Source organism: Malaclemys terrapin, chromosome 10 (assembly GCF_027887155.1).
Source record: "Malaclemys terrapin pileata isolate rMalTer1 chromosome 10, rMalTer1.hap1, whole genome shotgun sequence".
Classification (NCBI taxonomy): Eukaryota; Metazoa; Chordata; order Testudines; family Emydidae; genus Malaclemys; species Malaclemys terrapin.
The window spans coordinates 48,001,290-48,266,162 of record NC_071514.1 but is presented as its reverse complement, the minus strand read 5'-3'; the positions used below and the strand labels follow the sequence as shown (position 1 = coordinate 48,266,162).

Below are 264,873 nucleotides of genomic sequence, written 5' to 3'. Positions count from 1 at the left end.
GTCTGCTGTATAATTAATTTTGCTGGGTGTAAACTAATTAAGGTAGTGGGATATAATTGGTTAGCTAATCATGTTACAATATGCTAGGATTGGTTAGGTAAATTTTAGTAGAATGATTGGTTAAGGTATAGCTAAAAATATTACTATATAAATTAGGGGCAAACAGGAAGTAAGTTAGGATTCGAAAATAAGGAAAATGGAATCATGCTTGCTGGAAGTTCACCCCAATAAACATCGAATAGTTTGCGTCTTTGGACTTCGGGTATTGTTGCTCTCTGTTCATGCGAGAAGGACCAGGGAAGTGAGAGGGTGAAGGAATAAGCCCCCTAACAAAACAAACCACAATAATGCGGTGTCCTAATACAGAAGAGCAAGTGGTTAAGCTTCTCATCTAACAGATGTTCCAGGTCCTGTAACTGGAAAAGCAAGTCAAGTTCTCATAACGATTTCATCACAGTGGAGGGTATTGGGCTCATAGAATGTATGTAGCTAGTGTGGGAAGTTTTAGAGGAGCATCACTGTATCATCTCTACCAGTGACAGTATTTCCAAATAGACATGTGGGTACTTCCTGCGTTTCCTCCCACAGCTGTACTTAGAATGTTAAAGGGCACCCTGTAGTGCTTTCCCGACTTAGTTCAGCACAGTTGATATTGAAAGCTGAAGGTCTCAGCCTCCACCATATGCATGTAAACGCCTTCACTTCAGTGATAGCTCCAGTTCAGACAAGAGTCTTCCAAATCACCTGCATCTGGCTACTTCAGGAGTAAGATTAGAGCTCTGCAAGAAGAACCTTAACCAGAAGTCATTTGCTAACGCAGCCCCCTCTGAGGAGAGGCTGGAAGTGAGAGGGAGTTCATTTCCTGCTGCTATTCAGTACTGCTGAGATGTAAGATTGTGGATAAAGAAGACAGCAGGCTCCACAGCTCTCACAAACAGACACAAGAGGAAGGAGCACACAAGTCTTTCTGGTGCTGTGCCTCCCTATGTTTGGTGGGAGGGGGAAGAGTTCACTTACCCCAGCCTTGTGGCAGGTATGATATTACTTTGCTACAGGGAGCATAAGTATTAGACAGCAGAAGAGAACTATGTACCAGTTCTGTTTCACTCTAGCATCCTAATTGAGACCAGTTTTGTTATCTTAGTACTCTGAGCCAGTCAGTCCTTACAACTCTAGGCATATTACTGTTACAGAACATGCCTGCTGTTTTATATGTTCAATACCTGCTCCCATCACTTTGTGTCCTGACTTGCTAGTTATCAAGACAGTGCCTATAATTACAAGGTAACAGGATATTTTTTTCCTCAGTGATGTTTAAAGTCTTATAGCTCAGGGTCACTTCTGAGCTGGGAAATAGGTTCTTCCCTGACTGAAGGTCAGTGGGAGCAGTTTCAGGCCACGGATGGATTATTTTCTGCCAAAGGATCCAGGCCCTTGTCAGTCCCTAATCCAGGAGTATTTCTTTGACACCCAGGAGAGTAATAGACTTTCTGGCCTGCTACAGTCAGCATGCAAATCTTGTATGAACATTATGCAAAATAACTACTGATAAAGCTGTGTTGAGTTTCAAATCAGGTGCCTGGCACCAGGCCTGTCACAGTAATAGATCAAGTGAGCTGTGTGGATCCCCCTGTCTGACTTACTAGGAGCCCTGCATTATTCATCCATTCTTTGGGGCAATAAAACCAGAGTCTTAGGTATTAATTTGATTAACAAAAGGAGGCAGCAAGTCAAATCCCACCTTTATCCTCTCCTTACATAAAAGGTGCACCTATTTAACCATGTAACTGCCATAGTGTATCAGCCCTGAGCTCCATCTAATCCAGTATCCTGTCTGACAGTGGCCAGTACTAGATGCTTCAGAGGAAGAAGAACTCCACAAGGCACCTGTGGGATAATCTGCCCCCCAACATGTCTGTGTGACACTACACCCCATATTCTTCATAAAAGTAGATATAATATGAATATGGCATAATTAAGGTATTTTATGCAAGATGGGTCATGTAAGGTATCAGTGTAAAGGTTATGATTTGCTGATTATCCAATTTGTATGCATGTATCATTTCCATATCTGAAGTTTGTTACATAGTCAATATTCCTATCACAACAGTGGGTGTACTTGGGGAACATTCACCAGACAGTATGCAATCAGCCTGAAGGGGTCATTAGGAATAACAAGAAGACTTGGAAGATACTAATCTCCTGCTTTCCTGCATTGCTGCTTTGACACTATATTCTTGAGAGCAACACTTTAGCTCATACCTTCACAGGCAGTTAAACAGTATTTTTATTACCATTTAAATAGTCTGATACAGGAAAAGCAGCAATAGCCAACATGCAAAGCAATTAAAGAAGTCACAGGACTCAAATGAGATCATTTACAGATCAACTCTAGCAAGTAACTGCTTATTCACAACAATGCCAACAGTAAAGCACATAGATGCAATTTTAAGAGCCCTTCTCTAAACACTGCTGTTCTAGATCACGTCCCAGTGACCTGATGCCTTCATTGCAGGTGCCAAACCAACACAACAGTTAGGAGAGAGGTGGAGTGGTAACTGATTTTGTCTTTTGATAGGAGTCAAGTCATTTATTTGATCATAAAGCCTGCTAGAAGAGATGCACATTTTGAAGCCAGGAAGCCAGTTTGAAAGCTTGCATCTCCGCTGGAACAGTTTACGCCCTAGAGATCAGCTAGTGATGGTGGCAGTGAGTAGGAGATGAAGCTAGGAAATTTTGCTGCAAGTTATCTAGGCTGCCTATTTCAAAGAAGTCACTCTCCTCAGTTGGGATAGGTATTCAATGCAAGTGGCTGATGCTTGTAGCTTAAAAGATTTCAAGAGGGTAGAAGTCTCTGCAAACTTGATTAGAAGTTGGTGTCCCCACAAACAGGTGTCTGGCCTGGATCACCCTCAGAAATAATGAAGGAAACCACCCCCCAAGGCAGTTTGTTTGAAAATAACTTATGTCCTCCTGCACCTCTTCCTTTGGCATGCCTCTGCATCCGACCCACAGGAGCTATCTGAGTCACTTCCCGACAAGGAGGAAGAAGAGATGGAAGGCTTCAGTGTGCTACAGTTCATACTCAGCACCCAGCCTAGTTTGTTGTGTAGAACTTGCTTAAGTCCTGGAGGCAATGGCAGCACTTCCAGCGTATCCACATAGTTGGGCAACAGCTGGCGGAGGCGATAACAGCAGAGGTACTGGAGAGACGTGTAGCTGGTGCATGAGCGGATCACCTTCATGCTGCTTTTGGCTGCAGTGGAGCACACCATGGGGTAGAATTTCTTGTTCTGCAGTTTGGTAGCTGCAACTCCTGGGAGGAAATACAATCAAGGAGGCTGGTGTTAGTCATAGGCAAGGGCACAATTAGGTAATTGCCTATAATGCAGGGATACAGTTCCTAGGATGCCCTGTGATCTGAACTGTCATCCCTTCTCCCACCTAAACGTGGGGTCTACAAACTTCTGGATAGAGAGCTGGAAAGCAGGAGATTTTTGAAGTCAGGCCTGTTGAAGGAGTGAATAGGTGTTTTAGACACTCTGCTTTATGCACTTAATCTTCCTATAGTTTGCTATTTAAGGAAGTCTGCTAACTATCCCCATCACCAAACAGTCAGATGGCACTGAGACTTCCAAGAGGCAGCAACAATCTGAAGACCCACCCAAAGGGTCAATGTCCCATAATTCATACACCCCTCCCTCCCTGCATGTTTTGTCTCCTCACTTTGTTGTGCTTAAGCAGGGGTTCTCAAACTAGGGGTCAGGACCCCTCAGGGGGTTGCAAGGTTATTACATGGGGGGGTTGCAAGCTGTGAGCCTCCACCCCAAACCCCGCTTTGCCTCCAGCATTTATAATGGTGTTAAATATATTTTAAAAGTGCTTATAGTTTATAAGGGGTGTCTCACTCAGAGGCTTGCTATGTGAAAGGGGTCACCAGTACAAAAGTTTGAGAACCACTGTGCTCAAGGGTGGGTTTGGCTGGATGAAGGCCACCTTGTCCCAACTCTTACCTATGCATTTCCTGTTTTTGAAGAAAGTGAGAGTCCCATGCCACGTGTCCAAATGAACCCCAATGATGGAGCCTTGGCCAAACCTTGAGGAGAAGTTAATTTTATCTCCCCTGTGGTGGAGTAATCCTTAGACAGACAGACAGCAGATTAAGAAGCAATCCTATACTCTTTAGATCGATCCCATCTTCCACAATCTCTTCCTAGTTTGTATAAACTGAAGGAGTCAGCCATTTAATTAAAAAAAAACCTGGATTTCCCTGTGACCACCATTTGCTGCCCTCAATCCCAGAGCATGTGAAGTGTCTTTGGCACCTCAGGAGACAGCCAATGGTGGAATGTACTCTTGCAAATATAGGCCAAACGTGTTAAAGTCTGAAAGTTATTGCCTCTCTGTGGTGCGACAGCCTAAGTGAAATGAGCTAGGTGTGCTCACCAAGGCAGTGGGGGGGAGAGCCTCATTAGCAGCCTCAGCTGTGGAGCAAATACAGAACAGATTGGACTTCCTTCACTCCTTTTTTAGGTTGAGGCACAGTGGCGGCGGGGGGGGAGTTTATGCTGTTATCTACAGGGGAGGTGGGGCATGGACAAAGTTCAGCCTCTAGGTCAGTCTATGTATCCAGTTAAGGGAGTTACTTCACTGTATACAAAAAAGAGACTTTAAATGACAGAGGCAATCCTGATGGGAAAACAGCAACACTGACAATATGCATGGATTCTCTCCGCTGCCCAAATGAAAGGCTGGCTGTGGGCAGCAGTTTCAGTCCAAGTCCATTAGGGATATCAGAGCAGATTCACAGTCCAGGTGACCATTTCAGTCTTATTCCCATCCCTCAGAGCACTTCCACAATTGCTAGGATTAGGTTTCTTCATATCCATGAGCCTTCCCCATGAACTCTAAAGGCAGCAGTCCCCCTCCATACCCTGCATTACCTGTGTATGAGAGTCCCCAGCTGTCTTCATCCTTGCCCAGCAGACTACAGAATGTGTGGCGGTACTTATCGAGATTCACATCTGAAGTCCCAATTCCCACCATCTGGATGGAAGTAGCCCATGCCAAAGAAGAAAACAAGTTCTTTGTTTCTGCCATAGAACCACTCAGGGCATTAAGCACAACATAGCAGCGAGACACAATACAGGAGTGTGATGCTCTATCTTGGGGAAACATCCTACACCCCCATGTTCATCTTTATAAAATGATTGTGTGGTATCCAATGCAAAGTTTGTCATGTTGGGTGTCTTCGGCAGGCTCATGATGCACTGAGCATTGCTGTTATAGTAATGTTATAGATTATAATTTCATGTATGGAGGCACGAGGCTGAAAATGTATCCTCGTGGCTTAATAAGCCCAGGTAAAAACTATTCAAGAGCAGAGAGGCAGTTCACACCTCATCAGGGCAGGTATGGGACAAATCCAGCCCAGCCTCACAGGAACAAAGGACGCTGGCCTAGGCAGCAACAAAAGAATCTGTTAGTCTCTTGAGTGAGTCACCACCTTCCTTTGGTCAGTCTGGGACTGCGATGAGGTCATGCTCACCTGACTCTGAAGGGGGAAAAGCTGAGAGGGAAGAAAGGACATGATAAAAAGGGAGACACATTTGCCATGCTCTTCCTCTCTTTCGTACAACTACATGTACAGACACCACACTAAGCAACTGAAGCGATGATCAAAGGGGAGAGCCTGGCTGAAGAGCAACCAGCCAGTCTGTGGTGAGAAGCATCTAAGTTTGTAAGGGCATTGAAAGTGTTAAGATCAGCTTAGAATGTGTTCTGCTTTTATTTCATTTGACCAAATCTGACTTCTTGTTCTGACTTATAATCACTTAAAATCTATCCTTATAGTTAATAAATCTGTTTGTTTATTCTACTGAAGCAGTGCGTTTGGTTTGAAGCATGTCAGAGATTCCCCTTTGGATAACAAGCCTGGTGCATATCAATTTTTTGTTAAACTGACCAAACTCATATAAGCTTGCAGCGTCCAGCGGGCATAACTGGACACTGCAAGACGGATGTTCCTAAGGTTGTGTCTGGGACCGGAGATATTGGCTAGTGTCATTCAGTTGTAAGTAGCTGGGAGCGGCTTACATGCCAGAGGCTGTGCGTGAACAGCCCAGGAGTGGGGGTTCTCACAGCAGAGCAGGGTAAGGCTGGCTCCCAGAGTCAAGGATTGGAGTGACCTAGCAGATCACTGGTCCAGACAACACCAGAGGTGAACATCACAAGGAGTTGCACCTTTGGGTCTCTCCCTCTGCTACTTTTATTAGCATGTCCCAGTAGGCTCCATCAGACTCTCTGGGCAAGTTACTGCGTTCTAGGAGTTTGCCTGCCTCACTCAGACAAAAATAGTAAACCAGGAGACGGTCACATCAAAAGCCAGCATTACAACTCCAAAGGGGGAGTGGAAAATGGTGACTGTTAGCTAAATACAGTAACTCCTCACTTAACGTCCTCCCGCTTAACGGTGTTTCAAAGTTACATCGCTGCTCAATTAGCTAACATGCTCTTTTAAAGTTGTGCAATGCTCCCTTATAATGTCGTTTGGCTGCCTGCTCTGTCCACTGCTTGCAAGATTCTGCTCAAGAGCAGCGACTTTACAAGGAAGCATTGTCCAAGTTCCTCTTCTCCGCCTCCTCCCCCTCCCTCCCAGTGCTTCCCCCACCGCCAAACAGCTGGGAGGGAAGGGGAGGAGCGGGGAAGCGCCACGTCTCCACTCCTCCCTTTCCCTCCCAGAAAGCCTCCCAGTGCTTCGCGCTTAGGAGAGTGGGAGGAGCAGGGAAGCGCTGCGTCTCCGCTCCGTCCCATCCCTCCCAGAAAGTCCTAAGCACTGCCAAACAGCCATTTGGTGGCACTTAGGTCTTTCGGGGGTGGGGGGGGGGGAGGGGGTAAGGAGGAAGGAGCAGAGATGTTGTGTGCTCCAGAAAGGATGTGGAGTGGGAAGAGGTGGGCCTGGAGTGAAGCGGGGATGGGAAGAGGCGGGCCTGCAGCATCCCCCGGCAAAGTCGGCGCCTGTTCTTCTCCGGGAAAGCTGCTGCTGCTGTGAAGGTGCTTCCTAACGTCCTTGCCTGCAGCAGGCTGTGTTTGTGTGAGGTAAGCCAGGGGCACTTCCCAACCACAGTACAGTACATCACTGTACAGTATACAATGCCTTTTGTCTACCCAAAAAAAATTTCCTTGGAACCTAACCCCCCGCATTTACATTAAATCTTATGGGAAAATTAGATTCATTTAACATCGTTTCACTTAAAGTTGCATTTTTCAAGAACATAACTACATTAAGTGAGGAGTTACTGTAGTAACTTCTTTATCTACACACTCCAGTGCTGTTCCAGCGTTCACCACACATTAGGAACTAGTCAGAAAAACATGCATCTCTGACTGGACAGGAATCTGGCATTTCTCTGCATTCTGTCACTTCAAGCACTGTGTGGCAGGGCCCATCTCTCTATTTTGTCATGTTGAGACAACCACTGGTGACCTACAAATAATAATGTAACAAAAGGCATGAAAGAGAGCCAGGAGATGTGGGTCCTATACATGACCTCCACTGACTCTGTGAGATCTCAAGTAAGTCACTTCAATTAGACTGAAGCAGAGAAGTTAAGTTCTTGGGCTCAATATAGGGGTATTGTGGTGAAATTTAATGGCCTGTGCCACACAGATCAGAGCAGATGATCGAATGGTCCCTTCAGGCATTAAACGGTTAGTTTCCCTGTCTGGTAGCTGAGGAGGATTCCAATTTTTGTGAAGTACTTTGAGAGCTATTGATGAGGCATGCTATCAAGTACTGTTCTGTTAAAAGCTCGTCTATCTCTGTGCACCTACTTGTTCCTAAACAGCTTGTCTCAACATACCATGTCAGTGCCATAGACTGGCGAGGTCATCTTGATCTCCCAGAAGTGCTGCCCCTCTGCCAGCTCCTTGTTTCCACGGATAGCAGCAGTGCCACAGCTGTACTCCATGTGGAAGTTCACCTTGCGGTTGTCACAGGTCAGGAGGGTTGCAGTCGATTTGTTCATGTCATCCCACACCCACTCAAAGTCTGTTCAGAAGAAGACAACATATTTAGGAGGTGGGGCTATACGAGATCGCACCAACCCAGAAACAGAACAGTTTAACAGCCTTAAGATTTTTTAAATCTGAGTTAGTTGAATAGTCAGCTTGTCAAAGTCCAAGACCTTCTTGCTGTATTCTGACTGGGGATGTCATGCTAGCGTGGTCCATCCTTAACCACGTCTGTCACCATCAACAAACAATGGTTCTTGTTTGGGAGTAACACCAGAGCTCAGATATGAAAGCAACTTGTCCTACAACTGCAGTTACCTAACACTGTCGCATACATAATTGCTGTCAGTTAGCATGTAAGGTTGGGATGGAATCCAGGCCATGTAGGAGACAGAGTAATGTTGCCTTCAGTGTTTATTACAAACAGCAATGTCCATCTGAAAGACAAGCAGGAAACAACCCAGATGATGTCTAATCTGGGAAAATGAGAACTTAAGACGGTTCTAGAGCATCCTTGAGTTTTGGAGAATTCCATTTTTATTCCCCTTAGGCTCATGAAATTACAGCCAGAGGACAAGCAGTGTGCTGTCTTCTCATTCCTCATTTATGAGCACCCCCACCATCTGGCCAGGCCCAGATTTTATCTAGCTCTCCTAATGCACAATAAGCCTGATCTTCAATACTCCTTACTACCCGACCAGTTTGCTAATTGTACTGAATTGAGCTGAGTTTGATCCTCATTACATGTACACTGCCCCACAGTTCAGACTACAGGTGTATGAACAGCAATGTGCACTGGATTACATTAATGTGAAGTAGGAACCATTTTGTTTGTACCTGTAGCATCCACATAGGGGAGTTACAGCACTTTGGTGTGCATTGCTATTCACACCCCAGAAGTTCATGGCAGGGGAGTGTAGACATGCCCTGGGATGTAAACATGAAGTTCAGTTTCACTTGTGTCCTAAGCTGGATTTGAAACCAGGCCCCCACAGGTGAGATCTGGTGCATTAACATCTTTAGAGTTTAGCTTGTGAATCATAACCAGTATATTAAATCCTGTATCTTCCCAGTTTCCCTTCGGGGTATGTCATAAGAACAAAATAGCACCCCATGCAGGAATAGCACAGATTATATTTTCCCCACTAAGAATGCAGTGGTGATCCCCCTCCCCCCACTCCTCTAAAGATGAGCAAGAGGCACTATCATCTGCATAACACGAGGGGAACCTGAAACATACAGGCAAAGAGAAAGCAGCACAGTTCAAACACCAGAGGAATAGCAAGAGCAGCTTAAGAGCTGCTTCCTTACACTCATCCTCTTCACCGCACTGGCAGTCCTTGACGCGATGGACAGTGTGCAGACTGGAGCAGTAGGGAGTCTCATTCTGGTTCTCACAGTTGCAGTAGGACTCTCCTGTCACAGGGATGGCGCTGGGGATGGAGGGCGAGAGGGAAGGAAACTCTGGCTCAGAGTCAGAGTCACTGTGCTGCCATGGAAAAGCAGAGGGAGACCATTAGAAAGCTAAAATTTGAGGGCCATCCCATAGCTCCAGCAGTGCTTTACAAAGCCATGGCTTGACACTCCTTGTATTGCAGTAATACCCAAAGGTCCCAGAAGGTACATGCCCAAAAGAGCCCACACAGATGAGTGGATGGGGAAGGATGCAAAGTTTAAGCAAAGTGAAGGAGGCTGACAACAAGCACACTGCATTCCAGGTCTTGATTTTACAAAGGGAGAGCGAGGTTGGGCAGCTGAGGGACTGACGTGGAAAAAGGGGCTAGGATGCTACCAACAGTAATACAGCAAGCAAGGAGAAAAATGTAGAGTGCATTTCAGGAGTGAGGAAATGGTGGCTTCAAGCAGTAACTGCTGCTGCTCCTCATGTGGAAGAGAGGGCAACACTTCATGTTGGCGCCTGTCCTAGGGAACAGGTGATTGGAAGGCCTCACACTTAAGATACTTTCATTAAAAGGAGGGAGGGATAGCTCAGTGGTTTGAGCATTGGGCTGCTAAACCCAGGGTTGTGAGCTCAATCCTTGAGGGGATCACTTAGGGATCTGGGGCAAAAATCAGTACTTAGTCCTGCTAGTGAAGGCAGGGGGCTGGACTTGATGACCTTTCAGGGTCCTGTCCAGCTCTATGAGATAGGTATATCTCCATATATTATAAAATGGGGGGGGGGAATAAAGGGCAGAAATGTGCCATACCCCTCCTGCACCCCGACCCCCCATACCCCTCCTGCGCCCAACCCACTGCCCTGAGCCCCCTGCTGCACCCTGCACCCCTGACCCCAACTCCCTGCCCTGAGCCCCCACCGCACCCCACATCCCTCCTGCACCCCCTGGGGGCAGGGAGGGGGCAGAGTTGGGATGGGGATTTTGGGAAAGGGGTTGGAATGGGGGCAGGGAAGAGGTGGGGCAGGGGTGGGGCCTCATGGAAGGGGTGGAGTGGGGGCAGGGCCGAGGGCAACGGAGGGGAGGTGTCAGTAATGCGACCCTCAGGCCAATGTACTAGTCCTCATGTGGCCCTCGTGGTCATTTGAGTTTGAGACCCTGCTGTATAACTAGGAGTTGGGGGAAGCAAGCTGAAGGAGGTCAGTAGCTATTTTAATTTATCCCTTCTTACATGGTTCTATTTCTTTTCCTGCTTCATTCCCACCTTCCAGCTCTTCTACATCAATTTATACCAAGTGAGCCAAATTCAGAGGTGGTGTGTCAAGGGGACTTGTAAGTGACAGGCTGGTAATTGGGTGAGAGTCCAAGTTCTCATAACATACACCGGGGGAAGAAAGTAATTTGCATCAGCTTAGATGCCCTATAAGCTTAGGCTACTGGCCTCTTGTCCAAATATGGCCCATTGTGCATGCTATTGCCACACTGGGCACCTAGCCCTCAAGCCACTAGTCACCTGCATCCTGGGAGGAGGAAAGGTTTCCTTAATGGGCGTTTAAAAATATCCTCTTCTAAAACATGTTTTAACTTTAGAAGCCTTAATATTCCAATCTACCTGCCCATCAGAGTCATAGCCCCAGCCATGGGCTCCAGAGGCCAAAGCTACCGCCCGTGCATCTGCATCCCGGCGTACCCCACTCAGGACAAAGTGCCAGGCCCTGCTGTTGCGTGTGCGTCGTGCCATGGTGTTTTGAGACAGATAATCTGCAAAATGGGAAGGGAAGAAAATAAGATTACCCAGAGCAGCACAGTCAACTGGAAAGGATCTATTTGGGCACCACCTCCTTCCAGTGATAGGTTTCCCCAACTCCTTACAGCTGTCATCAGGCTCCAACCCCCTCTCCTGGCCACCTTGTGAATAGGTTTGGGATCGCCCAGGTCAGGTCAAACCTGGACCTTCACCATGACGTTATGGAACCATGCCGCACAAACTACTCTCTGGCTAGACTAGTAAGACACACACCTTTCATACCATGGTCAATGCTATACCTGTTGGCCAGCAGGGGTTGCTGCTGAACAATACAAGCATAAACCTACCCTCAGGAGCCAAGCTCACCACCTCTGCAGAGCTCCCAGCCCAAATTGGCTGAAAGAAATACCAGGATCTACTTCATTTTGATCTGGGTTACCAGAAATACTCCTAGAAGAACAAAGGGTAGGTGGTGCCACGCTGCACTGGCATACAAGGGAGAACTGCTACTGCACGAACCAGCCAACACTCTCACCTTTGTCCTGAAAAGAGATGAAGATCAACAATAATTGCCATATGCAGGCTCCTGTGGGTCCGGTAACTACACTGTGCATAGTCAAGTTCTGATGCTAAACTCTCCCAATCATAGCTGTCTATGGCATTGCCTCCTGGATCTACAGTCACTACACAAGTTGATCTGCGTGCGCCTGTCTGCTCATCTTTGACTAATTGACTATAATGGGAAGAGGAGAAGATAGACCAACTTCTTGCTGTGCAGGGACAATGATCTTTTCATCAGCTTGTCCTGACTTGCCTCAAGAACAAAACTTGTTGCGCGTTTCTGAATCCTAGCCAGCTGCATCTCCGAGACCAGGTTTGGGGAGGTTCTATTTTCCCCAGAGAGACCAGAACAAGTTTCTAGCCATTACAGCAAAAACTCACATAAGGAAACAGAAGAGCCAATTCTTGCTGCTCAATCCCCTCCTTTTCCCCCTAGAATCTCCTTTTAGTATGTCACACACAAAAAAAACATCTCCCTCCTCCTCAGAGCTTTCCATTAGGGTTCCACACATCTTCCAAACATCCCTTAAACCAAGGGTTCTCAAACTGGGGGTCAGGACCCCTCAGGGGGTTGTGAGGTTATTACATGGGGGGTCGCCAGCTGTCAGCCTCCACCCCAAACCCTGTGTATCCTCCAGCATTTATAATGGGGTGTTAAATATATAAAAATGTGTTTTTAATTTATAGGGGGGGGTCGCACTCAGAGGCTTGCTATATGAAAGGGGTCACCGGTACAAAAGTTTGAGAACCACTGCCTTAAACTCATGTGCAAATCCCTCTAATTCTGAAAATGCCAAGTTCCTTTACTGCAAATATGCTAGAGAGCTCCTTGCCCCACATAGCCCCACTGTTGAGGGGGGGTCTCCCTGGCCTATGTAGCTCTTAACTATCTTTTGCTAATGAAATAAAAAGGCACTGGCCTAAGCCTGCCACTTTATCATTCACTGTACTCTCCCACACCAATTCTGAGAGAGAAAGATCCTTCTCTTAGCCTCTTTAACGGATCTGTGGACAGGGTGCTGCCTATATACTGTACTGCCACAGACACCTCAGTTTTGAGTTAGAAGAAAGAAGTAAAGAAAAATAAGTGGTATTTACCAGCATTTTATGCAACACACACGTCTGAGATTCATGTGATTTTCTGTTCTTCCCTATGACCTATTTCTACCTCCCTGTGGGATGCCCAGAGATTTGGTTCAGAGCACTGCTGACAGTGAGGGAACTGAAAACTATTGGTCTAGATAACAGTTAGTCCTGACATGAGTGCAGGGGACTGGTCTAGATTACCTTGTAAAGTCCCTTCCAGTCCTACGATTCTGTGAGTCTATTCCCAGCCCACCCCTTCTGAAATACAGACACTCTGATTCCTCATTCTATTCCTAAAGCAGGAAAGAAAGTGCTGAATCACACACCAGCCCTACACCAGGAGACCCTGTGGAAACCCTTATGGTATAATACCAGCTTCCTACTCTTTCCACACACACCTGATTTAGGAGCAGCTCATATAGATTTGGAATCTGTGGCCAGAGTTCTAAATGGGAGAGGAGACAGTGGTCAATGTTTTATTCCTGAAAATCAGTTCTAAGTGTAAATACCAGTCTGTTAGGTTGACTTAACCCCCTGTGTAGATACAGCTAGATCAATGGAAGAATTCTTCCGTCAACATAGCTGTGGAGAAGTGGATCAGTTACATTGATGGAAAAATCCCTTCCATTGATGTAGGAAGCTGTGCTGCTGTAGGGGAAACATACAGAAAGTCTCCACTTTTCAGACCTGGATGGTGCAGTTCTGCTTTACCAGGGTCCAACCAAGACTGGGGGCCAAAGATGAGAGAACTGGCTGAAGCTTAATTGGGATAAGACCAATAACAGTGATAAAATGGGGTGGGAGAAGTCAAAGGAAATAGCCCAGTACATTTTTGGTGCTCGGGGAAAATAATAATAATAATAATAATAATAATAAAAAAAAAAATCTATCCCTTAACCAAAAGGGTAGTCTCGTTATCAATAATTACTTGAACTATCTGCCACGCAAGATTGCTATATTCTATGAGTCTTACTGGACACTTGGCAGCTGCTGCTGGGAGTTTCTTTTCATCTGCACTTGGCCAGAGGTTGAGACTTTTCCCCTCAGCCATGAGATCTCAGCGCAGAGCCCACACCTTGATTACCAGTTGAATGACTGTAATGCACCAATAAACTAAACTTTGGCAGACACATTCTGCACTATTTGGTTCCAAGTATCTCTTGCATGGAACATATCCCTAAGGTTCAGAGGCTGGCCTGGCTCCTTAATGCACTCTGGGTGCAGTTTGACATGGGTTGGGTCCTGGATATTTTACACAAGTCTCACTTTGCTTTAATCCAGCAGCTGAGATCAGCTGGGACAATTGAGCCAGTAATGCTTTCTGGAGCATGGGGTTCTTGAAATGGAACGAGGGGACTAAACTCAGAAACTGGCTTCCTTCCCTTGGGCTGAGGAGGCTGCATTTGATTGCCTTCCACGAACTTTGCTAGACTTCCTCTTACCCAGGATTTCACAGACAGGGAAAGCAAAGGTGGGCAAGAAGGAGGGTTTCTTGGTGTTTCTCCCCGCACTCCAGCTAACATTGCAGAAGAACAGACCCAGCAAGAAAAGTACCTTAGAAAGAGGCATAAAAGAACACATATCCCGGGGAGGGGTAGGAACATAGAAATGGAGATTGTTGGTCTAGAGGTACAGATTGAGTCACCCAATCAGGTACCTTTGAAGGAGAGGAGAAAGAAGAGAATGTCCATATCCAAATGTGATTTATTTCTAGCCCAGGGAGACTGAAGGTAGCAGGAAGTACATGAGTCAGATAAAGCCTAATTATTGACAAACAACCCCAAGAATCAGCTTAGTCTTTATTCAGCAGCTGAGACTTGAGAACCATTCTCCTTCCTTTCCATAAGTTACAATTGGATCTAACCTGTGATGGGGAAGGGAGAGCACGTCTCAGTCAGTAAGCAAAGATTAAAGGCCCAAACCTGCAGCTGCTGAGGTCAAGGAGTTTTGCCAGTGGTTCATGTGGGAACAGGATTGGACCCTAAATAGATTAATGGAAAACCTGCACCCAGGTTACTTGTCAAGCATCAGCAGAATGCCAAGTTGTTTAAACATTGCTACTACATAGGAAGATGAGATCAGAGATCTCTAGGGGAGAATGGAAAAGATTCATTATTGGTGCCCAAGATGATAAGAGAGTAAAGTGTTAACTTGACACAAAAAAAGCTAGCCTGATATTACACATCAGAAGTTAAACCTGTTTGAAAGCAGAGCCTGTGAGAAGGAGAAGAAAGATACTAGGGTAAGGCTAGAGGGCCAATAACCCAGAGGCAGGGATTTAGCCCATAGGTGAGGGAGAATTGTGGAGGTAATACACCCCAAGGAGGTACACAATGTTACTGGAGTGGGGTGATACTCCACAGGGAAGGGCAAAGTTTTACTTCCAGTGGAAGAGACTAAAAATAGTATTTGTAAAGATACCAGGCAATTCATATATTTTAAGCCACTCTATAAAGCATTAAAAGCCATAGTCATAAAGAGAGATAAATAAAAACATTTTGAGGCACATCAGAAGCAGAAGAGAACAGAAAACAGCACAAGAGAGGTAAAGGTTAATACAGACTCAGGAGTGGCTATACTCGGTCATCTAGGAGGGAGGAAGAAAGGTTCAGACACATTTTTAAAAGTCACGCACAAAGGACTAAGGCAGATTTCAGGGAGGAAAGAGTCCCATGGCTGAGGGCCCATCACACCGCAGGTCCATTCTCACACTGACCCAAGACAGTGGGATCATCGCAAGCCAGGCACGCATGATCACAGATATCTGGGGCAGTACGAGGTCTGAGGAAGTCTAGAATGACGCTTTAGCTGATTGCATGCAATGTGCCAAGGCCCAGCAGTACCAGTTTCAGGTCTATGTGGCACTTGATTGGCAGTTAACAAAGGATGCCAAGATCAATGTAATATGAGGATGGTTGCTCAGAGCAGCAAGCAAATTATCTCCTGCAATCTGCTCAGCAGGTAAGTGACAGAGCTACCCTGTCAGGAAGGAATTAGAATAACTGAGCTCATAGTCAGGAGGGCAGGTGATGCTGCTGCTGCGAGGTCAGCATGGAATAAAGAAAGCAGCAGCCTGCACAACTACAAGAGCCATGTTCAAGTCACACTCAACATATCACGAGGGCAAAGAGTGATGCCAGGCTGCAAAGTACCTCTGAGAAAGTTGTCCAAATGTGCAGGGACACTAAGGAAGAAAGAGCAGTTCAATAACAACTACCCCTTCTACCTAGCTACACAGACTCTGTTCCCTCAGGATGCAAACAAGGTAGCCACAGGGCTGCAGCTGGCAGAATCAGCCATTTGTCCAGGCCAGGATTCTAACTGCAGAATCCCTGGGGCACAAGAGGGTGAGGCTAGTGTTACTAGTGTGCAATTGGCACTCAAGCCTTTGGCTTTTAAGAGTGACTTTGCCTAGAGCTCTCAGGTACAGGCCAGCATCACAGATGGCAATTCTGTACTCCTGAGGTTCTTACACCAGACTCATCTCCATGGTATCCAAGGCAGCATGTCAATCCCTCAGTGATGACACAGAGGCCAGCATGGCTCCTGTCTCCTAGAGATAGCTAGAACCAGACCCGTTCCAGACACCACCCCACTCCCTTATGCTCAAGGAAGCCCAGCCTGGCCAGAGAACACGACTGACCCCAATACAAACCCAGCAGGCGTTCAGAGAACCTGGGACTGAGCCCAGACTAGAATCTACCCTGTCTATGCCAGGGGAGGGCAATAGGGGTGGCTAGCGAGCAGTCTGGGTCTCCCCGTCGTCCCAAACAGGACAAAGACTGACCCCATAGAGCAGGTTTTAAAGCACCCACAGGCTACAGATCCACACCCCTTCCCTAAACACACACAAAGATTTATTCCTCCTCCCATAGACAGCAGCCCCTTAACAGAGCACAGATCCCCCGCGCCCAAGAACAGGCTGCTGGCTCACTCTCCCTGCACAGATTCCCCTCCTCCCCCCCACCCAGGGACCGGCCGCAGGCTTATCTCCCCCGGCACAGATCCCCCTCCCGAGCCCGGGGTCAGGTCGCAAATGCATTCTTCCCACCCTTCACAGATTCCCCCCGCCTCGGAACAGGCTGCAGGCTCACTCCGTCCACGGACCGGCCGCAGCCGCCTCCCACCTCCCCATTCCCCTTACCTGCGCCGCAGCGGCTACCACGACCCCAGAAAGGCCACCCTCGCTCTCCTTCTGACCTACTTTTCCCCTCCCAAGATATAAACAATCCACGCTCCGCACCGCCCCTTCCGCGCCCATTGGCCGCGGCTTCTCCGGGAGACGGGACCTCTCCTCATCCGACATTCTCAGTTGGACCGTGCTCCCCTCGCTCACAGATCAGGGGGCGGGGATAAAATCATTAATTTCTCATACCATTGGCCACATGGGCTGTCAGTCCTCAGAGGGCTGCGCCATTGGAGGAAAGTTTCTAACGCAGCCACCGAGGCGCTTACAGCATGATCACGTAACAGGTACGAAACACAGAGGCCATTGGCTGAGAGGAACGTCAGTCAGCAAGGTCAGGTCGGGGCCAAAATTAGTTCACGGGGCGGGATTACACCCAGAGCTCGGCTTCCCATTGGCCGCGGCGCTCCTCTGCGCGTGACCTGGGGGCAGGCGGAAGTGCAGGAGCAGTGCTTGAGGCAGCATGGAGGCTGTGGGGGGTGAGTAGTGTGGGAGCTGCAAGTTCAGAAGGATTGGGGCTACTCTGCGGGGGATTGTAGGGAGGGCTCCCGCAGCGGCGTCCCCTGACTCCCCTCCCTAGCTGTGCTGGGACCGCCTCGCTGCTGTAGTTCAGTGCCGAGACAGAGCCCACGAGCCTCACCAGGCTGGGAAAGCCCCGCGCCGTGGGGACTGCGAGGCTCAGCCGCTCACGCTAGTCCCCGGTCCCTGGCCGACGCTATGCGCGGGGAGCGATGGGCTCCTGGGAGCCGCCTCCAACGCGGGGGGCATCGCTGAACCGTTGCTGTTTGGACTGTGTGTCTGCGGCATCCAGAATAGCCACATGCGTCACTTGGAGCCGCTGTTGACCAGGCCTGCCGTGCCTTGGGTGGGGTGGGGCTTTGGCTACGCTGGGACTGGGGGTGGCTCCCAGCCGGGGTCCATCTCTTCCCCATGACAGCGAGGTAGGACCCCAGCATAGTTAAAACACAGCCTTTCAGAGCAGATTGTGCCTAACTATCTTGGGGACAATTATATCGTAGTCTAATGCAGTAGGTGTTCTGTGGGTTTTTGTAGTGTGGACAGTACCTAAAACAGCACAGCACCAGTTCCCAGGTGGAAGGGTACCTTGCTCAACCCTATCATATGGACTTTGCAGAAACTGATGAAACTGCCAAGAATTTGTGGTGTGACACAGTACTAATAACCTAGCTCAGTCCTATTCCAGCTACATTTTCTCTTCTCCTGTGACCAGCAATTTGGGGTTAAATCCACAAAAGGGCTTAGATGTTGCAACATTGAGCATTGCAGTACCTAACCTTTAGGCGTCCTGTTGCCCAGTGGAATCCTCAGCCCAGAGTTAGGTGCCCAGGCATGGGGAGAGTTAAGCACCTAAGGGCTGGTCTACGCTGGGGGGGGGGGGGAGGGGGAATGGATCTAAGATACGCAACTTAGTATCGAAGTATCTTAGACTGAATTACCTGGGGTCCACATGGCGCGGGATCGACGGCCGCGGCTCCCCCATTGACTGCGCTACCGCCGCTCGCTCTGGTGGAGTTCCGGAGTTGACGGTGAGCGTGTTCGGGGATCGATATATCACGTCTTAACAAGATAAATTGATTGCTACCCACCGATACGGCGGGTAGTGAAGACGTACCCTAAGACTAGGACCGACAGAATGGGGCTTATTATGCTAAACTTGAAGCTGAATAAATAAACCAATCAAAAATGCCAAGCAAAGGGGTGGGATGTAAACAAAACATCAATAGATACCTACTCTGGTCCAGAGGGAGGCACAGATCTCCACTTGGGATTCACAGCTGTCATCCTGCTCCTGGTCTTAGGCACCTAAGGGTTGGTCTACACTATAAAATTAGATGGATCCAGCTACGTTGCCGAGGGGTGTCAAAAATCTACATTGCTGAGTGACGTAGTTAAACTAGCCTAAGTCCCTATGTAGACAGGTTGATGGAAGAAATAGATTACATATGCTGGATTGCGTACTCTAGAAAGGAGGTGGGTTACATACGCTGATGGGAGAACCCCTTTCGTCGGTGTAGGTAGTGTCTACAATATAGCGTTACAGCTGTGTCGCTGCAGCATTTCAAGTATAGATAAGCTCTAAGTCAGGTCAGTCCCCGTCTCTATTTTACTCAGGTGTACATGCATGAGAGATGGAGACTGATGGTCACTCCATTATAACCAATAACCCAGAGGTTAGGGCACTCACTTGGAAGGTGGGGGACCCATTTTCAAATCCCTGTTCTGCCCGATTTGGGCATCCATCCCTGGGGAGGATTGACCCCCATGCTATTGCGTGTTTTGGGGTGGGTCTCTCTCAAGCTCTCTGGTTGGAACTGTTCCACTTTGTATAAATCGTTAAATGTTCATTGGAGCAGGAACTGGAATTTGGGGCTCCCATATTCTGGGTGAGTGACCTAACCACTAGGTTATAGAATCAATTTCTTTCTGGCCCAATGAATAGTTAATTATTCATACAAAGTGGTCCAGTTCCAACAGGAGTGGCTGTGGGAGACCTGCCCCAGAACACCCCATCACATGCGGATGAGCTCTTTCCTGGAATATGAGTGATCCCAATTCAGGTCATTGCCATTTCCCAGGTGAGAGTCCTGACCACTGGGTTATTGGGCATTCTTCTGCATGCCACCTACCTGTCTCTTGTGTGAGGGCTTCAGAGAGGGCTGGATCAGGCCCTGCAAGTGAGATGTGAGGGAAGGGCACCTAGCTTGTGAATTCCATCAGGTCTTGTGATAAATGAAGGGGTGGGGGTGGGGGGGAAGCGCTCCCTTTTATGGACGCCCAGCCAGCCAGTTGTCTGTCTGTGGTGGGTCTCCTGGAGAGCAGGGACAGGGCTGGACTATGCTGTAAGAGCTTGTGCCAGGTATGAAAAATCATTAAATCATACCTAGAAACTACTCATTTGAAACCCCAGATATGCAAGTAGATCAGGAAATGTCTAGGAAGATGTGATTAGGTTTATCTCTCTTATTTCTTTATGGCTTGTGGACTTCTCTGTGCTAACCCCCAAATGCTTTTGTTTTGCATGTAACCATTAAGCTGGACCTCAAGAAAACAATTCTTGATGCTTAATTATTATATTTGCTCTTTTTAAATCTAGCAATAGCCTAAGTTCTAGATGTATTTTCTTTCTTTTTGTTTTTAATAAAATTTACCTTTTTTAAGAACAGGATTAGGATTTTTGTGTCCTAAGAGATTTGTGCATATGTTGTTTAATTAGCTGGTGGCAACAGCTGATTTCCTTTGTTTTTCTTTCTCAGCTCTTCCTCGGGGAGGGGGCTTGAGGATACACCAGAGGAAGGAATTCCCAAGTGCGCCTTTCTAGGTTCTCAAAAAGGGGTTTTTGCACTTGGGTGGTGGTAGCATCTACCCATCCAAAGTCAGAAAAAAGTTGTAACCTTGGGAGTTTAATACAAGCCTGGAGTGGCCAGTATTAATTTTTAGAATCCTTGCGGGCCCCCACCTTCTGCACTCGAAGTGCCAGAGTGGGGAATCAGCCTTGACAGGGCTTAAGCATGACCTAGAGCACCGAGCAGCTTGGTGATGTCAGGACCGTAATGGTTTTGTGTGCATCTCCCAGGAGGGATGTAGGCACCTATGGGATTAGACAGCAGCTGAATAGAGGGTTTGAGGATCTCAGAGTCCTCCCACATGTTAGCTCTAGGTACCTAAAATGGCAGTTATGTCCTTTTGTGGATCTAGCCTTTGGAACTCACTGCTTTCTCTTGTCCTTGGCCCCTTTGAGAGAGCAATAACAATGCTACCCTTGTAAATGCCACCTAATATGCTCCCCAACAATATGACAATCAGACAATTCATCTGTATACAACCAAAGAGGGGGAGAGAGAGAACCTACATAAAAGGATGTTCGATATTAAACACCTATGGAAACGTCTTGCAATTTCTTCCTTTCATTACAAAGGAGAAAGAGAGCAGAGATCTGTGCTATGAGTTACCTTTGATTGAGTTCCTGATTACTTCTCCCATGGTAAAAGCAGGCTCTATCTCAAGATGTAGTCTGTTTTTCTCACTCAGCTTGTTCTTCAGTAAAATGGAGTCTTCCTCTTCCTTGATTGCTATTTTATGTTCCCTGAAACACTGGAAACCCCCTCCGAAGCAGGAGACCACATCTTCCTCTCAAGTGCTGCTTCTGATGGTTCGGGTTTAGGGAACCTGGTGTCTGAGGTACACCCCACTTTGATATGTGAAGGTTCGGGAAATTCCTTGATGACTCACGTTAACTATTCCTAGCTATTCCTGTTTTTTTTCCTGAACTTAATAAGGCTTGTGTTTATCTTTGTCTGAGTCCTTAGGGTTTCCAGGATGTGTTACTGACCATTCAGGAATGTGAGGAGCCATTGGAATTCAAATAGTCCTTTGTTATCTCTGAGTCAGGTGAGGGAGTTCTCCATTGGACACCTGGTCCAACTAGTGCAGAAGTACAGATAATGTAAAGATTCATGGAGATGGTTTAGCTATAATTAGGGCCTTAGAAAAAATCTTCAGGAAGTTGTGTCAGATTTGCAAATCGCAGCAGAGGTGCTGATATTAACTTTGTTTATGAAACACTTAAAGTAACAATCAGTAACAAAACATACCTAAAACAAAATTAGGTGGCACTCTTGCTTTAAAATCATGTTACTCTCATTGATCCCGTGCTTCTTTCCCTTGCTCCCACATAACAATCCAGATTTGATTTTTAGCAGTAAAGGCCTTTGCTGGAACACAAGATCCCAGAGATGAATTCTGTCTGCCTTTGGAAAGATGGGTTTATTGAAAACCTGTGGTGTATAAGCTTTGTTTCTGGTGGTTGATGAGACATTTGTCCTTAAAATTGTCAGTGGTCTTTGGTCCTGGAGATACAGCAAGTTCCAGCCCTCTGCCAAATATAGCATGTGAGTTCAGAAACTAACCAAGATCCCTAATTTGCCATGAGGCAGCGTCATTTACCCCAAGGTCCAGAAACTTGTAACAATACCCATCCTCCTCCTCCCTCATGCGTAAAGCTGGTCCCCTTGGGTCAAAGTTGAATTCCATTGGTGAGGAATCTCGCACTGCCACTTATCTGTGCTGTGACTCAATACAGAACTTCAGTCTCGGGATGGTTCAAAGGTGTAATTTCCTCCTGGTGTCATTACAGTCGTGAAATGAATGTGTTAATGCAGGTCTGCTGGGGCTTTCAAGGGATTTATCTCCATTTTGAATTTTTCTTGCTTTCGGAGCTGTGTGGTTCTTGTCTCTAGATGGATCTTTAGATCACAGATTTCAGATTTTCTCCCACCTCTCCCAGTACCCTTGTGGCCCTCTAGTTATATTCCATTTAAAGAATCTCAGAAGAATGTGTTCACAGCCCTTCCCTGGGGACTGAAAGCACACTGTGTATGAGTCATAAACAGAAGTTATTTAGATCAGAGCAAACACTGACTGTGCAGCAAGCAAACTGAAGAAAATTTAAAACAAGACACTAACACATCGAGAAAGACAAGATCTGCACAGCACAGAAAGGAGGAAACTCCTAGGGGACTGACGGCTGAGGAGAGGGAAGGCCCAGAGCGTTTCACTAGGTTCCAGATTCAATCTGGCCCAGAGCAGTAGTGACAAAAGCATTTAAGCATGTGCTTAAGTCCCACTGAGGACAGTTTAAGTGCTTTGCTGAATCAGAGCTAAAGTCCTTACCACCCACTGGCTGTATGTTGAGCTGATGAGTCACAGCTGTGTTCCTAGTAAATAATTGTCTACTCAAAATCCACCATCACATTTTGACTCAGGTTGCCCCACTATTTTTAAACACTCTGCAACACCTTAGCCAAAATGTCTTTTCTGTACTTTACATGGTGATAGCTCCTTTAGTGGGAATGATGTCCTAGCTGTGAAATGTGAGGAGTCACTCAGCTGGCTGCCTATGGCATTGCTATTCATACATCCTCAGTGCAGCATGATGCTGTGTAGAGGCGCAGGGATGCCTCAGTGTTGTTCCGTTGTCCTTCACAGAGAGAGGTAACCTGGCTCGGGTTGGACACATCCTTCTGGTGCTCTCAGGAAAAGGAGGCGTGGGAAAAAGCACTGTCTCCACAGAGCTGGCTTTGGCTTTACGGCACGCTGGGAAGAAGGTGAGCAAGCTTCCATGTGTCAGTCATGAGTGTATTCTCCTTCCCCATGTGCACCCAAGATTCTAGTCTGGAGTTTTGCTCTCATAATCTAGGTATTAAGCATCTTGTAGCATTTTTTATTTAGTCATTAAGATCCTTCAAGCACATGCTGCTGAGATTGAGCAAAAGTTATTTTTACTATATAATTTCTGATTTTTCTGCATTTATTTGACTAAAAAAGCTGCAAAGTCCAGCTTTAAGGTCCTCCGATAAAGATGCTATAGATGTGCAAAATATTATGAAAGCGCTGTGCAAAACTTGTTCGTTATAATTGTCCACATTATGCTAATAGGGAAAATAGGCACAGAGTGGGGAAGTGACTTGTCTAAAGTCACACAGTGAGACAGTGGAAGAACCAAGAGTAGATAGCCCAGTCGTTTGAACATTGGCCTGCTAAACCCAGGGTTGTGAGTTCAATCCTTGAGGGGGCCATTTAGGGATCTGGGGCAAAAATCTGTCTGGAGGTTGGTCCCCCTTTGAGCAGGGGGTTGGACTAGATGACCTCCTGAGGTCCCTGCCAACCCTGATAGTCTATTAAAAAAAACAAAAACAACTCAGGTTCCTTGACACCTAGACCTCAACACTAGGCTATGTTGCCTCCTTTTCCTAAGTAATATCTGCCCTGGACTTGGCAGGCTTTGATATACTATGCTCTGTGTTAAAAGCTACTGGGATAGTCTCTCACTTGCTGTGTGGACGGAGACCATGAGGGTTGGGTCCTTGACCTTTGCTGTCATTGCTCTCCAAGGCCTCCTATTGTCTTGCCTGTCCTGCTTTAGGGCAGCTATTGTGTGGGCAATGCCGAGTTATAGGGCATGAGTATGAGTACGAAAAAGAAAGGGGAGGCAAAATCCCTCTAAAGGTTTCTAGGGGTCTGAGAGGACACTGGGCTTTGCCTATGGAAAGGTAGAGAGAATGACTTGGAACAGGGAGGGGCCCTCCTGTGCATATAAGCAGGACATGAGCTATATGAATGTTTACAATTTACATTGTGGCAAAGGCTCTCAAAGCACTTAATACACAGACACACTAACTAAAATGTGGCCTCTTGTGGGGGAAGGAGGGCAGGCAGGTGGAAGGAGGGACAGCCACTCAGCACAACAATAGTGGCAGTGGGGAATTGTGGCTGACTACACAGGGCAAACAAAATGCCCCAAAGGCTCTTTAAAGTCCTGCAGAGCAGATGGGCCATGGTTTTTAAGGTCTCATTTGAAAGATCTCTGTCCAGAAGTTCAGTGACAACACACTGATCTCCCTTGGAAAGGTGAAGGCCTGTGTGAACTCATCTGGGATTTGAACATGTGGTTCCTGTGTATTTCAAATATGATGTGTAGGCTTTTAAGCCATCCTTTCCATAAGGTCTGGGCTGTAGAAATCAGTGAAGAGTTATGTTTTGCCACTGTGGTGGCCCTCTGTGCTGTCTTAGTGTAAGGGATTGTCTGAATGGTTCCCCGTATTCACTGGCAGGTGGGGATCCTGGATGTGGACCTATGTGGCCCCAGCATCCCTCAAATGCTCAAAGTCCAGGGCAAGGGCGTGCACCAGTGTGACAGTGGCTGGGTGCCTGTCTTCGTCGACCAGGACAAAAGCATCTCTCTCATGTCGATTGGCTTCTTGCTGGAGAAGCCAGACGATGCTGTGGTTTGGAGAGGACCCAAGAAAAACGGTACAGAATGCTTTTACTCTTGGTAGTGACCTTACAGCAATGATGCCCAAACTTTTCCTGTTGTGCCCCCTCTTCATTACTGCACAGCCAAGGCTTCCATCCTCAGTTGGGCTGAAGCAGAACTGGGGGCAGAACTTGGTGGGAGATGGGGGGAGAAAGCTGGGGCAAGAGGTGGAGCTGGCCTGGGGGCAGGGTGGAGCTGCAGCTGGGACCAGAGCTGGGCTGGGGGCAGAGCAGAGCTGTGGCTGGGGGTGGAACAGGGCTCCAGCCCCCCCCCCCCCCCCCCGGGGGGGGCACACCCTACAGTTTGGGGACCACTGTCCTACAGCAAGGGCACCTCCTGCGAAGATGAAACTCGTTGAAATACATCCTTGCCTTACTTACAGGCTGGTCTTGTCTTGCATATGGCTCATTATCCCCTTGTGCTTAGGCATGGGTTGCAGTCTGTAGTTCTTGCTACGTTTGAGCAGGCGAACTAGGGCTGGATAACAGACTAGATGTAGGTAGCCTTTGACCTCTAGGTTGTTGCTTTCAATCTAGGCCTGGTCATCATCTGAAGCTCCCCTTCCCTGCTGGCTTCTTCTCCTGGCTCCCAGCTGGGATCGGTGTCCGAAGCCGCCCTGGGCTTTTTACCTCAACTCCCTGCCAGGAGCATGGCTCCTGCCGTGAAATTGACAAGACAGCCAATGTAAGGGACGCAGTATTGCCCTAAGCTACACTGATATAAGCCTTACGTCTCTCGTGGAGGTGAAGCTATTATGTTGGTGTAATGGGGCTCTTACATCTGCAGGAGGACGGCTGTAGTTGAAAATTAGGTCGACATAAGCTGCCTTATGTCGATCGAACTGTGTAGTGTAAACCCGCCCTGGGGTATGAGCTGGTAGATCTGTCCTGTGCTCTCTGGACAGGCATCTATAATGCTCGCTATTGTTGGCACACAGAACAGAATCTCGATGGCCTTGGAGACTGAACTATTTTCTTGCCACCTAGATGCATTCCCCGTAGGGCAGGATAGAGATCCTGAGGGAAGATGGCACTGCCACTGCTTCTGTTGATGAAGGGCTTCTCTTCCTACTTAAGTCTATTCTTTTGCACCTATCTGTTCACACAGTGTGGTGATCTGATATCTAACACCTGCTGCACTGTTCAGATTACAGACCACACCTCAGCTGAAAGCAAAGATTTTCCTCCATTTTGTTTTGGCAGCTTTGATAAAGCAGTTTATCTCCGACGTGACCTGGGGAGATCTCGACTTCCTCATTGTGGATACACCTCCGGGGACCTCGGATGAGCACATCTCTACAGTAGAATCCCTTCGCCCATATAAGCCTCTCGGGGCAGTCCTGGTCACGACGCCACAGGTATGTAATGCTTGCTGGGGCAGATGTTTCCACACCCTGCCCTGGGGTCACACCAAACTAATATTTTTATTGACCCCATTATGCCTTTAGGTTTGTGTTTACATGACCCTGTATGAATGTCAGTGTCTCTCTATGGCTATTAGTTCTGCATTTCTACTCCCGTCATCCCTCCAACCTGTGTCTGTGTACCCTGCCCTAATCTCAAGGATTGGCAGCACTGGATGAATGGGCAGAAAGACAGACATGCACCTCTCTGATTTTGCTGGCCCTTTATCACTGATACCCCATGACTCTGTGCCCACAGGCGGTGTCTATAGGGGATGTCAGGCGAGAGCTGATGTTCTGTAAGAAGACAGGATTGCGAGTGATCGGGATTGTAGAGAACATGAGTGGTTTCGTCTGCCCGCACTGTTTGGTGAGCCCTTTAAAACTGACCCACGGTTGAGTACCCCTCTGCCTCAAAGGGGTGCTAGGCAATCTGCTACATTGTTATGCTTGAGGCCTGGGTTTGAATTGACTTTTCTTGACTGTGGTCCCTTGGCTGCTGAGAGACCAGGGAATGCCATGAAGGTAATGTGGTAGATCTCTAGAGGCGAGCGGCTGACTGTACCGCTTTGTGGACCCTGCCCTCCTTCATTGGCTTGCTGTTGGGGTAGGTTCAGGAGAGGCAACTCTTTTGTCTTCCTACTGGGTGATGAGGGCTAAGAATGTCTTTGAGGAAGTGCATGAAGTGGGGGGATCAGCAGCTGCCAGAGGCAAATGAGCGTTGCTTGCTCAGATAGCTGTATCATTCTCTGCATTAAATGTACCCAGATAAACAGTCATGTTGCCCATCTGTGATGCCCGGCGGTTTGCAGAACTTCTGCTTTGGGAAGTTCCTGGTGACTAAATGCTGTTTCTTCTGCTCTTCCAGGAGTGCACAAATCTCTTTTCCAAAGGGGGTGGTGAAGAGCTGGCCAGGCATGCTGGAGTCCCATTCCTAGGTGAGTGCCTTTTAAATACAGAGCCCTCCCTAGTGGGAGGGGTAGATCAGAAGAGCAAATGGTTGGTGAGTGGTGAGAACACAGTGCCACAAGGAGCATGGAATGAGGTCCAGAAACCAGTTGAGGTCTGAGGGGCAAGCTAAGGAGGGGCATCTCCAGTTGAGGTCTGAAGAGAATCTGGTTTGGGAGAGGAGCATAGAGCTGCCAAAAGGATGTGGTCATTGTATGTCTGGCCAGTAGAGAACAGAGGCAGAGAACCTGACAGTCCAGTCTGGCTTTGGATATGGTGGGAGATTTGGAGTGATCCTAGTTGCCTGCCGTCAGGTAACGGCAAACACAGGCAGCACCACTGAGAGTCCAGTGGAGCTCTTGTGAAAGAAATGAGGAATTTATTTAAACCTCCTTAATTATTTATTCCTCCCCCTAATCAAGGAGCAATAGTCTCGACAGTGATGCCAGGGTAAATCTCTGCTGATTGTGGTGCTAGAAGCACTTATAGCTCCTTTCTACCCAGAAAATGTCTGATATGGTGCCACATGTCTAGAACGTAGTCTTGCAAGTGAGCAGTAAGGAGGTTAATAATGCTCAGTCCTGTTTGTCTTATCATTTTGTCTCTTCTTTGGTTGATGTGGGTGTCTCACTCCCACCTTTGTCTCTCTAACTTGCATGTGTAACTCTCATCTCTGTAACTCATCCCAGTGGTCTCACAGTCATTCTCTCCCTTTGCCCTCTCACACAGGGTGTGTTCCCCTTGATCCCCAGCTCACTCAGAGCTTGGAGGAAGGCAGAGATTTCATCCAGGAGTTTCCCAAGAGCTCTGCCTTCCCTGCCCTTGCTCACATCGCCCAGCAGATCTTGGACAGGACATTCTGAGCGTGTTTCTAAGGCTGGACTCTCATTGGCCACATCTTTGCAGCGCTGTCAGCCGTGCTCCAAGCCGATGGGAAATGTCAAAGCTATTTTAAAGCATTTTGCAGGGGAGAGGGTGTCCTTAGGACCAGTTTGCAGAGATCTGGGAAAGGGAAGTGACACTGTCACTACTAAAGCCTTGAAGAGACCTTACTAGAGCTTGCCATTGCTCTCTAAGGGGGAGTGTGCATTTGCAACACCATTTGCCTTCTGAACAGTTGAGCACTATGGCTGTCCTGGAATTGGCTATGGGGGCATGGGTGGTGCAGCTTTTTCTAGTCACACAGAGAATGTTTAATCTGCCCATGAACTCCTGGTACGTTAGTACATTGCGAAGATGGCTCCCCTCATGCTGTGGTGCTCCTGCTCATTTCTGCAGTATTCTTGGCGCTGTCATTTGTGTGTAGCCATTGGTCTCTGCGGCAAATACTGGGGTAGTGATCCAGGACAGGAAACCCTTCCCTTATTGAACTGAATAGCACCAGTAATCTCCACCCCCAACTCCTGCTGCTGCTACCTTCCCCCAATTGCTTCTGTAGTGCTGCACACATGGTACTTCCTAGTTCACAGTGACTGCTGTCGGCTTCATGCCAGATCCTCTGACCCTAGATCCTAGCTGAGCCATCTCACTCTGAAGCCATAAGTATTTGGTACAGAATATGCCTATGAAGGCATGTGTGATGACATCAAGTCTCTACAGGAGCTCTGAAGTCTGTTTACTGAGTCTGTATCTTATCATGCCTAACCTAAGGAACACACCTTCTTTTGGCTCCCTGAAAGGTGTCAGGGCTCAGGAATATTTGTAAAGGCTACAGACATTAAATAATGTATTCTTACCATCTAAATGTCTCATTGCATTTTGTGTGGTGTGTGGGGGTTTTTTTTGTTTTTTTTTTTTGGTGGAGTGGGGTTTGTCCTCTTCCCCCCAACTGAATCCTACTTTCCTTCCTACAGCCTTACGAATCTGTTTGTATTTGGTAGCAAATAATGGTTCCCCTCTGTTGGCCACTTTTTTTTTTTTTTTTTTTTTAAGATTAAGGAAGTGCTACATTGGCCTTTATGGCTAGAGAAGGTGGTCCTCTCTAAATCAAGTCTGGCATCACTTCTGTCTTAGTCTCAGGATGAATCTGGGCTACCCAATCAAAACAGTCATTGGTCTAAGTGCGAGGGAGGTCTTGAGTCACTGCCTCCATAGAATCTCTGAACAGCATCCTCCTTTCCCCATCAGGATGGATGTTCCAGAGGTCGGTGACTACCCATTGTAGTGCTCCTGGGAGCGAAATGATGGGTGTGCAGATGTGGAACTCATATCATTGATCCCAGCTTGCCTTCTCACTAGAAGTGCTGCAAAGGCAAGCAGCAAGCTCTGTTGTGCCTTTCTGATCAGGCTTCCCTTCGTGACAGCCAATGAGGGGCTCTGAAGGGAGCCATTCCCCCTCCTCCAGCAGGGGTGGGAATTGCTCTGATGAGAAGGAAGTAAAGAGTCACAGGAAATGGACTGCATTGAGGCGTATACTGAGCGGTAATTTGCAGGAAAACACTTTAAAACTTAAATGTAAGCGAGGGATAGAAAAAGATGTGATGTCTATTATAACAGGAGCTAAAGTCTTTTTTTACGTGGTTTAAGCAAGATTTACTCTATTCTTTTAGTGGTAAAAATATGTCTCAATTCTGTTTGTTTATATATATATTAGGGCTGTCGATTTAATCGCAATTAACTCACACGATTAACTCAAAAAATTAATCGCGATTAATTACACTGTTAAGCAATAGAATACCAACTGAAATTTATTAAATATTTTTGGATGTTTTTCTACATTTTCAAATATATTGATTTCTATTACAACACAGAATACAAAGTGTACAGTGTTCATTTTATATTATTTTTATTACAAATATTTGTACTGTAAAAGTGATAATAAGCATAAGAAATAGTATTTTTCAATTCACCTCATACAAGTACTGTAGTGCAATCTCTTTATTGTGAAAGTGTAACTTACAAATGTAGATTGTTTGTTTTGTTTTTGATTACAGTTATGTAAAAAAAACAATCTAAAACTTTAGAGCCTACAAATCTACTCAGTCCTACTTCTTGTTCAGCCACCACTAAGACAAACAAGTTTGTTTACATTTACGGGAGATAATGCTGCCCACTTCTTACTTACAATGTCACCTGAAAGTGAGACCAGGCATTTGCATGGCACTTTTTGTAGCTGGCATTGCAAGGTATTTACATGCCAGATATGCTAAACATTCATATGCCCCTTCATGCTTTGGCCACCATTCCAGAGGACATGCTTCCATGCTGCTGATGCTCATTTAAAAAAAAAAAAAAAAAAAGCGTTAATTAAATATGTGACTGAACCTGTGTTCCCTCTAAGTGCTGTCGGGCAGCTGCCCAGGAGGGATTCAAGTGCAACGCACATCCGGCAGTGTGTGTTCAGGTGCCCCTCACCCCGCTGCTTTGCAGCCAAGTTGCTCCCAGGACTCTCCTTCTGGCTGTGCAGAGCAGGGGGTGGAGGGGGCTGATGTCAGGGTGCCCCCTTCTATCCGCCCCTGTACCCCATCTCCACAGAGCAAGGGAGAGGGAACATCCTGGCTCAGGACCAGAGGTGAAAGTAATATTAAATTCTTACCAGTATGGCTCAGGCCCTCAGAAGGGGCGGGGCTGGGGGTCAGCCTCCCCCAGCCAGCCCATCTGTGCTTCCTGGCCCTTGGGCCTCCGGCAGCCATTTAAAAGGGCCCGGGGCCCCGATGCCGCAGTAGCACTGTAACGTCGCTGCCCCTCCCCCCATGGGCGGCCCTGCTGGCAGGGACTCTATCAGCAGTGCTGCCGACGGGGGGGAGGCAAAAGGGGCAGTGACATTAAAGTGCTGCTGCGGCAGCGCTTTAACTTGGGCTGTGTACAGGCCGGTATCGGCTTCTTATCGATACACCGTACGGGCCCACTTACACCCCTGTTCAGGACACTGCAGGAGAGCTGCTGTGGTCTGAGGTCTGAACGAGCCTTGAAGCCTTCCCTTCCCAGAGAGTGCCTTAAAGTGACAGCACACAGTCTCTGAGACTTCCCCAGCCCCGCTTGCTCTCTCCCTCCCTATCCCACTTCCTCCTGCCCATGTACCCCATCTCTGCAGAACTGGGGAGGGGAGACAGGGCTTAGGACAGAGCAGGAGAGCTTTCAGTGAATACCTTAAAGAGACAGCGCATGGCATCGCTCAGAAACTTCCCCAGCAGCCAGCACATACACTGTCTGTGTCACTCTCACATACACACACTGTCTCTGTGTCACTCACCTTCCAGCACATATTTATATTATTGTTGTTGTTACTTCTTGGTACTTCCTGCAATGCACATTCATTCTCTGTAATTTTATTCGTTCAAAGTGTGTTATTTGAGTTTTTTGACTGGTCTATGCATTTCATAATTTTTATTTCTCTTACACTTAAATTTAATTCTTTGAGTAGTGAGTTCTAAATTGCCTAACCTGTCCTGGCTGGAGTAATTATCTCTATGGTAACTTTTTAAAAATATATATATGATATCTAGGTTTTTTGTTTTTATTGGTGGCACACATCCGCACATACCTTGGTGCACATATTTATTCTGCACGTGGATGGAAAAAATTAGAGGGAACATTGGACTGAACTCTTTGAGGGAGAATTGTATGTCTCCTGTTCTGTTTTACCTGCATTCTGCCATATATTTCATGTTATAGCAGTCTTGGATGTTTGTTTTAAGAACACTTTCATAGCAGATTTGACAAAACGCAAAGAAAGGTACCAATGTGAGATTTCTAAAAATAGCTACAGCACTCAAGCCAAGATTTAAGAATCTGAATTGCCTTCCTAAATCTGAGAGGGACAAAGTGTGGAGTATTGCTTTCAGAAGTCTTAAAAGAGCAACACTCAGATGTGGAAACTACAGAACCCAAACCACCAAAAAAGAAAATCAACCGTTTGCTGGTGGCATCTGAGTCAGATGTTGAAAATGAGCATGTGTTGGTCCGCACTGCTTTGGATCATTATCGAACAGAACCCATCATTAGCATGGACGCATGTCCTCTGGAATGGTGGTTGAAGCATGAAGGGACATATGAATCTTAAGCGCATCTGGCACGTAAATGTCTTGCAACGCTGGCTACAGCAGTGCCATGCGAACGCCTGTTCTCACTTTCAGGTGACATTGTAAACAAGAAGTGGGCAGCATCATCTCCTACAAATTGTAATCTAATTTGTTTGTCTGAGCAATTGGCTGAAGTAGGACTGAGTGGACTTTAGGCTCTAAAGTTTTTTACATTTTTATTTTTGAATGCAGTTATTTTTTGTACATAAATCTACATTTGTAAGTTCAACTTTGACGATAACGAGATTGCACTACAGTACTTAGGTGAATTGAAAAATACTATTTATTTTGTTTTTTTACAGTGCAAATATTTGTAATAAAAAATGTGAGCACTGTACACTTTGTATTCTGTGTTGTAATTGAAATCAATATATTTGAAAATGTAGAAAACATCCCAAAATATTTAAATAAATGGTATTCTATTAACAGTGCAATTAATCTCACAATTAATTTTTTTAATCGCTACACAGCCCTAATATATAATAAAAAAACTTTTTTTTGTTTGGTGTGTTTTTTTTGTAGCATGAGGGAATCTCTCTCTTGCAGGATTTGCGGGATCTAAGGTTTTTGTGAGTGGGAGCGGGATAAAAATACAAGAAACAAAGTGGAATCAGGTGGGAGTGGATACTAGAGCAGGTTTAAAAAAATAGTCCTGGGCAGAGCTCTAGAGTGAATCTCCACCACACTAGCCTGCCGTGAACTAACTGACTACATGGACCCTGCTGCTGCCTGGTAACAGTTTGTTGATGTGCTTTGATTTGGTCCTCTTTGAAACAGGACTAGACCAAAGTGCATGTCACCAGGGTTCGCACAGACTGCAAAAATGTGGCAGGCTAGTGCGGTAGATTTACACCCCAGCTTGCGGTGAATTAAATGTTTGTGAAGACAGATTCAAAGTCTGCACATCTATCATCTGACTGTTTCGTTGCTAGCTTAAACTGAACTTTACCTTCTTCCAACTCCTCTCTGCTACCCCATTCTCTACCACCAGCCTCTGCTAACTCAAGCCTATGATCTCTGGTTCTCTTTGCCTCCTCCCTTTACCCTGCTCCACACAGCCAGGCTGGGTTTGAATCCTCCCTCCTTCCTCTGTAATATCACTAAGATCCAGTCTTTTCTTTCTGTCCATGTCACCAAAATTCTAGTCCATGCCTTGGCATCTTTTGCCTTGTCTACTGAAACCTCTCTGGCTTTCCTGGCACACACCTGGTTCCCTCCATTCCAGACAAAACGCTGCTGCTAAGATCCTCTTCTTTATTTGTTCTGTGTATGTTGCTCCCTTTGTGAATATTCCCATTGTCTCCCACTCCATTAGGTACAAGCTCATCTCCTTCAGAATCCTGCACATGTCAGCAGTGGGCATTTCTTTCTATTACCAAGAAATTGTCAAGAACCACCTTGACCACTTTGCTTATTCAGTATGTTGTACACCTTTGTTCTTGGGGCATGACCTGAGCCTGCTGCTTAGGGCCAAGTACATAATGAGCACTCCCTGAAATAAACCAGCAGGGTAAAGGGCTGGGGAGTGGGTTTAGCTTTTGTCAGGAGTAAGAAGCAGCTGAGTGAAGGGGGCAGGGTACTAGTTTGTAGGGGTGAGTCAGCCATTTGTATGGAGTATGTGCAGGTGGAGTTCTGTGAGCAGCTAGGAGAAACAGCACTGCAGATACCTGCACTCTATTAGAGCACATTGCAGTTATAAAATATATATATTATTGCAACCAGCACCTTCCTTTACCAATCTAAGTGCAGGGATTTGCATAATTAAACACCTGTGGGCAGTAATGAGCCAAGTATCCCTACACTCTGGTTGGCTGAGATCATTTCATAACATTTTCCACCTTTTTATAGCCTGTTGGGTGCAACCGAGGTGATCTGGTATCTGCCTGGCAATCTGCATCCAAGTGTGACTCCTTGAGGAACTGATTTTGCAAACTCTTGTGGACTCCAGTGGGAGCAGGATCAGACCGCTCATCTTTTTGATTGCAATTGAACTCAGGATAGGATTCTCAGAAATGCTTAAGAGACTTAGGAACACAAGTCCCACTAAAATCAATAGGATTTGTGCACCTAAGTCACTTCACCACTTTGAAAAAAAACATCTATCAAACTTAAATAATGAAGTCTGAAAGCAATTTCTCTGTAACAAGCTCTAGCTTTGCTTGTGGTGGAGGTTTTTAAGGTAGGCAGGAAATGGCAAGAGACTGAGACTTTAAACAGTGTCTGCTGCTCACAAGCACAACTCTTTTTTTTATAAGAATTCTAACTAGTTGAGGTACAAAATTAAAAAAAAAAAAAATCACAAGATGAGCAGCAGTAGCTCCAAAGGTTTATTTGCCTGCTGTGATTTATCAGGGAGTTGATGTGCATGGCTTTTCTTAAACCTGCCTAAATCTGCCATTGCAAGGAGCTGTTAAAAGTTTGTCATAGAATAGAATCATAGAATGTCAGGATTGGAAGGGACCTCAGGAGGTCATCTAGTCCAACCCCCTGCTCAAAGCAGGACCAATCCCCAACTAAATCATCCTAGCCAGGGCTTTGTCAAGCCTGACCTTAAAAACCTCTAAGGAAGGAGATTCCACCACCTCCCTAGGTAACCCATTCCAGTAACCCATTTTCATGTGCGCTCTGCTCTCCTAAAACTACAGGTCGGGTGTCTGTTTTTCAAGCCTTTTCCCTAAGCTTTACACGATACCTGGCTTCAGTGACCAGATATTACTGATGAGGCTCTGCCCTTGACTTCCTCTCCTGTGAGCCATGGGTTCTCAACTGGAATTCAAGAACAGGTTTTGGGGGGGTCATGGTCATCCTCCCTTTATTATTTCCATTATGGTAGCACCTGGGGCCCTAGTTATGGATCAGGCCCCATTGTGTTTGATGTTGTACAATCACAGAATGCTTTATGGGTTCCTGAAACTTTTTTGCATTGCAACGCAGGGTCACACAGAATGGAAAAGGTTGACAACCACTGCTCCAAGCTACTGCAGTACAGATGGGATGAAGCCCCTGCTTGCATTACCTAGTCACAACTGGGCTGATTCTGGGGCAATGATATTTAACTTTATCAGCATTCCCACTAATGAGCACTGTGGCCCAGACTTTCCTCCCCTAGCTCAAGAGGATCTTGGTTTCTCCATTTGCTCTCCCCAACCTGAGGTCCTCATGTTGCAGTGATATTTTTCCATTAAGGAGGGTTGTCTCCATGATCCATTGACAACAGCACCTCTGCTAACCAGGAGTGGTTGCTACAAAAAACTAATATGAGATGTTCCTTGCTCCTTGGTGGCTAGACAGGTTGCCTATCCATTGCTCCCAGCTCAGGAGTGAGACCGAAATGCTGGACCTTAGTGGCAATACCCTTTCAGGTTGGCTTTTCAGTCAGACTCTTATTGTACTATGATCATTTGTTTGGGTTCTTTAAAATCAGTTTTAATTTTGGAATTGGAAAACAGCCCTCAGAGAAAGCTCCTGTCCACTCATAACTTCTCACACACCCATTCTTTCCTTCACTTTTCAGAGCTGGGCAAAGGAATGCTGGCTCTGAATCACAATGCTAAGTTCAAATAGCCCAAAGGTAATTGCAAAGTCCAAAGAACCTGTTTACCCCGGCTGCTCAGCCAAAGCTGGTATGCTGGTTCTGTTGAAAACTGCAGCTATACAAATATAGTAATGGTACAGCATGGAGAGAGAAAGCTAAAGAGTGCTGTGCAATCATATTGGTCTCCTTGGATAATGGTGGAACATGCTATTTTGGACTGCTACCCTGGTGAGCTTGGTAAAGAGATCAGGGAAGGTGGTTGAGATGCCAGATAGCTATACCCTTTTACTTATTAGCCCATAGGAAAGTAGTTCTCCAGATTCTACCTGAACTTGTGCAAGTATGTGTCTAATGCTGCCAACTATAGAAAGCAGAAAGTCCTCTGTAAAGAGGAAATGTGTTAGTTAGCAGTGATCAAAGTGATCTTCACTGATTTCCCTCAGGTCAAGGCCTGCCAGGTCTGGTGGGCTTAGGCAGGTCAAGTTGTTGTACACGTACACGGGTGTGTGGGAATCATCCCCCTCCGTAAGGGATTGTACAAAACGTGGAACCACTGTGGGATGCTGCAAGGAAAAGTCTCTCAGTTCCTTCAGTGAGCAATTACAGTGCCACTTGTTTCCTTCCAGCCACAGCTGCTCCAGCACAGGTGAAGGGCCCAGAGAACCAACTGAGAAGGTTTCCAGAGAATTGTTTCTGATACTAAGATACCGCAAGTTTGCTAAGGGGGTAATTGTGGTGTTGTCCAGCATCTCCAAATGGTTGTTGGAGAGGTCGAGCCAGAAGAGACGCTGAAGTGGGCTGAAAGCGTTGTGAGAGATCTCCAAGAGCTGGTTGGAGGAAAGGAGAAGGTATTCCAGGTTATTCAGGCCTACAAACATGTTGGGGGAGAGATGGGTCAGCCTGTTGTGCTTAAGGTCCAACTCCAAAAGATCATGCAGGTCATTCAAACTCTGGTCTTCAATCATGGATATGGTGTTGTGCTGCAAGAAGAGCCTCCGGAGGCAGGAAAGGCTGGAGAAAGTTTGTGGCCTGATTCTGCTGAGACAGCTGTTTTCCAGGTGAAGGCTATGCAGTTTGGTTAGGCTCTTAAAGACATAGTCAGGAAGTGCCTTGAGGCAGTTACCAGACAAGTTCATCACTGCGACGTTAAAGAGTCCAAGGAATGCCCCCACCCTGATCTCTTGAATCTGGTTGTTGTTCAGTGTAAGGACCTCCAGCTGGCCTAGCCCATCAAAAGTCCTTTCTACCAGGCTCCTGATCCTGTTGTGTCCCAGCTGCAGCTCCTCCAGGAACTGGAGATCTTTGAAAGTCCTTGGCCTCAGGCTGGTGATTGAATTACTGGATAAACGCAACACGTGCAGGCTCAAAAGGCCCAGGAATGTTTCTTCAAAGAGCAAGATGAGACGATTGTGGGAGAGGTCTAGCCACCTGAGGGACTTCATTCCCATGAATGCACGTGGGGCAATTGCATTGATCTGGTTGTGGTTCAGGTAAAGCTTCTGTAGTTTCTGTAGCTTGACAAAGATATTGAGCTTGATGCCCTTGAGCAAGTTCCCACTCAAATCCAGCTCCTTCAGCTCACTGAGACTGCAGAAGATTTGGTGCTGCAGGTAGGGCAGCTTGTTCCCAGCTAGGACCAGTTCCCTCAGGTTAGGCAGGTTATGGAACACTCTGTCAGGCAGCACCACTAGTGAGTTCCACCCAAGGTTCAGGTACCAGAGATTGGAGAGCCCAGCAAACAGGCCTTCCTCGATTTTGCTGAAGTGGTTGTTGTTGAGGCTCAAGGAGGCGAGGTTCTGTGTGTGAAGGAAAGTGTTTGGTGCCAAATGCTTCAGCCTATTCCGTTCCAGGTGCAGGTGGTAGAGGCCCTTTAAGCCATGGAAGGCGTGCTGCTCAATGCTCGCCAGCTGACTGCTCTGCAGGTTAAGGAAGTCCAGGTTGGAAAGATTCCTGAAGGCCATAGCTGGCACAGAAAGGAAATTGTTCCCATCCAGCCATAATGACTTAACGTTGCTGGGAATGTCTTCTGGGAGGTGTGTGAGGTTCCGGGAGCTGCAGAAGATGTTGAGTTCCTCGCTGTAGTCATCATAGCTGCAGGCACATGAGCTGGGGCATTTTAGGAGCTCTGTGTCAGGCTGCTCCTTGGATGCTTCTCTGCTGGGAGATTGGGACCCTGCTGCCAGCACCGAGACCAAGAGTAACAAGAGGGCAGTGTCTGCTGGGGGAATGGAAGGGGAGATTAAGACAGAACAAATGGAAATCATTAGCTGACAACACACGGCAAAAGGAAACAATGCAAAGATGACATGGTTCACTCAATGTGCCCCAAATGCCAGTACCATGTAAGGCACAATACTGGGGACTGAACAACCATAACATGGAAGAACATTGTATTATTGTCTTTCTTCAATGCTTGCTGATGGTTGCGGGAACTAATCCTGCTGAACTTGGTGACTGTTTTGCCATTGATTTCACTAAGAGCAGAGTTAGATCCAGGGTCTGTAGAGTGACTTGAATTTTCTCTCTGTTCAGTTATATAGGCCAGACTCACCATTGCCCTGGGCTTGTGTACTCATTTACACCAGTGCAAATGTTCTTGACCCTCTTTGTACTGGTATAAATGACTGCACAAGGGGCAAGGCAACAGTGAATTGGGACCATCATTTTGAAATGTGGGAGTGACATTCTTAGCACGTAAGCCAAGAAGTGCACCTTTAGGAGCATGTTGTGTGTCTGGGCTAACTTAGTCAGGTTGTTCACGTCCTTCTGTCTGTATCTATTTACAATCTGTTATCATTTGGCTGAATTGGCTCTTCACCTTGACAAGAGTGGGATTGCAATGTCTGGGTAATATTCCCTTTTGGTATGTCTGATAATTGCTTCCTCCCGCAGACATGGGCAAATTGCTGACTCAGAGAATCAGTCTGTGACCAGAGGTTGGTTTCCTCTCCCTACTCCACTGAGCCTTTAAAACAGGGGTCTGCCATTTCTTTTACACCCTAGAAACAATTCCTGGAGGACCAGTGATGATGACTTTCATTAAGGCTGTCCTAGCTCCGCCCTCATGCAGGCTCACATCCTCTAAGAGGACAGGACATGGTTTCTAGAGCTTGATCAATGCATCTCCTTTGATTAGCCAATAACAGACCAGTGCAGTTAGTGGTTCATCTCTCCTCCACCACTGTGGAGTAGAAAGCATTGCCTATGGGGATCCCATTCCAGGCATGTCTGCCAAAGCATCTCAGTCCTCACTGTCATCCTTGCTGTACTTGCCCCCAAGCAGCTCTGCCAGCACAGCTCAATCTGGACCTGCAGCCCCCCTCTTTTACTGACCACATTCAGGACTGGTGCAGGTGGTCACAAACCCTTCTTCGATGTCAGTGGAAGCTGTGCCCTTAGGGCTGGACTCTTTAACAGAGGCTGTCAGTTGTCTGTCAAGAGGTTAGGCTGGCTCTATGAAATCTTTTACGAGTAACTCAACTTGCTGTAGATCCAAGCCCAGAACACTGACGCTGGCTGATGAGCACCCTAATCCATTTTCTCAACCAGCCACCTTTTTCTGTTCAAGGACATGTAATTCAGCAAAGAGAAAGAACTGCTCCCTTAGTTGCAGCCATTGCGCTTACAGGGGAAATGGTGGTGGCTTTATCAGCATGGAAGGCCATGGGTATGTCCTGGAAAGTGAGCAAAGCTTATACAAGACAAAGTGCCAAATTCAGACCTGGTGTCAGTGGAAATACAGCCACTGAGGTCAATTTTGAGCAAGGTCTGAACTTGATCTTGATCATCAACTCCTTCCTCCCTCTCCCCCCAATGCTGAGCAGCAAATTCCATTTCTCAAGCTCCTTTCCTACCCGGCGCTTCCTGGTCCGATTGCTCGTGCACCTAGCTCATGCTTCAAACTTAAGTGTAATGAAGGGGAAAAAAATATAGGCTAGCGCAGGAAGCAGTGCATAATAAAGATAAATTGTTCAGTACAGTTCAGGTGTGCACATACCATGTTGTGCTGTAGCATCACAGTCCTGGGCATTGAGGCTATCTCATTTCTTTTAGAAAACGCTCTTTTCAGAGGAGCTTACTTCAGCTTTTAAACTTGCTTTGAGAAATGGGGGGGCGCAATGAGCAGAGATGGGTGAACATGCCGGAGCTAGCAATTTTAGTGAACAATGTGAATGAAATCTGAAAACCTTTTTATACCCTGTAATTTAAATGCTTCCCCCCACTCCGCATGGATTATTCAATAAATCGTTATGGAGAGCTCTGTGCTCTGTATCAAGGTTAAAAGACTCCTCTAAATGCTAAGCATACCCTGTGGGGGCCCTGTGTATGAGAGAGATGTTGTCTTTATTATAAATGTTCTTTCTCTACTCCTTTTTTTCCCCACAGTCTCTCCTAAGTGGCAGGCACTGCTGGTGTTCAGTTCAAACTTTCAAACACAGGATGTTCAAGTGGGTTTGAAATTAGGCCACATGAATTCATCCAACCCCATTCACAAAGGAGGGGAGAATATAGCAAATTAGGGTTAGATAGTTCCACAGTTTTGAAGTGCTGGGAAAACAAGAAGAGTAGAAGTTGGTGATTTCAGATGATCTGTTGCACTCTTGCAACAAAGCAGCGGTTTCGTTTTAGTTAGGGAAATGAGGCCATCTGTTTTGTGATGCACACCAGTGCCTGGTTCTGGTTGTGTACTTTAAAACTGAAACTTGTGATGGTAAGATACTGATCCTATGCCCATCAAATCCATTCATTACTTTTCAGCATGACTTCCCATGCATCATGCAGCAGGGATATCCTGTAACATTATACTTCCTCATCTCCAATTTATTTGGGGGAAGGATAAATCAGGAATGGCCAAGCTATTTGGGCAAGAATATTGCCTTCTCATTTTTTCAGGTTTCTGTGCAGGTTTAGAGCAGACACCATTAAAATCTGCACCATTACTACTTTGAACATTACTGCAGTACTTCTTATTAAGAATTAACAATGAATATTGCAGTTACATGAACTAACTCTAAGTGGCAATTTATTTGCAAGTGCCCTGTGAACATTGTTCTAATGGCACCCACTGCACTTGATCCTGCCTTCCCATGTATGACACACATACTTGTGCCCATGGATGCTGACCCAGAGATTTCTAGGGTGAGCACCAGCACACCTTGCTTATTGGGGTTTGATGGGGGAGAGGCCAGATCAATTCCCCAAAGTACTCATGTTGCAGTCATTTAGTCTGCCCTGCCAATGCTATCTCTCAAAATGAACTCCAGGCTTATTCATCTCTATCTATCCATGCCCATCACTGTGGCATGTACAGATCTCCTCTATCTAACCTATAGTATCTACATGCTAGGTTGATAATACCCCCTATATGTACTTAACTTGCATTTTAGAAAGCCCATAATTACGTGCTGATGGTTTAGCTCTGGTCTATTGTCTCTGCAAAAAGAACAGGAGTACTTGTGGCACCTTAGAGACTAACAAATTTATTAGTCTCTAAGGTGCCACAAGTACTCCTGTTCTTTTTGCGGATACAGACTAACACGGCTGCTACTCTGATATCTATTGTTTCTGTTTACATGCCTGCCAATGTAATAGTCTTTTTTTGTGTATGCTTGTCTCCAACAGTATTAGCCCACCACCTCATACATTCAAGATCCTCTTGGACCAGCAATTAGATTTTCACTGCATGTTTCAGCAGCATTTTTCTTCTTCTAAAATTCCAACAGTAGATGCACTCTGGCCCCCCAACCTCTTAGAATTAATCTGATCTTTCATTATTTGGAAGCTCTTGCTGCAAAAGAACCAATCTGTTCCTCCAGCTGCAAAGTTATTACTCTAGCAGAGACACGTGCACTGTGCATGCAATCACTAAAGCTCCTTAAAGTAGCACACAGGACATAATAAAGCCTGAACATTATCCTATAACAGCAGAGGTGGCAAAAGAAAAAGAAGTTGCTGAGCAAAACAAGTAGAAAGTTTCCAAGAACTCATTGATCTGCTCACCCTAAACTATTTACCTGCCCTTTCTTGTGGGATTTATTTGATACTCTGGTGCAGATCCATGCTGTCCTGCTCTGATGAGGTACTATTGGAGGAATGTGGGAAGTTGCTTCCACTTACCTTTCCTTGTGTTCATTGCGGCAGAAGCATGGGAAGGAAACATTCCGTGGACAGACGATTCTGTTCTCTGTATTTTCCCCCAACTGATAATGTAGTGATACAGCAACCACCTTGATGCCTGTCCAGCACTCTGTGCTCGATTGGTTTTAACCCTTGTGCTACCAGCCAGGAATGCGGGGAGGTTTTTATTACTAAGGCAAGGGATGTTGATTGAAGGTCTTGAGCTGTGTGTGTATATTCTTCTCTGAGTCTGTCACTCTGGGAGTCAGATTTTCCTGACATCTATAACTGGGAACAAATATACTGAAAATACTGGTGAAGGTAAGCAAATGGCTTCTCTCCCCTTCCCCGTTTTAGGTCACTGTTGTAATTAATTTAGATGCCCATGTGAGGTTTATACCCCCTCTGGGAAATAACAAGTAGGGTTGATTGAGAAGTGAGTAAACAGTCCTGGAGAGAACCTGACTTGACTACTGAATGGAGATGGGCTGAGGAAGTAGCTTTCTGATCTGGATTAAATTTTGATGAGGAGTCAGGTTCAAGGCCAATCAGTTCTAGGGTTTGAGCTTGATGGGGCCAGATGCTGGGAACCTTGCAATGCTGGATGATCCCGTGACAATCTTGAATGATCTACGTCTCATGAGATTGTGAGATTTCTGCCATCTTGTGAGATGTTCTTGTAGAATGCTGGCTGCATCTGAACCAGGCTTAGCAAATAGAAGGGTTCTGAGTTGGAACCAGAACCATATGGGCAGGTTCAGATTTGGAGATTCAAATCCAAGCCTACCCTCTAATCTTAAAGGGATTGGATTTGAAGTTCCAGTTTTGGCCCACCTCTAGTTCCAAATTCCCATGGTTTTTCAGGCTTGGGTTTCTACCAACATTAGAGGTAGAGCACATAGTGTGGAACAAAGCACTCGGGTTCTAAAGGCTTTGAATTGTCTTGGTTACTGGGCCAGTAGATGGCAGAGTAGAAACATATAGGAATAAGGGAACAACGTGCTAAGCAGAATGTATGTCTAGCCCATGGTCGAAGAAAAGGATCTGGGGTGATTAGTGTGGATAACTGAATTGAGATGAGCAAAACAGAAGTACCTTACTTAAAAAGAGACAACAAATGGGTGATACTGTTTCCCAAAAGAGCCCTGGCTAGACTGTCTGGAATACTACATTCTGTGTTGGTTGTACAATGCAACAGAGAATATATGTTTTAGGGCTGCATCAGGGGTGTTGCGGAGTATGGGCTGTAGGATTTGGCTCCTACAGGGGATGGATCTGTTTTTACAAAAAATGCCTGTGGGTCTGAAAGATCTACGTTATGAAGAAAGGTTATAGGAGCTAGGATTGTCCTCTGGAAAAGAGTGGTAACAGTGAGCCAGTTGAAGTTTTAAAATGTTAGAGGAATGAATAAAGTCAAAGGATGGAGTAGAATTTTCACATTAGTGTGAGATTCAAATCCTCAGGAGTCTTATTTAAAGATAAAGGGAACTTAGACTGACTTTATATACATTTACTTCAGTAATGGAGACTTTAGTAATGTGTCCAGTAATCATGGCAAACATAAAGTTACCCAGTGATTGAAGGCAAATAGTATAGAATGAAACCTGTCTTAGATGACTGCTCATGGGACTGGCAAAATTAGTTGCTTAATAGAACTGGCTGCCTCATAAAGGTGATGTAACTTCAGATATGGAGCAATACTTATTCTGCAAGTAGTCCCATTGAAATCAATGGAACTTCTCATGGAGTAAGGCAGGGGTAGTCAATTATTTTTGTCAAGGTCCACATTTCTTGGTCAAGGTATAGACTCCAGAGAAAATAATTTTAAAAATATAATAATGATAATTAATAATAATAAAGTACATAAAAAATGGGGGTCCATTCAAAAGCATCTGGTGGTCTGGATTTGGCCCATGGTCTGCCTAATGACTACCCCTGGAGTAAGGTAATACTGTGAGTAAGGGTGGCAGAATCTGGCCCTATGATTTGTACAGATTTTACTGAAATCAAGACATTTGTTTTAGAAGAAGATTGAGGAGTTTGGTGAAAAAGCATGAAGTTCCTTATGATCTATTTTATCTAACTAGTGGGCTAGGATCTGTATTGGTTTTATTGCTTAGATCAGTGGTTCTCAAATTTTTGTACTGGTGACCCCTAGCAAGCCTCTGAGTGCAATGCTCTCCCCCGCCCCCCCAAATTAAAAACATGTTTTTATATATTTATCACCATTATAAATGCTGGAGGTAAAGCGGGGTTTGGGGTGGAGACTGACAGCTTGCAACCCCCCATGTAATAACCTCGCGACCCCCTGAGGGGTCCTGACCCCCAGTTTGAGAACCCCTGGCTTAGATGGTAATTAACTGATGTCTACAAACATGTAAAGCACTAATACATTTCAAGATTTATTATGCTAATCATTTGAAATCTTTGGGATCATTCCTTGGAATTTACATCCTAACTTGACAGAGATCTAAAGAAGGAAGGGAAAATGAAACAGAATAGCTATGTAATAGAGTCATGGCAACAGCTTCATTTGAAGATTATTTTATAGAACTAATGCTGAACATAGCTGCAGAGATCTCCCCTGAAGTCTTTGCTACATAGAGTAAACAGTCTTTAGCTCCCAAAGAGAACTGCTTTTAAAGGTGATGTGCAAAGGTTGGTCAGTTCTTTTTAAAATAACTTGTGCCCTTTTATAAGGCCTGGAAGGTTTGTGTGCTGAATTTTTAATATAAAGACTTCCTTTCTCCCACATGTTTGTTAGGGATTGGAGTTAAATAAATGCTAATGAAAACAAAGCATTTTAAATAGTCTGCTGGCAAATCCTTTTCCCTCTCAATTGCTCAACATTCACTTTCTTGTGATGTCATTTCACTAGTTCTCTATTCACCATAGAGTCTTCTAGGGTAGATAATACCTGAATTTGTAATATCAAAAGCAAGCAGATTTTTTTTTCAGGGGGTAGGGGAGGCAAACATTTTCAGATCTTCATTATCAAAGGAGCATAAAAAGATTACAAACCATTGATAAAACTTTAAAAGGGGATGGGGATATTTTACTGACTGGTTATCAGGGGCTTCAGGAGTTCTTTTTATCCCAGCTGTTAAGGGAGCTGTTTGGCACATCTGACAGGGCTAGGGGCTTGGGCAGGAGGGATAAGGTTGACAGATGGTCCTTAGAAGCTGAGTTATGACTGGAAGACTGTGGCTTCGTGCCAGAGTCATTTGGCAGATGTTCAAAACCACTCTGTAGGGGTCATGAATTTGCTCTGTGTTCCAGGTCATTTCCCCATTAGCACTGTCCAACCCAGCTCATGAAGAAACTTTTACCAGTTTCCAAGAAGAAAAGGTCACTGCTGTCTAGGGTGGAGGAGGCTAATTGGCTCATCTGCGTTCAGTGCTGGCCTGGGTGGATCTTGAGGGTAATCCATGTTACATACTTTCTCTGATAATATTGCAATCCTGTTTCTATATGTGGGTTGCTAGTGAGAAGGGGTTATTGCAGTGTAAAAATCTTTTTCTTAGTCGTACAGCTTCTAAGATTTACTTTTATTTGTTTGTTCCCAATGACCATTTTATGCTGAAGATCTTTAAGACCCAGGTGCCAGATTCAGGAGACCAAATTCAGCCCTGGGTATCAGTGGATGCAGCTCCACTGACTTCATTTTACAGCAGGGCTAACTTTGGCCTGTTCTTCTGTCAGACGACTCTTGTTTCTCTGCCTGGTGAGGAGGCAGCTTGCATGCTGATGATGGAGCCTGTTTGCACACCTAGGAGTAAACTCAGAGCTGTGCAAGATGGTATAAATTCTGTGTTGGCAAGCAGGTTTGAGTCTAAACTGCTGTAATTTACACACTGAGGGGCCCGGGGAGAGTGAGTGTAGCAATTAGAAGAACCAATAGGAGGATGTAAGATGGTATCAGTTAAAGCATCCCACTTCTACTTTAATTTGAACCATCTTAGACTCACTTATAGACTGTGGGCTTTCCTCTACCCCAATGACAGGCTCTGCTCTGTAGAGTAGAAGAAGCTGACCTATGGTTAGGCTCTTGGCCACATTGCTTTATCCTACTTCCTACTGAACTCCCTTGATAGAATGATCATCCTTTTTCTTACCTTGTGTAGATTCACATCTACTGTTATTTTTCCAGGTAAACAGGTTGCAGATAGAAACGGGGCTCGCAGACCTCCCAGCCACAGTGGGTGTGTCTACTGGGAAGGGCAGAGCCAAGCATCTTTACAGGGGCCAATGGGCCATAAAACATAGGACTAAAAGTATCCTTTAGAAAAATGTCCATGACTTGCCCATAAAGTGGTCCAGAGATCACTGAAAATTGCTTGACCAAACAGATCTGTTTTAAGCTGTGTCTTAAAGCTGGCCATTCTTAGGCCCCGTCAGGAGGAGCAGATCCCAGAGGTGTGAGCCCTTCACTGAATATATGCTGCTGCCAGTCTTGCTTGGGCCTGGGGCAGAGGCGCCTCCTCAGATAATTAGGTCTCTGGTCATGTATGTCTTTCTCCAGTGGTAATTGCCCTTAGTATTGGTGTTGAGATTCTTGGGAAGAGAGGTTGCTTCTTCAGTTAGCTATATGTTATCATCCTCGTGGGCCTTTCTTTTGTTTCATTTGGTTCACCAATGCTGCTTCTGCCTCTAAATCTAGCTGAGGAGTGAGACCACAGGAGAATGGGCTGTTGGCTGCATTGCTCCTAAGAGGTGACTAAAACTTCGTAAAGCACAGCTACAGTGTGAAGGAGGAAAAAATGTGTAGTTGATAGAGGTTACTCCAGGGGACTCACTGCTGCTAGACATGTCCTCTGATCTGTGGGAAGTGACATGCTCTCTAGAGTACTGTAAATTCCTCCTTCCGTGTCAGTGTTACAACCCTGAAGCCAGAGCTCTAAGGAAACTTGAGATCCTATACTGGGGTAATAAAGATCTACAAATGGCTACCCATAAAGGATCTGCTATTATAGGTCTGGGCCATCCATGGATTTGCATGGTGCCCAACATATTTAAAATGTTCTGACTCCTTCTCTTTATTGTATAAGAACCGGAGTATTCATACCAGAACAGGCAAGTGATGCTTCCAGCTAGATTCCTTGTTTCTGATCGCAGCCAGTGCTGGGTGTATCTGAGAGGAAGGCATAAGACCTCAGCACTGATAATGCCTCCAGTTGTACTATGCTGTATTCCACAGTGGGAGGGTCCAGATTTCTTCCTGACTCCCATGAGCCACAAAGTTCAATAACCATTATGACTTTTCCCCTTCTAGTATAACTGCAGCTACTGACAGAAATGTCTAACCATTCTTCCATTTTACTGAACTATTTATAGCTCAATAATTCCCTAAATATTAAAATTTCAATAATCTCAGTAAAATCCTTCAATCTTGAAATTTACTAAACTATTGCATCAGATATGCCCTGCAGCAGTGAGTTCCACATGTTAATTATACTAGTATGTGGGATAATGAAGTATTTCTATCTCTCTATAGCAGGTTTGAGTTTGGGCTGGTGTGTCCCTCTCATAATACAGCAGTGAGCATTTCAGGTTGTTATTTAATTCTGGCAGAACTTTTAAATAATGTTCTAGTTGGTGAAAAAATGTGAACACACACACAGGAGCCAGAGTCACAGAAAGAACAATCTGATTCTGATATTCCTTTGCTCACTGGCTACTGTGATATGACTAGATGAGGTTTTTGTTCAGTTTCTTTATTTATTTAATTTAGACTTCCCTCTCTCCCCCTCTATTTTAATGTTCTATTCTGGGAAATTATTGATCAAAAGGAGAAATGAGAGACACACGCACACTAATAGGCGCTAAGTACATATTGACACAAGATGTAATCAATGTGGAAGCTTAGGAAGAGCTGAATCAGCAGGGACCTCCCTGCCAAAAAACACACAACCTGTAATTTAATTTAAAAAGAAAACCTCCTCAATGTCTAGAGAAAGTTTACGGCTCTGCACAAAAGCCCCGTTGTGTGAAAACATTAAACCAACTCTGAATGAAACTAAACAATAGAAGGGATCCATTTCTAAAGCAGCTGCAGAGCGACTGACTTTTTAATTTCTAGACACCTTTCCAAGTTCAAATCCAGACATGAAAGGTCCCAGAGAGCTGAATATACTTGCTGTAAAGTATTTTGTCACTTTATGTATTGATTTGAAATATTAGTGAAAATTAATTAGGGAAAGTTTATATTATTGTCACTTTTAATAGGTCCTTGTGTTAAATCACACACACGAGTTACAGTTGAACAGCAGTGCCTCATACCTTTCCAGAGCACTGAGTGCACCTGTACTTAAACCTTGTAAAACCACGAGATAAGGAAACACAAGCCCTGCCACACAACCTTAACTGTGCCCACTGGAGTGGGCAAGAGCCACTGTAAGTATATTTCAAGCAGGCCTGCCCTGTAATAAGTAGATCTGAGGAACAACAAAGTCAATGTGCCTTTTTCTGTCCCCCAGAATTGTATTCTTTCATTTGTCTGCTTGCGCTCCAACTGCCCTTCAGGACAGCTGGATTGCCTGGTGTAGCAGCTCACGCTGCAATATGAGGAGGGGTGCATCTGCATCCAGAAGGATCATGGACCCCTCATTTCTGTGCTGCATTACGTGGGCTGAACAATAGAAGAGCATGGTAGTCTATTCTTGCCATGTGTCTCTGGAGTTGTCTGGTAGCACATGACAGGATGCATGGAAGTGCAGATGATGTCCCAGACGGCATTACTGGACAAGGGGGAAGAGGTGGTTTGTGCAGAGTAGGTGCAATGGTGGAGTGTAGTGAGGACACAGTCTGATGGTTTCTCTTGGTGTCCCCATGTGCTGCGTGCCCCAGCACACCATGTCATCTGGAAGGATAGAGTGCCATGATGGGCAGGGCATCCCTCAAAGAGAGCAGAGTTAAGGTTGCTGGGTGGCGCTGGTGTGTACCTTAACCCTTTAGTCCCTGCTTTTCAGAGGTGCCCTTGACATCCTGGAAGGGTACGAGGCACTGCCAATCAACCTTCACAAAGTTTTTGGGCAGTGAATTTCCCTTTTTTTTGAGGAAGTGATGGTAGTGAGGGGGACATGATTGGGGGCACTTGTGGAGGGCATAGGAGTCTTCCTGGGAACACTTCACTGCCATTTAGCTACCAGCTCTGCCCTACCCCTGGCCCTCCATACCCCTAGTGAGGCTGGAGGAGCCATGGGGAGAGAGGAAGGTGGTAAACAATGGGTAGTAAGGAGCACTGGCGGCAGCAACAGGGAGCAGAGGGAGCCCCAAACTCCACACTTCCCTCTTAGAAAAGTGGAAGAGGATCTGCATAACCCTCTGCCCCTGAGAAGGACTGCAGAGGTGTGAAGTGGCCCATTCAGCTCAACTGGTATTCTTCTACCCCGTTCCCAAAGTCTGCCTCAGACCCTGCTGTGCAATACCCCTGTTAGAGCAATTTGAATATTAAACTCAGCTCCTTACTGCAAAGGGGGGGCATGATATGCGGAATCCATGGACCAAATGACTCCAGATTTGCACCACTAACTCTAGCCCTGGCCTTGAAGTGGCACCACATTGTTCTAGAGGGCTGGTTCTGCCACAACAGTTCACGTTGCACCAGGACTTCCATATGAACAGGGGTGGAAAGGATCTATGCTATCATTTTAAAATGTTCGGTGTAGTTTGTGCACTGCTTGATTTTTCTATAGCAGTTTCTGGGGACATGAGGGGGAGGAATATCATTTGAGGTTTGCCATGACTGTTTTGAACAGGGCCATCTAACACCAATTTTTCTACAGTCTGACAATTTATTTCAGACCCCACTTTCACAGAAATTACAGCACTTTGAGCTAGACAGGTGTGTGAGAGAGGATCAGGTATTGTAGAAAGCTGAAATTTGTTTTGTGTTTATTTTTCATGAGAGACATAATTTACTTCTTTGACTGATGACAGTATCCTGGCACCGTGTTAGTCAATGTCGACCTTACCCCCGGCCTTATTTGCAGCCCTCCCAGTGAGAAACCAGTATCAGCTCCCACTTTGGAATATAAAGCATTAGGTGCCTGTCTGCCCCCAGGCAAAATCAGTGTTTGTTTAACTGAGAGAGCCAGCTGGGCCTGGTGGATAGAGCAATGGGCTGGGACTCAAGACCTGGATTCTATTCCCAGCTCTGCTAATGGCCTGATGTGCGACCTTGGGCAAGTTACATCATCTCTCTGTACCTCAGTTTCCCCATCTGCAAAATAGGGATAATATCCATTGTAAAGCATTTTGAGAGCTACTTACGAAAGCACTAGATAAGAGCTAGGTATTTTTATTAATAATAATCAAATAATTTATTAGTTGATCCTAATAAAAAAATAGAACAAAATACCGCAATGAGCTGGCCAGGGCATCACAGGCTGGAATCAGAAGTGTCCACTCTGCATCATAGACCCTGTACTGCTGTCATGTAATAGAGAGTCTCCTTTAGCTCAAACAAAAGTCGATCTTGGAGCAGGAGAATCTGAGTTCTCTCCCTGTTGTGGCCATCAAGTTCTACATTGCTGTGGTGGCCAGCCTAACTGACAGCTGTGAAGTTCAATACACTTTCTTTCCACTGATCTTTACATTTAAACTTTTAAATTGTTCTGCCAAGTAAATACCACTGAGTTGATTTTTTTTGCTCTTCATTTAATTCTTGCTTTCTTAGATACTTTATCCTTCTTCCAGCATGGCCAGCATTGTTAATGTTTTTCATTAGCTTAGCCATCCACACTGCTGTGCCCTGCCTGCCCCCAGATCACAATTTTAGTCCTCTCAGGCCAGGAACAAAGTCTATGATGTCTCAACTGGTTGCTATGGAGAGGGCTGTAATGGTATTAGGAAAAGCAGCAAAATATTACAGAGGTTTTCAATCCTATTTAAACAATTATAAATCATTCCCGCCCCATAGCAGCCAATCAGCAGTCAACTTCCCATATGTTCTCTCACAGATTTCAAACAAGCGCATTGTCTTGGGCACCGCTGAGAACTCATCCCTGAGGAGAAGATTTCCCCAGGGGAGGTTTCCTTTACAGCAGTGACAAAGATCACCTGGAATTTGCCAGTTGGCCAAGATTTGTTAGTGACTAAAAGTCATTAATGGCTGGTGGGCACTTGAGAAATGAGTTAGTGCTCTCAGGCCTCTCATTTCTGGTGACAGTGTCCACCTCCCCCATACAGCTGGCATTAAGTTGTAGAGAGACCAGGGATGCTGAACTAATAACACTTACAGAATAATTGTGAGCCTCCCTCACTCTGAAATAAACAAAGCTACAGTCTCCCTGTGTGTTAGTAATGCCCCGAGAGATGATCCCTCCAGGGCAGGCATAGAATATGGGAAAGACTGCATGGTCACTGTCTCTTCTGTACCTATGTGGTGCATAGAGGGGCTTTCAATCTGATATCTGGGGCACCAGCGTTTAAAGAATAATACATAATAAATTATGTAACCTGCACTAAGTACAACCTCCAACTGAGAGTCCGGTGGCACCTTAAAGACTAACAGATTTATCTGGACATAAAACCCACTTCAGATGCAGCTGGCTACTTCCTGTCTACAGGGACCACTTAACGATATGCCTAAGGTTTCTAGCATCATTTTGTTCAATCTTTATTTAAACACCCTGTGTTGCATCTCTCTGATTCAGGGGCAACCCTAGTTTACACTCGTAGAAGACTGGGCATAGTGGAGCCTCCTGGCCACACCTTGTCCCTTACATATACCCTCAATCCCCATGTGTTGGGACGCTGGGGGCAACAGCTGACACAGGAGGCAGCAGGGCAGCCTCCATTCACTATTCACCAGTGGAGAGTTCCCCTTCGCAGGGATAATCCTCCACTGGCCAGCTCTGGCTGCCTTGTGCCACTTATATGGTGCAAAGTCACCTTTGAAGACTGGAGAATCTGGCCCTTTCTCTTCAAGGCAACTGATTTTTGTTGGCCCCGGGGTGGTCATTTATTAGAGGGCTCACTGTACTGTAGTGAAGTACCTCTTATGACAGAAGAGGTTCTGTTGATTGCTTGGCCTGGGTATCAGAGCTTTGAAGCACCCACAACTGTATGCCACCATCCCTTCCCCTCAAAATCTGTTCATTTATAAGCAACTAAAATTTGTAGTAATGATGCCTGGCTTTTCTCTAGTGCTTTCTACCCAAGAATCTCAATGCAATTTACATACATTCATTGAGTCTTACAATCCTCCTCTGCAGTCACTATCATTATTTCCATTTTATTGGTGGGGACACTGAGACACAGTGATTTGTCCAAGGCACATAGAATATCAGGGTTGGAAGAGACCTTAGGAGGTCACCTAGTCTAACCCCCTGCTCAAAGCAGGACCAATCCCCACACTGATTTTTGCCCCAGATCCCTAAATGGCTCCCTCACAACCCTGGGTTTAGCAGGCCAATGCTCAAATCACTGAGCTATCCCTCCCCCCAGCACAGCTGAGATTAGATCTGTCTTCCAGTCCAGTATTATAACACCTTGTTCTATGATCACCTCCTACACACACTGTGTGCTTCAAAATGGTGAGCACTAAAGAATTTCTTGATACCTATGTTCCCCCTTCCTGCCTGGCTGAATGGAGAAGAATGACTGAAAATCCATCAGAGGCCAGGAATCAATTCTAATTTAATAGTCCACAGGGATGCATGGTCCCAGCTCCATGGAATCTGGAAAGAAAAAGAATATAGAAAGTCACTGTTAAAACATAAAAAGAACAGGAGTACTTGTGGCACCTTAGAGACTAACAAATTTATTAGAGCATAAGCTTTCGTGGACTACAGCCCACTTCTTCGGATGGGCTGTAGTCCATGAAAGCTTATGCTCTAATAAATTTGTTAGTCTCTAAGGTGCCACAAGTACTCCTGTTCTTTTTGCGGATACAGACTAACATGGCTGCTACTCTGAAACCTGTTAAAACATAGTGGCCAGGCCTATATCAACTAAGATCACACGAGCTGAAACACCAGCTGCTGGCTTTAGGCTTACTGAGCTGTACCACGCCGCCTGTAAATTCGGGTTCATAGTTCAAATAGGACCATCAGAGTTTGACAGTCTGGGACTCTACTCTGCACAAACATAGCCACTTTGGGAAGCCTATGTTATTACACAAACCCCAGGAGGAAAACAGTAGTAATACTTTGCACGTACATAGTGGTTTTCTTTTGAGGCTCTCAAAGTGCTGGAGCTACTATTAGCCTGTTTTACAGATAGGGAAACTGAGGCAAAGATGCATTCCCTTCTCTATAGATTAGGTTGCCATAAGCCCAGGCTCAAGTCCTTCCTTCCACTGGGTGCCAGGCAGTTTTTGATGCTAGTTTAAGGTCTTGGTCCTAATCTTCAAAGCAATTAATGGTTCAAGCTGTAGCTACATTAAAGACCCACTTTTGATCAATAACCAACACAACAGCTGTGATCCTCTAAGACATTGCAGCTCACAAAGCTCAGGATGAAGCAATCTTGGTAAAGGGGACCTAGCTATGGAACAAACTTCCAGAGGTGAATGCAGAGAATCTGACCATCTTTAGGAAATGCTGCAAAACCTTCCTCTTTGAAAAGGTCTCTCTACCTTAGAGTGATGTGACAGCATTGACACACTCCCTTCTATCCAAAACCCTCCCTGAAACTAATCAACTTAAAAACCCCAAAATAGAAGTAAAATAATGCATGCTTAAAAATAAAGCAAAACCAAAAACCCTACCCAAAGAAGTTTTCATTTCAAAAAGGGAGAAACTCCATGAAAACCACTACAGACTTTGCTATTGCTATTTATTTTTACATGGAAGGTACTCAGATATTACAGTGATGGGTAGCAGGATAAAACACTATGGTAGGCAGCTAAATAGAGAGGTTTCAGAGTAACAGCCGTGTTAGTCTGTATCCGCAAAAAGAAGAACAGGAGTACTTGTGGCACCTTAGAGACTAACAAATTTATTAGAGCATAAGCTTTCGTGGACTACAGCCCACTTCTTCGGATGCATCCGAAGAAGTGGGCTGTAGTCCACGAAAGCTTATGCTCTAATAAATTTGTTAGTCTCTAAGGTGCCACAAGTACTCCTGTTCTTCTTTTTAAATAGAGAGGGGAAGTGACATGCCCAGTCACATCATGAGTAATATCAAAGCAGGGAATACAACCCATTTCTTCCCATTTCCATTCACTGCTATACTTGTTAAATAACAGTGCCTTCCTCAAAATGCTTGTCCTCTTTACACTTTCATGCTAGAAGCTGGTTCTGTTACCATGACTTTCAGTGATATGGACTACAGGTGTTCATAGGAACAGGAGATATTTCCCAATCAGATTAGATAACCACAGGCCAGTTGGAAATTTGCATGTGAAGGACATGGGGCTACGCTCCCATCGAGATCATGGTGTTTGGCTGGCTGAGTTTTCTGGATATGGTTTGGGGTTGGAAAACAATGCACAAAGACAAGTGTGTGTGTGGGGGGGAAATCTGAGCTTTTACTGCTGCAGGAAGCACAATGAGATGCAGGGTAACAGAGCAGCTTGTCAGAAACCGAATCAGGCTTTGTCAGTGGAATTTTGCGTCATTGCCCTCTCAGAACTGTCATGCTGGGGGGAGTCGAGGAAAAGGAGAAAGCAAGGGACACAAAGGTTTTATGTCCATACATTTCTGGGCTGGCTCCTCAGTTCTGCCTGTCTGTCTGTTCTTGGGTTCTCAGGGCCCTGCAGTGGCAGCAGCCCCCTTGGCTCTCTGAGAAATAAGAAAAAAGTGGAGACAACATTATTATCCTTCACAATAGCTCCTATATACCATCTTGAAAAGTGGAGCTGGGCCTGCCCCACCTCAGAGGAGCCAAACAGCCCCACATCTGGGGTCTGTAAGGGGCCAGTGTCCTGCTCCAGCCTTTCTAGTAGGCTGAACCAGAACTCTGCATCTGAACAACATCCTGAATTCCTGAGGAGGTTAGATCTGGTTTGGATCCAAACTGTACTGATCTGTCCCAATGGCAAAGAGAGATCGATTTTCAAGCACGGCATGCCTGCCATGTACATTTGCCCTGGGCTGAGCCATGTGAATGGACCCCAGATATAGGCAATAGCCTGGGACTGACCTGGGTACAATTACACTGTGCACAGATATAGGCAATGGCATGCATCCCTCCTACTGTGCTGCCCGTAGTGAAGAATTATACTTTCTGGAATCAATGGCAGCATTTCACCAAGAGTGTTCCTTCCTGCCAGCCCTAGTAAAGATCGCTTTGATATTATTTACTGTTATTGGGCTTTTACGTTAAGGCCTAAGACATCTCAAACTAGGCTCTCAAAAATCTCTTCTTTGTCCATACAGCACCCAGCTCACTGGGGCCCTGAATCCAACTAGGCACTCTGGGCACTATTATAATACAAATAATGAATAAGAATAATGAATTGATAGTCAATGAAAGACTAGTAAACAATAGCTCAAAATTTGGGATACAGTTCAAGGATGTGAACCAGCTAATAAGAACCTCATAGGCTGATCCCCTCCACAACATTTTGACATCTACCCTGCTCCAATCTCTCATCCACAAAGTCATATCACACGAATGGTCACCCAAAACACAAAGGATGGTTCAACATTGGTGATATTATCGAGATATCTGTCCCATTTCTGTGCATATGGTTAGTAACAAATAAGTAAAGTGCTTTGCTGTATTAAATATCAGTGGGAAAAGCGACTAGGAGGATGGTGGTTTCAATATATTTTAACGTTTGAGTTAAACAAATATAGAAAATCTCACAAAACATTTTCTGTAGCTGGAAAATAACTTATCAAGGAAACTGGAGATGTCACTGGTTACAGTGAGCTAAAATGTAAAAATATATTAGTATGTTAGCATTTTTTCAATGCATTTCTCTAACATATGTATATATTACTGTAGATCTTTTTGGTTATGTTTATTATATCTGTTTTGCTTATGATAGTGGTTGTGACACTGCACCCCATATTCTTCACAGTGATATTATTATGGCATAATTATGATGCATTTTATGCAAGATAAGTCATGTGAGATATCATTGGAAAGGTTATGATTTACTGAATATGATCATCCTATTTGTATGCATCTATCATTTTTGTATCTGAAATTAGGAATATTGACTATATATGGGGATTGGTCCTGCTTTGAGCAGGGGGTTGGACTAGATGACCTCCTGAGGTCCCTTCCAACCCTGACATTCTATGATTCTATCATTTGTATTACAAATGTGTTTACACCTGGGGAATGCCCACTAGGCAGAATGCACACAGTCTAGATGGCTGGCTGGGAAGGGCCATTAGAGAAAACAATAGGCCTTAGAACAGTGGTTCTCAAACTTTTGTACTGATGTCCCCTTTCACATAGCAAGCCTCTGAGTGTGACCCCCCCCTAATAAATTAAAAATACTTTCTAATATATTTAACACCATTATAAATGCTGGAGGCAGAGCGGGGTTTGGGGTGGAGGCTGACAGCTCGCGACCCCCCATGTAATAACCTCGTGACCCCCTGAGGGGTCCTGACCCCCAGTTTGAGAACCCCTGCCTTAGAAGAAGTTTATCTCCCACCAGGGGTGGGGGGGTGGCTTCCTGAGGACACTGCAAGCAGCCTCTGACTCCTGGCTGCTGTAACACTACAGGGTCATGTGACCAGGTCACCTGATACTGGACTCCCTATTGAAATACCAGTGTTTTTCCACTGACTGGCATGGGAACTAAGCTTTGAGACAAAGGGTTCCCGCCATTTGCAAAAATTATTTAAGGCAGGGGAGTGACATCATCATGGTTCTTCACTGACTCCCCGCCCAAAGAGACTCCTGGAAACACCTGAGAAACAAAGACTGAACTGGGGGGGAAGTGCTGGACCTAGGCTAGAGGGATTTTTAGTCTGTGAGAGGAACACCTGGGGTTTCTAAGCTGTAAGCAAGTGCAACTGGCCCCTTAAGAATCTCTGCAGCCTGCTCGAATCATCATTTAGGGTGAGAATTTGCTACTCATATCCAATCTTAGTATATTAAGCTTAGTTTGCATGTTTTGTTTGTTTGCTAGGTTATCTGCTTTGATCGGTTTGCTATCCCTTATAACAGTGGTGGGTAACCTATGGCTCATGGGCTGCATGCAGCCTGTCAGGGTAATCTGCTGGTGGGCCGAGAAACAGTTTGTTTACTTTGACCGTCCGCAGGCACAGCCGCCCGCAGTTCCTAGTGGCCATGGTTTGCTGTTCCCGGAGCTGCGAGCGGCTGTGCCTGCGGACGGTCAATGTAAACAAACTGTCTCGTTGCCTGACAGTGGATTACCCTGACGGGCTGCAGGTTGCCCACTACTGCCTTATAATCACTTAAAATCTCTCTTTTGTAGTTAATAAATTTTATTTTTTCTTTGTTTAAAACCAGTGTGTGGGAGTCATAACTTGGGGCAGAAAGCTGTTGCGTATCCCTTCTCCACATTGAGGGAGGGGGCGAATTTCATGTGCTTACTCTATACAGATCTCTGGGCAGCACAAGACGGTATAATTTTGGGTTTACACTCCAGAGGGGGGCGTGCACTGGAGAAGCTGGGCAGTTCCTTAGATGAAGCCTCCCCATGCAGAGTTGATCAGTGTCTGTATGTTCTGCAACTGGATGTGTCCCTAACAGTATGTGTGCTGGAGCCTGGAGAGGGCTTGGCAGGCTGGTGGGTCAGGGGGGCTCAGTGGTACCCCAGTTTCAGGTGGCACCCTGGGGGGGAACACGTCACAGTAGTCTCCTTTGTAAATCATTGAGAGCTACTGATGAAAAGCGCTAGATAAGAGCTAGGTTATTATTATGTTTCTCTCAAATAGATTAGGGATTTTACAATGATTCAAGCCAATGACTCCAGCTTCTTGATAGATGGGGAAAGTGAGGTTAAGGCTCAGGTCCTGCAAACACCTATGCATGTGCTTAACTTTAAGCATCTGAGTAAGCGCACGTGTCCTCAAGTATAATACAGTAGTATGTAAGTAGTCCCCTTGCCCAGGCACTGCCTGTAGAACTCTGGCTAGTCATTCAAGGTACATGTACACTACATCTGGGAGGCGCGATTCCCAACTTGGGTAGATATACATGTGCTAACTTTGATCGAGCTAGCACAGGGCATCGTAGGTAAGCTGCCTGAGGACAATCCCTTCTGAGATCCTAGGCATGCACTCAGGCGATCAGCCTGAGGTACAGCCTGTCCTGCTGTGGCCACACCACTATTTTTAGCACACTGACTCGATCAAAGCTAGCACATGTACATCTAGCAGAGCTGGGAATCACACCACTCATCTGCAATGTAGATGCACCCTAAGGCTCTCATCATTCGAACACTTAGACATATGCTTCACTTTAAGTATGTGAATGAGCCTATTGGCTTCAATGGATTAGCACATGCAGGATTGAGGCCTTAGTGGCTTGCTCAACATTACACAGAGCAGTGCCTAAATCAAGGGTCAGCAACCTTTCAGAAGTGGTGTGCTGAGTCTTCATTTATTCTCTCTAACTTAAGGTTTCACGTGCCAGTAATACATTTTAACATTTTTAGAAGGTCTCTTTCTATAAGTCTATAATATATAACTAAACTGTTGTTGTATGTAAAGTAAATAAGATTTTTAAAATGTGTAAGAAGCTTCATTTAAAATGAAATTAAAATGCAGAGCCCCCTGGACCAGTGGCCTGGGCAGTGTGAGTGCCACTGAAAATCAGCTCGCGTGTCGGCACACGTGCCATAGGTTGCCTACCCCTGGCCTAAATCCTCTCTGCATTGGTAACTCTGCGCTGTCATGTGGGGTGGAATATGAGCTGCTTTGTACTGACTGAGACTTCTGTGGTGGTAATAAGCTGCATCCCCTGGGGAATTGGGAGGTCTCCCCGTTTGTCAAAGCTCTAGATGAGGTTCCAACTAGATCCTCTGAGTACCTGTGTACAGAGAACATCCATCCCAAACTCCTTCCACAACACGCATGTCATATTATCAACCATGCCATGGGTCTCAACCTCCCTCACTGAGATAGGAGAGAAGTTTGATGCTGAAGTCACAGGGAGGATTCCCCCTGAATCTTAGTTCTTGCAGCTTGTGGGGGCAGGTGTGAAGAAAGCTGCTGAGATGTTTCAGCCGGCCCTGCAGTTGTGGATCACGCTGGGAGGAGCTGAGCCTTATCTATCAGGGAGCCAGCGAGGTGACTTACAGCTGTGTGACACCCTGTGTGCCCTTGTGCTGACTTACCTCTTGGGCTTGTTGACTCCACTTCAGAGTAGGGTGGGGGTAACTCTGGTGGGCCAGGATAGGGGGGTGGCCAATATGGAAGTGTGTTGAGCAAACCTGCCCAGGGAGAACAGAAACCTTTCAGCATCTCAGGTGTGAACAGAGATCCCACCTTAGCTGAAGCCTCCGCCCAGTACCCTCTTTCAGTTTAGTGCTGACATGCTACTTGCTCTGGGTTATAACATGTGAGTGCCTGAGCTGAACAGTCCAAATGGAACTCTTTCTCTCTCACATTCTTCGTTTTCTATTCCTTACTGATTTCCGGGCTTCAGAGGAGTTCCTCGGTGAAGATCTAGCTTATCCTGGGAAATAGCTCTGAAGGAAAAACTGAGCTACCCCAAGGCAGTTTCACCAAATGACTATGGAATAGAAGTTCCTCTACTGGTGCTGGGGCTCCAATAATGCACTTTATTACTGCTCTGAGGTCCCAATCCTGAGAGGTGCTGAGGTACTGTAAGTCTCTGAGTGCCTTCAACTCCCACAGACTCCAATGGGAATTGAGTGCTCAGCATCTTGCAGGTCTAGGCCCTAATTATGAGTCATTGATTTCAACAGATATGTAACAGATTTAGTCATGTTGCTTAATGTGCTACTGGAAGGTGCTCAGATACTACAGTGATGAGTGCACTGTGAGAATCTACACAGAACAGAACAGAACATGGGCCAACTTTAACAAATATTAAGGGCAGACTGCTGATCACTGAGAGCAATGGGAGTGGCAAAAGCACATCCTAGGGAGGAATTTAACCCTACGATAGCTCAGGATTCATGTCAGGAAAGCATGGGCCCACAGGGCTGGGTGGGGAAGCCCAGGTGTGAATGAAGAAGGTAACTGAGCTCTTCTCTCATCTGAGAAAGGCTGAGCCCTTCACACTACCAACAATACTGCTAGTGGAGCACAGTGTGGGGTAACCCAGGAATGAAAGAACCTGGATATAGAAGGCCTGATCCAAAGTCTTTGAAGTCAATGGAAAGATTTTGACTGACTTCTATGAGCATTGGATGGGCCCATGGTTCTCTCCTCTCTCAGGCTCCAGCTGGAAGTTTGGAGGATATTTCACGTAACCAGGGTGAAAACGTTTCAATGCTTACGGGGAACCCGAGGTGCTGATGGGTGGGTGTAGGTGTAGATGGAGGCTGTTGGATAGTCCTGAAGATTAGCAGCCTCTCTTAATGTATCTGTATATTTAGCAAGCAGAAAGAAAATCATGTTAGTAAAAATAAATCCTTTGCATGTGTCTAGTACCTTTAAACTGTGAGTCTCACAGTGCTTTGCAAGTACAAATCTAGCTGTTGGAAAGATTTACAAGGCACTAATCCCCATGATGCCACAGCACTGAATCTCCTCAAGCACTGGGAGCAGGAGTTGGACTGAGCCAGGATGCTGTACCAACACTCCTCTGTGGCTCTAATCGATTCTGCAGAATTTAAATGTTCACTGAAAAGGTAATTACATTTTCTAGACATTGTAGTTTTGAAGACAACCTTTTGAACAGAAGCCAGTTCAGTGGTGCCTCCCTGAGTCTGCATGCAGCCTGAAACAATACCTTTGCCCCCCGGCATCTTACTAGGTTATTGACTCTAAAGCTCAATGATAACAGTGATGGCAACATTGTTAACTATTGCACCACTGAGCCTGTGTGCAGAAACATCCAGCTACTTTAGAACTGGTGGCAGAGTGTGGAGGACTGATTTTCCTACGAATTAAACTAAGGTACAGAGAGGGGAAGTCAGTGATAGGGCAGACACTAGAACCCAAGAAGTCCAGATTCTAACCAGTCAAAAATTAAACACTTTTAATTAAACATACTGACAAACTACATCGGTGAATTCTATCTGCACCAAAGCAGCGTCAGGTAGGAGAATATGAGGTGGAAAACGCAGGGCATAGATCAGTGCTAGGAAGAGGATCCTTGTATTAAGGACTGGTGCTAAAGCTCTGGAAAAAAATCCTTGCCATGAGAGGGTTCATGGGAGATGACTGACCCTGACTTATGCCTCAGGCTAATAGATCCTTCGGGGTCAGAAAGTTTTTCCTGGTAACATAAATTTTATCTGACTTAATGTCATCATATCCCATAAGTACTAGCTATACTCAACTGTTTGCTCTAGTTCTGGCCCCTACTTTATCATGCTAACTAGTTCCTCCTCTGTGGGTGTTTACACCCACTCAGATATCTGGGGATAGAGATCCATATATTTGATGCTTAGCCAAGGGTTTCAACAACTGTTAGACAAATTCCTAATTGTCTCATCTGCAGGTATGATCATTATTATGTAGTAATTACTGTCATGTAAATTACAGAATCCTAAATATCAAAAACCAGATCCACAAAGGTATTTAGGCGCTTCACTTCCCTTGAAATTCAGTGTTGTGAGCATGTTGGTCCCAGGATATTAGAGAGACAAGATGAGTGAGGTATGGTAGAACCTCAGAGTTACGAACACCTCAGGAATGGAGGTTATTTGTAACTCTGAACAAACATTATGGTTGTTCTTTCAAAAGTTTACAACTGAACATTGATTTAATACAGCTTTTAAACTTTACTATGCAGAAGAAAAATGCTGCTTTCCCTTTATTTTTTTTTTTTAGTAGTTTACATTTAACACTATACAATATTTACATACTTTTTGGGTTTTTTTGGTCTCTGCTGCTGCCTATTGCATGCTGTACTTCTGGTTCCAAATGAGGTGTGTGGTTGCCAGGTCAGTTTTTGTAACTCTGGTGTTCGTAACTCTGAGGTTCTATTGTAATATCTTTTGTTGGACCAACTTCTGCTGATGAAAGAAACAAGCTTTCAAGCTCACACAAAGCTCTGGGCTCTGTGAAGAAGAGAAGGAGCTCTGCATAAGTCAAAAGCTTGTCTCTTTCACCAACAGAAATTGGTCCAACAAAAGGTTTAGGCGCCTCACTCCCCTTGTCTCTCTATTGAAATCGGTGGAAGCTAGGAGCCTAAATGTGTGTGTGGATCTGGGCCCAACTTCATGCAGGAGCTTGGGAAATCCAGCCAACATGCCAGTCAACCCTTGGAGTGTTAATTATCTTGACAAATATTCTATACAACCTCTGTGAAACTTCTTCACCTGCCTAACCAGTCCTACCATCTGCATCCATGGAAAGGTTTCTGAAACTTGCATCATACCATAAACAAAACCAAAGATGGAGCATAAGATATAGATAAGGGCTGGGAAATGTCAAGATGCCTAAGGGAGTTAGGCACCTTTTGGATATTTAGACTAGGAAATATGGTAAAAGGGTGCTGCGTCAGTTCAGAACAGGAACATCACCCGTAACAAGTCTGACCACAAGGTGTGAGAAGCAAAACAGAAGGAATCTTTAGAGCTCCATACTGCAAAGGGTCAGAAAAAAATTGTAGCAGCACTTCCCCCTGTCCTTTGCAAGAGGCAAAAGAAACTGAGTACAGGAGATGAAGAGAGGGACCCTGAGTGTGCATGGCAGTTGGGTTCAGGCACTGGGTTGAATCAGTATCCCTGAGCACAGTGAGGCTAAGTCTACACTACCCGCCTGAATCGGCGGGTAGAAATCGACCTCTCGGGGATCGATTTATCGCATCCCATCGGGACGCAACAATCGATCCCCAAATCGGCGCTCTTACTCCACCAGCGGAGGTGGGAGTAAGCGCCGCCGACAGAAAGCCGCAGAAGTCGATTTTGCCGCCGTCCTCACAGCGGGGTAAGTCGGCTGCGATACGTCAAATTCAGCTACGCTATTCACGTAGCTGAATTTGCATATCTTAAATCGACTCCCCCCTGTAGTGTAGATGTACCCTGAGTGAGTGCAGATGCTTGGCATGTGGCTTGTTGGTTCCACAGTTGTCTCTCTTCCTGGCTGTTTCACATGTGGGATGGGATCTGTGGTTGTGAAGGAAGAGGAGAGGGTTATTCACTTGGGATGATAATGCCCTACTTTAATGGTGCTGGGAGAATAAAGTCATCAATATATGTGAGACATTCAGGCCCAGATCCTCAAAGGTCTTAAGATACCTAACTCCCACGGATTTTCTAAAGACCCTTAGTAGTGTCGAGAGTCAGACTCCACAGCTGTTATAATGGTAACTAGGGTGACCAGATAGAAAGTGTGAAAAATCAGGACAGGAGATGTGGGGGGGGGGGGGGGGGGAATAGGCACCTATATAAGAAAAAGCCCCAAATATTGGGACTGTCCCTATAAAATCGGGACATCTGGTCACCCTAATGGTAACGTACCCATTAACACAACTCCTTGTGTTTGTGTAGGGCATAAGAGCCACAAGGCATGTACCAGCCCACACTGGTCAATCATTTGGCTTTTATATTGCATCCTTTTGTCTGTACTGCCCTTATAGGGCAGTTGTGGTGACCTTGTTCTGATTTAGAAGCACACTGGTCCACAAGTAATTTTATTAGCTTCAATAAGACTGCTCTTGCAGTATAATGAAAGGACAGGTATCAGAATCTGGCATATACATTGTAAGCCCTTTGGAGCTAGGACCTTGCCTTCCTACATGTGTATAAAACAACCATCAGACTTTTGGCATTATGCAGAACCATCAAGAGCCTCACCTGCTGAAGACAGGGTTTTGATCATATTCAGGCAATCAGTGGCTTCATACAGGAAGATGAATTTGAAGGTGAGAACACCTTGACTGGAAGCTAAGTGGATGAGATTATAGTGAGCCCATGAGTCAAGTCACCTGATGTTCCTTCACCAGAGACATTTCCTCTTTCTCCAGTTTGCTCTTTTGTCCCTGTTTCCTCATCTCTTTGAACCATGTTATTTTTCCTACTCCCATGATCTTCCCTCCCACTGTTCCATGGTTCCTTTCCCTGTCGTTATGCTGACATGAATACAACACAGAAACTACACCTGTGAGGCAATCCTTGGACTACCCTCAAATGAACCTGATGAAAGGGAGTGGTCACTCTTATATCATGTCTGTTCTTTTAGTGCTACACACAATGATCCTTTGCAGTTCTCCTCTCAGGATCTCAATGCACTTTACAATCACCAAGTTTCTCAACCAGCCTGTGGAATAGGTATCATTACCCCTCTGGGAGGAGCTGAGGCACAGAAGCGACCAACACGACACAGTAAGTAGCTGGTAGAGTTGGGGATAGAACACAGGAGTCCTGAGTCCAATCACCTGCTGTAAGTAGTTACTTGGGCCCAGATCCTCAATGGTATTTAGGCACCTAACTCCCATAGAAACCAATAGGAGTTGGGCATCTAAATAACTCTGAGGAACTGATAATGTGCGGAAAACCTGTGACACACAGTTAGCCGATAAATTCATCTGGGGTAAATATCCTCTGAAGATATTTTTTGAGGGATGCATGCGTGTGTGAGTAATGTATTTTCTATCCTAACTGAAAATGATGGCTGGTTAATCCAAGATGTATGGACATCCTGGGTTTTATCCCAGCCCTCGCTTCCTGTTTCTAGGGGATGGTCCTCCATTGCCCTCAGCTGAGTGCAAGGGAGTTGGGTTCAGACCCCCTGGAAATCAGATGTAATCGTGGTTTTATATTTGTGATGAATAATCCATGCCCTGTTTAAAGTGATCATCAAAATGATAGCAGGATATGGCCTTCTCCTGGTAAATACACCTGCATGTAGACCTCTCTACAGCCTCACAGGCAATATCTGCTAATATCCATCTGCTTCTCTTCATTCAGAGTAAGTGTGACAGGAGACACAATGACATGTGGCAGCAGTAGGGTCCTGGGCATGGTAAGGTACGACACATACTAATAGTCCCTTTGATATATTGCTGTCTGGAGCTCAGCTCCTCCCCTATCATACAGTCCCCCAGGAGCTGAAGTGGAAAGCGGATGGTCGTGGAGCCCTTGTCCTTGTGCTGGAATATCATCTAGGGAAACAGAGACAAGAACTGGTTCAGGAAGAGTATTGCTTTGAGCTTTGTTGCTTATTTGGGGAGTGTGATCAGAAAGGGAAGGGAGAGACCTAGGGAGGTGCCAATGCTGGAGATGATAAGCAAGATGCAGCTAAGCAGCTGACACCAATGCAAACCTGTAATCCCACTGCTCTACTAACTATACTGGATCCCTCTGCAAGTTCTAGAGCTTCATGCTAATCTTCATGGCAATCAGTGGGCTTTGCCTACCTTCTGAGGAATCACCTCTTTCCCTGTCAACAGTAGTTACTACAACAGCTTTGCTCACCGGCAAACATGGAATTGTCCATGAAACAAGCAAGAGTCATGGAAGTGTGAAATGGAAATTTCTCAGCTGCTGGCCCACTACTGCTGAATCCCTTCCCTGGGAGATTACAATATCCATCAATCTCACCATTGCCAGGAAGAAATGGAAAATCCATCACTTTGCAACAGCATGTGCATGATCATACCCACCCTCCGGAAATAATATATTCTAAGACATGTGGGCAGAAAGGAGAGCAACATTAGGGTGTACCAGTATGTTGTGTTTTGCCTTGACAAAGAACAACCATACGTTCAGTAGAAATGACTTTAACATTAAAGGAAACCAACAAAACAGAAGGAAAAAAGGAAAGTCTTCAGGAGAGAGGAGAGTGTGTATGTCTCTTCTGTAACAGGCTGCATCTGAAATTAATGCAAAATGGCAGCTGCCTCCAGAGAACTTAAAGGTACAGCACACAGAAAGCAAAATCATAGCTGTTGTTTCATGTACTGCATGCTGGGTAATAACATGAGAGTTGTTTTATCAGGCCTGATTTATGCTACTGGGTTTTACCAGTATAGTTAAACCAGTAAAACCCTCCTAGTATAGATGCAATTATAGAAGTACTTATACCAGGATAGTGTATGCTGTTTCCCCTAACTAGCAAAATCTATACCGGTATAACTACTTTTGTATTGCTATAATTGTCTAAACTAGGGCTCTTACCTGTGTAGTTATGTTAGCAAAAACTATCATATCTCTAAATAACATGCTGGGAAAATTTTCTTATGTAAACTAAACTGGTTCTTTATTAAAGCAGTAATTTACATAGCTGCTTCAACTGCAAATTAACAGTCTATCCACATGAACACAATCCATGCTCCTTCCTTCAGCTGCCATGCAGTTTGCTAAAGCAGTGATGTAGCGTTGTGACACCCCATATTAATTTCCTGTTTGTGTGGCTGGCTTATGGCTTTTGTAGTTTTGCCAGGTGTTCAGACACAACATCGTTTGGCATGATGTAAATAATTAGATTTAGAGTCTGGATCCTTACTTTGTACTGTGTGAGATACAGAATCCCTTTCTTTGCCCCTTGGAGCTCCTCAGGGAAGTTTGGCATCTCGTCCAGCACTAGCAGTATGTTACTGAAATGAGCTAGAACCCTGGAAACAAAACCCTCAGATATATTACCCCACAAAGAAACACACACAACAGGGAAATCAGAGGGAAAACACAGAAATGGTATGCTTAGGCCTTTCCCTTTGCACATCACCTTTATGAATGTTTGCTGAGAAGGGGCCCGATCCCGTGAGATGCTGAGTAACTCCCACAAGGTGTTGAGTGCCTCCCAAGTCCCACTGATGTTGAAGCTCACTCAGTACCTCATAGGATCAGGTCCAAAGAGAGGAAGAGAGGATTGCTGCACTGGTTCCCTGTGGTCTATGCTGTGTGTACACTAGAGAATGGAACTCTTGGTAAATGAAGCAATTAAGGTTGTCAAACGATTAAAAAATTAATTGTGATTAATTATGTGATCAAATAAATGGTATTCTATTATTGTTAAATATTTTTGGATGTTTTCCACATTTTCAACTATATTGATTTTAATTAAAACACAGAATACAAAGTGTATATTGCTCACTTTATATTTATTTGATTACAAATATCCGCACTGTAAAAAAAACAAAAGAAATAGTATTTTTCAATTAATCTAATACAAGTACTATAGTGCAATCTCTTTATCATCAAAGCTGAATTTATAAATGTAGAATTCTGTACAAAAAACCCTGCATTCAAAAATAAAACAATCAGTCCTACTTCTTGTTCAGCCAATTGCTCAGACAAACAAGTTTGTTTACATTTGCAGAAGATAATGCTACCTGCTTCTTGTTTACAATGTCACCTGAAAGTGAGAACAGGTGTTTGCATGGCACTGTTGTAGCTGGTGTCGCAAAATATTTACATGCCAGATGTGCTAAAGATTCATACATCCCTTCATGCTTCAGCCACCATTCCAGAGGACATGGGTCCACGCTGATGACAGTTTCTGATTGATAATGATCCAAATCAGTGTGGACTGATGCATGTTCATTTTCATCATCTGAGTCAGATGCCACCAGCAGAAAGTTGATTTTCTTTTTTGGTTTCTTTTTCGTGTTCTGTGGTTTCCACATCAGAGTGTTGCTCTTTCAAGACTTCTGAAAGCATGCTCCACACCTTATCCCTCTCAGATTTTGGAAGGCACTTCAGATTCTTAAATCTTGGGTCAAGTGCTGTCGCTATCTTTAGAAATTTCACATTGGTATCTTCTTTGCATTTTGTCAAATTTGCAGTGAAAGTGTTCTTAAAACGAACAATGTGCTGGGTCATCATCTGAGACTGCTATAACATGAAATATATGGGAGAATGTGGGTAAAACAGAGCAGGAGACATACTGTTCTCCCCCAGGGAGTTCAGTCACAAATTTAATTAACGCATTATTATTTTAACGAGCATGTCCTCTGGAATGATGGCCGAAGCATGAAGAGGCATATGAATCTTTCGTGCATCTGGCACGCAAATATCTTGTGACTCCAGCTACAACAATGCCATGAGAACGCTTGTTCTCACTTTCATGTTGCATTGTAATTAAGAAGTGGGCAGCATTATCTCCTGTAAATGTAAACAAACTTGTTTCTCTTAGCTATTGGCTGAACAAGCAGTAAGACTGAGTGGACTTGTAGGCTCCAAAGTTTTACAATGTTTTGTTTTTGAGTGCACTTATGTAACAAAAAAATTATATTTGTGAGTTGCACTTTCATGATAAAGAGATTGCACTACAGTACTTGTCTGAGGGGAATTGAAAAATACTATTTCTTTTGTTATTTTTACTGTGCAAATATTTGTAATCAATAATATAAAGTGAGCTCTATATACTTTGTATTCTGTGTTATAATTGAAATAGATATATTTGAAAATGTAGAAAAGCATCCAAATTTCAATTGGTATTCTATTGTTTAACAGTGCAATTCATTTTTTTGAGTTAATTGTGTGAGTTAACTGAGATTAAACAACAGGCCTAGAAGCAATGGGATAGTGCCAGTATAAGTGCTGACAGTGCAGTGCATCCATGCTAGTTATGCTATTTCATATTAGAACTATGCACTCATGATAAACACGTGAGAAGTATATATACAAGCACTAGCTAGAAGATCTGATCCCACAAACCCTCCTTGTGCAGAACTCCCATTAGGGTCAACAGAATTTCCACACAGGATTGGGCCCAACATTTCTAGGCTTGTTTAATGCTATTGTTTTATGATATAAGTACATACTACCTATATCTTTTCTGATTATTTTCTTTATATTGTTTGCAAAGCTCTCTGGGATCCCATGGGAGGAAGTTTTGCTAGATAATTGACTTTATCAGCATAATTATTACAATGAAAAAGGATCAATCAATTAAGCAGCTTTTATTTTAAAATATTAACAATTCTATTCAGCATCTGATCCTCACACAACGTATTAATCTGATCTGTCATGCTCTATATGTTTCAGAGAGAGAATTAATTTCCAGAACATAGATGGTTGCCTAAAGCAGATATTTAAGGCATATAAGTGGAAATTTTGACAATTGGACCCCCCTATGGATTTGTTGCTAAAGCTGCACACACCAACCCCACTTACAACAAAATTTGCTGGTTTTACCTTTCCTCAGAGTTGTTGGTTGTCCTGGAGAATTGGTACCTGGTCACTTCCATTCCCTATCACTGAAAGGTGCTCTGCCTCTTGACTACAGTGTCACACGCTCCCTAGGAGTGCTGGAGGCAGTGAAATGTCTGTGTGAGTGACCAGCAGCTCTTTGTGATGGCAATAGATGAGGTAACACAACAAAGGCGTTTAATACAGCAGGAGCCTTGAAATATACAAGGGCTTTGGTCTCCATAGGCCACAATCTCTCCTGGTGAGATTAGTGCAGACATAAGCACATTGAGCCCCAAAAGTATGTGCAGGGACTCACACACATTACTGGGAGTCCCACCTCAGACCCCTTAGCAACACACTGCAAACAAATAAGGGTCTACCGAGATTTGAACTCAGATTGCTGGATTCAAAGTCCAGAGTGCTAACCATTACACCATAGAAACACACAGTGAATCTGATTTTCATTTAATGGATTCTGTTTTTGTAATTAATTCTTTAAGCTGTATAGTATTTCATGAAGAAAGAGAAATGATAATGGACAATTCCAATGCTACTCAGAGGGGGAGATACAAAATAAATAGCCTTCTAGAGCAGTGGTTTTCATCCTATTTTTCATTTGCAGACCCCTAAAATTGTTTTCAAATGGTGGTACAGACCCCTTTGGCAATCTCCACGGACCATAGGTTTTGAAAACCACTGTTCTAAAGGGTGTTTATAGAGCCTTTAGTTTCTTCTGGGGGTGAGGTTCAGCCATTTACAAGTAGAGGAGAGTACGCGGTACCCAGTATATTATACATATCTAATCTGTAGTCTCAGTACCCTATTACATTGTCAGTTCCTTTAGGGTACAAACTATGGCTGCGCTAGAAATGCTGCAGCAGCGCTGCAGGGTAGAGATACTCACTCCAGTGCCAGAAGGGGTTTGCCTATCACTGTGTTGTAGTTAATCCACCTGTCCCAGAGTTGGTAGCTAGGCTGACTGAAGAATTCTGTTGACCTAGCACTGTTCACCCTGAAGTTCCCGCCGCGGGTTGCTAGGAGGCAAGCAAATGCCGAGGCCTTGAGGTAGTTTGTCCCTTCGTCTCTGCCGTCCCGGCCAAATCCCTTCCGGTGATTGACTTTCGCTTCTTCCCCATTCCCGGAAGTGATCCCGCCCCTGTGTTGTCATGGAGAAGGGACGCTGCCTGCGGCCGAGGCTGGGAGAGACCCAGGTAGGTACGCGGCGGGGCTTCGGTGGGAGAGGAGTGCAAGAGGCTACCGGGCAGGTGTAGTGTATTAAACTGCTCCGCGTAGGAATGTGCTATAGATAGCAGTTACTGATACAGAATGGATTGTAAGAAACTGCTATTGTAGTAAACTGCTACCGGATGTAGCAAATGCCTACAGGTAGCAGTTTGTTGCACTGTAATATATGTGAAATTGCTACTGTAGAAATGTGCTATCTGTAGCAGTTATTTATACATGTAGATTGTAAGAAACAGCTTTTGTAAAAAGATGCTACTTCCCTCATAAGTAATGTTTTCTAGATCTTAATTTTTTTTTCTCTTCTCTGGGCTCTCTTCAATTTGTCCAGATCTTTCCTGAAATGTGGTGCCCAGAACTGGACACAATACTCCAGTTGAGGCCTAAATCAGGGAGGAGTAGAGTGGACATCCCAGAGTGATGTTCTGGTTTTTTTTGCAACACTGTTCACTCGTTCAGCTTGTGGTCTCTTAGGACCCCTAGATCCCTTTCCACAGTACTCATATTCAGCTTGTGGTCCACTATGACCCCCAGAACCCTTTCCACAGTACTCTTTCCTAGGAAGTCATTTCCCATTTTGTATGCATGCAGCTTGTTATCAGTCACAAACTTTATAATTGTACTCTATGCCATTATCTCAATCATTGATTAAGATTTCGAATAGAAACATATCCAGAACTGATCCCTGGAGAACCCCACTTGTTATACCCTTTCAGCTTGACTCAGTCCTTTCAGCCTGTGAATCACTGATAACTACTGTCGGAACTGTTTTCCGACTAGTTTTGCACCAATCTTATTTTAGCTCCATCTAGGTTGCATTTCCATAGTTTGTTTATGAGAAGGTCATGGGAGACAGTATCAAAAGCCTTACTAAAGGCAAGATAGACCATGTCAAGCACTGCCTCTCATCCACAAGGCTTGTTACACTGTTAAAGAAAGCTATCAGTTTGGTTTTACGTGTGTGACTGCTTGAATTAGCTACATCAGTGGTTCTCAAAGCCGGTCCACTGCTTGTTCAGGGAAAGCCCCTGGCGAGCCGGGCCGGTTTGTTTACCTGCCATATCCACAGGTTCGGCCGAACATGGCTCCCACTGGCCGCAGTTCGCCACTCCAGGCCAATGGGGGCTGCGGGAAGCGGCGCGGGCCGATGGATGTGCTGGTCGCCCTTCCTGCAGCCCCCATTGGCCTGGAGCAGCGAACCGCAGCCAGTGGGAGCTGCGATCGGCCGAACCTGCGGATGTGGCAGGTAAACAAACCGGCCCGGCTCGCCAGGGGCTTTCCCTGAACAAGCGGCGGACCAACTTTGAGAACCACTGAGCTATGTTAGATGGCCTTTTTTAGCATAGTTGGACTTGTCGCTGCTGCAGGTAGCCCCATTCTACAGATAGCATTTTCACACACACACATGTGTAAGAAATTGCAATCTGTAAGGATGTGCTACCCAGCATACACTGCCAAACCAAAGCTTCCCAAAATACAGTGGGATATCTATTCATGGTGCACCTCACTCTCAATCTATATAAGTGCTTCTGGTGAGTACTCTGATTCAGGGCCAGCTCCAGCTTTTTTGCCGCCCCAAGCGGCGAAGTGAAAAAAAAAAAAAAAGCAGATCGGCGGCACTTTGGTGGAAGCTCAAGCGCACCGCTTCATTCTTTGGTGGCAGTTCGGCGGCGAGTTCTTCACTCCCTCTCTTCGTCTTCGGCAGACGAGAGGGACTGAGGGACCCGCCGCCGAATTGCCGCCGAAGACCTGGACGTGCCGCCCCTTTCCACCGGTGCCTGGTGCCGGCCCTGCCCTGACTGCTGAGACAAGGAATCCAGGAGGCATGCACACAAGTGACATAGTAACCACAAAAAGCAACAGAGAGTCCTGTGGCACCTTTAAGACTAACAGAAGTATTGGGAGCATAAGCTTTCGTGGGTAAGAACCTCACTTCTTCAGATGCACGTAATGGAAATCTCCAGAGCCAGGTATAAATCAGTATGGAGATAACGAGGTTAGTTCAATCAGGGAGGGTGAGGTGCTCTGCTAGCAGTTGAGGTGTGAAGAAGGGAGGAGAAACTGCTTCTGTAGTTGGATAGCCATTCACAGTCTTTGTTTAATCCTGATCTGATGGTGTCAAATTTGCAAATGAACTGGAGCTCAGCAGTTTCTCTTTGGATTCTGGTCCTGAAGTTTTTTTGCTGTAAGATGGCTACCTTTACATCTGCTATTGTGTGGCCAGGGAGGTTGAAGTGTTCTCCTACAGGTTTTTGTATATTGCCATTCCTGATATCTGACTTGTGTCCATTTATCCTCTTGAGTAGTGACTGTCCAGTTTGGCCAATGTACATAGCAGAGGGGCATTGCTGGCATATGATGGCATATATAACATTGGTGGACGTGCAGGTGAATGAGCCGGTGATGTTGTAGCTGATCTGGTTAGGTCCTGTGATGGTGTTGCTGGTGTAGATTTGTGGGCAGAGTTGGCATCGAGGTTTGTTGCATGGGTTGGTTCCTGAGTTAGAGTTGTTATGGTGCGGTGCATGGTTGCTGGTGAGAATATGCTTAAGGTTGGCGGGTTGTCTGTGGGCGAGGACTGGCCTGCCTCCCAAGGGATCATTGTCCAGGATGGGTTGTAGATCACTGATGATGCGTTGGAGAGGTTTAAGCTGAGGACTGTAGGTGATGGCCAGTGGAGTTCTGTTGGTTTCTCTTTTGGGCTTGTCTTGTAACAGGAGGCTTCTGGGTACACGTCTGGCTCTGTAGATTTGTTTCTTTATTTCCTTGTGTGGGTATCGTAGTTTTGAGAATGCTTGGTGAAGATCTTGTAGGTGTTGGTCTCTGTCTGAGGGGTTGGAGCAGATGCGATTGTGCTTGGCTGTAGACGATGGATTGTGTGGTGTGACCGGGGTGGAAGCTGGAGGCATGAAGGTAGGCGTAGCGGTCGGTGGGTTTTCGGTATAGGGTGGTGTTAATGTGGCAATCGCTTATTTGTATGGTGGTGTCTAGGAAGTGGACCTCCCGTGTAGACTGGTCCAGGCTGAGGTTGATGGTGGGGTGGAAACCAACAGAACTCCACTGGCCATCATCTACAGTCCTCAGCTTAAACCTCTCCAACACATCATCAGTGATCTACAACCCATCCTGGACAATGATCCCTCACTTTCACAGACCTTGGGAGGCAGGCCAGTCCTTGCCCACAGACAACCCGCCAACCTGAAGCATATTCTCACCAGCAACCACGCACCGCACCATAACAACTCTAACTCAGGAACCAACCCATGCAACAAACCTCGATGGCAACTCTGCCCACATATCTACACCAGCAACACCATCACAGGACCTAACCAGATCAGCTACAACATCACCGGCTCATTCACCTGCACGTCCACCAATGTTATATATGCCATCATATGCCAGCAATGCCCCTCTGCTATGTACATTGGCCAAACTGGACAATCACTACTCAAGAGGATAAATGGACACAAGTCAGATATCAGGAATGGCAATATACAAAAACCTGTAGGAGAACACTTCAACCTCCCTGGCCACACAATAGCAGATGTAAAGATAGCCATCTTACAGCAAAAAAAAACTTCAGGACCAGACTCCAAAGAGAAACTCCTGAGCTCCAGTTCATTTGCAAATTTGACACCATCAGATCAGGATTAAACAAAGACTGTGAATGGCTATCCAACTACAGAAGCAGTTTCTCCTCCCTTGGTGTTCACACCTCAACTGCTAGCAGAGCACCTCACCCTCCCTGATTGAACTAACCTCGTTATCTCCATACTGATTTATACCTGGCTCTGGAGATTTCCATTACTTGCATCTGAAGAAGTGAGGTTCTTACCCACGAAAGCTTATGCTCCCAATACTTCTGTTAGTCTTAAAGGTGCCACAGGACTCTGTTGCTTTTTACAGATTCAGACTAACACAGCTACCCCTCTGATAGTAACCATAGTGACTCTATGCTGACATAACTTGAGTTAACACACACTTAAAGTGTAGATATGGCCTTAGATATATGAAATGTTTGGGAGAGGTAACAGGAACAGTATGAGGGTAGACTAAGATTCATTCAGGTGTTTAGGCTCAAGGCATTGGAACTGGCCTTACTGCACCCTACAGGCTCAGGAACAAAGAGACACATAAAAAAAAGACATCATTTATTTATTAAAATTTCTTGACTCGAGGGTGTGTAACTCATGGTTTTAGAATTCTTGTGGTTGTAAAGGTATCTTGGGGTTGTAGCTGTGTGTTCATGATATTTTGAAAGGCAAAACTATGAATATGTTGAACAAAGAATTAGATCAGTCCTCAGATAAGTACATTGGCAATTAGCCAAGATAATCAGGGCTGCAGGTCCATGCTCTGCATGTCCCTAAACCATCCTTTGACTGCCAGATGCTGGGAGTGGACAATGGGATGGTTCACTGAGTCATTGCCTGGTCTGATAATTCCCTTAGAAGCCCCTGGCATTGGCCATTGTCACAAGACAGAATACTAGATTAGGCGGACTATTGGTCTGACCTATGATGGCAGTTCTAATTTTCTGCAAAAATTACAATAGATTTTTTTCCAGGGAGAAAGACGTTATAGGAGATAGTATACTGCCTTTATTGAATACACCTCCACCCCGATATAACGTGGTCCTCGGGAGACAAAAAATCTCACCGTGTTATAGGTGAGACCGCGTTATATCAAACTTGTTCCTTGTTCCCCGACCGCCCCCTACAGAGACTCCCGTCCCTAATCACCCCCAGGACCCCACCTCCTACCTAGCCCCCCTGTCTACACCTCCACCTCCTGACAGGCACTCACCGGCAGCAGCGGGAAGCAGAGCAGCCCGGCCCCAGCCCACTCCACTCTGCCACCTCCCAGCCGCGGCGCGCCGCTTCCCGCCGTCGGTGAGTGTGGGGAGGTTGGGGAAAGGACGCCCCCCGCACTCACCAGCAGCAGGAAGCGGAGCGACGCGGCCCCAGCCTGCTCCACTTTCCTTGCCCTGGCCCCAGCTGGGGGGAGGGGGGGGGAGCTGGGGAAAGTACTCACCTGTGGCGGGAAGGGGAGCGCTGCGGCTGGGAGGTGGCAGAGTGGAGCAGGCTGGGGCCGGGCTGCTCCACTTCCGCTGCTGCCGGTGAGTACAAGAGGGATCCCTTCCCCCAACCCCCCGTGCCCCAAGCGACACGGCTGGGGGCGGGGTGAGGGAAGCGGAGCGGGCTGCTCCCGGCCCCTGCTAATCCCCAGGGCCACTCTGGGACTGCGGGGCCCCCAAAGGTGCCCCCCCCCACAGCTCCTGCCTCCCAGACCCTGGGAGGGGGAGCCCCTGACTGCCCCCGAGACCCTCTGCCACTTATCCAACCCCTCGGCCCCGGCCTGGCCTGGCACCCTTAACACGCTGCTCAGAGTGTCAGAGCTTTACCGCCTTGTATGCAAACCTGCATTATATTGGGTCGCGTTATATCGGTGTAGAGGTGTATTTAAGAATCAAGTTGTACCCAATGGCATGTGGAAAAACACGAAGGGCTAGACTGAGAGACAAAATAACAGTTGCAAAAATGCAATCCCCATTGGTGGATTGACTCAAAACAAAGTTTTGACGCTAGGCCCGAAATTCAGTCAGCTCTAAAATGAGAAGAAAAAATTAAATTTAAAAATTCAGGGAATTCAGGAAATCTCAGCAGCAGATAAGACAATTTGGGAAACTGCTCGGAGACTCTGTGCATTCAGATACAGTGATAAGGGATTCTTTGTTTCTGAGGGGATATATGTAAAATGTTTCACTGAATTAAGTCTCAGGGATTATCTACACTGGCAAGTTAAAGCAGCAAGTTTGAGCGCTTTAAAGCGCTAGTGTGGGCAGGCTCGGTTCCCAGTGCTCAGAGCTAATCCCCTCGTCAAAGTGGATTACCAGGAACACTGGCACCCCTGGCAGCGCTTTGAACTTTGTAGTGTAGACATAGCTGCAGTAGGTTAGATCAGACAAAGAAGTGTTGCATTGATTAGGCATTGGGATGCCTGTGCCTTTATGAAACCCATCCCTGGGAAGCCGATGCTGAGAGGTGCTGTCTGTGAGAGGGGAAATAAAAAAAAAGCCCCTTTGCCCCCCACAATTTTTGCAAACACGTGTGTCTCAATCCGATTGGGATAACTGTTACCCACTGTGCCCCTGCCTGTGCCAGGTTTCGCTCTCTGTCACCCTCTGCCGGCACCTCACCCCGAGCTTAACTCTTGCTCCTCCCCTCCCCAGCCCTGATTTTGCCCTTTAGCCCCTGTCCTAATCCTGCCTCCAGCTGCTTGACCCACCGACTAGTCAATTTCCGCCCTCTGCTCAGACCCTGGCCAACCCCCTGCTCCGATTCGCCCCTTTGCCCCTTTTTAACCCCTGTAAATATAGGGTTACCATACGTCCGGATTTTCCCGGACATGTCCGGTTTTTTGGGGCTCAAATCCCCGTCCGGGGGGAAATCCCCAAAAGCCGGACATGTCCGGGAAAATCGGGAGGGAGGGAGGGCTCAGTGGTGCTCGGCCAGGGCCTCTGGGGCTCGGGTCGGCGGTGCGGGGCCGAGCCGGGGCCGGGGCCGGCGGTGCTCAGCAGGAGCTGGGGGTGTGGAGCCGGGGCCGGTGCGGTGCCGGGCCGGGAGCCGGGGGCGCGGTGCCGGGCTGGGGTCCAGGAGCCGGGCGCGCGGTGCCAAGCCGGGGGCGCGGGGCCGGGCCGGGAGCCGGGGTCGCCGGGCCGGGAGCCAGGGCCCAAGCCAAGCCAGGCGGGAGACGCCGGGGCCAGAGCCTCTTGGCCTGGGCTGGCCAGCTGGCCACCGAAGGGAGCCGCTCGGCCAGGAGGGCCGGACTGAGCCGCACCGCACCCCGCCCCAGCCTACCTGCTGCCTCCCTGTTTCAGGCTTCCCGTGAACATTTGATTCGTGGGAAGCAGGGGAGGGGGAGGAGCAGGGGGCGGAGCGTTCAGGGGAGGGGGCAGAGTTGGGGCGGGGCTGAGGGCGGAGAAGGGGCGGGGTTGGGGCGGGGCCGGGGCCCCATGGAGTGTCCTCCTTTTTAAAAACTAAAGGATGGTAACCCTATGTAAATAGCCATAAAAATCTGCTCACTGCTAATAAGGGCAGGGTGAAGGGCAGTGGCTTCAGCAGATGTTACTGAGCATGCTCAGTTCGTGTGACCATACAAAAAAGCCACTTTGCTCAAATAAAAAAGCCTCTCTCTCCTCCCCCCCCAACAAACTATTTTGCAAAGCACTGGTGTCTCAGTCCCACTGGGGTAACTGCTAGCCCCTGTGCTGGGTTTTGCCTTCTGTCACCCTGTGCCAGCACCTCACTCCTGGGCTTAACTCCGCCTCCTCCCCCTCCATCCCTGATTTTCCCTTTAGCCCCTCTCCTAATGCTGCCTCCAGCTGCTTGACCCCCCCTCCCCTCTGACCAGTAAATTTCCACCCCCTGCTCAGACCTTGGCCACCCCCCTCCTCCGATTCGCCCTCTTTGCCACTTTTTAACCCCTGTCAAAAGCAGTCTGCAGAATCCTACGGCTAAGGGCAGGGTGAAGGGCAGTGGCTTCAGCAGATGTACTGAGCATGCTCAGATAATCTGAGCATGCTCAGTATACCGTAAGTAGCACATTACTACAGAGAGCACTTTACTACCGGCCCTCCGCGGGCCCCCAGGGCTCTGGTGAGGGTGCCTGGAGCCCTGTCCCAAGTGACCCCCAGGAGCTACCGCAGCAACGGGGCTCCCAAGGCACCCAGTGCCGGCTCCAAGCGGCCCCGTATGGGGTGGCATACTTTCCCCCCCACCGCCCCAATCAGCGCTAGAGGCCCCATGGTGGCGATGTCCCCCCATCCCGGGCACCCAGTGGTAGGATTGCTCACTTTCGAATGGTAACAAGGAGTCCGGTGGATTTATTTGGGCACCGGACTCCTTGTTGTTTCTGTGGATACAGACTAACACGGCTAATCCAGACTAACATCTACTAATCCACGGCTACTCCCTCTGCGGCGAACAGCAGAGGGAGCAGCGAACAGCAGAGGCTAACAGCGGGAGTTTGCCTGGGAGCTGTCCAAGAGGAGGTACGCTAAGTGCTGCATTGGGGGGCTGTGTTGGTGAGTATCTGAGTGCCTGCTGCTGGGACAGTTGGTCAGTTTGACCGTGTGCTTGATTGCTTGCTTGTTTGTTTGAAAAGTGTGAATTGGGAGTGCTTTGTTCCAGGTGGGCCTTGAGTGGGCCTGACTGGTATATAAGGGCAGTCAGCAGCGAACCAGCTGAGCGGCAAACAGCAGAGGCTAACAGCGGGAGTTTGCCTGGGAGTTCGCGTGGGGAGAGCGCACTGAGGCTTTCATCTGCAGGTTTCTCTGAGTAGTTCCTGCAACAGTTGAGGAAGCTCTTAAGAGGACGGTGATATGGAAGGTGAGCGATCAGCTGTTGTAACCTGCACAGGTTGTGCCATGTTTGTCTTTCTTCCACAGGACAGAAGCGACTTTGTCTGTACAAAGTGCAAGCTGGTCTCCATGTTGGAAGAGAAGGTTCGAGGGCTGGAGAAACGAGTGTCGACTCTGCGTTGCATAAGGGAAAATGAAGATTTCCTGGACAGACGTCAGGAGATGCTTCTACGGCCACAATGTTCTGAAGATTCAGAGCAGGCGCAGCAGGGACAGAAGGATTGTGAGGAGGTTTGGCAGCATGTGACCTCCAGAAGGAGAAAGAGGAGCGTCCATGCACCAGCAATGGAGATACAGGTGAGCAATCGTTTCCATGTTCTCTCTACAGGTACTACTGCGGAGAGTGGACTAGATGACCCATCTGAGGGAAGGGAGCAGAAGGAGACACCACCGATTGGAAGGCAAAAGATGCACTGTCCTAGGGATGGGGATTCCACGACCACCACTCCCAAGAGGAGGAGGAGGGTGGTGGTGGTCGGGCACTCCTTCCTCCGGGGGACTGAGTCATCTATCTGCCGCCCCGACCGGGAAAACCGAGAGGTCTGCTGCTTGCCAGGAGCTAGGATACACGATATGACGGAGAGACTGCCGAGACTCATCAAGCCCTCGGATCGCTACCCCTTCCTGCTTCTCCACGTGGGCACCAATGATACTGCCAAGAATGACCTTGAGCGGATCACTGCAGACTACGTGGCTCTGGGAAGAAGGATAAAGGAGTTTGAGGCGCAAGTGGTGTTCTCGTCCATCCTCCCTGTGCAAGGAAAAGGCCGGGGTAGAGACCGTCGAATCGTGGAAGTCAACGAATGGCTACGCAGGTGGTGTCGGAGAGAAGGCTTTGGATTCTTCGACCATGGGATGGTGTTCCAAGAAGAAGGAGTGCTAGGCAGAGACGGGCTCCACCTAACGAAGAGAGGGAAGAGCATCTTCGCCAGCAGGCTGGCTAACCTAGTGAGGAGGGCTTTAAACTAGGTTCACCGGGGGAAGGAGACCAAAGCCCTGAGGTAAGTGGGGAAATGGGATCCTGGGAGGAAGCACAAGCAGGAGTGCGCAAGAGGGGAGGACTCCTGTCTCATGCTGAGAAAGAGGGACGATCGATGAGTTATCTTAAGTGCCTATACACAAATGCAAGAAGCCTGGGAAACAAGCAGGGAGAACTGGAAGTCCTGGCACAGTCAGGGAACTATGATGTGATTGGAATAACAGAGACTTGGTGGGATAACTCACATGACTGGAGTACTGTCATGGATGGATATAAACTGTTCAGGAAGGACAGGCAGGACAGAAAAGGTGGGGGAGTTGCGTTGTATGTAAGAGCGGAGTATGACTGCTCAGAGCTCCGGTATGAAACTGCAGAAAAACCTGAGAGTCTCTGGATAAAGTTGAGAAGTGTGAGCAACAAGGGTGATGTCGTGGTTGGAGTCTGCTATAGACCACCAGACCAGGGGGATGAGGTGGACGAGGCTTTCTTCTGGCAACTAGCAGAAGTTGCTAGATCGCAGGCCCTGGTTCTCATGGGAGACTTTAATCACCCTGATATCTGCTGGGAGAGCAATACAGCGGTGCACAGGCAATCCAGGAAATTTTTGGATAGTGTAGGGGACAATTTCCTGGTGCAAGTGCTGGAGGAACCAACTAGGGGCAAAGCTTTTCTTGACCTGCTACTCACAAACAGGGAAGAACTAGTAGGGGAAGCAAAAGTGGATGGGAACCTGGGAGGCAGTGACCATGAGATGGTCGAGTTCAGGATCCTGACACAAGGAAGAAAGGAGAGCAGCAGAATACGGACCCTGGACTTCAGAAAAACAGACTTTGACTCCCTCAGGGAACAGATGGGCAGGATCCCCTGGGAGAATAACATGAAGGGCAAAGGGGTCCAGGAGAGCTGGCTGTATTTTAAAGAATCCTTATTGAGGTTGCAGGAACAAACCATCCCGATGTGTAGAAAGAATAGTAAATATGGCAGGCGACCAGCTTGGCTAAACAGTGAAATCCTTGCTGATCTTAAACGCAAAAAAGAAGCTTACAAGAAGTGGAAGATTGGACAAATGACCAGGGAGGAGTATAAAAATATTGCTGAGGCGTGCAGGAGTGAAATCAGGAAGGCCAAATCACACTTGGAGTTGCAGTTAGCAAGAGATGTTAAGAGTAACAAGAAGGGTTTCTTCAGGTATGTTAGCAACAAGAAGAAAATCAAGGAAAGTGTGGGCCCCTTACTGAATGAGGGAGGCAACCTAGCGACCGAGGATGTGGAAAAAGCTAATGTACTCAATGATTTTTTTGCCTCTGTCTTCATGCACAAGGTCAGCTCCCAGATTGCTGCACTGGGCAGTACAGCATGGGGAGAAGGTGACCAACCCTCTGTGGAGAAAGAAGTGGTTCGGGACTATTTAGAAAAATTGGACGTGCACAAGTCCATGGGGCCAGATGCGCTGCATCCGAGGGTGCTAAAGGAGTTGGCGGGTGAGATTGCAGAGCCATTAGCCATTATTTTTGAAAACTCATGGCGATCGGGGGAGGTCCCAGATGACTGGAAAAAGGCTAATGTAGTGCCCATCTTTAAAAAAGGGAAGGAGGAGGATCCGGGGAACTACAGGCCAGTCAGCCTCACCTCAGTCCCTGGAAAAATCATGGAGCAGGTCCTCAAGGAATCAATTATGAAACATTTAGAGGAGAGGAAAGTGATCAGGAACAGTCAGCATGGATTCACGAAGGGGAAGTCGTGCCTGACTAACCTAATTGCCTTCTATGATGAGATAACTGGCTCTGTGGATGAGGGGAAAGCAGTGGATGTGTTATTCCTTGACTTTAGCAAAGCTTTTGATACGGTCTCCCACAGTATTCTTGCTGCCAAGTTAAAGACGTATGGGCTGGATGAATGGACTGTAAGGTGGATAGAAAGCTGGCTAGATCGTCGGGCTCAACGGGTAGTGATCAATGGCTCCATGTCTAGTTGGCAGCCGGTTTCAAGCGGAGTGCCCCAAGGGTCGGTCCTGGGGCCGGTTTTGTTTAATATCTTTATTAATGATCTGGAGGATGGTGTGGACTGCACTCTCAGCAAGTTTGCAGATGACACAAACTAGGAGGCGTGGTAGATACACTAGAGGGTAGGGATCGGATACAGAGGGACCTAGACAAATTAGAGGATTGGGCCGAAAAAAACCTGATGAGGTTCAACAAGGACAAGTGCAGAGTCCTGCACTTAGGACGGAAGAATCCCATGCACTGCTACAGACTAGGGACCGAATTGCTAGGTAGCAGTTCTGCAGAAAAGGACCTAGGGTTCACAGTGGACGAGAAGCTGGATATGAGTCAACAGTGTGCTTTTATTGCCAAGAAGGTTAACGGCATTTTGGGCTGTATAAGTAGGGGCATTGCCAGCAGATCGAGGAACGTGATCGTTCCCCTTTATTCGACATTGGTGAGGCTTCATCTGGAATACTGTGTCCAGTTTTGGGCCCCACACTACAAGAAGGATGTGGAAAAATTGGAAAGAGTCCAACGGAGGGCAACAAAAATGATTAGGGGTCTGGAGCACATGACTTATGAGGAGAGGCTGAGGGAACTGGGATTGTTTAGTCTGCAGAAGAGAAGAATGAGGGGGGTTTGATAGCAGCCTTCAACTACCTGAAGCGGGGTTCCAAAGAGGATGGAGCTCGGCTGTTCTCAGTGGTGGCAGATGACAGAACAAGGAGCAATGGTCTCAAGTTGCAGTTGGGGAGGTCCAGGTTGGATATCAGGAAAAACTATTTCACTAGGAGGGTGGTGAAACATTGGAATGCGTTACCTAGGGAGGTGGTGGAGTCTCCTTCCTTGGAGGTTTTTAAGGCCCGGCTTGACAAAGCCCTGGCTGGGATGATTTAGCTGGGAATTGGTCCTGCTTTGAGCAGGGGGTTGGACTAGATGACCTCTTGAGGTCCCTTCCAACTCTGATATTCTATGATTCTATACCCCCTGATACTTTCTAATGGTAGAAAATCGAACACCCGAGCCAAGCCCCGCCCCTTCCCCAAGGCCCCGCCCCCGCTCACTACATTCCACCTACCTTGGTGTCTCACTCTATCCCACCCTCACTCATTTTTACTGGGCTGGGGCAGGGGCTTGGGATGCAGGAGCAAGGGAGGGCTCTAACAGGGAGTGCGGGCTCTGGGGTGGGACCAGAAATGAGGGGTTCAGGGTGCGGGAGGGGGCTCCAGGCTGGGGCAGGGAGTTGAGGTGCGGGAGGGGCTGAGGGCTCCGACTGGGGGGGCAGGCTCTGGGGTGGGGCTGGGGATGAGGGGTTTGGGGTGCAGGAGGGGCTCCAGGCTGGGGGGTGGGGCTAGAGTGACCAGACAGCAAGTGTGAAAAATCGGGACGGGGGTAGGGGTTAATAGGAGTCTATATAAGAAAAAGACCCCAAAATCAGGACTGTCCCTATAAAATCGGGACATCTGGTCACCCTACCCGTGGCCTTCAGCATCTTCTTACACTAGTAATACAACTGTTGCTATCTCCAGTGGAGTTGGATAAGACCTAACTGACTTTACCAAAGTGATGCAATGAATTAGTAGCAAACACACAAACAGAATCCAGGACTATGTCTATATTGGAAAAAACTGGGACCCTTAAGCTTCCATGGATAGTAGCAACAGGGAAGGCTGTAATGCTGCTGTCTTTTAAGGTATTATCTACACTTGGGAATAGCAATGATTAAGCAACCAGTGGCCAGCAAGCAGTGTAGCTGCTCCAGTACTGATTCCTAAGGTGATGTCTACACTATAGACCTTACAGCAGCACAGCTGTACCGCTGCAGCTGCATTGCTGTAAGGTGTCCCATGTAGCCACTGTATGCCAATAGGAGAGAGTTCTCCTGCCAGCATAATTAAATTACCTGCAATGAGTGGCGGTAGCTATGTCGGCAGGAAAGCGTCTCCCACCGACATAGCACTGTCCATACTGGTGGTTTTGTTGGTGGGGTGTGTTTTTTCACACCCCTGACCAACAAAAGTACTAATGTAGACAAAGCTTTAGAGTAGACAAAACTTTAGAGTAGACAAGGGCAAGGTAGGGTTTGCACCAATTGAACTAATCAGGGATTATTTTTGCCTGAAGCAAGATCCAGTAGCCAAATGTATTATTGAAAGATGCAACTCCTCTGACATCAATGGAGAGGCTCATGTTTACCCCAGAGCTGAATTTGGCCACAGATTCTTCTAGTACCTTGTTGCTAATGTCATGTTCCTGTAGCCCTGGAACTAATGGTAAAGTGAAAATGGACCTGCTTGTCTCAGACTCTTATTTGCCCTGGAAGAAAGTCATGTTTGCAATGCATTTATGTTACAGCATTTAATAGGGGATAGGGGAAGCAGCAGTTCTATCTATGTTGTTTTGTTGGGACTCATTACAGATGCAGGTAAAGAAATGGAAGGGAACTGCTGGGAAATGACTGCCAAATGGAGAGTGCCCTGTGGTCCCCACGTGTGATGCTCCACTATGAAAGGGCATATTGGGCCTCCTCAGAAACCAGTGGTGCTCAGCCTGAGCATTGTTTCCAGCCTGGGGAAGCGTCTTACTACTGACTTGAGAAATCTGGAACTGAACAGTTGTGGGAATGAGACATCTGATGATCACTCTGTGACTGGGGCTCTGGGCACGACAGAAGCGCCCAGACTTGGCTCACCTCGAGAGGCACAGAATATTGGACAGCAAGTAATTTTTGAAAATGTAAGCAAATAACCGTGTTCTTTACAGACATGAAGAGGGCATCTTCAGAGAGGCAGAATCACAGGTAACGATAATTATCAGTATTTGTGCCACATCTGCAGCCGTGGTGCCCTCCCCGATTGGCTCTACTGCTTTCAGCATGCAGTGTGGCCTCACCACCTGATTCACTATGTCTACACTACAGCAGCTCAACTACAGTGCTATAGCTGTAGTGTAGACGCTGCTTTTCTAAGGGTCTGTCTACACTACAAAATTACTCCGATTTTACAGAATTCGATTTTTGGCAACAGATTGTATAAAGTCGAGTGCATGCATCCACACTAAGCACATTAATTCGGCGGTGTGCATCCATAGTACCGAGGTTAGGGTCAACTTCCAGAGCATTGCACTGTGGGTAGCTATCCCATAGTTCCCGCAGTCTCCCCCGCCCATTGGAATTCTGGGTTGAGATCCCAATGCCTGATGGGGCAAAAGCATTGTTGCGGGTGGTTCTGGGTACATGTCATCAGGCCCCCCTCTCTCTCCCTCCCTCCGTGAAAGCAACGACAGACAATCGTTTTGCGCCTTTTTTCCTGGGTTACCTGTGCGGATGCTGCCCAGAGGAACTCTGCCCAGATGCGTGAGTGTACGGATGAGCGGAAATAGGTCCCACAGTTGCAGGAAATCCCGTTGGCCAACCTCCTCTCCCGGGTTTTGTAGATGGATAGTTTGGCCAGGGCTAAGAGGAGGTTGATAAGGAGATCCCGCGACTTTGGGGGGCCAAGGATGGGGAGTGCATAGATGAACAGGTGAGGGGAAAAGTGCAACCAAAACCATAATAATATATCTAAGAGGAGCCGGAATAGGGCTGCAACCTGGCGCACTCTAGAGAAATGTGCACCAGGGTTTCCTTCATGCCACAAAAGGGGCAGGTGTTTGGGATAGGGGTAAACCGCGCCAAGTACACGCCCGTTCTCATGTCTCCGTGAAGGAGCCACCAACTAATATCCCCAGCGGGACTTGGAACCAGGGTGGAGTATAGGCTGGCACCCTCGAGAGGTGGCAGGAGGTCCCACCATTTTGTGTCGGGGCGGGACGCGACGGCGAGGAAGTGAAGGGTGTGGAGCACGAGCGTGTACAGATGTTTCTTTGGCACGGTCTGGAACAGAACCGGCTGCAGATTGTGCAGTTGGCTCACAGTGAAAGGGGGGGGGGGCTGGTTGGGTCCATGGGGCAGGGCCCGATGAAAAGATCCACAGGGCCTGGGGTGGAGGGTGGGCAGGGCATGCCCTCTCGCAGGACCCGGTCGAGGTAGGCCTGAGCAGCGGGCAGTAAAGCAGCCTTCACCTCCTGGAGTACACGCTGGGGAGTGCGAGGTCTGGAGAGCCCCATGCGCTGAGCGAGCGTCAGGGGAGCTAGCCAGTCTCCCCGGTCGTAGTCCAGGCGGTCTCTGACCCTGGTTACTTCTGCCAAGACCAGCCTCTGGCACACCATGGGGGACTCCGCCACCTGCTCATGAAGCTGGGGGTTGTGTAGCAGGGGCTCCGCGAGGAGATCAGTCCCCACGGTGGCCACCACGGACCTGGTCATTGAAAGCAGCTTCCAGATCCGGAGTAATGCACCCGGTAGTGGGCTTCCTGGTAGGGGACGAGGAAGAACCCCTCGAGCGCCTCTCCGTCACGTGCCGCCGGCAGCAGTAAAGCCGCACTTGCCGGTGGAACGAGAGGACGTGACGGAGGGCGGGGTCTTTGCAGCCCAATGGAAGACGGCTGATGACAGAGCTAGGTCACCCTAGGGTAGAAAGGGTAGGCAGCAGGGCGGCATTGGGCAGGAAGGGAGGGACTGATGTCAGGATTAACTGGACCCCCAGGTCTTCCAACGGCTCCAGGGGGATGAAAACACCCCCCACCGCCAGGCCCGTCTCTATGGCCTCCTGGGCGGCAGCCTCCGATGCTAGGAAGAAGACGACCTTTCTGTACATTTTGGAGGCTGCCACGATGGCCGTGGGTCCCACCACCCTTGCCAGCGCCCGGACGTAGGTCTCCACGTGAGGCGACGTGGGCATCAGGAGGCAACGGACACCGTGTTTCCTGGTCAAGGTGGGGAAGGGGCCCTGGCCACTATAGATGGTAGTGGATGCGGTGGTCAGAGGAGCAGTGGCAGGTGGGGGGGCTGCCGCCACCTGGGCAGATGCCCTGGGGGCTGAGGGAGGGGCACCCGCAGAGCTGCTGGAGGGAGCAGCAGGGAGGGATGCCATGGCCCGTAGCAGGGCTGCGGCATTGGGGGAAGCCCCTGCCATGGAGGGCCCGGTTTTTTTAGCGGAGCCCTTACTCTTCTTTCTTCCCTGACTTTTCCCGCCGGCTGCGGGGGCTCCCCCTGAATAGGAAGGGGCGAAGGACGTGGCAGCAGCAGAGGTCTTCCAGGTACTCGCCGCTGCTGGAGCCCCAGCGGGGGGTGACAGTAGCAGGTGGGTCGGCAGCAGCGGTTGAGGTAGAAATTTGGGGAATGGACACGGGGGCAGGTGGAGGAGGGGCAGTGGGATCATCGTGAGGGATCTCTCCCGCCATGTCCCCCGCCATAATGAGAGCGTGGAGGAGGACAAATAGCGAGGGGCGGGGAGAGAGAGAAGGCAACCACTCCTCCCCGCTAGGCTGCAGGCAGGGGAGGAGGGTGCTAGAAGGGGAGGGCTAAATGGGCGTGGGGAGCTATCAAGGACTTAGGGAGGGGAGGGTGTCAGTCACCGACTCAGAGTGGAATTCCGGCTCCTCTAGCTGTACTAGGGGATTGGGGGTGATAACAGCATAAGGGAGTGCAGTGAACAAGGGTAAACTCAAACAGGGGACAGGCACAAGCGCATGGGAAGGGGCATGGGTGCACGAGGGGAGGGGCTAATCAGGGCTGGGGGGACCACAGGGTAGGGGGGGAAAGAATTGAGCTGGGAATGGGGCGGAGGGACCAAGGGGCTAGCTTCAGGGCTGGGGCAGGACAATCAGGGCTGCAGAGGGAAACGGGCAGGGCAGACAAAGGTTGCAAAGGAGAGGGGGTCAGTCCAAGGTTGGGGGATGTGTGCCCACGAGCACTTGTACGGAAAGTCAATGTTTGGCTGGCTGCTGCTGCAGGCCCAAACAATGGAAGTGAGCGTGGCAAGCCAGGTGAGTAGCTCAGTCCCAGAGGCAGGAAGTCGAGGCAGATGGAAAACAGCCAGTGGAGGTTGTTGGGGGGCAACAATGGTGGTGGGGGCGAAGGGGAACACGGATAGACCGGGGGCAGGCTCCACGCCACACCCCCGGTGTCTCCACAAACACAGTCTAGATCCCCACCACAAGAGCACAGTTCGAAAAATACTCAGTCCAGAAATGCCCCCTCCACAGTGGTCTTCAAAGCCTTCATGCGTTCCCCCAGCACCGGGTGGTCCTTTTCTATTCCTCCTCCTCCTCCTTGGGGCTCTAACAGCTTCCTAGCAGCAACCTCAGCAGCTCTAGGTGGTGGTGGTCTGATGTCCAGGCAGGAGGGACCTCGCTCAGATGGTGATTGTGGTGGTGTCCTCAGCAACAAGGGCTGGAGCTGGGGTCCTTCACTCCCTTCTTCCTCTGGGGAGCAGGCCAGCTGCCTCCCCGGGGCTGTAGCTGGAGCAACAGCAGCAGCAACTGAGGGGGGAGTATTCAGCAGCCAGCCAGCAACTGGGTAGCAGAGAAGGGGGCAGGTGGTGGTGGTGTCTGTCCCAGCCAAGGGAGCAGCTGGAGCAGCAATAGCAGCAGTGAAGGCCAGTGCTCAGCAGCAGCAGCCCCCTGCCTTCCTTCACCCTCCAGGCCAGAGGGCAGCAGGAGAATGATCCTACTGGGATCCAGGAAGTGGCTAAAGGATCCCCCCAGCCTAAGGGGGAGTCCACAGGACCTGAAGACCAAAAAATGACGGGGGACAACTACCGGTAATAAAAGAACGGGGACAGGAGTGAGGTCAAAGGGTCAAACGAAGCGAATCAGACGGGGACACTGAGCAGAGAACCTCAGACAGCGCCCACTGCTCCTCGAAGGCGTCAAGGGAGCCAGCGGACACCGGCCAGAGGAACTCTGCCCAGATACGTGAATGAACAGAGGACCTGAAATAGGCCCCACAGTCACAGGAGACTCCATCGGCCAACCTCCTCACTCTGGTTTTATAGATGGCCAGTTTCACTAGGGCCAGGAGGAGGTTGACCAGCCCCCGCAGCCCGGAGAGGTCTCACCAGATTGCAGGCCGCAGAGGCGGGGCCCTCCCGTTTATCTGGGCGCACTGGGGGAGATACCCCTTGGGCCTGAGCGGGAGCGTTGGTGGGCCAGAAAGGAGGAGGGGCGGCTTCGGGCACTGGGCAGCCAGGGGCGCCGGTGATGACGTCACAGGGCTCGGGGGTCACAGTTGCCCCTCCGTGCCGAGACAAGGGGCAGTCCCTCCGGACGTGCCCTATTGCCCAGCAGAGGTAGCACCAGGCCTCCCCTGTCGAATAACGCAGCCGGTAGCGGGCCCCTTGGCAGGGGACCAAGAAGGACCCCTCGAGCGCCTCACCATCACGTGCCGCCGGCAGCAGTTGTAACTATACCTGCGGACGGAACGAGAGGACATGATGGAGGGCGGGGTCCTTGCAGCCCAACGGGAGAGGGCTGACCACAGAGATCGGCCTCCCCAGGGTAGAGAGGGTGGGTAACAGGGCGGGTAACGGTGACATTAGGAAGGAAGAGAGGGACAGAGGTCAGGACCAGTCGGGCACCCAGGTCTTCTAGCAGCTCCAGGGGGACGAACACGCCCCCCACCGCCAGGCCCTTCTCCACCGCCTCCTGGGCGGCGGCCTCCAATGCTAGGAAGAAGACGACCTTTCCGTGCATCTGGGAGGCCGCCACAATGGCCGTGGGCCCCACCACCCTCGCCAACGCCTGCACGTACGTCTCCATGTGAGGCGAGGCGGGTACCAGGAGGCAACGGATGCCGTGCTTCCTGGTCAAGGTGGGGAAGGGGCCCCAGCTGCTATAGATGAAAGCAGAGGTGGTGGTCGGTTGAGATGATGATGCAGCGGCAGGCAGGGGGGGACACCCACAGAGCTGGTGGAGGGAACAGCGGGGAGAGACACCACGGCCGGTGGCAGGGCCGTGGTAGTGGGGGCAGCCCCCGCCATGGAGGGCCTGGTCTTTTTGGCGGGGCCTTTACCTTTCTTTGTGTCCTGGCCCTTCCTGCTGGCTGGGGGGGCTCCCCCAGAGTTGGAAGGGGCGAGGCAGCAGCGGAGGTCACCTCGTTACCCGCCGCTGCCGGCGCTCCAGCAGGGGCAGTAGCAGGTGGCTCAGCAGCGGCGGTTGAGGTAGAGGCTAGGGGGGACGATGGTGGGGCGGGTGGAGGAGGGGCAGCAGGGTTAGCCCGAGGGATGCCACTCACCTCGTCCCCTGCCATAAATGAAGACGGGGGGGTGGACAAACACCAGACGGGGGGGCAGGGAAAGGGGAAACAGGTTGCCCACTCCTCCCCACTAGGCTGCAGGCAGGGGAGGAGAGTGCCAAAAAAGGGGGTGGGCTGCATGCGGGGACTATCAAGGGCTAGGGGTCAGTCACCGACTCGGGGAGGGTTTCTGGCTCCTCTAGCTGCACTAAGGGAGGGGAGATATAACAGCATTGGAGGGTGCAGTGAGACAGGTTCAAACTAAAAATGGGGAGGGGCACAAGCGCATAGGAGGGGACATGGGTGCACGAGGGGAGGGGCGAATCAGGGCAAGGGGACCACAGGGGAAGGCGAACAACCAGGCTTGGAAGTGGGGCAGAGGAACCATGGGGCTAGCTTCAGAGGCTGGGGCGGGTCAAACAGACAAAGGCTGCAGAGGGAAAGCGTGGGGCAAACAAACTGGAGCTAGCAAGGGGCTGGGGCAAGGGAGAGGGGCAAAAGGCTGCAAGGGGCAAATTGGTAGGCAGCAGGGGCAAAGCTGCAGGCTTGCTGCAGGGGGGAGGAGGGGTCAGTCCAAAGTGGGGGGCACGTGCATCCACATGCGCTTGCAACAACAAAAGAAAGTCAGTTTAGGCTGGCTGCTGCATCAGGCCCAATGGTGGCAACAGGGCATGGCAAGCCTAGGTGAGCAGCTGAGTCCCAGAGGCAGGAGCTCGAGGCAGATGGTGAGTAGCGGGGGAGGGGGCAACGATGATGGTGGTGGTGGAGGGGGGTCGGGGAGGACACACAGATGGACCAGGGGGCAGGCTTCACACCACACCCCGTGTGTCCCCACAAACACAGTCTAGACCCCCACCACAAGAGCACAGTTCAAAAAATACTCAGTCCAAAAATGCCCCCTCCACAGTGGTCTTCAAAGCCTTCATGCGTTCCCCCAGCACCGGGTGGTCCTCTTCTATTCCTCCTCCTCCTCCTTGGGACTCTAACAGCTTTCTCAGCAGCTCCAGGTGGTGGTGGTCTGGTGTCCAGGCAGGAGGGACCTCGCTCAGATGGTGATTGTGGTGGCGTCCTCAGCAACAAGGGCTGGAGCTGGGGTCCTTCACTCTCCTATTCCTCTGGGGAGCAGGCCAGCAGCCCCCCCGGGGCTGTAGCTGGAGCAACAGCAGCAGCAACTGAGGGGGGAGTATTCAGCAGCCAGCCAGCAACTGGGTAGCAGAGAAGGGGGCAGGTGGTGGTGTCTGTCCCAGCCAAGGAAGCAGCTGGAGCAGCAATAGCAGCAGTGAAGGCCAGTGCTCAGCAGCAGCCCCCTGCCTTCCTTCACCCTCCAGGCCAGAGGGCAGCAGGAGAATGATCCTACTGGGATCCAGGAAGTGGGCGGGCAAAGCTAAAGGATCCCCCCCTGCAGCCTAATGGGGGGGTCCACAGGACCTGAAGACCAAAAAATTACGGGGGACAACTAATAAAAGAACAGGGACAGGAGTGAGGTCAAAGGATCAAACGAAGCAAACCAGATGGGGACACCGAGCAGAGAACCTCGGACACCGCCCACTGCTCCTCCAAGGCGTCAAGGGAGCCAGTAGACGCCAGCCAGAGGAACTCTGCCCAGATACGTGAATGAACGGAGGACCTGAAATAGGCCCCACAGTCACAGGAGGCTCCATCGGCCAACCTCCTCACTCTGGTTTTATAGATGGCCAGTTTCGCTAGGGCCAGGAGGAGGTTGACTAGGAGGTCCCGTGACTTTGTGGGGCGACGGATAGGGAGTGCATAAATAGAAAGGTGAGGAGAAAAGTGCAACCAAAATCTTAACAAAATATCCGTGAGGAGCCGGAATAGGGGCTGCAGCCTGGCGCACTCCAGGTAACATGCGCCTCATGCCGCAAAAGGGGCAGGTGTCTGGGATGGGGTAAACCGCGCCAACTACATGCCCGTGCTCACGGCTCCGTGAAGGAGCCGCCAACTGATGTCCCCGGTGGGCTTTGGGATCAGAGCAGAATAAAGGCTGGCCCACCGGGGCTCCTCACCCTCCAGAGGTGGCAGAAGGTCCCGCCACTTCGTATTGGGGCAGGACGCGAGGGTGAGGACATGAAGAACATGGAGCATGAGCGTGTATAGATGTTTCCTTGGCGCGGTCTGGAACAGAACCAGCTGCAGATCGTTCAGCCCAGCTCATGGCGAAGGGACGGGAAGGGGACCGGTTGGGTCCACGGGGCAGGGGCCCAATGAAAAAGTCTAGAGGGCTCGGAGTGGAGGATGGGCGGGGCATGCCCTCTCGCAGGACCCGGTCGAGATAGTCCCAAGCAGCGGGCGGCAAAGCGGCCCTCACCTCCTGAAGTAGGCGCCGGGGAGTACGAGGTCTGGAGACCCCCATGCGCTGAGCAAGCGGCAGGAGATCCAGCCAATCTCCCCGGTCATAGTCCAGGAGGTCTCCAACTTTGGTGACTTCTGCCAGGACCAACCTCTGGCGCACCATGGGGGACTCCGCCACCTGCACACGGAGCTGGGGGTTGTGTAGCAGGGGCTCCGCGAGGAGATCTGCCCCCACAGCGGCTGCTACGGACCTGGTCACTGAGAACAGTTTCCAGGTCCGGAGGAGGTCCTGGTAGAAGACCGGCAGCCCGGAGAGGTCTCATGGAAGACCCCTCGAATGGAGACAAAGGAGCTGCCGGTCATATCGGAGCCCTCGGAAGCAGCGCAGGAAGGCGTGCGCCAATACACTCCATGCCGGACTACCATGCCTCCTCGTGCCCGCCTCGCCCCACGTGGAGACCTACGTGCAGGCATTGGCGAGGGTGGTGGGGCCCATAGCCATTGTGGCGGCCTCCAAGATGTACGGAAAGGTCGTCTTCTTCCTAGCATCGGAGGCCGCCGCCCAGGAGGCAGTGGAGAAGGGCCTGGCGGTGGGGGGAGTGTTCATCCCCCTGGAGCCGCTACAAGACCTGGGCGCCTGACTGGTCCTGACCTCTGTCCCTCCCTTCCTTCCTAATGCTGCCCTGTTACCCATCCTCTTTACCCTGAGGAGGCCGATCTCCGTGGTCAGCCCTCTCCCATTGGGCTGCAAAGAGCCCGCCCTCCATCATGTCCTCTCGTTCCGCCGGCAGGTACAGTTACAACTGCCACCGGTGGCACATGACGGTGAGGCGCTCGAGGGGTCCTTCTTGGTCCCCTACCAGGGGGCCTGCTACCGGGTGTATTATTCAATGGGGGAGCCCCGGTGCTACCTCTGCCAGGTGATGGGGCATGTCCGGAGGGACTGCCCCTTGGCCCGGCATGGAGGGACATCCGGGACCCCCGAGCCCCGGCAGGGCGCCGGCCCCGTCGTCGCCGGCGCCCCTAACTGCCCGGCGCCTGAAGCCGCCCCTCCTCCTTTCTGGCCCTACAACGCTCCCGCTCGGGCCTAAGGGGTATCTCCCCAAGTGCGCCCAGACAAGCGGGAGGGCCCCGCCTCTGCCGCCTGCGATCTGGTGGGGCCTATGGAGGAGGGTGAGGTAGGGATACCGCCGGGCATAGAAAAGGGCATGTCCCAGGGAGACTCCTCCCTCCTACATGCTGCCCCATCATTTCCTCCCCGAGTCCCTGAGCCTTCGCCCTTGCTCCCTGACCCGACCCCTGTTAGCCAGCCCCCGGATGATGCCATGGAGGGCTGGTCCTTAGTACAGGGGAAGCGGGGCAAAGGGAAGGCTCGAGCTCCGCTCTTCCCATCTGATGCGGTAGCCCCCTGAAAGACCAGGAAGGGGGGCACCGATGCCGAGCCTTCCGCTTTGCCCCCTGCCGATTCCAATTCAATGGTGCCGGCTGGGGATGCCGTGGCAGCACCGGAAGGTAATATCGCCCCTCCTCCAGAGTCCCTTCATATGGAAGCCCCTGCTGGGGCCCCTCTCGCCCCCTTACAATCTGAAGCCCCTGCGAGCACCAAGGCGAGTGTAACTTCGGGTGCTGGCGAGGAGAGCCCTGGGGTGGGGGAAGGTGATCTCCCCTCCATTTATGAGGAGATCGAGGCCCTGGGTCTGACCAGGGGGAGGACGACCCTCTGCCAGCGGGCCTCGATTTGAGCGACCTCACCTCGGCCCCCTTTCCCCGTGTTCTGTCCCCTTATCCACTGCCTCCGCTCCCGCCTCCGAGGAGCCCCTGGACTCTTCCACCAACCAGGCCGCAGATGGCACCCCGCTAGCGGCCGCCAAGCCTCTTGAGGCGATGGCCAGTGCCACGCAGCCGGGACCCGAGTCACCAGGGGACTCCCTCATGGCTGAGGGGCAGCCGACTTCCTTTCCAGGTGGGGGCCACATCGTTGATTCTCCACCTACGGATGCTGTGGCCTTACCATCTGCCTTGGAGCATGAGCCCGGCATCGCCGAGGGCCCCCCTCCCTCCCCGCAAATCCCTGAGTCCATTTGCGGGCTGTTACCCCCCCACACCCAGTGGCCTGGCTGCTGGGACCCCCGATCCCACTATCGCCCCTTCCCCTGTCCCTATTCCTGATTCCGGCCCTGCCCCTGACACCGACCCCGTCTCTGTCCCCTCCACTTCCTGTGATGCTTTTGCCGCCCCTGGGGCTGTCTCCTTCCATATCCCAGAGGATGACCCCCAAGGAGCGGCCTTTGTTTTTCCCTGTCCCGACCCACCAGGGGCTGCTATCTTCCCTCCGTCACCCCCCATTGAGTCAGGGTCTGAGGCAGGCCACGTGGTGCCAGCCCATCAGACACCACGTCGAGTATCTGCCCCCTGCTTGCCCATCTTGGTGGGCCACGGGCCTGTGACAGGGGCTCCACTGGGGGAAAGCCATAGATCAGTAACCCCACTCCCCCCGATACGCTGAGAGAGGAGCTACAGGAGTTCCTTGAGGACATCCGTGGCTCCCGCAACAAGGTACAGCTTGCACTCCAGCGATGGGGGGATTTTCATCAGATCCTCTGGGCCGCGAGGACCCTACTGGGGGAGGGTAAGAGGACTGGGAGGCAGGCCGCCGCAGCCTACCAACGGGTCCGCCTCTTCCGTGACTCCTTAATCGCCCATGGGGTTGGTCACGGATTGTTGCGTGGCCCGACGGAGGCCGTGAGCGTCTCTGCCGGAAAGGATCTCCCCCAGCCCTCCTTATGGCACCGATCATCTTTGCAACATTAAACACCCAGGGCTGTAGGATGGGTCTCCGCAGGAGCCAGGTACTCTCCTTCCTTCAAGAGGGGGGCTACTCTGTGATTTTCCTGCAGGAGACCCATAAGGATCCGGCCGCTGAAGCTAGCTGGCGGCTGGAGTGGGGAGACAGGGTCTACTTTAGCCACCTCACAGTTCGTACGGCTGGAGTGGCGACCCTGTTCTCCCACGACCTACGGCCCGAGATGCTGGGGGTCGCTGAGGCTGTGCCAGGCCGCCTGCTGCACCTCCGGGTCCGCATGGAGGGACTTGTGGTCAATCTCGTCAACGTTTACGCCCCGACATCGGGCCCGGAGAGGTTGCCTTTTAATCAGCAGGCGTCCGCCTTCCTCGGCACCTTGGATCCTCGTAAGTGCCTGGTCCTGGGTGGGGACTTTAACGCCACCCTTGAGGAACTGGACCGCTCGGGGACCAAGCAGCACCCGGGCGCCACGTACGTCCTCCGGGAGATCGTTGAACATCACTCCCTGGTGGACATCTGGCACGACCACCACCCGGATGACGTTTCGAGGTTCACTTTCGTCCGGGTGGAGGTCCATCGGTCGTGCCACTCCCGATTGGACCACATCTATATGTCACGCTTCCATCTTTCCCGGGCCCACTCCTCCAGCGTCTGGCCGGCCGCTTTTTCAGATCACCATCTGGCCACCATGACAGCCTCTCTCTGCGCGGAGAGGCTGGAGCCGGCCTATTGGCACTTTAATAATAGCTTGTTGGAGGATGTGGGCTTCGTGGCGTCCTTCCGGGAGTTCTGGCTGGCCTGGCGAGGGCAGCGGTGTGCCTTTCCCTCGGCGCCACCGTGGTGGGACCTGGGGAAGGTGCGCGCCCGGCTCTTCTGCTGTGACTACACCCCGGGGCGCCAGCCGACGGAGGGATGCAGCGATAGGGCCGTTGGAACGGGAGGTCTTAGAACTGGAGAGGTGTCTGGCCGCCAGCCCCGGTGATCCATCCCTCTGCGAAGCGTGCCGTGCCGGGAGAAGCGGGAGGAGCTCCGGACCCTTGAGGACCATTGGGCCCGAGGTGCCTTTGTTCGATCCCGCATCCACCTCCTTCGGGAGATGGATCGCGGCTCCCACTTCTTCTACGCCCTGGAGAAAAAGACGGGGGCCAAGAAGCACGTCACCTGCCTTCTAGCAGAGGACGGCACCCCCCTCATGGATCCGGTGGAGATGTGCAGGAGGGCCAGGGCCTTCTACGCAAGCCTTTTCTCCCCAGATCCGACCGATCCTAACGCTTGCAGAATGCTCTGGGATGAACTCCCGACGGTCAGCGCGGGCGACCGAGACCGGCTGGAGCTGCCTCTCACTCTGGCCGAGTTCTCGGAAGCCCTCCACCGCATGCCCACCAATAAATCTCCGGACATGGACGGGCTGACCGTGGAGTTCTACCGCGTGTTTTGGGACGTCCTCGGCCAGGGTGTCGGAGCGGCTCTGGAAATGGACAGGACTGCTCCGGTGGCTCCCTTCGAGGGAGAGCACTGGTGCTCAATCAACTAGTCCTGTCCATGCTCTGGTACCGGCTCAACATCCTTGCCAACCTCCGGACGTCGATTCTGGAGTTCTTTTGGTCAGAACTGCACTGGGTCTCTGCAGGGGTTCTCCATCTACCCCTGGAGGAGGGAGGGCAGGGCCTGAAGTGTCTGCAGGCTCAGGTCCACGTCTTCCACCTCCAGGCCCTGCAGAGGCTCCTTTATGGTGCAGGTAGTCCGGCGTGGAGCGTATTGGCGCACGCCTTCCTGCGCCGCTTCCGAGGGCTCCGATATGACCGGCAGCTCCTTTGTTTCCATCCGAGAGGTCTTCCGCGAGACCTCTCCGGGCTGCCGGTCTTCTACCAGGACCTCCTCTGGACCTGGAAACTGTTCTCAGTGACCAGGTCCATGGCAGCCACCGTGGGGGCAGATCTCCTCGTGGAGCCCCTGCTACACAACCCCCAGCTCCGTGTGCAGGTGGCGGAGTCCCCCATGGTGCGCCAGAGGTTGGTCCTGGCAGAAGTCACCAAAGTTGGAGACCTCCTGGACTATGACCGGGGAGATTGGCTGGATCTCCTGCCGCTTGCTCAGCGCATGGGGGTCTCCAGACCTCGTACTCCCCGGCGCCTACTTCAGGAGGTGAGGGCCGCTTTGCCGCCCGCTGCTCGGGACTATCTTGATCGGGTCCTGCGAGATGGCATGCCCCGCCCATCCTCCACTCCGAGCCCTCTAGACTTTTTCATCGGGCCCCTACCCCATGGACCCAACCGGCCCCTTCCCCGTCCATTCGCCATGAGTTGGCTGCACGATCTGCAGCCGGTTCTGTTCCAGACTGCGCCAAGGAAACATCTATACATACTCGTGCTCCATGTTCTTCATGTCCTCACCCTCGCGTCCTGCCCCAATACGAAGTGGCAGGACCTTCTGCCACCTCTGGAGGGTGAGGAGCCCCGGTGGGCCAGCCTTTATTCTGCTCTGATCCCGAAGCCCACTGGGGACATCAGTTGGCGGCTCCTTCGCGGAGCGGTGAGCATGGGCGTGTACTTGGCGTGGTTTTCAAAAGTTACTCAGTCCATGAGAATCCTCTCCATGGTGGTCTGTAGAATTCCTATGCGCTCCCCCACTGGCAGATGGTCCTCTTCTTCTCCTCCTCCTCGGGGCTCCAGCTGCTCCCCAGCAGCAAACACAGCAGCTTTAGGTGGCAGTCTGGTGGCCAGCAGGAAAGACCCTTCTCAGGTGGTGGTGGTGGTGGTGTCCACAGCAGCAGGAGCAATGGATGGGGTCCCTCCCTCCTCTCCTCAGGGGAGTGGGCCAGCAGGCCCTCCCCTCCCCTCAAGGGGCTGTAGCCGGAGCAACCAAGGGTCGGGGGGGGGGGTGTCTAGCAGATAGCCAGCCAGCAAGCAGGTAACGGAAAAGGGGGGGGTCTGGCCCAACCAGGGGAGTAGCTGGAGCAGCAGCAGCAGTTGTAGGGAGAGCCCAGGGCCTAGTAGCAGGAGGAGCAGCTCCCTACCTATCTCTCTCCAGGCCAGAGGGCTACAGGAGAGTGATTAAAGGGATAGTCCCAGATTAAGCAGGTCTCTTTTCCCTAGGTAAGGTAACAGGGGCAGTTCCAGAACAAGCAGGAACTTGCTGGAACCAATTAAGACAGGCAGGCTAATTCGGACACCTGGAGCCAATTAAGAAGAAACTGCTAGAATCAATTAGGACAGGCTGGCTAATCAGGGCACCTGAGTTTAAAAAGGACCTCACTTCAGTTTGAAGCATGCATGTGAGGAGTTAGGAGAAAGAGGCACTAGGAGCTGAGAGCGGGAAGATGTATTTCTGGAGGATTGAAGAGCGCAAGCATCATCAGACACCAAGAGAAAGGTCCTGTGGTAAGGATAAAGAAGGTGTTGGGAGAAGGCCATGAGGAAGTAGCCCAGGGAGTTGTAGCTGTCACACAGCTGTTCCAGGAGGCACCCTAGGCAGCTGCAGTCCACAGAGCCCTGGGCTGGAACCCAGAGTAGAGGGTGGGCCCGGGTTCCCCCCAAACCTCCCAACTCCTGAGCAGACACAGGAGGAATTGACCTGGACTGTGGGTTCTACCCGAGGGGAAATTCTCTGGGCTGTTCCCTGACCCACATGGTGAATCTCCGAAGCGAACAAACCTGCCAATAAGCACAGGACCCACCAAGATAGAGGAGGAACTTTGTCACACCACTTATACGAAACAGACATTCAATCTCCAGATACAGAGCCTGACCCATAAAGTAATGGTCTGGATTGTAGAACAGGGAGATGCTAGATCAAGCAAGGCAGTTTCTTGAAATCAACCTTCAAGAATGCAGAAGATATGGTAAAGAAATTAAGCAAACAAAGTATTTAGGATATGCTGTTGTAAAGAATTTCTTAGCTGGAAACTGATTCTAATATCTCTAGTAGGTGAACACCAGTATTTTAAAAAAATTACAGATTATCTTTGTCTTCACTGGAAAAAATTGGTGTGTTTATACATTGAAATAACTAACTCAAGTTAGTGATATTGATGTAAAAGTCTAGTAGAGACAAGGTACTGTAGTTTTTACCTTGATGTAGCTAGTCAAGGTCAACCCCAGATATAGGGCATTGAGGTAACAACTACCTGTGCCTTATCTTCACAAGGATTTTACACTGAGGAGCTATCTTTGAGTTAGATTTCTTGATTTAAAAACACATCCATTTTTTGCAGTGGTGACATAGCCACAATAACTAATACATATATTACACGGCTGTCTTGGGTGCAGACTGAGGGTCATCAAACACACTGATGATTTCTGACTTGTGCGACAAAGTCAGGCCGAATGGCTGCAAGAGGGTGGTCCTGTTGGGTTCTGAGAAGTGGGTAGGTGCCAGCCTGCCCAAGGCTAAAGGCCCCTCCCCCAGCCTAACAGGAGGACCCACTGAGCCTGGGACTCAATGTTGGACAACAGAAGAAAAAACAAGGACCGGTGTGAAGGTCAAAGGGTCAAAAGTACGGAACCTGAAGGGAACACCGAGCAGAGAACCCCAGACAGTGCCCACTGCTCCTTGAAGGTGTCAAAGAAGCCAGAGGAACTCTGCCCGGATGCGTGAACAGATGAAAGAACGAAAACAGGCCCCACAGTCGTAGCCCCTCCCCCCCAGCCAATCTCCACTCCCTGGTGTTATAGATGGCCACTTTAGCCATGGCTAGGAGGAGGTTGCAAGAGGGTGGTGAAACCAATTTTAGCTCTCATCTATATTTCTTTTTATGAATAAACCTTTAGATTTTAGATTCTAAAGGACTGGCAACAGCGTGATTTGTGGGTAATATCTGACTTGTATATTGACCTGGGTCTGGGGCTTGGCCCTTTGGGATCGGGAGAACCTCTTTTCTTTTACTGGGATATTGGTTTTTATAACCATTCGTCACCATAAGGAGTGGTGCTGATGGTGATACAAGGGAACTGGAGTATCTGAGGGAATTGCTTGTATGACTTCTGGTTAGTCAGTGGGCTAAAACCAAAGTCCTCTCTGTTTGGCTGGTGTGGCATGCCTTAATAGAAAAGGAACTCCAGCTTTGAGCTGTAACTGCCTGGCTCTAAGCAATTTGTCCTGAATTGATACTCTCAGTTGTGTCCCGCCAGAGGCCGCATCGTTACAGGAACACCTTGCTGATCCTCCATCTTTTGCAGAAGGCCAGCGTGCCATCACCCAAACAAAAAATTACAAGACACCAGGCCTAGATGGCATCCCAGCTGAGGTTTTTAAAGCTGGTGGAACAAAACTCCAGCACAAACTTTGCCAACTACTCGATAAAATCTGGACCTGCAAAGAAATTCCACCTGACTTTTTAAGAACACCAACATTGTTTCAATAGTCCAGAAAGGGGACAAATCTTTGTGCGGGCACTACAGAGGTATTACCCTCCTCTCCATTGCAGGGAAGATCCTTGCCCGGATCCTACAAAACCGCCTCCTCCCCCTTGCTGAGGAACTTCTTCCCGAATCACAGTGTGGCTTCAGGCCATCTTGATGCACAACCGACATGATTTTTGTGGCACGAAAGTTTCAGGAGAAGTGCAGAGAGCAACACCAGGAACTGTTCATGGCATTCATTGACCTAACCAAGGCCTTTGACTCTAGCAATCGTGATGCCCCATGGAAGGTGCTGTGTAGGTTTGGCTGTCCACAGAAATTCATTTCCATCATCAGACTACTCTATGGTGGGATGACTGCCACCATTCTGTGCAGTGGCTCAGAGACTGAACCATTCATCATTCGCACGGGTGTCAAGCAGACCTGTGTCATTGCTCCAACACTCTTCTCTATTTACCTTGCCGTGATCCTGATTCTCATCCATGACCACCTTCCTGATGGAATCGTGATTGAGTATTTTATGGATGGCCAATTCCTCAATATTCAACGTCTCCAAACAAAATCTAAGATCATGAGAATTTGCATCGCTGACCTTCAGTATGCAGATGACTGTGTCATCCTCTCTCACACAGAGGCCGACCTGCAAAGCACCCTAAATCTTTTTGCAGATGCCTATCACAGCCTGGGTCTCTCTCTCAACATCAGGAAAACCAAGGTACCAGCCCTTACCTGCAAAAACTACTCATCATACTCCACAAATCACCATCAGCAGAGAATCCCTGGAAAGTGTGCACCATATTCCATACCTTGGCAGCCACCTCTCCCAAAAAGCCAGCATTGACAAAGAAATTGAATACAGGATATGCTGTGCCAGCACATCCTTTGGAAGACTACTCAAATGAGTCTTCAATGATAGGGATCTGCAAACTGGCACCAAGATCTTGGTTTACAAGGCAGCTGCCATTTCCACCCTTTTCTGTGTGTGTAAGACCTGGGTAACCTACAGACCATATCTCAAGTGGCTGGAGTGGTTCCAGCAGCGCTGCCTCAAGAGGATTCTCAGGATCAGCTGAGAAGACCGATGCGCTAACATCAGCGTTCTCTCTGCAGCTAACATCAGCAGTGTAGAAGTGCAGGTCATGAAACACCAACTGAAACACTGACACTCGCCTCCCACAGCAAGTACTCTTCTCTCAGTTAAGTCAGGGAAGAAGGGCTCACAGAGGACAGAAGAAGCCCTTCAAAGAAATATCTTGATGCCAAAAATGGAGGCATCAATCCAACAAACCAGGAAGACTTGGCGCAGAACAGAACATACTGGTGCCACACCATACACCGAGCCACAGCCCACTTTGAGGAGAACAGACGTGCTCATGAGATGGAAGCGACAAAGGAGGAAAGAAAGGGTGCAACACTCTAGCCAACAACTGTCTCTTCCAACATTACACCCATCACATCTGTGGGAAAATCTGCAGGGCATGAATTGGGCTCTTCAGCCACCTAAAACCCACCAATGAACCCTCTTGGCAGACTACATCCTCGCACTGAGGGACAGCCGAAGAAGAAGAATTAAAAGCACAGTGCAGGAGGGAAAGCCCAGCAGGAAAATGTAGTTTTTAGCTCTTGATAGGAAGAAAACACATTAATTAGCCATATATAATATTTTGCACTTGAGAGTGGATGGAGATGTCACTAACAAGTAAATATTAAAATGCTATGACTACAAAAGGACAAATTCTGCCCTGATTTACTTCCTAAGGAGTAAATTAGGATTGGCCTCATTTCTAAATCAGAAGAAAATATTAGGTAAAAATATCTTTTTAATCTGTTTGTATAGCACCTAGCACAATGGGGTCCTGGTCCATGCATGGAATTCCTGGGCACTGTGGTAATACAAATAATAAATAATAGTAATAATAAAAATCAGGGTGGATTTGATTTAAATCAAATTGATTTAAATCGCTAGGTAGGAAGACTCGATTTAATCATGGATTTCTACATAAAAGTGCATTCTTGTTGGTGGTTATAACCTTAATACATATTCTTCACAACTCAGAGATAGATGTAGGTTTCATTTTTAGAAGGTACACACTGTACATTTTTAAAGTGATTTATTTTGAAAACTTTTCAGATTAGTTTTACAGCTATATCAGAAAATGAATGATTGTTTGGTTATTTCATTTACTAAAGGTAATTGAAGCAGATATTTATGAAGTCATTGGGAGGTGAACTATTTTCAATTCAACAGGTTAATCATTAATATTTGGAGGATTTTCTTGCAATGCTGTACTAGGAGGAGAACATCACCAGACAGACATTTAAATTGTTTAACTAAAACAACAACATTATGTATCTGGATTTTTTCTTCAACAGCAAACATAATATTTTAGCAAAATAAGCATATGAATTTTTGAATTTAAACATTCAAGTTTTTTAAAATCAGGTTTGTTTTTGTTAAAATAGTTTTTAACAAAAATAGTTAAATTAAATTTAAAAAATTTACATCGACTATATCAGTCAGGTCAACATGAGAAACTTAATATTGGCTTCTGCAGCTAACTCAGTCATCTTCACCTTCATTTTCCTGTTTGTTCATAATCTGGAAAAGAAAAACAAGCTTTCCTGCTTTTTCAGGTCCCAAACGATTTCTCAATTTAGAATGAATTAGTCCAAAGGAAAAAAATATTCTTTCTACACCGGCAGAAGAAGCTACTGCTGTTAAAAGTGAGATTATCACTTCAACAGTCTCTGAATCCAAGTGCTTAAGTGACTTCCACCAGTTCACTGATGTGACTTTCTTTAAAACATCATCAGCAAACATATATTTCTTGAATGGTTCACCCTTAGCTCTGAAGTTTATTATAGTTGGCATTATGGAGAGATGATTGCTGGATGTCCATGTCATAGCCTACTCCTCTTCAGCAGTTAAGGTTTGACCCTGGTATTGAGTATTGAGACTATTTGCAAGAAAATGAGCTGGAGATTGTGCTTGTCCCTTTTTTTTTTTTTTTAATGCTTGTAATTTAACTGTCATTGCATATTTCTCTTGTTAAGATCTCACTCAGTTCCTTCCAAATTTCAACAGCGTCAGCAATAAAACAGCTATTTCCGTGCATTTTGTTCAAGGCTACAGAAATAGGCTTTGGAGTACTCGGCATGTGTTCAACATTTCTCTTAAGCCAAATGTTGAGAACTTTGGCTGTGACAGTGCCATCTATTTTCTTTTTCACAATTTTGTTCACAAACTGTCATCAGATTAGGCCAGTTCTTGATATAGTGCTCAAAACAGTCCACTACTGAGTTCCATAGCACGTCTTGTGACAGAGTTAGCTTGGTTCCTCCCACTTTTTTCAGAGCAGCTGCTGCAAAGTGGTTGTTACAGAAGTATTTTGCAATTTCAACAACATTAGCCTTTATTTCTGGAACACTGAAGTCTTTGGCTAGGAGGTGCATCAAATAACCACTGCAACCGTATGTTATTAGCTTGGCCCTCGCTTCTAAATAATTTCTTCTCATCTTGGATACATTTGCAGCATTGTCTGTGACCAAGCTGCGTACTAGACATTTGAAAAAAAAATTTCAGTTTGTTATAGCTTTTACTGCTACTTCTTGTATCAATTGTTTCTGTAAGGAAGGGAGGGATAGCTTGGTGGTTTGAGCATTGGCCTGCTAAACCCTGGGTTGTGAGTTCAATCCTTGAGGGGGCCACTTAGGGATCTAGGGCAAAATCAGTATTTGGTCCTGCTAGTGAAGGCAGGGGGCTGGACTTGATGACCTTTCAGGGTCCCTTCCAGTTCTAGGAGATGGGATATCTCCATTTATTATTTATTTCTGTTGTCACACAAGCACATACAACAGGATCATTGTGGACATTGCTCCACCCATCAAGACTCAGATTAACAATTTTACCCTCTAGACCTTTTGCACACTGCTCAATTTCTCTTTCATACACTTTATCCAGCAATTTGCCTGTGACATCTGCTCTGTTGGGTGGACTGTATCCTGGTCTTAATGACTGAACCATGTTAATGAAGTGTGGGTTCTCAATCATACAGAAAGGAGAGCTTGTTGCATAAACAAACTAGGCAATTTTTTCATCAATTACCTCTTTTTGTAATCTGCTGGTTCTTATCACAAACTTATCTATGGTTGTTTCTGGATTTTGGAGATTTTGTTTGTTTGTTTGCTACAGGTGATATACTGTGGCTATGTGATATACATGATGTGACTGAAACACCAGTTTCAGAGTTCTCTGCCAATGATATACAAAAATGATGATCTTGAAGCTAAATAGTCTTCAGAATCCTGTATGTTGAGGATGGATTCTTCTAAACAAAATAAGTCAGTGTAGTTATTTAATTATTATTCCCATACTGCTCATTTAATATTACTCATTGCATTCACTGACACTCAGTACTACTTTAAAGATGAAATTGTAAAAGGAAGATCTGCCAATTTCAGCTATTTATTTTTTTTATCACAACTGCATCTAAAATGATAGTACCATAGAGTAACAACTATATTTTTTTTGCTTAAACATGAGAATTCAAGAATAGTCTAGAAGGAAGACAGGCAGTCCTTAAAGAAATATAAAATAAAAAAGTTTACCAACCTGAAGATCCTGCATGTTCAGACATGTTCCTTTCATCATCTTCAATGCAGCTTCCTCCTGGGAAGAAATACTTCTCATGATTATGTCATTCGGGAAACCAGGCCTTGCATTTCTTTGTTGCACTGTTTGTATTTTGCACGCATGCATGTCTTACCCACAGGTAGAGGAACTTCATTAAAATATTCCCAAACTGGGTCTCTTTTATGGCCTGCTGGATATGATAGATCTCAAATCAATGAAGGCTACACTCAGACCTCAAGCGTTCTGGAATATGCTGCTCAGTTTCACTTTTGTTTCTACTGCCTCTCCCTCCCTTCTCACATTTATCTCCAGACTTCTTGTCCAGATCTATTCTGCCCCCAACAATCTTCTATTTATTGAACTTTTTGAAACTTTGCACTTTTAGAGAGGGGTAAGGGATTGACTCTGTGTACACAAATTTGCAGAGGGACAATAGGGTTGAGGCCTGTTATTTCTCACCTCTCTATATTTATTTATTTGCTGTTAACAAGCATGTTATTTCTGGAGACACAAATCCACAGTTTGAGAACTGCAAAACTAAGCATCTCTGATGGTATCTTCTAGACTGAACACTGAATCCCATTGGGTAGATAGAAAGATTAACCTAAATAATCTATACAGAAGCCCCTGGAACCCCATAAGGGTCCCTAATCCATGAACTATTGGAACTCATTTACAAAACTTTTCTTAAACATTACAAGAATATATTGTCTAATACTATAGAATTAGAATTTATAATCCCTATTTCATGATGAGATATTTTGAGCTATCTTAATTAAAACTATCTTTAGATAGGGTTTTTTTTTCCTCAAAAAGCATTTTATCAAAAAAATCCAATTTAAATAAAAAAGTTCGCCCTGATAAAAATAATCTTTTCACGTGTTATCTAACTATCACAATACACCAGTTCACGAACCTAAGAAGGAGAAATTACTGAGCACAGCTGACAGAGAACCATTTGTAGGGTCCCTGGATGCTCAGTTAAAAGGTTTTAAAACACCTATAATTATTAAACCTCATAATACATAATGTCTGTGTTTTCAGTGTTATGCCATTTTGAAGTGTCAGAAACATAAAGCAAAACAGAGATCTAGTTGAACCAGAAGCATCCAACTCAGCACAAGTGTTAAAGCATTTATGAAGTAGTTTAGTGAAATTGTCTGAACTGGTGGCTATACTGTATAGGCTTGAGAATCTTGTTTCTCAGAGTATGTGTACAGTGCAAAAAAACAACAATCAAAAAACCACTGCAGCAAGTCTGAGAGCCTAGGCCAACTGATTTGTGTTTGCAAGGCTTGCGCTAGGGGCTAAAAACATCACTGTAGACATTCCCAATCGGTCTGGAGTCTGAGCTCTGAGACACACCCTTCTCACCATGTTTCAGAGCTCAGGCTCCCACTCAAGCTCAAACTGCAATTTTTAACCCTGTTAGCATGAGTCCAAACCAGTCCACACAGGCTCTGAGACTTGCTGCCATGGTGTTTTTTTTTTTTTTTTTTTTTTTTTTTTGCAGTGTAGATGTACTGTGAGAGGCCAAGGGTGCTAGTGTTTTTATATGGATTGTGCAGCGATTGTAGGATGGAAGCGGAGTGTTAATCACTTGATGTATGAATCAAGGCTTCATATGTTTCAGAGTAGCAGCCGTGTTAGTCTGTATCTGCAAAAAGAACAGGAGTACTTGTGGCACCTTAGAGACTAACAAATTTATTTGAGCATAAGTTTTCTTGGGCTACATCCCACTTGTAGCCCACGAAAGCTTATGCTCAAATAAATTTGTTAGTCTCTAAGGTGCCACAAGTACTCCTGTTTTTTAAGGCTTCATATGCATCCCAGAACTGGTATCTGAGTAAGTGACTGTGGACTTGTCCACACTTAAAGTGCTACAGTGGCACAGCTGTGCTGTTGCAGCTGTCTCTATAGCACGTCAGTGTAGACACTACCTATGTGCCAACAGGAGGGATTCTCCCATCAGCATAGTAGGTAGTCCACCTCCCCAAGAGGCAGTAACTAGATCGATGGAAGATGCTTCCATCAGTGTAGTGCTGGTCACACAGGGACTTAGGTTGGCTTAATTACATTGTTCTGGGCGGTGGATTTTTCACACCCCTGAACACAGTAATTATGCCAACTTAATTTTCTAGTGTAGACCAGGCCTCTGATTATGCTCAGAGGCTATATTCTGGAATCAGAGAACTAGCCTTGGATTCTAATGCCATGTCTATACTACAGGCCCAACTGTGCTTGGCAGATGGGGGTGTGGGTCTCATTATTAGTTCGCTGAAACACCCACTATCAGCTTCTGTATATCCCAGCACTGGTATGTGGATGTGGCTGTAGGTGTGAAGAGACTGAGAATTCTTGTCACTGTTTTAATCCTCTTATGAAATCACTTCAGTGGTGTCGGTTGCTTTTGCAGAAGAATAAGCCATAATTGCATATTTCATTAGGTTCTCCTTCCCATAAGCCCCAGAATGGCTCTGCCTCTTGGTCCCTTTCTATGTTCATGTAGCAACCTGGACCAGATGCCACTAATGTAGAGCTGGTATACTCTGCTCAAGATGGAGCCTACATCCCTCCCCATCCCCCTCTTTTCTTCACTCCCTGTCTTTTTGAGTCTAGGTTTGGACAGACACTGAGAAGTTACTCAGACTTGTGGCTCTCTCAGAGCATTGCATTTTATCCACACATAAGAGACAGGTTCTTATCTAAACTCATGTGACCAATAGGAATAATAGAGATGATGAAAAGGATAACAAAACATGGGGATTAAGAACTTGCATTTCTTTAAGTCTTGACAATCACTCATCAAGTTCTCCCAGCTTTAACCCTCATGGCCTGCACACCACCGTTATGGTCTCACATCTCAACTACCATTTTGACTAAAGTATTATCTATGCTTGGGAATAATTCCAACTCAGCCACTGGCCAGTAATCGTGTGGCTGTACCATGTAGACAAGAGCAAACCAGAGTTGGCACTGATTGAACTAATTAGGATTTATCTCACTTATATCCAGGGGTACACATTGACTAGTTCATTGCTGGAAACTCCTTTATGTCTTGGTCTACATTTAGGAGGCAGCACTGGTGCATCGTCATTGATGGCTGAGCTGGGGCCATTTCTGAGTGTGAATGAGGGCTGAGAAGGACTGGGCAGGACTCCCTTTGAAGATCACCACCAGTCAAATGGGTGTTGGGCAGTGGAGGGCCTTCACGTCTCCCGGGACATCATTTAATTTGGGCAAGCAAAAGGCTTTTGGAAGAGCTAACTTCAAAATGTGTCTTGCTTCAGAATTTGGCCATCTTTCCACTCCTTGGCTCAGCTGGACGAAGATTGGTTTGGGAGGGTCCCTCCTAGCTATCAGCTGCAGCTTGAATAAGGTTCAAGGACCAAGGTTTTTAAGGCCCGGTTTGACAAAGCCCTGGCTGGGATGATTTAGTTGGAGTTGGTCCTGCTTTGAGCAGGGGGCTGGACTAGATGACCTCCTGAGGTCTCTTCCAACCCTAATCTTCTATGATTCTATGACATCCTGTTGATAAGAGGATGGGACAGAGGTTGTGAATATTGTAGAGCTCAAGAAAGAAATGCAAGAAAGTAGATTGTCCAACAGTATCTATTACCTATCCTGGAGCATGGGGCTTGATTAAATAAGAGCATGGGGGTGTTTGTATATGGGTTTTGGTTTAGGCCCATCTCTAAATCTAATGATACTTCAGAGGCTTAAAGTATTATATTGTTTTACTGGAAACATATCCTAATGTTCTTCTCCATCACTGTGGTAAGGATGCAGGGGGGCAGCCAACAAAGGTTAAGGGGTGACTTGATCACACTCTGTAAATACCTACATAAGGAACAAATATTTTGATAATGGGTTCTTTAATCTAGCAGACAAAAAAGTATAACATGATCCAATGACTGGAAGGTGAAGCTAGACAAATTCAAACAGGAAATAAAGTATACATTTTTAGCAGTGAGGGTAATTAACCATTGAAACAATTTACCAATAGTCATGGATTCTCTATCATTGATAATTTTTAAATCAAGATTGGAGGTTTTTCTAAAAGATCTGCTTTAGGAGTTATTTTGGGGAAGTTCTATGGCTTGTGTTATACAGGAGATCAGCGTAGATGATCACAGTAGTCCCTTCTGGCCTTGGAACCTATGACTCAATAGACTCAAGGCTTGCTGGGATGGGAAATGAAGAATTCAACTTCCTCTCCTAAATGTAAAATCACTTCCCTCCCTGCCCAATAGTGGGAGAGAAATTTAATATCCCAGAAAGCAAGGGATACTGTTCCAGTCATATCGGCCTGTCCTGGAGTGAGGACAGTCATGGGGGATGCCTTGTGGTATTAGAACCATATGATTCTGGGATTCCTGCCACATAATTTGGGTCAGATGTGGATCAGAGGACATGGGGGCCATGATTCTAGCCCATGTAGTTATCAACACTCAAATACTAGCTGTGTCAGCCAGTCATGCTCTCTTGGTTGTCAGGGGCTGTCCCATATGATGGTGTCCTCAGCAGCAGAAGCCACCACAGTATTCTGCCAGGGCTGGGCATGCAGAACTGGGGTTGTGAGCAACTATAGGCTGACTTCGAACCATTCCAGCATCATCACTCACTTTAACCTGCAGATGGTGAGTGTGGACCTAGGGTTTCAGAGTTTGGGTTTTCACATCTGTGTCTTAATGCATTTTCTCATGTTTATTTCTTTGTCCCTTATAAATTATGTTCAAATGTAGCCAACTTACCATTGCTAAGTGTTAACTAAGGAAGTGCTAGGACTTGACCTAGGAATTGTACTGGATCAGACCAATGGTTCATCTAATCCAGTATCCTGTGCCTGACAATGGCCAGTACCAGATGCTTCAGAAGAAGGTGCAAGAAACACATTTGAAAGCTTTGCTCTTTTCCATTCTTTCTGACTCTTAAGCCTCCGTTTAGATTGTAAGCCAATCCTTTGTCTACCTAGCTTCTGGTAGCAGAGTCTGCAGAGTCAGACAAGGATCCTGCTCTGCATGACTCTGGAGACTCTCAGATCCTGGTTCCTCTAACTAACTGCCTCAGTTCTTTGAGTTCTGACTGATTTTTTTTTTCCTGTCTCTCTCGCAGCATCTCCATAAATAGCCTAGTCCAGTCAGGTGCTGGCTGAAAATTGCAGATCTTCCTGGAACAGAGAACCTCACTGAGAACCTGTGGGGTGGGAGTTTAAGAGAGAAGCTTCTGCTGAAGAAGTCCTTGGTGGCTTTCTACCAGGTAGTCAATCAGCTGGCAGGTCCTCAAGGAATCAATTCTGAAGCACTTAGAGGAAAGTGATCAGGAACAGTCAGCATGGATTCACCAAGGGCAAGTCATGCCTGACTAACCTAATTGCCTTCTATGAGGAGATAACTGGGTCTGTGGATGAGGGGAAAGCAGTGGATGTGTTATTCCTTGACTTTAGCAAAGCTTTTGATACGGTCTCCCACAGTATTCTTGCCAGCAAGTTAAAGAAGTATGGGCTGGATGAATGGATTAGAAGGTGGATAGAAAGCTGGCTAGATTGTCAGGCTCAACGGGTAGTGATCAATGGCTCTATGTCTAGTTGGCAGCCGGTTTCAAGTGGAGTGCCCCAAGGGTCGGTCCTGGGGCCGGTTTTGTTCAATATCTTCATTAATGATCTGGAGGATGGCGTGGATTGCACCCTCAGCAAGATGACACTAAACTGGGAGGAGTGGTAGATACGCTGGAGGGTAGGGACAGGATACAGAGGGACGTAGACAAATTAGAGGACTGGTCCAAAAGAAACCTGATGAGGTTCAACAAGGACAAGTGCAGAGTCCTGCACTTAGGACGGAAGAATCCCATTCACTGTTACAGACTAGGGACCAAATGGCTAGGATCGTTCCCTTCTATTCAACATTGGTGAGGCCTGATCTGGAGTACTGTGTCCAGTTTTGGGCCCCACACTACAAGAAGGATGTGGAAAAATTGGAAAGAGTCCAGCGGAGGGAAACAAAAATGATTAGGGGGCTGGAGCACATGACTTATGAGGAGAGGCTGAGGGAACTGGGATTGTTTAGTCTGCAGAAGAGAAGAATGAGGGGGGATTTGATAGCTGCTTTCAACTACCTGAAAGGGGGTTCCAAAGAGGATGGATCTAGATTGTTCTCAGTGGTAGCAGATGACAGAACAAGGAGTAATGGTCTCAAGTTGCAGTGGGGGAAGTTTAGGTTGGATATTAGGAAAAACTTTTTCACTAGGACGGTGGTGAAGCACTGGAATGGGTTATCTAGGGAGGTGGTGGAATCTCCTTCCTTAGAGGTTTTTATGGTCAGGCTTGACAAAGCCCTGGCTGGGATGATTTAGTTGGGAATTGGTCCTGCTTTGAGCAGGGGGTTGGACTAGATGATGAGGTCCCTTCCAACCCTGATATTCTATGATTCTACCCATATCCAAATTGAATGATCAACTACAGTGAATGTTGTCTTAGTGGCCATTTTTCTGCATTCAGGGCCAGTGTGTGATCTCTGTCTCACTTGTGTAAACCCCAAGTAACTCCATCCTAGTCAATGGATTTACACTGTTGTGACTGAGCTCAGAATCTGGCTCACAGTGTATAAGCTGCACTGTGCAGGCCTTTCCTATTATATGGTCTGCATTGATGGAATGCCCTGTATTCATTAAAGGGCTGCACAAGCAGGATGAGAGATGGCATACAAGCAGTTTAAGTAAAAATTCTGGACTGCCTGATGGTCTAGTGAGTAAAATGTTGTACTGTCTTGTAAAAGGCCTGAATTGGGGAGCAATATATTGTCTGTTCCTTGAGCAGGCTGAAACTAGGGGTGTTGTGAAAATAATGCTTAAGAGAGGGCGTAGGTGAGATGGGCAACCTCACTCAGGCCAGCTCAGACGCATGCTGCTGGAACATAGCCAGGAAGACTTGGGACAACACATGCAGGAAGCATCTGATTGAAATGGGGTAAGAGAGATTAAATAGTCCAAAGCGTAAGACTGGTGTCCCATTCAGCCAAACTGGCTGTTTCCATAGACTGGGGTTCTCAAAGTAACCCCAGGGAGTTAAGCACTAGAGCAAGGTGGGAAATGGTTTTCCCATCTCAGGAAAATTTTTGAGATTTGGAAAAACTTTCTCATCTCAAATCGGGGTGAAAACTTAATCTCAAACATTTTTGCAAACTGAAAATCCAAAAAGTGTTTTGGTTCGGGTCTGTCAAAATGTTTCCATTCAATTTTGACCTTTTGACATTTAAATTTTTTTTACTAGAATTAATTTCAAAACACAAATCTATTTCAAACCAAGAAACCTGAATTTTTCATTTTGAATATGTCAAAACAGGACGTTTTGACAATTTGGAAATTTTTCCAATTTTTTCCCAAATAGGAAATTTTGTTGAAATGGACACTTCCCATAAATGGTTTCAATTTTGACAAATTGGTATTTTTTGACAAAAATATGCTGAGTCAAAACATTCCCAACCAGCTGTTAGGCACTCAACTCCCATTAAAGTTCAGTAGGATTTGAGATTCAGATATCTAATTCCCTGAGGTTCCTTTGAAAATCCTAACCTTTATCACTAGCCCTGGTGTCTGAGGTCCTGCCTGACACACCCCCATGCTGAGAGTAGCAAAGTGAAGGATTCCCTATGCTCTGATGCCTGGTGATATACGCTACTAGAAAGAGACAAAGGAACAAAATAATTTAAGTTTTCACAAGTGGAATGAGTGTTGATGATCTCAGCTCCAGAGGTGAGCTTGGATATTGCCATCTGACTGCCCTTAGTTGGCACTAGATGAGACTTTACAGTTAATTTCAGAAATGGCAGGGAATAGATTCCAATGTCAGTTTTATTTTACTTTCCCCACAGTGATTCCAAGTTGACCCAGTTGCTGGAAGAAGCCCTGGCCGGGAACAGCAAGACCATGGTTATTTTCTGCCTGTCTCCAACCTTGGATTCTTGGCACCTAGCGGCTGTGCTGAAGACCTGTATAGCTCTCTCACAAGTTAAGAACTTCCCTGTTTTAAATGAATACTTTGTAGAGGTACAGTATAGATCCCAAATCCCTAGATTCTGGCCTCAGCTCAATCTTTTCTGGGAGGAATCTAGACATTTAATAGGGCTGGGTTGCTGAACACTGAATATTAATGGCTGCTTAAACTGCAACATCTGTGTCAATATGATGGTTGGGTTCATAGTGCATTGTTCATTGGGTTAAAAACAGGGCTGGCTTAATAGGTCACCAAAAGATACAAACGTATGTTCAAGTGCATGATTCATATCTAAATTCAACCAGCCAGACTAAATTCAACCAGTGGATGTTTGAGTTTGGTGATGTGGTGCTTGCATCCTCATTTTGTGATGATGCCCTAGGAAATTTTGCACTGTGGGAGACCAGAGCACAGAAAAGATGAGAAGGTTGGCTACTTTCCCCCTGCTGTGCTTTCTCTCCTGCCACTTCTGCCCCATCCCAAAAACCTCAGTGCTGCTTGGTGGCATGTGATTATGGATATTTTGAATTTTCTGAATTTAGCAGGTAAACTCAAACCTGAACCCAACATCTTTTGATATTGCCCAGCATTAGTGTTCTCAGACCATCATGGGCTGGAAACATTGGAGATGATGATCTGTCCTGAGCGTAGAGGCAAAGCTCTTTTCCACCCCCAGCGGCTAGTTATAGAATAGCATTTCAACCTCCTTCAAAGATTTTTTCCCGTTCCAGACACAGGGTACGTATACTTCATCTATAGGGAGAGGGTGCTTTATAAACCAAGGATTAGGGGATGGGTGAAAACCTCAGAATAAATATTTTGACTCCCCCCTTCAGTGTAATGAGAGTCCACTTGGCATATGCCTGGCAATCAGCAAGTGGCACATCAGAAGATGGCAGTCCCAGTTTTGTGTGTTTCAGTTTAGCCTCATTTCTCCAGATCAGAGACATCTCAGTACAGAATAACTTCTTTGTGTTCCACTGGTTCTGGAAAGGTACAGGCAGAGTTCCTCTTTACACTGAATTCATCCCAGGTTCTACATTTCAGGAATGTCATTCTTCTAGGATATGTCTGAGTGAAACCACTTCCTGAGACTGAAGCAGACCAACCCATGTCTCTGTTGCATGTATAGATTGCTGTCTTATTGCAGTATCCTGCCCAGAATAGAAGGGTTACAATGATCTGACAAAGAACATTTAGTTATTTAAAAGAATATGATCAGATAGGAAGAATATGGGAAAAATACAATAAAGATACAAGTGAGATGTTTACTGAGACCCTTATACAACAAAGAGGGGGATCTGCTGAGCTTTCCTTTGAAACCTCTAGTATATGCCATGGGAGCAATCAGGATACCAGACTGGATGTGTCATTAGTCGCTTCCTCTTTGGCAGTTCCTAGGAGCAGGTGTAGTCATTTGCTCCACCTCAAACAAAATGAAAACCACACCCTCTAGCAACCTGAGTTGATAGCAACCCTGTGTATGCTATCCATAGAGGAAAGAACTATTGGCAGATAAAGATTTTTGTCACCAAAATCCCATCTCCGGTTCTTTCTTTGATCCTTAGTCATTGCTTACTCAGTACTGGGCAAGGATCCTGGCCCTTCAGCACCGACTATATGAACACATGGATCTTAGGAGTGCCATGGAGAGTGAGAGCATAAGCACCCTCCGAGAACAGGTCCAGTGCCTCACCAATGAAAATGTAAGTGTGAAATGCAAATTTGTCTTCAGTGCCTTTCCTGCATACTGAGTCAGGTATTTTGAAAACTTGATCCTAATCGCAGGATGAAAATGGCAACTGACAACCCCCTTTCCAATCTGTTAAAGCCACTGTATGCAGAAAGCTGTGTTTTCTCATCATGTAAGCTTCCCTTCCCACAACCTGGCTATCTGTGCAGTGCTGTGCATGGGGGAGAAGATCTTGTCTCTGCTCAGCATAGGGAGTCACTGGAGTTGTTTTGTGTACCCAGGTGCAGCTGCAGGATAGGAATGAAAGACTGTACAGAAAGCTTGAAGAACTGCAGGAGAAGATGGGGAAGCTGGCTGGTTCCAAAACAGACTTGTCATCCAGACTGGTCTTCAGTGAGGAGGAGAAACTTAAGGTAATGCATGCACCTTGGGAGCTGGAGGTACTTGAGCTGTTGAACCCCACTGAGCCCAGAAATATATGGGTATGTAGAATTCTTGGGAAATGTAAAGATATTCTCCCTGAAGGTCTATAAAAACGTGCACTCCCCAACAGCCAGGGCTACTCTACTTATTCCTTCTAGTTACTTCTGCTGGGGAAGGCTAGGACTGGTGCACTATGTCAACTTCCAGATAGCCTCTATTCCACATCACTTCCTTCTGGAAAAGGCTGAGATGTCTCAGAACGTGATCACTTAATTTCATAGTTTTTACTTGCCCTTTATACTCTTCCTCTTTGGGGTTATAAGGGAATCCAGTCTTGGGTGTCTCCACAGTTCTCAGCTGATGTGTCTCAGCATCACTATATTTTAATATTAAGGTGCAAAACTCTTCTCAGCTTTACCTATGGAGCCGTGGTCAGTGCCTCCATAATAAGCTGGTGCTCAGATCACAAGAGGCATGTCTGCTTGCAGATCTCTTTTGTGCTTATATTATTGGTCTAGACCTGTTGGCATAATCGGTAACGCTGAAGTGTTGGCCTCAATGGCAGTCCCTGAACTTTAACTGAGGCTCACAAGCATTCCTGGAGGCTAGCCTGCTTTCTCTTGGCCAAATCCTTAGTCCCGATTCAGTCGCTGCTCAGGCAGAACTCCCATTATCTTCAGTGGGACATTTATCTGAGTGAAGACCGTAGGATTTGGCCCACAGATTGGAAACATAAATACAAGGGCTTCTCTTTTTCATAAACCTTGTCAGGCTGGCTAGTCTGGCATTACCCTGTGTGACAAAGTTCTTCCTCTACCTTGGTGGGTCCTGCGCTTATTGGTGGATTTTCTCGCCTCACAGATTCACCATGTGGGTCAGCAAATAGCCCAGAGACCTTCCCCTCTGGTAGGGGCCACAGTCCAGGTCAACTCCTCCTGTGTCTGCTCAGGAATTGGAAGGTTTGGGAGGAACCAGGGCCCACCCTTTATTCCGGGTTCCAGCCCGGGACCCTGTGGACTGCAGCTGTCTAGAGTGCCTCCTGATACAGCTGCACAACAGCTACAACTCTCTGGGCTACTTCCCCATAGCCTCCTCCCAACACCTTCTTTATCCTCACCACAGGACCTTTCTCCTGGTGTTTGATAATGCTTATACTCCTCAGTCTTCCAGCAATATGTCTTCTCACTCTCAGCTCCTCTTGCTCCCAGCTCCTCACATGCATACCACAAACTGAAGTGAGGTCCTTTTTAAACTCATGTGCCCTGATTAGCTAGCCTGTCCTAATTGATTCTAGCAGTTTCTTAATTGGCTCCAGGTGTCTTAATTATCCTGCCTGTCTTAATTGGTTCTAGCAGGTTCCTGATTACTCTAGTGCAGCCCCTGCTCTGGTCACTCAGGGAACAGAAAACTACTCATCCCGTGATCAGTATATTTGCCCTCTACCAGACTCCTGTACCCCACTGGTCTGGGTCTGTCACACCCGGCAAACTGGAACAGGCATATACCACCTTCGCATAAAGGGGGAGTCACAGAGTCTCTTGAACAGATTCTACAGGGTAAAATATCTCTGATTTCAAAAGTAATTTTTTGAAGAAATCTTACCTCTCATTGTCCTTGAAACCCCACTTGTGTCCTGTAAGCCCTCATTTCAGGAAACTGGAATTTCCTGTTGCGGATTTCTGTACCTAAGATTACAGTCCAGTCTCATTTGTGTCTCTCGTAGATTTCTAAGGACCTCATTGATCTCCAGATCGAGACAAACAAAATGAGAGAGCAGTATGAGGCAGAGAACTTTGAACTGAAAAATATGGTACGTGGCACTATAATACTGCATTACATTCTGTATGCATTAACCCATCTCTGCTGCTCTTCTAAATCATCCTCTGTCAGATACACTGACTCTAGGGCTAGAATCTAGAATCTTTGGTGTGCACCTAATACCCACAGTTTGTCCCTGACTCTTGCTAGAGCTGTCATTCTCCCTTCACTTGCATGAGCATTGAAATGCACTCCCAAACTTGTCAGTTGTGCGCTAAGCCCGATGAGAACCTGTTTGTCCAAGTGAAAACCTCGGAATGTTACACTGCCCCACTCAGTTCCTGTTGTAGAGTCTAATTGTGCCTCCTGCACACTGTAGATCCTGACCCTGGAGAACCATATTCTGGAGTTGGAGCTCCATGATGAGAAGGTCACTGGGGAGCATGATGCCCTACAGGAACGCCTGCACACTGTAGAGACCAATCGCAAGGAGCTGGCTGATGAGTACATCATTCTGAAAAGCAATTATATGGCCCTGGGCAAAGAACATGAACAGGAGGTGAGTGAGACCTGCTAACCTGCTGAGTTTTCCTCACAATGCAGGCTTTGCTCTCACTGATGCTGCTCTCCTCCTCTGTGCACATGCCTGCCTGCTGCCTCTTCAATTTCTACTTTGCTGTTGCTGGAGAACATCTTCCTGTAGGGCCTGGGAAAGAGCATGAATGTGAGCTCCTCACAGAGCAGCCTTATTTGTTAGTGCATGAACAAGGATGTGTAATGGACCGTAAACAAAACAGTGAAACTGCAGTGAAACTACACATAAAATATTGTCAGAATAAACATACTGAACAAATGGAGAAGGATTTTTTGGGGTACTTTCTTTTAGTAATCTTAGTTTCTTTTTATCCATGGGAGGTATGCAATTTTCAGGTGGAAATGTGATTTTCAAGTTGACATGTCCCTTTAAAATTTAAATTATAGTTTTAATGGTATAGTAATAATATCTAGTATATTCAGCCAATGATCTAAGAGCACTTTACAAAGGTAGGTAAGTGTCAATAGACCCATTTTACAGGTATGGAAATAGAAGCACAGAGATTAAGTGATTTGCCCAGTCTCACAGCAAGTCAGTGGCAGAGTCAGGATTAGAAATCTAGGGTGAAATCCTGGTTTCATTGAAATCAATGGGGCCAAGATTTCATCAGTAGTCTCTTGACTTCCTGTCCCCTGCCTTAACCACTGGACTCACTGCTGGAATTGAGTGATTTTCAATTAGCTAGCTGGGACTAGTCACAATGTGTGGCTTTTGCTCATTATTTTTTCAGTACAGATTTTTCAAAAGGAGCCTCAGGTTCAAAACCCGCAGTGGTCTCCTCAGGACACAATGAGCCTCTGACACTCTTCTAATTATGAGCTGTCTGTGAACTTGCCAGTGTGTTGTCATGGCTGCTTGGCCCAAAAGCATCTCTGTGAACTCATTTGTGAGCTCTTGTAAATAACAGGGAGAGTCTCCAAAGCATTATGAAAACAATTCTGTGTTTCTATTCAAAAATTGCTCTGTGTCTGTCCAAGACAAATGAGATTGGCTGGATTGGCCTTTTTAGCCATACGGCCCTTTTGGAGAAGTCCGTCCTCTAAGATGTCAGTCAGTCATTTTGAGACTGTTAGCAAATTTATTGTAAATCCTCTTTCAAGTCAGTTAATCTGTGGTCTACACTCAGCCCTACCCTTCTTTGCAGGGGTGTGTATGTGTGTGTGTGTGTGTATGTGTGGATTTTGATGTTGGCGGTGTGCAGATCAGCCATTGCAAGGCCCCCAAATGGCCATGTAAACTGCCTCCAAACTGGGCCATCCACCCTGAAAGGATCAGGATTGCTGTGTAAGGGAGATAAGGAGAAGCTTCTATTGTGCTAACTGGGCCTACAAATTTACCTTGTGAGCTCAACTGTTGAAGGAAAAGAAAGAAAGAAAAGAAAATTCATAAGATGTCCCAATATGCAATAATAACAAATGATGATGGGGAAAGGTGCAAAAGGGAGATAAAAAGACTGAATTAGTCTGAACCCAAAGGCCTCCTGATATAGCTCAAGGACTGTGTTAAGATCATGCCTGGTAAACAAGAAAATGTGGATCCAGAAATCAATTAACTAACATCGATGTGTCCGACATTAGGCCTAATTGGTGGACAAAATAATGGGGAGATGGGCTATTCCAGCCATCACACCCCTTGTGGGTCCTTGAAGAAAGAGGCTTTGGGAGGAAAATACAGAAGAACAGACAGAGGCTACTGGAGCGAGCTTCACCATAATAGCTGCCATCTCCACTGTCTCCTGGGATTCCAGACCTCCTTCGTTCTAATCCTCAGAGATATCCAGACTGGCCAGAGAGAGGGACCCTGATAACATCGCCATCTCTTCCAGTTCCAGCTGAATCCCAAACACTGCCTGGGATGAAACAGGATTGGATTATAACAACAACAGCAACAATGACAGCTCAAGCCCATCTAAACTAACTTCTTCTCTTTGGCCCCAAGGTTGCAGTTATTTCCATTTCAGATACCATCTAAGAGAATGTCCGACCAAGGGGGTGGGTATTTCTTTTGAAAGCTCTCTCCAATGGAAAAGGGAATGGGGATGTTATTACGATGAATGTCTTATTTCATACTTTACATTTCAAACCCTTTATCTCTTTTTTCCCTTCTTTTCTTTGTCTTTAACAAAAGGTTAAAAGGATTTTTAATGGTGTGTTTGCCATAGTACCAAGCAAGCTGAGGTCTCTGAATACCAAACCCAGATCTTGTTTAACACCGTTTAATGTTGGACAGTGACTGTATTAACACCTTTGGCCCATATATTCCATCTAAATCAATACAATACTTCTTCTGATTTACCGGAGGGTGCTGTGGGGTTCTTCAGGGACATTGGGAGGTTGTGCAACTTCCTTAAAATAGCCCTTTGCAAATCTTGGTCCTGTCTCCCTGTAGCTATCCACATAAAGCAAAATCTCATGCAGCCTTTCTTTTCCTTGGGAGCTCCTGTCAGCTTTTACAGCTGTATCTCTCATCCGTTTGTCAGTCTCTCTTTTCTCCTCCCGTCACTGCCTCAGCCCACCCTATGTTATCTTTTGATCACCCATTATTGAAATGGATGACTAAGGTTACCAAAGCATCACATCCTCCAGGATTCAGCGAATTGGTAACAATTACTCAAACTTGTCCTCAGTCAAAAACCCCATCAGAATTTTGTTATTTAATCCTCCCTTGAGATATGAATTCCCTCACTATTCACTCCAGATCCCCTGTAACTGAGCCTTTCTAGTTGAGAAGCTGTTTATCCTTCCAAAATGTGTCAACTTCCTACTGGCACTGCATTGAATCTGAATGGCTAGGTGGTGCTGTGGGTTAATCTACTTCTGGAGATCTGCGTTCAGCTATAATAAAGATCAAAAATGAAATGACTTGGGTGGCATCAGCCTAGTTCCTAGAGGATATCTGTCCATTTTTTGTAACACCATTCAATTTGGTCACAAAAGGTCCAGGACTAGAATAGTAAGGGGCACTGCAGGTCAGGAGTGAGAGGCATTGGCAGAGCTGAGAGGGTGGGGAAGAGGATTAGCAGGAGGACCTGCAAGTCCTGAATGGCAGAGCTGTGTGAGGGCTCCAGAACTGGAATAGCATGGATGCTGCAGGGGAGAATTGAGGGACATTGGCAAAGCTGTGTAAGGAAAAAAATCACACAGCAACACCTCTGCTCTCTCTAGCTGGTTCTAGTTAATGGTACCAGTCCTGCCTTTTCATGAGAATTAAATAGTTCACCACCATATTCAGACAGGTGAGAGAAAAAATCTGCTATCCAGAGGGATAAGAGTGAATGCTTTGTGTATACAAAGAACTGCATGTGCATGATGAATAATACACACTGAGAGCTGGAGAGGGGAAAGATTAAGAAATGAAACAGTTCCCTTCTTGTTTTACTTTGCAGGTTGCTAAGAATGAAGAGCTGAGCATAGAGCTGCTAAACCTGGTCAACACCAGGAGCTCCCTTCCTCAGTCATGGAGTAACAACTCCCCGTCCCAAGCGCTGGCCAATGAAACCTCAGCTGAGCTGGAAAGGGTGCGGGCTGTGGTCCACCGCCTCTCTGCCCGGAAAGTGAAGGTATGGACTTGTCTGGCCTCCTAGGTAGTCTGATCTCCTTGCTTCCACCAAGAGACCAGAATCTGACCACTGCCCTGTTCTGTTTTTTGAAATCAGCCAGAAGATATAGTTGCCTCTGAACACGAACGTCGAAAATTGGAGAGACATGTGAGTGTGGAACACTGCATGTGTATCTGAGCTGTGTACTTGTGATTATTTATTGTGTGGGGTTCATCCTCCCTGCCCACCCTTCCCCCATGCAAAACATCTGTCAGACTGAATTTGGAGAATTGCCTACACCTAGTTTCTTGAGAGCTGTGTAGTTACCAAATAGCATGTACTCTCTCTTCAGGTTGTTTGTTAGAAAACTGGATCTGCATTGTTTTATACAGTGTTTTATACAGTGACTTCTGCAAGGAGAGGCTGCAACTGGAGGAGCTGGGAGCTTCCCCCAGCCATTTTCATTGGGCAGATATAGACAAGAGTTTTAAAGGAAGTGGGTCTGTGTTACCTGCTAAGTGCATGTTCACCATAATCTCACAGAAGGGTTGGCTCAGTGGTAGCACCTCTGCACTGCTGTGTGCAGGAGACTCCATCCCATTCTCTTGCCCCCAGAGCTGGGAGAGCTGCACAATCAATCCACATAGTATCCCACTGAGGGGAAAAGAGCACAGAAATCACTGAAGTCAAGCGAGCTGTGCCTGCTTACGCCAGCAATGTATTCTGCTGATGTTTCAAATTGCTCAACAGTGAATCTTTGACTAGTTAAGGGAGTATTAGCCTTCATTCCTTGGCTGAATGGATGGTGTGAAAATGAGGGATCTTGAGAGCTCTGCTAGGGACACAGATGACCTCCTGGAGGTGGTGGTGATAAAGCAAACCCAGAATGATGGGCTGGAGTAGCCTCTTGCCTTAGTTGCATCATCATTTGTGTGATATTGACTAGTGCTTCAGTACCTGCCATTCAGTTTCTCATGGTAAACTGACCCTCCTATCCACATCTCATCTGAGTCCACTCTTAGTATGATGATACCTATGCAGCCAGGATAGATTTAACACAACCTTCCTATTGTATTAGCTGTATTGTAGTGTATTAGCTGCTCCCTATTCAGTCTGCCCTTTCCCCTGCATTTCACTTGGCCCCCGTTAGCACACATCTTCCCAGCAAGTGGCAATCCGTTAGGTAACTGGTAATTTTTTCTCATTCTCAGTGAGCTTTCTCTGCAGTTCAGTCATTCTCTTTTGCAGGATGCCTTTCATCTTCCCATTCATTCTTGTCCTTTAGATGCTTGGAAACCAGGATCACATAAAAGCTGAGATTGAAAAGATGAAGCAAACGTACGATTCTCAGCAACAGAAGCTGGAACAGAGAGTGTGAGTGTTTGAGGCCATCCCACCCCCTAGTACAGTTGTCTGCCTGGCCCCTCGCACTGGAATATCTCAGCCTCACCAACATGAACAAAAAAATTAAAAAAAAAAAAATTAATGGAGATATCAAGGTCCCTTCCAGTTCTGACCTTGAAAGGTCATCGAGTCCAGCCCCCTGCCTTCACTAGCAGGACCAAGTACTGATTTTGCCCCAGATCCCTAAGTGGCCCCCTCAAGGATTGAACTCACAACCCTGGGTTTAGCAGGCCAATGCTCAAACCACTGAGCTATCCCTCCCCCGTTGAATATTGAATAGCATCCCCATTTTACAGCTAGAGATAAAGGCTAGGAGTCTCAAGGGGCCCTGTGGCTTTTAGGTGCCTGTCCCCTATTGAAGTGGGATTTGGGTCCCTAAATCCCTGATGCCCCTTTGAAAATTGGAACCTAACTGACATGCCCTGGATCACACAGAGTCTGTGACAGAGCATGAACTGAGCCCAGGACTCCCGAGTCCCTGTGTCTTGAGCATATGATCATTCTTCCTTCCATCAATAGGCAGAGACTGAGGAGCTCAGTTCATGCTAGGGGAAAGGCTGGTACTGGGGGGGGGGGTTGCTCTCCCTTTCACATTAGCAGGCTTGGGATGAAATTTGCCTTTGGTTTCAAGTGAACTGAGTTTGATGGTCTCAGCCTAGCATACAGTGGTCCACAGTTGGTAGTATCTGCTTAGGATATCAGGCTTGTTTGGGCTGCTCAGCCTTGAGGACATAAATTGGCAATGTTGCATGGAGCTGTGGGGTAGGACAGGTGTATAGCTCCTGCCTATGCTTTTATGGCTCTAATCAATACTATCGGTTCCTTGCCTTAAGTATTACAGTATGCCAAATGGCCTGGACAGTATTCTGGGCCAATGGAGCAGCCATTGATGGAAGAGCACCTCAGTGATTAAAGTGAACATGTCCCCCATTCTGTGTATGCAGGGTGGCAATGGGGAAGGAGCTGCAGCAGTCCAAGAGAGTGATTCGCAATACTCAGCACAAACTGGTGGAGCAGTCAGTGGTAAGATCCCTAGGACCCATCCTCTGACACTGTGACTCACCTAGATTGTCAGCTTCTCCTTTGGTTATACAGCACCATACACTAGTAACTTGGAGCCAATAGCAAGATGGGTGAGGCTCTGATCTGGAAGTCTCCCCTCCATGAAGTCTTGTCAGCATCTCATTCTGCAGGAGGGCTTGATCAATCTCGACTGCTATTTCTGATAGCAGGGTCAGACGATATCCAGGAAAAATGCCTGTGTACAGCACATTTGTGCAGCACTATGGAGCAGGGCCAGCTCATCCTCCATGGATGTGTCAAGTTTTGTGCTTCTGTCTCTAAGAAGCCAGAAACTGTCAGTTCCTCTGGATAAATGAACCCCCTTAGTACCTGGAAGATTCAGTTCTTCAATACTAAGGGGCTATGTAAATGAGTTGCTGAGTCTTAGTCCAATTCTTAGTTATTGAACAGCTCTGTGCCTCAGATTCCCTATCTATAAAATAGAGGCAATAAGAATTTCCTCCCTCACAAGGTTCTGAGGCTTCATTCCATAATGCTTGTAAAGTGTTTTGAGATCCCCAGAGGGAAGGTGCCAATGAAGTGCTCAGTTGGTGCCCAGATTCTCTGGGGGATGGGCAGCATAGAAATATGTGCAGTAAACATTTCCTGAGTTGTTCTTGGATGACAGCAGAATCTTCCCTCCCTCTCTGCCCCTTATGAACTGTCTCTTGTGGTCCCTTATGGCCTGCTTTTAAATAGTGCCCCTTTCCTGGGAAAGTGGACTGTTTGAAAGTAAAGTTTCTAAGTTAACCTTCCTTTTCCTATTGAATACTAGTGATTAAAGCTCTTCTGGCCAATAGGAGGCTCAGGGAAGAGCCTGATTCCCTGGGGGTGACTGTATGCTTCCTGTGCTGTAGGTGCTGCTCACCTCTCAGAGCCAGCTCAAAGAGGTGGAGGTTGAGAATTCCCAACTGCAACTTCAGCTGAAGGAACTGAATGAGGAATATCGCTGTCGTCTTACTCAGTACATCAAGGACCTGGCGGTGAGGATCCCTGCCACGTATGGGCATCTGCATTTCCTTTCTTTGGGTTTAGTTATTCCTTCTGGTTTTACAGGGCAGACATTTGAGTTTGGGTACTGCCCACTGCTCTCAAACCACTGCTGTTTCCCTCTTCGAGCTGCAGGCTAGTGGAACATGCAGTGCAGTAATACCACTCTGTCTGATGGCTGTAGGGAGAGTTGAAGAATGGGATCTTTTCTCCCTCTTTATGAAAGTCTAACTGTACACTGCATGTGCTCTGATTGCAGCCAATGAGTCTGGGGGCAGGAGTACCCAAATCATTCCTTGCACCAGATTTCCCATGTGACAGCCCAGAACAATTACTGAGTCTCTGCCATGTCTCTCTCTCAGTCAAGTTATTTTAATTGCACTTTCATTTTATTTATTATGGCTACTTTTCAATTGGCTTCTAAACCCAGTTCCCTGGAAGTCTCTCTCAGCAGGCCAGACTGTGCCACTTTTAGCTTCACAGTGTGCTGACTCCATGGTTTGTGGTAAAAGAATCCTCCCTTTTTTCCTCCGGGAGGAAACATGATCCATGGCCCCTTCACCTTTCCTGCTGTATCACAGAATCTTGTAACATGAGTGGCCTAAGGTTATTATGGGAATACATTTCTCTGGCATGCAACCAGTCTTGCAGAGGATCACTGAGGACTCAGAGCACTGCAAAAGTGTCAGACTTCATGGCATAGGACCTACACTGATCCCTGAGTACATTCTGCAGGACAGTTCATTGAGAAAAATTGGCCATATCTTGGAAGAAATCTGCTAGTCTCTCCACCCAAGGTAGCAGTACAGAGTCTTTGCCAACAGCTCCAAGAGATCGCAGTGTGGTGATGGATCAAGAGAACAATTGAAGGGAACCTTTGCTAAGAAGAACAGTTCAGTTTCTAATAGAGCTATGTAATCTTCTGAACAAACAAGGAGTCAGAGATAGTGTGGCCTAATAGAGTGAGCAGAGGAATAGAAGCCAGCACTCCCACCTCTGCCACTGACTGTGTGTCCAAGGCATTAACGTCTCTGTGCCTCATTTTCCCCACTTGTTGGAGGCTAGTTAGTTTGTACTGCACTTACTAATTGGAAAGTGCTGTAAATTTTAAGGATTCTGATGATGAGGAGTTCTCCTGTGTACCGCCATGCAGGACAGGGAGTAGCCATCCTAATACATTGGTCGAGTGTCTTAGGAAACAGCCATTCCTTGTCCAGCAGTCTGCTTGAGCTGATTTCCTTCTCTGTGTTTAAAGGAATATATGGACAGTAAATCAAATGCTTCTAAGGTGCCTAACAAAGTACCAGCTGACCATGCTTACATGAAGCGCTTTGTGGATGGCATGGTGAAGGACATTCGGGCTGCCCATAAATCTCGGGAGGAGCAGCTGGCTGGAGCTGTGCGTAGTTACAAGAAGCGCATGCAGAACCTTGTCAAGAGGCATGAAAACCTGCTGATTGCTTATAGGTAGGTCAGGGGGCTTTTGAGTCTTTTCTGTAGCCATGAAAGATCATCATCCCTCTAAAGCACCCAGGTAAGGACTGCTTAGAACAATTTGGGCTCTATAGTCCTTCAGAGCAACACCACATCATCCTCCATTAATGGTGGAGAGGCAACCAGAGGCTAGTGATTGGAACGGAGAATTTGTGGTCTGGAGACTTGGGTTCTGTTTTTGACTCGCTAAACACTCTTGAAAATCAGAAGCAAAGTGTCTCAACTTATGCACCCAAAATTGGGACTCTTTTCAAAATTCAGGCATTCTTTGTGCCTTAGTTTCCCACTATGTAAAATGTGAATTAAGACACTGGCTAAACTTTGTAAAGCTCTATAGACAAGAGGTGCAGTACAAATGCACAGCACTTACCATATATACTCGTTCATAAGCCGAATATTTTTGGTAAAAATGTGGTGCATCAAAGAGCGGGGGTTCGCTTATAAATGGGTCTACACCAAAATGTGATGGTTTTAAACTCTATGGAATCATTGAATTGAATATCTAATACATTGTCATTTTGTTTACCTGGAGCGTCTGCAGGCATGGAGCCCCTCAGCTCCCTGTGGCTGGGAACGGCAAACCGGAAGTTCCCGCAGCTCCCATTGGCTGGGAATGGCGAACTGCGGCCACAGGGAGCTGAGGGGCTCCATGCCTGTAGACGCTACAAGTAAATAAAACATCCCGTCAGCGGCCTACTCTGACAGGTTGGGAGCCAAAGTTTGCCGACCCATTTATTGATGTCAACACTGCACCCTTTTAAAGTTGCAAAGGCTTTGTTTAGTGGACTAGATTGGCTTGAAATGGACCTCATAAGTCTCGAGCCAATATGAAAATATAATGTGCAGAATTGATGAAATCTCTAATAAAATTGAAACAGCCTGTTATCATAGAATCTCATGGTTGGAAGGGACTTCAGGAGGTCATCTAGTCCAACCCCCTGCTCAAAGCAGGACCAATCCCCAGACAGATTTTTGCCCCAGATCCCTAAATGGTCCCCTCAAGGATTGAACTCACAACCTTGGGTTTAGCAGGCCAATGCTCAAACCACTGAGCTACCCCTCCCTACATGCCCATCTACAGGGCTGCTTTGAAATAAACAAAGAACAATAATAATTTGACAGTGATAAAGCAGGTGACATTCCTATATAAAGTCCTACAAAATCTATAACTACTATAATAATAATAATCTATTTTCATACTAGTATTTAAAATGAACAATGGTGAAATCAAAAGAAAAAGGTCTTATCATGCAGCGCTCAAACTTAAAGTTGTTGAATATGCAGACACAAACAATAATTGTGCCACTGCTCGTGAATTCTGTATCAATGAGAAGCAAGTAAGAGAATGGCAAAAAAATAAAACACTAAAAGACATTCCAAGAAGCAAGAAAAAATGACCAATGAGTGTGCTTCATTTCCTGAGCTAGAGAAAGATCTCAATAATTGGGTTCTTGAATGTCGACAAAATGGGTACATTGTCACTAGAACTGGAATTCGTTTGCGTGCTCTGCAAATGTCGAAAGACGACAAATACAAGTCAGTAAAGTCATCAATGTTTGTTGCATCAGCGGGTTGGTGTACTCGCTTCATGAACTGTCATGGTCTCTGTCTTCGTCAGCGAACAATGATAGCGCAAAAGCTGCCTAGAGATCTGGAAGAAAACATTGAATCTTTCCAAAGGTTTATTATAAAATATCAAAAGGAATATGCATTTGAACTGTCACAAATAGGAAATATGAACGAAACACCAATGACATTTGATCTCCTGTGCAACAGAACAATAACCGGTGTTGGTGAAAATACAGTTTTAATTAACTGGCCATGAAAAAAATCCATTTTACGTTGGTTTTATCATGTTTGGCAAATGGATCAAAGCTCCCTCCTGTTATTTTTAAAAGAAAAACCTTGCCTAAAAACATAAAATTTCCTGATGGTGTCATCGTACGTGCACACGAAAAGGGATGGATGGATGAAAGTGGGACTATTGAATGGCTGGAAAAAGTGTGGAATAAGAGACCAAGAGCACTTTTCAAGAAACCTGCTATGCTCACTTGGAACATGTTCAGGGCACACAAGATGGATGAGGTGAAAAATGTGGCCAAAAATATGAAAACTACTTTGGTTGTAATACCTGAAGGCTTAACTTCAGTTCTACAACCGCTTGATGTCTGCCTGAACAAACCCTTTAAAGACAGGCTACGCAAAATGTGGTCTGAAACTCTGAATGGATGTGCTCAGGCATGGCAAAGTTGACAAAAGGCGGGAATCTTATGAAGCCCGAAATCCATCTGATCGCCCAGTGGATCCAAGGACGCATGGGTGTCCATTCCCTCGGAAATGGTAGAAAAATCATTTAGGAAATGCTGTATTAGCAATGCACTCGACGGGTCAGAAGATGATGCCATATTTGATGATGACACAACAGAGGCTGATGATGAGAAGGAATCTGAGTCTGAAGACAACACTGCCGATATTACGATGACAATACAGGTGCAGCTGTGACTGAAGCCAAATTTAATGAACTGTTTGGTGAATCAGAGACTGATTCAGACTTTGAAGAATTTTAAGACTTTTTAAAGTCTCATATTGTTTTGTTTTAAATATCCATTTACTGATTTTAAATAGTGACTGTAATTTTGAAGGTGAATACATATTTGTTCAGTTATTAGAACAACAACAGTTTTTTCGTTAGAGTACATTAAAATAATTCTAGCAAAACTTTTGAGTTTTTAAAATATAGCAGGGGTTGGCAAAGTCCCGCAGCTCCCATTGGCTGGGAACGGCAAACTACGGACACTGGGAGCTGAGGGGCTCCGTGCCTGCAGACGCTCCAAGTAAACAAAATGTCCCGACCTGCCAGCGGCTTACCCTGATGGGCCAGGAGCAAAAGTTTGACAACCCCTGAAATATAGGGTCGGATTATGAAAGGGTCATGCAGTTTTTGCTATTTTTACCTAACCATCTTGGGGGGTTGGCTTATAAACAAATGGGCTAATGAACGAGTATATATGGTAGAATCATAGAATATCAGGGTTGGAAGGGACCTCAGGAGGTCATCTAGTCCAACCCCCTGCTCAAAGCAGGACCAATTCCCAACTAAATCATCTCAGCCAGGGGTTTGTCAAGCCTGACCTTAAAGTATCAGGGGGTAGCCGTGTTAGTCTGTATCTACAAAAACAACAAGGAGTCTGGTGGCACCTTAAAGACTAACAGATTTATTTGGGCATAACCTTTCGTGGGTAAAAACCTCACGACCTTAAAAACCTCTAAGGAAGGAGATTCCACCACCTCCCTAGGTAACCCATTCCAGTGCTTCACCACCCTCCTAGTGAAAGTTTTTCCTAATATCCAACCTATACCTCCCCAACTGCAACTTGAGACCATTACTCCTTGTTCTGTCATCAGGTACCACTGAGAACAGTCTAGATCCATCCGCTTTGGAACCCTCTTTCAGGTAATTGAAAGCAGCTATCAAATCTCCCCTCATTCTTCTCTTCTGCAGACTAATCAATCCCAGTTCCCTCAGCCTCTCCTCATAAGTCATGTGCTCCAGTCCCCTAATCATTTTTGTTGCCCTCCGCTGGACTCTTTCCAATTTTTCCACATCCTTCTTGTAGTGTGGGGCCCAAAACTGGACACAGTACTCCAGATCAGGCCTCACCAATGCTGAATAGAGGGGAATGATCACGTCCCTCCATCTGCTGGCAATGCCCCTACTTATACAGCCCAAAATGCTGTTAGCCTTCTTGGCAACAAGGGCACACTGTTGACTCATATCCAGCTTCTCATCCACTGTAACCCCTAGGTCCTTTTCTGCAGAACTGCTTCCTAGCCATTCTGTCCCTAGTCTGTAACAGTGAATGGGATTCTTCCGTCCTAAGTACAAGGCTCTGCACTTGTCCTTGTTGAACCTCATCAGGTTTCTTTTGGACCAATCCTCTAATTTGTCTACGTCCCTCTGTATCCTCCAGCGTATCTACCACTCCTCCCAGTTTAGTGTTATCTGCAAACTTGCTGAGAGTGCAGTCCACGCCATCCTCCAGATCATTAATGAAGATATTGAACAAAACCGGCCCCAGGACCGACCCCTGGGGCACTCCACTTGAAACCGGCTGACAACTAGACATGGAGCCATTGATCACTACCCGTTGAGCCCAACGAACTAGCCAGCTTTCTATCCACCTTCTAGTCCATTCATCCAGCCCATACTATTTTAACTTGCTGGCAAGAATACTGTGGGAGACTGTATCAAAAGCTTTGCTAAAGTCAAGGAATAACGCATCCACTGCTTTCCCCTCATCCACAGACCCAGTTATCTCCTCACAGAAGGCAATTAGGTTAGTCAGGCATGATTTGCCCTTGGTGAATCCATGCTGACTGTTCCTGATCACTTTCCTCTCCTCTAAGTGCTTCAGAATTGATTCCTTGAGGACCTGCTCCATGATTTTTCCAGTGACAGAGGTGAGGCTGACTGGCCTGTAGTTCCCTGGATCCTCCTTCTTCCCTTTTTTAAAGATGGGCACTACATTAGCCTTTTTCCAGTCATCCGGGACCTCCCTTGATCGCCGTGAGTTTTCAAAGATAATGGCCCACGGCTCTGCAATCACATCTGCCAACTCCTTTAGCACCCTCGGATGCAGCGCATCCGGCCCCATGGACTTGTGCTCGTCCAGTTTTTCTAAATAGTCCCGAACCACTTCTTTCTCCACAGAGGGCTGGTCACCTTCTCCCCATACTGTGCTGTCCAGTGTAGCAGTCTGGGAGCTGACCTTGTTCGTGAAGACAGAGACAAAAAAAATCATTGAGTACATTAGCTTTTTCCACATCCTCTGTTACTAGGTTGCGTCCCTCATTCAGTAAGAGGCCCACACCTTCCTTGACTTTCTTCTTGTAGCTAACATACCTGAAGAAACCCTTCTTGTTACTCTTAACATCTCTTGCTAGCTGCAACTCCAAGAGTGATTTGGCCTTCCTGATTTCACTCCTGCATGCCTGAGCAATATTTTTATACTGCTCCCTGGTCAGTTGTCCAATCTTCCACTTCTTGTAAGCTTCTTTTTTGCGTTTAAGATCAGCAAGGATTTCACTGTTAAGCCAAGCTGGTCGCCTGCCATATTTACTGTTCTTTCTACACATTGGGATGGTTTTTTTCCTGCAACCTCAATAAGGATTCTTTAAAATACAGCCAGCTCTCCTGGACTCCTTTCCCCCTCATGTTATTCTCCCAGGGGATCCTGCCCATCAGTTCCCTGAGGGAGTCAAAGTCTGCTTTTCTGAAGTCCAGGGTCTGTATTCTGCTGCTCTCCTTTCTTCCTTGTGTCAGGATCCTGAACTCTACCATCTCATGGTCACTGCCTCACAGGTTCCCACCCACTTTTGCTTCCCCTACTAATTCTTCCCGGTTTGTGAGCAGCAGGTCAAGAAAAGCTCTGCCCCTAGTTGGTTCCTCCAGCACTTGCACCAGGAAATTGTCCCCTTTACTTTCCAAAAACTTCCTGGATTGTCTGTACACCGCTGTATTGCTCTTCCAGCAGATATCAGGGTGACTAAAGTCTCCCATGAGAACCAGGGCCAGCGATCTAGTAACTTCTGCTAGTTTCCAGAAGAAAGCCTTGTCCACCTCATCCCCCTGGTCTGGTGGTCTATAGCAGACTCCCACCACAACATCACCCTTGTTGCTCACACTTCTAAACTTAATCCAGAGACTCTCAGGTTTTTCTGCAGTTTCATACCGGAGCTCTGAGCAGTCATACTCCTCTCTTACATACAATGCAACTCCTCCACCTTTTCTGTCCTGCGTGTCCTTCCTGAACAGTTTATATCCATCCATGACAGTACTCCAATCATGTGAGTTATCCCACCAAGTCTCTGTTATTCCAATGACATCATAGTTCCTTGACTGTGCCAGGACTTCCAGTTCTCCCTGCTTGTTTCCCAGGCTTCTTGCATTTGTGTATAGGCACTTTAGATAACTCACTGATTGTCCCGCTTTCTCAGTCTGAGACAGGAGTCCTCCCCTCTTGCACTCTCCTGCTCGTGCTTCCTCCCGGTATCCCATTTGTCCACTTACCTCAGGGCTTGTGTCTCCTTCCCCTGGTGAACCTAGTTTAAAGCCCTCCTCACTAGGTTAGCCAGCCTGCTTGCGAAGATGTTCTTCCCTCTCTTCATTAGGTGGAGCCCGTCTCTGCCTAGCATTCCTCCTTCTTGGAACACCATCCCATGGTCGAAGAATCCAAAGTCTTCTCTCTGACACCTTCTCTCTGCATAGCCATTCGTTGACTTCCACAATTCAACGGTCTCTACCCAGGCCTTTTCCCTGCACAGGGAGGATGGACGAGAACACCACTTGCGCCTCAAACACCTTTATCCTTCTTCCCAGAGCCACGTAGTCTGCAGTGATTCGCTCAAGCCAATTCTTGGCAGTATCATTGGTGCCCACGTGGAGAAGCAGGAAGGGGTAGCAATCCGAGGGCTTGATGAGTCTCGGCAGTCTCTCCATCACATCGGGAATCCTAGCTCCTGGCAAGCAGCAGACCTCTCGGTTTTCTCAGTCGGGGCAGCAGATAGATGACTCAGTCCCCCGGAGGAAGGAGTGCCCGACCACCACCACCCTCCTCCTTCTCTTGGGAGCGGTGGTTGTGGAACCCCCATCCCTAGGACAGTGCATCTCATGCCTTCCAATCGGTGGAGTCTCCTTCTGCTCCCTTCCCTCAGATGTATCATCTAGTCCACTCTCCGCATTAGTACCTGTGGAGAGAACATGAAAACGGTTGCTCACCTGTATCTCCATTGCTGGTACATGGACGCTCCTCTTTCTTCTTCTAGAGGTCACATGCTGCCAATTTTCTTCACCGTCCCTCAGTCCCCTCTGCGCAACCTGCTCCGATTCTTCAGAACATTGTGCCTGTAGAAGCATATCCTGACGTCTGTCAAGGAAATCTTCATTTTCTCTTATGCAACGCAGGGTTGATACTTGTTTCTCCAGACCTCAAACCTTCTCTTCCAATATGGAGACCAGCTTGCACTTTGTACAGACAAAGTCATTTCTGTCCTGTGGAAGAAAGACAAACATGGCACAACCTGTGCAGGTACTTTAATTCTTCTTAACCAGGGGTAACTCATGCTACATAATCCTTCCATGCAACACGTGCTCCATACTTGATGCTGTGTCCTCCTCATTTCATACAGCCCTTCCCTGAAACACAACCATGTACCATTGTCTTTCCCAGGTGATGGGACTGTAGGTAATGGTTGAGGTGCACTGGCTATGGTGGAACTCTGAGTTCCTTTATCCTCTCTGTTAGCAGAAACATGCCAAAGAATAGTGTGAATGCTTCTGGCTGGTCCTATTCATCTCAGTGTGTGGCTTGGCCTTTCATTGGTATCAGATATGCAGAAACCAGTGGACAGTAATTTACCAAGCTGATGCTGCCTCCATCATTGTTATTACTTGTTGTTTGACTAACCCTGCTGGCTTCTTTTAAGGATGCAGCGTGAGCAGATCCAGTCTCAGGGCAGCAGCGAGATGGACCCAGGCCCTCCTGAGTTCCATTTCACCATCACAGATTCTGAGCTACTGACAAGCACAACCCAGGAGCTAAACCAGCTGCGAGAGGACAAAGCAAAACTAGAGACACAGCTGCATGAACTGCAGGAGACGGTAACCACATGCTTCACTGGATTACTGTTGTGCAGGGAGTGCACTTGTCAGGTGGAGGGAGAGGTTCAGTTTGATCTCATTTTCCCCTCTTGATCCTCTAGTGCAGTGGTTCTCAACCTATTTACCATTATGGGCCACATCCAATACTACATGTATGACCCTGAGGATTTTACATGGGCTGCAGCTGTGTGCTGATTGGGCCACAGGTTGAGAACCACTGCTCTAGTGTTCGTTGTAACCCAGGCTGCCCTTCTGGGGGGCAGCACCAGGGATGGCCCATGCTCTCCATCCCTTTGTGCCTCTCCTTGTGACAACTGTGAAGAGGTGGGACACCTGACAACAGCTGTCATGTCTAGTATAGTAGCACCTGCTGGACCTCTGCAGTGTGTAGGTTTGCACACTGCAGAGGTTGCAGGGATGACAAAGAGATCTGTGGGGGAAGGTTGTTCTTCAGTCTGGGGATCATGGAGGAAGCCAAGGAGTGAATAGTCCATAACTACCTTAAGGATACTATAGTTGCAGCCTCACTTTTTGAAGAAAAGCCAGGGAGGCAAGAGAGGGCCGAGCAAAGATTTCACTACCCTTGGAAGCTTTACTGTCTTGGCAAAATAAAATATACAAGGAGTTGAATGGCAGACAATACCTGGAAAGGTTCCAATTTTATCCATTTCCTCCCCTTAATTTTGCCCAAGAGCAGTTATGTTCCTAAGGTCTTAGCTCAAATGAGCTACCTTTTACTTCCCAGTAGAGAGAGAGAGAGCCACAAGCCTTGAGAACATCTTGCAGAGCACTTCCTTATTAGTGTCAGTGGTGGCCATTTACCATACTGAGATGTCCAATGCTGGCCCTGCAAAGAAACAGGGATTCCATTGGGTTAATGTCACAAAGATGATGTTCTTCCTTTGCCTACAGAAAAGACTGAGTGAAAGCTCTGCGCTAGGACCATCTCTTCACCAGTAAGTAGCTTCCATTTATGTAATTGATATTGTAATCTCTGTGTCAAAGGTGGCTGCCTCCTTCATCCCTCTGCATTACACTACGGATCCAGGACTTGCTTCAGCTGTTTGGGGATAAGGTACTAAATAGGGACAGGAGAGGCCATGCTGACTGAAATAATTTAATATCTACAAAAACGTATGTGAGTGGAAATGTCAGTTCTTCTTCGAGTGGTGTCCCTGTGGGTGCTCCACTCTAGGTGTCGGTGCGTCCCTGCGCCGGAGATCAGAGATTTCTCGCAGCAGTACTCAGTCGGGGGGAGGGCATGCACAGGAGTCCTCTCATGCAGCCGTTGGCACCTCCTGTAGCACGTACTCCCCTGACCGTCCACTCAGTTCCTTCTCAACCGTCCTCGGTTGCAGACGGAACTCCGTGGCAGTGCTCTCTTTGATACTTTCTGGGGGGAAAAATAAACAAAGTTACAAGTTAAATAGGAACTTCTTATTAGTCTATACTTAGTTACATTGTTTAGTTAGTCTTAGTCTACATAGTTTTGTTAGTTCCTCTTAGAGGTTTTTCTTCAAAAACAAAAACAAACCAAAAAAAAAAAAAGAGAGACGAAAGAAGACTCTTTCTCTGCTTAACTCCCAGTTTGGGAACAGTTTCTACAATTTACCACTACAATTAACTCCTATTCTTATCTCTTGAGAGCGGGGAGAGGTTTAACTGCAGTCATGCCGGGCTCAACAGGATTTAAAAAGGGTGACTCCTGCTGTGAACCGATGCCGGTCTCTGGCCACATATCCTGCATTCGCTGTCTGGGAGAAACTCATCTCTCCCAGAAATGCATACATTGCACCAACTTAACAGCAAGGGCAAGACGTGAGAGGGATCTCTGCTTGAAAATGCTTCTGCTGGAGAAATCCCTCCAACCTCCGCAAGAGACGTCCTCCGGGGCGTCTCATAAACTGAGATCTCTGAGCTCTGATAAGGCTCCGACTTCCAAAACTGTCAGGAAGCGAGCCTCGACCTCTCCGGCAAGGGTCTCTCAGAAAAAGAGAGCTTCTCCAGTGAGGTCTTTACCCTCAGTGCTCCACTCATCCAGAGTGAGCACTTACGAGGCACTGGGCTCCTCCGGCACCATCCCTCAGAGGACCCCTGCCGAGCCCCAACACGTGGCACCGGAGCTGACATGTCAAGTCTCCTCCATGGCACCGACTACCCTGGTGCAGAGGAGGACCTCCCCAAGCATAAACATCCTCAACTCAACATCAACGAGGGTCAGTTAATAGCCCGCACAGCGCTGCAAGCCTCAATGGATGTAGCAGACACAGCTGCCCGAACAACCACAACAGCTGTAGTTATGAGAAGAACATCATGGTTGCAGGCTTCAGGAATTCCAAAAGAACTACAGCTAAAAGTGGAGGACTTCCTCTTCGATAGGGATAAACTATTCTCATCTCAAACAGACATCGTCCTCCATACCATGAAGGCCTCCCAAGCAATGCTGCATACACTAGGCATACACCAACCGCCTAACAAATGCCCTTGTTTTACACCATACCAGAGATCATGAGACACCTTGTTTAACCGTCAACAACCACAATACTTCACTCAGAACAGACCCAAACAACGGGCTCAGAGACAACGAGCTCTACAGAACTAGGCCTCGTCCGTCTGTCCATCTACATCTAAGCCACAATTTTGAAGTCTTGGTCAAGGGTATGCACGACTTCCCCATGCCTCTAGCGCCAACAGATACCCCATCCCACAATTTTGGTCACTGCGTATGCCCATTTTACCATGCCTGGGCTGCAATAACCACAGATCAATGGGTTTTGGAGCTCATACAATCTGGCTACACCATTCCTTTCACAGCCATCCTCCCAACCCTCTCCCCTTCCCCATCCCTCTTCAGGGACCCCTCTCACGAGCACCTTCTGCAACAGGAAGTAGACCACCTCCTACTGCTGGGTGCTGTAGAACCAGTACCACATCAATACCAAGGGAAGGGTTTTTATTCCAAATATTTCCTGACAGAGAAGAAAGGAGGGGGATGGAGACCAATCTTAGATCGCCGAAAACTCAACAGGTTCGTATGCAAACACAGGTTCAAAATGGTCACTCTGGCCACAATAATCCCAGCGCTAGACGGGGGGGACTGGTTTGCAGCCCTCGACCTCCAAGATGCATACTTCCATATTACAATACATCCTGCCCACAGACAGTTCCTGCGGTTCACAGTGGGAGCCAACCACTACCAATACAGGGTCCTTCCCTTCGGACTGTCCACTGCTCCCCACGTATTCTCAAAAACGCTCGCAGTAGTATCAGCACATTTACAACGCAAAGAAGTCATAATCTTCCCTTATTTGGACGATTGCCTTCTCAAGGGTGCCAATCGACAAATGGCAGGCATGCTGAAGACCACAATAGACCTATTTCACCAGCTAGGTCTACAGATAAACAAAAAGAAATCCACCCTGGAACCAACCCAGCAATTGGAGTTTATCGGAGCCGACCTAGACTCCATACAAGCCAAGGCAATATTGCCAAATCACAGATTCACTACATTGACCAATCTTATTTCCACAGTGACCATCAGCCCACAAACTTCAGTGAGGACATGCCTTCAGATTCTGGGACATATGGCAGCTACGATTTTCATAGTAAAGTATGCCAAATTCCACATGTGCTGTCTGCAGCACTGGTTGAGCACGAGCTATGCACCCAGCAAACACTTCCTTAACAGACATGTGACGCTACCACCAAGGGTTATCCTCTCCCTACAATGGTGGACACAGCCAGGGAATGTATGCTCCGGGATTCCCTTTCAACAAGACCCCCCCATCAGTGACTATTACAACAGATGCCTCCCTGATAGGTTGGGGCACCCACTTGGGTCACCACAATGTACAATGCAAGTGGTCTGCGACGAAAACCTGACTACATATCAATCTCCTGGAACTACAGGCAGTACACAATGCATGCCGACACTTCCTCCCACTCATACAAGAAACCTCAATCTCTATTCTCACCGACAATGTGGTGTGCATGTTTTACATTAATCGCCAAGGAGGAGCCAGGTCTCACTCGCTATGCGTAGAAGCCATGAATTTATGGAACTTCTGCATTCACAGCATCATACCTACCAGGGTGCCAAAACACTACAGCCGACAACCTCAGCAGGCACTTCTCACAAGAACACGAGTGGGAAATCCACAACAGTGTTCTCGGCACAATATTCCAAAAATGGGGTCACCCAGTAATCGACCTTTTTGTCTCTGCAACAAATCACAAATGTCCACTATTTTGCTCCAGGGCAGGCCTGGCACCGGGATCGTTAGTGGATGCCTTCCTCATCCTGTGAAACGCGTCACTCATGTACGCCTTCCCGCTGATCCCACACGTCAGCTGCAAGATACGACTCGACAGAGCATACATCATTCTCATTGTCCCCACATGACCCAGACAGACTTGGTTTCCATACCTCTCACGTCTAGCAGTCTGTGCCCCACAACCGCTGCCTTTCCGGACGGACCTCCTGTCCCAGAACAAGGGCCTGACTCTCCATCCAGAGAGATATCCTAGCAGATATACAGAGCATGTACCCAGAAGTACGCCAACCTGCACCACCATGGGATCTCAATCTTGTGCTCAAATGTCTCACAAGACCACCCTTTGAACTTCTAGCAACCTGCTCACTCCTACATATGTCAATGAAGGTCACATTCCTAGTGGCAATCACGTCTGCAAGATGTGTCAGCAAAATAGGAGCATTGATGGCTGAACCACTGTACACTGTATTTACCAAAGACAAAATCATGTTATGTCCTCACCCAAAATTCTTGCCCAAAGTGGCTACAAATTTTCATATTAACCAAATCATATACTTACCTGCCTTCTATCCCAAGCCACATAACTCTAGAGAGGCAACGTTGCACATGCTAGATGTCAGATGGGCTGTAGCCTTCTACTTGGACAGAACTAAACCATTTTGCAAGTCACCAAGACTATTCGTCTCTACAGCACAGCACTCCAAGGGCTCTACAATATTGACCCAGAGACTCTCCAAATGGGGGTCTACCTGTATTCAAACTTGCTGCCACCTGCATCACTAAGAACCCCCTGTGGGCATCAGATCCCACTCAACGCGAGCCATAGCGACATCAATTGCATTATTGAACAATGTCCCCTTAATAGATATTTGTACAGCTGCAATCTGGACATCGGAGGACACTTTTGCAAAGCATTACACTATCACCGAAGGCCTTGTCTCAGACTCTATTGTTGGCCTCACAGTGCTCTCATCACACACTTATACATAACTCTGAACCCCTACCACCCATGGTGGGGTACTGCTCTACAAGCACCTAGAGTGGAGCACTCACAGGGACACCACTCGAAGAAGTTATTCACCTTGTGCAATAACGATGGTTCTTCGAGATGTGTGTCCCTGTTGGTGCTCCACTACCCACCCTCCTCCCCTCTACTTCGGAGTTCACACAGCCAAACTCTGTGGTGGAGAAGGAACAGAGGGGACAGTCAGAGGAGAACGTGCTACAGGAGGTGCCAACGGCCGCATGAGACGACTCCTGTGCACACCCTTCCCCTGACTGAGTACTGCTGTGAGAAATCTCCAACGCTGGGCCGCACCGACACCTAGAGTGAAGCACCCACAGGGACACACATCTGGAAGAACCATCGGTACTGCACAAGGTGTGTAACTTCTTCTTTTGTCAGGTACGGCATGCTTGGTCTTGAAATGAGGTAGCCATTGAGGCCCTAATTTTAATCATAATTGTAGTTCCATTGATTGATTTAAATGGGACTACTTGTGTCCTTAAGGAATCAGGGCAGTCATGTTTCTGCTTTCTCACAGTACATGAACACGCTTGCAAGGTTTGGGTGGAGTAGGGGCTGGTGCAGGTGTGCCACAATTGTATCTGGTACCTCCTAGATTTGGTTTCTTGTCACTTATTAAATAGTTTTTGAGTTATCTTTCTTTCCTTGCTACTGAGACTTTAATTACCTAGATCACAGAAAGAAAACAGATGTTAGGACAAAACTGTTAAGATTAGAAATATGCCTCCTGCAGGGTGCACTTTAGCTGCAGGAGACACACATGGCCTCATGTCCTTAGGGTCTACAGAGGACACTGTCCCCACTTCTCTCTAAGGGATCCATCTTTCCAGGAAGCAGTGATAGGTAGAGCCCTGTGCGTATACAAAGTTTGTATCCGCATCCAATCCACAAACATGGTCCGTGGATATAAAGTGGATAGCCGCAGATTTGCAGGACTCTAGTGATAGGAAGTAGTAGTGACTCAGGAACTAAGAAGAGATGCTGCAATCCAGAGCAGAGAAGTGTACAGGCTGAGATGGGCCTGCCATTGCCGCTGTCCTCAGTACTGCCACGATATGGGTATGTGTTTAAAGATACTTGCTATGCGGAACTTGAAGAATCAGTAGCAATTCTGATGATTGGCAGATGAGGGGAGAGGGAGAGTAACTTGGAGGGACTACAATTTTTCCACCATAAATAGCCTATTGTTTTTTGGTAACGTCACCCTGATAAACTTGTAAGCATAGAGGACTCTCTTCCCAACACAGAGGGCTAGAAATATTTTTTTTTCCCCAATGAAAGTTTAGATTACACGTAGTGGAGCTTGGACTAGATCCCTCCCTAAAGCTATTACATATAAGACCAACAAATTCAGGGCCTGTTTCTCTGTTGCCTTATTCCTTATGCAGTCATTGACACTAGGACAAAGTGGGCGTAAAACACTAGTCATCTGATTTGTTATCATTTCACATGCACTTGGCACTTCCTTTGAACAGGTCTACATAGTGGCACTAGGGCAGGGCAGTATCTCAGGCTCGGTCTCTAATGACTAACAGCTTTTATGCTCCAGCTTGGTCAAGGTGTCCCATGCACTATTGTCACTGCAGATTAGAGTATAACAGAAGCTAGGAGTTCTTAGATGAAGCTGCTTTGGAGTTCTGAGTGGACAGAAGAGAGAATAATTTTCAGAACAAATTCCCACCTCTTCAACATCTCATTCTTGTAAAAACCCTAACATAGCAGAACACTACACTACACACCCAATTCTCTCCTTGGGAAGAGGATGAGAGAACAGACATGTGATAAACATTAGTTAAAATTTCTTAATGTGCCACTGGAAAGTGCTCAGATCCCCCGGTGATGAGGGTGGGATACGAACCTTTATCAACCAGAATATTTGTCCAATTAATCTGACACTTTCCTGAACACTTTTCTGTGAATGACTTCACGTGAGAAATGGTAGGTGGAAGTCATCCCTTCCTGGCCCCCTACCTCCCCCACCCCCAGGAAATTGGGTTGTGTGAATGAGAGAATTCAGTTTATAATATAAACTGTTTTAAAGCCTTACCCATGGAGTCTCTAGTGTGACATATTTCAAACAGAAATTCAGTTTTAAAGAGACCCAAATATGTAACCCTTCTGAATCAGTCAGACCCTAAGCTACATGGTTACCAAGTGTCTCTAGAAATGAGCGCTAGCTCTATGCCAAAAGCAACAGAGGGTCCTGTGGCACCTTTAAGACTAACAGAAGTATTGGAGCATAAGCTTTCGTGGGTGAATGCCCACTTCATCAGATGCAAGTAATGGAAATTTCCAGAGGCAGGTATAAATCAGTATGGAGATAACGAGGTTAGTTCAATCAGGGAGGGTGAGGTGCTCTGCTAGCAGTTGGTGTGAACACCAAGGGAGGAGAAACTGCTTCTGTAGTTGGATAGCCATTCACAGTCTTTGTTTAATCCTGATCTGATGGTGTCAAATTTGCAAATGAACTGGAGCTCAGCAGTTTCTCTTTGGAGTCCGGTCCTGAAGTTTTTTTGCTGTAAGATGGCTACCTCTACATCTGCTATTGTGTGGCCAGGGAGGTTGAAGTGTTCTCCTACAGGTTTTTGTATATTGCCATTCCTGATATCTGACTTGTGTCCATTTATCCTCTTGCGTAGTGACTGTCCAGTTTGGCCAATGTACATAGCAGAGGGGCATTGCTGGCATATATAACATTGGTGGACGTGCAGGTGAATGAGCCGGTGATGTTGTAGCTGATCTGGTTAGGTCCTGTGATGGTGTTGCTGGTGTAGATATGTGGGCAGAGTTGGCATCGAGGTTTGTTGCATGGGTTGGTTCCTGAGTTAGAGTTGTTATGGTGCGCTGCGTGGTTGCTGGTAAGAATATGCTTAAGGTTGGCGGGTTGTCTGTGGGCGAGGACTGGCCTGCCTCCCAAGGTCTGTGAAAGTGAGGGATCATTGTCCAGGATGGGTTGTAGATCACTGATGATGTGTTGGAGAGGTTTAAGCTGAGGACTGTAGATGATGGCCAGTGGAGTTCTGTTGGTTTCTTTTTTGGGCCTGTCTTGTAGCAAGAGGCTTCTGGGTACACGTCTGGCTCTGTTGATTTTGTTTCTTTATTTCCTTGTGGGTATCGTAGTTTTGAGAATGCTTGGTGAAGATCTTGTAGGTGTTGGCCTCTGTCTGAGGGGTTGGAGCAGATCCGGTTGTACCTCAGCGCTTGGCTGTAGATGATGGATCGTGTGGTGTGTCCGGGGTGGAAACTGGAGGCATGAAGGTAGGCGTAGCGGTTGGTGGGTTTTTGGTATAGGGTGGTGTTAATGTGGCCATCGCTTATTTGTACTGTGGTGTCTAGGAAGTGGACCTCCCATGTAGATTGGTCCAGGCTGAGGTTGATGGTGGGGTGGAAGCTGTTGGAATCATGGTGGAATTCTTCCAGGGTCTCCTTCCCATGGGTCCAGATGATGAAGATGTCATTAATGTAGTGTAGGTAGAGAAGGGGCTTGAGTGGACAAGAGCTGAGGAAGCGTTGTTCCAGGTCAGCCATAAAAATGTTGGCATATTGTGGGGCCATGCGGGTGCCCATGGCGGTGCAACTGGTCTGGAGGTATATATTGTCACCAAATTTGAAATAATTGTGCGTGAGGATAAAGTCACAGAGCTCAGCAACAAGTTGTGCTGTGTCATCATCAGGGATACTGTTCCTGACAGCTTGTATTCCATCTGTGTGTGGGATGTTTGTGTAGAGAGCCTTTACATCCATGGTGGCTAGGATGGTGTTTTCTGGGAGGTCACCAATGCATTGTAGTTTTCTCAGGAAATTGGTGGTGTCATGGAGATAGCTGGGAGTGCTGGTGGCGTAGGGTCTGAGTAGGGAGTCCACATATCCAGACAGTCCTTCAGTGACAGTGCCAATGCTCGAGATGATGGGGCGTCCAGGATTTCCAGGTTTGTGGATCTTGGGTAGTAGATAGAATAACCCCGGTCGGGGCGCTAAGAGTATGTTGATTTGTTCCTGTGTTAGTGTATGGAGTGTCCTGAGTAGATGGTGCAGTTTCTTAGTGTATTCCTCAGTGGGATCTGAGGAAAGTGGCCTGTAGAATTTGGTATTGGAGAGTTGTCTGGCAGCCTCCTTCTAGTAGTCAGACCTGTTCATGATGACAACAGCACCTCCTTTATCAGCCTCTTTGACGATAATGTCAGGGTGGTTTCTGAGGCTGTGGATGGCATTGCGTTCTGCACGACTTAAGTATGAGGCAAGCAATGTTGTTTTTCCACAATTTCTGCCTGTGCACATCGGCGGAAGCATTCTATGTATAGGTCCAGACTGTCATTTCGACCCTCAGGAGGAGTCCATGTGGAGCTCTATGCCAGATTCTGCCACTGTTTCCCATGCTGAGCAGTACTTTAATCCTTGAGTGCATCAATTCATTGCAATGGGACTACTTGAGGAATAAGGGACAAAAGTAGCAGAATCTGGTCCTTAGTGATGAATCTTTCTGTTAAGTTTATTTTAGAAGCTTGTGTTCTATCCACACTTGTAATGACGTTTATTTTCTGTATCTTGATGTTTACATCCTTGCCACGATCTCCTTCCTGTTACTAGCCTGACAATGCACATTGTGAGAGACAAAGGGGGTGAGGAAATATTTTTTTATTGGATGAACTTCTGTTGAGAAGTTACCTCACCGCCCCACCTTGTGTCTCATATCCTGAGACCAATACAGCTACAACATTGCAAATGCATGTAGTTAACAGAGTTGTTTCACTGAGAGTCATTGCTGTATTTCCCATTACTATTTAGACATATGTATTTTGCTGTTATTTTTGATCTCTTAACAATTTTACTTATATAAAATTACAGTCCCCTTCTTCCAGAAAGTCATCTATTTTTCCCAGTTAACACAGACACCAGAGGGAGCTCTTTCAGTCCCAATTAAGTCTTTAACTTATATATGGGCTACAGAGTTTGAACACAATGCATTCCTCAGTTCATACCATTCTTTCTATATAATCAAAATCCCCTGGCCATCAGATGTGACCTATATTTTGCTTATTCAGCCCAGGACAGAATAGGAAGAACTTTCCCATGGCTTGGCTGCCTTTCTTCAAAATTAGCTCATCTGTCACTGTTTTTTACACTCCACATTAGAATGAGTGGATTTGTACAGAAGCACAAAAAGAATTAAGTGTGAGCTATGCTATGGCTACACTGGCACTTCACAGTGAAAAAAACACCCCCCTGAGTGCAGCAAGTTACAGCACTGTAAAGCACCAGTGTAAACAGTGCCTCAGCGCTGGGAGCTGCTCTCCCAGTGCTGTAAGCTAATCCCCTCGGGGAGGTGGAGTACCTGCAGTGCTGGGAGAACTCTCTCCCAGCGCTGGCGCTGTGACCACACTCGCACTTCAAAGCGCTGCTGGGGGAGTGCTCCTGCGGAAGCGCTTTGGAGTTTCGAGTGTAGCCGTGCCCTAGTGTTTGGCATTTGTTGTAGTGGTGTAGCCAGGGTTGCAGCCGAGGAGGAGCAGCAGAGAAAAAAGGCGCCGGTCCTTTGGTGGCATTTCGGCAGCCCTGCGCATGCACCGAAATGCTGCCGAAAGACGGAGCGGCGCATGCGCAGGGCCACCCCACTTCCCCATCCGGAGCACTGTCCGGGGCACCGAGACCCCCGGCCACGCTCTCAGGGCCGGAGTCCCGGCCAGAGCGCTGGGAGTCCGTGGCCCCGTTCTGCCGGCTGGCCGGAGCGCCGGGAGGCGGGAGCCAGCAGGCCAGCCTGCGGCCCCATTCTGCCGGCCGGCCGGAGTGCCGGGAGCCAGCCCATGGCCCCATTCCGCAGGTGCCACTTTTGGGGAGTGTGGTCAAGGGAAGCGGCCACTTCCCCTGAACCCCACTAGCTACGCTATTGATTTGTTGTGCCTCTCACCTCTTTCCCCACAAAGTTCAGCCCTACTGAGTCAGGTTAATGATTATTTCTGCACCTTCTCATGTCTGTTTGATGTAAATAAGGGCAAATCCAGCCACCCCAGCAGAGATCCAGGTTGTAGGACGTGTGACTCTCATTGCCCAGGTAGGTGAAGGAACAGAGATGTGCTCTGCAGCCATACAGGGAATAATTCTGGAAGATGATCTGAAATTTATGCTTTCTGGGGTGCTGAAAAGGCAGTAGCATGTCTGGTGGCCATGCTGAGCCCCATGGTTTAGGGATGGTCTGGCTTTGTATATATGATTGTAATTAACATCTGCTGCTCTATTCTAGCAAGCTGGATGAGGAGGGCTGGGCAGAGATCAGGAAGCAGCTCCGGGATTTCACACATACCACGCAGGTAAAATGCTTTCTGTTCTGAGGCAGACTGAAAAGAGGGCTAAGCATAGCCAAAGCACTTCTGCAATTGTAATGGTCACTGCCACTGTCAGGGTTCCCTCCCCACTCTGAATCTGGGGTACAGATGTGGGGACCCACATGAAAGACCCCCTACGCTTATATTCCACCAACTTAGGTTAAAAACTTTTCCAAGGCACAAATCCTTCCTTGTCCTTGGATGGGTACTGCTGCCACCACCAAGTGAGTTAGACAAAGATTTAGGAAAAGGAGTTCCTGTTTCTGCAAAATATCCTCCCAACCCCCTTCACCCCTTTTCCTGGGGAGGCTTGAGAATAATATACCAACCGAATAGGTTTACAAGGTGAGCACAGACCAGACCCTTGGGTTTTTAGGACCCTAAAAACCCATCAGATTCTTAAAAAAACAGAACTTTATTATAAAGAAAAAAGTAAAAGAAGCATCTCTGTAAAATCAGGATGGAAAGTAATTTTACAGGGTAATAAGATTCAAAACACAGAGGATTCCCCTCTAGGCGAAACTTTAAAGTTACAAAAAAAACCCAGGAATAAACCTTCCTCTTAGCATAGGGACAATTCACAAGCTAAACCAAAAGATAATCTAACGTAATCTTAGATGCTTAGTTCAGGTATGGCTTTGGGAGATGTATTTTCCCTGCCCTGATTCCTCAGAGAGAACACAAAGGAACACAAAACAAAAACCTTCCCACACAGATTTGAAAGTCTCTTCTCCCCTCATTGGTCCTTTTGGTCAGGTGCCAACCCAGGTTATTTGAGCTTCTTAACCCTTTACAGGTAAAGGAGGGATTTTATGCTATCCTTAGCTGTATGTTTATGACATGTCCCCCAAATCATAGACAGTGCTGGACAGCCTGCTCCACACTGGCTGTGATTTTTTTTCCTGGAGCTCTAGGAGAAAACAGAGTTAATAAGACACATGCATCTTTAGATATACTACTGATTATATAAAAACGAACAACATTTTTCACATTTTAAGGATGATTTTAACCAGTTCATTTTGGGAAACTTTCACGGGAGAGTGTATCAGCCACTTTGTTAGAAGCTCCTGAAATGTGTTGTATTTTAAAATTAAAATCTTGGAGAGCTAAACTTCACCGAAGAAGTCTTTTGTTATTGTTCTTGATGGTATGAAGACACTTCAGCGCAGCCTGGTCAGTTTGCAGTTGGAAACACCGTCCCCAAATGTATAGGCATAGCTTTTCCAGAGCGTACACAATGGCGTAACATTCCTTTTTCCTGATTGACCAGTGGCTTCTCCTTTCAGACAGTTTTTTGAGAGAAACACGACAGGATGTTTTGATTTGGTCCTTCCTTCATTAAAACTGCTCCCACACCACGCTCAGACGCATCTGTGGTTACAGTACAGACCCGTTTACATGCGAATCCGCTTAACGCGTGGTAGCACCATGCCTCCCAGTGCTATCTATTTAACACATGAGACTCGTTAACACGCGGTACAGGAACTTGCTATGTAGCGCTACAGATTTGCTCACTAACTCACTGACATAGAAATCGACAGGAAGTGCAGAGCGGAAATGTGTTGTACGTCTTTACTGCTGACGGGGGGAGGGTGGAAGGGGCAGCAATGTTAAAGCATTGCCTCAGAAGCGCTTTAAGGACGGTCCTTTGCTGCAACAGCACTTTAAGGATCCTCAAAGCGCTGCCGCGGCAAAGGACCGCCCTTAAAGCACTGCCGCTGTTACCCGGGGTTCTTTGAACCCAAAGATCTCAGTAACTTTTATTCTGTGCGAGGTGGTATTAAGAAATAAATCAAGGGAGACACAGCCGTCCAACTGATGGCTGGCTGGCACAAACAGGACAACATGAGTGCTTTTACTTAAAGCTAAACTTTACTTAGTCTCAAGCACTTACACACATCCGCAACAGGTTAGTGAAACACCCCCAACCCTCGATAATTACCGAAGCTGAGTGTGGCTTTCGAGTGGCACTGTGACAGGCTTCAGCTGGCCAGGCTTCCGTCTGCTGGTGGGAACCCGAAGATGCGTCCAGAGGGAGCGTCCCTGAAGAGCCCCTCCTGAGAAATCCAATTACCTCAAACTTTTCCCCCTTATTTATACATTAGTAATACAATGAGATATCCCTTAAAGAAAACTTGCTAAGCAAGTAGGGTTAAAAGGTCAGACACCTTATGATTGCCAATTAACCAGAGATATATATATATATTTTTTCAGAGTGTTCATGCCTTTGGGCCCTGACAAACGTTCCCGGGGGTACATATAAACAGACTTCTTGTTTTTCTACAATACATGCATCAGCAATTTTAACACTCTTAGCAGGAAGGGTGTGGGGTCAAGCTGTCCTGTCTGTGGCACCCAAAACCCCCGCCCCTCCTGTCTGGTTACACTGAGGCTGCTGTATGACCAATTTACGACCTGCCGACTTCGCTATTTTTGTTAGCAATAAGCAAGAATGGTTCAGTATGGCCTGTTAACTTGACTACTGTTAGTAATACACAATAGTGGTTTAGGCACTTTATTTGTTTGCCAAAATCTCCCCGAACACCGTGACAGCGCTTTAACGTTGCTGCCAGCAGGGACCCTACCAGAGGGCCGCCAATGGGGGAGGCAAAAAGGGCAGGGACATTAAAGCGATGGTCCTTTGCCGAGGCAGCGCTGTGCCGCCAACGGGGGCGAGGGGGGGAAGCGGCGCAGCAACGTTAAAGCGCTACCGTGGCAAAGGACTCTGCAGCGCTTTAAGGTACCTTCCCCTTTTGCCCCCCCCCCCCTTGGCCGATCACGAGCGGGGGGGGCAAAGGGAGCAGCTGCCCTGGGGCCGGCAATTTAAAACTGCTTGGGGCTCTGGACGCCGCCCTTTAAATCACCATGGGAACCCCGGGCGGCATGGACCAGGCAGCCTGGAAGGGCTGGCTGAGGGATGCTGACCCCTAGCCCCTCCCCTTCCACATGAGGCCCCGCCCCTTCCGGGGGCCAGAGCCGCCCCTGCCCCATACCAGTAAGGGTCTTGAGTTACTTTCACCCCGTGTAGTAATAATAATGTTTTTATTGGATTACACATTTGAATTTATATTCTTGTAAAGCGCCATTAACAGATAGGCCTGCAGTATTTGGGACGCTGTGAATATGTATGTAATCCTAGATAATTATGTGTGTGTGTATGTGTAGATATCTTAAGATATTTCAGCATGGCCCTCTTAACCCGTGGTCCATTAACACGCAGTCGTGATGGCTTGACTCATGACATCCGCGCGTAAACGGGTCTGTACTGTACTATGAAAGGTTTATTAATCTGGGGCCCTTAGCACAGAGTTAGACCTGAGTGTCACTTTAAGCTGGTTAAAGGCCTTTTGACACTTTTTAGTTCACTGAACTGCATTTGGCTGCTTTTTTTTGGTTAGGTCTGTCAGTGGGGCGGCGATTTGGCTGTAGTGCTGTACAAATCGCCTGCAATATCCGGCCAAGCCTAAGAAGGATTGGACCTTTTTTTTTTTTTTTTGACTTTGGGACAGGCCACTTTTGGATAGCATTAACTTTGGCCTGTAGGGGTTGATAGTTCCTTGGCCCACTTGGTGTTCAAGGTAAGTTACTTTGTTTAGGCCTATTTGACACTTCTTAGCCTTAACAGTTAGTCCTGCCTCTCTTAAGCACTTGAAGACTTTTTGTAGATGCTTTAGGTGTTCTGCCCATGAATCAGAAAAGATGGCCACATCGTCAAAGTAGGCGACTACAGATTCTCCCAATTCCACTAGGAGACTATCTACAAGTTTTTGGAAGGTGGCGGGTGCATTTTGCAGCCCAAAAGGGAGCACATTAAATTTATACAGCCCTACATGGGTGATGAAGGCTGACCTTTCCTTGGCGGATTCATCTAGTGGTACTTGCCAGTACCCCTTGGTTAAGTCTAAGGTAGAGATGAACTGGGCACCTTCCAGTTTCTTCAATAGCTTATCTGTGCATGGCATTGAATAGTTGTCTGGGCAAGTGTGACGTTATTGATATAATCTGGGACCATATAGATCATTGTTGCAACCAAGGTCCTGTAGTGGCACGCAAATCTTGTATAAAGGGGGTCAAATGGGGTGTCTAAGACAAGGTTATGGTTTGCTGGTTATGATTATGCTGTCTATAGGTGTGTATCAATTTTGTAGTTGAAGTTATGAATATTGGCTCTATACTGTCTGTATTTCAAACTTATGCTATGCTTCTGGGTGACATCCCAGACAAACTGGTGTTAGCTCTGCCTAGCCTGCTTGATGGCCCATTAAGGACCATCAGCTATACAATGGACCCATTGAGAGAAGGCAGATACGCCTTGTAACTCAGCAAAGTATGCAGGGACTGGCCCATGTGGCTCCAGACTCCATTTTGTTGTAATTTTCCACAGTAAGAACAAGGAGGTGTTCTTACACCTGGAAAAGACTATATAAGGCTGATGCCTCATCTCCATCTTGTCTTCAATCCTGCTTCATACCTCTGGAGGAACTTTGCTACAAGCTGAAGCTTTGGACAAAGGACTGAGGACCCATCCCAGCGGGGGATGTATTCCAGAGACTTGATTTGAACCTGCAGTTTATTCCATCGCTGCTGCAAGCCTGAACCAAGAACTTTGCCATTACTGTATGTAATTGATTCCATTTAACCAATCCTAACTCTCATCTCTATCTTTTTCCTTTTATGAATAAACCTTTAGATTTTAGATTCTAAAGGATTGGCAACAGCGTGATTTGTGGGTAAGATCTGATTTGTATATTGACCTGGGTCAGGGGCTTGGTCCTTTGGGATCAGGAGAACCCTTTTCTTTTACTGGGGTATTGGTTTTCATAACCATTTGTCCCCATAACGAGTGGCACTGGTGGTAATACTGGGAAACTGGAGTGTCTAAGGAGATTGATTGTGGGACTTGCGGTTAGCCAGTGGGGTGAGACCGAAGTCCTCTTAGTCTGGCTGGTTTGGTTTGCCTTAGAGGTGGAAAAAACCCCAGCCTTGGGCTGTAACTGCCCTATTTGAGCAATTTGTCCTGAGTTGGCACTCTCAGTTGGGTTCCGCCAGAACTGCATTGTCACAGCAAGTCACAGCATTTAGCTTACAGTAGTCCACGCAAAAGCGTATTTCCCCATCTGATTTGGGAACTAGAACCACTGGAGATGCCCGTGCACTGTTAGAGGGGTGGATTACACCCATTTGTAGCATGTCCTGGATCTTCCGTTCTATAGCAGTTTTGGCTTGAGAAAACACCCAGTAATGTTGGGCTCTAATTGGGTGAGCATTACTTGTGTCAATGTAGTGGTATGCCCGTTCGGTCCGTCCTGGAGTGGCTGAGAACATCGGCACAAAGCTAGTGCATAGCTCCTTTATCTGCTGTCGCTGCATAGATCCAAGGGCATGGAGAGGTTCACCTCTTCCACGCCACTGTCACCTTTTCCTTCATAGTAGACACTTTTAGGCCCTCAGCGTCATCTCTTCCCTGGGCTGTAAACTGACAAACCTTTAATTCTCTGGAATAAAAGGGCTTTAGAGAATTAATGGGGTACACTTTAGGCTTTAGGTTTGAGGTGGGGGATGCTATGAGACAGTTAACAGCTCCCAGGCGCTCTTGGACCGTAAATGGCCCTTCCAACGATGCTTCCATTTTATGGGCCTGGAGCGCCTTCGAGACCATGACCTGGTCCCCTACTTTGAAGGAACGCTCTCTGGCATGTTTATTATACCAGGCTTTTTTCTCTTCCTGAGCATCTTTTAGGTTTACTCTAGCAAGGGCTAAAGAGGTTCGGAGGGTGTTTTGTAGGTTGTTTACAAAGTCCAGAATGTTAGTTTCTGGAGAAGGCGTAAACCCCTCCCATTGCTGCTTCACCAACTGTAATGGCCCCTTAACCTCGTGGCCATACACAAGTTCAAATGGTGAAAACTCTAAACTGGGATGTGATACAGCCCTGTAGGCAAAGAGCAACCGCTGGTTGCCCACTCCCTCCCCACTCTAAACTCTGGGGTATAAATATGGGGACCCACATAAAAGACTCCCTAAGCTTATTTCACCAGCTTAGGTTAAAAACTTTTCCAAGGCACAAATCCTTCCTTGTCCTTGAATGGGTATTGCTGCCACCACCAAGTAAATTAAACAAAAATTCAGGAAAAGAACCACTTGAAGTTCCTGTTTCCCCAAAATCATAGAATCATAGAATATCAGGGTTGGAAGGGACCTCAGGAGGTCATCTAGTCCAACCCCCTGCTCAAAGCAGGACCAATCCCCAACTAAATCATCCCAGCCAGGGCTTTGTCAAGCTGGGCCTCAAAAACCTCCAAGGAAGGAGACTCCACCACCTCCCTAGGTAACGCATTCCAGTGCTTCACCACCCTCCTAGTGAAATAGTGTTTCCTAATATCCAACCTGGACCTCCCCCACTGCAACTTGAGACCATTGCTCCTTGTTCTGTCATCTGCCACCACTGATAACAGCTCCATCCTCTTTGGAACCCCCTTCAGGTAGTTGAAGGCTGCTATCAAATCCCCCCTCATTCTTCTCTTCTGGAGACTAAACAATCCCAGTTCCCTCAGCCTCTCCTCATAAGTCATGTGCTCCAGACCCCTAATCATTTTTGTTGCCCTCCGCTGGACTCTTTCCAATTTTTCCACATCCTTCTTGTAGTGTGGGGCCCAAAACTGGACACAGTATTCCAGATGAGGCCTCACCAATGTCGAATAAAGGGGAACGATCACGTTCCTCGATCTGCTGGCAATGCCCCTACTTACACAGCCCAAAATGTCGTTAGCCTTCTTGGCAACAAGAGCACACTGTTGACTCATATCCAGCTTCTTGTTCACTATGACCCCTAGGTCCTTTTTTGCAGAACTGCTACCTAGCCATTCGGTCCCTAGTCTGTAGCAGTGCATGGGATTCTTCCGTCCTAAGTGCAGAACTCTGCACTTGTCCTTGTTGAACCTCATCAGGTTTTTTTTGGCCCAATCCTCTAATTTGTCTAGGTCCCTCTGTATCCGATCCCTACCTTCTAGTGTATCTACCACACCTCCTAGTTTAGTGTCATCTGCAAACTTGCTGAGAGTGCAGTCCACACCATCCTCCAGATCATTAATAAAGATATTAAACAAAACCGGCTCCAGGACCAACCCTTGGGGCACTCCGCTTGAAACCGGCTGCCAACTAGACATGGAGCCATTGATCACTACCCGTTGAGCCCGATGATCTAGCCAGCTTTCTATTCACCTTACAGTCCATTCATCCAGCCCATACTTCTTTAACTTGGCGGCAAGAATACTGTGGGAGACCGTATCAAAAGCTTTGCTAAAGTCAAGGAATAACACATCCAGTGCTTTCCCCTCATCCACAGAGCCAGTTATCTCATCATAGAAGGCAATTAGGTTAGTCAGGCACGACTTCCCCTTGGTGAATCCATGTTGACTGTTCCTGATCACTTTCCTCTCCTCTAAGTGTTTCATAATTGATTCCTTGAGGACCTGCTCCATGATTTTTCCAGGGACTTAGGTGAGGCTGACTGGCCTGTAGTTCCCCAGATCCTCCTCCTTCCCTTTTTTAAAGATGGGCACTACATTAGCTTTTCTCCAGTCATCTGGGACCTCCCCCGATCGCCCCCAAGCCCTTCATCCCTTTTCCTGGAAAGGCTTAAAAATAATATACCAACCAAATAGGTTAACAAGGTAAGCACAAACCAAACCCTTGGATTTTTAGAACACTAAAAACCAATCAAATTCTTAAAAAAACAAAACTTTATTATTAAAAAAAAAAAGTTAAAAAAGCACCTCTGTAAAATCAAAATAAAAAGTAATTTTACAGGGAAATAAAATTCAAAACACAAAAAAATCCCCTCTAGGCAAAACTTTAAAGTTACAAAAAAACAAAAATAAACCTTCCTCTTAGCATAAAAACAATTCACAAGCTAAAACAAAAAATAATTTAAAGCGTTTCCTTCCTATTACTTACAATTTGTAATCTTAAATGCTTAGTTCAGGTATGGCTTAAAAAAATGTATTTTCCCTGCCCGAATTCCTCGCTAACCCCAAAAAACCACAAAGAAACACAAAACAAAAACCTTCCCCCACAATTTAAAAGTATCTTCTCCCCTCATTAGTCCTTTTGATCAGGTGCCAACCAGGTTATTTAAGCTTCTTAACCCTTTACAGGTAAAGGAGGAATTTTATGCTACCCTTAACTGTATGTTTATAACAGCCACCATTACCATTACATGTTCATTCCAAGGACAGATGCTTTTCTTGATCTAACATGCTGCTACCTGCTGGAGCTCTTCCATAACATTTCCTATCTGTGCACCAGCAGCAGTGCAGCTCCACTGGGAGATAACACCACTGGCAGTGGACAAGCTGGTAGTTTTACCACCACGTTGTCTAGATTTGCCCTGAGCAGGGTTGGTTGGCATGGCAGTTAAAAACACTAGCACTCCCTTTATTACTACCACTGGCGAATACAAAGAAGGGAAATGTTCAGGAGGAAAGGCTGTCGTAGATACCCCAAGCAGTTTCTGAAACACTGTTGCCTGCAGTACTCTAGCACTTTAATCACTTTCAGTGCTGGGCTAGGGGGGGACAACTGCTGAAAGCATTTGCAGCAGGGCTTCAATTTCCTAGCCTGGATTAGCTATAGACACTGAAGAAAAACATGTTTTCCTATCATTTCGTCTGTCCATACAAGTTAGGAGAAATCACATAACACTGTGGTCACATGATTTTTTTTTTTTTTTAATTCATTTAGACAAGGACTAAAGGAGGGAAGCAGTGTAGCCTAGCAGATAGAGCACTGGACTAAAACCTCAGGAGAGATGCCGGGTTGGCCACTGGCCTGCTGGGTGACCTTGGGGAAGTCATAGCACCACTCTGTGCCTCAGTTTTCCCAGCTGTAAAATGGGGATAATGATATTCCTTTGTAAAATACTTTGAGATCTACTGATGAAAAGCACTAGATAAGAGCCGGAGATTATAATTATAAAGGGAAGATCTCTTTAAAAACTCTTGCCAGGGAAGGGGATGGAGGTCATATACATTCCAATGCTGTACATCTGGAAGCCACACTACCAATCCCCACACCACCCTAGTGGAGAGAGTAGGTTGTGAGGCAGTTGTCTGGGGATAACTGGGGGTGTCTTAGGACTGGATTTAGCACTTTCCTGATAGTCGTGTAACCAGAGGCTTTGATATTAAACAGCACCTCCCCTCCGAGCCCATCTCAATGCACCTGACAGTGTCTCCAAGCTGGCTGCAATGGCAGGATGTCATTGTTTTCAGGGCACTGAACACCTGTAGTTTGGCTCTTTGGGAAGCTCATGTGTCTGAATGTTGTTCTGATTTTCAGTTAATCAGGCATCTTATTTAGCTTAATTCCCAGAAATCTCAGGGCTGGAGGATGAGTGTATGAGAACAGGAGTACTTGTGGCACCTTAGAGACTAACAAATTTATTTGAGCATAAGCTTTCGTGGGCTACAGCCCACTTCACTGTAGCCCACAAAAGCTTATGCTCAAATAAATTTGTTAGTCTCTAAGGTGCCACAAGTACTCCTGTTCTTTTTGCAGCTACAGACTAACTCGGCTCCTACTCTGAAACCTGTCAGAGTGCATGAGAAATTCAGCAGCCTCTGAGTTGATGACCACTTCAGAGGGGAGAGGTAGCACCAGTCCAGTGCCTCCCCCAAAGCACTCCCTTATCACTTCTTGTTCTCTCCTTGTTATTTTTGCCCCCTAGGAAGATCTGGAGAAGGAGAGAAGCCAGCTACTGACTCGGGCAATTGTGGCAGAAGAGCAGGTGCTGGAGCTGCAGGAATATGTAGATAAGCATCTTGCAAGGTGAGATGGGGATCCCTTCATCTGTCCCTTGCTCCATGCACAAGGCTTACTTCCAGGGCTGGTGAATACTGTGATAACTGCTGCCACAGCGCAACCCAGCTAATGTTTGAAAGTGAATCCAGCTTGTGAGCAGCTGGCTGTCTCAGTAACTCAGCACGATCAAGGGAGTTTGCATCTGTCCTTTCCAAGGCATAATATTTCCTTCCTCTGGGCTGCAGCCCACCCTGGGGATGATGAAAGCTGTGTAGGAGGCTAAGGAGGGGGTGAGTGGGGAAGACTGTCTAGAATTCAAAGCCTTTCCATTTTGCAACTCTTAACATGTCGGCTGTCAACCACTGGTTCATCACAGCCACAACAAGGGAGAAAAGCTGCTAGTGCTGCCACCATCAGGAGGCGCTATTACACAGCTTGTACAACTGCAACCAATTGCTCTTAAAAACAGAGGACCAAAGTCATAACTGGTGTAACTCCCAGGCTTGTTGCTGATGGAATCCCTTGGCTGAGTTCCTAGGTATTAGTTCACATGACAGGTTGGGACAAATCTAGCATTACCCTTAGCTGTAGTTTTCCCCCTGTCTGGATAGTGTTTGGGAACTTGACTTCAGTCTCACATTGGCTTTACAATCTCAGTCGTCAGCAGGGTTCTTATGACCGCAGCTGATGCAAGGTTGACATTGCTTTTCTTTGTAACCTATGTTTCTTTCAGGTACAAGCAGGAGATCCTGAGGTTAAGGAAATTTGTAGGGAGCGAGGCACCCAGAGCATTCAGTGCTGGGGCTTCTGATGCTCACTTAATGCAGAGATCCAAAAGGACCATCAGCCATGAACTGTAGCTTTTGCCATGGCCCTGACAAGCAGCAGTCATTAGTTCATCATAGGAAAGACAAGGACATAAAACTGAGTGGCTGCCTGGCTGTAATATTCAGTGCTCTGTCACACCAAGAGATAATCCACTCCAGCGAGCGCTCTTCATACTGGGGCCCTCTTACTAGAGGACTAGGACTTGCTGAGAAGGAAATCAGCAGTATACATTTGACCCTACAGAGGTAAATAAATTTACTAAAAACAGATCAAAACTCAGTGTTTTGTTCCCCCTTTATCTTGTTTTGTGAGGTTTCCCACCCTCCAGCAGGCCATAAAGATTTCCCTTTCATTGCAGAAGTGCTCAGTAGCCGCAGAGCACCACTGCTGGTACCTCAGGGTGGTGCAGCACCAGAGTGGGTTGAACCATCACCCAAACTTAGTCTACTGCAGAGCTGGTGGACTCAGCTTACTATGCACCTGAATTAACAGGTTCCCTTCACCTTCTGCTAGACAGTTGCCCTTACCATTGTAACAGCTGCAAAGTGCTGTGCTTCACTGGTGCTAACTCCCACCACCTCGCCCCTGTCTGAGCTGGAGAGGAGTAGAAGTAGGTGTCATAACTGTTCATGTGTTCCTTAGGCATTTCAGCCGCCACCTCTGCTAAGGGTCCACTGAGCTGCGGCCTCAGCTCTACCATGTACTGGTCTGTAGTGATGCTGTATCCAAGGCAGGCCCTTTCAAAATTTTCTAAGAAGGTCTCAGTATCATCGCCTGCCTTGTAGGTGGGGAATTTTCTGGGATGGGAAGTGGTACCTGGAGAGGGGTTGTTAGGATTGGCTGTTGTATCCGGCCTAGCCCGTGCTAATTCCAGTTCATGCTTCATCTCTTTTTCTCTCAGCTCCATAGCTCTCTTGTGGGCCTCCTCTTTGGCTTTCTCTTCAGCTTCTTGCTCGAGTTTTTTTAATTGAAGTAGTCTCTGATGTTTTTTTTTCATTTTCTTCTGCTTCTAGTCTGGCCAGTTCTATTTTGTTAGCTACTTCTTTGGTAGTCATTTTCCTGTTTTCTTGTGCTGGGCCACACCCCTCTGCAGTTGACTGAAACTGGGATGTACTCAGCTCAGGCTGCTGCTGAGGTAAGAGACTTTCTAACTAGCTATCCCCGAGTAGAAAGAAAAAAAAAAAAACAATTCAGCTTGTAAATTCCTTTTACCAGCTGTTTGCTCATTGATTGAGCCCTTCTCTTTAACAAAGACCCTTGTTTAAAAAAAACTTAACACCTCTGCCTTCAGGCAAGGAGAGATAAGATATGCATCTACCTTCAGCTCTGCTTTCCAAGCAGCTAGAAAGGAGAAAAAAAAAATTTTACTGGCTGTTGGTTTAAAATGATCCCACCGCTCTGCCACCATGTCAAGGCTGCTTCCCTGCTCTGAACTTTAGGGTACAAATGTGAGGGCCTGCATGAAAACTTCTAAGCTTAACTACCAGCTTAGATCTGGTCCGCTGCCACCATTCCCAAAGCTAATTCCCTTCCCTGGGAAGTCTTGAGAGACCTGTTCAGAAAGATTTGGAAAACCTGGATTGATGTCTGGTCCCTCTCAGTCCCAAGAGCGAACAACTTCCCACACAAAGAGCACAAACAAAAGCCTCCGCTCCCCCTCCCCCCCCAAGATTTGAAAGTATCTTGTCCCCTTATTGGTCCTTTGGGTCAGGTGTCAGCCAGGTTACCTGAGCTTCTTAACCCTTTACAGGTAAAAGAATTTTGGAGTCTCTGGCCAGGAGGGATTTTATAATACTGTACACAGGGGAGCTGTTACCCTTCCCTTTATAGTTATGACAGTAGGGTTCAGGTTAGGATTTGAGCTCAGCTGCTCTTATGGACAGGGCACTGAGGAGACTTTACAGCTCTGCACTCATGGTGAGTTGTTCCATGGAGAAGGACCTGCTGGGTGGTGACTATGTGAGGAGGACCTACAAGGACTTGATGATCAGGGAGAAAGAGAGAGAGCTGGAGAAGCTGCATTACTGAGCCTTCCTCCCAGGGAATTCTGAACACAGTCCAGAATGGCTCTGTCTATGGTGAGGGGCAGGCAGCACCCCAGCCCTGCCAGAAGGATGAACCGAGTCCTGCAGCCTTTTTATTGTTAGAAAATGAATTGCAAATCTATTAAGAAGAGGAAATGAGTTATTTTAAACAAGAATCAAAGATTCAGCTCTTCAGTCTTGTGACAGTTCTTTGGGGATTTCCAGCCCAAGTCCCCAGTTCAAAGGCTGTCCAGGATTCTGGTTCTAGGGAAGCCAGAGCATGTGGGGTAAAGTCTGACAAATCATCACCCCCTCCCTGCTCATCGCAACCCCCTTCTCTCCCATGCTTGCTGGGCTATTCAGCTGAGTAGTCACACTATGGCAGCATTTGCCCTCCAGAGCAGTTCTGAGGGGCTAAAAAAAGCACACACATCTGCAGAGGCTCCAACGCTATTGTCCAGGCTGTAAACCCCAGCTGCAGCTGAGCTTTTGACTCATTCTAGGCATCCCTCAGGTTTGTTCTGCCCTTTTTGCCGTACAGTCTTGATGTTATAGGCCCAGCTTCTGTTTATACCCCCTCCAACACTGGTGGTTGGCATCCAGGTGGGAAAGGGGAAGCGTCCAGCTACCACCCGGGCCTCATCTGGCAGTTCTGCAAGCAGCTTTGTCTCTAGGAGAGGTAGCTAATGGGGAGGAGGAAGGGGAAGCTGTTACTCACAGTCACTGGTATCACAAGGAGGGGAAAAAGTTGTGTGTGTTGTGTTCTAGAGACTTTTTGCAGGTTTGCCATTGGTTAGCAGAGTTGTCATTTTGATTATTAATATTGATATTGAAGTAGCATCCAGTGGCCCCAGTCAGGATCCGGACCCCATTATGGTGAGCATGGTACAAACGCATTTATAGATGAAGCCCCTGCTCTGAAGAACTTACAATCCAGGACATATTCATGGAGCTTGGCTTTATGTTCAAAAATTAATTTGATCTCAACAGTAAACAGTAATGGCCCAGAAGGGGGCTGGCTCCATGGAGATGAGAAGTAAACACCCAAACCAAGCCAAGGACACCAATGCCAGCAAGATCTACAGTACAGATCCGTTTACGTGCGGATGGGGGGAGTCAAGCCATCACAACTGCGTGTTAACGGACTGCGGGTTAAGAGGGCCATGCTGAAATATCTTAAGATATCTATATATACATATGTATAATTATCTAGGATTACATATGTATTCAGTGTCCTAAATACCGAAGGCCTATCTGTTAACGGTGCTTTGCAAGAATATAAATTCAAATGTGTAATCTAATAAAAATATTACTACTACTAAACAGGGGTGAAAGAAACTCAGGACACTTACCGGTACAGGGTGGGGGTGGCTCTGGCCCCCAGAAGGGGCAGGGCTAGGGGTCAGCATCCCCCAGCCAGCCCTTCCAGGCCACCTAGTCCATGCTGCCCGGGGTTCCCATGGTGATTTAAAGGGCGGCGTCCGGAGCCCCAGGCCCTTTTAAATTGCTAACCCCAGGGCAGCTGCTCCCTTTGCCCCCCTGCCCATCGGCAGCCGAGGGGGGGGGCAAAAGGGGCAGGGACCTTAAAGCGCTGCAGGGTCCTTTGCTGCAGCAGCGCTTTAACGTTGCTGCGCCCACCCACCCCCATCGGCGGCCCAGCGCTGCTGCAGCAAAGGACTGTCCTTAAAGCACTGCAGCACTTTAATGTCCCTGCCCTTTTTGCCTCTCCTGTTGGCGGGGGGAGGGGGAGAAGGGGCAGCAACATTAAAGCGTTTAAGGATGGTCCTATGCCGCGGCAGTGCTTTGAGGATCCTTAAAGCACTGCTGCAGCAAAGGACCATCCTTAAAGCGCTACCATGGCAGCGCTTTAACGTTGCTGCCCCTCCCTACCTCCCCCCTGTCGGCGGTAAAGACATACAACACGTTTCCCCTCCGCACTTCTTGTCGATTTCTATGTCAGTGAGTTAGTGAGCAAATCTGTGCCACGTCAGCAGGTAAATAAAACTGGCCCGGCCTGCCGGGGTGCTTACCCTGGCGAGCCGCGTGCCAAACGTTGCCAACCTCTGCTCTAGCTATACATTGACATAACAGGGAGCAGGATGTGGATGCTCTTGGAGTGGGAGATCTACCCTTAACACTATTAACTCTTCAAAATGCAAACCAGCAGCTGTGAATATCAGACACAAGGACTTTTTTCTCGCTTACAATTCTGCCATCTCCTGACCCTAAATCCACCATCTTCCCAGAGCATCCTTTCAGCAACGACATCACATTCTCAACTTGCTTGGCACTTGATGGTACGTATGGCACCTAGTTTAGAGAAATATAAGCCCCAGTCAAACACAAGTTACCTTTCTGGTGTTCCAGTTGTGTCAGAGTACTGCAGGATGCAGTAACGCATCCTACAAAGCATGGTGTTTTGGGACATGTAGTTCCACACTTGTGCAGGCTGCACATTCATTACAAACAAGGCCCAATCCTGCAAATGGATTTGTACAGCCAAATGCTTGTTATAGCCCAGAGCTCAACTCACTTCACTAGATTTCCACATGGGCACAAGGGTTTGCCTGTATGGATTTGACTGCAAGATCAGGGCCATAAAGTGAAGTCAAGGATAGCCACTTTGGTCACCTACACACTAGGTCTATCTGAATAGGAGGAAACAGCACTAAACAGTCAGGAGACTCCCAGCTGAAGAAAGCAAACGGGACTGAGACCTAGAGGAACTAGCCTCAGCCACTATGCTAAGCACAACTGGAAATTGAGCCAGATCCACAACTGGTGGAAGTGACTTAAATGAAGCTGCACCCACTTACCCAAGCGGGAGGTTGGCTCCTAACTAGGTCTCATCAAAACACAGCTGGAGTACTAAAAATGAAACCTATCATAGAGATCTTTTCACTTGCAAACAAAACAGTTTTACAAATATTAATCATGTCAGCTATGTTTCAGGTGCAGAGTTTGTAAAGTGGTTTGGGAGCCTTTGGAATTAAACATCTTAAAACAAGAGATATTGGCAAGGTTGCTAAGAACAAAAAATGTGACAAAATAATTCTCATGTGGTTTTATTTCCCATAGCAAATGCCTCAAATATCCTTGTGCCAGCAGGCCAGAGTTCACAAGTGACCCTATAACCGAAGAAGTGAGGTTTTTATCCACGAAAGCTTATGCCCAAATAAATCTGTTAGTCTTTAAAGTGCCACCAGACTCCTTGTTGTTTTTGTAGATACAGACTAACACGGCTACCCTGATACCTATAACCAGTGGGTACGTGACAGAACAGAAACGCCATAGTAAAGAAATGTTTCATGCATCTTCCAGGGTGCCTTTATAAACCACATTGGGGGAATAAAATCATGTTATATAAAAAGCTTGGTAATATTCATTCCCCTCCAAATATATACTTAATGCGGCCTCTTCTCTTAAACCAGAACAAATCCCCATTAAAAAGCCCTGGCGAATGATCTACCTGTAACTTTAAAGGCACTCTGCAGAAGCCAGGCATGAGAACTCCTGCCCACATAACATAGGCAGCAAAACCTGTGCCTGCTGCAAGCTGCACGAGGCCCCAGCCACCAATAGTCTTCCCTTGAAACTCCATTGCCAGCTCTTCTATGTCATCAGGATCCATAGCTGTAAAAACACCAGGATCGGAAGGAGATTTATTCGTTAACCAGCTAATCATACCTGGCACGTATTCAGCATGCTGTATTTGTATTTACAGCACTGCACACACAGGGCGACAAAAAACCCACTGTATTCTTGCACGCCCTTCCCCCATGTACCCTCCCACGGCCCGTTTCCCCCACCTGACGGGCAGGGGAGAGGTTAGGCTCGAGGGCGCAGCCCCTTTAAATCAGGCGTCCCTACACAAAACTCATCAGGAACTACCCGTATGCGTCCCATAATGCACCACGCATACTACCGTACCGAGACATACATACTGTCTTGGCACGCACGCCTCTCCGGTGATGAACAGGAGGTGGTGCTCCGCTCGTGAACACAGGTAACTGAAAAGGTGGTCCGTGCGGAAAACACGTCCCTAGCAACATGAGTTCCGCTGCTGGGACCTAGACAGCCGTTAACCCTCCCGCTCTTCCCAAACACTACACCCAGTTCCCCCACCTCGACACCCACCAAAGGAGGTGCCACAGACTTAGAGGTTCGGAACATAACTCTCGGCAGTACCGGGGTTGAATGAGAGGTACTGGGGAAGGTTATGATGGAGGGTACTGGGGTTGAATGGGAGGTACTGGGGTTGGATGGGGCGGGTACTGGGGAAGGTCATGACGGGGGGGGTACCATGGTTGGACGGGGGGTACTGGGGAAAGTTATGATGGCGGGTACCAGGGTTGGATGGGGCGGTACTGGAGAAAGTTATGATAGGGGATACCGGGGTTCAGTGGAGGGGGGTGTACTGGGGAAGGTTATGATAGGGGAACCAGGGTTGGGTGGCGGGGGGGGGGGGGGCTGTACTGGGGAACGTTACGACGGACGCGGGGGTGGGGGGTTACCAGGGTTGGATGTGAGGGGGGTGTACTCGGGAAGGTTATGACTGGGGGTACTGGGGTTGGATGAGAGGGTGCTAGGGAAGGTTATGACGGGTTGCACTGTATTGGATGGGGGGTACTAGGGAAGGTTATGAGGGTGCATACCGGGGTTGGATGAGGGACAATGGGGAAGTTTATGATGGGGGGGGTACCGTGGTTGGATGGGGGTCACTGGGTAAAGTTATAACGGTTGTTATCGAGATCTGATGGGGGGTACCGGGGTTAGATATGGGGGTACTGTAGAAGGTTATGATGGGGGTACCGCAGTTGGAGGGTGGTACCGGGGAAGGTTATGACAGTGGGCACCAGGTTAGGAACGGGAGTGCTGGGGAAGGTTATAAGGGTTGGTACTGGGTATAGATTCGGGGGTGTACTGGGGAAGGTAATAATGGGGAGTACCGGGGTTGGATGGGGGGCTACCAGGGAAGCTTTTGACAGTTGGTACCGGGGTTGAATGGGGGGGTTCTGGGGAAGGATATCACGGGGTGAACTGCGGTAGGACGCGGTGCACTGGGAAGGTTATGACGCTGGGTACTGGAGAAGGTTATGACGGGGGGTACTGGGGTTGGATGGGGAGAATACTGTGGTTAGAATGGGGGTTCTGGGGAAGGTTATGATGGGGGGTACCAGGGTTGGATGGGGGTGGTGTACTGGGGAAGGTTATGACGGAGGGCCCGGGCTTGGATGCGCGGTGCTGGGGGAGATTATGATGGGGTGTACTGGGATTGGATGGGGAGAGTACTGAGGAAACTTATGAATGGGGTACCAGGGTTCGATGGGGGGGTACTGGGGAAGGCCATGATGGGGGGTACCACGGTTGGATGGGGTTGGAACTGGGGAGGTTATGACGGGGGGGTACTGGGGTAGGATGGGGTGTACTGAGGAAGGTTATGACGGGGGGTATTGGAGAAGGTTATGATGAGGGGTACCGGGGTTGGATTGGGGGGTGTACTGGGGAAGATTATGAGAGGGGGACCAGGTTGGATGAGGGTTGGTGTACTGGGGAAGCTTATGACGGAGGGGCGGGGGTACCCGGGTTGGATGTGGCTGTACTCCGGAAGGTTATGACGCGGGGTACCAGGTTTGGATGGGGAGAGTACTGGTGTTGGAATGGGGTTTCTGGGGAAGGTTATGATGGAGGGTACCGAGGTTAGATGGGGTGGGAACTGGGGAAGCTTATGATGGGGTGTACTGGAGTTGGATGTGGCTGTACTCCAGAAGGTTATGACGGGGGGTACCGGGGTAGGATGGGGTGGGGACTGGGGTACCGGGGTTGCATGGAGGGTACTGTGGAAGGCTATGACGGGGTGTGCTGGAGTTGGATGGGGGTTGTTGGAAAGGTTATGATGGGGCGTACCAAGGTTGGAGTGGGGGTACTGGGGAAGGTTATGATGTGGGGTGCTGGGTTGGATAGGGTGGGTACTAGGGAAGGTTATGGGGTGGGGGTATTGGGGTAGGATGGGGTATACTGGGGAAGGTTATGACAGGTGGTACTGGAGAAGGTTATGATGGGGCGTTCCAGGGTAGGATGGGGTGTACTGAAGAAGGTTATAATAGGGGGTACTGGATAAGGTTATAATGGTGCGTACCAGGTTTGGATGGGGTGGATACTGGGGAAGGTTATGGGGTGGGGGTATTGGGGTAGGATGGGGTATACTGGGGAAGATTATGACAGGTGGTACTGGAGAAGGTTTTGACGGGGGGTTGGATGTGGCGGTACTCGCGGGGGTACAAGGGTTAGAGTGGGTGAGTACTGGGAAAGGTTATGAATGGGGTACTGGGGTTGGATGGGGAGGTAGTGGGGAAGGTTATGATGCCGGGTACCAGGGTTGGATGGGGGTGTGTGTACTGGGGAAGGTTATGATGGGGGGGCTGGGTTTGGATGGGGGGTACCCGGGGAGGTTATGACGGGGTGTACCAGGGTTGGATGGGAGGGTATTGGGGAAGGTTATGGCAGTTGGTACTGGCTTTTAATGGGGGGTACTGAGGAATATTATGACAGGGGGTACTGGGGTTGGATGGAGAGTGTTATGATGGGGATACCGGGATTGGACGGGGGGTACTGGGGAAGGTTATGATGGGCTATGCTGGGGTTGGATGCGGCTGTTCTCCACAAGGTTATGATGCGTGGTACCAGGGTTTGATGGGGAGAATACTGGGGAAGGTTATGAATGGGGTACATGTTATGATATGGAATTGGGGGGTACTGGAGAAGATTATGATGGTTTGTACCGGGGTTGGATGTGGCTGTACTCCAGAAGGTTATGATGCGGGTTACCGGGGTTCGATGGGGAGAGTACTGGGGAAGGTTATGAATAGGGTGTTGGGGTTGAATGGGGGGGGTACTGGGAAAGGTTATTACTGGGGGTGCTGGGGTTGGATTCGGGGTAGTGGGGAAGGTTATGATGGGAGGTATTGGGGTTGGATGGGGAGAATCCTGGGGAAGGTTATGAGGGGAGTACCAGGGTTGAATGGGGGCATACTGGGGAAGGTTATAACGGGAGGTACCAGGGTTGGATGGGGGTCGTTGGAAAGGTTATGACGGGGCGTACCAAGGTTGGAGCGCTGGTACTAGGGAAGATTATGATGCGGACCTACCGGGTAGGATGGGGTATACTGAGGAAGGTTGTGATGGGAGGTACTGGAGAAGGTTATAATGGGGGGTACCGGGATTGGATTGGGGCATGTAGTAGGGATGGTTATGATGGGGGGGTACCAGGGTTGAATGGGGGTTACTGGGGAAGGCCAACTTGGGTTGGATGGGATGGGAACTGGGGATGGTTATGACGGGGGGTACTGGGGTTGGATGGGGAGAGAACTGGGGAATGTTATGATATGGAAACCGGGATTGGATGGGGGGTACTGGGGAAGGCCAACTTGGGTTGGATGGGGTGGGAACTGGGGATGGTTATGACGGGGGGTTCTGGAGAAGGTTATGACAGGGGGACCAGGCTTGGATGGCGGGGGGGGGGGAGGGGTGTTCTGGGGAAGGTTATGACTGGGAGTACCAGGTTTGGATGGGAAGAGTACTGGGGAGGTTATGAATGGGGCACCTGGGTTGGATGGGAGGATACTGAGGAAGGTTATGATGGGGGGTACTAGGGTTGGATGGGGAGAGAACTGGGGGAATGTTATGATGGGGATACGGGGATTGGATGGGGGGTACTGGGGAAGGTTATGACGGGGGTTACCGGGGTTCAATGGGGTGGTACTAGGGAAGGTTATGAGGGGAGATACGGAGTTGGATGGGCGATACTGGGGAAGGCTATGACGGGGCGGTACAGGGATATGACGGGGTGTACTGTGAAAGGTTATGACTGGGGGTACTGGAGAAGGTTATGATGGGGGGTACCGGGGTTGGATGGAGGGTGTTCTGGGGAAGGTTATGACAGGGGGTACTGGGTTTGAATGGGGTGAGTACTGGGGAAGGTTATGAAGGGAGTACCAGGATTGGATGGGGGTCGTTGGAAAGGTTATGACGGGATGTACTGAGGTTGGAGGGGGGTAATGGGGAAGGTTATGATGAGGGGTACTGGAGAAGGTTATAACGGGGAGTACCGGGGTTGGTTTGGGGGTTGTTCTGGGGAAGGTTATGACTGGGGGTACCGGGTTTGGACGGGGCGAGTACTGGGGAAGGTTATGACGGGGCGTACCGAGGTTGGAGAGGGGGTACTGGAGAAGGTTATAACGGGGGAGTACCGGGGTTAGATTGGGGGGTGTACTGGGGATCGCTATGATTGGGGGTACCGGGTTGGATGCGGGGTACTGGAGAATCTTATGAAGGGGGGTACTGGGGTTGGATGGGGAGGTACTAGGGAAGGCTATGACAGGGTGGTACCGGGGTAGGATGGGGGTGTACTGTGGAAGGTTATGATAGGGGGTACTGGAGAAGGTTTTTGGGGGTATCGGGGTTGGATGGGGAGCATACTGGGGTTGGAATGGGGGTTCTGGGAAAGGTTATGATGGGGGTACTGGGGTTGGATGGGGTGGGTACTGGGGAAGGTTATGTTGGGGGGTTACCAGGGTAGGACAGGGTATACTGGGGAAGGTTATGATAGAGGGTATCTCGGTTGGATGGGGAGAGTACTGGGGAAGGTTATGACGGGTTACCAGGATTGGATTGGGGAGGTACCAGGGAAGGTTATAATGGGAGTACCAGGGTTGGATGTGGTGTACTGGGCATGATTATGATGGGGAGTAGCGGGGTTGGATGGGGCGGGTACTGGGTTAAGTTATGACGGGGGGGGTGTCGGGTTTACACAGGGCGAACTGGTGAAAGTTGTGACGGGGGGTACTGGAAAAGGTGATTACGGGGGGTAACGGGGTTGGATTGGGAGAGTATTGGGTTAAGTTAGGATGGGGGATACTGGGGAAGGTTAAAATGGGGGTTCTGGGATTTGATGGGGGGCACTGGGGAAGGTTCTGATGGGCAACAGAGTGGGAGCTACCCAGTTTATTGCACCCAATGCAGCCTGTATGATTACCTTCCCTATGGGCTGGTGGTGTATGTATGCATTCGGTGCAAGTAGCTCCAGGCCCTCAGAGACCGTGTGGCTGAGCTGTAGGAGCTAAGGGAGACAGAGAGGTACATAGATGAGACTTTCCAGGACACGGTAGAACAGTCCCACCCCTGGTCTGACAGCATCTGTGCTGTTGAGGAGGATGAAAGCCTCAGGGAAGGAGAACATCCAACTGGAGCAGAGGGAAACAATCCATAGTTGGGATCCTCTTCCCAGATGATGATGTGATATCCTCTCGCACTGAGGATACTTCTCCGGGGGAGGGAACTCCAGTTATTAGGAAGAGACAGGTATTAGTCAGGTATGGGCGATTTGATCATTAGAAACATAGATAGTTTGGTTTGCGATGATCGGGAGAACTGCATGGTGACTTGCCTGCCTGGTTCAAAGGTTGTGGATCTCTTGAAACATCTAGATAGGCTTATGTGTAGTGCTGTGGAGGAGCTGGTGCTTGTGGTACATGTAGGTACCAAAGACATGGAGAAGGATATGAGAGAGGTCCTGGAGGCCAAATTTAGGGTGCTAGGTAAGAGATTTAAGTCCAGGACCTCCATGGTAGCATTCTCTGAAATGCTTCCAGTTCCATGCGCAGGGCCAGTTAGACAGGCAGAACTGCAGGGTCTCCATGCATGGATGAGACGATGGTGTAGGGAGGAGGGGTTTAGATTTATTAGGAACTGGGGAAGCTTTTGAGAGAGGGGGAGCCTATACAGGAAAGATGGGCTCCACCTAAACCAAAATGGAACCAGATTGCTGGCGCTTAAAATTAAAAAGGTCGTAGAACATTTTTTAAACTAAGGGCTGGGGGAAAGCTGACAGGTGCGGAGGAGCATGTGATTCGGACATCCCTTAGGAGAGGCTCTATAAATGGAGATTCCCTATGTCCTAATAAGGAGGAGAGGATGGAAAATGATAAAATACAGGGAGGATCTGATGAGAAACAATCAAATGAAAAAAAGTCCCATTCAATTATGTCATGCAATAGGGGACAGCCAAAAAATGACAAGTTTTTAAAATGCTTATATACCAATGCTAGAAGTCTAAATAATAAGATGGGTGAACTAGAGTGCCTAGTATTAAATGAGAATATTGATATAATAGGCATCACAGAAACCTGGTGGAATGAGGATAATCAATGGGACACAGTAATACTAGGGTACAAAATATATCGGAAGGACAGAACAGGTCGTGCTGGTGGGGGAGTGGCGCTATATGTGAAAGAAATCATAGAATCAAATGAAGTAAAAATCTTAAATGAAGTAAATTGTACTATAGAATCTCTATGGATAGTAATTCCATGCTTGAAAAATAAGAATATAGCAGTAGGGCTATATTACAGACCACCTGTCCAGGATGGTGTTAGTGAATCTGAAATGCTCAGGGAGATTAGAGAGGCTATTAAAATAAAAAACTCAATAATAATAATGGGGGATTTCAACTATCCCCATATTGACTGGGTACATATCACCTCAGGAAGGGATGCTGAGATAAAGTTTCTTGACACCTTAAATGACTGCTTCTTGGAGCAGCTGGTCCTGGAACCCACAAGAGGAGAGGCAATTCTTGATTTAGTCCTAAGTGGAGCACAGGATCAGGTCCAAGAGGTGAATATAGCTGGACCACTTGGTAATAGTGACCATAATATAATTAAATTTAACATCCCTGTGGCAGGGAAAACCCCACAGCAGCCCAGTACTGTAGCATTTAATTTCAGAAAGGGGAACTACTTTAAAATGAGAAGGTTAGTGAAACAGAAATTAAAAGATACAGTACCAAAAGTAAAATCCCTGCAAGCTGCGTGGAAACTTTTAAAAAACACCATAATAGAGACTCAACTTAAATGTATACCCCCAATTTAAAAAACATAGTAAGAGAACCAAAAAAGAGCCACCGTGGTTAAACAACAAAGTAAAAGAAGCAGTGAGAGGCAAAAAGGCATCCTTTAAAAAGTGGAAGATAAATCCTAATGAGGAAAATAGAAAAGAGCATAAACTCTGGCAAATGAAGTGTGAAAATATAATTAGAAAGACCAAAAAAGAATTTGAAGAACAGCTAGCCAAAGAGTCCAAAAGTAATAGCAAATTTTTTTTAAATACATCAAAAGCAGAAAGCCTGCTAAACCACCAGTGGGGGCCACTGGACGATCGAGATGCTAAAGGAGCACTCAAAGACGATAAGGCCATTGCGGAGAAACTAAATTAATTCTTTGCATCGGTTTTCACTGTTGAGGATGTGAGGAAGATTCCCAAACCTGGGCCATTTTTTTTTGGGTGACAGATCTGAGGAACTGTCCCAAATTGAGGTGTCATTAGAAGAGGTTTTGAAACAAATTGATAAACTAAACAGTAATAAGTCACCAGGCCCAGATGGTATTCCCCCAAGAATTCTGAAGGAACTCAAATGTGAAATTGCAGAACTACTAACAGTAGATTGTAACCTATCATTTAAATCAGCTTCTGTACCAAATGACTGGAGGATAGCTAATGTGATGCCAATTTTTAAAAAGGGCTCCAGAGGTGACCCTGGCAACTACAGGCCGGTAAGCCTCACTTCAGTACCAGGCAATCGGTTGAAACTATCGTAAAGAACAAAATTGTCAGACACATAGATGAACATAATTTGTTGGGAAATAGTAAACATGGTTTTTGTAAAGGGAAATCATGCGTCACCAATCTACTAGAATTCTTTGAGGGGGTCAACAAGCATGCGGACAAAGGAGATCCAGTAGATATAGTGTATTTAGATTTTCAGAAAGCCTTTGACAAGGTCCCTCACCAAAGGCTCTTAAGCAAAATAAGCAGTCATGGGATAAGAGGGAAGGTTCTTTCATGGATTGGTAACTGGTTAAAAGATAGTAAACAAAGGGTAGAAATAAATGGTCAGTTTTCAGAATGGAGAGAGGTAAATAGAGGTGTCCCCCAGGGATCTGTACTGGGCCCAGTCCTATTTAACATATTCATAAACGATCTGGAAAAAGGGGTAAACAGTGAGGTGGCAAAATTTGCAGATGATACAAAACTACTCAAGATAGTTAAGTCCCAGGCAGACTGTGAAGATCTACAAAAGGATCTCACAAAACTGGGTGACTGGGCAACAAAATGACAGATGAAATTTAATGTTGATAAATGCAAAGTAATGCACATTGGAAAACGTAATCCTAACTACACATATACAATGATGGGGTCTAAACTAGCTGTTACTACTCAAGAAAGAGATCTTGAAGTCATTGTGAATAGTTCTCTGAAATCATCCACTCAATGTGTAGCGACAGTCAAAAAAGTGAACAGAATGTTGGGAATCGTCAAGAAAGGGATAGATAATAAGACAGAAAATATCATATTGTCTCTATATAAATCTATGGTACGCCCACACCTCGAATACTATGTGCAGATATGGTCGCCCCATCTCAAAAAAGATATATTGGAATTGGAAAAGGTTCAGAAAAGGGCAACAAAAATGATTAGGGGTATAGAACGGCTTCCGTATGAGGAGAGATTAATAAGACTGGGACTTTTCAGCTTGGAAAAGAGGTGCCTAAGGGGGGATATGATAGAAGTCTATAAAATCATGAGTGGTATAGAGAAAGTAAATAAGGAAGTGTTATTTACTCCTACTCATAATACAAGAACAAGGGGCCACCAAATGAAATTCATAGGTAGCAGGTTTAAAACAAACACAAGAAAGTATTTTTTCACGCAACACACTGACAACCTCTGGACTCCTTGCCAGAGGGTGTTGTGAAGGCCAATACTATAACAGGGTTCAAAAGGGAGCTAGATACACCTCTACCCCGATATAACGTGACCTGATATAACACGAGTTCGGCTATAACGTGGTAAAGCAGCGCTCCGGTGGATCAAAGCAAGTTCGATATAACGTGGTTTCACCTATAACGTGGTAAGATTTCTTGGCTCCCGAGGACAGCGTTATATCAGGGTAGAGGTGTAGATTCATGGAAGATAGGTCCATCAATGGCTATTAGCTAGGATGGGCAGGAATGGTGTCCCTAGCCTCTGTTTGCCAGAAGCTGGATTGGGTGACAGGGCATGGATCACTTGATGATAACCTGTCATTGGCCACTGTCAGAGGACAGGATACTGGGCTTGATGGACCTTTGATCTGACCCAGTATGGCCATTCTTATATTCTTATGTACCTGGGTTGTACGGGGGGTACTGGGGAATGTTATGATGGCAGTACTGTGGTTGGATGGGGGGCACTGGGGAATGTTATGATGGGGGGTATTGGAGTTGGATGGGAGTCTCTGGGAGAAGGGCTAGGGTGGGTGAGGTGGAACTTGGGGAAGGAGAGTTAGTCACAGGCATGGAGGGTAGTGCTGCCCAAATAATTCCTGGAGACTGGCACCCAACAGACCCCGGGAATTGGGCCTCAGAGCACCTTCTTTGTGATGCAGGTGGCAAACTGCATCACTGTGTGAACCATATGCCAAGGCCCTGCCTGGGGCATAAAGAGAGTGTGCTCAGTCACATTTGCTAAATATGAGGCAAAGCCTTCTCAGGCCTTATCTTTACTAGGAAAAAAGGTGTCTATTTTAACCCATGTTAGCTGACCCAAGTAGACAACACAGTTGTACTTTTAACATTTGTTAGCTGGTTGAGGTAAACCCTAGAGTTCTTTCAGCCGACTTTAGTTTGTGTTGATGCACATTTCTCCATTCTCAACCAGTTGCTGCCTTCAGTGTCAGTATTTTGAACAGGCTCCTGAACTTCGTGCAGGGCTAGAGGAGATGTCTGCTGATGGTGGTGATGGTTGTAGGACAGGAAATTATGAGGAAGAACCCCACAGTAGGCAGATGTGGTATAAGCAGCCCCCATGCAGCCTAATTAAAAAAAAATTTAAAAAAAAATTTAAAAAAAAAATCTTACTCTTTAATAGTTTGTATAAGCAGGATCTGAATGAACTCTCCCCTGACAGCTAGTTCAGGAGTGGGAGAGACTTCAGGAGCAAACTGTATTTACATGAACACAGTCTTTCCCCAGAACCCCCATTCCACCCCAGTACTATCCCCATCCAACCACTGTTCGTTCGTCCCGGACCTCCGCCTCGGCACGCAGCCGTCCCTCATTGAGCCGCTCGGTGCCGCAGGACCAGCTGGTCCTTCCAGGCCCCCTTGCGTCCCAGGACCAGGCCGTTCCCTGGCAGGGACAGTGGTGCCAGTGGGCACCGTGGCCCCAGGCACCGGTACCGCCGGGACCCCGCTCCGTGGCGGGAGCATCCCAGGCCCAGCCGACGTCACCGCCTTGGCACCATGATGAGGCAGTGGGCACCGACCCTCCAGCACCGACTCGGGCCCCAGGTCAGGACGTCGAGCTACCGGCACAGCCGGGTGCAGACAACACCGCAGCACTGACCTCCTCGGCACTGGATGACTCCGTGGCTCCACTTCCTCCGGTCTCTCAGGAGGATTTCAAGGCCCACCAGGAGCTACTCAGGAGGGTGGCATTGAACCTCCAGCTCCAGGCCGAGGAGATGGAGGAACCATCGGACAAGTTGTTCAATGTCCTTACCTCCTCGAGGCCGGGCCGCGTGGCCTTCCTGCTCCATCAGGGGGTGGCTAATATCACTACTGGCCTCTGGCAAACCCCGGCATCCCTGGGTCCTATCTCCAAAAAGGCCGAACAGAAGTACTTTGTGCCCACAAAGGGGCTCGAGTACTTCTACTCCCACCCAACTCCGAACTCTCTAGTGGTGGAGTCCGTGAACTACCGGGAGAGACACCGCCAACCCGCTCCCACCCCCAAGGACAAAGACGCTTGCAGGCTGGATTCCTTTGGAAGAAAGGTTTATTCGTCTGCGAGCTTTCAGCTCAGAGTGGCCAACCATCAGGCACTCTTGAGCAGATATGACTTTAACCTTTGGGGACCCCTGCCCAAATTTGAGCCTTCTCTTCACGAGCAGGCTAGGAAGGAGTTCCGGGCTCTAGTTGAGGAAGGTGCTGCGGCGACTAAAGCAGCGCTCCAGGTGGCCTCCGATGCGGCGGACATGGCCGCTCGTTCGATGGCCGCAGCGATCTCCATGAGAAGGGCATCCTGGCTTTCGCTCTCTGGACTATCGGCTGAGTCCCAGTCAATCATGCAGGACCTGCCATTCGATGATCGGGCCCTGTTTGCAGATCAAACAGACACGCGTCTGCACGGAATGAAAGACTCTCATACCACCCTGCAGACGCTAGGCCTGTACGTCCCGCCGGCCAAGGACAAGCCCAGGCCTCACACCTCTGCTCCACAGGCTCGGGGCAGATATGAGCCCCCGCGTAAGAAGCAGCGGGAGCAGAGGCTCCGGTCACAATGCCAATCCCATTTGGCCCCTCATCCGGGGCCCTCTAAGGCCAGGAGGCCAGGGAAGCAGTGTTTTTGACTGCTTGCGGGGGGTTACTGGGCCTGTTGCCAGGTTAACGCCCCCTCCCCCCCAGTTAATAAAGTTCAGGTTTGCCAATCGTTTACCTGCCTTCAGTCTGCAATGGTTCTGTATTACCACGGACCGCTGGGTCCTCAATACTATATCCCTGGGGTACAGGTTGCAGTTTGTTTCACCCCCTCCCAGTTGCCCTCCAGCCAGGGGGTCAGCAGAGGACCCGGAACATGCACTCCTCCTAGATCAGGAGGTACAGCGCCTCCTCTCCCTGGGAGCCGTGGAGAGGGTACCTTGGGAATTCCGGGGCAAAGGGTTTTACTCCAGGTATTTCCTCATCCCGAAGGCGAAGGGCGGGCTTCGGCCCATCCTCGATCTGCGGAAGCTCAACCAGTTTTGGTTTGTTACAAATTCCGCATGGTATCTCTAGCCTCTATTATTCCCTCCCTAGACCCGGGGGATTGGTTTGCAGCGCTGGACCTCCAGGATGCATACTTCCACATCCATATTTTCAAGGGTCACAGGCGCTTCCTCCGTTTTCTGGTGGGCTAGGACCACTACCAGTTTACGGTCCTCCCCTTTGGCCTCTCGACAGCCCCCAGGGTCTTCACGAAGTATATGATGGTGGCAGCGGCCCACCTCAGGAGGAGAGGGCTGCAGATCTTTCCCTACCTGGACGATTGGCTGCTCAAGGGCAAGTCCCGGTCCCAGGTGCAGCAGCAAATAACCCTCCTGCTACGCACCTGCTTAAATCTAGGCCTAGTGGTAAACTAGGAGAGTTAGTTAGTTAGTTAGTTCCGGTCCAGCGAATAGAATTCATAGGAGCGCTGCTGGATTCCCAGGCGGCCACAGCCTCCCTTCCAAGGGACAGGTTCGAGGCGCTCAAAGGCCTCATCACCTCGGTCACGGCCTTCCCGGTAACCACGGCTCGGATGTGCCTTCAAATCCTCGGCCACATGGCAGCATGCACCTCAGTGATGCGACATGCCAGGCTCCGGATGAGGCCCCTCCAACTCTGATTGGCCTCCCGCTACTCCCAGGCCAGGGACGGCCTGGACAAGGTTGTCACGGTGCCGCCAACGGTGGTTGCAGACCTCCAATGGTGGGCCCTTCCGAGGGCCCTCTCCCTCACTAGATCTGGTGTCGGATGCCTCGGCCCTGGGGTGGGGAGCCCACGTGTGGGACTTCAGGACCCAGGGTATGTGGTCACCCGAGGAACTGTCCCTGCACATAAATGTCAGGGAACTCAGGGCAGTGTGCCTGGCGTGCGTGGCTTTCCACCAGCCCTTACAAGGGGAAGTGGTCAGAGTCCTCATGGACAATACCACCGCAATGTATTACATCAACAGGCAAGGGAGCATGCACTCCAAGGCCTTATGCCAGGAAGCCCAGCTCCTGTGGGAGTTCTGTATAGCCCACAACATCCTCCTCCGAGCGTTCCACCTACCCGGCGAGAGCAACACGCTCGCAGATCGCCTGAGTAGGGTGTTCTCACAACAACACGAGTGGTCCCTGCACAGGGAGGTGGCAGAATGGATCTTCCTTCAGTGGGGTACTCCCCAGGTAGACCTATTCGCCACCACCCTGAACCGCCTGTGTCCCAGGTTCTGCTCCAGGGTGATAGAAAGCGATGGGGCCATGACGGACGCGTTCCTGCTCAATTGGTCGGGGCCCATGATGTACGCCTTCCCGCCCTTCCCCCTCATAGGCAGGGTCCTACAGAAGGTGAAGTCAAATGGGACAAAAATTATCCTGATAGCCCCGGATTGGGCCCGTCAACATTGGTACGGGACCTTACTGCAACTCTTGGCGGTCCCCCCTCGCAGGCTGCCGCTCCGCCCGGACCTACTCTCACAGGAGGGAGGTCGTCTCCTCCATCCCAACCTGGCCCCGCTCCACCTGACAGCATGGCTGCTCCATGGCTAGATGCGGAGGAGGGGACGTGTACCGAGGCTGTTAGACGGGTCCTGCTTGAAAGCAGGAAGCCGTCCACACGAAGGGCCTACCTGGCTAAGTGGTATTGGTTCTCCTCATGGGCGAGGGAGAGAGATTCCTCCCCCTGATCCGCTCCACTCTAGCTGGTCCTGGACTACCTCCTGTCCCTTAGAACCCAAGGCCTGACTCCCTCCTCGATCAGGGTGCACCTGGCGGCCATTTCGGCCTTCCACCCTCCAGTGGCGGGACAGTCAGTGTTCTCCCACCACATGACTTCCAGGTTTTTAAAGGGGTTGGACAGAGCGTTCCCTTATGCTAGACCCCTGGTTCCTCCTTGGGACCTGAACCTGGTGCTGTCATGCCTCACGGGACCTCCCTTTGAGCCCTTGGCCACTTGCTTCTGGTCCCACTTATCTGAGAAAGTGGCGTTTTCGGATCCCCCACACACCTACTGTGGAATAGGCAGGAGCAACACATCTCGAAGAACACTAGTTATGGAACAGGTAATTGTCCTTTTCCCCCAAAGTGGTGTCTTTTTAATTTTTACACTCACGTGGGGACGATGTTGCGGGCTGAGACCTTGTGTTCTGGAAGCACCTCCTTGCTCGCGGCTGTCAGCTCACAGTGGGCACGCCTGTCCCTTTAAACTGGGTGAAAGGGGGTGTTCCCATGGTGCCTAGCAGCGGGCGGCTTGGATTTTAAATCATAGTGGGCTGCGGCAAGAGCGGGACGAGGTCAGTGCAGGGCAGGGTTCGGGAGCCGCGGGCAGGGGCAGGATCACGAGCACGGTGGCTGGGACGGGGGAGAAGTCGCCGGGCACGGTGGAGCCTGGGAAGGCAGCTGGGACTGGGGCTGGGGCACTCACCAGCAGCAGCGCGGGAAGTGGAGCAATGTGGTCCCAGCCCGCTCCACTCTGCCAGCTCCCAGCCGCGGCACTCCGCTTCCCACCGCCAGTGAGTTCGGTGTGCAGGGAGGTTAGAGAAAGGTCCCCCCCCACTCACAGGTGGCAGGAAGCGGAGCAACGCGGCCCCAGCCTGCTCCGCTTCCCTTGCCCGGGCCCCAGCCGTGTTGCTGGGGCGGGGGGATTGGGGAAAGGTCCCTTCTCTCCCCCCAAAATCGCCAGCAGCGGCGGGAAGCGGAGCAGCCCGGCCCCAGCCCGCTCCACTCTGCCAGCTCCCAGCCGCGCGCTCTGCTTCCTGCCGCCGGTGAGTGTGGGGAGGTTGGGGAAAGGATGCCCCCCTGTACTCACCGGCGGCGGGAAGCGGAGCGACGTGGCCCCAGCCCATTCCGCTTCCCTTGCCCCTGCCCCTGCCCCTGCCCCTACCCCAGCCGTGTTGCTTGGAGGGTGGGGGCTGGGGAAAGGTCCCTCCTCTCCTGCACTCACCGGCGTCGGGAAGTGGAGTGCCGTGGCTGGGACCAAGTGCGGGGCCCCACGCCGGGACGCGAATTGTCTTGCGCCCCGCCCGCCCCCCTGCCCCAACTCCGCCCCCTCCCTGCCCCATTGGATCCCTCTCCAAATCCCCTCCCTGTCCCCGCCCCCTCCCTGCCCCATTGGATCCCTCCCCAAATCCCCGCCCCACCCCCTCACTGCCCCATTGGATCCCTCCCCAAATCCCCTCTCTGGCCCCGCCCCCAGCCCCGCCCCCTCAGCCCCCCCCATTGGATCCCTCCCCAAATCCCCGCCCTGGCCCCGCCTTTTCCCCAAGCATGCCACATTCCTCCTCCTCACCCCCTCTCCCAGGCTTGCACTGATCAGCTGTATGGCTGCACAAGCCTGGAGGGAGGGGGGAGAAGCAGGACGTGGCTTTTTTTCCCGCTCCGCCAGCAGCCCCGGACGTTGCAGGGCCCTCTTAGGCGCGGGGCCCCATTCTGGGGAATCAGCTGGATCGGCTTAAAGCCGGCCCTGGCTGGGAGCTGGCGGAGTAGAGCTGGCTGGGGCCGGGCTGCTCCGCTTCTGCCGCTGCCGGTAAGTGAAGTGGGGGATCCCTTCCCTCAAGCCCCCTCCCCTGAGCGACACGGCTGGGGCTGGGGCTGGGGCGAGGGAAGCGGACAGGGCTGGCGCTGACTTTTTTGCCGCCCCAAGCCAAAAAAAACAGGGCTCAGGGTGGCCGGACCCGGAGGCAAAGCCAAAAAAAAAAAAACCAACCCAGGGCACAGGGCAGCCGGACCCGGAGGCAAAGCAAAAAAATCCCGAAAACCCTGGGCGCAGGGCGGCTGGACCCAGAGGCAAAGCAAAAAAAACCCCCAAAACCCTGGGTGCAGGGTGGCTGGACCCAGAGGCAAAGCAAAAAAAAAAAAAAAAAAATAGGACAGCCGTACCACCCTAGGATTGGACGGAATGCTGCCCCTTAGAATCTGCTGACCCAAGCACGAGTTTGCTTGGCTGGTGCCTGGAGCCAGCCCTGGAAGCGGAACAGGCTGCTCCCCGTCTCCTGCTAATCCCCTGGGCCACTCTGGGCTTGTGGGCCCCCAAAAGTGCCCCCCACAGCTCCTGCCTCCCAGACCCTCCGGGTCTTCGGCGGTGGGACTTTCAGTGCCGCTGAAGACACCCGGAGTGAGTGAAGGGCCTGCCGCCAAAGACGCGGAGCGCTGCCGGGTGAGTAAAAGTGCCGCAGTGGGTGGCACCTTTTTTTTTTTTTTTTTGTATTGCTCCCCCTGTTCCATCCACCTGGCTACGCCACTGCTTCCAAGGGGCTAGGCATTCAGCGGGGCAATGCGGCCCCAGGACATTCACCAGCACCGGTGGCTCCGGCACCGCAAGGCCCTTCAAGCCCTGAGCTAAGTGGTTTGAGTGCCGATGAAGGGCTGAAGGAGATCCTAGAACAGCCCTCCTCGCCAGACACTTTTGAGGTGGCAAAAGACCTCATCGAGCTGTCAGCGGCAAGCCCCCTCCCTAGCAAGGAGAAGCCTCTGGTACCATCACCAAGGGTGCCGTTCAGAAGGAAACTGGCAATGGTGCGCCGCTCGAGGTCACCGCCCTGGCACCGGTCCCGGCACCGGTCCGAGTCGAGCTCAGTCTCCGTGGACTCCCAGATGACCTTGACCCAGCCAGACTTGGTGGCACCGGAGCTGAGCCAACATGCGGCACCTGCCCCATCGGTGCACCGCTCTACAAGACAGTCTGGCAAACCCCGCCTCCAGCGCACCAACGGCCAAGAAGGTAGAGAGGAAGTACTTCACCCCTTCCAAGGGCTAAGAGTTCCTATTTTGTCATCCGGCCCCCTGTTCTTTGGTCGTCTCAGCCGTTAATGAACGAGAGCATCATGGCTAGCAAGCCCCGGCCCCCAAGGCCAAGGAGGCTAAACGGTTGGACCTCTTTGGAAGGAAGGTGTACTCCTCTGGGGGCCTCCAGTTACGGTTTGCAAACCAGCAGGTGATCCTGAATAGGCATAATTTTAACTCCTGGGTAGCAGTTTCAAAATTTAAGGACCGCTTACTCCAGGGCTCTTAACCTGAGTTTACGGCCCTCGTAGAAGAGGGAAAGGCAGTAGCCAAGCCCTCTTTGCAGGCCTCTTTGGACTTGGCAGACGCTACAGCCAGAACGATCGCCTCGGGTGTGGTGATGCGGCACTCAGCGTGGCTTCAGGCTTCAGGCCTCCCATCAGAGATCCAGAATACCCTCCAGGACCTCCCCTTCGAAGGATATGGCCTCTTTTCAGATCAGACTGATGCCAGCCTGCATAGCCTCAAAAACTCCCAGGCCACCCTCAAGTAGTTGGGAATGCACACCCCGGCGACTCAGAGGAAGCCATTCAAGCCTCAGCCACCACAGCAGCGGCAGTACACACCTAATCAGGGCCAGGGCAAGCCCCAGCCCACCAATAAGCAGGGGTTTTGAAGGTGCACTTGAGGACAGCGTACCAACCCAGCTCCTGGATCCTTCCCCATGTTTCTTGAACCAGTTGTCCCACTTCTACCTTGCATGGTCCCGTATAACATCAGACCATTGGGTCTTACGCATGGTACAAGTGGGATACACACTGCAGTTCTCCTTCCCTCCTACTCACCCCCTTCCCCGTCCCTCTTCAGGGACCCCTCTCATGAGCAATTCCTTATGCAGGAGGTTCAGTCACTCCTCGAGGCAGGTGCGGTGGAGGAAGTCCCTTGGGAACTAAGGGGGAAAGGGTTTTACTCCCGTTATTTTCTCATCCCCAAGGCAAAGGGGGCCTTTGGCCCATTTTAGACCTCCGCGGTCTCAACAAATTCTTAGTCAAGGTCCGCTTCCGTATGGTCTGCCTGGGCGCTATTATCCCGTCCCTGGTTCCAGGGGATTGGTACGCTGCCCTCGACATGAAAGACGCGTACTTTCATATCGCCATTCACCCTGCTCACTGGCAGTTCCTGCGGTTTGCCATAAACCAGCACCATTACCAGTTTACGGTCCTCCCATTCGGCCTCGTGGCAGCCCCCGACATGTTCACGAAATGCATGTCAGTAGTGGTAGCCTTTTTGCGAAAGAGGAGAATACGGGTATACCGTACCTCAACAATTGGCTCCTCGCGGGTCGGTCCGAAGAGGAGGTCCGTTCCCATGTGACAGTGGCCCTGAACACATTCCACAGGCTGGGTCTCCTCGTCAACGTGCCCAAGTCTTCCCTGATACCAACTCAAAGGCTGGAGTTCATCGGGGCAGTGCTGGACTCCGTGCAGGTGTGAGCGAGCCTCCCAGAACCCAGATTCCTGGCCATCCAGCGCATCGTAGAATCGATGCTAAGGTTTCCCACTACTACGGTCAGATGCTATCTGCAGCTTCTAGGGCACATGGCAGCGTGCACTTACGTGGTCAAGTACGCTCGTCTGAGATTGAGAACCCTACAAGCGTGGCTCGCCCAATTGTATCACCCGAGCAGAGATCCCCTAGACCTCGTCGTGACGATTCCTGCCCAGGTGTTGGACTCCCTGTGCTAGTGGCTGAATCGGCTGGTAGTATGCAAGGGTATCCCCTTCGCCGCGCCGCAGCCTGCTCTGACACTAGTGACAGACGTGTCAGACCTCAGCTGGGGGGCTCATTTAGGGGACTTAAGGACACAGGGCCTGTGGTCCAGGGATGAAGTGTTGCTCCACATCAATGTGAAGGAGCTCAGGGCGGTTTGTCTAGCCTGCCAAACCTTTCATGCTACTTTGGAAGGTCACAGTGTGACAGTTCTGACAGACACCACCACTGCCATGTTTTATATAAACAAGCATGGCGGAGCCCGCTTCTCTCCCCTCTGCCGCGAGGCTCTTCTACTGTGGGACTTCTGTATAGCCCGCTCCATCCATCCTGAAGCATCATACCTCCCGGGAGCACGGGACGAGCTGGCGGACCGCCTCAGCAGGTCGTACCGCATGCACAAGTGGTCGATGAGGTCGGACATCTTGCAATCGGTCTTCCAGAAGTGGGGGTTTCCTCAAATGGACTTCTTTGCCACCAAGGACAACAGCCAATGTCCACAGTTTTGTTCGTTCCAGAACCACAGTCTGGGCTCGGTCGTAGATGCGTTCGCGATCCCTTGGGGCAGGAGTCTGAAGTATGCCTTTCCTCCACTCCCGCTCATCCAGAGAGTCCTCCTCAAAGTTTGCAGGGACAAGGCGATGATAATCTTGATCCGCGTCAACACTGGTTTACGACCCTGCTAGAGCTGTCAGTGGCCGCCCCGATTGCCCTGCCCCTGCACCGGGATCTCATCACACAGGACTGCGGGTACCTGCTCCACCTGGATCTACAGTCTCTGCATCTCATGGCGTGGAAACTCTGTGGCTGAACACTATGGAGAGCGGTGCTCTCTTCCGGTAAGGCAAATTCTCCTTGGCAGTCAGAAACCCTCCACTAGGGCTACCTACCTAGCTAAGTGGAAAAGATTCTCCTGCTGGTATGAGCCTAAGAAGGTACAGCCGCTCCAGGCCACCATTCCAGTCATCCTAGAATACCTCCTACACCTCAAGCATCAAGGTTTCGCCCCTTCCTCAATCAGGGTGCATCTGGAGGCCATTTCAGTGTACCACCCGGGGGAATCTGGGTGTTCGGTGTTTTCTAACCCCATGGTAGTGCAGTTCCTCAAGGGACTGGAGATGGTGTTCCCTTACTCACGCCCGCCAGTCCCACCCTGGAACCTAAATGTGGTCCTCTCCAAGCTCATAGGCCCTCCGTTTGAGCACCTCGCCTCCTGCTCTCTCCTCCACCTCTCCTGGAAGGTGGCATTCCTGGTGGCCATTACGTCCGCAAGGAGGGTGTCTGAATTGAGGGCCCTCACCTCGGAGCCCCGCCTTATATAGTCTTTTATAAGGACAAGGTGCAGCTCAAGCCGCACCCTAAATTCTTCCCTAAAGTAGTCTCGCAATTTCATATGGGCCAGGACATTTGTTTGCCAGTGTTCTTTCCTAAACCACACACGGACCTGAGTCACAGTAGCCTGCACACTCTGGATGTCCGACAGGCGCTGGTGTTCTATTTGGAGCAGACCAGACCTTTCCGCAAGTCAACACAGTTGTTTGTCACCATAGCCGACAGAATGAAAGCTCTTCCGGTCTCGGCGCAGCGTATATCATCATGTATTGCGGACTGCATTCGCGCATGCTACGAGCTCGCCAAGGTTCCAGCCCCGGCGATCACGGCACACTCGACCAGGGCGCAAGCATCTTCAACAGCTTTCCTGGCGCAGGTCCCGATCCACAAGATTTGTAAAGCAGCCACCTGGTCCTCAGTGCACACTTTCACAGCCCCCTACATGGTTAATCAGCAGGCCAGAGATGACGTGGCAGTCAGCAGGGCTGTTCTCCAATCAATTGTTCCATGACTCCTACCCTCCTCCGATAGTAAGCTTATGAGTCACCTAATGTGGAATGGATGTGAACAAGCACTCAAAGAAGAAAAAACGGTTACCTATCTCTCATAACTGTTGTTCTTCGAGACAAGTTTCCGATGTTCATGTCCATTACACTCCCCACCCTCCTTCCCCAGTCGGAGTCACTGGCAAGAAGGAACTGAAGGGGGGTCAGGTCGGCAGGGGTATATATGCACCGGCATGGAGGCGCCACTCTAGGAAGCTCCCCTGCCGACCCGACGGGAGCCACTAAGGGGAAAAGTTTCCGATGTTCGTGCACGCGGTGCGCGCACACCTAATGTATAATGGACGTGAACAACACATCTCGAAGAACAACAGTTACGAGAGGTAGGTAACCGTTTTTTGTGGGTTTTTTAAGGGTTGTAAAAATTGCTGCAGAAAATTGATTGCTTCTTGTTGATGCCTGTGATTTTTAGTCCATAATCTTTGTGGCTTTGTATCCTTGGTTCTGTCACGTCCACACAAGTTGCCTTAATAACTCTAAAATTGTACACTACTGGGGACTGTTGTAGGGAACTGCCTACTACTGATGTACTACCTTGCCTTCTACTGGACGGAATCAGAATTACTAAAGTCTGTGTTACAGCCTCCATACTGCTCATGGTGAGTGGTGATTCTCCATTAGCTCAAGTGGCAAGTACTTGTCCTGCTGCTGCTATGAAGTGATCTCTGTGAAGCCGACTAGAGATCGGTCAAAGATGCAATGGGAGTACATGGGTTTGTTTTCTTTCCTTGGCTTCTGTAATTAAAAATATTTATTTAAAATAATGAATTGGAAGGGGAGCTGGCCCCAAGGCTTTAGGGGTGGCTAGAGGTGCTCTCTCAGCCAGGACCTGACTGTGAAAGGGAAGAAAATCAATATAGTGAAGGGGCCAATTGGGAACAGATTGCAGCGGTCTCGTTCTTCCACAGTATCTGTTACAACTCTGTGATGTAAACCAGTTGCTGAGATTAGCCACAGTGTAACCTTGCTCTGAAGTTCCCAGGGGAGTTCTCTGGCAATGTAGGCTGTTTCCTTGCAATCTCATTTCCCACATCCCACCCCCCACTCTTTAGCAGGAAGTGACCCAGGGAGCGCCACTGAGAAAATGCAGTGGTCAGTGTTGTCAGCTCTGTTAATTTTATTGTGTGTCTTGTGGTATAATGTGTTTCTCCAAAAGCTACATCTCCTGGAGTCTTGTGAATATGTGAAAATCTCAGTTTTCATTTTTAAAAAATGAAGTTTCTTGCCCTCTTGGCTGTGGAAAAAAGTTTGAAAAGGTTCAAAAATCAGAAGGCAAATAAAAAGAAGCTAACTCCTAGTATTATTTAAAAGCTCATGATTTGTGGGGTTGGGTGATGCTATATATGGCCTTATCCTGTGCACTGTCACTGCTTGGGAGCTTTGGTGTATTACAGATGAACTAAGGAGGTGGTGTTCAGATCTGAGTTAGGCTTAGGCTGGACTTCCAGGGAGTGTCGATGCCATGCCACTGGGGAGTGGTGCTGTGTCGAGTCCAGGGAGCTGGGCCTCCCAGGGCACAGGCCCACAGCAAGACTGGGTGTGTGGGTTTGCTGGTGCCATAATCTTGTGAGCTATTCCTGCAAAATGTTAGCACCACGTGAACAAGCAGGTTCAGATCCAGGGACCCGAATCAGAATCCAAGCCTGGAACATGGAGAGGACCAGATGAATTTATTGGTTTGGCCCATCTGAACTATTTTTGAATTGCAAAGGAGTTTTGTTTCCTATGTGGGAACCATGCTGTTTATACCACACTTGTCACCATGGGGTCTGGGCTCCTGTTGAAGGGGCTCCATTGCCTTCCTACTTACTCCAGCCCCTGACAGTGTCAATCTGGCTAACAGGCTGCAGTGTTCAGCTGGGCAATGGCCCCTAGGAGGGGCCACCTCTCTACTCCTCCTCTTTGCACCATAGGGATGGGCAAGCTGGTGTGGATAACATAAGAGCTAAACTGAGCTTTCCCACAAAACTTGAGTCACCGTCTGAAATCCAAGTATTAAATCTTGGGAGAAAACCCCATGCTGAGTCAGGTCCTGTCCAACTTCATAGGCTTGGAGGGCTGCATGGTGTGGAAGTTAGCGCAAGATTTGGGGGTTCTCCCCATCACTAGTCTCTGCATAATCCTTCTTGATGCAACACCACAGCAGCTTGCTGCTTTGCTGCATACAGGGACATTAAGGGCCTGATCCAAAGCCCACTGGAGTCAATGGAAAGACTCCCATTGACTCCAGTAGGCTTAAAATCAGACCCTAGAACTGTCTGAACTCCATTGCCCCCTCTGCTCTCCTGGGTCCCCTAAATCTCGACGGACCCCAGGATCCCACCTGCCTTACTCTCTCTCCCCTGCTTTGATTTGTTAAGTGAATGGAAGAGGCCATGACAACTGGAAGCTCTTTGCTCTCATGGATGCTGTTATCCAGATGATAATAGGGGCCTGATCCCCAGCAGGAGTAAATCAGTGCTGCTCCATTGAAGTTGGTGGCGCTTTGCTGATTTAGACCAGCTGAGGGTTAGGCCCTGAGGAGGGTTAAGAATTCCTGCTGCTGGGCTGGTGGAAATTCTTAGCTTACTGGCAAATCTCTCTAAAACTGCTGGGCTAATGTGTGGTGGACATGGTGGGGGTTATGGAAATTAGAACTGCCATGTATTAACATTCCTCAGCTTCTTTATAGTTACTTATTTTTATTTTAAAGTCATCCTTTTTTTAAAGAAAAAAAAATAACCTTCTGTCTGCAGGAAACCATACCCCATAGGGAGGTGGCTGGGCTTTAAGGGGCTTAAATACTTCCTCCCCATTGTGGTCGCATAAGTCTCTGGCAGGCTTTATCCTGGATGGCTAGCTTTCCTCTCTATTTAGACCGATTGGGAAATGTGATGGGTGACTTCAGCTTTCACTTTCTGCTTCTGCTGGGTGGGTGTTCAGGCTTGTCATAGTTTGCTGGAGCCTCAGCTGATGGAAGCAGGGCACCGCTCTGAGGAAGTTTGTCGGGGGAGAGTGTATGGGCACCACTCTGGGGAAGCAGTGGCAGGCTACTGCCCTGAGAGAGTTCACAGTACTGGAGTTCCAGATGGCTCTCTGGACGGTCACACTGCTCATGTGTGGGTGGCGTTTCAGTGGCTTGGAAATGGAGCTGTGCTGTGAGCCAGGAGACAGTGTGCTGGAGGAGTGTGCATCCACCTTGAGCATGTTAGCAGACAGCATGGTTTCATTTAGTCCTCTCCCTAAACTAGACCAGATTTTAGAGCAATGAGAGAAAGCACAAGAGACCTCAGCTAGCTTGGAGAGCTGGGCTGCTTGTGCTGCCTCTCTAATGACATGCCCCTGGTGTTCTCTGCTCCCTGGGCCATCTGGCCATTGCACGCTGTCAAAGCTGGGATGGATTAAGGCAGAATTCTGGAATCTGGGCCCTGCAGTCAGAGGGCACCCAGCTGGAGCAGTGAGTCAGAAGCAGGGCAGCAGGTGCCTGCCAGTGCAGTTCACAGCTGACTGGTGCCATCTGGCTTTTTGCTGAGTTGGGCTGAGCCGATTGACGTGGGAGAAAGATCAAGTACTCAGGAATGGGAAGGAGAATAATCCATCTTGAAGGACAGAGGTGGGAGCTGGGCTACCAAAGGATGAGTCTGTCTAGTGTGTGGGGAGGGTAATTTGGTGGAAGTCCTAATCGATCTGTATGTGCCCACTGCCCCCTCCCTCCTGCTAGTTGTCAGCAATTGCTGGATACAGACTACAGCTGGCAGATAAGGCTTAAAGGCTCCATTTTTGGGGGTGCTGAGCACTTTCCACTCCCATTGACTCCAGTAGGAGTAGAGGATCTTCAGCACCAAACAAGATTGGGCCCTATATGATGGACAAATCTCAAGCAAATCTAGCCACACCTGTAACTGAGGGAACTAGGCTACCATGCCCAGGAATTGCACCTCCTCCCTTCCAGTTAGGGCAGCTGAGCCAAATGCAGGCAGGTGTGCACATCTCCTTTGTGGAGAGGTTGCTCACCTTTTTGACCTGCATCCCTTACCCAGCCAGGCTGGGACAAGGTCAGGAAAGGGAAATGTGGACTGTTCTGTCAAACTGTTGGGAAAGCTGGTCTCTAGTGAATTGTTCACATCTGGGGGAGAGGCTTCCAAAGGATCTGTAAATAACCCAGTGGGGAAATTACAAGGTATTGTCTGAAATCAGCCGTTTGTGTCCCCTTGAGTCCCAGTCCCACAACTAATGTGTGTGGATGGAGGGCCTTTTAAGATACAGCTTGCAATGTACTGGGCAGGTCATGTCTAGATTCCTTAACAAAGACTGTGTATTAATGTCAAAAGTGTTAAAGGTGTCATAAACTCTTCACTGTCAAATATACAAAGAGGTCTGTTTTTTCCCCTCCCTCTACAGAGACCTTGGTGTACTCAATTTCTTGGCAAACACCCAGAAGCACTCATTCTAAAGCTGAAAGGTTATTGATAAAACATAGGAAAGAAGAGGAAATAAAAAGCATTTATTCTGAAACTGAGTGATTACACAAAACAAACTTAATCAAAACTTAAAGTCGCACTCCTTTTTGGAGACAAAAATATTAATCTCTTATTTCTTTGAGTAAAAGAAAAAGGTTAATTTTACTTTCCAGCCTGATGTGTAAAGGGTATTAACTTCTCCTGTGTCTAAAAGACAGACAAGGTGCAGGAGAGAGACAGCTTTTTGTGATGTCTTTGGAACACTGGGCAGCTGGTCAATCACATATAGATACTTTGGCTGGCACCTGTTGCTTGGACCCTGGGTCAGGGACATCATCTGGTTGGGCCTTTTCTCCTTAGACGGGGCAGGGTTGTAGGCAGCTCATCTTGCTGATGCAGTGCAGTTGATTTTAGGACTTGATGAAAAGCCAAGAGAGTGAGGTATGGGTGGAGGGGGAACAACACAAAAGGGAGGGAACAAAACAGGTGCTTACATGCTTCTGAGATGCTGGCAATTGGGTCTCCCCACTAATGGGCTGAGGACTGGAAGCCATGATGATAAGATGGTTTTCAGGACTCTCAAGTTCCTTAAACAAGAGAGAGGCCTGCTTGTCTTCCTCTCGGGAAGAAAGTCTTTCCATCTGGTCTGCTCCTTCTCTCTTGGCCAGGGAAGATGAGATGAGATGGACGAGACAAGCTGTGATGCAAAGTGGGATGAGCGAGGAGAGGTGTTTTTTTCAAAGTCTCTTTTTAAGAAACCTGAAAGGGGGGCAAGTGGGTGGCATAGTTTATCCCCCTCGTTATTTTCTCCATCAGTTAGGCCTAATATCCCTCACACCAATTTTGGTCCATTAAGTTCTGGTTCCACATCTTCTGTTTTTACCAAGCATGATTTCAACACAGTCCTAAATCATATCAACAGGGCCTTTTTTGTTTACAATAATCCAGTTTCTTCGTCTGGTTCTCTTGCACTTGTTTATAATATTCAGTTATTGAAAACAACTCAATCTGTTTTTCATGGTTAATTTCCAGGTTGTCAAATATTGTAGGTTAGTGTAACGTCTTATGAACTTTCCCTTACTACTTACATTTGAGGCTACACTGGGGTACATTTTATAGTCCCAATAGTCAGAACAGGACTTTGGGACCAGGCTTTTCTGTGGCTGCTCCAGAAAATCCATTTAGTCAAATGGGAGTTTAGTGAGTGCTGGGTAGTTGGGCCTGTGTCTAGAAACTCAAATACAGCCCAATGCCCCAGAGAGGAATTGACGGGGCACAAGGTCTGGTCTTCTCACAGTATTTCCACCAGCCCGGGCCTGAGAGACCAATACTAGAACAATGTGATGAATGTTCCTGGGGTGTAACCTGGAACTGGGGTACTGCTGAACCCTCTGTCTTACCAAACTGGGCTCCCTCTCACACTGTGGTAATGTGACAAACTGCAAACCCCTCAAGGTCTTGAACTCACACAAACATTCACAGGCAGGGACACACCCAGCTACTTTTGCCAGCCACTCATGAACCAACAATAGAGAGGCTCCAGCCAGTTCCCCTCAGCTTCCCAGCCTAAGACCCCAGAACTGTACCATCCTGCCCTGGTCAAAAGCCTGACCAGCGTAAGTTATCATCCGCCCCTTCCTCAATATGGAGAGGACAATGCACTAGGTTTTTGTTAACTGAGCTAAGATTTTTTTTCATGCACTTCACTCAAACCCCACTGTTTTTAGTTAAAATATAAAACATTTATTAATTACAGAAAGATAGATTTTTAGTGATAAGTAATAAGTGTACATCTCAAAGTAGATTACCTAAGAAATAAAACAAAATTGAAATCTGAGTTCTATTAACTAGACAGGAATTCAACTAAGCAATGTCTCCCCCGATAGTACAACCTGTTTACAGATCTTCCATACACAGGTTGAAATCCTCCTTTCCTGCCTGGGCCCACTCTCCCACATTTCCACATTCAAAGTCTTAGTCCTACAGATGTGATTCCAGGTGTTGAGTTGTGGGGGTCGTGAGGCCAAGTGATGATGTCGCTTTCCCCTTTTATAGCTTCTTTCATATGGAGGGAACTTCATTGTTCCAAGCAAAGTCATAGAATCATAGAATCTCAGGGTTGGAAGGGACCTCAGGAGGTCATCTAGTCCAACCCCCTGCTCAAAGCAGGACCAATCCCCAACTATTTTAAGTCCCCAGCACAGTTTGTGGAAAAGTACAGGCACAAGATGGAATCCAATATCACATGATCTAGTCACATGCTCTTGCATGTTTCGATGAGTCATAGCAGCCATTATCCATATGCTGACTGAAGCGTCCACAGGAAGGCACACCGAATGGGGATAAGCTTCTTTTACGTCTTTGTGTTTCTTAATGGGCCATTACCTTGAGTGGTTCATCCACAATGTGTTGGCTAGACTGGCTGTAAACTACCTTGTGGGTGTTACCCAGGAGCACACATTTGAAATACTGGCACATAGTCATTATTCATAAATTTAGATACAAATGTGATACATGCATACACATAGGATAATCATATACAACAAATCATAACTTTTCCATTGATACCGTACATGACATACTTCTCATAATCATATCGCCATGGTAAATATGGGGATGCCAGGGTGTTGCTTTGGAATACAGAGTGTCACAAACAGATCTTGGGTGACTGAGCTATGAGAGAATTATTCAACTGATAAGAATATCTACACAACAGGCCACAGGGATCTGTCTGTCCAGGGGTGGCCCTACAGTACCTAGATAGGACGAGCTAGGGTGACCATTAGATAAAATGATGCTACAATTCACCTACCCAATCAACCTTTAGGGTTGAATCTTACACAGGCCCCTGTAGCTTCACTCTGTACTGTTGACTCTTTGGGTCTGAGATGTGCTGCAGGCAGCGCTCCTCACTTAAGTCAAGCTGGAATTGATGGAATGATGGAATTTTGAAAGATTGGTCCAGGTCACAAAATTTGGATGTGGAGTTCCAAGTATCCAAGGCTCAGGAGGGTTCAGAGATGGGTTTGGGGCTGGGTTATTTTACAATTAGGGGCCAGCTTCAAAGGTCAGAGCTGGATCTTTATTTGTGCTCTGACTTTCCCTCTCTCCCTTCACATATTTGGGTTTGGGATCAGACCCATCTGTGGTCATAAGACCCATCCCCAGGGCAGATCCCTTAGAGTGAGCAAGGTCTCCCTGGCTTCTCCAGCAAACACCATGGTGTATTTGGAAATCTTTATAAATCTTAAAAAATAACCTTGCTGATGACAGATTATGGTCCCTGTCTGGCTGCAGGGCTGCCTGTAAGTGCGCAGGCCATGTGGGCAGTAGGAAAGACCTACTCAAAAGAATACCTCAGCTGCAGCTTGTCCTTCTGCACATACTGGGCAGCCAGCTGGTGTAAGAGATGGGAACACATGATGAGGGCCTAGACCTCTAGTAAACATCAGCACTCTAAAGCAGAACTGCTGCTGCTTCCTGGCAGGGGACCATACTGCATAGATGGCAAAAGAGAACTCACAGAACTACCAACCACTACCAGGCAAGTCTAAAATTAGGAGCTCAGCTACTAGAGGTGATGGGCCTGAATCCCCACTCTGCCACTCCGAGTGCAGAAGTGGGAGCCCACAAGGATTTTAAAAATTAATACTTGTCACTCTAGGCTTGTATTACACTCCCAAGGTTACAGCTTTTCTCTGACCTTGGCTTGGTAAACGCTGCCACTACCCAAATGCAAAAAAAAAAAAAACCTTTGAACCCAAGAAGGAGCACTTGGGAATTCCTCCCTGTCGGGTACCCTCAAGCCCCCCCCCTCCCCCTTCGGGGAAGAGCTGAGAAAGAAAACAAAGGACATTAGCTGTGGCTACCAGCTAATCAAACAACATGCACAAACCTGTTAGGACACCAAAAATCCAATTCCTGTTCTGGGTCAGTCAAATAAGAACATGGCCCCCGATAGACAGTTTTGTTTGGTCTCACATATGGCCTAAATGGAAATCCAGCCTCTCCACTGTCACAACAATCCTTCAGCAGAGAACTGTGTGGATACTGATAGTTACTACACAAGGTGCTGTGCATCATGAAATACAAACACAGAAAATGCATTTCAGCAACAGAAACCTGCTATGATTCTCCCTCTCTCCTCTGTACAATGAAAGCAAAACATGGACTTTTGCTGGCTGCATTTTCATTTTGGCTGAAAAGTTCATTCCTGCCCTCTCCTCTGTCCAAAGAGATAGCACCCCCCCACCGTCACCAAAATCACATTTAGATCAGATTAAATGTTCTGCTCTATAGAGATCTCTGTGCTGTACAGAGAAAAGGTCCACAGCTCAATTAGGCAAGTCCTGTAATAACCCCCAAGAAGGCAGCAGATATTTAGGACCCTCTTTAAGACACATCACTGAGGGACGAGGGAAAGAGAGGGAAGATTATGGGGAGAAGGAGAGATACTGACTCTACTGAGCTAAACCTCCAGTGCCCGCCCCCCAAGGTTCCTAAAAAAGTTAAAGACCTTTAAATAAACACCAGAGGTGAGGAAGCAGCACATAGTCATTCTAGGGTGTTGGGATGGGGGGCGAGAGAGAGGGAAGGGCATTGAGGTCTCCATGTTTCTCCTGGGGAATGAGTGGGAGAGGAGCTGGCTCTAGGTCCTGTGTGGAAGTGGGGAGGGTGCACGCCTGGGAAGGGAGGGGGTGAGTCTCAGAGTCAAGGTAGGAGTGGGGCCCGCGGGGGTTTTGCAGCTGCAGGGGCTGGCTGGGGACACGGTGACTCCAGGCTGTGTGTGTGGGAGGGAGGAGGTTGGCAGCGTGAGGTGAAATGCTGCTTGCAGCCCGCTTTCCCCATCAGGGGGCCAGCGGAGACCCTCCACCTGGGGGAGCAGGGATCCTCCTGCTGGGGCTGAGCAGGGACTCCATTTCCCGCAGGCTGCCCCGAGCGCTGGGCAGGGGGCACAGCAGGTGCATGGGGGGGGGAGGGGTGCACACCCTGCCCCAGCTACTCACCCATGCAAGACAGGAGCTGGTGGCAGCATGGCAGGGGCTCTGACTCGGGGTGCAGAGGGCGGCGGTGCAGGAGCTGCAGAGCCCAGGCTGCTCCTGGGCGCACTCTTGTTGCCCATCCCCAGTACTCCTGCTGCTGGAGGAGGCAGTGAGGGAGACTCCAGCATGGGTGTGCACAGTGCGGGGTGGTAGGGGGAATGGGTGTGCGCAGGGGGGAGCAAAGGGGGGAGCATGGCCGCCTGCTGCCCCCACTGCCGGCTCTGTGCCACGATCCCCTCGCAGTGCCTCCCTGCCTGCCAGCACACCCGGCCCCAACTGTTCTGGCACCCCTGCAGGCAGTAACCAGACTTTGAGTGTCCAGTCAGTATTTCTGACTGGACAGTCATGTGCCCTTTTCAACTGGACTTTCCCGTCGAAAACCGGACACCGGCAACCCTAACCACCCCGACCTCCAGTCCATTGATAGCTCTCTTGCTGCAATAGGTCTTAATTTATAAATCACACATTCCTGGGAAGCCAATAAGAACAAACCCCTGGCAATTTCTTTCCTAATGTCTCAGGCAGACTCACAGAGAAAGGAAAAAAAAGTTAATGGAGATATCCCATCTCCTAGCACTGGAAGGGACCTTGAAAGGTCATTGAGTCCAGCCCCCTGCCTTCACTAGCAGGACCAAGTACTGATTTTGCCCCAGATCCCTAAGTGGCCCCCCTCAAGGATTGAGCTCACAACTCTGGGTTTAGCAGGCCAATGCTCAAACCACTGAGCTACCCCTCCCCCGATCACCTCTGCCTGCTGCACCTTTCTGCTCTGTGTACACAGCCAGTTGCTACATATTTTTCCTTCCTGGGAGTAGCAACAACATTTATAAATCAACACAGAACCCAGCCACATAAAGAGAGCCAGGGAGAGGTTATGTATGTTTCTTTATTTACTTTGTTAAAAAGTTACTTTTCTTCTGTCTCCCCTGATTGAATTAGGGTTTTGGTGGTTGGTATCTTGAAACCCAGTTGTGCAATTGTCTAGGTTTAGGTTACTGATTGTTTTGGGTCCGTGTCTCATTCCAAGAAAGATCAGAATATTTTGTTCCCATGAGTAAGCAAAGGATCAGAAAGGAAATATACACTCAGCTTTGGCAGCTTCTTTGTCTCCCGCCTGGTTTCCTAACATGAAAATGGATCCTCATGGGGAGAAGCTGTCTTGGGAGACAAAGCACTGCTTGCCGTCTTTGTTTCAAGAGGAGGTGTAAATACAGCTTCCTCACTCTCTGGTTAAGAACAAACTCTCAGGTTTGGGGCTGTCATGGGCTCTAAGCAGACACAAACCTAATGATAGGTCAGATACAAGGTCTTTAATATGGCTATGGCAACGCTTACGTGCCTGTTCACTTACTAAGATGCTTTGGGTGTGACAACATTAGGACCCCATTTACACTAAGCAAAATGGCATTGCAACAACTCACATCTTACAGGTATGGTTGTAGCCCTGTGTTGTGGGTCTCTTGCAGCACCTATTCCATTGTGTTGGGAGTATAGGATTTGGGGTAATTTCCAAACAGGAGGTACTGCATTGTGGGATGCGCCAGTGCAAATTAAATGCTTGTTTCCTTGGAAGAAAACTACAGCCTGCACTGATTCAGCAGAGCTCAGATAAAGGTCCCAGACACAACAAACAACCACAATTTGTAAAATACCTGGGACACCTGTTGCACAGAGACACAAGGTATCACCCGGCACTGTCAGATCCAGGCATTCAAGCAGTGGTCTGGTGCAGTGCTCTTTTTGCTTAGTGTATGCAGCACATTAGGGTGCCAATGTCACAAAGTGAGACCGAGTAGTCCTGGCACCTTGGGGATGAGCAACACCATTCATTTGATAACTAAATAAATTATTGGGAAGAGGGAGAAGAGATGCACACAGCTTCAAAGCACCAGGCTGGGTCTTAGCCACATGACTCCCACTAATATCAATGGCAGATGCACAGGTTGAACCCTCTGCTGTTCAGAAAATGTACCCAGTCATGCAGAGATCAGGCAAATTCTCCTCTTAGAGCCACTCAATGGAGTTCAACTTGGATATTCTCCTCCACTTGCATGCAGAGATCTGCCAGGGATTAGACAGCATGTGCAAGAAGAGCACAATATGGGAGTCAATATCTGCCACGTTTTTCCCTAAGTGAAGAGATTTCCCATCACCCCCCAACCAGCTGTCTCAGAGGTCCATTTTAGCTGCCCCTTTCTGGAGCCCTTCAGATCGTGGACTGTTTCTTCTAGTGCTGCAAGTGCCTGGGGAAATCCCATTGCTCCTACTTCCTGAACAGCTGTCAGGCAGGTCCACTGACCCACAGAATCTTCCTGACTTGACTGCCAAAGCAGGCTTTGATAGTCACTTGCATATGCTGGAAGGCCTTTGCAGGCCACAGAAAGGGCCCCTTGCATTTTCTTATACCCCTGTTGGACTCCTACAGAGAGGCGAATACCAGAGATATAATGCTGGCTGATGGCTTGGCAGACTGGATGGACAGAGGGAACAAAGTCAAGGGCAGCAGCCCTCCGAAGCAGAGGAAAAACTCAAGCAATTAGGGCAATTAAAGGGTTACAGGCAGACAACCAGCAACTGTAAGGAAGGCTGCAAAAACACTGGATGTGGGGGGAGCCAAGCAGGAGTCACCGTACAGTTCAGGATAAAAACTGTGGCTGGGGGATTGCTCACAGCTTCACTAGTCCCACTAGTCCCAGCTTGAGTCACGGCAGAGAATGGTGTGAAAGGCACTACAGTATCTGGGTAAGCGATCACAGCTACTGTCCCTGCAGCTAGAGTGTGTGCTGGCTTGGGGATAGGGTTCACAGCTCCTTGCAGCCTCCACCATAGGAACTGCTGCAGGAGAGCCATGGGGAAGTAGGGTGACCAGACAGCAAGTGTGAAAAATCAGGACAGGGGATGGGGGGTAATAGGAGCCTATATAAGAAAAAGACTCAAAAATCAGGACTGTCCCTATAAAATTGGGACATCTGCTCACCCTATGGGGAAGCTAAGTAAGTTTTACTCCAATGGGCGTGAGGGAAGCTGATAGCAATCAAATAGAGAGATGATATGTCAGCAACTGTCAGCAAAGAGCAGCTACTACGCCTGTGCTTTGTGCTCCTGCTTCCCTAATTAACTCATTGTTGTTCCATCTTTTTTTTAATTTTGTGGGTGGGCAATTTGCTTCCTACACGAAGAGAACAGCGGCTGGTAAACTGGATTCCACCCCCACTTCTCCTCCCCCACCACACACACAAACTCCATCCCCCTCTCCCTCTTCCCACCCCCGTCCCCAGCTCCCCACTGTCTTCCCACATGCTGGAACTTTCCCACAGTCTTAGCCTCATTCTCAAGCCTGTTTTCATTAAGAGGGAATTCTAAGCCCCGTTGTGGATGTAACACTGCATGGACAAGCGCAACAGGTGGTGTGATTTTCAAATCCAGTGGGGAGGAAGACAGACAGACACACACACCCATACACACACACACTTCAAACTATCACAATCTTTCACATATATAAGAGTCAAAGCAAAAATAAGACCAAATCCAAATCTCAGGGGGAAAAGTCTGAGTCCGAATTGTACCTGAGGGCGCTCAGCAGACATGAGCCCCGATGTCAAAATGGGCTTGTCAAAAAATGGATTTACAGTGCTCTGGCCTCAAACACAGATGCTGCTATACTTAGAAAAAGCCTTTTAAAATGGGGGAGGGAGTAGTCCCTATGCTGAAATAACATGGGGGGCTTGTGTAATATAGCAAGTCAACCAATGTCAGGAAATTCAAAGCAGAGGTCATCATCCCTGCTGTAGTAATGGCCAGAGAGCAGCCATAGCAGCCTAAGCCTTTGGTTTCATGCCCTTTTCGCGGACTGGATAACAACTGTAGTTAAACACAGATTTAAAAAGAATTGCAAAGGATTTTATGGCGAGTGGGGTTAGCAGAGAGTCTAGTATCAGACCGTGTTAGTGTGGATCTGTAAAAAGCGACAAAGAGTCCTGTGGCACCTTATAGACTAACAGACGTATTGGAGCATAAGCTTTCGTGGGTGAATACCCACTTCGTCAGACGTGTCTGACAAAGTGAGTATTCACCCACGAAAGCTTATGCTCCAGAGCATCTAGTAGTTGTACAAGGATTCTGGTTCTGTTACCGACTCACTGCATGACCTTGGGCAAATCATTTCACCTCTCTGTGACTCAGTTTCCCTAAAATAATATTTCTCTGTCTCCTACAGGAATTGTGAAGTGCTTTGAGATCCTTGGATGGAAGTAACAACAACCACCATGCCCCTTTAACAGGGTTTGAATCCAGGACCTCCAGCACAGACCTGAAGCTAGAGGACTAAACCTATTAGCTAGCAGCAGTAATAACATCACCACTTAATGCTAATCTATCATTTTAGATCCCCTAGCACTTTACAAAGTCAGTATCATTATCCCCATTTTATAGAAGGGATAATTAAAGGCTAGGGAAGTGAAAGGACTTGCTGAAGGTCACTCAGCAGGCTAGCCAGGAATGGAACCCAGGCCTCCAGAGTCCCAAGGTAGTGCACGCTGCTACACTGCCTCCCTGGGGGAGATATCCAGCTACTCTGGATGAGCAGCAAATGGGGACACAAACAGATTTTGAGCATGTTGCACAATGTTGTCAGAGAAATAAAAGAGAGGTTTGGGTGGTTTTAATTTGTCAGGTCCTTGAAATAGGTGATAGCCCCGGGACAGCACTGTCTGTTGCCTATGAACACAGTGTATTTAGTACTCACAATTGTTATTCACTATTTTCCCAGTGCCCCACAGTGTGCTGGGTGCTCTTTAGGACAAATAGAAAGGTATGGTCTCTACCCCTAGTCTAGCCATGGTGCTGATCCCACAATGAGCTCTGGGTAGACAGACTACAGAAGGAGGGATAGCTCAGTGGTTTGAGCATTGGCCTGCTAAACCCAGGGTTGTGAGCTCAATCCTTGAGGGATTCATTTAGGGAACTGGGGTAAAAATTGGTCTGGGGATCGGTCCTGCTTTGAGCAGGGGGTTGGACTAGATGACCTCCTGAGGTCCCTTCCAACCCTGATATTCTATGAAGTCACTGAGGCAGCATGTGGGCACAGGGTCCAGCTGTGTGATGCTTGTGGCAGGATTGAGGTCCAGGTTTCTATACCAGGCCCATCACCTCTAGTAGCTGAATTCCTAATTTTAGACCTGCTTGGCAGGGGTTGGTAGATCTTGTGAGTTCTCTTTTGACATCTGTGATACATGAAGGGGGTGGGGGGAGTAGCTCCCTTTGATGGACACAGTTAGCTGTAAAATCCCTCTTGGTCTGTTCTCTGCTTGGTTTACCTGTAAAGGGTTAACAAGCCCACAGGTAAAAGAAAAGGAGTGAGCACCTGACCAAAAGAGCCAACGGGAAGGTAGATTTTTTTAAAATTGGGGAAGAAACTTTCCCTTTGTCTGTTGTTCTCTGGGCTGCAGGGATGGAGCAGCAATGCTGTATAAGGCTTGAACCAGGTATGAAAATTCATCTTCCATACCTAGAAGAAATTATTTGGATAGGGAATGTTTAGTTAGACACAATCAGGTTTATTTTTTTATTTTGGCTTGTGGATCTCCTCTGTGCTAACCCCAATTGCTTTTGTTTTCTTGTAACCTTTAAGCTGAACCCCCCAAAAAAGCTAGTTTGGGTGCTTAATTTTTGGAATTGCTCTTTTAAAATTTAACAAAAGCCTAAGTTGCAGATATGTTCCCCTCCCAAACTGGATTTCCCCTCTCATTTGTTTGACCAAATCCACTCCTGTAACATGCACAAAAATAAATACCCTGTACCAGAAACACTAACCATAGTGAGACAAATCCCACCTTCAGTTATTTCCTAGCAACTATTATTATTTATGTGTGTGACAGTAGCACCTAGTACCAGTTAAGGTCAGGGCCTGTTGTGCTATGCATTGTATAAACACTTCCAGCTTGTCTACACACATAAATAGCACAGATTTCACTGTCGTTTTCTAAACTGATTTAGTGAAATCAGTGCCACCCTCTTGTGTGGACACTGTTAATTGGTTTGAGCGTGGCTAATATAATTTTTGCTTAATTCAGTTTACTACTAGGCTATAGGGAGAGATGGTGCCTGGCTGGAAGGACTAATCTAAATAGACAAGGCAGATAAAGGGTGCAAGGGAACACAGGTGAATTTACTTGACCAAGGCCACACAGTGGGCTAGATGCAGAGCTGGAAATAGTGCCCAGATCTCTGGACTCCCACTTCAGAGCCTTATCTACTACATCACGTTGCCTTGGAATCTCAGACTTGTTTTGCGTCAGTGGAGTTGCATGTGCATAAGGGTCCAAACCCTGCAAAACTAGCCAAAATCAATAGAAACTGAGGACACTCAAGATCTGGCCTTATAGCAGAGCAGAATTTAGACTATTTATTATTATCCAGTATGTTTAGCAGTGAATAAAGAGAACTAAAGAGTATAGTTGGTGTTAATGTTGCTTAGGGTTACCATTCGTCCGGATTTACCCGGACATGTCCTCCTTTTGTGTGCTAAAAATAGCGTCCGGGGGGAATTTGTAAAGCACTCACAATGTCCGGGATTTCCCCCTCCCCCGGCAGAGCGAGCGGCTGGGAGGGCTGCAGGAAAGTCCCGGGCTGGACTCCGGAACAGCTTCCTCCTCCCACCCCCCCCTCCCTGCATTCTGAGCCGGCTGGCAGCTCCTCCTCCTGCAGCCCGCTCCGGCAACCCTGTGCAGGGCCAGGGACCGGGTTTTGTGTTGTGCAGGGGAGCTCAGCCATGTGTCCGGCTGGCACAGAGCCCAACACCCTGTTCTGAGCAGCAGGGTAAGGGGGGGCAGGAGAAGGGACAGGGAGGTTCTGGAGGGGGCAGTCAAGAAACGGGGGGGGGGCTTTTGGAGGGGAGTGGAGAAAGTTTTGGGCAGTCAGGGTACAGGTAGGGGGTAGGGTCCTGGGGGGCAGTTGGGGGGGGTCTTAGGAGGGGGCAGTTAGGGGACAAGGAACAGGGAGTCTTAGGTAGGGGGTGGGGTTCTGGAGGGCAGTTAGGAGCAGGGGTCCCAGGAGGGGGCAGTCAGGGGACAAGGAGCGGGGGGTAGGGGGCTGGGAGTTCTGGGGGGGAGCTGTCAGGGGGCAGGAGTGGGGAGAGGGATCGGAGCAGTCAGGGGACAGGGAGCAGAGGGGTTTAGATGGGTTGGGAGTTCTGGGGGGGCTGTCAGGGGGCAGGAGTGTGGAGAGGGATCGGAGCAGTCAGGGGACAGGGAGCAGAGGGGTTTAGATGGGTTGGGAGTTCTGGGGGGGGCTGTCAGGGGGTGGGGAGTGGTTGGATGGGGCGTGGGAGTCCCAGGGGTCTGTCTGGGGGTGGGGGTGTGGATAAGGGTTGGGGCAGTCAGGGGACAAGAGGCAAGGAGGCTTAGATAGGGAGTGGAGTCCCGGGGGGCAGTTAGGGGCAGGGGTCCCAGGAGGGGGCAGTCAGGGGACAAGGAACGGGGGGAGGGTTGGGGGTTCTGGGGGGGCGGGAAGTGGGAGGGGCAGGGGCGGGGCTAGGGCGGGGCTCCTCCCGTCCTCTTTTTTGCTTGTTGAAATATGGTAACCCTAATGTTGCTGAGTGATTTAGGTAGTACCAAAACACTCAGGCCACCAAAGAGGAAGGAGGCTCAAAATGGATGGGCCAAGTGGTTTTAATAAAATTTACCTATTTTAAGAACAGCTGGGCCCTGATTGGAGCTGTGCTAGGTACTGTACAGTCGCCCTGACCTGTGAGTCTCTGAATTTCTCCCCTGCTCCTGTTGCCCCATGTTGGTTCTGTGCTGAGAGTGGAAGTGGGGGTGATGCTAATCTGAACAATCTGAGAGAATGCCAAATCCAAATCAGTTGGCCATGGTGACTTCTCCAATTTTATGGTACTCGCTGGGAGGTGGAGCCAACTAGGCCTATAGCAACCAGAAAATCAAGAAGAAATAGAAGCAGGAGAAAGTGGGGGAGGGAAAGAGATAAAGAAACTGAAGGAGAGAAAGAATGAAAATAGGACAAGTAAAAGAGTGAGAGAAATGTGCTGCAGAAAGGGAACAGAGGGAGAGAAACAGGAAGAAGGGAGAATGAACCAATGGAGTGAGTGTCACTTAGCACTTTCACAGTGCTCTACCCTTTGTAAGCACTGTACAGACAGTGGACCAAATTCATCTTTGGTGTGACTCCATTGACGTCAGAGGAGTTAGGCTTGTTATCTAGTTAATTAGTTAAGCAATCCACAATCAGGATTTGATTCAGGTTCAGGCTAGATTAGGCTTCTAGCTAGCCAGAGAGAGAAATGACCAATGCTGGCTGGAGCCATGAACACAATATCACCTCCTCTGAAATGCAGAAAGAGGAATGGACAGGAGAAGATGAGGATGAAAATAGAGAGCCCAATCCATCTCCCTTGGGAGTCAGTTGAAGATGCCCAGCCATGTCAATGGGCTCAGAGAAAGGAGTGGTTTTGCTGTAATGCGGTGAGGGATTTTTAAGAAGGCAAGTCAGTTTTTGGAAGCATTAGGTGGCCAGAGGAAGCTCTGTGCTACCAAAAACTTCTTTAACTTGCACTCCTTGAATTATGGCTGCTCCCACCCTCCCTACAGCCCTCCCCCACAGTTCGCCTTTCTCGGAGACTGTAAAGTAGCAGTGAATTTAAGGAATTTGTCGCTATGCACTGAGAAACCTGTGCCTTTGCCAGCTGTCAGCAGCCCTACTGCTGGGAAAGCTGGGAGGGTCCAAACAGATGCAAAGAGAGAGAAACTTAGGGCTGGTCTACACTGGGGGGGGATCAATCCAAGATACGCAACTTCAGAAGTCGAAGTATCTTGGATCGAATTACCTGGGATCCACACGGCGTGGGATTGATGTCTGCGGCTCCCCCGTCGACTGCGCTACCGCCGCTTGCTCTGGTGGAGTTCCGGAGTCGATGGTGAGCGCGTTCGGGGATCGATATATCGCGTCTTAACGAGACACGATATATCGATCCCGGATAAATCGATTGCTACCCGCCAAGTGAAGACATACCCTCAGGGTGAAAAACAGCAAGCAAGGCTGGACAGTAGCTACCTGTGCTCCAGGGCCTGCTCCAGCTCCTACTGAAGTCAATGGGAGTTTTGCCATTTACTTCAGTGGGACCACCAGCATTTGCACCTGAGTGAGTGATATTAGAGACCAGATGCCAGCACCATCTTAAACTCAAGTAAAAGAACTGACTTGGGGAACGTTCATCCCATGCAAATGTTGAGCTCCCGAACCAGCCACATCCAGGGGCGGCAGGTTTGTAGAAGTTTTGGTGGTGCCCAGAATGCCCAGAGCCTGCCCCCTCCCCAAATTCTGCCCCCCCCCCCCGAGTCTCCCCACCCTGCCCGGAGGAGCCCCGGGCTGGCTGAAGCCTCAAGCCCTCCCCCCCCCCCCCCTTCACCTACCCAGAGGAGCCCCGGGCCAGCTGCAGCTGCACTGTGCCTTCCCTACCAGGACAAAAATTCTGGGAGAAGTTTGGGTGGGGGGAGGAGATGCAGGCCCTGGGCTGGGGCGAGGGATTGGGGTGCAGGAGGGGTGCAGACTTTGGGAGGGAGTTTGGGTGGGGGAGAGGGTCTGGGGTGCAGGCTCTAGGATGGAGTTTGGGTGCTGGGTGCAGGCTCTGGGCTGGGGCAGGGGGTAGGAGTGCAGGAGGGGGTGAGGGATGCAGGCTTTGGGACAGAGTTTGGGTGCAGGCTCTGGGCTGGGGGTGGGGGTGCAGGCTCTGGGAGGGAGTTTGGGGATGGGAGGAGTGCGGAAGGAGGGGGTGCAGGCTCTGGGAGGGAGTTTGGGGGCAGGAGGGAGGGGGCAGGGGGCGCATGCTCTGGAAGGGAGTCAGGGTGCGGCGCTTACCTGGGGCTCCTAGGCAGGGCAGGCTGGGGGGCCTCCACACGCTGCTACCCCCAGGCACTGCCCCTGCAGCTTCCTATTGGCCACAGGGGCGCATGGGGTGGGAGCAGCACACGTAGACACAGACCCACCCCGGCCAGGGGCCGTAGGGAGGGGCCAGCAGCCACGTGGAGCAAGCAGATAGGAAGCTGCTCAGCTCCACTGCACTGCCAGTGGTGGATGGGGGCCCCAGGCCATTTTAAATTGCAGGGGGGAGCTCCCAGAGTGGAAGGCGGGGCCGAGGGAGAGACCTGGCCTCAAACTTGTGTTTGAATATTCCTGGTGCCCAGGCACCACGGGCCCACATAACTCGCCGCCTATGGCCATATCTCCTTGCAGGTAGCACTGAAGTGGCCGTATATGTATGAGTGCCCATTCGATTACAACATCCTGTAGCTGATTGAATTGGGGTTGCCAGGTGTTCGGTTTTCAACCAGAACGCCCGATCAAAAAGGGACCCTGATGACTTCAGTCAGCACTGCTGACTGGGCCGTTAAAAGTCCAGTCAGCAGTGCGGTGGGCTAAGTCAGGCCCCCTGTCTGCCCTGGCTCCGTGCAGTTCCCAGAAGCAGCCAGCATGTCCCCATAACCCCTAAGCACATGGGCGGCCAGGGATGCTTTGTGTGCTGCCCCCACCCCGAGCGCTGGCTCCGCAGTCCCATTGGCCAGGAACCACAGCCAATGGGAGCTGCGGGGGTGGTGCCTGCGGCTGGGGGACAGCACACAGAGTCATGTGGCTGTGTCTTCGCCTGAGGGCGGCAGGGACATCCCGGCTGCTTCCGGGAGCCACCTGAGGCTAGCGTCGCCCGCACCCCCTCCCGCACCTCAACCCCCATCCGGAGCCCCCTCTTACACCTCAAATCACTCATCCCTGGCCCCACTGCAGAGCCCCCATCCCTAGCCGGAGCCCTAACCCCCCTACCCCAGCCCGATGAAAATTAGTGAGGGTGGGGGAGAGCAAGTAATGGAGGGAGGGGGGATGGAGTGAGCGGGGCCTTGGAGAAGGGGTGGGGCAAGGGTGGGGGTGGGGCAGGAGGCGAGGTAAGGGTGCTTGGTTTTCTGCAATCAGAAAGTTGGCAACCTCAAATTGAATACACATTGCATCCCACACGAAAAAGCACTACACTCACTTGCCAGGGAGACATCAATTTGTTTAGATTGTCCTGAAAACTCTGAGGAGTAGAGCCTCAACTGATTGAGTGCCAGCACTGATGCATCTGTGCTGGCACTCATGGAACCCAGAAGGCAGCTCCCTCAACCGGAAAACCTTTGTTTTGCCAACTGAGTGTCCCCTTTCTGTTCCACCCCACTGCCATGCCCCTTTAGTAATTCCCCCACAGTCTGCCCCAGGGGCGAAGGGTGGAGCCCCCATTTGGGGAGGCTAGCCCCATCTCTGCCTCTTCCCCTCCACTCACCCCCCCACAGCTGGAGCCACAGGCCCCAACCCCCACCCAGAGAAGCCTGGAGTGCCCCCCACCCCCGCCGCAGGCTGGACGAAGCACTGAGCCTCCTCCCCCATGCCTGGAGGAGCCCCGGGCCAGCTGCAGCCCCGAGCCTCCCCACCCTGCCCGGAGGAGCCCCGGGCTGGCTGAAGCCTCAAGCCGCCCACCTCCACCTACCCAGAGGAGCCCCGGGCCAGCTGCACTGTGCCTCCCCGCCCCAGACCCAACCCACGCAGGGGAAAAGCATGTTAGAAGAGGAGGCGACCCCGGAACCTGCATGGGGCATAATAAAGCAAAATCTTTGCCACAACCGGGGTCCAGTGGTCGTGGCAGCGCCGGGGGAGGCAGAGCCTCCCCTGGCCTATTATACCTGCCACCCATGGTCTGCCCCTAACCCCAGAAATCCTTCCCCAGCCGTGCCCCACTATGTTCTTCCCTCAAATGACTCCCACAGCTCCCGCTCTGCAAGTCTGGCAGTGGTCCAGGTGTGGATTGCTATCAAAGTTTGAAATCTCTGCCCCCCCCAGACTCCACTACAATATACCTTCCCAGCTATGTCCCCCCCCCCCCCCATACACATGTGCTATTCTCCCCCCTCCCCATCCCAATAGTGCCCTCACTCTGGCCATGCCTTTCTTCAACTGGCGCTAAATAGCTGGATCGCTGTGTGGGGCTGCAGCAGAAGGAGTGGAGTGCTTCCCAGCTCTCCCAGCCCCTCTGTGCCTGAGCTGGGTTTAGAACTCCCACTCCATCTATGGGAGCAGACTCCTTTAACGGAAGCCTTTGGAGTCCCCAGGACCTCCGTGATGGTGCAGTTGCAGTTGGAGTGGCCCAGCTACAAATGCTGACCTATTCAGAAAGGCCTTTGTCAGCAGATAGAGGTATTGTTGGGGTAGCTGTATTCCCCCTCCCTCAGCTGCCTTTCAACAAGCTGTCACTCAGCTGCTCTGTATTACAGGAATATATCTCTGTCAAAGAGTATATGGGGAAATGCTTGCCTCCTCCTGAGCGCCCCCAGAGCACCTCAGAGCTTGCCTCCCATTGTTCGGTAGTGTGACTCTAGTCCCATCCACCCTCGTTAGTCTCATTCCATTATGGGCTTCTACTATACCTCTAGTCTCAGGCACAAGGACAAATTCCCCTGCGCCCTACAAACACCTACTATCCCATTCCCTATTGTACCCCTCTCGCCCCATGCAGATCCCAATCCCACTCCTCTGCCCTTACTCACCTGCTGCCGTCCTGCCCCCATCGTACCCCCACTCTCATTAGAGATCTCAATACCTGCTGCTGTCCTGCTCCCTATCCTACCCCCCACTCCCATTACAGACTAGGGTGACCAGACAGCAAGTGTGAAAAATCAGGACGGGGTTGGGGGGTAATAGGAGTTTATATATGAAAAAGACCCAAAAATCAGGACTGTCCCTATAAAATCAGGACATCTGGTCACCCTATTACAGACCCCAACCTGCTGCTCTCCTGCCCCCATTGGCAGTCGCTCATTTCCTTTTGCCACTTCCATGCTGTCTGTGATTGCACAGGCCAGGCTCACTGCACAGCCAGAGCCTGAGTTCAAAGTCAGAGGATCTCGGGGCCAACTGCATCTCTCAGAGCTGGTTGTGCCCTGGCTGTGTGAGGCAACCCTCAGGAAATCCCCCAGCTGTTGTTTTATTTATGATCAGTCCCAGAAGGAGCCTGAATACCAGCAGTGGTGTCACAATACACCTCCCCTCACCCCCAACCCTTGTATCTCCACAATAGAGGGCAGAAGGAAATCATCTGCTCTGCCAAAGGCTTTTCTTCAGCAGCTAGGCCCGGCTTCTTTCACAGCCAGGGAAGAGAGGCAGCATGGAAGGGTTCAGCTCTCGTAGCCTTTGTGAGTCTCTTCTTTGGAGCCGAAGTGATTCACAAATTCAGCCTTTTATCTCCTCGACAAGGGGAAGAAGGAAGGAAAGGGGGGGAGAGGAAAGAAAAGGGCTACAATGGGGGGTAAATGGCGGGAAATGTCTCCTCAGAGGCCCTATTGTGTGGCTTTGCCCGTGTTACAAGGGTAAACACACTAATCATGTGTGAGAAGCAGCCCCTGGGGCCAAGGCAGAAAATTCGCCAACAAGCGGCACATTCTTCACTAGTTTCAGAGTAACAGCCGTGTTAGTCTGTATCCGCAAAAAGAAGAACAGGAGTACTTGTGGCACCTTAGAGACTAACAATAACTAATAAATTTGTTAGTCTCTAAGGTGCCACAAGTACTCCTGTTCTTCTTTTTACATTCTTCACTGGAAGTTTTTTTTGTAGGGCTTTGGGAAAATCACTGCAAGAGGGTTTCGCTGGTCTGCTGAGAGCTCTTTAGGCTGCCGGCTATTGAGTTCGCTCCCCTTTTCATTTAGCATAAGGGAGTCCCTTGGCGCACACGGCATTCTGGGACATTGGGTGCTTAGCGGAGCAGAGTTTCGGCCTCAAGCTCCCTGCCCAGGGGCGGCTCCAGGCACCAGCACATCAAGCGTGTGCCTGGGGCTGCAAGCCACAGGGGGCGGCCTGCCGGTCGCCATGAGGGCGGCAGTCAGGCTGCCTTCGGCGGCATGCCTGCGGGAGGTCCGCCAGTCCTGCGGTTTCAGCGGCAATTTGGCGGCGGGTACGCTGAAGACGCGGGACCGGCGGACCTCCGGCAGGCATGCCGCCAAAGGCTGCCTGACTGCCGTGCTTTGGGCAGCAAAATACATAGAGCCGCCCCTGTCCCTGCCCTAAGCAGGTGAGCACATCATGACTTAGGGCCCCAGTACTGCAATCACAAGTGCTTGGGGTGCTGGGTGGAAAGGGATGTAGGTTCAGCACCCACGCCTCGCTGCACTGAGGCCCTTTAGCCATTTTGGAGCCTGTGTTCACATTCAGTGACCTGTTAGGACTGTCACAGCTCCTCAGAACAGCACATCAGGGGAGCAATCAGTTCTTCGAGTGCTTGCTCATGTCCATTCCATATTAGGTGTGTGTGCTCGCCACATGCACCGGTCTCAGACGTTTTTCCCTCAGCAGTATCCGTAGGGGATCGGCTCTAGCGCCCTCTGGAGTGGGGCCTGCATGACGTGGTATAAGGGGCGCCGCTGGCTCCCCCCACCCTCAGTTCTTTCTTGCCGCTAGTGATGGTGCTGGAACGTCTGCTGCTTCGGCTATCTTTGATTCCTTCTCTGTTCTTGCGAACTTTGAAATCCTGTAAAATAGTTATACATAGTAGTTTTCTTAGTTACCCTTAGTAGTAGTTCTCAAACTCTTTGTTAGTCCCAAAATGGGACCCAGCCGGGGGTCGGGGCATGCCCTGGTCCTCAGGCTTTAAGCCCTGCAATCGCTGCAAATGGCCTGTGCCCCTCAGCGATCCTCCTACCAGCTGCCTAAGGTGCTTAGGCGAGGGGCACATAAGTGACAAGTGCCATATCTTCAAGTCCTTTAAACCTAGGACGAAGAAGGAGCATGATATCTGTTTGAAAGCGCTCCTAATGGAGTTGGCACTCGCACCAGAGCGGCGGTCCGACACTGCACCGATCACTGTGGTCTCCGTTCGCAGTGCTCCCCCAGCACCGTCCACGAGCCCACACCGGTCTCCTTCCATGGCTCCAGTCAAGAAGCTGAAAAAGACTGTGAGGGAAAGTTCTCCTACCTCCTGCAAGGGAAAGGAGAGGGCAGGGGGCGACCCAAGACCCGTGTTGGGCAGCTCAACATCCCCACTCGGGAAGTCGGGCCCCAGCTCAAGTCAAGCAGTGCAGCCCATCCCATGCCTTGCCTGCGACTCCAGATAGTGGTGCAGGCCCCGGCCAGCTTCAAGTGCCGTCGACGCCCGAAGCCTCACTGGCTCCTGCGGTACCCCGGTCTCAGGGAAAACCCGCATTGGGACCCATGCATGTGTCCCCGCCTCAGCGGTACTGTTCCCCGTCGAGAGGGATGTCCCACCAGCGTTCACCCGCCTGCAGCTGTTACGCCTCAGGACAGGAGAGGCAGGCTCAGTGGAGCCCTCTTCAGTCCCTGCACTGGGGGCACCCATCGAGGGACTTGAGGTGTACCTCACTGGTAGATTGGTGAAGACCCTCTGAGGCATGCACCACCTGGCAGGAACTCCGTGACCGGCCCTGACCGTCTTCAAGGGCCCAGTACTGATCCCGGGACCGATCGGGCACCAGAGACCACCGATCGCTGGGCCATCATCGCCCGTCTCCAAACGGAAGGTCGCCCTACTCAGGATGATCCTCCCAGCAACCGGCTTGTAGTAGCTCCCAGTCCCGTTCGACGTCCTGGCACCAGTTGAGTAGCATAAGACGTGGATCGCCGGGTATCTGCCGCAGATCTGCCGAATGCCATCAGCCCCGGGAGCCCAAACAAGACAGTCTTGCTCGGACACGTCAACTTCGGGACACAGCGACCAGCACCAGTTGGACAAGAGCCACCACTCAGCCCAATCCTCGTCGCCTGGGACCAACCACTCCATCTCAGAGTGAGGTTCCCTGACTGCGGGACAAGCCCTAGTACTGATGGTGCTGACTACATTATCAGCATCGAAACCTGTCCCATGGCCCCCATCGCAGTGGCCAGTGCCATGGTACCAGTGGAACCCTTGTGGGTTCACCCAGCCTTCCCAGGCTGCCTGATCGGTGTTGGAAGCCTCAGAGAGGCCAGCAGCCTCAGTATCCCATCCCCCTCCGGTGCTGGAGACTTGGGGGGGTAAGACCCCGCAGGTCCAGGAGGACCCAAGGGAGCAAGCTGCTAGACCACCAATGGACATCAAGGTTCCCGCGGCACCGGCATCGTCCTTGTCCTCACCCAGTTCCTCAGGATGATGCCAAGACGCACCAGGATCTTTTGAAGAGGGTCGCTTCTAACCTGGGGCTTCAGGCAGAGGAATTGGAAGGGCCCTCAGATTCCCTGTTTGACGTCCTCTGCTCCTGCCAGGGTGGCGCTACTTCTTCATGAAGAAGTTTCTAAGATCACTAATGCCCTGTGGCAGACCCTCGCTTCCCTGGCCCCATCTCTAAAAGGGCCGAACACAAGTATTTCGTGCCAACCAAAGGGCATGAGTACTTATACTCCCACCCAGCCCCCAATTCCCTTGTGGTCAAGGCAGTTAACCACAAGGAGAGGCGGGGACAATCCAGGGCCACCCCCAAAAATAAAGACTCGAGGAGGCTGGATTTTTTCGGACAAAAGGTTTATTCGTCTTCCAGCCTTCAGCTGAGTGGCAACCACCAAGCCCTCCTTGGCTGATATGACTTCAATATGTGGCAAGCCATGGCCAAGTTCAAAGGGTTGCTCCCCGAGGCTTCCAAGAAGGAGTTCCGAGCAATCCTCGATGAGGGCAAGACCGTGGCCAGGGTGGCCCTCCAGGCGGCATCAGACACTGCGGACGCTGCTGCCTGCACCATGGCTTCTGCTGTCTCTATGCGGTGAGCCTCTTGACTGCTCCTCTCTGGGTTGTCCACTGAGGCTCAGCAGCAGGACCTGCCCTTCAATGGCTGGACCCTATTTACGGAGCAAACAGACAGCAAATTGCATGGCCTCAAGGACTCCCACACCACCCTAAAAGCCCTGGGTCTCTATGTCCCAGCCCTGGTGCATAAGCGGTTCAAACCGCAGCAGTACCAGCCCTATAAATGAGCCAAGGGCTACAAGCACCACCCGAGCCACCCGCCTCCACCCTCTTCCCAGTCGGGCTCAACCTGTAATAAGCAGGGGGCCAAACAGTTGTTTTGAGGGTGCGCCTCAGGGTGACCTACTAAACTATTCCCCGGATCCATCCTTCCCTATGTTCTCCAACCACCTTTCCCTCTTCCTCCCTGCCTGGATAGCTATAATCTTGGACCAATGGGTCCTCAGCACAGTGGAACAGGGTTATACCCTCCAGTTCCTTTCTACCCCTCCTTCCCACCCGCCTTCCCCGTCCCTCTTTAGGGACCCCTCTCATGAGAGTCTTCTTGCGCAGGAGATAAAGGGGTTACTACTGGGTGCAGTGGAAGAAGTTCCTTGTGAGTACAGGAACAAGGGGTTCTATTCCCGGTACTTTTTAATCCCAAAGGCCAAGGGCAGTCTATGGCCCATCTGAGACCTCAGCAAGTACCTAAAGTTCTTCATGGTTTCCCTGGCTTCTGTTATCCCCTCCCTGGATCTGGGAGACTGGTATGCTGCCCTCAACTTGAAGGACGCATACTTACACATAGTGATCTTTCAAGGACACAGACGCTTTCTCCGGCTTATGGTGGGGCCCCACCACTACCAGTTTACAGGCCTCCCGTTCGGCCTGGCAACACCACCAAGAGTGTTTACCAAGTGCATGTCAGTGGTAGCGACTTACCTCAGGCGCCGGGGTATTCAGATCTACCCGTACCTCAACAACTGGCTCATCAAGGGCAGCTCCAGGTTTCAAGTCCAAAGGGATGTCACGGTGCTTCAGTCCACATGCCGCACTCTGGGCCTACTGGTAAATGACAAAACGTAGACATTAGTGCTGGTGCAGAGTTCATCGGTCCTTGACAGGAACGTCCTGGCACAGGTCGAGTCACTGGAAAGGTTCCACACGTTAATGAACCTCATCGTGGAAGTCCCCTCTGACTATAGCCAGGGTCTGTCTGTGCCTCCTGGGTCACATGGCGGCATGCATTTATGTGGTCCGCCATGCCAAGCTCCAGATGCAACCCTTGCAACAATGGCTGGGAATGGTCTATTCCCAGTCCAGAGAGCTCCTGGAAAAGATGGTTACCATTCCCTAGGCGACACTTACCTTGCTATTATGGTGGACAATCCTGGAGGGGGTTCCATTCGATAACCCCCCTTACTCCATTGAGTTGGTGTCGGATGCCTCGGACCTCAGCTGGGGTGCGCATCTTGGCGACCTCCAGACACAGGGGATGTGGTCCCCGGAGGAGGCGAAGTTGCACATAAATGTCAAAGAGCTCTGAACAGTCTGGCTGGCGTGCGGAGTCTTCCTGCCCCACCTGTCAGGCAAGGTGGTACGAGTCCTGATGGACAACACAGTTGTTCTACATCAACAGGCAAGGGAGAGCGCACTCGTCGACTCTCTGTTAAGAGGCACTCTGTCTATGGGACTTCTGCATCAGCCACGAAATGAACCTGGAAGCTTGTCACTTTCCCGGTGTCAGGAATACACTGGCAGACCAGCTCAGCACCTACTTTCTTCTCTCACCATGAGTGATCGCTCCATCCAGAGGTACCCTGCCTGATCTTCCAAAGGTGGGGAACTCCCCAAGTGGGCCTGTTCACTACCAGACAGAACAGGAAATGCCACTGGTTTTGCTCTTGGCAAGCCCTCAACCAGACTGACTTACCCGGCCAAGTGGAAGAGATTTTCCCACTGGGCGTCCGAGCATGGCATTTCTCCCTCATGTTCTTCCATACAGGCTGTCCTGGACTACAGGAACCAGGGTCTGGCACACTCTTCCATTAGAGTGCATCTAGCGGCCATCTCCACTTTTCACCTGATGATCCAAGGACAGACGGTGTTTTTCCATGACATGATGGTCAGATTCTTGAGAGGGCTCCAGAGACTGTTCCCGCAGGAACGGACTCCTGTCCCACAGTGGGATCTTAACTTGGTCCTCTCTAGGCTTATCAGCCTGCCCTTTGAGCCGCTGGGTTCCTGCTCCCTTTCCCACCTGTCGCGTTCCTGGTGGCAGTGATGTCGGCAAGACGCGTCTCTGAAATTAAAGCTTTGACCTCAGAACCCCTGCACATGGTCTTTTACAAAGATAAGGTTCAGTTGCAGCCCCACCCAGCCTTCCTGCCAAAGGTGGTCTCCACCTTTCATATGAACCAGGACATCTTCCTCCCGGCATTCTGTCCCAAACCACACAAGACCAGTGAGGAGAGCTGTCTTCATGCCCTGGATGTCTGGAGGGCCTTGGCTTTCTACTTAGAACGTACCAAGCCTTTCTGAAAATCGACTCAACTCTTCATCGCTACAGTGGATAGGATGAAGGGCCATCTGGTGTCCTCACAGAGGATTTCCAATTGGATTACCTTGTGCATAAGGACCTGTTACGACCTGGCAGGGGTTCTGCCGTTGTCGATTGTCAGAACCCACTCGACGAGAGTGCAGGCATCTTCGGTGGCCTTCCTGGCACACATCCCTATCCAGGATATCTATAGAGCTGCAACATGGTCCTCGGTTCACATGTTTACCGTTCATTATACCATCCCTCAGCAGGCCAGAGATGATGCTGGGTTTGGCAGAGCTGTGTTGCAATTTACATGTCCATGAACTCCTATTCACCTTCAGGGGTACTGCTTTGGAGTCACCTAGTATGGAATGGACATGAGCAAGCACTCAAAGAAGAAAAGACAGTTACCTTTTCTGTAACTGATGTTCTTTGAGATGTGTTGCCCATGTCCATTCCATAACCCACTCTCCTTCCCCACTGTCAGAGTTTCCAGCAAAAAGGAACTGAGGGAGGGAGGAGCCGGCAGGGCCCCTTATACCATGCCAAGCATGCCATACCACTCCAGAGGGCGCCAGAGCCGGTCCCCTACAGATACTTCTGAGGGAGAAACTTCCAGCACCGGTACATGTGGAGAACAGACACACCTAATATGGAATGGACATGAGCAACACATCTCGAAGAACCCCAGTTATGGAAAAGGTAACTATCTTTTTAGAGCTCCCACCCTCCTGCTCCACAAGCACAGGCCCCTGCACCACAGATCCTGGGACACAGTCAAGCTGTTCTCTGCTAAGACATGCTGGTAATAGCAGGAGTGATGTTATTACATTCCATTAGCACCTAGAGGCTCCAGCTGAGATCGGGTGTTAAGTGCTGTACTGTACATACACATAGTGAGAGGTAGTCCATGCCTCAGAAAACTTCAGTAGACAAAGGATGGGACAGGAACCAGAATGGGAGAAGTGACTTGCCAGTAGCAGAGCTGGGAATAGAAGGCAGGTCTTCTGAATTCTAGCCTAGTGCCCTAGCTACCAGACCAGACTGGCTCTCGGTAATGTTATATCATTTGTACTGTGCTCAAGCCACTGTAGTTTGATTGCTTTCCCCTTCCTAAGGGATGGTGTATAGACTTCACTATGCTCAAGATCCCAGTGGAATATCCAGCAGGTTAGCACATCACCTTAAAAATACAATAATACTTTGCACTTCACTACACCATTCATCTGATGTTCTTGAAGGCATTTTATAATTATTAGCTAAATCTCACTATCACCCTCTCCACTCATGTGGTAGGGAGATATCACCCCATTTTACAAGAGAGGAAACTGAGGCACAATTGTGATTTGCCCAAAGTCATGCAGATCTGCTGTGGTTTAGCTGGAAAATGACACCCAGCATTCCTGACTTCCAGTCTCAGTCTCTAACAGCTAGCGGAACACTCTCTCCTTAGAGTCAGTAAGTAGGCTGTGGTTTAATTCCAGCTGGGCAGGGTGGGCGGAGGGGCCGTGTGTATGAGAGCATACAGAGCCTCCTGAGTTTTAGGTCCCTGACACAATTCTGGGTCTATTGTAAAAGACAGACTTCAATTCCTTGGGCTGAAGGGATGGGTGAGCAGAGTGAGGTAATTGAAGGGAATGGCTCCTAATAAAGGACAGAAATGCATTTTCACTTTTGCCAACAATTGTTGCTATGGTTACCAATGTGCTTAAAAAAAGAAAGAAAAGTTAATCAGGAACTAAAAGTTTCTAGACACTTGAACAAACTCTCAGGCTGCCCACAGAGAACCTGATAGGTGGAGACCTCTCAGCATGATACTCTGGTTTCTCTTGGAACCATTCTGGCTCCTCCTGGATCCTGACTCAGTTGTTTTAAAGGTATTTAAATAGGGAAGGTTGGAGGTGACCTTCTAGTGCCTGGACTCCTCCATGGGCATGTATATATCATGAGATTTGATTCTGTGTCTGTTTACCTTGCTGCTTGTCTTCCTGGAATCCTGGTTCTTGTAAGAGAACAATGGGAGGCCTGATGTGAGAAGATGGATTCCTTTGTCAGGGTCTGGTTGCCTAGTCCAAATGTGAATGCAAAGAGAAAGTCGTTTCCATTGGCTGCATGGAAGGCTATCATCTTACTTAGGTTTCAAAGTTTGGTTAGGTTCCAAGTTGGCCTTAAGTTTATATGTTTGATGCAATTGAATGAGTTTGGAGGTGAAAGTCTCCTCTCACCCAAGGAGAGGGTGGTTACTCTAGACCAGGGCTAGGGTCTGTTTGGCAGAGCAAGGTGGTAGAGCCCAGGGCTGAATGAAGATGCCCAGTGTACCCAGAAATTATAAAGGGTCATCAGCTTTTGGGCACAGAATCCTGCTTACTAGACAAGTCCTTACTGAAAGATATTTTAGTTTAAATAGCAAAGTCTGCCAGGCTTGTGAGACTGGAGTGGCGATGGGCCAGAACCATCAGAAAACCCCAAACTTTGATGGAGTTTGGCTTTGAGACCTATGCCACAGCTATAGGCTGTACTAGGAAACAAAGCTATAGTTGAAAGTGGTTTTCAAACACTGCTCCTCTCTCCCATGCCAAACTTGAAGACTGCTAGCAAGCCTGTGTAGATTGATCTGAACGGGGCTTGTCACCGGGTTCAGAAAGCCCCCTTTTCTTATCTTGTTTATACAAAAGTAGCCCGTTCTCCACTCTGTTGTTGTTTCTCTTATTTCTTTTTCTTTCCAAGAGCTTGCAGTGGTGTTTTTCGTCCTGCTGAGGAAATATTAACTGGCCTGTATTTTTTCAATGTGCTTTTTTTCTCTTTAAATAGGTGTGTTGACATTCTGTGCCAAGGCGGCACAGTTCAGAAGGTTCTCTAGGCATAATAATTAATTCAGCTTGTTCAGTCCGAGCTGAACCCTGATACAGCAGCTGTAGGGAGCTCACCGCTATTCTGGTTCCAGCTTTTTCCTACTGGGTGTCACAAGGGAATGATGTAACAGCTCTGGCTATAGGGAGTTCTCAGCTATACCCAGGTACACTCTCTGCCAGCAGGAGGTGCTGTAGGGAATGCTGCATACATTCTGGCAGCATAGTATGCAATAGGGAATGGTACAGGCATTCTGATTATGCCCGAGGGAAGGGGAGGGGGACTATAGGGGATGAGGGAACTCACAGCTCTTGCATTTCAGGCCTCTCATCTATCCGTCTAGATTTTATGTACTTGTATGGCCGGCAAAATTGTAGTATCTGAGCACCTCCCAATTTTTACTTTATTTCTCCTCACAACACCCCTGTGAGGCTGGACAGTGCTATTATCCCCATTTTGCAGATGGGGAAATTGAGGCACAAAGAGATACAGTTAGGCCCCTAAATGTCTTTAAGGGTCTAGGTCTAATTTATTTGCCCAAGGTTACACAGGGAGTCTGTGGTAGAGGATGGAATTGAACCACAATTCCCCAAGTCTGAGGCTAGCACTCTAACCACTAGACCAGGGGTGGCCAACCTGAGCCTGAGAAGGAGCCAGAATTTACTAATGTACATTGCCAAAGAGCCACAGTAATACGTCAACAGACCCCCATCAGCTTTACCGCCCTCCCCCCCCCCCGCCGCTCCTAGCGCCTCCCGCCCACCGGCAGCCCTGCCGATCAGCACCTCCCCTACCCTCCCTGCATGTCCCGATCAGCTGTTTAGTGACATGCAGGAGGCTCTGTGAGGGAGGGGGAGGAGCGAGGGCATGGCAGGCTCAGAGGAGGGGGCGGAAAGGGGTGGAGTGGGGTCAGGGCCTGTGGCAGGGGCAGGGCCTGTGGCAGAGCCAGGGGTTGAGCAGTGAGCACTCCCTGGCACATTGGAAAGTTGGCACCTGTAGCTCCAGCCCAAGAGTTGGTGCCTATACAAGGAGCCGCATATTAACTTCTGAAGAGCCGCATGTGGCTCCGGAGCCACTGGTTGGCCACCCCTACACTAGACTCTCCTCTCCCTATTACACAAAGAACGATGCAGGAATTCTGACTACAGAGTAGCTGATGGCTACACCGGTCCCAGTGAGACTCATTGCAAGGAATGGTGTAGGAGCCCAGGCTGTAGGGAGCTCCCCTAATGTCTCTTAAGTTCCTGTAGGACTATATGCATTTGGAGACTGTATTTCTCTGCCTATGGTATAATTATTTTCTGATTTTATTCCAAGTTTGTAGCCTTCCTGGGGCTCACTCTGTTTTCTCTCCTTTCCTCTGGAGCTCTTGTAAGGAAGCGTTTCTGTAACACTGCAGCTTTGGCCTTTTCCCAAACACCTTTGGAATGAGAGTGACGAGGGAAATGGGGATGGGAGACTGACTCTGACAAAGAGCAAAGGGCACCAAAAACAACACAAAAAATCTGCGTTGGTGAAAAAGCAGAATAACATTCTTTTCTGCCAAAGAAAAACAATCTGATTTGGCCGAATAAACGTATTTAAAGAAAAAAAATATATTCTTCTCCTGGGCAGAAACTCCACTGGATGTTCTGAACATTAAGTACAATAATTTAAACAAGAGGAATGTATTAGATAGAGGTAGGGGTCAAAGAAACATTTATATAAGGTTTAAATAAAAGGCCATGTGGATAGTGCATTTCCCTTTATTTATGCCTCTCATTTATTGTCTTTCCATTTTCACTTTCAGCCTCCTCCCTTTCTTTCCTACTCTTTCCAAAAAAAAATTTCACCTTTTTTCCTCTTTCTGGCCCTGATCCTGCAAACACTGTCACATGGTTAATGTTACTACTGTGAGTAGTCCCATTGATCCAGTAGTAGTGTTAAGTACATTTATGTGTTTATAGCATAGAGGCCCCTGTCCCTATGTCTCTCTGTCATTTTTCAGTTTGATTCCAGTATCATGACATCAGTTTTAGGGCCCAACCCTACATTTTTTTTATCATGTGAGGAGTCCTGTTGAAACCAAGAGGGAGTAAGAATGGCTTGAGTAAGTAAAGATTTGCAGGACCTGGCCTTCATAATAAACACACATTCTTTTGATGCACAAAGCAGGGCATATTTTATCATAATACAACAGCCTTAATTCTGAACCAAAATAAATATAATTCTTTTCTCTGTAATCTCATAATATGCACACAAATTCTGAAACCCGTGTGTGTGTGTGTAATAAACATATTAATCTCAAATGCAAGACTACATACATAATTTATCATAAATTTATAACCTTACTCACTTTCCTTTTAAACTACATATACAACATCATTCTTAAGATCAGTAATTGCAAGGGCTTTACCACAATACACACACACACACACACACACACAGGCTTGTTACTAGCACACTTAAGCCACAAGTGTGTCTGCTGGTTGATAAATATAAACTGATAATATTTCCTATATAATTGTAATCCTTAAAGAAAAATATGCAAACACCTAAATCAAGATGACAAAAATACTCTGAAGAACAATTCAATATAAAACAGCACCCCAGGGGTCAGACATTAAGGTGATTGTGTTGTCATAAGAGATGCATTTATTTATACGTCATAAGAAGAATGTGCTTGCTCATTATATACTCGGTATAAGAATAATACTAGCCTTAATAATTTTTAAGTGCTTGGATTCAGTAAATGATGGGATAGATAAGGACACTGTTGTCACTTAGCAACATTAACTGGCTTTGAACAGACCAGGCAAAAATACGGGTAATTTCCCCATCAGATGCTTTTAGCATCCTATTTGTCCTGGACCTGGGTAAGGCATCCTTAAAAGAGATTGTATAAAAGGTTTCCCATAGGATTACCAGCTCTTTAATCAATACACCTTCATTCCTTTCTGCATGTATCTATGGCCAGTAGGGTTTCCCACTTCCGTACTATGAGGACTTCGGCTCAGCACTGTTGGTTTATGTCACAAGAATCCTTTAACGGAATTCCCTGTGTCTCACTGCACCAACCCGTTGTTCTCTGTCATCTGTTTTGTCCTTTAGACCAGCTGTGAGTGCTCCACCTGGCAGTCTGTCTGTTCTGCTTCAGGCCAAAAAGCCAGTTGTGGCTTAAGTGTGCTAGTAACAAGCGTGTGTGTGTGTGTGTGTGCGCGCCTCATGAATTGGATGAGTCATTAGGCTTGTGTGATTAAACCCTCATGGAGGCACAATGTTGTAGTTTTTTTATACATTGCCACATGCATTTTCAGATTGTGGAGCGGTCTATTTTGTTCAATGTCCAGCCAGCCTTTAGATGTCATAGGGGTATTGTGATCGGTGTGTGACGAAGTGGGGGGTTCTCTTGATTTTTTTCAATGGTTTGCATGCAGAGGGGGTGGGACACAGTTTCCCTGGGTGTTACTGGTTTAATGAGATGATGGGAGAGGGAGTTTGTTGTTACAGAGTACCAGCAACAGAACTTGGGACCCCAGCCAATGGCCTGGAGAATGGATACCCCAGCAACTGGTAACCTGGTGACCAGGAGGCCCAGCTCGGGAGTCACAGCCAGTTCTGGCCAGTGGGGGGACAATGGGCTGCAGAGAGAGGACCCCGGTGATGTCACCAGCCGGTTCCAGCAGAGGGGTGTGACAATGGACAGAGGCAGGACTTGCAGGAGGTGATATCTGATACCCAGCTGGAAAGGGGGAGGAGGGCTCGGGACTGGAGAGAGAGAGCAGGCAGAGCCCACCCTGGATGCAGGAGAGAGTTAGATGTACTATGCTGACGGAGGCCAGGCATGTGGGCCCTGAGAGTTTCCTATGCTGTTTTCAAATGCTCAATAAACCCTCCTGTTTTACGCTGGCTGAGAGTCACTCCAGACTAGAGAACAGGATTGCATTATTCCCTCTGGGAGTGGAGACCCCGGGGGTCCAGAGCGAGTGGACTCCCTGAGGGGGTCCACAGCGAGGGACAGGTGTGCTAAGGCTCAGAGAGTTGCAGTTCCAGGAGTTGGAGGGGCTTAACCCCCAAGAGAGAGTGGATCCCTGAGAAGGGCTGTCATACTGAAAAGGGTTCCCCCCAGGGACTGTATGGGCCAAGAGTGGGCACGACCTGTGAGTCCATGACACAGGGTCCCAGTGAGGGCCAGCTATGGTCACTCAATTAGGGTGAACTGCACAGAATGGGGCAGACAAACCCCAAAAAGCTGGAGGATATTCCAATATTTAGATTTACCAAGCCAGCATAAAACAGCTTCTTTATTACCTTACTAGTTACTCAGAAGTCCAAACAACACAGTTCCCTTAAAGTGCTCCAGCCTCAGGCCTCCCTCCAGGTACCTAAGTCAAATATGATGATTTCTGAAAATCTTATTTCATCATTTAAAAGAAAAGGTTCTACCAATCCCAAAGGATTGGACACATTACCTCTCAGGTTAATTAATGTTTCATATTTTACCCAAATACACGCTACAGCTAATTCTTATTAACTAAACTAAAATTTATTAAAAAAACAAAAGAGAGAGAGAGAGAGTATGGTTAAAAGATCAATACACATACAGACATGAGTTCAGTCCATTGAGGTTCAGATTCATAGCAGAGATGGTGAACGTTGTAGTTGCAGAGAGTTCCTTTAGAATTCAGTTCATAGGTTATAGTCCAATACCCAAATATCATATTCAGGGCATACCAACATAACTGGGACCTCAGTCTTGCAACTCAAACATCCCCTTGATGAAACTTAAGCAGATCTGAGATGAACAGGATCAGGACCCAAGGGTCTTTTTATACAGTGTCCTAGCATCAACTTGATCACACAGTCCTGGTTAAACAATTGATGTAACCTTTTGCTTTCTAAACACCATCAGTAATTAGTTACACAAATTAACATAGGGCAATTTATCCATTAGGCAGTCTATTACAAACTTCTAAGAGACATATAGACAATGACATTATTTTACCCAAGATTCATCCAAATGTTAGTATTCCCTTTTGATCTCTGAATCAATAGTTATAGTGACAGACAGGAACTGTCTTTTTAGGGGTAGCGTCTAAGATACACACAATTAGTATTACTTCTAACAATATAGGTTTGCATTTCAAAGTTCTAGCCTATTTAACATGAATGGCCCTAATTATCATTCGCATACCATTCGAACATGACTTTAAAGGTGGGTTTTGGGTCATTCAGCCTGCAAGCTGTTTAACCCTTTCTAGCCATCCGTCACAGGTGTGTGTCTAGTCTAGTGCTTAGAATTGGAGATTAGGTGCCAACAGTTCTGGATTTTCTGTCTGGTTCTTCTACTGACTCACTCTGTGACATCAGACAAGTCATGTCACCTCAGTTGCCCAACATGTAAAATGAGGCTAATACAGACCTACCTTGCCATGCAGGGCTTCATTCACTCCTGTTTGTAAAGTGCTTTGAGATCCATGGATGAAAGGTGGGGGCCCTGCAAACCACTGTAGCAAATCTGCAGTCCTAGATGAACTTCTTATGGGTTGTCATTATGCTGCACAACAGCCACTTGGTGGTAGAAGTGGGACCAGAACTCAGATTGTCCGTCCCCAAAGGCACCATCTGAATCACCTCAATTACTCCCTACCAGGGGCGCACATCTCTCTCTGGCCTCCACGGAAGACAGTGGAAGTGTCACTTCTGTAGGATAAAACTTGGTTTCCAATTGTTAGTGAGATTCAGAGTCTTTCACCTCCTGGGTCTCAATTCAAAGCCACCTTTTGATTGTGGTTTGGGCCTGGTGCAAAATGGTTTTGGTGCTTTCTGTTCAGTTCCCGATGCACAGGGATCCTGATTCTGGCCTCTGTTAGTGTAAAGGAGATAGAGCCTCCTTCTAGGAGGGAAATAGCCTCAGCTTAAGGGCACTCCATGGACAATTTAGAGTTGTCACAATGGCTTTATGCTGCTCATATTTGCAGTTCCCAGTGTAGACATGTACTATAGAGGGGGGATAGCCTGAGTCCAGCTGGTCTCGGCTGCTGGGCAGCCCTAAGACCACTGTAGCCAGTGCTTAAACTAAAGCAGCCCTGTGGCAACTTGCATCAGGAACCAGGCAGGCTCTGGCAGACAATGGCTTAAAGCCACCTACTCCCCCATTGGTGTGCTGAGCTGAGCAGAGGACTTGAGCATCTGACCCATGGTGTCCACATCACATACTGCACCTTCACATGTGGCACTAGTTGGCTCCTACTGTGGCAGTTTCTCAGCAGAGAGGTCAAGGAACTAATGGGCCACAGAGAGCAAACAGAGGCCAGAATCAGGATCCCTGTGCATCGGGAACTGAACAGAAAGCACCAAAACCATTTTGCACCAATTGACTTGTATAGATGGGCCCTGAGTCAGGGCCGCAGCATGTTGGCAACAGCACAGGGACCGGGTACTGCTGCTGCTTATGCTGTACCAAATCTGACAATTATTAGAGGGTTTCTGTTGGCTCAGTCCCTTTCACCAGCTTCATGCACTTGCTGACTATTGTATGGCACAGGGAATACCACAATGGACTGGCTTCTTGGCTGTGTGGCACCTGGCCCCATGGAGTTCTTAGGCAGTGCCACAAAGCAAATGATGATGATAACTATTAGCAGACAGCCGGAGGGGTGCCTCTGCCCCACCCTGGGAGGGGGTGTCCCTGCCCCTCCTGCCCACAGAGCCCCCTCTGCCCCATCCTGGGAGTACTGTGTTGGAGGCTTGGGAATTATTTGGTTCTCTCTCTCTCTCTCTCTCTCTCTCTCTCTGTAAAGCAGCCTCTGTTTATTCCTTCCTTGTGTGAACAGCTGTGGGACAGTGGATTTGGCCTATCTGTGTGAGAGAGTTTGCAGCATGTTACAGCCCCAGTTAAGAGAATTGATGGGCCAGGAAGTGAATTGTCAGGCTGAGGGGCTGACCAGAGGAGCAAGCGTTTGGTGCTAGCACATGAGAATGTGGGGAGGCCAAAGCATTTGGGAATCATTACAAATTTCTCTTTCCCAGCAGGGAGACTTGCAGCTTTTTTATCCCTGGGTCAAGGGGGTTGATGAAGCCAGAAGGAAAATTTGAAAGGGGCAAGGGAGGAGTGGGAGTGCTATCAGACAACCATGGTTATCTCCTCACCCCCCACAGCAAGTCATGTCCAAGGGAAACATCTGCTTTGGGAGAAGTGTATGGGAAGGAGAGAGCAAAAACTAGGGGTATGAATTCATTTACAGAATAGATTGGGAGAGGCCAAAGGAGGGCTGGAAATGTGGGAGCATGGAAGTGTCAAGATGTGATCTCTGTGCTTCACTGAGAAAATTGGGTTTAACAGCCCAGCACAATAAGGCCTTGTGGTTTGTGATGTATGACAAGAATTAGGCCTGACAGCACCTCTGATGGGAGTCTCTCTTGCCTCTTGCCCACCCTTCCTCCACCAGAGCTATTTCAGCAATGCGACCCTCCCTCCTCCCCCGCAATGTGAGCCAGACTCTCTGTACCACCAAGTCGCCATCATTAACCTAATTCCAAGCTACCCCTTTATGCTGCTCACTTCCAAAGAATGTGTTTTCCACAGCCTGGCTGCAGCTGGACCTGTTAGAAATGTGGGGGAGGGGGAATCAGAAATGTAGGGGGCAAGGTCCTTGTTCTGCTCCTCATTTCACTTCTGTTGGTTTAAGGCCAGGCCCCTAGCTCCTGTTAAAAAGGCAGAAATTTCAATGCAGATGCTCCTGCAGGAGGGGGTAAGGGGACCTGATGATTAAGAGAATGGAAGCCTTATGCCATGGGGCGAAGTACCTGGCCATATACTTCACTAGCCTCCCATTCAGAACCCTTCCTTTTAACAGACAAGAGATCTAAGGGGACAGCCACTTAGCTGCCACTCTATGGCTCAAAAACAACAAGGAGTCTGGTGGCACCTTAAAGACTAACAGATGTCTCTATGGCTCGAATCTCTGAAAGTGTAACCACTGTTTACATGTTCTCCTCACTACCAGTTCCAGTCCTGTAACCAAACTCTCCTATGGGTTGGTTCAATCTGCAAGGGCCAAAGCAATCTATGTTATTACACAGGTGGTCAGGCCATTCCTGTCTTATAACACAACTCCACAATATTGCCTCTCACATGCACAACAGCCTTCTGTATATAAAGGGTTAATAAATTATTGGTAGAGGTATAAGCATGTTACAGACATGAATAGTATTGTGCTATTGATGGTTATACACACATCAACAGAAGGTGTTACAGAGGGTAACAAGTCAGGTTATAAGTAACTTGTTGGACTCCATAACAATCAACCATTTATTAAAATGTCTATTAACCCTCTATTAAAAGAACCTTAATATAAAGTGTGACTTCCAGTTTGTAATGTAGATATGACCAAAGCAATGTCCGTAGAAGCATGCTAAGGCTTAAGGCTGTAGCATATTTCAGGAACAAGGTGACGGTCCTACCTACACTATACAATGAAACCAACACAGCTGTCACTGGAATGCCGAGGAGGTCTGAATGCTGCACTACAGCTACTCCCTGACTCCTTTTCTGGTTCAGAGCAGACAGGTTCATTGGCATCAGGATAGGTTAAACCAAAGGACCAAGGCTATTGAGTTAAACAGAGATACACCAGGGCTGAATTTGGCACTGAGTTTGCTTTAATCACATGATGCTTCTACCTGGGCGTTTCATGGGCTAAGTTTGTTAGCTGCTATCCACCTAGAAAGCCCTGTGAAAGCCTCTCTCAAACTTGTTAAGCTCTTACAAAATCTCAGTTATTAGTTTTTGTTAACTTTCCACAAACTCAGTTTTGTTTCAAAACTAGTGAGACAGGAGCACAGCCTGACTCAGTGTCCCCAGAAAAAAATCACGGACGCAAGAGTTGCTAGAAATACAGATTTTTTTTTTAATATGGTGTTTCAAAACCACAGATGACAAGAAATCTCATTATTACAAACTACACAGAATCAGGGCTTCCTTCCTTATCTTGTAAATCGACATTATATGTATAAACTCAATTACAAAGCTTCTCATGGCCATTGACTACACCCTACAGAACGGTGACAGCTAATGTGCCTGGCAGTGTTTTACAGCTGTGGCGATGCACTTTATATTAAGATTTCAAATTAAAACAAAACAAAACCATGCTTTACACATAAATTTTAGTCTTAAAAAAATCACAAATTTGGTATCATTATAACTTTAGTGCACATAGGATGTCTCCACTCCATTGTCAAATATCTCTCCTCTCCCAAATAAGCATTTTTGGATAGGAAGAGGGCCAGGATTATGTAAACTGTCACTCACTGGCCTCAGGTCCCATCCACACTACATGTGAAACAATGGTGTTGTAACCTGTCTCATCTAACCCTTTACAATAGACATGTCTCTGTGCTGCAGATTTTTCACAGTGCAACCATGTTACCGATGTTTGTGTGTTCACACCTACCCTAGGTGTGAACACACAAACCTAGGCAGTGCATTGTGGGAAAATCTGGGCCGCTCTCATGACACCTCAACAGGGTCTAGAGTACAGGACATGCTGCAGCAGGGGGACCAAAGCATGCTGGGCTGTCCACCTGCACAGCAAAAACATGTTACGAACTGGTGACAAGAAGCCAACCATGTTCCAGGCTAGATCCTAAATGAGCCAAAACTACCTAGGTAACTGCCATGATTATTAACTGAGTGTTAATAGTGTTGTGTATGTAGACACAAGCCATAGTTAGAGTCAGCTGTGCCACTAATGAGTTACAAACTCAATTGGAAGTTGTAGTGTAGCCTAGGCCTAAAACTGGGCTTTTAGCAGCAGTTTCCACATGAAATTAGGAGCTTGCTGATAGTTAACTGGTGTGACTGACTTCATCCCAAACACCTCTCAGACCTGTTCCTTTAACTCAAAATTTCCGTTCTACAACTACTGAGCACCCCAAAGTGGATGTGTCAGCTTAAAACTGAAAACCCAGATCTCCTTCCCACATACCCCAATAATCAAACCAAGAGATTGTTCTTCTCTGCAGTTGTCCAAGTTCCAACTGTTTGTAAAGCAATGACCTAGAAGAGAAGAGTCTCTTGAATCTCTTGATCCTTAGTCCTATCTCCTGTTCTCCAATAACAGGCTTCTGCTTTCTTGCTTTCTCCTCCCAAGATCTTTGCTTCTGCCTGAATGTTTCCATCAGCAGCTGTTGCCTCTCCACTTTCCACCACCAGTAGTAGTAGATTAAGGCTGAAGCACACTGATCTGGGATGGCATGACAAGCTCTGTTCCACACATACAGATTCTCCATAGGGACTCCTCACAATGTTGCAAGTCCATCTCCTATAATACACACATGGTTGGCAATGCTGTATATCTATAGTGTGTTGAGATTCCATCAACTCAGAAATACACAAGCTTCAGAAAGACAAACCTGTGCTCTCCAGTCACATCTCCTCCATGCACTCTGGCTCCCACAGGTGCCATTAGTTTATGGGGTCTATTATACAGGAGCCTTTTCTTCAAACTACAGTCTATCCAAATCTTCATTTTAACAAAGCAGAATAAATGCCTTAGCAAAGATTTCCCTGGTGAGAGTTTGCTGCTGTTCTCACAGGAGTCTTGACAAAGCTGTGGCTGGGATGATTTAGTTGGGGATTGGTCCTGCTTTGAGCAGGGGGTTGGACTAGATGACCTCCTGAGGTCCCTTCCAACCCTGATATTCTATGATTCTATGAGTCACACTGGACTGCCTTCTGGACCACTTCATGCTGAATTTCACAGAGGTTCTTCCCACCCCTCTTGTCCTGTCAAGGCCCGTAGATTATGATCATAGACCAGAGACAGCACAAAAGTGATGCGAAAATGGTGTCAGCTTCTTTAGTGCAGAGATGAAACCAGACTGGAACATCAGAACCAGAACCCTGAATCTGGGGAAGGTTAGAGCTAATCTCAGCCTGGGCCTGCCTCTGCTTTAAAGTTTCCTAGAAGCTTTTTGGTGATTCTGCATTTTGGGTGTTGCTGAAGGCAGGGACAACGCCAGATTTGAGGGATGGAAGTAAATGTGTGGAGAGAGGTGGCTCCAAAGTCTGTGCATGGGGCTTTGAGCGAGGGCTCTGCTGGCAAGAGCTTGAAGAGCAGCACTGAGCTTGCGTATACATTCACATAACGGTTTAATCAAAGTCTTAGGGCTGCCTGTGAGGACTCCGTGGGGCAACTTTTTGGCAGCTAAGTTCAGAGCCACGGATAGGCAAATTTCTAGCTGTGATCCATTAATTTACATCCTTTCAAGAGCCCACCCAGCGGATATCCCCAACCCTGCTCCAACTCTCCCCCATAGCTCAGCTATCCCCCATTTTCCCATGCTATGTACAAAGCAGTGTCTTCACATTTCTACCCAAATACTAAATGGAATGTAAACATGATATCTGCCACTTCCTAGGTCTTCCTCCCCTCCCTAGAGGGGTGAAGTTCCTCTGGGGGAAGGAGAGGGAGCAGGGCTACTTCAGAACCAAACTTTGTCAAGGCAACAAGGCCCCGATTCTACAAAGCTCACAGATGCCTAAATACCTTTGAGGCTCTAGGCCTTAGTCCCTTTGAAGTCAATGGGACTGACAGCATGTGCTCAAGAACTTTGCTGAATCAGGTCCTATGGATCAAACCAGGTGCAGTTAGAATGGCCTCTTTCTTCGGGCAGGATTTTCAGACAGGCTCCCACACCATTGGCTAGTTTTGCCAAAGCCTTTTTCACGATGTGTGGGTGTATTTCAGTGCAAAATGAGGAGCAGAGTTGCTCAAGCATTGGTTTCCAGTTCTGGTGATCCATCATCTCCTCCCTGCGCTCAACCCACTCCCATGCTTAGTCTGAACAGTTGCAGTACAGGAAAAGAGTCCCTCAGTGCTGGGACTCGCTTGGAAATGAATCCTGGGATAGCAAGGATGACTTAACAACTGTGGAGAGACTGTGTCATTTCACTGGCATTTTTTGTCCCCTCAAGCAGCTTGACGGGAGGGTTGACTAGAAGTCCTGCTCTCCATTAGTCAGTCCTGTGTGTGTTACTGTTCCCCACACGGGGAAGGTCTAATTCCCTTTATGTTACTCAATGTGTGCCCGATCCTAATCAGAAGTCTGGGGATCTCCTCCGACGGGGCCAGGTTCCTGTTAGCACAGAAGGTGCCTTACAACTTTCTTCAGCACAGAGCAAGTGAAGCAGGAATGGGAACTACTGCAGGTGTGTATGGGATGGGGTGAACTCTTGCTAGCCCCAGGCTGGTGGATGTGAGCCCTTGGTGACACCGTTGCAGCTGGTGATCCCCATTCCCAAGGGTCAGGCTGAATGCCCCTGCCCTCATCGCTCAGTCCAGCGAGACTTCGCAGGGGTTTTCATGAGCCTGGTGTGCATCCTCGTAGATACGCCGGAAGTCTTTGTACCGGGGAGCACAGCTGAGCCAGGCCTCTCCAAAGTGCAGCCACCCCGTGAAGAGGAAGCTGCCAGGTCCCGGTTTCACTCCACACTGCAGCAGGGTGTGGATGCTGCCCATGGATTTGCTGGATTTGCTGACAGGCTGGAACAAAGTGAATTTCTGCCGGTGAATGCGCATGGCGCTCACGCTGATGATGGATTCCTGCATCTCAACATCGTTGGAGACAGTCCGGATGTTGCCACGAATGACTGAGGGGAAAGGTGGTAGGACAGACACAATTACTCACTGATCCAGAGCTGGGAACTGTTGTACTGCTGTGACTTCTGCATCCCTAACTGGGAACACTTAGCTATCTGGGAAAAACTGACTAGGTCTAGGGGCACAGGCGATCCAGGGGGGTCAGTGCACCAGGCTCTTGTCTCTGGAGACCTGGGCCCAAAGCCTGATGTATTTACATGTTCAGTGCACTGGCAGGTCTGCATGGGGATGTGGTGCTGGAATAGCTGAAGGGACTGCAGATCACAATGTAGGTGCATTATAGATTTGTAAGACCAGAAGAGACCACAGGTCTGACCTCCTGCATAACACAGGCCAGAGAAACTCTCCCAGGGATTCCTGCACTGAGCCCAGTTAGCAGTGCTTTGCGGGGAGGGGGAGCTGCAGGAGAGAATTGAGGTTCACTGGCCAAAATAAGAAGGGGAGATACTTGAGCAAGTCTAGGGGACAGTGGCAAAAATACCCATGCTCTATCCATGCTGTGCTCTTATCCTTAGTACCACTACTGGAACTGCATCCCCCCAAAAAGTCTAGTATAGACCAGGGCTCAGTGGGTTCTCCTGTGTTAATCCCCTTGTAATGCAGCAGATGGATGTCAAGTGTTGTATTCTAAAGGGATCATCGCCACCCCTTCCCCCTCTGCTCTAGTTGGTATGTCACTCCTTGAAAGGAATGGCTGGTAAGTTTAGAGAGAACATAAAAGAAAATCCCCCTTCACACAGAGGACAGCCAACCTGGGGAATGTGCTTTTGCTGGGGGTCATTGAATCAAATACATAGGCTGGATACTCATGGGCATTTCCGAGCATTCACAGTTATGTACTGAGATAAAGGTTATGAAGCCTCATACTTCAGTGCATGCACTGATCACCTATGAGAGTCAGAAAGGGATTTCCCCCTCCTTGCACATATTATGTGTAATACTGCACAATTAGCTGGGTGCATTCTAGTGCAGTTGGCCTTCCCTGAATCAGCAGGTATTGGCCTCTGCCAGACCACTTGATGGATTTATAATCTGATCTAGCATGGCAAATCCCTTGCCCTTACGTTTGACTTCTTCATTTCCATGGCAACTCCGGACTGGGCAGTCAGTGACCCCGACCCTCCTTCTACTGTTTAGAGATGCAAATCAGGAGGCTAACAGCGTGTGCAGGAATAATTGGCAACTGTCCACTGTGGCGCAGCCATGTGTGGACATTTAAATGGGAGCAAGGCTGTTTTCGGCTGTGTGATCACAGCCTGGGAGCAAATGACGGCAGCTCTTACCACAGGCTACTTGCTGATGGTATTAACCCTACCGTGGCCTGGCTTGCCAGCTATGAGTCAGCTAATTAAGTGGCAGGAACAAAGGGCAATGTCTGGGTTGTTTGCCATTGTAAAGCTGCCACACTGGGCTCTCTGTGATTCCACAGGAACTGCCCCATGTTTTGCTCAGCATTTGGAAAGTTCATACTGTGAGTAGCTCCCATGCACATGCTCTGTCAGATCTAGACTATGCCCAACCCTGTGTGTGCTTGCAGGTGGTTGGGGAGGATGAAAAGATGGTCCCTCCTTCCCAAGTGCCCTGCCCCTGTGCTGCGAGGGAAGGGGCTTTTCTGCTTTGCCTATGCTGTTGAATTTCTCCCTCTACCTCTGTCTTTTATTTCTGCACCAATTATTTCACTGGAAAGACCTGTGGAATGCAGGGGTGTATTGAAGACTCAACACAGAGTATAGTAAGTAACAGATCTGGCCACACAGTATTCCAGCTTTCATTCCAATACTTACTAGAGCGGGTTGGAACATTTTTGATCAAATGACTTTTACTGAAATATGCAATTTTGTCAAAGCGGAAACGTTTTGCAGAAAAGTATCAGTTTAGCCTGCTTTCATAGGCAAAACTTTTTTTGGCCAAGGGCTCTTTGGTCACATCTGATGAGGGAAGGGAAGCCAGATCGAAAAGCTCACATTTTCCATCCAAAAACAGATGTTTCAACATGATTCAGTTTAGCTAAAATGTGTGAAATGTTCTAATGTGGAACAAAAATAAAGTTCAGAACCTTGAGAGCTGCCAAAGAATGAAACTGTTGCACTCTGCACAGCTCTAGTGCTTGCCAGAGATCTCCCAGAACTCCTTGGCAACACGGGGAATAGATTTCAAGGCCTTTTAATCCATCAACACAGTTCCTTACCACTTGAGATAAGGAAGAATGTCCTTAGCTGTCATAAGGCCTATGACACATAACTGAGCTTTTCTCATTCTCTCTAGTAGAGGCCAGTGGTAAATAGTACTGTTTATTATGTGCTGGTTAGCATGTGTCTTTATCACGGGGACATCAGAGACTGGATTTTTCTTTGTTCTGTGTTTAATTCTTGGATCCACTGATGTCAAACACCCCCAATTCCTGGGAAAAAGAACCCTTGGGGGAAGAGAATGTGAAGCAGAAGAGGGTAACAGTGAATGCAGAAATGGCAGAAGCTGTACTCACCAAAGTCACTAGTGCAAATGGCCATCAAGATCTCGGTGTCATTACACGGCCGGCATGCCCCTGCAGCATCCAAACAGAGAAAAGTTACATTAGAAGTGAGTCCCAGGCTTCCTGCTCAGATATTCCCGAGGTGGGGATGCTGGCTTAATCCCTTTTGTTTGCAGGTGCCACACAGCATCACCATCTGGCCTCCTCAGACCACTGGGTGCCTGGGGCTCTGCCTTTGTTCCCATAAGGGTTGCTCTGCTGCCCAGTGCCCTCTCGGGTCTCCCTCTCCTTGGAAGCTGGCCTGGTGGAATGCAGTTTCCCCCTGCAATAGCACCATGCACAAGAGATGTGGATTCTGCAGAGAAAATACAAAGGTCCCAGAGTCAAGTTCAGAGCTTTAGGATTTGTGTGGGGAAAACTGCAGAGGCAATGTGCTCTGGGGGAGCTCTGCAGTGATCCCTCTGGCTGAGTCAGGATTGCAATGAACTGCTCAGGAGAAGGGAAGAACAAGATGGGGGTTGCTGGTATCCTGCACCAAAAAGCGGTGCCCCCAATTTTTTTTTTACAGCGTTCCTCCCCGAGCGCGCGGTCGCCGCTCCACTTCTCCCGCCTCCCAGGCTTGCCGCGCCAATCAGCTGTTTGGCGCCGCAAGCCTGGGAGGAGAATTAGAGCGGGGGCGGCGTGCTCAGGGAGGAGGTGGAGCAGAGGTGAGCTGGGGTGGGGAGCTGCCGCACGGCTCCCCGGGGGTGGGGGGGAGCTTCCGCGGGGGGGGCACCTCAGGGCAGAGGGGGGAGCTGCCGCGGGGGGCACGCCTCAGGGCGGAGGGGCCGGGGAGCTGCCACAGGGCTGGGGGGGGGGCGCAAGGTGGAAGTTTCGCTTAGGGTGCGAAACTTCCTTGCACCAGCCCTGTCCACAGGATGTGCAAGGGGTCCATGGGCCATTGCAGGCAGAGGCTATGCATGCAGAACATAAGCAGTGCTGGACAGTACCTTCTGCACTGAGGGACAGAGCATCGTGCCCTCTGTGGGCAGAGAACAAGTGTGTTGGAGGAAATGTGGGCTGAAGTGTGAACCTCATCATGCTAATGAGCTGTTTAGCTACACTCTCCCCTCTTAGGCCTCACTCCTGCTCCTGGGCAGCCACAAGTTGGCAGCTGCACTCTCCCTGCCTTGTTCTGTACTTTGTAGCTTGTGCTCACATATGCAACACCTGTGAGAGTTAGATCAAGCGTCCAGCTTTACCCTTCAGTCAAAATACAACCGCCCTGCCAAAGGAAGGTGATGGTCAGTCTTTGGGCATATTGGTTTCCATTCTATCCTGGCTCTCTTTCCCTAGATCTCTAGCTGCTGCCTTCCATCTCTGGTATAGTACCAGTTTGGGAGACTGCATCCCAATTCCTTACTGCCCCAGGCTCTGCTGAGATAACAGATCCTCCCGTTGCTGCTCATCCATGCTCTGATTATAGGAGTACTTGTGGCACCTTAGAGACTAACAAATTTATTAGAGCATAAGCTTTCGTGGACTACAGCCCACTTCATCGGATGCATATAGAATGGAACATATATTGAGGAGATATATATACACACATACAGAGAGCATAAACAGGTGGGAGTTGTCTTACCAACTCTGAGAGGCCAATTAATTAAGAGGAAAAAAAACTTTTGAAGTGATAATCAAGCTAGCCGAGTACAGACAGTTTGTATGGTATGCAAAGGCAGAGGCGGATTAAGGTCTCCTGTGGCCCTGGGTCAGAGCAAGTGGAGGGACCCTGGTGCCAGAACTGTGGCCCCGCCCCACCCTTCTGCCTGGGTTCCTGCCCCTATTCTGCCCCTTCCGCCTGCAGCCCCGCCCATGGTCCCACCCCATTCCACCCCTTCCCGCACAGCCCTGCCCCCATTCTGCCCCTTTCTCTGGCGGCCCTGCCCCTGTTTCGCCCACAATCCCAGCCCATTCCGCCCCCGCCCACTGTGGCCCTAGCCCCCATTCGCGCCTTCCTCCCCCCCCCCATTGTGGCCCCAAGACCAGAGAAGCTCTGTCCCTCTGCCACGGCCCCAGGGCCACAGCAGCGAGTGAGAACTACTCAAGTCCCAGGGCTGCAGCTCCAGGTGCTGGGGTTTCCCCTGCCGCCCCATGCTTCTGCTGGGAACCCAGGTCTTGGCACTGGGGCTTCCCTTGCCTGCCCCATGGCTTCTGCCAGGGCTCCCGGCTTCTGCCACCCCATAGCGGATTTCTAACATGGTGCTCATTTTTCCAGGGCCCCCCAGTTTGCTGGGCCCCCTGGACAAGGGTAATCCGCCACTGGCAAAGGTCACTCTCAGCAAAACCCCCCCTTTCTCCATAGTGCAGGGCAGCTCTCCACTGAGCAAATGGCTGTGCAAGACTGGTTCTCAACCAGGGGTCCAGGGCCCCCTGTGGGGCTGTGAGCAGGTTTCAGGGGGCCCACTAAGCAGGGCTGGCATTAGACTTGCGGGGGCCCAAGGCAGAAGGCTGAAGCCCCACTGCATGGGGCTGAAGCCCAGGGCTCCAAGTCCTGCCACTTGGGACTGAAGCTGAAGCCTGAGCAACTTACCTTCACGGGGTCCTCTGTGATGTGGCCCTGCTTGCTTCCCCTAACACTGGCTTTTATATGCAGAAAACCAGTTGTTGTGGCACATATGGGCTGTGGAGTTTTTATAGCATGTTATGGGGGCCTCAGAAAGAAAAAGATTGAAAACCTCTGGTGTAAGGCACTGTTTAGACTGCTCCACTGCCCCTCCAGAGAGCATAAGGCAGGGATGGGCAAACTACAGCCCGCGGTCTGGATCCAGCCCCTCAGGGCTTTGGAGCCGGCCCATAGGATTGCCACCTCCGTGGCGCTGTGCTGCGCCGCTCCCAGAAGCAGTCGGCACCACGTCCCTGCCGCCCCTGGAGAGGGGGGGGCAGAGGGCTCAGCGCACTGCCTTTGCCTGTGGGTACCTCCCCCGAAGCTCCCATTGGCCAAGAATGGGGAACCGCGGCCAATGGGAGCTTCGGGGGAGGTACCCACAGGCAAGGGCAGTATGTGGAGCTCTCTGCCCCCAACCCGCCCCAGGGGCCCGAGCAGTGCGGGGTCAGGGCCAGGGCCGTTGCATGCCACTGCCACCCTGGAGCCACTCCAGGTAAACGGCGCTGGGCCGGAGCCAGCACTCCGAACCCCTCCTGCACCCCAACTCCCTGCCCTGAGCCCCCCGCCTGCACCCCAACCCCATGCTCTGAGCACCCTGCCTCATTCTGCACCTCTTCTGCATTCCAAACCCCTGCCCTGAGCCCCCCCTGCACCCTTCCCTGCACCACTGCCCTGAGCCCACCCCGTACTGTGCACCCCCTCCTTCACCCCAACCCCCTTCCCTGAGTCCCCTTGTACACCTCATACCCCTCCTCTGCCCCAACTTCTTGCCCTGAGCCCCTTCCTGCACACCGCACCCCTTCCCACACGCCGCACTCCCTCCCGCACCCAAGCCCCTGCCCCAGCCATACACTCATGGCCCTACAAGCAATTTCCCCACGCAGATGTGGCCCTCGGGCCAAAAAGTTTGCCCACCCCGGCATAAGGAGTTAAGAGACCAGAGAAAGCACATTTCAGAATTGGTGCTCTAGCCGCCGGAACCAGAAAAACAAGTCAAGACACCACTGCCCATCCCTCCGCCCCTGGAGTTCACACTCTGGAGCAGAGACTGAAAGAAATCCTTAAGTTGGGGTGCACATCTGTTTGAGCCAGGCTGCCCCCTGTGCTGAGGCCATGAGGATGGGCAGGTGCAACAGGACTAACTGCTGTTCATAACCCTCTCTGAGCTTTGCCAGATCTCATCAGGGCCTCCCAGAGGATTCAGGGGACCTGGGGCAAAGCGGAGGAGCGGACATAAAAAAAGGTACCACCCGCTGCAGCGCTTGTACTCACCGGGTGGCACTCTGAGTCAGTGGTGGCGGCGGGTCCTTCACTCGCTCGGCGTCTTTGGCAGCACTGAAGGGCCCACCGCCGAAGTGCAGCCAAAGACCCGGACCACCGCCGGGTGAGTAGCCAGGGAAGGGATTCTCAGCCAGGGCTCGCGGGGCCCCAGCGGGGCCTGGGGCAAATTGCCCTACTTGCTCCCCCACCCTCTGGGCAGCCCTGGATCTCATGGGCTAACCCTGCTTGGGCCATACACTACTTGGCCAAAAGAGGAATAATATTTAGCATTCATATTTCTCAAGCATTAATTTATCTTTGCATCTCCCTTCCCAAGGACCCAGGGAAGCATTATTCCATTTGGCAGCAAAGAGAAGTAAAGTGACTTGCCCAAAGCAACACAGTGAATTGGCAGCAGAGTGCAAGAACTGAGCTCACAAATTCTTGACTATTAGCCCTAAATTCAAGTCACTAGACCACACAGCTTTTGTGTATCATGTTCCCCATGGAAAACTTTGTACACTTGCTTCATTTCTGTGGCATGGTGCCCTCCCAAAAACACACTCATAGGCTGATGTGTTCTGCCCCATCATCCTACAGTACTGTAGTATCTTTCCTGTAAGGCTGTCTGGTGGGATGTTCCAAGCGTGTACACCTGAGTTGCAGGCTGGGCAGTCCACACACACATGAATTTTGGCCCTGCCTGATCTCCAATTTCTAGTAGTATTATTATGCACTCCCTCTGCGACCTCTGTCAGTTGGCATCAAGTGGTCCTTGGGTCACAGTGAAGCCTGCTAAACAACCAGTGGGGCATTGGACGATCAAGATGCTAAAGAAGCACTCAAGGACAATAAGGCCATTATGGAGAAATGAAATGAATTCTTTGCATGGCTGAGGACGTGAGGGAGATTCCTAAACCTGAGCCATTCTTTTTAGGTGACAAATCTGAGCATCTGTCCCAAATTGAGGTGTCATTAGAGGAGGTTTTGGAACAAATTGATAAACTAAACAGTAATAAGTCATCAGGCCCAGATGGTATTCACCCAAGAGTTCAGAAGGAACTCAAATGTGAAATTGCAGAACTACTATCATTTAAATCAGCTTCTGTACCAAATGACTGGAGAATAGCTAATATGATGCCAATTTTTAAAAAGGGCTCCAGAGGTGATCCTGGCAATTACAGGCTGGTAAACCTGACTTCAGTACCAGGCAAACTGTTTGAAACTATAGTAAAGAATAAAATGGTCAGACACATGGATGAACATAACTCGTTGGGGAAGAGTCAACATGTTTTTTTGTAAAGGGAAATCATGCCTCACCAATCTACTAGAATTCTTTGAGGGGGTCAACAAGCATGTGGATTAGGGGGATCCAGTGGATATAGTGTACTTAGATTTTCAGAAAGCCTTTGGCAAGGTCTCTCACCAAAGGCTCTTACGCAAAGTAAGTTGTCATGGGATGAGAGGGAAGGTGCTCTCATGGATTGGTAACTGGTTAAAAGATAGGAAACTAAGGGTAGGAATAAATGGTCAGTTTTCAGAAGGGAGAGAGGTAAATAGTGGTGTCCCCCAGGGGTCTGTGTTGGGACCAGTCCTATTCAACATATTCATAAATGATCTGGAAAAAGGGGTAAACAGTGAGGTGGCAAAATTTGCAGATGATACAAAACTACTCAAGATAGTTAAGTCCCAAGCACACTGCGAAGAGCTACAAAAAGATCTCACAAAACTGGGTGACTGGGCAACTAAATGGCAGATGAAATTCACTGTTGATAAAAGTGAAGTAATGCACATCGGAAAACATAATCCCAACCATACATATAAAATGATGGGATCTAAATTAGCTTTTACCACTCAAGAAAGAGAGTTGTGGATATTTCTCTGAAAACATCCACTCAATGTGCAGCAGCAGTCAAAAAAGTGAACAGAATGTTGGAAATTATTAAGAATGGGATAGATACATAATAAGACAGAAAATATCATATTGCCTCTATATAAATCCATGGTATGCCCATATCTTGAATACTGCATGCAGATATGGTCGCCCCAGCTCAAAAAAAATATATTGTAATAGGAAAAAGTTCAGAAAAGAGCAACAAAAATGATTAGGGGTATGGAACTGCTGCCATATGAGGACAGATTAATAAGACTGGGACTTTTCAGCTTGGAAAAGAGATGACTAAGGGGGGATAGGATAGAGGTTTACAAAATCATGGCTGGTGTGGAGAAAGTAAGGAAGTGTTATTTACTTCTTCTCATAACTCAAGAACTAGGAGGTCACCAAATGAAATTAATAGGCCTCAGATTTAAAACAAAAAGAAGTATTTTTCACACAATGCACAGTAAACCCATGGAACTCCTTGCCAGAGGATATTGTGAAGGCTAAGACTATAACAGGGTTCAAAAAAGAACTAGATAAATTCATGGAGGATAGGTCCATCAATGCCTATTAGCCAGTATGGGTTGGGGATGGTGTCCCTAGCTTCTGTTTGCCAGAAGCTGGGAATGGACGACAGGGGATGGATCACTTGGTGATTACCTGTTCTGTCTATTTCCTTTGGGGCAACTGGCATTGGCGGAAGACAGGATACTGGGCTAGATGGACCTTTGGTCTGACCCAGTATGGCCGTTCTTATGTTCACAGACCCCTCTTTCTGCTAGGTGCTGTATGTACGCATAGCAAGAGACAGCCCTAACCTAAAGCAGTTACAGGCTAAACAGACAGGATCGACAAGGAGAGGGAGAAAGCAAGCATGACCACCCTTGCTTTACAGCTGGGGAACAAAGTGCTTAAATGCAGGGCCGCCCGGGGGGGGGGTGGCAAGTGGGGCAATTTGCCCCAGGCTCCTCAGGGGCCCCCATGAGAGTTTTTTGGGGCCCCTGGAGTAGGGTCCTTCACTCTCTCCGGAGACCCCGGAAAACTCTCGCAGGGCCCAGGCCCCCAGAGCTTCTTCCACTCCGGGTCTTTGGCTGCAATTCGGCGGCGGAGTGTCCTTCCGCCCCGGGACCCGCCGCCGAAGTGCCGGGTCTTCGGCGGCAATTCGGCGGCAGGGACCCCCCGCCGCCAAAGACCCCAGGTCCCCTGAATCCTCTGGGCGGCCTTGCTTAAATGACTTGCCCAAGGTCAGCCGAGGAGTCTGTGGCAGAGCCAGGAATTGAACCGACTCTCAGCGTGCTGTGTTAAGCACAAGACCAGCCTTCCTCCCAGTACAGTTTATCCTTCCCCCAGTCTGTCAATCTAAAGTGCTTTACAAACAGCAATTCATGTAGCCTTGCCCCTCCCCTGTATGGTAGTTCATTGTTGGCATCCCCAGTGCAGAGAGCAGGAAACCGAGCAGTTCAATGACTTGCCCTGGGAACAGAATACAGAGTCCCTGACTCAGAGCACACTCACGGGACCACTGTGTGCCCTTTGAGGAGGAGGCTCTTCTACTGAAGAAACTACCTGTACAAACTGGGAGGTAAGAGCCAAATGTGCTCCATAGCAGCACTAACCATCTGTTAACCTCAAACCAGTCCCTTTGAAACTGAACTGGTGACAGCCATGATGGGAGACGGGCAGCTCCAGCCATTCTTGGGACATTCTGAACATTCATGAATGCTATTTCTCACTAAGGGGAAATGTTTCCTCTACCCCAACCCCAGTGTTCTTTAATAATCGGAAATACACAGTGACTTACAGCTGGCGGTGGAGGAAGGCAATGACATACTCCCCTTCTGTGAGGCTAGAGATGGAGCCAGGGATTTGGCTTGAGCCCAAGTTTCCCTTGGTCTGGATGACCCCTACGACATGCATGTGCCTCCCTGGTTCAAACACTGCTGAGCTTTAGGGCTGAGAACCCAGAGCGGGAGGAGAACTTTCCCAGTGTTCAAGGTGCCTGGGATTCAACAGTCGGTTTCTGTCCTCTTATGCAGACAGGCTTAGGTTGTATCTAGGCTCGAGGTTCCCAGACAAGTCCTTGTGGCAGGTGTTGGTGTTATGGTACCTTTACATGGGGTGATGAACCTGACTAGGACAGACTCGCTCCCCAGGCAGGAAAGGGATGCTTGGCCTGTTGCTAGCTCTGTGGCAACATACTGCTAATTCACCCAGCCCACAGCTTCCAGATCTTTGTGCTCTTTCCCTGACCAGGGGCCAGCTCTGCTGCCATTGGAGGCTGTTCCTATGGCTGGAAAGGTGAAGAGGGGGAAGAGAACCATTGCTGCAGGGCCAGGCTACTTCTTTCCAAATCCCCTCTCCTGAAAAAACAGTCACACTAATCCCATGTTTAGGGTTCCCAGGGCGCTGCGAGAGAGCAGCCCTTGCGGTTCCTATGGGGGGAATGCCTGGGTTGCCATGGTGACCAGGAGAGCCCCTTATCTCTGGGGTGGCTGAATGGCAAGGATGTCTCTCGCGGGCCCCACAGTGGACTTTTGTTAGCTCAGCCATGAGGCGAGATGGTGCCAATTAAACATGCCGATAGGAGCTGCTTTGCGATCCTCCTCTGGCTCCTGGCTTCGCTTTCTGAACATGCTCAGGCAGAGAGGCCAGCTTGGGTTACTGTCCTCTCCCTGTCCCTGACAGGAGGCCCACATGATGCGGGTCCTTTAGCATCCAGTGGCTGGAACCTCCTGAAGCTTATGCCTCTTTGCAGCCTGGAGCTGCAAGACACCCAAGAAGATTCCCACTGATCAAAGAGCTCCTACTGTGTAACAGCCACGAGGCTCAGGGTCCTGCTATCGCTGTCAATAATGGGCCCAATCCTGGCACCTGACTCATGCAAAACTTCCCATTGTCTTCAATAATCAAGGAGAATTTTGCCTGAGCACAAACTAAGTAAGGCCTTGAGGACTGGCCTGTTATTAACTAATTATCCTGTAAGGTACGTCAGCAGTGGTACCCTGATTTTACAGAGAGGGAAGCTGAAGTACAAAGAGGTGAAGCAATTTGCCCAAGGTTACACAGTGAGTCAGTGTCAGAATCAGGAATAGAGCCCAGAAATCCTGGGTCCTTGTGCCCTGCTCCAGCAAGCCTCCCTCTCTAAAAGGATGTGCACAAGCCTAGATTTTCAGCTGGCCCTGGTAGAACAATGCAGTAAGGAATCTTATCCTGCTGGAGCAGCAGCTTGTGTCAGGAGGGCACTGCTATGGTGGATCTCACCATCCTTGCCCAGTGAGGGAGGAGCCTGGCAAAGTCACAGAACAGGACAGGAGGCCAATACGGATTAGCAGCGAAATTGGTTAATAGTCATGGTGTAACCCACACACCTCCTGGGTGGGGTGTTCTGTTCCCTCTAGAGGCCACTTAGAGAGAGAGATTAATGAGTCTTCTTTACAGACTTAGCTAACAGCTGTATGGCTTTTAGCTCATGCCATAGCGGCTCATGCATTTAGCTCCAGAGGTCCCAGGTTCAATCCCACCCGCAGATGACCAGGGTCTGTCAGTGTTACATTTGCACCCTGTGGAGCCATGCCACTAGCTATTTACCTTCCATGCTGAGGTTGCTGGAGGGCAGTGAGAGGCGTGAGTTCCAGTCTCCCCGCAGCTCATAGCGGAAGGCAGCGATCCGACGGCTGATGTCCTGGTGCAGGGTAGACTGAAGGAACAGTGCTACTTTCTCCTGGGGCAGCCAGCTGAAGCAGTGTACCCTGGGGCGGAGGGATGCATCTGCTTCAGACAGCAGCAGCTCCAGGATCCCATTCCTCTCCAGATAGATCTGAGCTCCTCGGAAAGTGCTGGAGGGCTTGATACAGGTGGTGACCTGTCTGGGGCTCTTCCCTTTGGCTGCAGTGCTCGTGGGGAGGCGGGGGGAGAGGCTGAGGCGTAAAGCCCCAGCTGGATACAGCCACTCCAGTGAGCCCTCAGCACAGTGTAGAGAGATCTGCTCCACGCTGCCTGATTCCTGGGACAGGCCACTGCAAGGGGAGAACAAACTAATGTTACCATAGTGCTAGCCCAGTGGTTCTCCTCAACTTATTATACATATGTGGCCCACAATGTGTTAGCTGGGCCGCAGGGGCCAGGTGGCAGGGCAGCGGCAGCCCGGACCCCGACCTGGACCCCGGACCCCTGCCGCATGGGGCCAGCTGCCCACCCCAGACCCTTGCCGCACGGCTGCCCCAGACTCCTGCCACACGGCTGCCCTGAACCTTGGAGCTTGTGAGGCCAGGCCAGCAGCCCTGGACCCTGCAGGGCAAGACGGACTCCCATCCTGGACCCCTGCTGCACAGCTTCCCTGGACCGGGGCCGGCTGGCTGCCCTGGACCCCAGAGCTCACGGAGCCGGACGCCTGCCTCGACCCCGGACCCCTGCTGTGTGGGACGGGCTGGCTGCCCCGACCCCGATCCCTGCCACGCAGGGTGGGCTGGCTGCCCCGACCCTGGACCCCGCCCCGTAGCTGCCCTGGACCCTAGAGTTTGCGGGGCCAGGCAGCTGCCCCAGGCTCACGACCCTGTGGGGCTGGCTGGCAGCCCTGGACACCTGACCCCGTGGGGCCGGCTGGCAGCCCAAACCCTGGACTCCCACCATGTGGGGCGGGATGGCAGCTCTTACCCTGACCCCGCTGTGCTAGGTGGTGGGACAGCCCAGATCCCTCCACGCTGGGAACCTGGCAGACTCTGGCATGCGTTTGGCCTTTAGCACACAGCTGAGCTGGGCCACAGCTGTATGCTAATTGGGCTGCATGTGGCCCCAGGCCCCGGGTTGAGAACCACTGTACTAGCCCTTTGGCACAAGGCTCTCTATCCCAGCATGCTCCTGGGCACTTCAGCTCCCACCATGCAGCAGATTAAACTAGCATCCAATGGCCACAGCTACCAGCACTGACCCCACTTGCCCAAGAGCCTTGGGAGTAGGATTAGGCCCTGATCCTCCAAGGTATTTAAGTTAGGTGCTTACATCCCATTGATTTGAGTGGGAGTTAAGCGCTTAACTCCCTTGCAGGATCTGGGTCTTAGTGACTGGGGCACTCCATGACGGAGTGAGAATGTCGGAGTATGGCTGGTAACAAAGAGTCAGGCTGAACACTCTCCTGACTGCTCCTCTTGTCTTCCTCCTCCAGTTCTGGGCTGGCTTCATGCCTACTTGCTCCTTCCTCGAGGAGCAGCCTGCTCAATTACTATGCAACCAGCTTGGAAATCACCTGTTCCAGGTGGAGATGGACCTGAGTCAGACCTTGGATCCCCAAATCCACCCCCCCTTCCAAACTTCTTAGCTGTTCCCCATTTTTCTCTGGGTGCTGAACCCAGACCTTGGCTCCGGACACCCTGATGCTTTGGTGAAGTTCAGACGCAAATGCAGAGCTGGGGGCCCCTTTGTCTACCTCGCTGCAGAAGCAGCATGACAATCATAGAATCCTAGGCTAGAAGGGACTGCAAGAGTCAGCTAGTCTAACCCCCTGCCAAGATTCAGCATTATGAGGTGCAAAGGCTCCAGGAAATGAAGCTGCTCCTATTCCAATGGGTTTGGAATGCCTATTATATCAGCATCTCCCAACCAAAGACACCAGTAAGCTTGAATATATGGCATACCAGGCTCCAGGCCTGGACGTCTCATGCTCTTCTTTATCCAAATTATGCCTGATCCTCCCAAGAGATGGACATGCAGCTCCTCTTTTCCTAAGACTGCTCCTCTTTTTGGCTGCCTGGCCACTACCAAACTCCTCCCTCCCATGGCCAGAATTTTCAAGCCTGGTCTCTGATTGTGAGGGGAGGCCCTCAGGGTTTTTTTTTTTTGGGGGGGGGGGGGAGTACGGGGGCTAATATCTTGCACTTTATTGTCTGAGCTACTGGGCCCCAGCAGCTTGTAGAGATTTCACTTGTGGATGCTCAGCACCTCCTGGTTCAAGGTGCCTCTAGAAAGTACCTACAAATCACTGGCCTCTGTGACATTGTTGGCCTAAGGTTTTGTCATAATCATTGAGTTTGGGGCCGGAAGTGGCCACCAGATCTAGTCTGATCCCCTGCATATCCCAGGCCTCACACACCACTCGGGAGTTTTTGTTGTCTCCTGGCTTTTGCTTTCCTAACTGAAAGGACAGAAGCTCGGTACAGGAAGTCTGCATGGGGCCCTGGTCAGCAAGCCTTTCCTTCCAGAATAAATGGCAATGTATAGTATTCCCCTTACCCAAAGGTCAACCCAAGGGGTTTGGCTGAGAAGCGACGGAGAAGGCTGGAGCCCCACACAGCCGTCCTAAGAGATGTCCATCAGAGGGAGCTCTCAGGGGAGGGCAGGTTGTGGGGGCTCTGGGAATAGCTTGCCCCTGCGCCCTCCTGTTGTCTTTTACAAATTAAAGCCCAGCTTTCTCCTGAATCCAAGATGGGATTTACTCTGCTTTTCTTCTGCTCTCACCTGTTGTGCAAGAAGAGATTTGAGGCCATTCAGAGTAAACTTAGTTGAGCAGCAGGCCTGCAGATACTTGCTCTGGGCAAAGTAATCCTGCTGCTCTACTATGCTGCTGCCTTGTATACATCTCTAGGCACGCGGAGTGTGCACAGAATAAACAACAGAGAGTGCAGGGGGGAATCCCCCTTGCTGGAGGATGGCCTATGGCCTCCACTTTTCTCCATGCTAATGTTTAGAAGTTATAGCCTCTCCTGGAGCCTTAACCTAGCCCCTCCCTGCAGGCCTGGAACCAGGGGCGGCTCCAGGCACCAGCGCATCAAGCGCGTGCCTGGGGCGGCAAGCTGCGGGGGGGGCGGCCTGCTGGTCACCATGAGGGCGGTTTCGGCGGCAATTTGGGGGTGGGTACGCCGAAGGCGTGGGACCGATGGACCTCCCACAGGCATGCCGCTGAAGGCTGCCTGACTGCCATGCTTGGGGCGGCAAAATACATAGAGCCGCCCCTGCCTGGAACAACCGTTTGGTACAGGAACTTGGTGTCCTTCAGTGACATTCCCCTTTTGGAGGCTACTGATTCTGTTAAATCTCTGCTGTAAAAACAACAGCCAAACGTTTCCAAAGTAGTTCCAAAGCTTTTGGAGCAGTGAGAGTGTAACAACACAATATGCATACTTCTCCATTCTTTGCACTATCGCACTGGTAAGCAAGCAAAAATCTCAGCAGGAGGTGGAAGGGTCTTTAATCCACACTGAACCAGTGACAGTCATTTGACCTGTTTTTGCTCCTTTGTAGTTAACTCATCTGTAGAATTGCACATAGGCAAAAACACTGAGAAACAGATGCTGCCACTGAACTATCTTACGGATGTTTTTTAAAGTGCCCATGGTGCTGCCATCTGTAGGTCTAGCTCTCCTATCTGCAAAGGCATTTTCACAGCAGTTAGGTTGTCTCTCATCATATAGAACCATAGGTTTCAAAGGGACCGCAAGGGTAAAATAGTCTAACCCCTTACCAAGATACAGGATTTGTTGTGTCTAAACCATCCAAGACAGATGGCAATCCAGCCTCCTTCCATGTTGGTACTTCAGCATGGCTTGGAGGCCTCAGTCGGGCCCCACTGTCCTAGGCACTTAGGGTGACAGATGTCCCGATTTTATAGGTACAGTCCCGATTTTTGGGTCGTTTTCTTATATAGGCTCCTATTACCCTCCACCCCCTGGCCCGATTTTTCACATTTGCTGTCTGGTCACCCTATAGGCACTGTACCCATACAATGAAAAGGTGTTCCAAGCCCCAGGGCTCTTATAGTAACTGCTTGACAAACCTTGCTTTGCTCTCAGCTCTGAACAATGTTTGTGGTTTTAAATGGCTCCTTGGCATGGGAGTTCTGCAACCTCACAACAAAATCATGTCAAAGAGCAATTTGGCTCATGTATTAAAGCAGGCTGATCAAAGGCTTTTTATTTTGAGGCTTTCACTTGAGTTATTTTCCTATGAAAGCAGGCAGCATGGTGTATTTGGAAAGGATCAGCTACTGCTGCATCTGATTTTATTGTTCACTATTGATATTATTATGAAGTGCAAAACAGGTTGGGACGACAGGGAATCAAGAAACTGCAAGTGGCAGAGGTCTGTAACTCTCACTTGTCCCTGTAACACTGCAGGGAGTAAGATCACTGTTTAATTCTAGGGGGCAGCTTTGATCTTCCAAGGGGACATGCCATAAAAATGAGAAAAAGTAAACAAACCCCAGCACTTTCAGTTCTTTACTCCTTTCTCCCCACCTCCACCTTGCAAAGAAACAATGAGAAGCCTGCAGCCCAAGGATGCAATAAAACAATCAGCACACCAAGTAAAACCCACCACTATGGAGCACAGAGAAGCTGGGGTAGCCAGCAGGAGGGTGTATGTGGTGCAGAGACCATAACTTATGCCGGAGGACACAAGATGCTGTCCCTCACAGAGACACGGTTTGGGAGGATGGATGTTGTTCTTTCAGACTGGATTTAAGTTAAAACCTTGTAAGCTTTCATCTAGCTAGCTTTGAGGGAGATACTTTCCCCCTCTGATAGCAATCAGGGGATGGGGGACAGAACCCAAACCATCACCTCCTTAGGGGAAAGCAATCTATTTTCCCCAGAGGCTCTGTGAAACTTAAATTCAACTGACTAAAAATGGCAGCCACAAGAATTGGAATTTTCCTTTTCTCAAACATAAAGTTGGAAATTCAATATTGCCTTGGGCACAGTTTAGTAAGAAAAATGCAAACTTCTGGTTAAAAGCTCCTCTCCTTTACACCATTGACTTCAGTGGGTTTACTCCTGATTGACACCAGGATAAGTGAGAACAAAATCAGGCCCCCTCTCTTGATACTTATAGCGGCTCAGTCAGAACATGCACTATCCCATCCACCAGCTCCTTTCTTAGAGTGACACCCTAACCCCCGCTGCACCAGCCTTTTATTCATTAATACCCATCCAGCCATCCAAACTCCCACTGAAGACAATGGGGCTGGAGGATCTGAGGCTGCATTATTAACAGAAAGTTATCTGAGTTTCTGGACAAAGCAGATAGTTTCCCACCATAGGGCACATTTAGCACTGTGCGATCTCTGGCGATCCTTGCCAATGGTTACTTATTTTTAATTGAGGACCGAAGTCCGTACCTCCCCCTCCAGCTGCACTGGTCTTCTGAGTAACTGCAAAGGACCGTGTCCAGGACACCAAGGCAAAGAGCCCACAGCACCAAAGGCATCTTCTCTGAGATCTCGTCTCCCAAGAAAGCAGAAGGAGGAGGAATCAAATGCCAGAGACTAGTGTAAATCCTTCCCCAACAGACACCATGCTGGAATGTGCGTGGGGAATTAACGCCTGCATGTCTCCGCCATCCATCTCCCCAGGCCTCCGCCGCAAAAGCTGTCAGGCTGCAAAGCAGGATTTCCCTCCTTCTTCCTGCTAGTCCGGAGTGATGCTGTGATTCAGAGTCAGGGGGAAAGCAGTGGAGATGAAAGTGACCAAGAGGCTTATAGTGAAATTGACTAAGGTGTCCACAGATTGCTGGTCAAATTCAACTACGGTGGACTAAGGGGTGAATGCGCGGGGGACGAGGGGGGGGGGAGGGAGATGATTTGTGATTCTCCAATCGGAGCAGGGCTCGGAAACTTTTAGCCAATTGGAGCCGAGAGAAGGATGAGGCGTGGGCTCCCTTTCCCCATCAACAACTAGAATTTGAGGAAAATATAATTAAATAGAAAAAAAAAGAATGAAAAAGCTGATTTGAAGTGATTGTTGTCCAGATGCGAGGAGTTCAGCACACAGACAGCTGCTGGTGTGCACAGTGATTTGAGAGAAGGAGGATGTTTAATTTTTGAGAACGGTTTGGGGAAATATATATATACTGCTGATTGATTAAATGGTAAAATATACATGAACACAACTTGTAAACAAACCCCTTTCTCTTACACATATACACAACATGAATAATACACTGAATCAATGAGCCTTTTGCACATAGGATCTGACCTCCCGAGGACTAATATTTATCTTGGAAAATGTGATTGTCAAATCTGTGGTTCTGAGGTGAGCTAAACAGGAAATGCCAGCTTGGGTAGATCTAATCAGGATGCAGGTTGTTTGAATTATAAATGGTATTTACAATATAAGTTAAGTAATATCAAATTATGCATAAAGGGCCAAATTTCATGTCCCTGCTCAGTTTTTACTTCATCCTTATTCAGAGCATGAAGCCAATGGAGCTGTGTACAATCTTAAGAAAGGTTCTTATAATTTGAGCATCTAACTTTGTAACAGGATTTTTGCCTGACTTAGAACTTCAAAATTTGGCTCACTGTGTATCTGAGCCAACCCTTTTTTTGTCTGTAGCAATGCAATAGAATTGCATTACAGGTTTGTTAAGAGCTCTGAAAACATACAGGGAATGCGTTCCTCATTACCCAGTTGTTGCTGTTATTAGCCTGTTCATCAGCATAGCATAAAACTTCTTTCTTTCTTTCTTTCTTTCTTTCTTTCTTTCTTTTTTTGCAAAAGCCGTTCCTAATGATTTTATTTTTTTCAGACGCTATTGTCCCAGGTCCACAAGCCCTGCAATTAATTAAATTTCCATTGGAGTGATAGCCCGCCAAAATGTTTGAAATAAACATGGAACAATTTCAATGCAATGATACAGGCAAGAGAACAAAGTCTCTAGGGAGAGGGTGGAGCAAAATGGAAATGAGGGATTGTAAATTTGGATGGAAGAAAGAAAGAAACGGAAGGGGGGTTGGGGTAGGGAAAAGGAGGCTGAAATCTGGATTCAGAGCTCTCAGGCCATGAAATGATACTGAAAGAAGTCAATCTGTTGGAATCCATAGAAAATGAGTCCAATCTGAAAGTGGTGGCATGGTCCATTATTATGCTCTTGTCTGATAATAAACCAGCAGCAGAAGAAGTTTAAGGTGGAACAAGTCCTGGGGGAAAGCTTGTGAGTAGAAAGGAGCTAGAGGAGAGATGCACACAGAAGGATACTGTTGTTAAATTAGTGTTAAATTAAATTAAATTAAATACCGAGGTATGCCAGAGACACCACCCCAGTCACAGTGACTGTCAGCCCAGAAGTTGGCATGTTTGTTGGGTAAGATCTTTTCAGTGGATGGATCTGATCAAGGTTTCCTTCAGTGTGTAAAACCCATTTCACGTTCATTTGTCTGGGTTTATATATGGCCCACATCCCCATAGAATCTGAGCACCTCACAATCATTAAAGAATTTTATCCTCACAACAGCCCTGTGAGAGTGGGATGTGTTATCTAGCCACTGTTTGATCAATGGGGAAACGGGGGTTAGGGTGGATTAAATTATTTGCTTAAGGTCACAAAGGAAGTGTACAGCTGAGCCAGAAGTCTCCTAGTCCCAGGATCCTATCCATTAGACTAGACCACCCTTTCCCTCCTTCTATTAATAGGGCTTGACAGTTTAGGTAACCTGTACCCAGCTTAGAACAGCCAGAGCTGCAAAGCTTGGATTCAGAGCCAAACATTTCCCAAGTTTTAGGGGAAGGGATTTTGGTTCAGACTTGTTTAAGAGAGGAATTATTTAGCAGCCTCAGCCAAGGATGCCACTGAAACAGCCCTTGGCAGTGCCCCTTGGGATAATTGGCTTGTTGGCCAAACCTTAATGAGTACTACTGGTTTAGCTCATGTGCCTGATGAAAACATTGTCTATATCAATACTGTCGTTTGTCTTCAAGCAGGTATATTTTGCAACAGGCTGTGACAACCTACCACTTTAAGGTTATCACAGCAGCTGCTCCTTCCTTCACTGTGATGGCAAGCAGAGAATTCAGACCTTCTGCTCCAAAACCACAAGCCCTCTACCACTTGTGCTGAAGGTGAGTTTCTCTTAGCGGTATAGGGCCTATGGTATATCATTGAGAAGTTCTGATTTCATCCACTAGATGGCAGAAGCACATATACATAGTGGCTAGTTAATCACAGTATTTTCATTTCACAATTGCATACTACAGCCAATGTAAAATACTAAATAATTTAAAAGCTATGAAAAGATCACACTTAACATGCATATACTTACATCCTCAAACATTACTTTTTACAAATGAGACCTCATATAACAGAGGTATACATTAGCCTCATTTTACTGATGGGGAAGCTGAAACTAAGAGAGCTTAAGGGTATGTCTACACTGCAATTAGACACCTGCAGCTGGCCCGTGACGACTGACTCATGCTCATGGGACTTGGCCTAAGGGGCTTTTAATTGTAGTGTGTGGACATTTGGGCTCAGGTTGGAGCCTGGGTTCTAGGACCCTGTGAGGTCGGAGGGTCCCAGAGCTCAGGCTTCAGCCCAAGCCTGAACATCTACATTGCAATTAAACAGCCCTGGAGCCTGAGCCTCGTGAGCCCGGGTCAGCTGGCATGGGCCAGCTGCGGGTATCTCATTGCAGCATAGCCATACCCGAAGTGACTTGCTGAAGGTCACAGTACAAAGGCAGTGGGAAAGTGGGGTTAAATGCCAGAAGCTTATGAATGAGTGTCCTGTGTTCAACTTCAATCAACTTGATAATGCTGCCCCACGAACAAGCCCCATGGCTCAGGGTTATGCCCCTCCATCCCTCCCCAAGTTCCTAAGCATGTCTCTATTAAACCTGAGGTGGGAGAGGGCTGTGACAGGACTAATGCTGCCTTCTGGGCCAAGTCGCTCCTCCAAGCAAATGAACATGGCTGAGGTACAGCCCTTTTTTAATGCAAATGCTGACAGGTCCTGGAGCTATAGTGGCTCTGAAATGATCTGTACACACTAGGCATGAGGCAGTGATGCCCAGAGAAAAGTCCCTCTTCCTGTGATCTCACTGACCTCTGGGAGATCCTTTGGGCCACACCATGTCTAAGACAGAGAAGAGTTTCTACATCAAACTGATTTTTTTCAATGGGTCCGCCTGTCTCTGTGCTACTCCGTGTTACAGGAGGAGCTGTTGAGGCCTTGCTTAGTGCTGACCAGAGTATTTGTAACAAAAATCCCCCCACTCTCCCAGAGGCGGATTATAGTTTTGTGGGACCCTGGGCCTGAGCAACCGGGGGCCCCTCCCCACCCCTTCCACCTGCAGTCCCCCTCCCTCCTCCCTGCACTCCTGCTGGGGAAATGGGGTCAGGACACAGGGACTTGCACCACTCTGCCTGCCTGGTGCTCTTGCCGGGGAGCGGGTTCAGGGTGTGGGAGCTTCCCCCGTTTCCTGGCAGGAGCGCTGGCCAGGCAGAGTGGGACAAGCCCCTGCACCCTGACTCTGCTCCCCAGTAGGAGCGCCGGGCAGGCAGAGTGGGTCAGGGCGCAGAGGTGCCCATTTTTCTGGGGCCCCGCAATTGGCCATGTGGAACCCATCGGGTTTGCTCCATTTAGTCTGAAGGAAGAGGAGATCCATGGGTGATGAGGTGCTGGACAAGCCGGCTGCTGCTCCGGTTTTAGGTTCCTCCTGCAGATGTTTTATTTTAGACTGTAGTACTGTGTCCCCCTGGGAGAACATTTGCCCAGGCTCCCCAAGTAAACACTAGCCCCGCTGCTATGTGGTGACACCCACTGGGGTCCGTAAGCCTCCATTGTCAGAGTGTAATCCCCCTCCCGCGCCCCCCTAGTTCATTGCTGAGTCGCCTATTGTGTCCGGTATTCCCAGACGGCAGCCTGTAACCAGGGCTCTTTCATTAGCTATTTAACCTCTGGCCTGGAGCTGATACAGCTGTGCTATTCAGGGGCTAGGCAGCACTCCTGCCTCCTGGCATTTCCCTTGTCACAAGCAGGCAGCTACCTTTATTTGAAAGCAGCCATGCAACAGGAGCTGCAGTCACCTCCACAAGTCCCTGTCACCAGGGCCGGCTCTAACTTTTTTGCCGCACCAGGCAAAAAAAAAGAGCGCCGCCCCACCGTAACACCCACCCCCAGCGCTGCGCCATCACGCCGCCCCCCAGTGCCGCGCCGGGCCGCTGAAACCCGCCCCCCCAGCGCCGCACGGGGCCACCCAAACCCCTCCCCGCCCAGTGCCAGGCCGGGCTGGGCTGGGCCGCCCAAATCCCCAGAGCACCGGGGCGCCGAACCCCTGCCCCCCCGAGTGCCGTGCCGGGCCGCCGAAACCCCCGCCCCCACCTGAGCGCCACACTGGGCCGCTGAAACCCCTGGAGCGCCGGGCCAGGCCGCCCAAACCCCGCCCCGAGCATTGCGCCGGACCGGACTGCCCAAACCCCCAGAGCGCCGCACCAGGCTGGGCCGGCCAAACCCCCTGAGTGCTGCACCACGCTGCTGAAGCCCCCTGTCCTCCCCCCAGCGCCGCGCTGCCGAAACACCCCTGTGCTGCCCAGCCAAAACAAAAACAAAAACAAAAAACCAGTTTTTTTTTTACCCCTCGAGCGCCCCCCCGCCACCCCAACATTGGCCGCCCCTTCTGAGGTGCCGCCCCAAGCATGTGCTTGGTCGGCTGGTGCCTAGAGCCGGCCCTGCCTGTCACACTGTCACGTACACCCAGGCACCCACAACAACCTGCACAAAAACGCTCTCTGGTTTTCTCCTGATCTCATGCAATCCTAGCTTCTGTTTGAATGTTCTGGTGGGCCTGGGCATGTGGACATGGCCCTTCCCTCAGCCACCTGCCCTACCCATAAACACAAGCATCAAGGCTGGTGATTTGTGATCTGCAGGGCTAAGCCCCCACCCCCTTCATTCTGATCTGGGTCTCCTGGGTCCTTGCTTAACAGCCTCTCTGAACCTGAGATTCCCCCACTCCATTCAGACCATCCCTGACGAAGGGATGGGCCTAGCTGAATCGTGTACAAGGATGGATTTATGTCTCACGCATGGTCCAGAAAGGCATGAGAATCTGGGCCTTTCAAGAATAGTCGTTGACATAGGGTTGTCAACTTTCTGATTGCAGAAAACCGAACACCCCTGCCCTGCACCCTCCCGATGCCCCACCCCTGCCATATCCCTTCTCTGCAGTCCTGCGCCCACTCGCTTCATCCCCCCTCCCTCCATTGCTCACTCTCCCCCACCCTTGCTCATTTTCACGGGCTGGGGGTTGGGGTGCAGGAGGGTGTGAGAGCTCTGGGGTCGGGCCAGAAATTAGGGGTTCAGAGTGTGGGTGGGGGCTCTGGGCTGGGGCAGCTGGATAAGGTGTAGGAGGGGGTACGGGCTCTGGGCTGGGGGTGTGGGCTCTGGAGTGGGGCCAGAAATGAGGGGTTCAGGGTGCTGGAGGAAGCTCCAGGCTGGGGCAGGGTGTTCGGGTGTTGGGGGTGAGAGCTCTAGCTGGGGGTGTAGGCTCTGGTGTCAGGCTGAGGCTGAGGGGTTCAAAGTATGGGAGATGGTGCAGTCTCTGGGAGGGAGTTTGGGTGTGGGAGGGAGCTCAGGGCTGGGGCAGGGGGCTGGGTGTGGGGGCGTGAGGAGTGTGGGATCTGGGAGAGAGTTAGGGTGCTGGAGGGGATTCCAACCTGGAGCAGGGGGTTGGGGTGCAGGAGGGGGTTCAGGGTGCAGGTGCCGGGTGTTGCTTCCTTCAAGCAGCTCCTGGAAATGGCCGGCATTTCCCTCCAGCTCCTAGGTGGAGGGGAGGCCAGATGGCTCTACGTGCTGCCCTCATCCACAGGCATCGCGCCCGCAGCTTTCATTGGCCATGGTTCCCAGCCAATGGGAGCTGCGGAGCCAGCACTCAGGGCGGAGGGCAAAGTGTGGTGCCCCCATGGCTGTGCCTCTGCTTAGGAGCCAGAGGATAGGCTGGCCACTTCAAGGAACCACATGGAGCCAGGGAATGCAGGGAGCCTGCCTCAGCCCTGCTGCGCTGTCAACCAGCCTTTTAATGGCCTGGTAAGCGGTGCTGAGCAGAGCCAGCAGGGTCTCTTTTTGACTGGGTGTTCCCATCAAAAACTGGATGCTGAGCAACCCTATATTGACATTAAAGTAACATCTGAGCAGGACCCAGTGTGCTACGCATGGTACATGCACATAGTAAGAGACAAGCCTTTGCTCTAAGAGTTTCTGATCTAAAGAGGCAGGGCAGACAATGTGTGGGAGAAAGGAATGAGTATTATTCTCCAGTCTACAAGTGGAGAATTGAGATGCAGAGCGATTAAGGCACAGACTCTCAAAATTACTGAGGAGCTGAACTCCCATTGATTTAAATGAGAGATAAGTGCCTAAATACCTCTGAGGAGCTGGGCTGAAGTGACTGTCCCACGGTCCCACAGGGATCGTGTGGTAGAGTGCAGTCCATGCGGGGCTCTAACCAATGGCAGATTAATGCACGAGCCCATGGGGCCCGTGCCCAGGGGCTCTGGCCAATTTGGAGGCCCCAGAACTAGTGTGGGGGCGGGGCGCACTGGTGCCAGAACTGTGGTCCCGCCCCCTGCTCCTCCTCTTTCCCCCAGGGCTCTGCTCCCTCCTCCTCCTCTCCCCCTGTTTTCCCCCTGAGGTCCTGCCCCCTGGCCAGGCTGGAAGCCAGAGCCAGGCTGTGATAAGAGCCACCCAGGGAGCCCGTGCTGCTGTGGGGAGCTCCAGCTTCCAGCCTGGCCAGGGTGTGGGGCACCACGGCGAATGTGCTGCTAGCAGGGTCTGCGCTTCATGGCAGGGAAGCTGATCACCGTATCAGCTCCACTGCCACAAAGGGCAGCCCTTGCCGGCACCGCCACTTCTCACCAGCCTGAGGTCAATACTCCCATGTTAAAAAGTGGGCAGGCTTGGCCCTCCTGCCCTTCCCCAGTTCCAGCACCTCTGAGCCCCCAAGGTGTGGGAGGCTCAACTGCTCTTTGTGACCAGGGCCCCAGTACAACTTAATCCACCTCTGGCCCTAACCACAAGACCACCTATTGGTCAACATTGGGTGTGCCCTTGGCACATAGTAACCTTTAGGTTGAAATGTTCCCAATCAGTATTGAGTTGTTAAAGACAAGGATGCATAAAACCCCAGGTTCAAGCCTCTATGTCAGTTACACAAAATGTGTTTAGTAGAGTGATTGGGTAAGCAGATGGGCATGCAATTACCACTGACACTCAATGATGAAATAGTGTATCAAGGAGTGCTCAGTCCACTGACAACAGAGTGAAGTACAGCCTTATTACCCTGGCACCTAATGGATCCCTTTGGGTATTAATTGGAGCGCTCCTCAATTTAGCAAACCTACTCTTTTTCTACTAATTAATACTAATTAATATTAAACTACACTTTATCATAATTATATTTCTGCCCCTTTTTAATAGCTCTTTACATTACATGTATTTCAATTAACATCTGCACCAGTGCCCTTCCCATACTATAAATATAGATAGCATGTTAATAGAACATTCACAAGTCTTAATAATCCTGCTCAAACTAGTTATAACCTTAACATAACAGTAACATAACCCTGGGTCAGAGCCTTGCTAACTCTTACTTTGCCATAACACTGTATCTCCAATTTATCTCTAATTTTTTCACACTAGCAACTTTAATTTCCTATACTCCTCTACATCTAGGCTAATTATTTCCCAACCTGTGCCATCTTATAGGTTACATATGACATAACCACTTTGTGACAGTTTCTCCTGATTGGCCAGCTGAGTTGAGAATGCCTAGTGTTTGTATAGTGCTTTGAGATCCGCGCATGGAGGGCGTTAGGGGTGGAAGTTTGCATGAAATGCTTTCTGAGAACTGAGTTTGCCTTCCTCTGACAATGGATCTCCCAACCCTGATGCAGAGCCTAAGGATCGCCCTCTCTTGCAGTGAGCAGGGAAACCAGGTGCCATGTTCATTCAGTTCTGAGCTTCCTCATGTTGTCCAGTGTGAAGAGATCATCCGCTCTGAGTGGAAGAAGGGGGTCTAGTCATTGTGTTTGCTCAGTTCTGAGGTGCCTCCCTGCTTCTCTGATTGGATCTCTCTTCCTGGCCACCCAGGGCATGAACTGATCACGCCAACTGCTCAAATTCCACCACTGAGCAATTTGAGACCTCTTGAGATCCCTGATCTCTTAGGGAGGCACATATAGCTGGAAGTATATATAGAGCTTATCAAAGAAGAACCACAAGTAAGAAGGGCCAACTTATTGTTTATTGACCATGAACAGGGTGCAGCTAACTCAGCAAAGTGAGCATCTGTCTGCAGTCTGGGAAAGAGCTAGTGAGTTATTTCCTCTGGGATGACCCGCCTCATGTCACCCGTATGGAGTGAAAAGTAGCTGTAAAACATGTTATTCACCGGGCTGGGAGCAGATGTGTTTCCATAGGTGAGTGTGGCCATGCCTCTTATACAGGGGAAGAAGTGTGTGCATTGTTCCAGCATTCCATTCCCAGAGTCCCACAGATGTGGTGGATTTCATCCAGCCAAGATGTGGAGGAGGCGCAGGACTGAGGTGTGATTGTTACATGCATTTACCACATTGGGGGATGGAGCTGCAGAAAGCTTCTGGCCAGGCTGCAGGAAGCCTCAGTTCCATGCTTGGATTTGTCACTGGCCTTGGGCAAGTCATTTAATCTCTCAGTGCTGCAATTTCCCCATCTCTGAAATGGGGGTAATGCTACCAATCTCCTTTGTAAAGTGCCTTGAAATCTATAGCGGGAGAGTGCTAGGTTAGAGCTAAGTATTACTGCAGCTGCTACTTCCTGGACCTGTGGGTGTCAGGCAGGGTCAAACTTACCTTCTTCTTTATCAAAGGCCATCACGTGAGTTGTAAAGATGGGATACCTACATCCCGAGTAGCTCCTACATCCTCTGGCCCTCATTCAGGAAAATTCCTACTGAAAATCAATGAGAGATTAATACTGTCTAGGCTATAAACAAGCAGCTGCTGAAGACACTGGCCACATGACAGCATGCTGACAGTTGTAGGTGAGCTAGCCAAACAGAGTCCTGCGGCTACTCCCTGCCAGCAGGTTAACATTTTGAAATGTCTGATGTTGGCAGCCCCTGCACTAAGGAGGAGTGGAGTGTGTGTGTGAGGTGGGACTGCAGCTAGTCCTAAGGAGATGGCAGTATCAGGAAGGGATGTGTTTGAAGGCAGAGTAGATATGAATATTCCATCAAGCTGGCCCTTATACATTATCCAGATCTTCAAAGAGAACTTAGCGCTAACTAAGCCAAGTTCTCTTTAGAGGGGCACGTTCCTTCCAGGAGCTACCACATGCATGGGGGGCGGGGGGCTGTGAGATGGCAGCTTTCAGCCATGTTTGGGGAGACAGCATGCACTGTACATTAACAACTAAGTATAATGCTTTCACAGATCCGTTTCTATGGGGACGAGTCTTACTTTTAAAGTTCTGTGGCTCAGTCTTTCTCCCATTGATGTCAATGTGAGTTATAATAGTAAATAGATTCTGGATGGGACACAAAGCCTCCTGCATCGAGGCTTAAGCCAATCTCTAGGGTTAGGAGGAGACTTCCCTAAAGAGAGATTATCTCATAATTCCCTCTGGCAGTTTCTTGCCCTTCCACTAGGGCTCACTATTGTCAGAGATGGGGTACTAGACAATATGGTCCTCTGGTCTGAGTTGCTCTTGTCAAGCCATCAGTTCCTATAAGTCTTGTCTAGGAGATTGCATTTGGCTCAGTGAGCCAATCTGCTTTCGGTCTCTGTTTCCTCGGCCACCTAACTTGATTTTAGAAATCTAACTTGTTTAAGAAAACTACAGAACTGGGTGAATATGGGCACATAGGAGAAAAGGACCTGGAGTTAAGCAGTAATGAGAGAGAGTCACAAGACAGTCACTCACAGAAACTAATGGCAGGTGCATTTAAAAGAGATATAAAGAAGCCCTCCATACCCTGGGTGGTGTGTACAACTCACTGCTGCAGGAGGTCACTGAGTCAAATGCTGTGGCAGGGAGTTAAAAAGACTCCTCAAAGTTATTTAGGCTCCTAACTTCCATTGATTTCAATGAAAGTTAGGAGCCTAAATACATCTGAGGATCTGGGTCTAAGTTCAGAGCACTCAAAGCTCATGTTTCAGGGCATAAATAAAGGGGGTCATGAAGGACATGGTCCTCCACATGCACAGGTGCATTGAGGCAAATGCATCACTGTGTAATCCTGTAGAAGTCTATAGAGTTACAGCAGGGATTAATTTGGTTCATTGGTTGTTGTTTTTTTCTCCAGCTTTCCTCAGAAAGACCAGGTATTGGCCACTGTCAGAGGCATGAAACCAGACTAGATGGACCAGAGATACACCTGCCAACATCAGAAAGCTACAAATGGGAACATCTGGGGAGAAAAAAACAGGGACAAGACCTTTCTTTTCCTTGAAATGCATTGGACCGGGAAAGCTTTTAGAGGGACTAAGTAGAACAATGATGTATATATCTAACTAAAAATACCCTCCCTCCTATATATAGTGGTTGGCATGACTGAGCATTTTGTAAATGGATCAGTAGAGGCACCGCTCTGATCGGGAGCAGCAAATCCTATGTGATGATGTGGGGATCTATCGACGTACAAGTGAGATTATGAACACTCTGTATGGCTCTGTGCCAGGTTGCAAACTCCATTTTGAATGGTTTGCTGCCTATGCTGTTGTCCTTTCCTCTCCATATTGGACTGAAATTCCAAAGTATGGGATCCTGGGTCTAATATTGGAGGGTTGTTAAATCTTGATCATCTTCTATTCAAACAGAAGCACCCTTGGACATAGAGCTGCTGCTGCCCAGAAGAACCAGTCTGGGCTGGTAACTAAGTAATGGATCACCTGGTGAGGGATTTTGATCACCTGCTGAGACTGAATGGAGCACTACTTGACAAAGGGGGTGGATGGTTATAGACTAGAGGGTCTCTCAGCAGCCATTTTAAGAAGCACAAGTGACCACAAGCAGAAGCAGTGAAAGCCTGGGCAGGAGAGTGGAAGGGCACTGACGATAGAGGTCAGAGCAAGAGAGAAAGGGCATGATTCAGAAAAGAAGCCGTGTACTGCAGGGGGGTCCAGGACTGCTCGGAAGGGCCTGCCACAGCCCAGAGCACTCTCCTGGGTGGTGAGGAAACGGAGGCAGGGAAAGATATATAGATTTTTTTTATTATTTTGTGTAGATCTATGTATTTCTTGTGCTACTTAAGTAAAGAGTAATGTTGTTTAGAATCCTATGCAATATCTATGTATCTGCTTCGCTTCCATGTGCCTCTGAAGAGAGGAACTTTAAAACTGCAGTGCTCACAAGGTCAAACTCTGAAGAAAGATGTGTTTTTAAGCTACTGGGTCAGCACTGGTCGCAGGGACTTGGTAGCTCGGATCTGGTTGTTCAGCTGTCAGACAGAGGATCTGCACCTAGGGTGACTGGATGTCCCGATTTTATAGGGACAGTCCTGATTTTTGGGCCTTTTTCTTGAATAGGCTCCTATTACCCCCCACCCCCTGTCCCGATTTTTCACATTTGCTGTCTGGTCACCCTATCTGCACCCCAAGAATGTGCCTAAAGACCCCAGCTGGGGGCAGTGCCTGGATTCTGTTCACAGTCAGGAAGCTTAAAGGGCACCCAGGGACTGGTGAAGTGGGCTCCAAACAACAGCCTGCTGAGTGCCCACTGTGGGAGGGGTGTGTGCACCTAATACAGGACAGCCCTATTCCTGCTCTATGAGAATAGATCAGTTGTGGTGCTAGCCTGAGAGACTTGGGTTCAATTCCCTGCTTTATCCCAGACTTCCTTGGGTAAGTCACTTAATGTCTCTGTGCCTCAGTTCTCCATCTGTACAATGGGGATAAAAGCACTGTTCTGCCTGAGGGGGTGTTGTGAGGATGAATATATTAAGTATTGCAAGCTTGCTTGGATGCTCTGGCAGTTGGGGTCAGATGAGAACTTCAGCTAGATAGAATTGTGTTTGTAAATGGTACCAGCTGAGTTGATGCTTTCTTGTGGTTTTGTTTAGAGGGGTCTGAGCTGTGAAGCCCAGATCTTGATTTCAAATGTTGCTAGGGTCCTGCGGTATTTGCATCAGGCTCAGCCCCAGTTCTGCTAGAACTGTACAGGCTCTTATTGTGGAAGACCTGGCTGCTTCTCTCTGGAAATATGAAGTGGTGTTGTTTTGAGCACTAGATCCTTGTAAATAGGTTTGGTTCCACTGCATAGCTGGGAAATTCCAGATCGGCAGCCACACAGTCTCAACTCACAGCCCGTCCAGGAATGTGGTTACTCAGTTCCTAGGAGAGCTCTCAGCACACACTCTGCCGTGGTGACAGCTACACACCAGGCCCTTCCCAATGCAGGGAGCACTCTGAAGCTGACAGCAGGAACTTAGAGCTGAAGCAGCCTCAGACTTTGTCCTGATCCATCTCTTCTCTGACAGATCTAAAAAGTGGATTTAGTGCTGGTGGTGAGAGAAGCCCTGGTGACTAAAGACCCCCTCCTTGCTCTCAGAACAGGGGTAGAACCAGCAAGCATTCTCTGCTGCCCTGCCAGCGAGATTCAGAGGGAGAGAAGGTGGGGAGTTCAGTCCCTGCAGCCCATTCATTCCTTTGCCCTCTCTATGGAGCCTACCAGCTTTGTGGTGGCTGTGACGTGGCTGCCTGCCCATTGGGACCTGGATGGAGACTCACCAACTCATTTCACACAGGCCACCTACTGTGCTGCCATCAGATGATAACACCATCTGGGCACTGCCAGCAAGTGGGATCTAGCCATCATGACCTCTAAACCATTCCCATCAGCCTGCAAGCTGAGTTCCTAGCCCTACTGGTGCTGGAAAGCCTGGATGTGAATGGAGGCATTTCTGAGTTTGCTGTCAGCCGCAAACAGTAGCTGAAGGTGTGAAATTTCATAGTTCATCTTAAGGGGGTGTTAAGTTTGAAACCTAATTCGGAGCTCTACAATGTCAACATCATTAACCATGGCTCTGTTGTTTCTTTTCCCGGAAACATGGCGGCTAGCTGGACCTCCTGCGTATTTGAAAGGCTATTCCCATAGGAATAGGAAATTTCCCATAGGAAAGCTGCAAATAAGCAAATCACAGATGATCCTATTGAATCATTTTCTGCTCATTTAGGAAGCTTAGGCTGTTGGCCTCGAGGTCAGTGGATGGGGGTTTGGGGTCTTGGTGGAATCCAGCAGCTGGGAAGGCTGCCCAGTTTATTGCTATTTGCATGACAATAGCACCTCGAGGCCCCAGCTGGGGTCACAGCCCCATTGTACTGGATGCTGTACAGAGATAGTAAATGCCTCACAGGCCAGTCTCCTGCAGTTCTTTGCAGTTCTTACACTGCACCGTGCTGCTGAGCATGGATACTGTTGTGATATGTGTATCTGAGGTCAGCGACACACAGCCCTAAGTGCTTTTCTTCCTTTCCTTTCCAGCTGATAGATTTGTTTTGAAGAAGCTCTTTCTCTAGTCTCCTCCCTCCTGAAAGTGAGAAAAACCCTGCCTTGCCTTTCCAGAGCTAACTAATAACTCACCCCCACACGCTAGGAGCAGAGTATCTATCAGGGTAGAATTCTAGAACTCTCCATTCTCCTCTACCACAGCATCCTCTTCTTCAGTGAACGCTGGGGTGTGAGGGGGGCCAGATCTCCCACACAGAGCTCCAAGTGGCTGCTGGAGTAGCCATTAATTCCCTGGAAATGACCTGCACAGTCCACAAAATTTTCATACAGTGAAACTTGTATGAGCTTCGCTGGGGCCTGTAGAGGCTCTAGCATACAAAAAACTAGATTCAATCAGCCCCTGGAGGAATAGTTTGTAGTTTGGCTTAATATGTCATGCTTAAAATCAAAGGTCAAACCTGGGTGCCTAAAGTTAAACTCCTCACAAGGGATTTAGGAACCTAAATTGAGGTAACCAAGTCTGAAAATGTTTGTCCCAAATTCCTACTTTATGACATCATTGCAACAGGGATACTCCAGAAGAGGCAGGATGGCCCAGTGGTTAGGGACTAGCCTGGGACTTGGAAAGTTACATTTCCTGCTCTGCCCTAGACTCCCTGTAGGCTAGTCCTTGAGTCATTAGGACCTGTGGAGTTCTCTGGCTAAGCCCCCTGCTTTGTTTTAAATGGCTACATTCTGTTTTACACCAGTTTGGCTGGGACTGTGTCCTGCTTATACAAGAACTGGACCTCCTTTAATACAATGCCATGCAGACTGACTTGTTTCATATTAACCCAGACATTTTCAGCAGTAACTAGACTCTGCCTATTCAAAGTGGGTAAGTGGCTCATTTCTAATCCAGCTTCCAGTGTGATTCCTTGTGATTCATTTAAGAGCAAGCTCCAGCAGAGACTGGTGCTGCACACCTCATGCTGGCTACCCAGTGGGGAGTCTGGTCTCTTGATGGACCTGTTGCTGCCTTTGGGCCACAAGGTTCTTGATTTGAGTCTCTGCTGGCACATGGATCACATGTGGAGGGTGTAACCACATAGCAGGAGCCTTTATAAACAGGCTAAGCCTGTTGGGTGTGCCTAGCCACTGACTGGTAGAGGCAATGGAGAGAGTTATCATTGAGGCTATTGGGATACATCTGACTTGTATGTGATACTGACACAGAACTGGGGCTGTGTTCTGCTTGGATAGCTTATTAGTACACATATGAGGTGTGACCTGCTTGGAACTCCAAGATCAAACCCCTGCAGGATCCACTCTGTCCTTTCGGGGTAGCTAAATTCAATCCCACACAGTTTACTGTGGGTGGGTCTTAAACACTGAAGCCCCTGTTTGACTATAGATGTTAAAGATCTCAGGGCACTCTGGAAGAGCAGGAGTTTGCCACAGTGTCCCTGGTTAAAGAGTCCTTAGGTGCCAGTTGGTTGCCACTCTCCACCTCAAAGACAGCTGCATTTCAGTGTGTGTGTGTGTGTGTGTGTGTGTGTGTGTGTGTGTGTGTGTGTGTGTATTCAGTTTGTAAAGCATTTGAGGATGCTTCATCAGGGAAGGTGCAGAGGAATGTCAAATAGCAGCCTGTGTTTGTCTGGAAAGCATTCTGTGAGCCTCTTTGCATGGAAGCTGCTTCACAAAAATAATGTATTCTATCCATCACAGCCTTCTGACACTGGTTATCTGGAGCCACCTACAGTGGACTCTGAACATGCCACCTAAGAGGGGAAGAGCTCATTTGTTAAAGTCCCAGGAAGATGTAGAACATGGTGTGGACTCTATACTCCCTGGGGATGGATTCTGTCTGCATCCCTGCTACAGTGGTCCTGAACGCGGTGTGCATTTATGTGCACCCATCTAGTGCCCAGCAGGGGAGAGAAGCTCCGGGGCTGCAGGCTGCGGGCGCCATGTTCTTGGTCCCAGGCAGGCGCGGCGCCGCGGTTTAAGCCGGAGGGAAGCCGCGGCCCCGTGCCTGCCGGGGACAGAGAACTGCTTGGGGCAGCAAAAAGCTGGGAGCCAGCCCTGGCCAGAGCCCTGCCGCTGGAGAGCCAGAGCACTGTCCCCTGGAGCCGAGCCCAGGCTGCGGCGTCGAGAGGGGCTCCCTGAGTGTGTGTGGAACAAGCAGGGCCCGGGATGCAGGGAGGGAGGAGGGGTCCTGCTGCTGCCATCGCTACCACTACCGCCACTGCTGCTGCTCTGAGTCTCCCCAGGCCGGTGCGGCGTTTCTCCGCCCGAGTGGGCTGGGCAGGGTGCCGCCGGGCTGGGCTGGGGGCGCGGATCCCAGCTCGCACTCTGATGGGGCGAGTGGCTGGGCAGCCCGAGCTGCCAGGGAGCTGCCCCATCCTGCCCCCAGATGCAGCCCGCCGCACACCTCCCCCGCCTCAGCCCCACACTGCCTGCCCGGGGTCCCTATAGCGCCAGGGGCGGGGAGAGGCAGAGCCCAGCTCTGAGCGGGACAGCGGGGGATACTGTTCCACCGGAGGATCCCCACGGCTCTGGCACCTGGGGGTCAGTGTCCGTCCTCTCGGCTCTGCCTGCATGGGGCTGGAGAAGCAGCTGTCAGCACCTGCCCCTCTCAGCCCTTGCACCCCCCATCCCGCTCGCAGCCTCTTCACTTGTACCTCCCCCCATTGCTCCTTCACTGAACCCCTTCCCCTTGTTCTCTCCCTTCACCCACACCTCTCCCCTTGTACTCTCCCCCAGCCCTCTCCTCCCCCATCTCCCCCTTCCCCTGCACCTCTTCTCCCGCAACCCTCCTGATACCCCCTCTCCTCCTCCACCCTCCTCCACGAATACATCACACCCTGCTTCTCTGCCAGTGTAGAGCCCCCAAGCACCCCCACACCCGCTCCTCTGCCTGAACCCTCTTTACTAGATCCCCATCCCTTTTCAGGTACAAGTTTGAGGGTTAGTCCCTATGCCTTCCATGTGCATTTGGGTGCGGGTGGGGGAGGGCACTGGTGGGAGGGGGAGATCCCAAGGCTGGGGTGGGGGGCAGCCAAAAATTTTTTTGCTTGGGGTGGCAAAAAACCTAGAGCCGGTCTTGTCCCGGCAGGCGCGGGGCCCACCTAGTGCCCAGCAGGGGAGAGAAGCCGGGGCCCCGCGCCTGCTGGGGACAGAATACTCCAGGGCTTTAGGCTGCGGGCGCCAGTGTTCTCTGTCCTCGCGGCTTCTCTCTTCTCTCTGGATTAATATATTATGTAATATTAAATATGATGTTTTTCGTATTATTTAATGTACAAATACAAAATAAGCCTTGAAAAATCGTTGGCACCTGCCACACTCTTCTGAAAACATGAATGTGCTACTGGCCACAAAAAGGTTGGGGACCACTGCTCTAGGATCTTCTTCGCACAACACATAGTCAACCTATGGAACATGTTGCTGGGGATGTTGTTAAGGCCAAAAGTATAACTGGGTTCAAAAAAGAATTATGTAAGTTCATGGAGACAAGGTCCATCAATGGCTTGTAGCCAAGTGGTCAGGGACACAACCTCATGCTCTGGGTGTTCCTAAATCTCTGACTGCCAGAAGCTGGATGACAAGGGATGGATCACTCGATCATTGCCCTGTTCTGTTCATTCTCTCTGGGGCACCTAGCACTGGCCACTGTCAGGAGACAGGATACTGGGCTAGATGGACCATTGGTCTGACCCAGTATGGCCATTCTTATGTTCTTTTCTCTGAGCATGGCAAGCCATATGCAGCTCTGATCACCAAGCTCCCAATAGTCCAGAGCCCGATGATGCAGAAATGACATCTTTTAACTTTCTTCTTATTCCAGTTTCCCGTGGGTCTCGCTATTGGGGAGATTCTTTAATGGAGAATGAAGTGTGTGAGATTCAGCCAGAAACAATGGACTAGCCCAACACTGGGGGTGGGGTGGGGGCAGGAAGAGGACACAGAGGGATCTGTAAGAGGAGCCAGCACTGCTCATGAAAACTCAGCACAAATGGGACTAATTTTGGCTCCATTCATGACTGCAGAAGGACACATTTTCTCACTTTCCCTTCCAGCTGGTCTCAGAGGTTCTATTGCCCCTCCTCAGAATCAAACTGCTTGACTCCCTCTCCCTTATAGAGCTGATTAGCTACGGGGGTGTTGACAAAGCTGAGTTAGCAGATGTGGGATGTGAGTTGAAACAGTGCAGGACAATGCTATGCTTCTGTCTGTGTGCTACACACCACCGCACGCCCTGCCAGGGCTCTGGTGGAGGAGAGGTGCCATTTGCTCCTGTACATCCCCAGAGCATCAGAAAGTACCATGGGCTAGTACCTCTTTGATGGGGCAGAGGCTTTCATATTTAGCTATAAGGGGCCTGCTCCTGCTCCCGTCACCAGCAGGATTGAGGCCTTTACAGCATGCTCGGCTGTGTGGTGGCAACACTATTGAGAGAATAGCAGTGCTTGGGTATGTCAATGAGGAACACTACAGGGGGGCAGTATGTGGCAAAGTCTATGGGGTGTGGATGCTGGTGACTGGGACAGCACAGCAGGCCAGCCAGCAGTGAACCTGTGCTAAGCTGGGAGGAGCGCACCGTAAACACCCACAGAGCAACCTCATTGTGCTCTTTCAAATCCCTCCTTAAGATTCACCTTTGCTGTTTTCAGAGTAGCAGCCGTGTTAGTCTGTATCCGCAAAAAGAAGAACAGGAGTACTTTGCTTTAGGTTGGGGGGTTGTCTGTAAGCGAGGACAGGTCTTAAAACTACAATACCCACCTGCTGAAGTGAAAAAACAGATTGACAGAGCCAGACGAGTACCGAGAAGTCACCTCCTACAAGACAGGCCCAACAAAGAAAATAACAGAACACCACTAGCTGTCACCTTCAGCCCCCAACTAAAACCTCTCCAGCGCATCATCAGAGATCTACAACCTATCCTGAAAGATGATCCTTTACTCTCACAGATCTTGGGAGACGACCTGTCCTCGCTTACAGACAACCCCCCAACCTAAAGCAAATACTCACCAGCAACCACACATCACTGAACAAAACCACTAACCCAGGAACCTATCCTTGTAACAAACCCCGATGCCAACTCTGTCCACATATCTATTCAAGTGACATCATCATAGGACCTAATCACATCAGCCATACCATCAGGGGCTCGTTCACCTGCACATCTACCAATGTGATATATGCCATCATGTGCCAGCAATGCCCCTCTGCCATGTACATTGGCCAAACCGGACAGTCTCTACGCAAAAGAATTAATGGACACAAATCTGACATCAGGAATCAAAATACTCAAAAACCAGTGGGAGAACACTTTAACCTGTCTGGTCATTCAGTGACAGACCTGCGGGTGGCTATATTACAACAGAAAAACTTCAAAAACAGACTTCAAAGAGAGACTGCTGAGCTAGAATTGATATGCAAACTAGACACAATCAACTCTGGTTTGAATAAGGACTGGGAATGGCTGAGCCATTACAAACATTGACTCTATCTCCCCTTGTAAGTATTCTCACACTTATTATCAAACTGTCTGTACTGGGCTAGCTTGATTATCACTTCAAAAGTTTTTTTTCTCTTAATTAATTGGCCTCTCAGAGTTGGTAAGACAACTCCCACCTGTTTATGCTCTCTGTATGTGTGTATATATATCTCCTCAATATATGTTCCATTCTATATGCATCCGAAGAAGTGGGCTGTAGTCCACGAAAGCTTATGCTCTAATAAATTTGTTAGTCTCTAAGGTGCCACAAGTACTCCTGTTCTTCTTTTTACCTTTGCTGTGATGCCTACAAAAAACCTGCCATTGCTTAGGCTGCTGGTGTGCTCAGACCACTGCCTGTCATGCTGGCCAATACTGTCTAATTGTTTCCTTGTGCTCTCCTATCTGTCTGTATCCATCTGGTGTCTCTTGTCTTCGACTTAGATTGTAATCTCTTTGGGGGCAGGAACTGTCTTTTTTGGTTCTGTGTTTGTACAGTGCCTATTACAATGGGGTCTGGGTCTGTGGCTGGGGCTCCTCAGCACTACTGCAGCATAAATAATAACAATAAGGCATCAGTCTCTCTGTAATAAAGCTTATTTGAAACAAAAACACCATCCCTATAAAAAAACATATGAATTACACATTTTCTGCATACTTTTCTTTTATTTATAGGGGTGTTGGGGTGTCCACCCACCCAGGACTGGGAGGGGTTAATGGACCAGGTAGGCCTATTAACTCCACAGGCTGCAACTGGAGGGAGAGCCAGGGAGCAGGGAATTGATGGCAAGCAGGCTCAGCTGGGCAGGAACAGGCGGGGCCTATAAAGCCAGGAAGCTGGCACCAGACACAGGCAGTAGTTACTCCCTGGGAAGAAGGAGGAGGGTTTGGAGCTGGTACTCCCAGGATAAGGTGGGGAGCCAGGAGTGAAGCAGTCCAGGAAAGGAGTAGTGAGGGATGGGGAGGAAGCCCAGAACTGCTGGGTGGAGAGTCCCCAGATTTGACCCAGAGTATAGTGCAGGCCGGGTTCCCTTACCAGCCACTGAAGGAGTGGTACCTGAGGTAGTGAATGGGAAGACTGCCTAGGGCTGCTGAAGGAAAGACTTTGATATACCTCAGAAGGGGGAACACTGAGTGACCTGCTGGAGGAGTGAGATGTGAAGAGGATGCTGCAGTTCCTGGGATGAGAGAGGAGCTGCAGACCTGAGAGAGATAGTATGATGGTATGTAACTGCAGGAAGAGGTGTTGACCTTGAGAGCTAATCCCCAGAGTGACCAGGAGGAGGTGCCAGACAAGTGGTGAGTGGAGCACCCTGTGACAGTAGGTCTCAGAAATTATTTGTATCATGGAGGCATGCAAATAACTCAGGCACTCGTTGCCTTAGGTGCCCTACCACACATAGTTAAAGGATAGTCTCTGCCACTTAAAACAGCTTGGAACCCAAGTTCAAGCCCAAATTCAACAAATGGGAGGCCGGAATGGGCAACAGAACACCAAAGACACTTTTTGCATATACCAGCTAGTTTGTCTATATAGTGTGCTCTGGGTAACAACATGAGGACTCCATGCTTGTAACACTAAATTGGCTCTTTCTTAAGAGAAGTATTTACAGAGATGCTGCAACTGGTATTCAAGCCATGTGCGCACAGACTGATTTCCTGGTGCACCCTCCAAACTCTTCCTTTCTGTAAACTGTGCTCCTCTATCTAAGTTCACAGCAGGTGAATACACAAAGCCACATTTTCAAGATAAATATATCAGCAGCCTCATCCCCACTCACTACCTGCCTAGTCATTTTATATTAAAATTTCATGACTGATGTTAG

General features: G+C 48.6%; 7 protein-coding genes and 1 long non-coding RNA gene across 13 annotated transcripts; 3 read left to right on the top strand and 5 right to left on the bottom strand.

The window, feature by feature from the left end:
• Positions 1–2,269: 2,269 nt before the first annotated feature.
• SPSB3 (splA/ryanodine receptor domain and SOCS box containing 3) lies at positions 2,270–17,053 on the bottom strand. 3 transcript variants are annotated; one of them, XM_054041427.1, is made up of 7 exons: positions 16,949–17,053; positions 11,023–11,171; positions 9,325–9,502; positions 7,863–8,050; positions 4,944–5,046; positions 4,014–4,139; positions 2,270–3,316 (listed from the first exon to the last, which is right to left on the bottom strand). In XM_054041427.1, exons 2-7 carry the CDS (start codon positions 11,149–11,151, stop codon positions 2,964–2,966), a joined length of 1,077 nt encoding a protein of 358 aa, XP_053897402.1. In that variant the 5' UTR covers positions 11,152–11,171; positions 16,949–17,053; the 3' UTR covers positions 2,270–2,963. The 3 variants fall into 3 exon arrangements, with proteins under 3 accessions (XP_053897402.1, XP_053897400.1, XP_053897401.1); XM_054041425.1 differs by lacking the exon at positions 16,949–17,053 and adding an exon at positions 11,505–11,631; XM_054041426.1 differs by lacking the exon at positions 4,014–4,139 and having other exon boundaries at positions 16,949–17,030.
• A 336-nt stretch (positions 17,054–17,389) lies between these two features.
• Positions 17,390–28,912, top strand: NUBP2 (NUBP iron-sulfur cluster assembly factor 2, cytosolic). The gene is made up of 7 exons (XM_054041428.1): positions 17,390–17,469; positions 22,997–23,115; positions 24,622–24,820; positions 26,027–26,181; positions 26,486–26,596; positions 27,095–27,164; positions 27,904–28,912. Exons 1-7 carry the CDS (start codon positions 17,454–17,456, stop codon positions 28,035–28,037), a joined length of 804 nt encoding a protein of 267 aa, XP_053897403.1. The 5' UTR covers positions 17,390–17,453; the 3' UTR covers positions 28,038–28,912.
• A 3,589-nt stretch (positions 28,913–32,501) lies between these two features.
• Positions 32,502–41,910, bottom strand: IGFALS (insulin like growth factor binding protein acid labile subunit). Of its 2 annotated transcripts, none has more exons than XM_054041074.1 (2): positions 41,848–41,910; positions 32,502–37,948 (listed from the first exon to the last, which is right to left on the bottom strand). In XM_054041074.1, the coding sequence occupies exons 1-2, from the start codon at positions 41,888–41,890 to the stop codon at positions 36,135–36,137; spliced, it is 1,857 nt and encodes a 618-aa protein (XP_053897049.1). In that variant the 5' UTR covers positions 41,891–41,910; the 3' UTR covers positions 32,502–36,134. The 2 variants fall into 2 exon arrangements, with proteins under 2 accessions (XP_053897049.1, XP_053897050.1); XM_054041075.1 differs by having other exon boundaries at positions 32,502–37,945; positions 41,848–41,898.
• Positions 41,911–49,723: 7,813 nt separating this feature from the next.
• LOC128844306 (WW domain-binding protein 2-like) lies at positions 49,724–69,940 on the bottom strand. 3 transcript variants are annotated; one of them, XM_054041921.1, is made up of 9 exons: positions 69,852–69,940; positions 66,537–66,719; positions 66,318–66,426; positions 64,854–64,974; positions 63,668–63,757; positions 60,197–60,283; positions 59,066–59,161; positions 54,491–54,575; positions 49,724–52,529 (listed from the first exon to the last, which is right to left on the bottom strand). In XM_054041921.1, the coding sequence occupies exons 3-8, from the start codon at positions 66,381–66,383 to the stop codon at positions 54,508–54,510; spliced, it is 528 nt and encodes a 175-aa protein (XP_053897896.1). In that variant the 5' UTR covers positions 66,384–66,426; positions 66,537–66,719; positions 69,852–69,940; the 3' UTR covers positions 49,724–52,529; positions 54,491–54,507. The 3 variants fall into 3 exon arrangements, with proteins under 3 accessions (XP_053897896.1, XP_053897894.1, XP_053897895.1); XM_054041919.1 differs by lacking the exon at positions 66,537–66,719 and adding an exon at positions 68,951–69,063 and having other exon boundaries at positions 69,852–69,939; XM_054041920.1 differs by lacking the exon at positions 69,852–69,940 and adding an exon at positions 68,951–69,270.
• A 156-nt stretch (positions 69,941–70,096) lies between these two features.
• CCDC78 (coiled-coil domain containing 78) lies at positions 70,097–157,278 on the top strand. Its single transcript, XM_054041918.1, has 21 exons — positions 70,097–70,158; positions 78,639–78,908; positions 83,995–84,375; positions 109,293–109,436; positions 109,912–110,055; positions 112,665–112,839; positions 114,355–114,492; positions 114,761–114,892; positions 116,626–116,712; positions 117,040–117,219; positions 120,641–120,814; positions 120,911–120,961; positions 122,079–122,167; positions 123,142–123,220; positions 124,117–124,242; positions 125,505–125,716; positions 133,229–133,403; positions 134,316–134,359; positions 144,940–145,006; positions 154,747–154,847; positions 155,554–157,278. The coding sequence occupies exons 6-21, from the start codon at positions 112,720–112,722 to the stop codon at positions 155,678–155,680; spliced, it is 1,902 nt and encodes a 633-aa protein (XP_053897893.1). The 5' UTR covers positions 70,097–70,158; positions 78,639–78,908; positions 83,995–84,375; positions 109,293–109,436; positions 109,912–110,055; positions 112,665–112,719; the 3' UTR covers positions 155,681–157,278.
• LOC128844307 (adenine nucleotide translocase lysine N-methyltransferase-like) lies at positions 102,621–161,659 on the bottom strand. The gene is made up of 4 exons (XM_054041922.1): positions 161,603–161,659; positions 161,142–161,305; positions 104,776–104,832; positions 102,621–102,762 (listed from the first exon to the last, which is right to left on the bottom strand). The coding sequence occupies exons 2-4, from the start codon at positions 161,301–161,303 to the stop codon at positions 102,724–102,726; spliced, it is 258 nt and encodes an 85-aa protein (XP_053897897.1). The 5' UTR covers positions 161,304–161,305; positions 161,603–161,659; the 3' UTR covers positions 102,621–102,723.
• A 50,782-nt stretch (positions 161,660–212,441) lies between these two features.
• Positions 212,442–255,358, top strand: LOC128844819 (uncharacterized). Its single transcript, XR_008446537.1, has 3 exons — positions 212,442–212,508; positions 246,066–246,206; positions 254,426–255,358. It is a non-coding gene; the product is annotated as an uncharacterized LOC128844819 (long non-coding RNA).
• Positions 222,359–243,875, bottom strand: METRN (meteorin, glial cell differentiation regulator). Its single transcript, XM_054042834.1, has 4 exons — positions 243,488–243,875; positions 237,970–238,397; positions 228,611–228,670; positions 222,359–226,115 (listed from the first exon to the last, which is right to left on the bottom strand). Exons 1-4 carry the CDS (start codon positions 243,574–243,576, stop codon positions 225,799–225,801), a joined length of 894 nt encoding a protein of 297 aa, XP_053898809.1. The 5' UTR covers positions 243,577–243,875; the 3' UTR covers positions 222,359–225,798.
• Positions 255,359–264,873: the final 9,515 nt, after the last annotated feature.

Excerpts from the sequence above, each read along its gene's own strand:
- SPSB3 (XM_054041427.1), bottom strand. The coding sequence starts at position 11,151 with ATGGCACGACGCACACGCAACAGCAGGGCCTGGCACTTTGTCCTGAGT. Across the intron at positions 9,503-11,022 it reads GCTATGACTCTGATGGGCAG|CACAGTGACTCTGACTCTGA; the intron begins GTAGATTGGAAT and ends TTTCCATGGCAG. Across the intron at positions 3,317-4,013 it reads CAAAAACAGGAAATGCATAG|GAGTTGCAGCTACCAAACTG; the intron begins GTAAGAGTTGGG and ends ATTTCCTCCCAG.
- NUBP2 (XM_054041428.1), top strand. Across the intron at positions 23,116-24,621 it reads TACGGCACGCTGGGAAGAAG|GTGGGGATCCTGGATGTGGA; the intron begins GTGAGCAAGCTT and ends ATTCACTGGCAG. Across the intron at positions 26,182-26,485 it reads TCCTGGTCACGACGCCACAG|GCGGTGTCTATAGGGGATGT; the intron begins GTATGTAATGCT and ends CTGTGCCCACAG.
- IGFALS (XM_054041074.1), bottom strand. The coding sequence starts at position 41,890 with ATGTTTCCTTCCCATGCTTCTGCCGCAATGAACACAAGGAAAG. Across the intron at positions 37,949-41,847 it reads CGCAATGAACACAAGGAAAG|CAGACACTGCCCTCTTGTTA; the intron begins GTAAGTGGAAGC and ends CCATTCCCCCAG.
- LOC128844306 (XM_054041919.1), bottom strand. The coding sequence starts at position 69,003 with ATGGAAGTGACCAGGTACCAATTCTCCAGGACAACCAACAACTCTGAG. Across the intron at positions 66,427-68,950 it reads ACCAACAACTCTGAGGAAAG|GGTTCTAGCTCATTTCAGTA; the intron begins GTAAAACCAGCA and ends TTTTGTTTCCAG. Across the intron at positions 64,975-66,317 it reads TGTATCTCACACAGTACAAA|ATGATATTCCAGCACAAGGA; the intron begins GTAAGGATCCAG and ends CTGTTTCCCTAG.
- CCDC78 (XM_054041918.1), top strand. The coding sequence starts at position 112,720 with ATGGTTATTTTCTGCCTGTCTCCAACCTTGGATTCTTGGCACCTAGCG. Across the intron at positions 123,221-124,116 it reads AACTGGTGGAGCAGTCAGTG|GTGCTGCTCACCTCTCAGAG; the intron begins GTAAGATCCCTA and ends CCTGTGCTGTAG. Across the intron at positions 134,360-144,939 it reads CTAGGACCATCTCTTCACCA|CAAGCTGGATGAGGAGGGCT; the intron begins GTAAGTAGCTTC and ends GCTCTATTCTAG.
- LOC128844307 (XM_054041922.1), bottom strand. The coding sequence starts at position 161,303 with ATGGATCCTGATGACATAGAAGAGCTGGCAATGGAGTTTCAAGGGAAG. Across the intron at positions 104,833-161,141 it reads GAGTGCCTTTAAAGTTACAG|GAGGAAGCTGCATTGAAGAT; the intron begins GTAGATCATTCG and ends ATTTCTTCCCAG. Across the intron at positions 102,763-104,775 it reads TGAACATGCAGGATCTTCAG|ATTATGAACAAACAGGAAAA; the intron begins GTTGGTAAACTT and ends TTTCTTTTCCAG.
- METRN (XM_054042834.1), bottom strand. The coding sequence starts at position 243,576 with ATGCCTTTGGTGCTGTGGGCTCTTTGCCTTGGTGTCCTGGACACGGTC. Across the intron at positions 228,671-237,969 it reads CAGCAACCTCAGCATGGAAG|GGGCATGCCGGCCGTGTAAT; the intron begins GTAAATAGCTAG and ends TGGATGCTGCAG. Across the intron at positions 226,116-228,610 it reads CATTTGCACTAGTGACTTTG|TCATTCGTGGCAACATCCGG; the intron begins GTGAGTACAGCT and ends CTTTCCCCTCAG.